Source organism: Pangasianodon hypophthalmus, chromosome 11 (assembly GCF_027358585.1).
Source record: "Pangasianodon hypophthalmus isolate fPanHyp1 chromosome 11, fPanHyp1.pri, whole genome shotgun sequence".
Lineage (NCBI taxonomy): Eukaryota > Metazoa > Chordata > Actinopteri > Siluriformes > Pangasiidae > Pangasianodon > Pangasianodon hypophthalmus.
Window position 1 is genome coordinate 12,737,116 of NC_069720.1, and position 231,964 is coordinate 12,969,079.

Consider the following 231,964-nt stretch of genomic DNA (forward strand, 5'->3'; position numbering starts at 1 on the left):
GCTCGGATTACTCTCTGTGTGGGGTTTTGCATGTTCTTCGTGTGTGTTTGTTTGTGTCTCCAGATCCACCATGACCCTAATAAATGCGTTTACTGAAAGTGAGAATGTGACTTCCCAAAATGATTACCATCATAGAGACTATCAAGGAATAAAAACACTTAATATACTGAAATAGAAACTGAAATTCAGGGCCCTGGACAGAAAAATGAAACTGAAAACCAAGTGGTGTTTTTTTTAATGTTTTAAAGATTTCTTGGTTTGTTTGTTTTGTTTGTTTGTTAAATTTTTCCAGTTGCATAAATTTCATTTGTGAAATTTCACTTTCATTTTTCAAATGACAAATGTTTAAATGTAGTTTACATGATTTTTTTTACGTGATTTTTCACGTGACTTTCACGTACTGATGTTTAATTTATTTGTAAGTGTCATTTTTTTATGAATGAATTCTTTATTTTCACTGTTTTTTGTTTGTTTTTACAAATGATTCATTTATTTGTACATGTGATATTTTCACAGTTTTTTTTTCACATGATTCCTTTCTTTTCACATGTTTTTTTCAAAAGGTGATTTATTGATTGATTTGTGATTGGTGATTGAATTAATAGATGATTCATTCATATGTACCTGTGATTTTCATACATGATTAATTTATTTTTACATGTGATTTCATTTTCAGATGATTCCTTTATTTTCACATGTTAATGTTTCACATATTGGACATGTGATTTCATGGTATAACATGTAGAAATGCACTTTCACATGTCTTTTACATGTACTCACATATTACTCCACTAATCACATGTGAAATGAATGTATGTTATGTTTAGATGAGGAGAATGATGGCTATGATCTGAACACTTTGTACTGAAGAATGTTCTGATTTTAGCTCTGACTAATTAACGTGTGAGTTTTGTGTAAATCCTTTCGGCATCCGAATGCTGCATTTTTCCGTAACAGTTGGATTTAATGGACTCAGGTCGTGTGAGCGTTGCTCGAGGGGGGCTGAGCTGACAGGAAACACATGGCATGGTGGAGTAAAGGCTGGGAAGAGGAAAGTGTGTGTGTGTGTGTGTGTGTGTGAGAGAGAGAGAGAGAGATTCTACAAACCTAGAATTAGAAGAAATTACTCCACACACTGTGTAACCGGTCACATCATGTTTTGTTCTGTGCTTGTACTTTCCAGGGATGTGAATGAACACAGGAACAGTCACAGCGAGGACATGGAAAGGGCAGACATCATGTTGTCCCCTCTGCGTCCTCCTGTGTCCCTTTTCTGCCTTTCCCTCTCTGAGACCCCTGACCCAGGGGGTCTTTATTAAAAAAAAAAAAAAAAAAAAAAAAAAAAAAAAAAAAAAAACAGTTCCCTATTTACCCAGTATGCCTTCCTGCTCCCTCTGTGTGCTTTCACACTGTTAAACTGGTCTCTCAGCAGGGGGTAAAGCCTAAATCCTCAAAAAAAAAAAAAATTGTTCAGCTGCCTGAGGTCTCACATGGAGGTCTGGAGCAGTGACCCATGACCTCTGTGACTTTGACCTCGAAACATGGCTCTAGATAAAGGAGGCTCTCTCGGTAAAAGATATAATCTGAAAATGGCAAAAAATAGCATTTTTATTCCAACAGTTGACCCAACATGTTTACATGTACCTAATCTGATATTGGCTTAATGCCTGGTCTACTTAACTTAGCTTGCATGTTCAAAAATGGATCTTTCTTTCTTTCTTTCTTTCTTTATTCATTTATTTATTTATTTATTTATTTTTTATTTAGGTTGTTGATTTTTTATTTATTTTTTTGTTCTTTTTTTTTGCTGTATTTATTTTTAGGGAATTTGTAATCTGCAAACTGAAACATTTACATTTTCATTTTCAACGTTTAGGTACTCAATATAAATTTCCAAAGTTTACAACAATCTTATTTTTCAATTCAATCTTTCTTTATGTCTTAACTACATTAAAAAATCCAATCAAAGGCATGCTAAAAAAAGAATTGAAACAAACATACAAACTTCATACAAATGAAGTATGAAAATGTGCAAATTTCATACTTTTAATACCGCTTTTGTTTTTTCAGATGCATATTAACAAATTCCTTAAAATCCTACTTTGTCGCCTTTAATCCAATGTGATATGCCACCATACGTTGTTTATGTGACCATGGTAATAATTTGTTAACTGCCAAAATCAGACAATTATTGGGGTGCATGTTTACTTAGGTATCACTTAGGTTTTATATTTATTTCCATTGCATCTGTCATTATAGGAACAGACTGTGACCAAAACTGTAAACTTTAACCCATTAAACTCCAGTCTTACGTTACTCACTCCTATTAGTTTCACTGGTATTGAATAATATGCTTTAAAATGAATAAATGAATAATGAGCCAGGAATTTAAGTGGTGTAACACGCCATGTGTTTTACATGTTATGTTTTTCCATTGCTTGCTGTTATGAATAGATGGAGGATGAAGAGAGAGAGAAATGTGGCTGAAAAAATTGTTCCTAATTAAAGAGGGTTTGAAATAAAAGGGTCATAACAAAAGTACCACTAAATTGAGAGACCACATGTTTTTTTGTTCCTCCTTTAAAGATGCTTTAGATGAGTTTGGATGGAGGAAACCCACCAGTTTCTAAGATACAACCACAGAGTCCAACTGAGACTAATTTATAGACCAAATGGAAAGAGATGAAGACAAAAGCTCAGTCATCATTCATCATCCTGCATTTCTCTCCAGGGGACAGTTTCAAAAATTGATAGTTTGAGGTTCAGATTTAATTGGTAGTGGTGTAAAGCACACTGTAGATACATAACCTGAACCATGACGTCTATGAATTGGAAATTTCCAGACATTTTTTAAATTAAAGTCAGTCTCAGGGGTTCTCACACTTAAATTATTTACAGTTTTATGTGTACAATTCCAGGTAATATAAAGTTTCTGTTCTCTAGTCTCCATTTCTCTACATGGACACTTAATGATATAACCAAATGTGTTTATTTTCGACAATGTTTTTTCTATGATGCTTTGGTAATACTGTAAATGCATACGGACAGTCATGCCAGTAAAGCTTACTGAACTGAACTGAGTTTGTGTGCACACATACCGCCCTCCATATATGGAGCTTGGAAGCTGACCAAAGTATTTGAATATTTAAATTACATTACATTTTTAAAAAATCTTTTTTTTCTGTGGTGTATTTAATAAATTTACATTTTTTGCCAATGTTTTTATTTCTAGGCTACGTTTTTTAGGTTTAAAAAAATCAGAACCCATCTCAGTACAACTCTCAAAATTCAAAAAATACAGCACTATTTGCCCTCCTCTACATACATGAGCTCACAGATGCCCATGACTTGCTAGTGTCGCTTTGACTGACAGGGGAGAGAGAGTATGCCCTTCCAACCCCGAGAGTATTCAAACTTTAGTTCTTCGGATGATAGGAGCACTCAGGAGCAGTGTTTTTAACAGACTTAGCATAACATAATAATTTTACATTTGGGTGAGTAAGGATAACCATTTAGAGGTCACCAAATATATAGTGTGATGCTGGGATGTGACAGTTAAAGCTGTTTGATATGTGGCCAGTTAATTTTTTTTTTTTTTCCAAAAATGTGAAATGGTGTGTTTGGTCATGAGCAGATGGCATGGAAATAGGTTTCTGGTGTATTTGCCAGATGTTTAATACCCTGAATTAATCACAAACACAGGATTATCCTTAATTGCAAACAAAACCAATCATCATAATCAGTCGAGTCAACCGTGAAGATGTGCCCAAGGGTGTTATCTTTAATAAAACCACCACTACCACCACCACCACACCTCCCGACCCCCCAGTGCACAAATAACCCTTCTTATCTTGCAGGCTCCTGTGAGTCACAGGGTGTATCTGCCCTTGGCATGGAGAGGTACTCAGGATGGCGAGTGCATGTGTGATTAATGTGCAGAAGAAAGTGGGCAGGGTGGGTGGGGGTGCGTAGAGGAGACATGGTAGACCAACCCCAGACCTCAGGCTTATTGGGACTTGGGGTCCCCCCACAGCTGGTGCATTCCCAGAGGAAGGAACAAAAGGATTACAATTAAAGGAAAATTCCAGTGTTTCCCTGAAAGGATTGTTTCCCCAGTGTTAAAAAAAATGACCTCCTTCCAGCAGTTCAAAATCCTTTAAAAATTTATTTTCAAAATGAATTTGGATTAAAAGTTAATGTTTGAATGCATTTGAATATGAATGAGTGTATAATGTTATACCATCACATGCAGAGTGAATATTAGCAGTAGTAATGTGAAATGTGAAAATTACAATGTGAAATGTGTTAATTGCATTTATTTATTCAGAGTTTACTACACACACACACACACACACACACACACAAGTTTTTTTAGATCAAAACATGGCATCTTTTATTTGAACCCACCCATTTTTCAAATGTTCAAAAATATTGGAACATGTGACTGACTTGTTTCTTGTTGCCCAGGTGTGCCCTGTTAGATTGATTGTTTAAACAATTAATATTTCTGAATGTCTACTCTTGGTTTGAGCCCTGGGTTTCACCTGTGAAGACTGCATTTTTTGTTAAAAAGGATAAACCAACATGAAGCCCACAGAGCTGTCTATGGGAGAAAAGCAACACATTTTGTAGCTGAGAAAAGAGGGAAAATCAATCAGAGCCATTGCACAAGCATTAGGCATAGCCAATACAACAATTTGGAATGTCCTGAAAATGAAAAAACACTGGTGTACTAACAACCAGACATCGAACAGGTCGGCCAAGGAAAACAACAGCAGTTGATGACAGAAACATTGTGAGAGCTATGAAGAAAAACCCAAAAACAACAGTCAGTGACATCACCAACAATCTCCACATTGCATGAGTGGAGATATCACAATCCACCGTTCAAAGAAGACTTTCAGAGCAGAAATAATGAGGCCATACCACAAGATGTAAACCACTCATCAGCAGTAAGAATCAGAACCCCAGATTGGAACTTGCAAAGAAATACAGAGATGAACCACAAAAGTTCTGGAATCAAGATTATCCTCTACCAAAGTCCAAAGTGTGGAGAAAGAAAGGATCTGCTCATGATCCAAAACATACACGCTCATCGGTCAAGCACGGTGGACAGCATCACAAAAGAATAATAATACAGTTTGGTGATGTCAGTGGGTCACAGGCTTATTGGAAGCAAAGGGATATGCAACTAAATATTAAGTGTTATTTACTTTATTTTAAGACTACCTGTTCCTATACTTTTGCTCACCTAAAAATTGGGTGGTCTGCCACGAAAGGTGCCATGTCCTAAGTGTTTAACACATCTAGAGAAAATAAATATCAGGAAATGTCAGCCGAAAATCTATCATCTCATATTCATCTTTTGATTTCAAACCCAAATGTGTTCAGTATATAGCAAAAATAAATGAATTGGCCTTGCTGTTCCAATACTTTCAGAGGAGACTGTGCATTTGATCTCTTTTACTATTTAATGCATGTACATAGCTTGGTGTGGACTACACACTGAATCTCATTGTGACCAAAAAATGATTTGTATTTGTATTCATATTTGTACTGCTTACACTGTAAAAAAAAAATCTGTAAATTTACAGTATTTATTTTACACCATATTATTATTTTACAGACTTACACTGTAAACAGTTAGGCAGTTAGAGCAGTGCATTGGTTTACAGTAAAATACCAGAAAATGCAATGCATAGTGGGATATCTGATGTTTTTGCCGTGAGAGTGGTAAAAATTCTTCTTGTGTCAACATCTGCAAATTAGTGGATCATTTTTCTGCCCTTTATTTTAGATCCTAACTATTTTATGAAAATACAAACTATGTTTGAGTTTCACTTTATATGCTAGTTAAAAACTTTGGTTTTAGTAAAGCACTGATGTTCATGTATTATTGCAAGATAATTCAGTGATGGAGGTGGTTGTATTAATCCAAGCTAGCTGTGTTAGTTGTAGTGGCTCAGTGGTTAAGACTTTGAGTTACAGATTATAAGGTTGTATGGACAATTATAATGTAAATTATACAATAAATGTTTTACAGTGTAGTTTGAAAAATTGTCTTGTCGATTATATAATTCTATACAATATGAACTTGCTAATCATATCATCAAATTATTCGACATATTATCAATTATGATTTTGAAAATCACCATATCTGAATAGAATATTTTTAAAAAATTAAGCAATTAAATAAATTAATTTTTTATTTAGATCCCAAGCCAGAGGTGACAGAAGGAAAGAAGGAAACACTCCCCGAGATGACATGAGGAAGAAACCTTGAGAGGAACCAGACTCAAAAGGGAACCCATCCTCATCTGGATAACAGCTGATAGTGCGGTTATAAATCATTACTCTTCCCCAACTGCATACTACTGAGTCAAGTGCTAAGTCATCTGTTACATGTTATTACAGATTATTATTATTATTATTATTATTATTATTATTATTATTATTATTATTATTAAACTGAAATAAGATGATAATTTGTGAATAACATTACACAGCTGAATGAGCAGTGTATTTGAGTTTCTAATAGGAATGCGCTGGTCTTTTAGCATATTTTTTGCCAAATTGGTCATTTCCAAAATCCCACCCATCTCCCCTATCATACGACAGCTATCCACCGAGGGCTGGGTGAAGGCTAACACATGTTTCCTCGGAGGCATGGGAAGCCAGCTAACGACATCTTTTCAAACTGTTGCTCATGCTGCATCACAGGGCAGTGTAACACACTCATAGGAAAGCACTACGCGCCCTCTTACGCACACATTACCTTACAGATGTCCAAGATTGGCTAGTGTTGTTGTGATTGACAGGGGAGAGAATGTATTCCCTGTCCACCCAGCCAGCATGGCCAAGTTTGCTCCCTAGAACTCCTGGCCATGGATGGCTGTGGCATCATCAGCATTCGAACTAGTGATTTCCTGATGATAAGGCGAACGCTATTGTGTTGTGCCACTTGGGAGCGATACAAATTTTGTTCTTAGAAAATGTCATAAAAATGGCGCAGATAATCATCTGATCATCAACAACAGCAATGATAATAAGGAAGAGGAGTTTTTTGTTGTTGTTGTTTCTGTGGTGGTGCTGTTGTTGATAATCATATACCATCTTGTTTAATTTCCTGTTACTGCTAATTAATGGATGTTATTTATTTATTCCTAAGAGAAATACAAGGCTATTTTTCAATCCTGTTTCCCAGCTGGTCATTATTGTGCGTGTGTGTGTGTGTGTGTGTGTGTGTGTGTGTGTGTGTGTGTGTGTGTGTTTGGGGGGGTGGGGGGTGGGGGGTGCTGACAGGGGGAGGAGCCTGAGCTGGGTGGGCCGAGCTCCACGACAAGCTCGCGCTCAGCAGAGCAGCATTCATACAGCGCGAGAGACGGAGACTGGGTTTCACTCGCAGTGCAGGTAAGAGTTCATTTCTTCTGCTTTAACACCAAACCAAAAGTTTCAAAGATACAATATTACACTCTGAATTTTAACAAAACTGCTGTATTTAATATAACCTTAACCTTCTACCTTTTCATTTAAAGAGAAAAATTCTCCCTCCAGCTGTCAGTGTAGCTTAAATTCACCTGCACAGGATGAGTTGGTGTTTAGGATTTTCACTTGGAATTAAAATCTTACTGGAGCAGTTCATTAACTGCTCATCAGTTTGCAATACAGATGCAGTCTATAGGAATTCTTAGACAGGCTGAAGTTTCCTCACAAAAAACTAATGAATGTAACTAAAGAGAAGTACAAATAACGAGCAAATAGTCTAACAGCTTGACAGAAACATCTAGCAGATATTTTATTTCTTTAATCAGGGCTTATTTGTTGGATTAACTGCACTTTCCCCATATCTGCCTTGTTATTGCTCTTTTTTCCCAGGAATCAAATGGCTGTTTGGAGCTTGAAGTTTTTATTTGTAGTGGGTTTTTTCTTATTTTTTGGTTGGGTTTTTTCCCCCAAAATCCAAATGAATCCCAAAGAAAAATCTGTTATCACAGTAATCACACATTATCTCTGATCTGCAGTTTTTAATGTACTGTAGCTCTATTCAGGTGTCATTCAATGTATTCATTTATTTGTTTACTCCTTTCAGCCTTTTCCACGATGCCTTTCTTGGATTTGCATACTCCATTCCCAGTAATCCATGCTAAGGATTTTTACCTGACTTAAGGGACACTTCATGACATTACATCATAAGAAATTTGGATACTGACGTACACTGGTACTCCAGAGCCCCTTAGTGGACTAAAGGGGTGGATTGCACGGGTGGTAGACAGTCCAGCCAGAGACCAGGACCATGGCTGACTCGGTGTACTCGCACCTCATAGCAATGCACTACAACTTCACTGGGAAATTCCGTAAAGTAGAAAAGGATCCTGGACTCAAGGCCGATTCTGTCGTGTTTATCATTGTGTGCTGCTTCATCATTCTAGAGAACGTGCTGGTTCTTCTCACCATTTGGCGGACCAAAAAGTTCCACAAGCCCATGTACTATTTTATTGGGAACTTGGCTCTATCGGACTTGCTGGCTGGAGTGGCATATACGGCCAACATCCTACTCTCAGGAGCTAATACGTATAAACTGAGTCCCACGCAGTGGGTTCTTCCGGGAGGGCAGCATGTTTGTAGCGCTGGCTGCCTCTGTCTTCAGCCTCTTGGCCATTGCAATCGAGCGCCACCTTACTATGCTCAAAATGAAGCTCCACAACAGTGGAAACACGTGCCGTGTCTTCATGCTGATCAGCACAGTGTGGTTCATTGCTGCCATCCTGGGTGGCTTGCCCGTCATGGGCTGGAACTGCATCCACAGCATGAAGAATTGCTCGACAGTGCTGCCACTCTACCACAAGACCTACATCCTCTTCTGCACCACCGTGTTCAGCGTGATCCTCATGGCCATTGTGGTGCTGTACGCCCGGATCTACACACTGGTTCGCACACGTAGCCGCAAACTCGTCTTCCGAAAGGTCTCAAACGGCCGCGGGGAGCGGGAACAAGAGCTCGGAAAAGTCCATGGCCCTGCTGAAGACGGTCATCATTGTCCTGAGCTGCTTCATCGCCTGCTGGGCGCCGCTCTTCATCCTGCTCCTGCTGGATGTAGCCTGCGAGATCCGTACCTGTCCCATCCTCTACAAAGCTGAGTGGTTCCTCGCTTTGGCTGTGATGAACTCAGCAATGAACCCTCTCATCTACACACTCACCAGCAACGAGATGCGCAGGGCCTTCCTCAAGATGCTGCTGTGCAGCGTGTGCACTCAGCCCACTGGCAAGTTCTCCAGACCCATCATTGGGGCAGAGTTCAGCCGGAGCAAATCAGACAATTCATCGCATCCCAACAAGGAAGAGCCTGAGTACTCACCCCGGGAAACGGTCGTGTCCTCAGGAAACGTTGCATCCTCATCATAAAAGGGACTGTGGACATTTTCCTGCCTTTTCTTATTTAGTGAATGTATGCGTATGTGTGGAGATCCCACTGGACATGTAAACAAGAAAGTTTGTCCAATCCACACCGCTTTTGTTTCGTAAGTGAGAATAGAGCTTCATTTTTATCTAACTAACACCCACGTGTACAACAGTGTTAACGGATCATGGAGACAGACAGTCAAAGATCTAATGTCGGGCCAGGACACAGTGGGACAGTGAACAAACAACATGTTTGGGGTCATTTTTGTTCCTCAGCTGGTTCCTCATCCACATGCTGCACAATCATAAGATTGTGCTGTAGATTTTCAATTTAATTATGGTTCACAACATGGACAAAGTTTGAGCGTCCATGAGTGGATCTGAGTGGACCGAGTCTTTATGCACGTGTCTGATTCACAGGTCTCCTGGAGCTGTGTGGATTGAAATGGGGGGAAAAAATGGAATCAAACGAGTCGAGTTACTAAAAAAAAACTCTAGAAAAGCTTTTATGTGTAAATTGGAATGGTTTATAGTGTACAGTGTGTTTGGATGGTTGTATTAACATTACAACATTACAACAGTTTCTAAGCCAATATTTCTTACCTGGTATGAAGGGCTTGACTGGGAGAAATAGACTGAAACAAGAAAAACACTTTTTTACCCTGAACTGCAAAAATATTAAATAAGTGCAAGACTCTTGAAGGTCACGGCAGCACTGAAATGTCTTCCTCCGATTACAAAATGCACTTAACAACCTGAGCTCTGTAAACCTGATTAATCAGTATTACCCATTGTTTTTTTTCTTTATCACATGGAAACGTTCTAATTTGAGGAACGTTTAGGATAGCACTTCTTGTAAAAGTGCTCTTTGAGAGCCATCTTAGGCCTTTAACTGACTTGTTATAATGTATTAGCATATTGGCCTTGTTTTGTACCATTTCATGCCCTTACAGGAAAAAAGTGTGATTTTTACACATAATTTTTGCACGTCACATATTCATATGAACTTATATAAACATGTAAAGAAAAATAACATGCAGTGGAAAAATTCACGCATCATATCTCGTGTTAAAGTTCTGAAAAACAGTATTTTTTTTCCTGTAAGGGCAAAAATCAAATTAAAGAAATGCAGTAAAAAAAAAAGGTACTTGTGTTTCTTTGACTTAACGCCATGCGAGTAGAGAGATTTCTACTACCCTGATTTAGAATGTATTTTATTTTCATAAATATGATCTCACCTTTCATCCAACAGCTGTAGAAATTCAGTTAGCATGTACAGTAGTTCACCAGTATTAATTTATCTTGAATAAACTCGTAACCTGGATGAGAGTTGAATTACAATGTGGTATTAATGCATCATGAATTTAAGGTATTTTTTTATACCACTCATAGTTTTTAGGGTTTATTGTGTTGTTGCTAGTTAATGCATGTGCACAAACTGCTTTGCATTTGCAGTCTAGCGTCATTCAGTGTGTAGAAATCAGAAATGAGGGTCTAGCATTACAAATGAGTCGTGCATTACAGACGGATGCTGGGAATGTGAATCTGATAAGATCCATAATCATCATCATCTTAATCATCTTCCTACTTGTTAGAGACATCTGTACTGAAATACCGCAGAATATAGGTATGGTTGCATCATTAGCAATAAGGATTCAGAGAAAAAGGATAGTCACAAGCCTGTTTTGTTCCTGTGGGGTTTTTTTTTTGGGTTTTTTGTTTGTTTGTTTGTTTGTTTTTTGGGGTTTTTTTTGCACATTGTAACACCTGTGTCTGTGTTTTCTTAGCTTGTCAATAAATATTTGCTGTAAAAAAAAAAAAAAAAAAAGGCTTTGGGAGTTTTTCATTTGAAAATGTCAGTTTATGTCATATTTCCTGGATTAAAAGATTGCATGCAAGTAATGACTACTGAGCTCAGGATTGAGCTTCATCCTTATGCCAAGATGTTTTCCAGAAAGGAAACCATTTTTCAAGTAACTGAAGTTCTTTTGTGTTTTGTTAAATAGACTGTTAAATAAACAGTGACCCCAACACTGTCAGCCATGTTGAAATCTGATATGTTAGTTAACCAGCTTAGCACTGTCAACAATCAATCATGCTATATGATAGCTCATCTGTTTTGCTTCCAAAATAAAGATATAATCTTTATTTAATAATGAGGAAAATCAACATTGTCTAACAGTGAGGATTGTCAAAACAGTAATTTTTTGCAGGAGCAAACAAGTTTAGCTAGCTAACACAGCAGAAAACTATTTCCTCACACCACTGACCACACATCGTTTACATTAACAATATTCATGATTTTTTAAATAGGTTATTAGCTACTACTAGCTAACGATATTGAATTCATAACGTTAGTGTACTTCATAAGATGTAGCCTAATATTATGGTAGCTATGACTTGTTTGTAGCTCACTAAATGGCAAACCAGCTAAGCCTTGTGCCTTCTAAGTCCGATGTGGATCCTATTGAGGCTGTACTCAGATAGAGTTAGCCACATTATGTCATTTACTCCGGATGAGGATTAGTGTCTTGCTCCTCCCTAGTTTGCCATTGGATATATCCTTGCCACCTTGCTGTAAAATGTCCAGCTACGCCCCAGGGATAGTGTTACAACTGACCCCACTCTCCCCTATGTATTAAAAAGTGGAGGAAACTGCAGATCATACACACACACACACACACACACATACAAATGAGAACTTCACTTGAAATATGTCCTATTAGGCCACAGAAGAGTTTAACATTTACATGCGTGATCACATTTCTGCTCAGAGAGAGCCATCTGGAGGATGAAACCTGAAAACACACACAATCTCACTCAGTGGAACATTTGTTCTCATTTAAAGTGTTCAAACACACACACATAAGGTGTGTGTATGTGTCACACTATGTGCAATGCAATACTGTATATAATATATAGTTGTTTGTTTTTATTGTTGTTAATACTAACATTAATACTTTAATACTAATTTTACAAATACTCTGCACATTATATTGATATATCGATTTGACTTCATTTTCACACAGATATTGATTAACTAATTTATACATCTAAACATGGATATTTTCAGATCTACCATATAATTGCTGTACCAATAAATTACATTTATTATTTCACATTTACATTTCTATGGGTTTGAGTAAACAGAGAACTAGGAAACTAACGCATTGTGATACAGATTAATATTATTACGTGATGTTATCAGCACTGATTTTGCTGTGATGGCTTTTAACCGATTGTATTTTTTTATTTTGTTTTATTTTTAAATTATTTACATTTTTTATTTTGTTTAATTGTTTTATGTATTCAGCACTGATTTTGCTATATGATGGCTTTTAACTGAGTATTTACTTTTGTTTTGAATTTTGCACATTGAGCATGATGCACATGATATGTCAAAATATTTTTGTTTTAAAATACAACTGATATTTTTCTGCACAAGTTTTAATTGTATTTAGTTCTAAGTGTATGATTCTGGGATTCTTAGTTTGCTGTTAAAAAAAATTTTAAATCTGCATTTTGTAATGAAATTTGAAATAAACCTTAAATAAACATCATGTCAGGCTTTACCTGTAATCACATGCATCGATTTTAATAATTACAAAAAAGCTAGACTAAATTTTTAAAGATAGCTTGGAAGATAAAATAATATAATATACCTTTATCATAGTCCTTAGAACTTTTATTATTATTTAATATAAAAATATTTATTATTATTAATATAATAATTTTACATATATTAACAATATATAATAACAATAATATTACTAACAACAACGACAATACTACTACTACTACTACTACTACTAATAATAATAATAATAATAATAATCATGTAAAAGTTATAGTAAATTCATGTGAGTTTAATCAGCCCAGCTCTCTCAGAGGGAGTTAAATGTCCAAAGCCATATTTCACTATTTTGCTCACTACATTGTTAGAGATTTATCATGTTTTCAAAGAGAAACCGTCTGTGAACTCTCTCGATAGTCAGTATTTTTGTATTTTGTTTAAATTATTCGCACTAAACTGTCCAAATATTCGGAAATTTTTAATATAATGCAGTCATTTTGTCCATTTCCTTAGTCACGGGTAAAAAATGGGCAAGTCCCAGAAACGCAACCAAACTACACCTCCCTTCCTTTAACTATGCCATAACCGCAAAGCGTCATGGGAAACCAAGTCCTAGTTAGTCCTTCCGTTACTTTTCGGCGGTGTACTGAAACTGGGTATAGAACACCATTTCCCAGAATTCCGCGCAGTTTCTGCACATCGACTCATTTTCATACATGGGGAATATGAGAGCGGTGAAGAAATGGGAAAGACCAGCAGCGTGGGGGGCATTAAATAAAATGTTACGCGGTTAGGAAGCGGGAGGAGGACGCTAATGTAATCCTGGAAGAGCTTTCCGTGTGAGGGAGCAGAAAACCTGTTTAGTCGTGGCGGTTTTTTGGTGTTGTTTGGCGTTGAGAGAGGCAAGGCGCCTCCCTGTAGCTGTTTTTTTTCGGTTTGGCTTCAGCTGCAGTGACCGAGCTGCACCGAAATGGCCCAAAGCACAGCAGTAGCCACACACCGCTCATTACTCACACTCATCTATGCAAGCGAAAATGTTCCGTTCACTAATAACAAATAATCTCGGAGCCGTTTCTCTGACGGACCGCCGACTGTAGCCATAAAACGTCCAAGTGCCGAAAAACTAGAGTGCGAGTTTGTGCTTGATATTAGGAAAAGGGTAAGTAGTTATTCTGTCGTATGTGTTGTATCATTATTTGCGTTATAGTTTTCATAGTTTGTGTCAGTAATGTCTTGAACGCTGCTGTAGAAGGCATGGATTTGACTAGCCTTCATAATTAGGGGTGCACCGATACGACTTCCCCATTTTCATACCGGTAATGATACCAGAGCTTTGAGTACCGGACGATAACTAATACAAATCTGCAAGATTTTGTTGCTGAAACATCAGACGTTTGATGGCAGTGTAAGCCCAGTGTATGTTGTCTTTGACATGAAATGACCGCAATCTGCACATATTTAGTAAATTAATGAAGATGATCAAAGCAAAACATACTGCAAAAAGTGCTCTGTAAGAATATCAGATATCAAGAGAAGGAACTTCAGCATCTGACTGCAATACAAGTAACCTGATAAAACATCTTAAGCACAAAACTCAGCACAAGCGGTCCATTACTATTAGCAAACACTAGCTAGGTGAGAAACATATCTACAGACAGTGCTAGGTGAGTGTAAAGAACAGCTCTGACAGCTCAGAATGTTGTTCTCAAAGATCAGCCACTATCGGTTATTGACAGCGAGGGGTTCTGAAACTACAAAAACAACCAAATATACTTTACTTGCAGCTGTACGGAAGCACTTTCCTGAAGTGAAACAAAACTAATGTGGCTAGCTAATGCGCTGCATTTAAAATCAGCACGCTAATGTTATACAGAACAAGTGCAGTAGCCTAAGTGCATGAACAGGCACATGGCAGTATCTAAAATGTACTTGTGCTCGGTCTGAAAAAACGGTATTGATGCAACCCTTGTCATACTCATGATCTGAGTCATGTCAGTCAATATTAGAGGTGTTTGGATAAGAAAGTATGTCAAGTCTGATTCCAGTCCAGCATGAAACACGTCTGCTAATCATTTTCCATCTCACTTCAGTTTTTTTTAAAAAGTGCAGGTCACATGGAGCGAGCAGGAAGCATTCAGCTGGACATCCCTGACTTCAGCAACTCTGTCCTGTCTCACCTGAACCAGTTGCGCATGCAGGGCCGTCTGTGCGACATCGTCGTGAACGTGCAGGGCCAGAGCTTCCGTGCCCACAAGGTGGTCCTGGCTGCCAGTTCACCCTATTTCCGGGACCACATGGCACTGAGTGAGATGAGCACCGTGTCCCTGTCAGTTATCCGCAACCCGTCGGTGTTTGAGCAGCTCCTCTCCTTCTGCTACACGGGCCGCCTGTGCTTGCAGCTGGCTGACATCATCAGCTACCTGACCGCCGCCAGCTTCCTGCAGATGCAACACATCATTGACCGCTGCACACAGATTTTGGAGGGCATCCACTTCAAGATCAGTCTGGCTGACGTGGAGGAGGAGCTGCGTAGCCGCCGGAGCACGGGACGAACCATTGAGGCTGAGAGGGGTGGCTCGTGCTCGCTTAGCCCCAGGCATGGTGGTTCAAGAGTTCTGGCTACACATGGAGTTGCTACCGGGGTCATGGAAGTGAGCGAGATCAGGGAGGTCAGTCCACCCGGGGAATCCATGAGCCCGCAGATCGTCGAGCACAGTGGGCTCGGGCCTGAAGCTGTGGGTGCTGTGAACGAGCCCATACTGCGCATTAACCGAGCGGGGCAGTGGTACGTTGAGGCAGGACCTGACATGGAGAGGAGCAGGGATGAGACCATGCATGTTGTGGAAGGCCTGCGCATCAAGACCGAACGCATGGAGGAGTGGATGGGGGCAGAGACTCAAGCCTCAGCCGAGGAAGGGAGCGGGACAGAGGAGGGGCCTACTGTGATGATTGACACCTCGGGACGCAGCACGCTGGTGCAGGAGGGCTTCATTACTGGCGCATCCAGAGCCAAAAGCTCTCAGCCGTCCAGCAGCTTCAGCGAGTCTGAGAGGTGTGTGTAAATGAACATTTTAAAGGCTCAACGACATTAATTCAATATCTAGGCGGAAAAAAAGAACTCCCTAAACAGGCATGTGACTTGGTAATTCTTGAGTATGGATACATATTAAGAAAGGGAAAAATCAAATGACAGCTATTAAATGTGTAGAGCGCCTGGGGAATGAGTAATGCTCCTTTAACTGCTAATAGATATTTTGGTTGTGTTGGTGTTTAGATCTTGGTCCTCATTTAAACCATTAAGTCTTGTAATGGGGTGATGAGTCAGGTTTATCACATGATTTACTAGCACTATTTTGTGGATTTGAAAGCCTTCTCTTTTGCCAATTCACTCTCTTTCTAAAAATGCTCATTGCAGCTGTACTCTGTGTATCAGGTTTAGCCCAACAGGCAGCGTGGTGGTAATGGCTGAAAGACCAAGGGCCAAAAGCGAGTCTCCAGGAAGAGTGGACGATCAGAGGCATCCTAGCTCTCAGGTACACTAAAAAAAAAAAGGAGACTGGGTTAGGGTTTATATCATATGGCTTAAAAAGCATGTTATATTATTTAGATAACTGTATTACAGGAAATATATAGACAATTAACACGAAACACTTGCATATAAAAAATAAATAATTAGAAAGAGCGAAATTTGAATGGTGTATTAAAGCAAGGACAGTGGAGATGTAAATTAGGTTAATTTATGCAAAAAATATCCTGCTAACTATTTGAATTTTAATGTACATCTGTGCATGAATGGATTTTGGTTGGAGATGTCACCAATCTGATATCCAGTATCAATATCAGGGGAATATAAGCAGCAAATGCTGGATTGGTTATTGGAGGGAAAAGAAAGAATAGAGCCGATCCGATTCTGTAACAGAATCTAGCCTGAAAAATCTGAGAATTGCTTGTAGCATGATGTAACGTAATGCAAAGCAACATGAGTAGGTCATAATGATGATAATAATAACAGAAGTCAACAAGGTTACCATAACGGCAGTGAGTAGCTAGCTATTATACTGGAATTACAGTTCTTTCACCAAGTTGTCTAATTTTGCACACATCTACACTGTAATGTCTTTTTGCTTGTTTGTTTAACTCTAGCTGTATAAAGAAAGCTGTGGTTTTGTGTGAATCATGCTGATAGCTAGTGGCTTTAAAAATATTGAACTCAAGGTTTTTGTATCATTTTTGTATCAAAAAAGAAATCATGGTGTCTCTAATTTTGCTGGCTACCTCATGGAGCGTGCAGGAACAATTTGTGCTTAGACGTCAGAGTTTCTCAGGTTTTCATTCCAACCAACCAGGAACACATCTGATTCTACTTCTGTAATCAGTTGATCTTTGTTGTTAAATGACTGTTAGCTCCTATTTGCCTGGAATGAATACCTGCAGTGAAAGCATCCCTTTGTGGCGAAGACCTCTGGCTTTGTGTGGTCAAGTTGTCCTAAAGACATTCAGTTAAAAACACCTAAAAACCAGGCAAAAGTATTTCTTTCGCAAGCCTGGTAATGTCTATAGGCTCTGAGGCTCCTTTTAATAACACGGGGAAAGCTGAAATCTGCTTGCTGAGTGGCCAGCAAAGTGGCATTATAATGCCGAGAACCAAAAGTGGTTGGATGGAATCTCTGAATCGTTTTCTGTATGCTTTTTCTAAATTTCATGGTTGGAGTCCAAGGCAGGGTCAGAATACGTGCAGACATAATCATAGGCAAAGGCATAGTCTGAAGAAACAAGAGTTTGCAGTTTGGCAAGTTCCTGTGCAATGACTCAGACAGAAGAAGCTTTGTCAGATGAAAAACATCTTTTATACTGTACTAGAGGGGTTAGAGGCATTTCAGATTTCATGTGTATTCAATAGCTTCTGGCAGGAGGGAGTTCTGTTGGTCCTTGGCAAGTAATAGGTAAAGGGTCTTTGGGTTCGAATTCCAGGACTTCTGGATCTTTGGCTCTCCAGGAGCATCCTTGCTCCTTCCCACACGCATAGCTTGGGCAAATACATTTGGTCATCAGGAGTTCACTGCAGACCTCATTAGGCGTCCTTGTCTTTGGTATGTTTGGGTTGGAGAGTTTCCAGTCTGGCTAAAATTTCTAGATTTTATTAGGCATTTCCCAAATTCTCTTTCACTATTCAAATAGTCCCACAGAGGTCCACTGGTAGTCTCAGCCATTCGCTGGTGGTCCCATTGTTCCCATATGTTGACTGGTTGTCTCAGAGGACCACTGCTGGTACCAGAAATCTGCATCTCCATCGCTGGTTCAAGCAGTCTTGTGGTGTGGTCAGTTTCACAGCTGTGGGCTATTGTAGCCCTGATATTCACTGTGCTGTTTCTCATATTCTCTAAGTCTGCAGAATGTCTAAGGAATGCATGATATTGCTCCTGATCTTGTCCATACTCATATGAAAGTCCCTGAATGGTGGTTGTGCAATACAGTGGGGTCGCATTCACCAGACAATGGGGTGTCCCATATGGTTTCTCCCTCTGCTTGGCCAGGACTGCCTCATGTTTGTTTATCAGGCACATAGGTGCTTTGGGAATATTTAATTAATGTCTAATTTTATGCTGGCCTCTTTGAGGTCCCCCAGTAAGATGAGTGATACCACAACCACCACCACCCCCACCCTCTTTTGCTTGTATGCAGGCTATATGACATCTTTCCCTGGATAGCAAATGAATAATGGCCCAATGTTGGCTCAACTTCACTTCAATCTGGCCCCATACCAACATGGAATGACTGCAATGAACTCATCAGGATCAGGCTGCCAGAAAACTGTTGCAACTCATTGTTGATGACAGCGTATTTCATCAGTGATGAAATGTTGCACACCAAGGATTGCATTTGGGCCATTTTGGGCTCAGATACCAAATGCTTGCTAATTATTAAGCTACATTTACCCCATAACTGGCCGTTAGGATAACTAAATTCAACCATCATTGCCATGGAATCACTCCAGCCACCAGCAATGGAGTTCCTTCTTTGGAAGAGATCTTCTTTCTACTTCCTCACCTATATAACAACAATACATGCTGAGTTCATTCAGTAAGGGGTAAGGTTTTATCCATTCTGTATCACTGTTTGAAAACCATGCACATGCATTCTGGTCTGAATCAAGTTGCCATGACATGTGTCTCAGCTGTCTGGTATTGGCAGCATTTATGTATTCCCAGCTTGAGGCTAGGCTGAGCAACAATAATGAGGGAGGCTGATAAAGCAGAGATAAGCTTTTTCAGCCATGTCCCATTGTCAGAAGTTGTGTATATGGATTTGGTCCAACCCTCACCCTATTACCTGGCTAAGGAGGCTCTTTCCCAGATTATGATCTTGCTGTTTGGCATTCAGACAGTCATGTTATCATGTTTTGGTATATACTGGTGACTGTTCGGAGTTCATATGAATCTGACGTGTCTCCTACTTACACTGATGATGTGAACCAGGAGTTGTGTAGATGTTGTGTAGGAGTTTTTGGTTTCATCCCACTACTACGCTGTACAACCAGTGCTAGTGTTAGTCTTTTGTATCCGATGGGATAAGGTTCAGATTCCCATAGGGATTCCATTTTTTCCATTTTTGATACAATACCACACTCGGAGCTCTGAGTATTAGCCTCTGCTAGTTCTATAGCCCCCTAATTCATTTATTTCATTAGCAGATATTCTTGCTTTCACTGCCTTTATTCTAGGCATTGGCCGAACAGTTTTGTCTCTGCCCCCTTCAGAAATCCTGGACCGTTTTTAATAATCCCAGGTCTTCAGTATATGTTTTTTTCCTGGCCAGTAAAGTTCCCCCTGGTGGTCTGCTGCTAATCAAGTAATTGTGTTATGGGTGTCTGTTGCTTTAGTCTTTTTGCTTTATTCTCCTCAACCAGCTCTTCATTGTTAAAATGCTATTCCACTGAATTCAGTGCATTCTTGGCGCCTGTTTCTGTGCAATTCAAAGACAAGGGGCAAGAACCAAGAAAATATGGGACACCAGAATTTGCTTTTCATTGTGCAAAAAAGAGCTCATTTTTGGTTTTCTGTTCTGCAGGGAGAGGAAGCAGCCGTGTTTGATGTGGGAGGGTATGAGGAGTATCTGCGTGAGCAGGTGGGTGATCGCTGGTTCCGCTACAACCCACGCCTCACCTGTATCTACTGCTGCAAGTCCTTTAACCAGAAGGGCAGCCTTGATCGTCATATGCGGCTGCACATGGGCATCACGCCATTCGTGTGCCGCATGTGCGGAAAGAAGTACACGCGCAAGGACCAGCTGGAGTACCACATCCGCAAGCACACTGGAAACAAGCCCTTCCACTGCCACGTCTGTGGCAAGAGCTTCCCCTTCCAGGCTATCCTCAACCAGCATTTCCGCAAGAACCATCCAGGCTGCACGCCACATGAGGGCTCGCATAGTGCCTCGCCTGAAACCACCACCAACAACAACAATAACGTCAACAACGCAAACGCCAATGCTGCAACCCCACGCCGCACTCAGCATGACGATGACGATGAGTCTGAGGGAAACGGCGCAGGAGCCAGAGGAGCTTCGTCTTTTGGGGAGGGGATACAACCATCGGTCTCCACCACTGGGCCTGATTGAAGGGATTGGGTTCAATACAATGCATGGAGGTTGAGGAGATAAAAACGTTTGGGGCTTTAAGGAAAAAAAGAAAACAAAAAAAAAAGAATTTTTCTAGAAGCCAGTCAACAATGGGCATGTGCAGGAGCTGATGGAGCACGGTATATCCGGCTGCTTGAAAAGCTGCTGTCGGTCTGATGTTAAAAAAAAATATGAGGAGGATGAGTTGGTGGGTATTTTATCTTCGTTTCTTAGACGTTCTTTCAACTGTACGTAAGTAAACAAACATGAGACAACAAAACAAATGCTAAGACCGTTTGCTATAAAACTAAACTAGAGTAATAGTGATTAGGTATTTATAAATAAATAACATATGCGCTTTAAACCGCATCTACCTTCAGTTGCACAAACTGAACCGTTACTTCAACAAATGAAGACAAGCCACACTCCAACAACCTCACACACCACTGGATGCAGTTATTTCTGTTGGGTTTTTTTCTTCTTCTTTTTTTTTTTCCTTTTTTTTGTTTTATTTTAATTTGCCTTTCCTGTCTTTTATATGTGTTACAGGTGGGTTTTTTTTTTTTTTTTTTGTATTTTTGTACAACTTTAACAAAAGCTTCAGGATTCAGGACAAAGAGATGATGTGTTATGATTTGGTCAAATTGTGTTCAAATAATTGCCAAACTTCTCTGTGCCAGATGGTGATTATAAAATAGAGGATGTTTCAGTCCTCAATTACTTTTGCCTTGAGACAATCTTAACATGTTGATCTGGGGTTCGACGCTGCTGCTCCCCAGCTATAGCTAGGCTAGAAAAACGGGTTCTGTTTTTCTTCGTTAGGGCCCCTCAGGTCTGATCTAATGCTCTAATGCCAGATTCCTAATTTGTTTAGTTTGTTTCTAAGTGCCAACCTGGCTTTGTCATAAATTCTTGTTTGCAATTACTCAATAGGCCTAGGAAAAGAAAAAAAAAAACTTAGCTGATGGACTTTTAATTAGTTGTTGCATTATGCAATTTAGCATGTTCTTAAAACAGTGATAAGACTGATATTGGAATGTGGGGGAAAAAATAGCAAATGATGTTATTTGATTCAATTTTTTCATTCCCATACTCCAAATCCAGCTGCTGAATATAATTAATACAGTACTATAGAAAACAGGAAAGTGTTCAACCTCAAATAAGCTACAGTACCACTCAGTTACCTCTCCCTCATCACTACGCAATACAGATCTGTTACAAACAGATTGGTGGATGCACTCAACTCAGTTTCACGTTTAAAGGTTTCTTTCTCCATGTTTCTATATTTTACTGTTTTTTTTTTTCTTGTTGTGATAAGTGAACAATAAGAGGTGTCTAATTTGTCGATTTCTTCAGTATCTCTCTGACAGTGATGGAGCATGTTAGAGTTGGTGGGAAGCAATTTGTTTTGTAGGTAAAGAACATTTTTATGGCAAACGTCCAAGAAATGGAGTCAGGAATGGAACCAAATCAAGGATACGTGTATGTCTGTTAAAAGGAAATTTTTTTTGAAATGCCACGGAATGACTGTGAGATTAGGATTTATCAGAGGATAGCACTTTAAATGTGGAGTCAAATTTTTTTTTTTTTTTTTGGTTTGGTTTTTTTTTTTTTGTTGTTTTTTGGAGCAGATGTTGCCAGCTGGTGCTATGATTCGACTTCAAGTGACAGAAGCTCTCGGGAACCAAAGGAACAGAAACGTATCATAGATGCTATACCTCTGACGCTCGGTGAAAGACCGAGGAATCTATTATTAAAACTAAAAGAGAGAGAGAGAGAGAGAGAGAGAGAGAGATTACATCGGGCACTTAAAGATAGGATTGTTTAAGGGGGGTATGGGGGATTTTTTTTCTTCTTTTAAAATATCTAATTATATATCACTTATGCATATAGAGACAACTTTTTGTATGTGTAAAAATGAGAAAGGAAAGAAAAGCTTTGGTGAAGTGAAAGGCCATTTCTTTGATGGACGGATGGTGGGGATTTTTTTTTTCTTTAAGGCTGTGAATCACACGTGGTTGTGACCATACTTTTTTCCCTTCCCTGATGACTGGGAAGAGCCTAGAAGAGAAACAGCTACTGATTATTTTCAATGGAATGCACCTCTTTATCCTCTTAAAAACCATTCAGGACTCCTCAAGACTTTTCTACCGTTTTCTGTCGTTTCCGTGAATACAGGTCAACACCTCTTTAGAACAATATCAGGAACTCTGTCCAGTTTTTTTGGATGTTTACTCTTCTTTCCACACTAAAAGCCGTTTATTTTGACCTTCTTGGACCTCACGTTACTTTCAACTTCACAAGTGCAGCAGCAAAACTCGTCGACAACGGCGATGACGACGTACAAACATCTCCATAGTTAAGGCCTCAGAAGCAGTAGCAACACGAAAATGTTATGAAACTGTGTACATGCGGCGTCGGTGTGCGTCAGTCAGGTTAACGAAGAACACGCCGATGTTGCGGGTCTCTTTTTACTCCAGCGCAACCTCATGAGAACAGCCAATGTAGATTACAACTTTATATATTCATAACCTCATAATCATAACCTAGTGTGACACGATATAAGGAGGTTTTTTTCATATTTTAAGATTATCTTTTATATTAGCCAGTCCCATAATGGCAGGGTGGTGGTTTCAGTGACAGTGATGGACATATCTCAGTATCAGATGTGTGCTTATGTTTGTTTCTGTTCAGTACAATGCAAAGGATTCATGTGTATGATCGATCATTCCAAGTTGCAGAATGTTATCAGAAGTGTAAAATATTAGGGCTAATACTAATGTGCAGTATCTCTTCATATCTGCCAGGTCAAAAAAAAAAAACCTCACATCAGTCCGTCATCACATTTTTTTTCTTAATTACTTTTATTGAGAAGCCAGGCTCTTCTTGGTTTAGTTATGTATTTTTCTCCTTCGACAACAACATTCTCGTTTTGATTTTTATTGTTTGCTTTCAAAGCTTTAATCACATAGGAGAAACACGTTATCGCGATGTAAATACTAGTGCTATTTAAAATTTCTAATAATCAGCACAGCTACTGCAGATAGATGGCATTGACTGAACAAGTGTTCTGTATTAAACGCACACTCCACAGTGTTACACATTTTCACGTCGGATTTTACAGGAAAATTGAGCTGTTGCAAGAAATTTCAGTGCACTTTCCAAACGGCGTCTGTCTGTAGACCCCTTTTACACTTGGAGTGTATTCTGATAAGATTTTATCCACATGCATTTGTATGGTGACCTAGGAAAACCCTTCAGTTGGTGGAATTTTGTATCAAATGTTTAGCTTTTGCATGTAGGTCAACCAAAAGTAATGGGGTAGAATTTTTAAATCCTCAGAAAGTGAAAAGGGAGAAAATCGCGCTTAAATATTTCATTCCGCAGGAGCAGCACAGACTTTTTGACACCCAGTATCTGATCACAAACTGATTAGGATTATATATGCTTTGTGCATCATTTGCACAATGTTATCCAGCAACTTGCTCAAAGTGTGACATTGCCAATGTGACGTAATCACACTTAGCTAGCGAGGTTTTAGACATCTTTAGGCAGACTGACTAGGCTAGAATGTGCTTCATCCAAGACCTGTTATATGAAAATCTAAAATTGCTTTATCCCTAACAGTATGCTAGTCTCGTGAGCCAGACTTCTAGCTTTCACTAGAGAGTCTGGCTAGTAAGCGAGAGCAAGAATTCTCTATTTGCTTAAGAAAAGACAACCACATTTACTCGCTGTTGACTGTGATTCTATATTGCTCTGAAAACCTCATTTGCCAGTGTTCAAAAATGTATTTTTCCACCGAAAGCTTGTGCAAACACACTGAAATGTGAAGAGCCAGTCAAATTACAACATTCAAGATTCTGAAACTTGTGGCTAGAAAAGTGTACAAAGGACGTACATTGAGTCCGAGACTGATGTTATAAAAAAGATGTTTTGAAGCTCTGCCATGCACAAATTATGGTGAAAACACCACAAAATGAAAGTAAAGTAGTAAAATTCAGGTAGTTTCTAGTAACATGATAGCGTGATGTATGGAAATTTGTGATCTTATACGTTCGTTGTATTGTTCCACGCTGTTGCTTTTGGAAAATGCGATGAAATTTTTTGCAGCTCCTCATTCACAACTCCACTTACCTCAGATTCTCAGTTTTCTAACAGCAAGCTTGTGAAGTTTCAGTTGCATGTCTCTACTACGTATTCATTTTATTAAAAAACCTGGGAACACTGAACGACAGTGCTGAGCCATATCGGACAGATTTGTTCAGTCTTGTCTCATCCCTCAGAATATTTTGTACAGGGAACATATTAGACGAGTCGAATGCAAAGTTTTTCTAACGGAACAACAACACTGTTGATTTGTGAGGCTGCGGCGGAGACGTTTTCTTCCCCTCTCGTTGTTGTTTTTGCAGCCTCAAACTCTGTCTTTGAGGGGGGAGATGTAAACAGACTCGGTTTGAAATGTTACTTGTTAATTTGCATGTCTTTGTCATTTGTGATGGCCAAACATTAGTCTGTTTATAAGAATGTTTCTAGTCATCTAAACGTATTGCACCAGTATATGCCAAAATAACGACTATTTTTTTTTTCCTCATTTTGTCTTGCTATATTGTTTATGTCTCGAAAGCAATATAGTCTCTAAAGATATTTCTATGTCTGTCTTGATCATGTTACTCTTAAGCATACATTAAATATTTTATTTTACATTAACATGAATTAAGCATATTTTTAAAATAAGGTATTTTACTCTGGATTCTTTAAGTTAAAATGATTAGTAGTGTATTAGACATCAATTACACATATATTTAAATTTTAGACATTTATTGAATTAACCAGAATATTGTTGAAACTCTGAAAGTAATATAATGTAAGAAAATGAATTATTGCAAATCAGACTTTTGCTTTCCCTTTGGAAAAGGTACAGAGATACATGTGATTATTAGTGATTTATAATGTGAATGCTTCTTTTCACAACCACTGTTTCTTTCTTCCTCACTAGCAGAGTTTAAATCCATTCTCCTAAAAGGAAATAAAGCACTTTAAGTGTTTAACTGTGAAGGATTTATTACAATATTCTATAAATGCCTGATTAAGCCCACATTGTGTGATCTGATAAACCCAACATTTCTAACATGGAAAATAAACTTGTTTTAATCCAAGCTGTAGTGCATGTTTTTTTTATTTACTTTAATTAAATTCTAATTAACTTTATTTGCTTTGTAACTTGTTTTTTTTTAAAAATATAGTTAGTGTATAGTTTTTTGTTAATTGCCCTTGCTGTACATTCTTTTAAGAAACAGGAGCTGAGCATTGAACATTTCACAGGTGAGTGTTATTGCATCATAGAATATGAGAGCCAATCGTATTTCCTTATGCAAATGCGAGCCATGTAACACCAGTTCTCTAGGAAATGGTTATCTGATGATATATTTTATTGCATTACCACATCAATGAATTTATTTTTCAATATAGAAAAAAGAAATTATGGTCTTTTTTTTAATACAGCTTTTTATATCTGTCTGTTAGTCTTATGGACAAAGATACAATACTAGAGCTGGGGAAAAAAGAAACAAAGAATAGTTTTGGAGATATCTTGTTTTAATTTTATAGTTCACTTCTAGGAAAACAATCATAATTTTTTGATGATTTTTCATGATTGTCCAATGAAATGCTCTCTAGAATGTATATACCATATACCTCACCCCCTGGGCACATCTTACTCTACGGTAGCAGCTCATTAGCAGTAAACATGGTTCATTAGTGTTTTTTCTTTTTTTGGCTGCATGCACACTATTCGCTTTTATAACCATCACATGGTTGAGGAAAAGAAAATGGTTGGAGTTTTTTTCATTTGGAAAAGGGTGGAGTTTGTACGAGGTCATGGGTTTGTGACTTTTCAGAGGTGTTTCACCAACTTGGAGCGAATCAATGCTGGAGACTGCGAACACCATGGCTTCTCTAACAGCAAGAGTAAGTGAAAAGCTCTCATTAAACTCATCGATGTTCCCCATATTTAGCGAGGTTACTAAGCTTTGTAAGGTTTGTTTAGATTCAGGGGTGGTGGTGTGGTGTAACATCGAACGCTGTTGGCTGTTGTGTAAGTCGGGCAAACAACATGCTATCACTGACTTCCTGTTTCAGAAGGAAATATTTTAACTTACCACAGCTCTCAAACCATTTTATGGTAAGTTTTGGTATGTCAATAATATAGTAATACAGTACAACAGTTTGTATTTTTTTTTTGTTTTATTTATAATGAATAATGAAATTGAACACCATCATACCCCCTGATGGATGAGAATAATAACACCACCATCGAGCTCTTCATCATAATCTTCCTCTCTCTTCTCCTCACTCATCATGAGGAAAGGAGTGAATGTGTATCTCCTTATCTGCCTGAGCAGGGATCTGCCACACGGCCTGCGAAGATCAGCGTGTTGATAGTGGTTTCTCGGATGAAGAGCAGGAAAGGCCGATCGGCTACGAACACCTCGCGGTTCGGGTTGAGGGAGCGACCAACGAACAGGAGAGTAGTAGCAGCTGCGGCCTCGCTGCCCTCTTCATTGACCTGGAAGAAAGGCAGACATTATTATATATTTTTATTTATTTGTTTATTTTTATTATTATATTGTCTTCTTATTTTTTTACACTGTGAAGTAGGACTTCAGCTTGGGGGTTTATGAAATAGTTAATATCTTTTAATAACATCTTTTAATAACATTGATGTAAATGTCAATAGTACACATAGTAGACTAACATCATTTAGGACATTTAGGAGTCCAGACAAACCTAATATAATTTAATAACAGAGTTTTGCATGCCGTCAAAACATTCAGCAGGGAATTATATTTTGCTGCTAGGTATTACAAGTTGGAGGTGTGTGCAGGACTTGTTTTTTTAATCCCACTCTTGCAGTTATTATTTTTGTTTGTACCCACCCATGATGTTTTGAATCTGAATGGCTAAAGAAGAGCAAAAGTCAAACAATTGCCCTCAGACATCGATGAACTGAAGCAATGTTTTAAAGAAGTTTTAAAAAACGATGTGCGGAACTGATAAACTCCTACAGAAAACATTTAACTCAAATTACTGCTGCTAAAGGTGGTTCTATATGTTATTGAATTATAGGGTGTACTTATATTTTCCCACCTGGCTTCTGAATATTTGTTTACTTTTTTGGGAAAATGACTGCATATTGAAATCTGTGGGTTTTTTTTGTTTGGTTGGTTTTTTTTGTGGTCACCTGACGTTATTTGTTTGTTTGTAGAAGTTGGTGAGTATGACACAACCCTGATAAATAAAAATATAGAATTATAGGAGGGTGTACTTTCTTTTTCCCATGACTGTAAATTCATTCCTATGCAGCTTGAGAAATGAGAGCCAGTGATTGAACGTTCACGGTGTAAACAATGCTTACTTCAAGGAAAGCTTTGTGGAAGGCATCACTGACGTAAAGGTCATTCTGATTGTTCGCCACCAAGCCTGAAAACAGATTCCAGAGAGAGAGAAATGTTCTCAGACTGGGTTACGCAGTTATGCTATGTTGTGTATGGCTTGTGAAACTGATAACCAGAGGCTTTACCTGGTAGACTGGCGTCCTCTGCACTGAAGATATCATGGAGCCCCATAGAGTGAAGCTTCTCTTTGAGGCTGAAGTTGTCCTCTATGCGGAAACGTGGGAAGTGCACTGCCACTTGTTTAGTTTTTGTGTCGTTCAACCAGCCACTGAGTTTCTTAAGGGTTAAATTTTCCTCCACCTTTATTAAAGAGGTGTAGAAAGAGAATGTGAGGCAAGAACACATTATACTGCTTGTGATCGAAAAGTCAGTGGATGTTTGGTCATTTTTTGAAAAAAAAAAGGAGAACTGCAGAATTGTACCTCAGCCAGCTTTGTGTCCTTGTCTGGTAATACAATCATCATTGAAATGCCTTCTCCACTGTAGAACATCTCGAGCACCTGTACCTTGTCCTCTGGGAAGTGTCCATAGTGATATGTGTTCTCCTGATACATCATCTGCACCAGGCAGCTGTGCGTCTTGCTGATATGGAATTTGGACTCCATGCTATTACGTCTGTTAAATTTATGTTTCCATTGACCCTGGACATTAAACATTAAATGTTACTGAGCAAGAAAGGTAAGTGTGAAATCAAAGAATGTTTGCGCAGGATTTCAGTCATTCGGGTCCCTGTGGAGTAGTAATGTCAAGTGGGTAAATTTCATGTGACTTAGTGAGTTTCATGAGTTTCATGATGTTACAGGTGTTGATCAAGCTAATGAAAAAAATGCCTTATAGAAGTTCAGTCACTTTGACTTAGTACTACTGGACATTGTAAATAAAATCCCCTTTCTTTCATTCTTTCCACTCTTACCCTGCTTTCATGCTGGCAGCGATTTGCCACCTTCACTAAGTCTATGTTGGTGACTAGTGGACATTGCTAAGTTTATGTCAGTTGCCATGGTTTTGCTGGTATCAGTTGGCTAATGCAATATTATTGCATGTACAATACACTACATATACAATTCAACCCTTTTTGAACCACAAACTAGATGCCTTCCCACTAAAAATAATCATTCTGGAGGGAAAATGCGTATGTGATAACCTGGATTCCTGTCATAAATTCATTAGCTAGCCCAGCAAGCAAGTAAAAGCTCCAGCGTGCTGCCCTGTGCCATGTTTCGGTTGCCTGGAAAACCTAAATGGTATAAAATAGTGGTAGCTAACAATGTAATAACAGGTAACCAGCTAGTTAACTAGTTAACTGCATTAATAGAGAGTATGGGAAACAAGTTTATGATTATTTATCTTTGTTAACAGTTTCCAATGTAGATAATCGTTTACGCCGTTGGTGAACATTACAGTAATGAGATGTAGCATTATGTCCTTCCATCACACAGAAAAGATATTTGAGTCTGGCTAGCGTCTTTATTTTCTCAGCTTTGTGCTTGATTTTATTTGGTTCGGTTTCCTCAGTATTTCCACAAACTTGCATTTTCTTGATTCTGAAAAGCCTGTCATTCATGCATGCTAATTAATCTGCCTAGTAAAAGTCGTTCTGCCATCAGCCAGATCGTCTCAGACGGTGTGTGTAGTGTAAGCAGGCAGTGGGATTCAGAATGAGTAGCTTGTGCTGGTGTTACAGCATTGATGGGCGTCATGTAACCATGAAGCATGTTACGTTTAACCCTACTTGCAAAATAAAAAAAATTTTGGTTTACAATAGTAGGGATTATTTTCTGTTTCTTGTTATCGAAACTGCTTGTCCACCAGGCAACTTCAATTAATAAAACTAATAGCCTGGACATGAAGTCTGCTTGTCTCAGGTGCCTGGGCTGCTGAATTGTCCACCCCTGCCTTCAGTAAATCACTGGTGGAAACATTTCCTCTTTACAAATCTTGCTGCCTGCAGCTGAAATGAATAATCACGACTGTTTCACGGAAAAACAGTAAAAATTTTTCCTTTCTCTAGCCCCGCCCACTTTGGGTTACCTCCAGCCCTCACTGATACTGAAAACAATTCATTAATTCTCAAAAACAGATTTCATTCATTTGTTCCTTCTAAAGGTTCTATTAAGAAATGTTTTTCTTGCAGAAAAGATTCAAAGTAGAACCCTTTTAGAAAACTAGAACCATGATCCATTCTGAGAACCCTTGAGGAACCCATACAGCTATGCCTACCTTAAAGTAGATGGTATTGACCAGCACCAGAATGCTATTTACGTCTATTGAGCCCTCAGGCAAAGTGTTGTTTATTCTATGGTTTGTCTTCTCAGAAATCCACTCGTTGATTATCTGCCTCGAAGCTTCGGGTTTCTCCTGCAGGAAGGAACCAAGACTGATCAACGCTGATAAAGGAGGTAGTTCTTACTGTTTTATTAGTGATGTTTTGTGAAGCATTAAAGACCTTAAAGTTGAGCGGCATTAGCTTGGCCCCGTACACCATCTCACTGATGTTCTGATAGTTCTCGTTGAACTCGAACGTTTTCTCTCCAAACAGACGGTTGGCCGAGACCAGTTCCACAGAGTTGTGTGTTTTACGATAGAGGCGGCAGTTCAGCTTGGCGAAGAAAAAGTGAACCTGATCTGACGTCTTTTCCTTTATTGTGTCAAACTCGAACACCTGTGATTGAGGCACATGGATGGAAGGTCAACTTTCAAAGAAATATCATCACTAAAAAAATCTTTTACTTCCTATTATGTAATGAATAAAATCTTGTGGAAGTGATGTTATAGGAATATAATCAGTGACAAGGTGGTGTGATGAAGCAGAGGTACCACAACATCACCAATAAAGAATGAAATATCTTACTTTTTATCCATTTATAATTGCATTTGATGATGTGGAATGTCCATGAATCAAGTTAATTCCTGTTTTCACTTATGTTTTAGCAGCAAAAAACAGTCATTTCCTCACCAGTCTCCCGTTATTTTCTCTCTCTTGAAGTTAATCAGATCAAAATTCAGCATGTTACTGTGAAACTGCAAAGCGTAAATTCCTCTGTCCTCAGTTACAGCTTTACCTCTGACTGTTACAAAGTGCTGACACTGGAGACTCCTTCCATAAATGTTAAATGTCTCCTTACAGAAAACATCACCAAGTCCCTGTGAATGAGCTGTTACTGTAGAAATGGTATTAGATTGAGTAATAGATCGAGTGCATTAATATAAACATGTGATTTGCAGATGCATTATTGTCAGAGCTGCTGTTATAGAAAATTAGTCAACACCTTCTGACCAATCACAACTGCCAATTCCACAGTGCTGTAGTACTTTAATGTGCAATCATAATTTGAGGGACACCTCCGAAAAGAAACTGATGTGCAGTATTGCCATACAGTTGATCTGGCCATTTTCTGTTCATATTCCTGTGACCTTAAAATGAACTCCACCCCCAGCCAGAGCAGTGCTATACAACTCCACCCCTTTTCCTTAAAGGAAATGGATAAACCATATGCAGGAAAGTGGAGTGGTTGGCAGTGTTTTCATTGTGATTTTGATTTGTCTTACAGCCAGCAGAGGGTGCTATTTGAAAAAAAAAAAAAAGCTTATGTCGCCTAGTCACTCTTAGGACAAAATGGCCTGAACTTTCATATTTGTAAAACAGACATATATATTGGTCCTTTTGACCTGAAAGTAAATGTTAAGTAAGTGTTACATATGATGTCGCTGCCTTACTTTCATGATCTGCTCCAGTGTACTGTTGCAAGCCCCCAGTTTCGTCATGGCGAAGGCTGTTGAGATGCTGAGCGGGGACATGAAGATGTTTGCATCCTCAGACTTGCCTTTGGAGAGCTGCTTGAAGAGAGAAAGGGCAAAGCGCCCATTGGCTTTGGACAGCTCCCACACTCGAGGGTTGGTAGATCCAGGGATCTTCTCAGGGATCTTGGTCGGATCTTCTTGATTGTCGGGGATGTCTGGGTTGCGGTATATACACACCGGCTCCAGGGGCAGATCTTTGGGCTTCAGGCTGCAGATGTCAATGGCTGCATGAGCTATGGAGGTGGAGAGGATCCAGAAAACTCCTATACACACCACCCACTTCATTCTCACCTAGGAAGAGAAGAGGATGTGGGAAGATGCTTAGACATTAATTGATTTTTTAGGAGAATAAATCATCAGAATCTGTTCCCGAATAGGTTTTATAACTTCCTTTCTATTAAAGGCTTATTTTGGATACCAGTACTAATCTGATACTGACATTTTGCTAGCAGTGGTGTATCCAAGGCATCAATGAATAATAAATTTGTACATTTATGTTAGTAATATTACAATTTTCCCACAATTTTCAATCATGTGAGATGAAACTACATGATGCATATACTGTATAATTCAGCATGATGCCTCTGTTCTGTTTCATTTCTAACATCTATCGTGCATGTGCAATGACAGTGACACGACAAGCCTAATTTGGTAAATTAATTTTAACATTCTAAATGATTAATCTACTTCATTTTTGACAGCATTTTTGGGACACAAAATCCAGCACTCAGAGGGAACAGCTTCCCAAAGGAACAGTCTATTTGTCTGCCCAGCTTGGTGTGTATACGTGGTAGTGTGGAAGTATTATGGATTAAATTGATTAATTAAATCAATACAAGTGCCTGACAATGAAAAACTCTGTTATCATGTGGTACCTGGTCTTTTTACTGGTAGATTTATCTGATATTAATAATTTATTAAATTTGGTTTATGTTGATCTGTGGCACGATTAAGGCCGTTATCGAATAAAACCACCAGGGTTTTATTTCCACACTCTATTATTCAGACCAAGTATGGTTACAAGGTTGCTTTTGGTTTTCTGCATACACATACCAAAGGTGGATAGAAACATATTTTGGTTACTGAATCCCAGATGAAGTTCTGAGTATACACTCACCATCCATTTTAATAGGAACACCTGTACACCTGTACATTCATGCAGTTATCCAATCAGCCAATCATGTGGCAGCAGCACAATATATAAAAGCATGTAAGTACAGGTCAGGTGCTTCAGTAAATGTTCACATCAAACATCAGAATGGGGAAAGTGTGAGCTTTGTGACTTTAACTATGGCATGGATTTTGGTACCAGAAGGGCTGGGTTGAGTATTTCAGAAACTGCTGATCTCCTGCTAATTTCACACACAACAGTCTCTAGAGTTTACACAGAATGTTGAGAAAAACAAATAACACTGATTGAGCGACAGTTCTGTGGGTGGAAACACCTTGTTGATAAGAGAGATCAGAGGAAAATGGCCAGATTGGTTCAAGCTGCCAGGAAGGATACAGTAAATCATATAATCACTCTTTACAACCGTGGTGAGCAGAAAAGCATCTCAGCATGCACAAAACATCACACCTTGAGGTGTACAGGCTCCAACAGCAGAAGACCACATTGAGTTCCACTCCTTTCAGCCAGGAACAAGAATCTGAGGCTATCATGGGCACAGACTCACCCAAACTGGACTGTTGAAGATTAGAAAAAAATTACCTGGTCTTTTTTCAGTATTCAACTGTCTAGTTTGGGTGAGTCTGTGCCCATGATAGCCTCAGATACTTGTTACTGGCTGACAGGAGTGGAACCCAATGTGGACTTCAGCTGTTGAAGCTCATCTGGCACAAGGTTTGATATGTTGTGTGTTCTGAGGTGCTTTTCTGTTCACCATGGTTGCAATGAGTAGTTATTTGAGGTACTGTAGCCTTTCTGTGAGTTTGAACCAATCTGGCCATTCTGCTCTGACCTCTCTCATCAACAAGGCATTTCTTCCCACAGAACCGCCACTCACTGGATGTTTTTTTGTTTGTTTGTTTGTTTTTTTGCAACATTCTGTGTAAACTCTAAAGGTGTGAAAATCCCAGGAAATCAGCAGTTTCTGAAATACTCAAACCAACCCATCTGGCACCAACAGCCACTGAGATCACATTTTCCCCCCATTCTGAAGTTTGATGTGAACATTACCCAAAGCTCTTGACCTGTATGCCTTTATGCATTATTGTACTACCACATGACTGGTTGATTGGATACTTGCATGAATGAATAGGTGTACAGGTGCTATTGAAGTAGTCTATGTATTTATGTAGTGAATCTAAAGCAGATTGAGATTCAGCTTGTGTATAAGTGTACAGGTTCCTGATAAAATTAGATGCAGTAATGCGTCCATTTGCATCCTCTGAAAGTGGTTTGAGCGATCAGAGGCTGATTCGTCTCCAGCACTTGGACTTCGCAGTCCACCCATGGTCAGATTAATGTTTCAGAAAAGAGCAGAAGGAAGCTTTGTCTTGATGCCTATGCTGTCTCATAAGTCAGTTTACTTTTATAAAGGAGTGCTTTGATATCTACAATGGTACATGTAAAGCCATGGTCACATTGGATGCCTGGAAGCCCACTCACTTCAATAGACACAGTATGTGAAAAAGGGATTTGCTGTTGAGGTTAATTTCACATCCAACTCCTCTGATTTCACTTCAGTCTGATATAGGCTTTAAAAGCATGAACACATTTGAAAGGTTGTGACTTTAAGACACAGCAACATCAAGCCCTTAACCCTTTCTGCTCCAGGGGAGTCGTATCAAGGTTCACCCTGCACTCTGACCTCAGCTTTCTAACAAGCTAGGATGCAAAAAAAAGAATGTCACTGTACTCTGTACTTGTGTATGCAATAATAAAGGCTAACTTCATCTTATATCTTATATCTTCACTTATAACTTAATAACCCTGTGAACAAACAGATTCAGCAAAGGGAAGCAAACGGAGTGGCCAATTAAAACGTCTGTGGGACCTGGAGTCACCCCAGGACCCAGGTTAGACACCCCATGAATCTTTGCCAACATTCTGCCTGCTTCTGTTGGCAAATTATGAGGAACCTCACATACATGATTATGACAAACAATGCTGCGTCACTCCATGTCAAAATAAGTCACTCAGAAATAATTCAAGGGTGAGTCAAATAAAAACCTTAAAAGTCTAAATAAATTAGAAATGAATCCGATTTTTTTTCTAGAGGAATCCAGACCCTCATTAAGTGCTAGAACACTTGTACTGAATAAAAATGGAGATTATGCAGACAAATGATACAATTTTGTGACACCTATAAAATAATGGTTTACATTTGACTCATGTAGTATATCAGTTACTGAAATGAAAAAGAATAAAACCTCAGCGTTTCTGTGACTGTATAGATAGTAAGGTTGTACTACAGGGTACACTGTGTTTTCCTATCTGTTTAGGATAAAAATGCAGAGAATATTTTGTCCTTGACATTCTGAATAATTATAGCAGTCCATTATTACTGCTTAAATATTACTGCTGAATCTTGCCTTACCTGTTAGGATCTTAAATCCGTTCTAAGACAGCAGAATTTCAGGCGACACTGCTCAGTGGTAAAGCGTAAATGTAAGACAGGCGAACAGGTCAGTGTCCCACAGAGCACTGTAGCGCCAACAATTTACTCAGTGCGACCTTTGAGCTATTGATCAGCTCATCTCTTCTCCTGAAGTGAGGCTAGAACAGCTTTCTGTTTTCTCTGATTTTTACAGACATGTTGTTTTACCTCTGTAAAGTTAGTGCCTCCTCCATGAAGAAAAAAGTAAAATTTGCATCATGTATTTGAGCTGATTTTGCCATAAAATGATTATTTATGTTATGGCAGAGAGTGATGTCTCAGTGCATTAAAGCACATTCAACTGAAAAAATAAACCAAAAAAAAAAAGTAACCTCATTAGTGTGATTCATTGGGGCTGCTTTATTCTGTGTTTGTGTGGTCAGGGAATTATATGGATTTACAACAACTCAGAAACTGAACCCTGACACTGAAATACAAGCTATTGTTACAGTACGAATCAATCAAATTTTAACAGCTGTATTTACTGTTAAATTGGGGGCTAATATAATAGTATTACCTTACTGTAGCATACTGTAGGTGACATGGAATTAATGTTTGTAATAGTGATAGTGTTATTGGTATAATAATAGTGTTGCTAGTATAGTAATAATGGTATTTGTACAGTAATGTCAATGGTATAGTAATAATGTAGCTATAATAATAGTATTGGTAATAGATTTTCTGATATAGTAATAGTGTTACTGTTATAGTAATAGTGATACAGGTATGGCAATAGTGTTACACCAGTACGATTACTATAACAGTTAGTGGTACAGTGATGGGGTTACTGGTACAGTATCAGTGTTAGCTGTACAGTATCAGTGGTAGTGGTACAGTGATGGGGTTACTGGTACAGTATCAGTGTTAGCTGTACAGTATCAGTGTTAGTGGTACAGTGATGGGGTTACTGGTACAGTAACAGTGTTAGTGGTACAGTGATGGGGTTACTGGTACAGTAACAGTGTTAGTGGTACAGTCATGGGGTTACTGGTACAGTAGCAGTGTTAGTGGTACAGTGATGGAGTTACTGGTACAGTATCAGTGTTAGTGGTACAGTGATGGGGTTACTGGTACAGTAACAGTGCTGTTGGTACAGTGATGGGGTTACTGGTACAGTATCAGTATTAGTGGTACAGTGATGGGGTTACTGGTACAGTATCAGTGTTAGTGGAACAGTGATGGGGATACTGGTACAGTAGCAGTGCTGTTGGTACAGTGATGGGGTTAGTGGTACAGTAACAGTGTTAGTGGTACAGTGATGGGGTTACTGGTACAGTAACAGTGTTAGTGGTACAGTGATGGGGTTACTGGTACAGTATCAGTGTTAGTGGTACAGTGATGGGGTTACTGGTACAGTAGCAGTGTTAGTGGTACAGTGATGGGGTTACTGGTACAGTATCAGTGTTAGTGGTACAGTGATGGAGTTACTGGTACAGTATCAGTGTTAGTGGTACAGTGATGGGGTTACTGGTACAGTAACAGTGCTGTTGGTACAGTGATGGGGTTACTGGTACAGTATCAGTGTTAGTGGTACAGTTATGGGGTTACTGGTACAGTAACAGTGCTGTTGGTACAGTGATGGGGTTACTGGTACAGTATCAGTGTTAGTGGTACAGTATCAGTATTAGTGGTACAGTGATGGGGTTACTGGTACAGTATCAGTGTTAGTGGTACAGTGATGGGGTTACTGGTACAGTATCAGTGTTAGTGGTACAGTTATGGGGTTACTGGTACAGTAACAGTGCTGTTGGTACAGTGATGGGGTTACTGGTACAGTATCAATGTTAGTGGTACAGTATCAGTGTTAGTGGTACAGTGATGGGGTTACTGGTACAGTAACAGTGTTAGTGGAACAGTGATGGGGTTACTGGTACAGTGTCAGTGTTAATGGTACAGTGATGGGGTTACTGGTACAGTATCACTGTTAGTCGTACAGTGATGGGGTTACTGGTACAGTATCAGTGTTAGTGGTACAGTGATTGGGTTACTGGTACAGTAACAGGGTTACTGGTACAGTAACAGTGTTAGTGGTACAGTGATGGAGTTACTGGTACAGTAACAGCGCTGTTGGTACAGTGATGGGGTTACTGGTACAGTAACAGTGTTAGTGGTACAGTGATGGGGTTACTGGTACAGTATCAGTGTTAGTGGTACAGTGATGGGGTTACTGGTACAGTATCAGTGTTAATGGTACAGTATCAGTGTTAGCTGTACAGTATCAGTGTTAGTGGTACAGTGATGGGGTTACTGGTACAGTAACAGTGTTAGTGATACAGTGATGGGGTTACTGGTACAGTATCAGTGTTAGTGGTACAGTTATGGGGTTACTGGTACAGTAACAGTGTTAGTGGTACAGTATCAGTGTTAGTGGTACAGTGATGGGGTTACTGGTACAGTAACAGTGTTAGTGATACAGTGATGGGGTTACTGGTACAGTAGCAGTGCTGTTGGTACAGTGATGGGGTTACTGGTACAGTAACAGTGTTAGTGGAACAGTGATGGGGTTACTGGTACAGTGTCAGTGTTAGTGGTACAGTGATGGGGTTACTGGTACAGTATCAGTGTTAGTGGTACAGTGATGGGGTTACTGGTACAGTATCAGTGTTAGTGGTACAGTGATGGAGTTACTGGTACAGTATCAGTGTTAGTGGTACAGTGATGGGGTTAGTGGTACAGTATCAGTGTTAGTGGTACAGTGATGGGGTTAGTGGTACAGTATCAGTGTTAGTGGAACAGTGATGGGGTTACTGGTACAGTAACAGTGTTAGTGGTACAGTGATGGAGTTACTGGTACAGTGATGGGGTTACTGGTACAGTATCAGTGTTAGTGGTACAGTGATGGGGTTACTGGTACAGTATCAGTGTTAGTGGTACAGTGATGGGGTTACTGGTACAGTAACAGTGTTAGTGGAACAGTGATGGGGTTACTGGTACAGTATCAGTGTTAGTGGTACAGTGATGGGGTTAGTGGTACAGTATCAGTGTTAGTGGTACAGTGATGGGGTTACTGGTACAGTATCAGTGTTAGTGGTACAGTGATGGGGTTACTGGTACAGTAACAGTGCTGTTGGTACAGTGATGGGGTTACTGGTACAGTATCAGTGTTAGTGGTACAGTTATGGGGTTACTGGTACAGTAACAGTGCTGTTGGTACAGTGATGGGGTTACTGGTACAGTATCAGTGTTAGTGGTACAGTATCAGTATTAGTGGTACAGTGATGGGGTTACTGGTACAGTATCAGTGTTAGTGGTACAGTTATGGGGTTACTGGTACAGTAACAGTGCTGTTGGTACAGTGATGGGGTTACTGGTACAGTATCAATGTTAGTGGTACAGTATCAGTATTAGTGGTACAGTGATGGGGTTACTGGTACAGTAACAGTGTTAGTGGAACAGTGATGGGGTTACTGGTACAGTGTCAGTGTTAATGGTACAGTGATGGGGTTACTGGTACAGTAACAGTGTTAGTGGTACAGTGATGGAGTTACTGGTACAGTAACAGCGCTGTTGGTACAGTGATGGGGTTACTGGTACAGTAACAGTGTTAGTGGTACAGTGATGGGGTTACTGGTACAGTATCAGTGTTAGTGGTACAGTGATGGGGTTACTGGTACAGTATCAGTGTTAATGGTACAGTATCAGTGTTAGCTGTACAGTATCAGTGTTAGTGGTACAGTGATGGGGTTACTGGTACAGTAACAGTGTTAGTGATACAGTGATGGGGTTACTGGTACAGTAGCAGTGCTGTTGGTACAGTGATGGGGTTACTGGTACAGTAGCAGTGTTAGTGGTACAGTGATGGGGTTACTGGTACAGTAACAGTGTTAGTGGTACAGTGATGGGGTTACTGGTACAGTAACAGTGTTAGTGGTACAGTTATGGGGTTACTGGTACAGTAACAGTGTTAGTGGTACAGTATCAGTGTTAGTGGTACAGTGATGGGGTTACTGGTACAGTAACAGTGTTAGTGATACAGTGATGGGGTTACTGGTACAGTAGCAGTGCTGTTGGTACAGTGATGGGGTTACTGGTACAGTAACAGTGTTAGTGGAACAGTGATGGGGTTACTGGTACAGTGTCAGTGTTAGTGGTACAGTGATGGGGTTACTGGTACAGTATCACTGTTAGTCGTACAGTGATGGGGTTACTGGTACAGTAACAGTGTTAGTGGTACAGTGATGGACCTACTGGTACAGTATCAATGTTAGTGGAACAGTGATGGGGTTACTGGTACAGTAACAGTGTTAGTGGTACAGTGATGGGGTTACTGGTACAGTAACAGTGTTAGTGGTACAGTGATGGAGTTACTGGTACAGTATCAGTGTTAGTGGAACAGTGATGGGGTTACTGATACAGTATCAGTGTTAGTGGTACAGTGATGGGGTTACTGGTACAGTATCAGTGTTAGTGGTACAGTGATTGGGTTACTGGTACAGTATCAATGTTAGTGGAACAGTGATGGAGTTACTGGTACAGTAACAGCGCTGTTGGTACAGTGATGGGGTTACTGGTACAGTAACAGTGTTAGTGGAACAGTGATGGGGTTACTGGTACAGTAACAGCGCTGTTGGTACAGTGATGGGGTTACTGGTACAGTATCAGTGTTAGTGGTACAGTGATGGAGTTACTGGTACAGTATCAATGTTAGTGGAACAGTGATGGGGTTACTGGTACAGTATCAATGTTAGTGGTACAGTGATGGGGTTAGTGGTACAGTATCAGTGTTAGTGGTACAGTGATGGGGTTACTGGTACAGTATCAGTGTTAGTCGTACAGTGATGGGGTTACTGGTACAGTATCAGTGTTAGTGGTACAGTGATGGGGTTACTGGTACAGTATCAGTGTTAGTAGTACAGTTATGGGGTTACTGGTACAGTAACAGTGCTGTTGGTACAGTTATGGGGTTACTGGTACAGTAACAGTGTTAGTGGTACAGTGATGGGGTTACTGGTACAGTATCAGTGTTAGTGGTACAGTTATGGGGTTACTGGTACAGTAAGAGTGCTGTTGGTACAGTGATGGGGTTACTGGTACAGTAACAGTGTTAGTGGTACAGTGATGGGGTTACTGGTACAGTATCAGTGTTAGTGGTACAGTTATGGGGTTACTGGTACAGTAACAGTGCTGTTGGTACAGTGATGGGGTTAATGGTACAGTATCAGTGTTAGTGGTACAGTATCAGTATTAGTGGTACAGTGATGGGGTTACTGGTACAGTAACAGTGTTAGTGGTACAGTGATGGGGTTACTGGTACAGTATCAGTGTTAGTGGTACAGTGATGGGGTTAGTGGTACAGTATCAGTGTTAGTGGAACAGTGATGGGGTTACTGGTACAGTAACAGTGTTAGTGGTACAGTGATGGGGTTACTGGTACAGTAGCAGTGCTGTTGGTACAGTGATGGGGTTACTGGTACAGTAACAGTGTTAGTGGTACAGTGATGGGGTTACTGGTACAGTAACAGTGTTAGTGGTACAGTATCAGTGTTAGTGGTACAGTGATGGGGTTACTGGTACAGTAACAGTGTTAGTGGTACAGTGATGGGGTTACTGGTACAGTAACAGTGTTAGTGGTACAGTATCAGTGTTAGTGGTACAGTGATGGGGTTACTGGTACAGTAACAGTGTTAGTGGTACAGTGATGGGGTTACTGGTACAGTAACAGCGCTGTTGGTACAATGATGGGGTTACTAGTACAGTAACAGTGTTAGTGGTACAGTGATGGGGTTACTGGTGCAGTAACAGCGCTGTTGGTACAATGATGGGGTTACTAGTACAGTAACAGTGTTAGTGGTACAGTGATGGGGTTACTGGTGCAGTAACAGTGTTAGTGGTACAGTGATGGGGTTACTGGTGCAGTAACAGTGTTAGTGGTACAGTTATGGGGTTACTGGTACAGTAACAGCGCTGTTGGTACAGTGATGGGGTTACTGGTACAGTAACAGTGTTAGTGGTACAGTGATGGGGTTACTGGTACAGTATCACTGTTAGTCGTACAGTGATGGGGTTACTGGTACAGTATCAGTGTTAGTGGTACAGTGATGGGGTTACTGGTACAGTAACAGTGTTAGTGGTACAGTGATGGAGTTACTGGTACAGTATCAGTGTTAGTGGTACAGTGATGGGGTTACTGGTACAGTATCAGTGTTAGTGGTACAGTGATGGGGTTACTGGTACAGTATCAGTGTTAGTGGTACAGTGATGGAGTTACTGGTACAGTATCAGTGTTAGTGGTACAGTGATGGGGTTAGTGGTACAGTATCAGTGTTAGTGGTACAGTGATGGGGTTAGTGGTACAGTATCAGTGTTAGTGGTACAGTGATGGGGTTACTGGTACAGTAACAGTGTTAGTGGAACAGTGATGGGGTTACTGGTACAGTATCAGTGTTAGTGGTACAGTGATGGGGTTAGTGGTACAGTATCAGTGTTAGTGGTACAGTGATGGGGTTACTGGTACAGTATCAGTGTTAGTGGAACAGTGATGGGGTTACTGGTACAGTATCAGTGTTAGTGGTACAGTGATGGAGTTACTGGTACAGTGATGGGGTTACTGGTACAGTATCAGTGTTAGTGGTACAGTGATGGGGTTACTGGTACAGTATCAGTGTTAGTGGTACAGTGATGGGGTTACTGGTACAGTATCAGTGTTAGTCATACAGTGATGGGGTTACTGGTACAGTAATAGTGATATTGGCATAAGTTTTGCTAGTATAGTATTGATAGTGATATTGCTATAGTATTAATTTTATTGGTAATCCTGTTACTGGTATAATAACTAATATTTGTGTATTAATGTTCATGTAATAACAGTGTTGGTGTAGTAGTTATCTCATTGGTATAGTAATGTTATTTGTGTAGTATAGATGTGGTTGGTATAGTACCAGTGGTGCTGGTATAGTAATAGTGGTAATGTGTATAGTAATTTGGTAATGCTATTAGTATTATTATTATTATTATTTTTTTTTTTTTTTGAAGGTCAATGGTCTCTTGCATGTCCTAATAATTGTGAGTGGAAAAGCAGACAAGAAAAGCAGCTGTTTACAATATCATTTAATCACAATCCCTGCCAGTACAGAATTATTGTTGCACATTAAGTTACACTTTTAAATAATTTCATGTTTTATCTAATTCAGCCTTCCAGTCAGTTCCCCTTCCTTCCCCATTCCATGAAGAAAAGCAATTGTATTATACAAAATGCAATCCAAAATTTCACACAGTGAATTTTTAACAAAGAAAAAAAAAAGGTTCAGCTAAATCCACATTGGAGAAATAGTTCTAAACATTCCTTAATGGAGTATAATATATATATATTTAAAAAAACCCTTAAATTCTTACTCATGTTGCAGTTGGTTTGTGTACCTTAATTTAAGCAATCTTTTATAAGCTAACCTGAGAGTAATCAAAAGCAATTACATTTTCCCAAGGTTAGGATTTACACATTTAAAAAAATAAAATAATAATATGCATAAATGCAAGAACAGCTAGATGCAATGGAAAAAAAAGAAAAAACAGGTGACTGCAAGCAGTGAGCATGTTCAGCGTGAACAAAAAGAAAAAGACAAAAACACTCCCATCGGGACTCGTTCATGATCATCAATTCTGAAACAACATCCTATGTCTATGAGCTGAACACTAACACCTGTGTTTGTGTGTGTGTGGTGTGTCAGTGAGGAGTCTTTCCTGAGCTTCTCTGAGCAAGTGTGCCTGACGCTCGACTTCCTGTTTAACACTCACTCATTGGTCCACATGGAAGCCCCTCCCACTCCATCTGTGAGACAGAGTGTAAAAAATTCTGTACATCAGCTTGCTTCGCTGTACACGAGTTTGAAACAAATTACTATCGCAAATCCAAAAAAAAAAAAAGGTTCTGAATGAAAACTACACAGAAAATGTGATCAACATTTACATTTCTCTACAGAAAACGAGAGACGTTGTCCTGGTTACTGATTAGTATAAGACATGACACTTTTTGAGTCAATGGGTAAACATGGTCGCTCCTTTTTTTTTCTCTCCCTTTTACACTTAAGGTGTTTCTCCCACTGCTTGATGGGAGGCTGAATGTGGATGTTGCTTTGCAACAATAGTTAACCAGCTGAGCAGTTTTTAAATGACTGATCAATTCCTTCAGCAGGTCAGTAACTGAAGCCCTTCTGCATGAAAGAGACTAGTTTATCACTGCGTTTCATGTAAGGAAACAAATTCAAACCAGTCTCACATACAAATCTTACACAACAATGAAAAGGTACACACACGCGCACACACATAAAACCGCATAAGAATTAATCATTAGACCAGAGAGTGAAGGCTTATCGTTCTGGAGATTTGGATAAACAAAATGATAAATGCTGGATGCAACACAATGTTTACACTTGTTATTTATATAATTATCTAATCATTTATTTAGCAAAGACTGTTTTCCATGCTTGGGTAATTTTTGTGACATTTACATATACTTGGTGAAGGTTTGTCTATTTTTCCATCATCATATTTCTGACCAATGAATACGTTTTACGAAGACATTTTCAGCCCTACAAAAACACACACACACACACACACACACACACACACTTTTTCCCCCTTTTTGGTTCGTTTAATTATATGCACTAAAGTGAAAACAAATCAAATAGAAAACAAACCAAAAGTATCAAATTTCTCTCTCATTCAGACATCGCAAATGGACCTTAAAAAACATTTTTCTGAAAAGCAGATTTACAATCAGATGAACAACCAAACTGGCTGATGACGCAACGTAAAAAGTGCAAGGCACTGCGGTTTCCTCTCAAGCGCTGAACAAAAGCGTAACATGCTGACATATTGAAAGCGTGCAAAAGTGGTTCCGCATAATACCTCACAAAATCTGTACAGTAGGGTCTAATGTTCACTTCCACTGCATTAATGTATATAATGAAGATGTCATAAGCTCTTGCACAAGCAATAACAACAGTTAAATTTCACACCAAATAGGTGTGTTAAATGATGCAGCACAGAATGGCCATTAAACAGCCATTCAGAGTGTATAAACACACACAAGGTGTTAAATCTACCTAATATTAGAATAATAATGTGAAAGTGGTTGAAATTAAGTAATCTGTGCACACTAACAGTGAGTGGTGGTTGTGTCTGACGCTACATAACATCCACAGTCTCAGAAAATCAATGCTCTGGTGATACTACATACTACTACATAGTTTATATATATATATATATATATATATATATATATATATATATATAAAATAAGTCTTGTTAACATACTGCATTATTGCTGGTTGATGAAAAAGGAGCTAGTTGAGCACAGGAGTGGACAAATCGGTTTCCCGGGGACCTGGGACAAGCAGTTTTCATACTAGTTTTTATGCGTAGTTGGTTCAAGTAGGTTCAACAACAAGAAAAAGAAAATACTTCCTATTGACTTTCACAAAATTTTAAATTAGTGTGTATGTTTAATCTTAAAGCATATTACGGCATATAACAGATCTCGATGATGTTACTATAGCGCACGCTACTCAAGGTGTTATCTGCTTGATGGTAAAATTATTTTTACTCATTGGATTAATTAGCATGCACTGATCTTTTCAAAATCAGTAAGGCTTATGGAAACACTGACAAAACTGAACAAAATAAAGTCCAGCATGAAGCCGATGTGTTTACTACACACAGTCACCTCTTTATTTAAGAGAAAATAAAGTTGCTAAACAGACTGTGCAATGAGAGGACATAACGCTACATCTCACAACCAAAATGTTCACTTCAAGACTTGCTGACATTCTGTCGACACTGTAAACACAATGTGCTACATTAGAGACTTTCTTAGAAGATAACAGTTTCTCTCAGTCTGTTTTAATGCACTTAACAAGCTAACTAGCTTGCAATACATTGTTACATTACATTAGCTACCACTTTTTAGCCTTATCAGTTAGGTTTCAGCACACTGGAGATTTTACTTGCTTGGTGGCCTCGCTTGCTGATTTGTCCACCCCTGCTGTAAGTATACAAACAGTTTCAGGGTTTCAGGATTCAGGATTCAGTAGTTCACTTTCCACACACTTACTTCTGCCAAATGCATTCAGATTTCCTCAGAGAATCTAGTTCCTAGCTGGGTGATATGATGTAATATCAATAATCTTACTATTGCAAGCATCAATATTATTAACACTGAATAGCTCCGCTATTACTGCTAATTTTGTACTGAATTTTTAATTTTCCCTCTTTTCTGTTGTTACATAATCACTTTTATACACACTGTGAAAATATCACATCCATAATTTTGCTGGCACTTTGTTAAAATAACTATGTGTATTGATATATTTTTGCCACATTAACCCTATTTTGTTTTCTTACTATTCTTTTTACTGTGAATACTGCATGCTCAAAAAGCCGAATAATGCTGTGCAAAGCCTGAATTTCTTTCGGTCATAAAATGTTTCAAAATGCACTGAAGTTGTTTGTATTTTAAATAATGTCAGCCACTTGAACATAATACTTGTTTAGAGATTAAACAAGACGTAGCTGTTAAGCAGTACAAGCTCTTAATCATGGTATCGCTTGAGCCTTTCAGAACATTCTGGAAATATGAAGTACATACAGTGAATGAATGATGAGCTTCTCACTAGGCAGTGATTCTCAGGCCTTTATACGTTCACGTAAAGGCCTGGATTTGAACTAGAAAAGAGGGGGGGAAAAAAAGAAAAAAAGAAAAAAAAAAAAAGAGAGAGAGAGAGAAAGTACAAGGTGCATCGGCTATGAACCCCTCACTGTGGCCTCCTGGAGAAATCATTAACATGCCAATGACAACAGCAACTTCATAGAAGTTAAAAACAACAAAAAATTGTTCAAATAAACAACATTGCTTGAGGTCCAATCAGAGGTGATCAGAACAGCATCTCAAAATTTCTAACACAAACGTCCTAAATGAACCAGTGTGTGTGTTTAAAAACAAACAAACAAAAAAAAACAACCACATTAACACACACCACAGCAGCACCCTGACCTTAAGGCTTTAGTCATTTTTTAATTACTTTTCTAGGTCTGAAGATCTGTATGCAGATCAAAGTTTTCCCTGAATCATCATATATATATATAAACATTCAGAAAACAGAATGTCTCCTTTCAGTTTGTCTCTTAGGCTTTTTTTTTTTTTCCATCCTCAGGATGAAACGTGTAAATATCCCTGGTTAAAAATACATTAAAGCTGAGAGGTATGTTAGTTCGTGTTCTTAAAAAAAATTAAAGAAAATAAATAAAAATAAAAAAAAACAAACAAAAAAAACAAGTGCAATTGGCTACAAGTGATGAGTGGCTTTCCGGCCCTGTCCACATGTTTTAGCTGTTTCTGACCACCTCTGAAGAAGCAAAGCACATTTTTGGAAGCTCAGCTTCAGGGATATAAAAGAAATCTATATATAGCCAAATAAAATAGTAAAAATTTAGCCATTTTACTCCAGGAAGGCAAACAGATTTTGGAGGTCAGTCCGAGAGCACAGTTTCCATTTCAGCATGGAAGAATGATTTCACTGATGTCACAAACTTCAAACTGAAGCTAGCATGGAGTGGAACTATGAAATAACACACGAAACCTGGACTGTCTGTCCCATCAGTTCAGAGGCATACCTAGCTGTTTGGCAGGAATTACACAGGACACAAGACTGAGGCTCCGTTCACACGTATATAGATATTTTTTGAAAAAGATGATGTGTTTTTGAATATATATCTGTCCAAAGGAATAGACAATTTTTTTAAATGCTTATATGGACTCTCTAGGGCAGCGATAGTATGTCCTAAACTGTTACATTAAATGCGTCAAAAATATGCTGTGTATAGAGGTGTAGAGAAGACAAAGTGGAAAAATACCACCATGGCGCAAAGTTCTAAAAATAAAACAAATACAACTTGACAAACACAAGGACTCATAAGCATGGCCTGAAAGTGGAACTACTGCTTAATGTAACACTCGAACACAAAGCGTTCGCCAAAATCCTATGAAAAACCACCCGCGGTACGTTCACTATATGGGATTGGAGCCGTGTAATCAGAAGCCGTACAGTGGAGGTCATATTCTGTCTCCTTTGCATGAGGGTGTAATATTAAATTAAAAAAAAAAAAAAAAAAAAAAAAAAAAAAAAAAAAAAAAAAAAAAAACACGTTATCAAATAAAAAAATTACAGCGCACAAACAACCTGACAGACATTTTAAAAACAGTCCTAGAACATTTGTAACACGCAAATCTGCAACAGGAGTGCACAGGGAAACATGCAGTTTTCCCGTCCACACGAAGAGAGTTAAATTTGAACATTTCTTCACCTTGAAGGGCGTTTTCAAGAAGCTTCATTTTCAGTGATAGCATTTTCATGTGGACAAAAAATAATTATCTGTATACGTGTGGTCGGGGCCTGAGTAATGTTTTACAATGAGAAGATACTGAGCAAAGCCACGATGCCTGAACACTGACCACTCGTATATGAAGCTGAGGGGCAACAATACTAGATTCAACTCAAAATAACAGTCTGGTTTTGACAAAAAAAAAAAAAAAAAGTGCTGGAGTTATTCTGAACAGGCAATGTTTATCATATTCATCAGTTTCTAATATGTAGAATATGCAGCAAACAGGAGGCTCCTACAGAAATTGTAAGAAGATTCACATGAGAAATGTGCACAATGTAAACTTCAAATGTTAAAAGTCAGCATTATGTACGATAATTTAACTACTAAGAATGTAGTCTGAGTCTATTACATGTGAGTATTACTTTTCGTTACTAAAATTAATATTACTGTTTAGACTTGCAAGTAAACACATTCATAAAATGTTTCTTGAATGCTCTGGTTTGTAAGGCAGTGAAAGAATTTATCATAGGAAAAAAAAATTCATTCACAGAACAAAAAAAAAGAAAAGAAAAGAAAGAAAAACAAACTATATGGCAGATACTGCTTATTCCTATTTCTGTAAAATCCTGTAGGTGTTGCGAGGCAAGTATGACTCATCATTTTTGGATTATTTGTATGATCAGCGGTCACAAATGCAGCTGAATATATTGAATATATGGAACGCTCAACATCCCAATACTGCGGTGGTAAAGAAAAAGAATAAGTGACCCAATATGAGTGGAGTATATTAAATAGTTAAGTAATGGATGGTTGGTGGTGTATTGCAGCCTCTGCGAATTGGAGGTGAACTTGAGATACAACTTTCTACTCAGAGTTTAGAGTGAGAGAGAGAGAGAGAGAGAGAGTGTGAGACACCAGCTCATAAGGTAGCATCTAGCTGAAGACAACCTATGAGCATGCGTGAGCCACCCCATTCTTGGTCAGGTCCGGGCTGCTGCCCACCAGTTCAGACGACAGGCTGAGTGAGGATGTCTTGCTGGTCAGGGAGGACATGCTGGTGCTGCCCATACCACAGTCCTGCACCACAGAACTGGAACCGTTTGATCCCTCACTACAAACAGATCAGAAATGAAGCACATTCAGGTTAAGATACCTCATTAGAGTGACACATGTAGCTACAAAAACAGACATTTCATCAGCCACTTTAACAGGAAAACCAGTACCCCGCCACATTCCTACAATTATCCATTCAGCCAATCATGTGGCAACAGCACATGTATGTTCAGAAGCATCTCCAGTATCTTACCTGAGGGCTAGGTGGTGATCCTCCCGCTGTAAATTGTGCTCGCCCTGTCCATTTTCACTTCCTGCTACCAGCTTGTACTTCATGCCAGCCGCCTCCTGCAACACAAATATCACAGATGTAAAGCTCCTTCTACAAGACAAGAAACACAAATGATCTAGAATTCCGCAGACTCTGTAATGGTTAAGGACCAATCCCTGATCAGCACTGGTGCATCTGTCACATCTGCCACAAGTCTGGGTTCCTAGCTATCTTCAAACACTTAAGACTCTTCACTTATATGAACAATAAATGATCTAAGCCTTTCTAAAGTTGCTTTGTGTAACAGTATCTGGTTCAGTATTTTTTGGACAATTTAAAGCCATTTGAAAGCATTAAAATATTTAGAACCTTGTGGGCTGACACAGCCGTCACTCTGCCAATATCAAACAATTTAAGACCATCTCTTTGCTGCTTAGAGAAACTTCAGGGTTCTGTCTGCATAATCTTATTTACCATGGCCATCTCACGTGTCCTCATGCCGATCTCTCTCTCCACCTGGTGCAACTCTAGGCTCAGCTGCTCGCTGGAAACACTAGCCGTTGACCACTCCACTGGAGCAGCTTGGCCAGCTGCTGAACCTGGTTCCCTCTGCAAAACAGCCAAAATTTTTAAAGCACCTCATTATGTACAATCTATACAAAGACTATGCGTGCTGCTGTATGCCCAGTTACTAGTTCAGGGGTGGAAAAATCATAAATCCATTAGCTAGGCACCAACCAGGCATGTAAAAGCTCCAGTGTGTTGCCCAGTCTCATTTTTGCTGCCTGGATACTAACTTAATACACTAAAAAGTGGTAGATGCTGTAATAAGGTATGGAAAGCTAATTAGATAGTTAAGTGCGACAATACAAAAATCCCAGGGAGAAGCCCACTGCGTAGCCATAGTCCTTATCCTCTTCTGATAATGTTACTGATGAGCTAATAATAAATGTGCTAAAAGTAATAATATTGAAAGTAATAACATTACTTGAGTTTTAGTTTTCTCTCGACATGCTTAACAATATCATACCCGATATGCTAGCAGGATATCATTAGGTACTACCATTGAGCTCATTGAGAAGACAACTGAAGCTAATTCTCATGAGCTCACCTCCATACAGCGAGTCTGTTGGGTAATCTGTTGGTTGACCCGCTGGAGCTCCATCTTCAGCTGTTCCCTTTCCTGGGCAGCAGGGGGCAGACTGGAACCACAAGAATTTACATTTATTAACAGTAAAAACACAGAAGGTATAGTTCATAAAACTCTTTATGACTTTAGTTAAGGCTGCTATGACAATAACAGGGCCCTTACCGCTCACTGAAATGTCCCTGAGGTGGCATGATTTGGTGCTGGGTGTAAGAGGCTTCATTCCATCCTCCATGATTCCTATAGCTGTAATCAACTGAGAGACGGAGAAGAGCGTTGGAACGTCATTATAAAGTCCTCAAACAGGCAGCAAATACACTGAGAAAATATTATAGCTATATATAAATAAGGAAGTGATGAAAGACTGTGTGTGAGTGATTCTGTGCATGTTTGTGTGTTTGGTTAAACGTGCCATGTCACACATCAGCAACAAACAGACATGCTGCTCTAATCTGGAAATCTATACAGAGAGCAGAGCCGCTACAGGGTACCTGCGCTTGCAGAGTGTTTGGCTGGGGGGCCTGGAACAAGTCCAGCAGGCTGATATCCCGATCTGGACGTGCGAGATATGGCTCCAAAGCGAGAGACGGTGGGCAGCGAGCCAAATGGGATGATCGGGTCATCATCTTTGACCTCCGCCGCCCGACGCTGCAGCTCCAGAGCCGGATCTCTCAGGCTTTTTTCTATAGTCTGCTTAAGGAGGGAAGAGCAAACATTACAGAAAACATAAGAAAAATGTATTCAAACAGTTTCTCTATATTCAGTCATGAAGGTTACAGATATATCATGGCTCTTGAATTTTTTATGGCCTTTGGTCCATCAGTGTGTCCTTAGGGAGCAAAGTCAACAGAATAAACACTGATAACCTTTTGCTTCTGTACTCCCACATACAGATCATAACAAGGTTCATACCAAACAACTCTCATTTTGAGATCTTTTCAGCCTCTTTATAAGCTCAACAGAGATGGAGATCCAGCTTACCATCTCCATGTAGCCTGTGGCTGGGCAGTCTTTGGACTTCATATCCTTGGTGCCGATGTAGGGGGCAAAAGTGTCACATGACCACGGCGAGTACGAAGCCGCGTATTCCGGTTCTCTGACATTCTGGAACTCTGGAGGGTTCTCTCCAATATACTGTTGGCCCTTTACAGCAAAAAACACAGTTTAGCACATGTAAGATATCCAAATATCTACAACACAAATATCTGCACTTGCGTAATGACAGTGCACTGTCACAAAAACACCTGACTTCATTATTCAGAAGAGCTGATTTTTTCAGCTGTGTATTTTTTTTTTTTAAACCACCTGCTGATTATAGAAGGTTTTTGTGTAAGTTTTGAGGAAATGTCTCATCTTCCTACATCCTTTTCTATTAAAGTGAACTGAGTAGAACAAGGACTCAAAAATTGGGGCTAAAATCTTCTAGTGTGCACTAGGCTTATGTCTGAACACAGATACGTACCCAGTTATTAAGGAGTGGGAATTTATTTTCTTTCTCTGGATATTGAACTTGTCCACTGGACAACAAGAATTAAAAAAAAAAAACAGGCATGAAAATCTGCTTGTCCTGGAAGCCTTGGCTACTGATGTGTTCAACATTGGATGTGATACAGGACAAATCTGATTCACGTGCAGTTTTAAACATCTTTGTATAATACAAGTGCTGCACTTCCCCTTGCAGAAAAGGAGAAATTACCACGAGCTGATTACCTCAAACCATGGCTTTACCATATGTGTGGTTAAAAACATTCATTCCATTGTTTTATAACTGTTGAAGTAATAAAGAAACTGGACTCTATAACTGCAAAACCAAAGGGGCAGTGGTAGCTCAGTGGTAGCTCAGTGATTAAGACGTTGGACTACTGATCGGAAGGTCAGGAGTTCAATCCCCAGCACCACCAAGTTATCACTGCTGGGTCCCTGAGCAAGGCCCTTAACCCTCAACTGCTCAGTTGTGTAAAAATGAAATAAAATGTAAGTCGCTCTGGATAAGGGCGCCTGGCAAATGCCATAAATGTAAATGTAAAACCAATGTTTGCCAGTTTGGGGCAGTCAGCACTGACGTGGTTTCCTGCAAGTGATCATTGTGATAAACTCTTTGTACGGATAAAGAAAAATTATCAGTTGTTGGTCAATATGTTGACCTGAATACCAATATCTCAATGTTCAAATCTCATTGTGTTCAGTTTGAATTTCATGAACCTTTAACAAAACATATGACACTTTGTTTCCTTTTAAATATAGGACTAATGATCTTACATGGTTTTGCCCCCTGACCTCTTGCGTAAAACTGGGGTCATAAGAGTGGGCCAGGTTTGGAGAGGAGGCAAAGGGAGGAGGAGAGACGACTTTCCACTCCTCCAACTGGGCCATGATTTCCTTCTTCCGACGGTGCAGGTAGTCCAGGCTGGGCTGTGGCCGGGCATATGCACTCTGTATATAAACACAACCAGAAATGTTTGGCAATAAAAAGAACACAGTACCTATAGGCAGGTGGTGCCATGATGTTATTATGGGTTTAAAAACATTCGTACAGGAAGAGGGAGTGACATTTATTTAGTATTAATAGGAGAAAACAATGCCAGCTCAACAGTATTTGGTATACATATAAAAAGAACGAATTTAATGGTCATTTGCAATATGATCAGTATTAGCTATGAATAATGCAGGATTTCCTAGGAACCCAGAAGTTTGCTTTATACATAGTAATATGATCATATAAGCCCTAAATAATATATAATAACACAATGATGGTTGATGTCTCACCCTGCCGCTGTAAGGCCTGCCGTGGCCAGAGTGGTTGTAGCTCTCAGGGCCATATCTGTCCCGTGATTCTGGGAGGTATGAGGATGAGGCTCCTGCTGTCGGTGCCTGTGGTGGTGGGGGCATCTCCATAGGGACAGGACTCCTGTGGCCCAGCTCATCTCGAGCATATGGTGGGAGTGGAGGGTGGCCTCCATAAGGCGCATGGCGGCGGTTGTCGTGATAGCTGTAGCGAGGGTCAGATTGAGCAGGGTACTGGCGCTCTGGGGCGTAGGACACAGGATAGGGGTCTGGGTAGGGCACCAAGCTGGGGTCAACTGGGGGGCGAGCGTAGCGAGGCTGCAAGTGCTGATAAGCGTATGAGTTGCCTACAGAAAGACAGAGAAAAGTTTAAAATTATTCTACCTGACACATGACAAAAAGGCAAAAATTTTAATTACTTTTGAAACAATTTCTCTGCAAAACAAACACATTTTTAATTTCGCCCAAAATATGCAGAATGTAGGTTTTGTGTATAAAACTGGGTATTTATACTTAAATGTAATACGTTACATTATATCGTTTTCCCTTTTTGTCTAATTTTTTTTCTCCCATGTATTCATTCCTGCTCTGCTGTCAAACTGTGTTATCTGATTTGTTGATGGTCACATGTACATACTATTGTTCTCTCTTTTTTCTCTTTTTCTATAGTTATAAAAATGTTTTCCTTCTGATGAAAATAAATTTTTAAAAAATGTAATTTTATAAAAATAAAATGAAATTAAATGCAAAAAAAACTTAAAACAAACTATTTTTTAAATTATCTCCTTATATATATATATATATATATATATATATATATATATATATATATATATATATATATATATACACATACACATACACACATACACACACACACACACAATAGAGCTAAAAATATTTTTTTCTTTCTCTTCCTATTCTTTCCTTCTATTTTTTTCTCTTCTCTTTTTTAAACACTAGATGTAAAAAGGGTAGTGATTCCAATATTACTCAGTCAAAGTATACATATAAATATCCGCAGATTAAAGCTGACACTGTACATTTCAGCCTCATCATGGTTGTTTTACGTCATGTCTAAAGAGAGATAAATGATGCAGGAACATATAAAGATGATCATGGTTTACCAGTGGGATACTGAGAGGACTCGTATTGGGAGGCAGGTGGTGGTACTCTGGATTCTGGGTAATAGGCCTCAGGCTGATGAGGAGGGTACTGCGGTATCTGGGGAACTCTGGAGACAGCAGACAGTGTGTGTCCAGCCAGACTCTCCCTCTGGATTCTAGGATGAGAAGCTGAAGGCATCACCACTTTAGGAATGGAGTCCAGTCTGCAGAAAACAAAGACAAAAAAATAAACTTTGTCCATTTGCATTATTTTTTGACCTGCCCTCTGTATGTGTGATATGCGTTTTTGTGGTTTTTAGTGTGACTGGTGAGATTCAGCTCACTTCTTTATATTCCATAAAATTCCTGTGAACTAGTCTGGATGGAGTGTGCGCTTTGTGGCAAACACTAAATCCTGCGTGAAAACACAAGCTACTTTCTTATGAAATTTCTTTCTTATGAAATGTTCGGTTATCATATGCAGAGTAATAATATTCAAGGAGATGAGGAGACTTATGATGAGTTGAATTAAAAATATTTTACTGCCAATATCTCAATGCTGCAATGTAACTAAAATAAAAACGTGCCTACTCTGGGAACACTGACGCATGCTGTGACCTCTCACTTTAACTGTAGCCGCACGCATTCAAATCCAGAGAGTAAGCTAGGCTAATTAGTATTTCCCACTTACGAGTCTGGTGGTGATTCAGGAGCACTGAGGCTGCCTGTGTCTGGTTTTCCCAGCTTGCGAGAGGTGTCATAGGCTGCTGCTGATCCACGGGAGACCAGATGTGTGAGTTCTGATCCAGGTGGCACTGGTAGAATGCCATTAGTGACCATGGCAGGTTTGTGGGCCAGACCCTCCACAACCAAACCCTCATCAGACAGAAGGCCCGGGTTGCAAGCTACGTCCATGTCGTTAAGCTGGGTCAGCGACTGGCTGAGGGGCTTCCTCAAAGGTAGACGCTTGTTCATCTTACGGAACCTGGGATTAAGATGAATAAATCTGAAATCACACTGCACTAAAGGTACATGTAGACACTGAGCAAAGAGGAGTCACTCACTTTTCCAGCTCCTCCTGGGAATGGGCAAAGGTGCAGCTGGCTCCTCTGGGACACCCTCCCTTCTGCTTCATGTCTCTACACATGTACGTCTTGTACTTGCTGTGCTGAGGAGCCTAGGAAGACATGGCACACTGTTTTAGAGACCTTTCAATGTTGGCAAGAATGTCAGAATACCATGTATGAAAGACTAGATCGAAACTTATAAATAACTTAACTTAAAAATAATAATAAAAAAATAAATAAAGGACAGCCAGTAATGTTTGAGCCGTGTTCAGAAGGATTTACGCACCTGCTGTGGGTCTCCAGCCTTCTTGCTGTGGTTCTGGATGAAGTCCACAAGACCATGCACTACTGTCTTTACAGCCACCAGCCCTTTGTCCAGCTGCTCCCAAGTGGGGGCAGGGGCATCTAGTTAGGACAGATCACAAGTTCATTTATTGTAATATAATCTCCTCTAAAATAGCCAGTATAAAAATTAAACTGGGAATTAATTATGTATAAGGCAGGTACTCTCTTACTACTCACAGGTTTATGTTAATGCACTCATTCTAATACACTATTGTTTTTATAGCATCTCATTCACAGGGAGTATGGCCGACGCTCCACATTAAATAAACACAGATTAAAACGGATTAAATAAATAAATAAATAAATAAATGTATCAGCACTTTGTAAAAAGTATAAAATTAATGATACTGGAAAGTCTTCGGGACAGGAGCTCACGTTTTGTGGTCTTCTCGGTTAAAAAAAAAAAAAGAAAGAAAGAAAAAAGACAAGCTGTTTTTTTTTTGTCTAATTAACTTGAAGAGGAGATACAAAGAGAGGATGGTAAGAGAACAACAACTGTTTATAGTAGCTGTAATGTAAGTGAAAAATCGTTTTGGGGTTTTCAACATTAAATGTAACTATAAATGGTTAAAAGTATGACATTTCATTCTTTAATAAATTAAAAATTGCAATCAATGGCAAATTGCTCTGACGTAAGAGGAATAAAACATTTAGGGATGTGCTGTTTCAGGAAAACTAACAACACTGAAGTGGTAACAGAAACTGCGCTTCATCACACCACCCCGTTTTTGATTATTTTCATATAACCGCACGAGACAGATTGTTTTATTCCTCACTTATTCAGAACCAGCAATCACAATAATTCCATTTGCACTGTTTTTCTTTTTCCCTAAAATAAAACCAAGATTCTTTACTTTACCTTATTATGGTTGTTTTGTGTCAAAACAAACGTGCTGAAAGCCCAGAGCCAAAATGACAAGAACTGTGAAGTGGGTCATTCTCTGGCTATTCATGTCTTGTGTTTGTGTAAGGGGTGTCTGAGCACGGACCTGGGCTCGGGTCGATGTCAGCCAGCAGCTCTAAATGCGGTCTGAGGCGGTTGAGGTTGGCTGGGTCTCCTGTTCTCTGCAGGGCAATGGTGAGCTCCTGTACACTCTGAGCAAAAGAGGCTGGGGTCTGCAACTGAGGAGAGAAAAAAAAAAAAAAATACACAAACCACCTTACCATCACTGACACATTACTCATCATTACACAATACTATTACAAATACTGTAATATACAATATGTCTCATATAACAAACACAAATATGAGACCTTAAAACTCTGGCACCAGATTGGCATTTATATTAGTAATCACATAATCATACGACACCACTTCCCTATTGTAATTTAAGGTCTGAGACTATATATAGATATTTATGAAGCAGATAGTTCCAGTTTTAAAATCAGACTGGCTGAGCCACATTGCAAAATCCTCGATATACACACATATTTGACGTATCAAAAAAGCTGCAGTCTTTGTTTTAAACCAATAAAAAAAGTTGCAGTTAAGCCATTGTTCTGTGTACATAATACACCAATCATGTATGTTATGCTGCTTAGCAACCAAAGCTGGACTACAAACAGGCTACATTGCGAGGCAGAAGAATTAGCAATTATTATTATTATTATTATTATTATTATTATTATTATTAATTACTGTGAACGCTGGATTTTATCATGTTGTTTACACTGCTTTTTTTTTAATTAAAGCAATAAACGACTCAAGGGCATGCATTATAGTGATTTAGCTGATGGGGTTTTAGACTCTTTAGCCAAGTTAAAATCGCTTCAGCAAAGTGATTACTATTCAGTGTTTAATAGTGGATGCAGTAAAAACTAAGCATAGTGCACAAATTAATTACAACTACTTTTCTACTATTTAGAATCATTAAAATTGTAAAATGTTCAAGCCATAGCGATATTTCCTCCTTTTCAGTGTTTATTTTGAAATGTCCTGACGAAGAACTGATGAAATGTCCTGTTTCTCTGGAAACTGTACTGCGCTTTTTACTTATTACTGAAAAACACCACATGCTGCAAAAATGACTTCATCTTACCACTTGAATGTACATCTTAAATATAGTCAAACTTGCCCTATATGGCCAAATATATATGGACACCTTACTATCACACCTTGAGGTTTTTGGACATCCCACTCCAAAACCATGGGCATTAATATGGAGGAAATGTCCCTGTATTAACATTACCCTACACTGGAACTAAAGGGCTGAGCCCAAACCCTGAAAAACAACCCCAAACCATCATCTCTCCTCCATCAAACTTTACTGTTGGCACTATACATTGCAGTAGGTAGAGTTCTCCTGGCATCCACCAAACATAGATTCGTCTATCAGACTGCCAGATAGTGAAGTGTGATTTATCCACTGCTCCAGGGTTCAGCTCCTGATGCATAGTTTGTGCTAATGTTGCTCCCAGAGGCAATCTGGGAGTTTGTGTGGTCTACGGCTTCATGGCTGAGCTGTTGTTGCTCCTAGACACTTCCATTTCACAATAATAGCACTTATATTTGCCTTGGGCAAATCTAGCAGGGCAGAAATTTCACAACCTGACGTTTAAAGTCACTGAGCTTTTCAGTATGACTCATTATACTGCCAGTGTTTTTCTATGGAGACTGCATGGCCATGTGATTGATTTTATGCACCTGTTAGCAATGGCTATGGCTGAATCAACTGAAGTTAATAAGTGTCCACAAACTTTTGGCCATATAGTGTATCTAATAATTCCTAGTATAAGATTACAATAAATATACAGCATGATTATTAAACTTATTTATAATTGTAATTATTTCTAGTTTCAAGAAGCAAGATTTTTCTGCTAATATATTAACAAAATTTACAGACTGATATGTAAAAACATCAAAAACTATCTGAATAATCTTATATTTAAATTATAAAAATCCCAAACTTTTATTCCTTATTAGGAATATTTCACTTGCTAAGATATCACTTTTGCCACACAGTTACTTCCTGAATTCTTATTCAAATATAAGTAAGAAAGACAGTGACCGGTGACGTCACCTGGAGAAGGAAAAACACTCAGTTATTTTTCTCCTAGTTACGTAAAAGAATCACTGAATCATGACAAAACAGAAACTGCCTTCTTAACTCACGTGAGTGATAAGCTTCATTTCCCTCAGTTAATAAAGTGTGAAATTCATGACATCTGGGTTCAGTCAAACATAGATCTGAGACAATTTGTATTTTTTTTTGCAGAAACTGTTTTGCTGTTAATAAAATGTGTGGCAGAAATGGAGCTCCTGTAATGCTTGCTCCTCCTACCTTATCAATGATGGACTGCATGTGGGACTTGTGGGACTGATCCCCATAGAGTAGGGAGGACCACTGGTCAGGGGCGATGCGCAGGCCTCCCTCCATGGCAATCTGCACGATCTGGGAGTCGTGCTCTCTCCGCAGAGCCTCGTACGTCCTGAACTCTTCCTTTAGCTGCATCAGGGATGAGTCCTCATCTCGCTTAGTCACCTGAGGAGAAGGGATATAAGGTCATGAGCAATTTTCTAGTGTAGTTGTGTACACCATTCTCTTGCATTTGAGTTTACATAAAACATTGGCTGTGTTTGAAAAATTGTTGTATAATGAAACAGCGTTACTGGTCCCACCTCAAAGTTGCTTATTTTCCTATAAAAGCAGGGTCTGGAGTGTTTTATTCCTTTTATTATACTATGGTGATTTGCCAAAGACGACAATTTTTAAAAAAAAATTAATTAAAGAATGACAAGTCATTACTGCTATGCAACATAGTTACATTTAATGTTGTGAAATGTCTGTCAAACAAGTAGGTTCCTGTTCTCACTTATGTTAAAGCAGCTATAAACAGTTAATCAGAAAAAGAGACACCATATCAATAAAAATAACAGCAAGCATTTTTAATTATTTTGTTACTAGGCCTTAGATTATGTGGTGCGTCCACCATACAAATCCCTGTGACTGAGCCGTTACTATAGCAATAACAACAACGTACCAATGTAGAAACAATAACGTATTAGAACAAGTGCATTAATATAAATCCGTGCAGCTGCCCTACTGTCAGAGCTGCCGTTACAGAAAATTAATCAACGCCTTCTGAACAATCAGAAGTGAGAACAGTGGTATAAGCTGTTAATATCTATCATAAACTTTGTACTTTACATGTTAAATGGATTTACCTTAAAACATGAGGCTCTGTACAGCAGCTGTACGACATGCCCTATACTGGTTTTAGAGGCTTGAGGGAAGCGTGGCTCCAGCCTCTGGACCACAAACAGAACCAGAACCTTGCGGGACAGAGGCGAACCATCCTCCAACGCCAGCAGCACCAACTTCAGAGCCTCCTCCTGCATGGCTGTGGGAGTCATTAAAAAAATATCACATCACGATGCGCAATATGCATCACAATATACAGTAGGATCCATAAATATTTGGACGCTGACAAAGTTTTAGTTATTTTAGCTGTCTACCACAGGAGACATGAGCTGAAATTAAATAATGAACATCAGCTCAAAGTGCAGACTTTATGTGATAATAGGAGGGTAATTACATCCAGATCAAGTTAATGGTGTAGGAATTATAGTACATTATTAAATGAGAGATCAGAGGAGAATGACCAGACTGGTCTGAGCTGACAGGAAGTCTATAGCAACTCAAATAACCACTCTTTACCTCTTTACAACCGTGGTGAGCAGAAAAGCACCTCAGAACACACAACAAAACTTTGTGCCAGATGGGCTTCAATGGCAGAAGACCACATCAGGTTCCACTCCTGTCAGCCAAGAACAAGACTCCATGGGCACAGACTCACCCAAACTGGACAGCTGAAGATTAGAAAAAGACCAGGTGTTTTTTTTTTTCTTTCTAATCTGCAACTGTCCAATTTCAACAAGCCTGTGCTCAGGATAGCCTCAGAGTCCTGGTCATGGCTGATTTTATTTTATTTTGTGCTGCTGCCACATGACTGGCTGACGGGAAAACTGTATAATTGAGCAGATATACAGGTGTTCCTATTAAAGTGACCGGTGAGTGTATATTGTGACAATTTATCAGTACTGATAGCATATCGCCATATCACCCAGCCCTAGTGAGAATAAATACATCAATTTAATACAAAATCTTATTGCTACAGTTCTAAACGGTTCTGAAGCAGCCAATGAAAACGCTCCTTTAGACTGATTGGAGTAAATGGCATCATGGCAGTGTAAGACTGTGTGGAAAAGATTAAATGGTTATAGGTGCATTCAGGCAGAAGAACGTTGAGGGAGACGTTACCAGGGCCGAGGAACTGGCAGCCACGAGCTCGGACAGCGGCCCACAGGTTGGAAGAGAGCTGCTGGGGGTTTTGGTGTTGCAGGATGAGCTCGGTGACTGTGCGTTCACCCAGAGAGCGAGCGGCACGCATGGCCCGGATACGACCCTCCTCCTCCACCAGCTGGCAGTGCACCAGGGTCACCAGCTTCCTCTGCATGGGTCTGCTGAGGAGACTCTGACTCGCAGTGCCCAGCCCTACACCTGTGCGCGCACACACACACACACACACACACACACACACACACACACACAGAGGGAGTATGTAAAACCTTTAACCTTTCATGCAGACCTGAAGGAGGTGAATAGCTTTACTTGTGGCGAGGACAGATGTTAACCTTTCCTGGAGCTTAACTAGGAAACAAGCTTAACTTGCTTGCTAGCTTAGCTTTATCATCATCAGTAATGGAGATCAAATAAAGACTGGTGTAACTCTGATGAGGAGGAGGTTGTTTGGCATTGCTGTAACTTTGCAAGAAGAAAATCAAGAGAATTTAACCATGACTATATGAAGACGTCACATCACATACCAGTGAACATCCCAAAAACACAAAGCGTTATTTTTAGTTATGTTGCAACACTGAATATTGATGATTAATATTAAACCTCCTCATATTCGCTCACCCACACTTTGTCCATCATGTTTGTTTTATCTAACCCTCCAAATTTCGACCTGATTAGTCAGTAGGTGTATAAAAAAAAAAAAAAAAAAAAAAAAAAAAAAAAAGACTCATGTCATCTGTGCTTTTCTTCTGTTGAACTTTTGAAAGCTCTGCTGTGATGAAAATTGTGGTCAGCAGAGGTTTTCAGTGACCACTTCCTGTTGAATTAAATGTGTAAATGTGTGCTGGTGGTTAAATAAATAAAATGCATGTGCAAGCACACCCTAATGCATGTTATCAATTAAATTTGAATGTAGCTCAAAGGAAAGTAATATTAGTTAAAATTAGCTCTTAAGGAACTGTACGAGATAGGTTGTTTATAATGAAATCTTTCAGATGGATTACTTCGTCACTGCAGTGAAGAGAGCAAGCCAAGCTATAACAGTTTATTAGGGAAAAAAGAACGTGCGTGTTTCTGTATTCACAGAATCCGTGTTTTGTGATGGTGTAAAAGTGGATGTGCTTGTGCTTTTTTAATTGTGTAATGACATTTTAGTGGAACCACCATGTCGGGCCATGTTTATTATTCTAAAAAGGAAGAAATGATTATTAGGGTGAACATAAAACCTCGTGTTAGACTGGAATGGTATATAACGAGTGTCAAGACCTCGGGTGTTGCTGAGGGGTTTGAGGTAGAGAGCCAGCTCCTCCACACACGTGCGTGCTTCATCATAATGCTTGATGTCCTCCACTCCTTTCACTAAGGTGACGGGCTGAGACTTGGGTACCTGCAGAAAGGGAAAAGGACAATATTTATGATAAAATAATCATACGCTATACTGCAATACAACATTCTCGTGCAATCTAACACAATCGGTAGTCCCTGCTTGGCATGTGAAACTAAGGGGAAAGATGTGTAGGCAAGTGTTAAGCAATCATAAAGTTAAATTGTTGCATAATTCCTTTTACTGGCATACTGAAAAGTTCCAGTGGTGTGCAAATATCTTAAGTGTGTATTTTTACTTTTCCTTTGGAAAGTAGATATGCTCAACATGATCACAACAGACACAAACTGAAACAAATTTAATAAAATGCAAAATATGAAAGGTTTCAGTTAATGTTCCATTTTTTAGTACTGACTCAGTACGTTTTCGATATTTCTCAAATCACTTGCCTATGGTAGAAACTGGAGTGTGTGTGTGTTCATGCTTTCATTGTGCATGTAAAAGTTACTAGTTTAGCAGGTCTGCATGTTGCCCAGCATTAAATACATCAGACGATGTATCAGACCTGATCCGAAACTGACGCAGTATTTCTGATACTCAAAATAAATCAGCATAGCTACTTTTAATGCCAATATACTGCATGGACTACTACATGTTTTTTTAATCCTGTACAGTCCCAGCTTATTATTGTTATGCACCTTCAAGCATATCATTTAGCAAAAAAAATTGATTCAGCAAATTTAATAGGAAAACTGCACAGTTATGCAAGACTGGACCTAATAATGAGTCCTGGAAGTTTATGGGGTTAAAAGTTCAAGATGTTTGACTCTAATATTGTCTCAGCTCTTCATAAACCCATTCTTTCTCTTCAGCTGCTTCCAGGGAAGCGAATCACTCTGAAAAGGATGTGGCTTTGGACAGTATGACCTAATATGACCATGGTGACTAAGCAGGTTAACACACACACACAGACACACAGACACACACACACAGACACACACACACAGACACACACACACAGACACACACACAGACACACTAACCAGACCGGAAGAACCACAAGTTGTTCTTGAGAAATATGACGCGCTGGTAAGCAGCTGAATAACAAGCTGGCCCTGCCCACTGCCATCTTCACGATTTTTTTTATTGTTATTCATTACCTGCCCTTCAGCATTACACACATCCTTCTTCAAATATGTTCATCAAAATAAGACCAGCAAGCTATCCAAACGCAGCTAAAACACACTCTGGTGGTTAATTTGTTTCCTTGTTCCCATGTAAGGATGCGAAGTGAGAGCAGAAAGAATACAATGGAGACTTAAGACCAGGAAACAACAGACAAAAACAAGTGTTGTTAAATAACCCACTTGGTTGACCTTGCTGATTATTTATTCCACATTTCACTTCAGGTTAGGGATTAATATAAGTATCGGTTTTTGCTGTTCTGCATCAAGGAAGGCACAAGAAAATATAGCATCACAAAAAAAGTGGCAAAACTCTGCTGTGGTGTTATGTAAGGAATAAAACACTGTTGTGTGTGCCGTCATAGGAAAATAATCAACAATGAAGAAACAGTTACTGTCACCAGTCTGAATTTTCCAGTGCATTGTTCCACAACAATTTGGCAAGAATTACAATATTAATAAGTATGTTTTTAATTTATTAATGAATGTCACATCATAGTTTTTATCCTTTATGGCCACATTTATTGCTATGGAACATCTGTGTGATGAGTTAGTTCCTGTTATGATCTTATAGCCGCTATAAACTGTCGGTCCTCCGCCCTCTGCAATATGGGCTTTATCACATACTTCAGATCTGTAGTTCATCAGTATGCTCTAGAAAACAGTGTATGTTTATTCTGTGGGTCATTAGTTAGCAAATAGGAACACGTTTCTTTTACACGTGACTGAAATTCATTCTTATAGTGCAGATAAGGGAAATAATTACTGACTGACTTCTGTCTTTTGCTTTGTACATTATTCTATCTCATGACATTGTGGTGTTAGTCGACCATTAAAAAACACGCTTCTTATTTCTGAGTAATGATGACTTTTCCATAAAAGATGATGTGCACCCCCCCCCCCACCCCCACCCCCCCCCCAGGTATCTCTGACTGACAACAGTATCATCTGTCGTTGTTTTTTAGAAATATGTAACTTGTGTCGCATACATGTTACATCATTGTCGCTGAAAAAACACGGGAAGCTGCTTACAAGTCAGCCGTAGCTACTAGTTGCTAACATTAGCTTTTAGTATAAATAAGCCTAGTATTTTAGACATAATTATATCAGAAATGCTGCAAAACTGAAGCTCTGACTGTAAATAAAGTAGAACGTTATTAGCGGCAACTAAACTCATTATAAAAACTAAAATTACACACACCGTCCACTTTATTAGGAACACCTGTACATTCATGCAGTTATCTAATCAGCCAATCATGTGGCAGTAGCACAATCCATAAAATCATGCAGATACAGGTCATGAGCTTCAGTTAGTTTTCACATCAAACATCAGAATGAAGAAAAGGTGTCATTGCTGTGACTTTAACTATGGCATGGATGTTGGTACCAGATGGGCTGGTGTAAGTAACTCAAACTGCTGATCTCCTGAGATTTTCACTCACAACAGTCTCTAGAGTTTACGCAGAATGGTGCAAAAAAACAAAAAACATCCTGTGAGCGGAGGGTCTGCAGGCTAAAACACCTTGTTGATGAGAGAGATCAGAGGAGAATGACCATGGTGAGCAGAAATGCATCTCTGAAATCTCTGAATGCACAACACATCAAAGCTTGAGGTGGATGGGCTACAACAGCAGAAGACTACATCAGGTTCCACTCCTGTCAACCAAGAACAAGAATCTGAGGCTATCATGGGCACAGACTCACCCAGACTGTACAGGTGAAGACTGGAAAAAGACCAGGTGATTTTTTTTTCCCTAATCTTCAACAGTCCAGTTTGGGTGAGTCTGTGGCCATGATAGCCTCAGATTCTTGTTCTTGGTTGACAGGAGTGGAACCTGATGTAGTCTTCTGCTGCTGTAGCCCATCCACCTCAAGGTTTGATGTGTTGAGCTTTCTGAGATGCTTTTCTGCTAATCACGTTTTTTTTTTTTTTTGGCACAATTCTCTTAAAACTCTAGACTGTTGTGTGTGAAAATTCCGGGAGATCAGCAGTTTCTGAAATACTCAAAGCAGCCCATCTGGCACCAACAACCATGCCATGGTTAAAGTAACATGAGTAAGAGTTGATGTTTGATGTGAACATTAACTGAAGCTCTTGACCTGTATCTGTGTGATTTTATGCATTACGCTGCTGCCACATGGTTAGATAACTGCATGAAGGTTCAGGTGTTCCTAATAAAGTGAACACTGAGTGTATATAAACTATGCATGCATGTGCTGGAGATACTTATTGAATTCTTGTGTAGTGAAGTCACCATGAAAAAGAAATGAATCGTGTTATTTAAGTCCCCCGCTCATCTTTTCAGAGTGAAGACATTCATCTTTTTATCTGATGGGCAGCACAGACATGGGTAGGTATGATGCATCAGAGAAAGATGTTTTGCTGCTCTGCTCTGACGTCAGTATGCGGGCTATTAAGGTTCGTATATAATACAAAAGAGGTGAAAAGGAAACACATGTGATAAAACAGAAGTTATTTTTGTTGACCTTAAAGCTGCAGACACCTTGTTTTCCGACAGACATTTAAATGGTCCAGCCTGATAGCTATCACAATTGATGGAATCTATCTATCACTAAATCCTGATACTACCATCAATCGTCCCAAGCCTACAGTTTTTCTCACATTGTCTTTATCAACTGAAAAAGTGAGTAAGGCTGTGAGGAAACATGGTGTAATGAGCCAAAAAAGTGATCTAAGTAGCGTGACTTTCCAACTATAGACAGCCAATCTGTCAAAAACACATTACAATAAATGATACACATGATATTTCATATTTGCATGGAAAATAGGACTGTTGCATAAAAAAAAAAAACTATAAATGTTTTTAAACTTTTACAAAAAAGCAAGGGAACATTACAAAGCTCCTGTGTTACAGTGAAATCACAACTGGTTACAAGCGCCTGAGATATTTGTGTAATTTATCATGATAGCAATATTTTCATTCCAATTTCTAACCCCAGTCAAAGCAATGAGCAGCGAGTGACTGACCTGAGGGCAGACGAGCTGCAGCAGCGCCGTGTTGACGGGCAGAAGCTCGATGTCTGTGCTGATGGTGGTCTGGTCAAAAGGGCAGGCTTTGCGGTGCAGCTTGTTCAGGCACATCTTGCAGACGGTGTGACCGCAGCCCAGGCTGATGGGCTTGCGCACACTCTCCTCGAACGTCTGTGTGCAGATGGGACACAACAGAAACTCGGTCCATTGCGGCGCTTGCACGGGCATCGTTGACCAAAAAGGATGTCTTCGACGTGACGTTCAGATATCCACGCTCTCACAAACGTGGGTACGTTTTGTTAAAAACAAATACAGCAAAATAATAATAAAAAAAAAAAAACAGAGGCCAAATGCTGTATAGATTCCACAGGAATCAAATCACTCTTCTGAACGGTGGTTTTAAATATCTTCAGGCATCGTGGACTTGTAGCACACAGTGCTGAATACATAACCTGCAAGAAGGATTATAAGAAAGGGCAGGATTTTAATAAACTCAACAAGCAGCTATACAAAAACAGTAAAGCAGTTGTAACAAAGCAGTAAAGCAGACACTGGCTTGAATTCTAAGAGTGTAAAATGTTACCCGTTTCTGTTTAAATGGAAACAATTTGCAGGGGATTTCAAGTGACTAATCAATGTGCTGCTTGCTCTGGCCTGTTACACAAGGAAATACTAAGTAGAAGAGGTTGAGCGGCAAAACATTAAAGGCTTCGCACTCTGAATCATCAGTCAATCACCAGGAGGAGCCGTAACGTGCTGTAATTAGCAACTCGTGTGAGACAAAAACAAGAGAATTATACACGAGAGAAGAGTTTCAGAAAGTGACGCAAGATTAAAAAAGAAAAAAAAAACACCTCAGAACAGAAAGTGACGAATCAGCCCAAAGAATAAAAAGTTTTACCTTCAGAGAAAAGCTCTTTCAGCTCAACATGCTGTACACACGAGCTTTCAAGCCATCACTGTCCAAATGCTTTTTCTTTTAAAAACACAACACCTCTTTAAGGAAACGCCATTTGCTAAAAGCATGTATCTGCAGTCTAAATGGCTGCATGCACTATATTCAAATCATTTCTGGTAATCTCGTCATGCCTCTGTGGGCCGCGCAGACGCTGACCTGAGAGACTTCCTCTTTCTTCTCTTTTGGGTTGTGGCAATGCTTGGTCAAGCTTCGTTCTCACCTGTCACGGAACAAGTTTCGCTCTGGAGGAGTTCCCTCATGACTAAAATTAGATCCTGTGAGAGCTGTGGGAGGCAGTCATGCTGTTTTTATTTTTTTATTATTATTTTATTTTATTATACAGTCCCGGACTTTTGGGAACTCTGTTTTCATACTGATAAGACGTATATGACGGTAGAAGCGTCAATGGAAAATGATCCTCGTTTTGCGGACATGCGCGCACACACACACACACACACTCATACGCATGAACAGAGAGTTAACGTGTAAACAAGATCACTTCCTATCATCTCCTCCAGTGTGTGCGTATGTGTGAGCGTGTGAGATTTAAAAGTGCATGGTAATGATGAGAGGGAAATACTATTGAAAGCGACGCGGCAGAGATTGAGGTTAAACAAAAACTCCCATTAGGTTAAATAAAGTCCTCATGAGTAAATGCGGACAACTGGGAATGACATGACTCACATTAGCATCACTCAAGCACGTGGCTGTCCACACGTTTTTTGTCTTTTCTGCAATAATTAAAAAGTTCAGCATTTCATTTCTCACGCCCTTATGAAAGCAAGACTGAAACAATGGGGAAGTACAGTTACAGTCATTTAAACACTAACCCACTGAACAGAACTTCATCTAAACTGCAGTTAAAGATAAGATTAGCTGTGTTATGTTATTGAGAAAATTTTAAACCATAACCTACTCAAAAAAATATCATGGTATTAATCAACCATTTAAAAACACACAAGGCAGTGGTGAAAATTAAAAGAAACCTTAAAGAAATTCTTGTATATATAACAAAAACCAAAAGGAAGCAAAAACAAATCCCCTAATTATTCTTTTTTTCTTAGAAAGATATTTTCAAAAATGACGCTGCTGTTGTTATAAGCTGAAGGAAAGAACAGCTGTGTGAAAACGCAGTGCTGAGCCGGAAAAACGAAATCTAATTAGCATGACACCACACAGCGTTGTTTGGTTTAGTTGTGGTCAGCAAAGACGTGTTGTTCTCGGTGTTTGATATCCGTCATGACAGCAGAGGTAGCAGTGCATCGTGTTTAGTGTAATAACAGATTAAAACACTGCCAATAGTGCAGTCAAGTCCCTGAGCTGAGAAACAGACGGGCTGTAGTCCAGATGGATTGGTGGTGGGAAAAGTCTGTCAAGTCGCAGCCAGATACAAAAGTGATGAGAACCACTGGAGTAAGGAAAGCGATCAGATGGGGGGAAAAAAATGAACAAGCAGACAATAGGTAATAGACAAGTAGGTAGCAGAGAGAAGTGTATTTTAAAAAGGTTTACAGTGATGTAAAGGTCCGATCATACACCGTGACTAACTGTGACAACGCTAATTAAGATCTGAAAAAGTTCCAGATGGGAATTTCTACTCATTTCTATCATAGAAAGGGATCCTATCCTAACTCAGAACTCTTACAACATCTCTCAAATTATTTTAATGTTTAATGTTTCTCATATTGCTGGAAAATGAACTAAAACCAGCTCTCATTTCTGATCATGCAGATTAAAAACACGCTGTGTTCCATAAATGTAAAACTGCTCTGTTATCAATCACGCTAAAAGAGGAGAACTTCACCACAAAAGAGCTCCATTAATCTCCTATAAACATGATGAGTCAAAGGAGAACCAACTCACTCATTTTCCAACTCAGGAAAATGATGAAAACAGGATTTACTCTGTAATGCAATATCGGTCAGTTCTCCGTCTTATAGCGCTTTACATCAGCCGTGAAAATTATGCACTTGATAATCCTGTTATTGCTAATGCTGGGAAATCCAGCTATTTTCAGTGAGTCACATCATACGGCTTGACTCACAGTAAAGATGTTACTTTTGACTCCCAAACAGAGGCGCCATCAATCTCTGCTACTTCCTGCCGAACTTTATTTTCTTCGTAATGTCTCACATACACATTTAAAGAGAGGCAGGATAAGAAGAAAATCACAGATATATGTTTTTCTTCTGAACTAATTGCAGGTAGGAGCTGAAGTTTTGAGAGGGGAACTGAAGTTGCTGGTTGCTTGCTAATACACAGGCTATATATAGTATCAACATGGATTAGTATAGACGATCCTCCCTGTTACGCTGCCTCACACACCTGAGTCACACACACGTGAGTCACACACACACACACGCCTCACCAATCACGATAAGGAACATGCTTACAGTTGTGTTCAAATAAATAGCAGTGCATTAATAAAAGTGAAAAGTGCAAGTATTTTTTAATAGCTTCTGTTTCCATTTTTCAAATGTACTGGAAACATTACACATTCAATTCCAAATCAAAGCATTAACAAACTTTATCCAGTCTGCGTTATTCTTTTACAGGAAGCAAAGAAAGGGAATATCAGTCTGTTCAAAAAAATAGCAGTGTCGACATTTTTCTCTTCAAACTCTTAATTTTTAAGATTGAACTTCACTTTAAATTACTGAACTAATATCTAGTTGCATAGCCATTTTTTTTTTTTATCCTACTTCTGGCACCTAGAAACAGGTATTTCAGCCCAGGATGAAGAAACTACATTCCACAGTTCCTGTGAATTTTTGGGTTCTGCTTCAGAAACTGCATTTTTAATGTTACCCCATAACCTGACGTACTGTCGATGACCACTAGACCCGAAAAGAACAATTTTACTCTCATCAGTCCACAGAATGTTACGTCATTTCTCTTTGGGCTAATCAATGTGTTCCTTGGCAAATTTTAACTGATTCGGCACCTGCCATTTTTTCAACAATGGTGCTTTACAGGGACTTCTTGCTGTTAGCTTAGCTTCAGTTAAAACGTCTTCTGACTGTAACAGTACTTACAGGTCATTTTAAATCATCTTTGATCTTTCTGGAGGGGATGACTGGCTGAATCTTTGCCATTCTGACTATTCTTCGATCCGTTTAACAGTAGCTGCTCGTTTTCTTCTGCCATTTTAAAGCAAAGGTTTTTGTTGCCATTTTAAAGCATTTGAGATCATTTTAGCTTAGCATCCTATATTTTGCTGCAAAGGATAATTTCTTTACATGTTTCCCCCTCTCCAATCAACTTTTTAACCATTTTACTTAGCAATTCAGAAGGAAACATATTTTATAACAATGTGTGAAACATTTGCTTCCCTTCTTCCTTAATAAAGGACAGTTAATGACACATGCTTTTTCACAGAATGAGTGAATTATCTAATTAAACTCCACACTGCTATTATTTTGAACATGCCCCTTTCAGTGAATGAGTCGATTACTCAGAACAAGCAGAGTCCATGTCATGACAGTTGGGTCTGATGTTTTTCTATTACACTACTACATCTACAAGTAAATTATCTGAAATGCAGAAATAGCACTACTACTAATAACAGTGGTTCATCAGGTTACTGATGTTGTACTGCTATATATATATATATATATATATATATATATATATATATTTTTTTTTTTTTTTTTTTTAAACACAACTCTACAGCTTCCCAACCCTGGTCCTGGAAAACCCTGTGTCCTGAACTGTGTAGTGTTTTCTCTGCTCTAACACGCCTGATTCATTTATCAGCTAATTAACAGCACTTCCTGAGCTGAAGTGTGTGAGCAGTAAAAACTAAAATGCGCAGGACAGTTTCTCCTCCACACCAGGGTTTAGAAACTGTGATCTACACAATCGACATGCGACACGCGAGTCGACTCTCCACTTTCACGTAAGAAAAAGAGTCAAGTCAAAGAGTCGAATGTTTGTCTTCACTGCGCTGTAGTTTCCAGTCATGCTGCTGAAACTCGTTCTTGTGTATTTCTTTGGAAATTTCTCAATTCCAACCTGATGAAAGGGCTTGTTAATGGAGTCGGGTGGAGTCGGTGTGTTAGTGCAGCGGTATGATCACTAAATCACTCGTGTGTGTGTAATGCAGGTGGAATCCAGGTCAGCAAAACACACACTGTGTTAGCTCATGTGGCTAAGCTAGCCCAGCCTAGACAAAGCCTGGGCTGGGAAACAGTCTGGTTAGAAATAATAAAAAAATATATACACATGTCCCGTGCACTTTATATAGACCTCAAAGCTTGTACTGTTGGTTATTTTGCTGTTTAATATATGTTTTTGTATTTATTTGATGAAATAAAGCCACACAGCAGCATTGTAAACTAGAGAAACAATATAAGCTAGCTAGGCTCGCTACGTCATTAGCCACATCTGGTTAGCTCAAAAGCCACATAAAAAAATAACAAAACATCTATTATCGATAGCTTTCTATCAAAATCAGAGGATTATCTCTAAATAAGAGATTTATCCAGCTAGCATCCGTGAACTTAAATGTGAATGAACACTGACTATTAGTTAACAGCCAGCGCTTCCTACTAAACAACAGTACAGTTCTTGTTTATTCAGCAATTTCTTTTAAACATTAATTATTACCTCTTTTACAATCTAGCTTCTGTCCCACCACAGAGTGCTGCTTGCTCGATTTTTACTAAACAAACACGGATTTCTTTCACAGTCTGCTGTTTTCCTTTGGCTAGCCAGATGTTTGTCAGTTATTTATAAAGCTGTTTGTTTATTATTTCACTCCATCACACTAAAAAATAATAACTCGAGCCACCACCTTCTTTTAAACATTTCAGATCAGATGCTAAACATCAATATTTTAGCAGAAATTATTGTTTTCAGCTTCTCGTGAAAGCAGCTTAGCCTTTTTTCAAAATGGCTTTTCAATGGCTTTTGCAGCTCAGCCGACTAGCACTGCTAACACCGTTAAGGCGTGTAATCACAAGAAAAATCCCAAAACACCACACAGCAGAGAACCACATATCCACAATTAAAAGCTGTAACGCCAAGATTATTATCCTTACATTAAAAGAATGTGTATTAGACGTTTCAGCCAATACGCCGTATTACGCTAACCTAGTTAGCTTAGCGAATATTAGCATCATGCTAGCGTCATCTGTCTTTATGTCGTTGAGTGATTTTCAGTAACAAAATGCGTTTAATCGTGTATCTTGCGGCCATATTATAAACTGTTCATCTTGCACAATATTCCCGAAAAGCTACTTTAAATAAATATCATCAAAGTTAGCTAGTGAGCTAAGTGTAGTACGCGGCTAACTAGCAACATTACGCACTCGCTAGCAAGTGAGTGAACCTGCTAGTTGTTAGCAAGCTAGCTAGCTAATAGAGACTGAAACGTAAAAAACAGCACACTGGTAAGGCAAAAGAAGTAAATATGTATATACTCACAATATTTGTTTAAATTGTGCCATTCTTCAGCCGTCTATAGAGAAATTAAATGATTTCATTTCAGTCACCATCTCGACGGGGATGTGCGCGCGCTACAGCAAAGCGGCACCAGCTCGGCTAAAACTACAGACAAGGAGCAGGACTGCGCATGCGCGCTGCAACTAACCCTCATACTATGTGGGGGTATGTACGTATGTGCATGCGTGTATGTACGTATGTATCTGTGTGTATATATTTACATATATTTATATACACGCATATGCGTGTGTAAAATTTTATACACAGATTTCTTTCAAGAATTGTTCTCAGGAAAACATTTTGTTACTAGAAGACATTATTAGGAGAAAAGCATCTTGCTATTATAAGAAAACATCTTGTTTTTACAAGAAAATGATCTCTGTATTATGAGAAAATATGATAAAACATCTAATTAAAAGAAAACACCGTTAATATAAGAAAATTCTCGTTATTATGAGAAAAGCGTTGTACTATGACAAATTATGTTTAAAAACAATTGATCTCATTTTCACACTATAGCCTACATACTCTATTGTAAGGTATTGAACAGGTATTGTCATTCGTATACACACAGAACGAAGGATTCTCAAATCCCAGAGATTACAGACAGGCAAAACTTTCAAAATTTCATGTAGTAACGAGACGCACTAACAAAACTCACTAGGTCCAAGATGACATTTACTTGTTTTTTTTTTTTTGAGTTAATGAGATTTGGATTAAATCCATTCCATTAAAGTCACCAGTCAAACAGGCTAATAACTAATAAGTAAGACATTAACCATGAGATTCGATATCTGAGTATTAACTTCTACTTCAGACTTCATCAAAACTGTGAACGTTATCCGGCACTAGAATATTAAAAAAGCTAAAACCAAGTAGGCGTGAATCAGACAGACATGTGATCAACTGATTTAATTGTGATTTTACAAAAATACACATCATTTATTATGCATGCATTTAAAGACAGACTTAAAAAGGACAGACTTAAAACTTAGAGAGAAAAGATAAAATAATCCTATTTAAGGTTCTTTAATTCATAAAACAACTGGAATCACTTTCTCCAAACACAAGAAAACACAACCATAAACACAATAAAAGAACAAAAAAAGCAAAAGTACTGCAGACTGTACAAGAGGAGGACATTTCATTTGTGCCTACAAGACCTACGTTTTATAGGACTCACTACAACAAGACACACACACTTAAAACAAAAAGAGTATCTTCTTATTAAAATATAAAATATACAAGCATAGTGGTAGATGTACATTTCGAAGAAATGCACGATTAAAAGATAAAAACAATCTCAGATTCATTTAAATCCTGCTCTGAGGGGAAAAAAAGAGATTTAAAACAGTTTAGGGAGCTGTCGCAACCTGCTGAGATCGAGAAAATTCCCAACAGAGCCTTGAGTTTCCGGGAGTGATGGGAGCCTCTGGTTGTCGGATAAAGAGGACCGGCGCTGAGGTCGAGGTTGAGGAATGACATGTTTTGGGTTGTTCTCCTTCTCTGGGCTTGTTTTTGTGTGCGAAAGAAGCTGCATTTTAGGCCGTAAGTCTCGTATTAGCTGGCTTTGAGAGTCTTGAGTAGACAGAAGTGGCTCAGGCTGCTTGTTACTTACATTTTTTAGAATAAAACCAGTTTCTCTCTCTCGCCCCACGTTTTCTGATGTGTCAAGTTGCAGGGAGCAGCCGAGCGCAGAGTCGGTCTGTGCTTTCTGTGCTGTCTCGCCACAGTTGTCCTCTTCCTCTCCACTGCTGCTGCCTCCACCTTCCATCAGTCCGTATTTCTTCATGTACTTGCAGGTGGCTAGTGACATGTTGCTGGAGGAAAGGATGCTCAGTCCCGTGCTGCTCTTATCCAGCGGAGTTCTTCCAAAAAGCAGCGCGCCGGGGTTGGATCGAGCTCCGGGAGACTGGCCTCCCAGCGACAGGCGGGACAGCTGAGAGTCACTGAGGTACTTTAGAGCGATGGCATTGGCTTCTAAACTCAGATCCGCGCCGCCACTCAGCCCCCAGATGCTGGTGCCCACTGACTCAGAGAGAGTCAGCCTCGGGATGACCGCATCAGGGTTTATACAAGCCAGCGTGCTAGACACAAACACAGTGGATTAATATTCAAGACTAAAAAATATTTCACAGAGGTTTATAAAGATTTATAAAGCATTTAAATATTAACGACAGGGTGATGTGATGAAGTTACTGTTATCACTAAAGTATCCCTTATACCCTGCGCTCACACCAGCAGTGACGTGACACGATAAATGGCATTCATTTTCACTGAGTTGGAGATTTTTGAGGACCGTTAATGACACAAAGTTGGCAGGACGAGCAACACGACAAAGTTCATTTAACTTGCAAATGAGAAACAAAGCAATTAGTTGACTACCACTAGCGGTGAGGGAGAGTGGTGTTTCGTTTTTAGATGACTGTAATACATTACCTGTGGTTTTTAGTTCCACATATTTGTGCCTAGTGAGTCAGTGAGCTCTGCAACTACGAGCTTTAAGTGCTTGATTTACATAAAACAGAGCAGCGCTGGTACTTTGGTATAAATAGACAGCAAAAACCATGAATAGCAAAATGGGAAGTGGGACGATGTCTGATTTGTGATAAAAACTGTGTGGTTTTATATACATTCTGTAGCTAGCTTGCATCAACATCGCTGGAACCATGGCAACTGGCAGTAAAGTAAAGATAGCCCTGCAAACCATCAAAGAAAAATAATGCGTAATAGCACCGAGGTGGTTTACATACACACCTTCTTTCTTCCTATTCTATTACATATCGCGATTATGGAAACGTCTCTAGAGTCTCCATCTACTCTAGCTCCTGCTGGTTATCATAAAACCCTGCATATACACACACATTCCAGTTTCTACCGCGATGGGCCTGATCATGCTGTTTGAAGAGGTTTGCGCTGTCAGGTAACATCGGAGAGTTCACAACACGTATGCAACTGGCAATCATTCCAGATTCATATGTCGATTGGCTCATCTGCAGTTTTTATTGGGGGAGGGAAAAAAAAAAAAAAAAAAAGACTCTTTTGGCATATTTTTGACTGATAACTCATAGCAGTGTACTCAGATGTTACAATGCAGAGCTCCTAAGCAAAATGCATGAAGTTTCACAGGTCTGTGAAGACATGATACGCCACCAAGCAACCAGTGTAGAGCGATTCGAGCTACAGTGTGAGCACTGGATAAGACACCGGACAGGACACAACACCCATCACTGCATAGCATGCTTCATGTACCTGGCACTCTCCACAGTGCTGCGGTTGGACTTTCCTGTACTGAGCTCCAGGTTGACGCCGAGGCTCTGCAGCTGTTTAAGTGTGGCACTGAACACCCGGTCCTCCTCTGAACCCTCAGCATTCTGCTCTCTGAGTGCAGGTTTGTTTGGAGGAGAATTCCGAGGCGAAAGACTGTGTCTGGGACGAGGACTGTGCACGTCCTGCTCAGTTTTTTCTTCTTCATTTACAGAGTCTTGGAGACGGCTTTTCACTTGACCCTATGGAAAAAAAAAAATAGAAAACTTGTGTAAAAACATGTCTCAAGCTATAATTCATGACTACACAAATATGAGAGAGAGAGAGTGAGAGAGAGAGAGAGAGAGAGAGATCTTACCAGTAACTCTTGATAAAATCTCTGAGTGGGTACTTCTCCGTTTCGAGAGTCCTCTGCGTCATGAGACTGAGAGTTATAATACATGCTCGCACTTTCTCCTAGTACAGGACTCGGAAAAGAAACTACTACATCTGATGTGCTGGAAAACAAGAGAGAAACCTTATTAATAATGAGTAAGTTCTGAAACTTTGTAAGCTAAATACAAATAATGTAAATAAACCATAAATATTATTTTCATTAGCCTATTTCACAAGCTTTACAATTACATCTCTCTATTGTTCTACCCACATTTCGTCCCAAATAAATGATTACATCGAACATTTTTTATTAAAGCCACAGCACTGTTGAATTCTCAGTTGGTCAGAAGGTGCTGATTAATTTTCTCTAACGGCTCAGTTCTGGCTGTAATTCAAATCACAGGTTTATGTTAATATGCTCATTCTACTGTGTTATCATTTCTATAGTAACGACTGATTGAGTGTGTAATCATTGATATGATGAAGTTTTCTATAAGGAGATGTTTATTTAACATTTATGGAAGAAGTCTCCAGTCTCAGCACTTTGTAATTAATGGTAATTAAATGTGATTAAAAAAATTCATGATTAAAAAAAAAGGAAAAAAAGAGGCCGGGGAGGGAACGAATGTTTATAGCTGCTATAACGTAAGTGATAACAGTAACTAGCTTGTTTCTGAACATTCTACAACGTTCAGTGTAACGGATAAAAAGTGTGACGTGCTGTTTTGGAACTAATTAAATTTAAAAAATCTGTAATTTCTGTCAAATTGCTGTGGTGTAAGAGGAATAAAACACTTTGGGAAGTTCTGTTATTGGGGTGGTAACAGTAATCCTGCTTTGTCACACCACCCTGTCCGTCACTGATTATTTTCCAACAACAGCATGCCGCCAAGTGTGAGTGATTTTGGTGTAAATGAGATTTCAGTACAGGTGAATTAGTTTACATTTCTGAGAGTGGTACACTCTCACACACTCTCACACACTCTCACACACTCTCACACACTCTCACACACTCTCACACACTCTCACACACTCTCACACACTCTCACACACTCTCACACAGAGCACAGCCTGAACAAGGGATTATTTGAACGTGAATTAACAGCAGGTGATATACTTGTGCTGTGGTGATGAGGTGGAGTGTCGAGGGGTCACAGGGCTCTGTTCCTCTCTGCTGTGCTGGATCTTCTCAGAGCCGAGTCTGGAGGACACTGTGCTGTTAGCCTCAGGAGGGTCAGTCCATCGATGGTCATCATGTGTGGTGCTTTGATCGGGAGCGCTCCAGAACAAACTGGCACCTGTGTGAACGTTGTTGAACGTGGTGAGTGGATTTGATGATATAGAGAACGATATAAAATACTAAAGGCTGATGGAATCATGAAGGTTTTCTGTGCACCTGTTCCTACTGCGATGCTCACACTTGTCTTCTTTAGGGGCTCAGAAAGCGCTGAGGTCTGGATAGCCTGCTCCTGCTGCTCCTCTGGAGATGCTCGTGGCAGCTCTGACACCTTGCTCTGGGCCTCGAGAAGTTTCTGGATCTAAGAGACACAAGGTAAAACAGGAGTCGTAAACAGACTGAAAACAGTCTGAACACTCAAAAATGATTGTAGCTTATTAAAAAAAATTCTAGTTCAGAGACTCTAGGTTATCCCACCAAATGAATTTATGAAAATTATTTAGCTGAAGGAAGCTCATCTGACCAGAACCTAGCTACAGAGACAGATAGGGAGGTCAGAAATGGAGGTTTTGACGGAAAAACATTGTTTAAAGACAAAGTGACAGAAGTACGTGTTTATTCCACCGGTTTCAAATTAGAGGTAGAGACAAAAAAAAAAAAAAAAAAAAGATCACGAGTGGGCAGTATTGGCATTGATACACACTGTCACTTACGAAGTTTGATATGAAGACAGGCCAGGTTCAATTATTCATCTTCAGTAACTGCTTTATCCTGGTCACAGTTAAGGATTTGTTTATATTTTGGGAAATAAAACCACCTACTTCTGTTTGACAAAAAAATGGCAGGTGGGATTGGTCCTCACAGTTTTGGTTTGCATATTTTATAAACACAAACAGCAAATGATATTTGTTACAACCCTTCTCATTAAGAAGTCATATTTACGCTGATTAATCATTTACGTTTATGGCATTTGGCAGGCGCCCTTATCCAGAACGACTTACAAAAGTGCTTTGAATGTAAATAAATACATTCTGATTAATCAAATGTATTAATATTATTGCAGCCCTAAAATGATGTTCATTATAGCAAAACATACTCCAAGTTTCCATATTGAACATAAGGCGAGAAAAAGTTCATTGTTGGTGAATTGCTATGGTGTAGGCAGAATAAAACCCTTTGGGACATGGTGTTACGGGAAAACAATCAACTTCAGGGTGTTAACAGTAGCTCTGATTCTATACACTACCCTGTCATTGATTATTTTCCTACAACAGCATGCCGTTGTCAAGTGATTTATTCCTCACTTATTAGGCTGAATATAAATGTAGTGTATATGTGTATACTAATACTGTTAGGTCTACTGATCGCATTTTATTAACGTCCTATGCTTTTATCCACAACAAACCTGAGCCTGCAGTTGTTTCAGCTGCCGGTCCTGCTCCATCAGCATCCTGTAGGCATCAGCAGGAAGAAGGCCCATGCCTATATCTGGTGCAGTGACTGCAGCGGGACCAGGCTGGAGCTGGCAGCACTGGGCCTGGCATATGGGCACTGTCTGGTCCAGAGCTCCACCACAGGGGTTGGCGTTGGGAACGTGTGGCCCGTGTGATGGAGAGTAATGCAGGGGAATGCCAGCATGGCACACAGGGCTCTGAGCAGGCGACATGCGGCACCCCAGAGACATCGCAGGCCTGGTAGGGGAGACACAGCAGTCCCGATGTGGACTGCCTTCAGGAGGACAGTGCACAGGGTTCTGCACAGGCGGCGACAGAGTCCCTTGCCAGGTGCTGCCCTGGTACATGGGCATGTGGGCGCGGTGGGCCGGGCAGCAGCTGCAGGTGGGGTTGAAAGCCGGGGTGCTGTGGAACACCATATGCTGAGAAGGGGGCAGCAGTGGCGTCTGATCTGGATTGATGGACACCTTTTTGCTCTTTTGGTTTGGCGCTGGAGGGTTTGGGTGACCAGATCTCTGTGTGTGCTCGTGGAGAGAGCTGTTTGGGGATGAACCAGTCTTGGGGGAAGAAGACGATGAGGAAGATGATGACGCAGAGAAGGCGTTGCTCGATCTTCGGCCCATGGAGGGAATGGATTTCCTGCACATGGAGGGTTGGTGCCCGATGGTGGACTGTGTTCTATTGAGCTTTGGCTGGGACAAAACTGGTGTCAGAGGTCTCCTTATGGGTGGAGGGCCGGCCATGACACTCTGAGCAGTTGGGCGTGGTGCAGGGCAGGAGGGTGGAGTACCGCTGCTACAGCTCCTAAGCTGAGGATTTGATTGGACAGGATGTGTGAGAGTGTGCTCATGGGATTCCACTACCTTCCCATCAAGGAAGCTACCATCCAAAACCATGGAGAGTTCTGGCACAGAAGGCTGGACTTGTCTCGTCTGAAAAAAACGGATGAACAAAGATAAAATACAAACAATACTTAAAAAAGCTTTATGGCTTGTGACCAATCTCATCTGCATATCAGATGAGACTGGTCACAAGCCATAAAGCTTTATACATGATGAATCAGTTTAACTGAGAAATAGTGAGAAAGTCTCAGTTTTAAATAAAACCGTTTAAATGTTTTTGAATACAGAAAGTCCTTGGGTTAGTTTTATATTTATTACAATTTCACCAGATCTGAAATGGAAATTAACTATCCTAAATTAATTTAGGATACTAAATAAAATCCTATGTATACAAAATGTTTTTGTATATTGGGAGTTTGGTGAATCTACAAAGCTTCTCAACCTGTCAAAGTTGAGAGAAAGAAAGAATGACAGAACAAAAAAGGAAATACTGTTTTCTACAGCCTCTCAAGTGACTGCGTATGTAATTCCTGCTCAGACAGAAGAAAGATAAAACAAAAGAAAAATAGAAACTTTTTTTCTTTCGCCAGTCTTTCAACTAGTTCTCTCAACTAACTGTGTATAACTAAGTGAGAAACTAACTAAGTGAGAAAGAAAGAAAGACAGAAATAAAGACAGAAAGAAAGACCATTTTCTACAGCATAAATGACTCTGTATGTAGTTCCAGCTCTGAAAAGAAAAACAAAAAGAAAGAAAGAAAGAGATATGGCAGGACCCCAGCAGGTGCCTGAAACCATGGATAGTAGCGAACACACACACACTATACATGTTATTTTTTATGAAGGTTATTTTTTATTAAGGGATGATTAATGTCCTGGGAGGTACTACATGAGACTTCATCACATTACTCAGAAAGGCATGAAATTTAAATTACGAATGTTTACTGTATGTCTGGAATTTTCTATTTAATTTTTTCAGACTGCGGTCAACCGTAGTTAAGTGAAACTGCAGTAACTGAGTCAGCAGATAAGGGGGTTTTACTGTTTAATACAGCTTCTCAGCTGACAGCGGACCTAGTTTCAGCTCTGAAAAGAAAGACAGAAAGGAAGAAGACCATAAGAAAGACACGGACAGAAGAGATGTTTTCTACAACCTCTCAAAGACTGTACATAATTCCAGGTCTGAAAAGAAAGACCGACAGAAAGAAAGAATGACAGAAAGACCATTTTCTACAGCCTCCCAACTGACTGTGTACCACCAGCTTTTTCAGTTAGTTTAGTAGCATGCACACTGATACAGTTAGCGATTCATCTGTTTAGGATCTTTTGCCCTTCAGATCAACAGCAGATGTGTTAAAGGTTAAAGATGCAAATTCTTAAGTTTTGCTAGTCTAGGGCACATCGTTGTGAATTTCATTAAAATTAATGTAATTTCAACAACAGGTTGCGTGCCTTAATACTTATTGCTGAGTAATAGAGATGCCAGAAGTATCGATACTGGCCCGATGCCAACAAAAAAAGGCAGATCGGATATCAGAGAAACCATTTCAGATCCTGTAATAAACCGCAGAGAGGAACTGGATTTGGAAAAGAAATGTATTCTGGGAACTGAAAATGTTTACCTATAAAGAGACATGTTTGGTTTTTCTTTGGTTAAGTTTGATTTATACTGATAGACTGTATATTAATATATTTACACTTTATTATTATTTACAATGCAAGTGATTCTGTGTGAAAGATCAACTGTGAAATGCTTCAGGAAAACAAAAAACATTTTAAAGCTTAGTAGTATTTAAAGAAAAGAATATCGGGGGTATCATTATTCATTATCAGCTGAATATATATCAGTATCTGGAAAAGAAAAGGTGGTATCATGGCATCTCTATTGGGAAATGCAGTGGACGAAGGAGTAAGAGCCGTCAGACCTGTTGACTGATGGGGTGAGGGTTAGGAGACGGCCGAGGAGAGAGATCCTCATCTTCCACTCCTGAGTCATGGTCACTGATGGACAGTTTGCTCTGGACTACAGCTGATGATGCAGTTCCAGCTCTGATGGAAAGAAGAAGATATATTCATTGCCACTGGACACTTTTAAACAAAACAAAAAAAAAAAAGTTGTATGTTTTGTTTCAATCTCAGTCCTGGTGACTTGCAACACAACACTTTTTTGGGTCAAAACTGAGTAATGACTGAAACCTTTCTCAGATGTGGTGATATGATGAAGTCGGGTTACTGTTACCACCCTAAAGTTGGTTATTCTCCTGTAACAGCATGTCCTGAAGTGTTTTATTCCTCTTATACCACTACAATTTGCCAAAGATTATAATGTTACAGTTATTACAACACACCATACATTTACAGCTGCATTTAATGTTGTGGAACATCCATGAGACAAGTTAGCTCCTGTTCTCATTTATGTTCTAGCAGCTATAATCATTCATTCCCTCACCAGCCTCTCTTTTCCTCTCTGTTGAAGTTTATAAGATGCAGCTTGTCATGTTACTGAGAAACCGCAAAGTGTAATCTCCTCTGTCACAAAGACATTGGGTAAACTTAGTTACAGCTTTACCTCCCACTCCTGCACAGTGCTGACACTCGAGACTCCTTCCATTAAATAAACTTACAGAAACCTTTACCATATCAAGGATTATACATGTTTTTTTTTTTTTAGCAGTTTATGGGCTGTTACTATAGAAATAATGACATATTAGAAAGATCACATTAATAGAACCCTGTTGAGCAGCTGCACTACTGTTAGAGCTGCTGTTACAGAAGATTAATCAGCACCTTCTGACCAATCAGAATCCAGAAAGGTCACGGTACCTTGCTAATGCTGAACGAGACAGCGTCTCTTTAAAGAGCTCAGCCTCCTGATTCTGGCTCTCAGCTCCCAGTTCAAAGTGCAGCGAACGTCCCTCTGCTGGCTCCACGTTCTATACACACACACACACACACACACACACACACACACACACACACACACACACACACAGAGAGATTATCACACCAAATTAACCTCTCATGCTCCAAGATAATTTATGTGGGTAAGGAAGAGAGAGGAAAAAAATATATATATATATCACACATTTGATATATTTTCACATTCACAATGCAGTGGACTACAGATAATATAAATGAGAGTGTTGCATTATGGGAACACACACCTCTAAGCCTACAGTCTACATTTGTGCTGCTTGTAGTTTGTCTCTTGAGGATGTGGCCTGGCCAGGATTTTCTTTTTAGCACCAATAAGAAACAGTAGCAGTCAAAATGTAGAACCTACAACCCACTATACAATTTATACCCTGCGCCTTTGTTTAAAATCTATTTTCGTTCTAGTTTGTTTGCAGATAAGCAAAGCAAGCTAACTGTATTCACCAGAAGCACCAATGATCTCTGCTACTTCCTTCCAAGTTTTATTTTTCTCCACAAAGTCTTATACACATTTAATGAGAGGTTATATGAAAGGGTAATTTTTTTTTCATTTTTGTGTGTCAAACTATAAAAAGAGAACTAACTGATGTTAGGAAATAAAAGTTGAGAGCGGGGACCTGAAGAAATGTTGGACCACGTATACCATAGGTTTGGTCTGAGAAATCATTCATGACACTTGTTCGGATTTGTCGCTTTACTGCATCAGATCTAATTTGCCTAATGTGAGCGATCATCTTTTGCTTTATCTCTTGCTAGTGTGAACGTAGGGTGAAGCTCTGTACTCTCAGTGAACAGACCTTATAAAGTGTGAGTGATTCTGTGCAGATGAGAAGCTGAAAGCTCATGTCCTTCGGCCCACGCAGCTTGCACTGGTAAAACTCAGGATCCCGGTGAGTGAGCGAGTACAGGACCACCAGGAATGTATCGTCCTCCGACATCACTCTGGAAAAGACGTGAAAACTTTTACAGTCTCATATGACTCCTCAATTATTCAAGAACATGTGCAAAAAAATGATTGTGTAAAAAACAGAATGATTAAAAATTTCTACTTAGAAGCTACTTAGACCAAAAGAAACATGCTCATAAACATTTTAAATAAAAGAATTTTCACTCAAAATTAGAATCATAATCATATTAACACATACCAGAAAATGATTTCATATTAGACCGGTTTTAGCGTCATTCCACTGGCTGTACATTTCCATTGAACTGACTATAATATTTTTTATGGTATAGCACTTTCATACATCATGTTTCATACCGTGTCTTAAGATCATCTACCTCTAGCCTTCTCCATAGTCCACGTATAAAACTTCAGTTCTTATGCATCTTATTCTCCAACACTTTCATCATTAATCTACATTAATCTGACTCTGAATAAAAAAATAATAAAAAAAAATATTCACTTTAGCTTTTATTGCTTGCCTTACTTTTACATTTACATTATTTTAATTATTATATTTCAATTTTATTTGTGTAAACTTTTTAAAATATGTTTCATATTGTTATTATTTTCTTCTTTCAAACAGTTTTATTGTATTATTATTTGTTTTTTTTTTACCATTTTATTTTGTTTCACAATTTCTCTGTTTTTATTTCACACTGTAAAACACTTTAAGTTGCATTTTAAATATATGAAAGGTGCTATATAAATAAAGATTATTAATAATTTCTTTTTACTACAAGTAACAAAACTGCTCAAATCCCAAGAGAAATAACATTTCAAATAAATGCAAATTCATCATCATGCCTGAAATAAAAAATCTCTAATTGTTCTTAACCTTTATTGCTGCCTTTGACCAAATCTATTTTTTTCTTTCTAAGCACAAAATACACACAGTACAGACGTCCCAGTCACTCCAGCCTGCTCAAATGTTTAAAAGCAGTGTTTAAATCAAATTCTTCCATTTCGACAAAATATCTAGAAACTGAATATCTGACAAAATTATATCTGGAAATCTAAAATATAATAAATTAAAGGTGCTAACAAACATGTAAGATTTAATAAAAATAAAAATACTTTTACATGCTTTAAACAACCAGAGAACTGTGAACACAACAGACTAACGATTTTAACACATTTTGTGGTTATTTGCTACTAAGTAATACATTTTAGTATGTGATTCATAAGAATTTCCTGAATATTTGAAAACATTTCTAACGTGCCTGTACATCTTACAACATTTTGACAGGTTCATAGTTAAAGTGTGATTTGTATATTAATTTTAACGCAAGAGTAAAACAGGACCAAATTTGAGAATTTGTTAAAAATCAGAGTAAAACTACATTAATAAAGATTAAATTAAACCAAATGTTTTGCGTGACAGTAAACAAAAAGAGATAGTCTGGACAGCAGTGCTGTAATTAGGAGCACACGGGATGAACAGATGGACGCAGCACTCACCTGTCGTGGAGGGAGGAGCTGTACAGGTACCTCAGACACCACGCCCACACCACTGGGTTGTGGATGTGGGTAACACCACTTAACCATCTGTCACACGAGAGGAGAGGGGAGGGGAAAAAATACTCCATCAACCTTCACTATCCAACTGCACAACAGTTACAAATCTCCCGAGAGGCTTGAGGTCAGGCTGTGATTAGCGCAGGTTAAATTACCCACACTGCAGGATTAAAAGAGGAGCAGAAACCACTACATAAACGGTCAAAGACGTAAAAAGGTGAGGAGACTGATGTGGTCAGCGATAATAGGCCGTTAAAAAGCTTTAGCTTACCATATAACTAGAAACAACACCTTTTATAATCGCTGATGAGTGACTGAAAAGTAGCTTATAGTGCAGACTGCAATGCGCAGCACAGTGGCACAGCAGCGTGAATACTGAGTCAGCAACTACAAAGAAAAACTTCATCATCATCCTCATAATAATAATAATAATGGAAACACAAACAAGATGCTTAAGCCTAAGGGTGCTTTCACAATTGCCGTTTTTTTTTTGTTTTTTTTTTTAAAAAGCGTTCGTCAGGTTTTTTTTTTTTTTTTTTTTTTTGTCAGTGCACTTTCTAAAATTTCAAAAATAAGCAACAATGCAAAAAAAACATAACATGGTATACTTTTGATATTCTCTTTTTACTAACTGCTCGTCTAACATCCCTAGTAGAAATGGTGAAATGTTTCCACACTGCTGACATTCTCCACTGTTGATCTGCTGCTTGAACTGTTTCAACATGTGTTTTAATCACCCACTGCTTATCATTACCATTATAATCGCTTATAAGGTAGATTTGATTACTAAATGTTGTTGTGGGTCTACGGTCTACGTCAAAAATGTTCTCTTTGAGGCGAAGTGTTGTTTTTGACCATTTTCTGACAAAAGTTTTCAGTGCCATCCCTAATAAATATAGTTAACTGATGTTAGCTATGAATAAACTTGAATAATGTTAATTAAAGAACTTAAAATTCATACGCCGTTTGGCTCATCTGCTGTTTTTATTGGAGGATTAAAAAAAAAAAAAAAAGACGACGCTTTTGCTGCATTATTGAGAGATAACTTGTAGCAGCGTACTGATGTTAAAATCCAGAGCTGCTACGCAAAATGCGAAAGGTTAGCAGGTCTGTGCCAAACGCTTTTTTATCCTCCTACTGTTCTGAAAGATTAAAAAGCTTGAGGATTTGCAAATCGGATCTCATGTCTCATGAAACAGAAACCAAGCTGCAATCAGAATCACTGACACACACACACACACACACACACACACACACACACACACAAAAGAAAACGTTTAAGCAGTAAACATGTAGCTCTCATACATAACCTGTGCAAAACTGAGAACACTTACACTCCGACAAGAGGAAGCGTGTAAACCTTCGGATCCGACTCCAGGATGAGGAGCAGTTTGCGGGTTTGGTCCATGGTCAGGAACCTAGAGAGGCAAACAAATAAAATCAGACGTGCAGTACACGTAATCATGCAATAAAATATAAAACCATGTAATGTAATAAATCATTAGTTAAAAAAAAAAAAAGTGTTCAGCTTACATGAAATTAAGTTGTGTAAAATAAATAAACAAATTGTAACTAATTAAAGTGTAAGAAAATGATGGTATTGCTTCATTAAAATTTGTCACATAAGAAATCTAATGTTCAAAAAACAGCTTAAAAACATATCTTTTTCATTTTAGCTTTTATTATTTGCCTCACTTGCCACTTTTACATTACATTTAGACAGAGGCGGCATCGATCTGATTCCCAGCATCGGTATCAGGCTGATATAAGAACAAAATCAGATCTGATATTGGAGAGAAGAAAAAGAATTTCATCCAATTCTGGAACAAATGGAAAAGATTGGATCTGGAAAACATTTTCTAAACTGGAAATGGTTTTGTGCAAGTTGCTTTTAGCTATGTATTTTTTTCCTGCTTTAGTTTAATTTAATTAAAAAGCTTAGTAGTTTTTAAAGAAAAAAATATTGATATCAGCTGGTACTCAAAGTTTCAGTACTGGTATCAGAACAGAAAAAGTGGCTCTGTTGTATGTCCTGGGGGACATGGGGGTGTTATGTGGACTTTCTACAGCCCACAGAGAGTGGGTGGTAACGGCGGTAATGATCAGACGACAGTCCTGGATCAGTCCTGTGTCGGAGGAATGGATTACTGAATTGGGAAAGGTTGCAGATTAGGAACTGTGTCATACAGGATGCATAAGGAACACAAACACCTGCCAAAGAGGGCCGGATATTTTACACATGGTGACGTAAGGAGGAGTTATGAGAGAATATGTCCTTGGAGGGCCTATGCTGTACATATTCTGGAAGTATGTTTGTATGTATATTTTGTTTTAATTTGTATGGATTTCCTCAGATGGACCTGGGGGAAGGGAGTGAAGGGTTTAATATGTATTTTTGTACTGAATGTTACAAGAAGGTGTGTAACTTTGGAAAATATACACAATATACAAAATATACACAAAGTCAAACAAATAACAACAAATACAAGTCATTAAAAAAAAAAGAAAAGAAAAAGTGGCACTAGTATTTTTTTTTCCCTCTATAAAAACAAAAACATGACTTACACAAAACCTTTTTTTTTTTTATTACTAAAGGTTTATTAATAATAATAAATAATAATAATAAATTAAGTGTATGTATACATATACATATTATATATTGTTATTTATTATATATTTTATTTTATTTTACTGTATTGTATTTTATTTTACCTTTTTTAATTACCTGTCTTGTTATGTTGGTTTCATATATATGAAATCTTTTCCATTTTTTACAGGATCTGAACAAATTCTTCTTTTTCACCTTTGATATCTGATCCACCTTTTTTTTTCTTTTTTAAAATACTGGTATCAGATTGGTGCCATCTGTAATTATTATTATTATTATTATTATTATTACTACAGTATAATTTACAGTCTCATTAATATTCAAGTGCATATAAATATGAAATCTTTTGAGAAAGTAAAGCACAAAAGAAAAGTTTAAAGCTAACTGACAGCTCTACTGTGTGTTTAAATGTTTTTCATTCTGAAACACAGCATTTAAAAAAAAAAAAAGTGTGTGTGTGTGTGCGCACACTCACCCTCGTCTCCTCGCGTTAGTGTGTGAGTGTAGAGGTTGTGCCATGCTGGCTGGGCTGCTCAGGTTCCTGGCCAGTGCAGTAGGGATGATGGGCAGCACGCGCACGGGGACGGCCTCCAGGGAGCTGGCCAGCGTCACACCGGCCCAGTGCAGGCTGAAGCTCAGCCGGTCCATGTTCTCCACACAGCTGAGACGCACACGCAGACTCATCAGCTTACACAGCTCCATCGTCTCTCTGCTGCTGCAGGAATGCTCCAACATCTGACACAGCGGAGATCAGGATATAAAGAGGAAGAGAGGAAACATTATGACTATCACATAAAAAAGAGGAATCATTATCACTGGTGGCAACGATGGAAATCACGGATTCAGTGTCAAATCATGACCACAATTCTATCACACTTTAATTTTTTAGAGTTTTATTTATTTAATTTTTTCCCCTCCAGGCACCTAATAATCACCACCTAAAGATCTCAATGCATTACTGTCTTTTTATTTCCCTTATGTATTTATAAAGTAATTTTACAAATAATTAAATTACCATGCACGCTAATATGATCTTTTTTATTGTAAATGGTCCACAGTCATCAGATTATTCAAGCAGTGATGTAAACAGGGTGCTACAATGCTAGATTTAAAGATAAGCCAATCAGCTTATTCATTTTTCATTCATTTGTTCTCTTGCATTTTTTACATCTGTACAAACAGAAACAAAGCCCAGTGATCAGATTACACACGTACACCGTTCTGTAAAACAGATTATTTACTGTTAAAATCTGATTTTTGTGCTTATTTTGTACACAGAAACAAGCGTATTGTCTTCTCTAAATAAAACTATGATAAAAAACCCGAGCCCTACCCAGCCCTCTTTGTTGTAATTGTAAAAATAGGCTCTAAGGATATAATAAGAATCAGGAATGATAAATAGTTCTAAACATAGATCTCCTCCTGCTTAATTAGAGGGAAAAAAACCCTGTGTACACATGCCAACCGAGTCACACACACTAAACCGGTTATATATAAAAACACTCTCACTCACTCACTCTCTCTCACTCTCTCTCTCTCTCTCACACACACACACACACACACACACACACACACACACACACACACAGAGGTAATAATTGCCTCTCCCTGAGGTGCAGCTGGTACTGACAGGTTGGAGTAACTGCCAGAGAAAGCGTTCATTACTGCAGTAACACACCATGACGTCTGAGTGTCTGGAGAGCTTCTCAAACAGCTGCTCCATCTTCACCACATGTCGTTTACTCATAACCGACAAACACGAGTACACACACACACACACACACACACACACGATGCATTATGATCAGATACCTTAAAGGTGATGTCCAGGTCATGTGCAGAGTACACGGTGCTGTCAGGAACACGCTGAGCGTCGAACAGGCACGGCACCAGGACGTCGCCGGGGAGGAGGGCAGTGGGAGATTTCGCAGAGCAGTCAGGCTGCTCTCTGCCAGGGTCAAACCGATCCAACGTGATCGTCACACCTTCCTCATCTACACAGCAGAAATGACCAGAATTTTCAGATGTACAAAGAAAAAGGAAAACTCCAGCCTGAAACACGTTAATTATCAAAATCATGTGATTCTGACATTAATGTGGTTAGTGTTTGGTGCTGTATTTTATTTATTCCTGAGAGACGTTAGCGGTTGTGTCTCACTCTGATGTCACAGGGCGATGCTGTCATTGCTAGCGTAGTTCAAAAAAATCTCACTGATGTCAAACAGACTTCACTGGTAGCTCATAAAAACAAAAACGTCTTTTCTCAAATTTCATTTTCCAGTGACTTTAAATTCAATGCAGCTATATGATGCAGCTGAGACTCGGCTAGTTAACAATCTACGAGGTTATGAGCGTGATGGCGTTGATGACGGTGTTAGCGTGAAAGTTTTGGAAGCTTTGGAAGCTGATCTGAGTGTACAGATGAGGAGGTGAGACAGCTGGACAGACTAAAGGACTAAAGCACTGCTGCATCACTCTCTTTGGACAGAGATGAAGCGAGGGATAAATCCCACTGCACCGCTATTAGCAGGGAGACAAATGGCATTGTGGGTGATGTAGGAATGTGAAAATATGCCAACTTGACCATGAAAGAAGTTTAAACTAAAAAAAAAAAAAGTCTACTATCAGTATTTTTTTTTTTTTTGTTAGAAAAGAAATCTTAGATGTCACTGAAGATTACTAACACAGGAGTACCAGCGCAAGTGACTTCCTCCTAACACTCTGTTAAACCTCATAAACTAGTTTACAGTTGCATTAATAAAATGTTTTAAAAAATAAACTTCTAAAAATTATTTAACTCTGAAAGTCAAGACTAATTCAGTACAAACTTTTGACATCTAATCATCTGAGATTTTCCACTCAGTGTTTGCTGCTGTTATAAAAGTACTGACGATACTCGTGATATCTCAGTAAAGTGTACTGTTCCTTCTGAGGCTGTGGATGGAAGAGAGTTTACGTGCTTTATGTCTCGAATTTCTTGCTTCTCCCCTGGACACTGCAGATCTGTACACAAGAAGTGCTGCTGTAATCATAAATACTGTCCTTATTCACATTCTGCTCATACTCAACATCACACTTCTCTACTCTTCTACACCTGTATACTGTAATGATTTATAATGATATTATACTGTAATGATTTATATCCGGCGTCACTCAGAAAACACTTTCTTTTGAGGTTCATCTCAAGGTTTCTTCCTCATGTCCTTTCAGGGAGTTTTTCCTCACCGTTGTCTCCTCTGTGTTTCTCATTAGAGATCTAAATTTCTATAAATCGTCTTTGTGACAAAGGCTATTGTTAAAAGTGCCATACAAATAAACGGCACTAAATTGTTGTGACATCATTTCTCACAGTATCGATATATAATACTGTCATATTGACATACAGCCCTAATGGTCACTGGTCAGAACTTTGCTCACCGCTCTCCACAGCTAGCGTCCCAAGAAGGAAACAGGAAAACTGAGGCTTCTTGCTCTGTCGTGCGTGACGATGAGCCAAACGCAACGCTTTCTCCATGAGCAGCAGCCTGGGCTTTCTGAAACACACACATATCCAAATAAGTCAGGAGGTAGGAAACACCACCGAGGACAAGAGGGAAAGAAAACTAAACAACATTATATCACAGTGCTGCTGAGTTCTGATTGGCTAGAAGGTGTTGATTAATTTACTATAACAGCAGCTCTGACAGTAGTGCAGGTTTATATTAATGTGCTTATTTTAATAAATTTTAACTTATTTATTATTTCTATAGTACAATAACAATATCACAAGAACTTCTAGGGAGAACACTCCACATAAACGGATATAAAGAGGTATAATCGCTGATATGGTGAATTTTTTTGTAAGGAGATGTTTATTCAACATTTATGTAAGAAGTCTCCAGTGCCAGCGCTTTGTAACAAAGCTAAAGCTGTAACTAAGTTTTTGATCTTATTAAATTCAAGCAGAAGAAATTAGAGACTGGAGAAGAAACAGTTGTTTATGGCTGCTATAACAAACGTGAGAACAGGAACTTGTTTAACAGAAGCTCCACAACATTAAACGTATCTATGGATAAAAAGTACAAGGCGTCATTTTTTAACGAGTTAAATGTTATACCACAGCACTCTGCTGATGCATACAAGAGGAAGAAAACAGACAGGATATGCTGAATAGGAAATTAACCAGCTTTCAGGTGGTAAAAGTAGCTCTGCTTTATCACTCCATCCTGTTGCTGATTAGTTTTCTATAACAGCATGCCACAGAGGGGATTATTCCTTCTGTAAACCAGACCCACCTGTAGTAGGAAAGGTGAAGACTGACAGGATCTCCATTAGGAGTCGGATCCCAAAGGTGCATTTTAGATTTAGGAAATGTTAAAGGGCTGATGATGCTCTCTGGTGACCTTTAAAGAATAAAAGAGAATTATTGAGGTTATTAATACATGGTTTTCATGTTAGATTGTTTATATTACAGTAAAATAAAGTAGGGAAAAGTGTTATTACCTGGTGTTTTGGGCTGTATCTGGTCTGCACACTGCTTCCAGTACGTGGGAAGGCAAACCTCGCAAATTCACCTGAATGCGATTCATGTTTCAACTGCAAATGTAATTTTTATTAATTAAAAAGAAAAAAAAACTCGTTTAGTGGCGCTTTAACTGCATGGCTAGTTATGAAGCTAGCATAGAAAGCTAGGGAGATATCGAGACGTGGCATGGAAATATAGCATGCTAGCTTTTAGATAGCTAGATATTCTTATTAATAGTGAATAATTTTGTCATATTTCATCTCACCTAGTCTCAGCTGTGTTTTGCTCAGCTCATTCTCCTCAGCTCCTCGCAGTGTTCGGCGCTCTGCTCCACCCAGGGCGGCTAGCTGGCTAAGCTAACTGCAGCGCCGCACCATTTCCTCCGCTAACGTGACAAAACTGGCTCAAATAACAACAACCGTTTAACTTCCAACATCCTCCGCGGTATCACACGCGGCAAAAAAATCCGGTTTGACCAATTAGTTAATGGTTTACTTCACTCGGTAGGTTAGCAACAGTGTGTGAGGGGTTATCAGAGGAAAAACAAAACAGACGCCTCCATGAAGAAGAACTAGCCAAAGTCAAAAGTAAATTGTGGCGCTGTTTCTAAGCTCCAATGGCGGGACACGACGGTTAGCCAATAGCAGCGCAGCACAGCAGCGCTCGACCAATTAGATCGTGCCTTCTTAGCTCCGCCCATCGTGAAACCTCTTTAATTATATACAGTAGTTTAACGCTGCACTGTAATCCACAGATTCTCTTTAAATGTAATTAGTATTGTTAAAATTTCACGTTTCTTTTATGAATGCCGTAAGAGAAACTGAAAAAAAATTATAACTGAAAAATTATGCATGAATTAACTGAAAAACTGAAAAAAAAAAAACAAGAATGACCTGAAACAGCTAAATACAAATTATTGAAATCACAAAAAAATGCAAAAGCTTTTCTTCTTCTGTTCCTTTTTACTCTTAACACCACTACTATTCCTACTACTGATAATAATATTCATGGCTTTTAATTAGCATTTTCTAAATGTGGTCTAAAAAATATTATTATTATTATTATTATTATTATTATTATTATTATTATTATTAACACTAATAATAAGAAGAAGAAGAAAAAGAAGAAGAAGAAAGCATAATAACAGTAATGTGGACAAAGTAAGAACAAAAAAAAAAAAATTGCAACCCTTACATAACCCAAAACATCTTGAACTTTTGGTTCTGTTATCCTTTTGTGTCATCTTTACTTTCATTAAACAGGTATTTAGTCTACATTCTGTGTTTTCTCCTCCAAATGCATTTTGGGAGAAAAAAGGACGATAGATTAAATAATCCACCTCATTCATGTTCATTACACCTGCAACCTTATTTCACATGCGCCTGCTCAATCACTGTTGATGATGTGTGTAAAAACCTTTAGCTCAAATGGAGATCAAATCTCGTGGCAGTGGCAGTGTGTAGAATCACCCGACACTACTGGGACTGATAGCCTGCCTGAATCTACAGTCTGGGCTAGAAAGAAATCAGCCCCAGCCTCGCTTCTCGTTTCTTCATTCCACTCTGTGTGTTTTTCTTATGATCATTGGAGGTACGATAACTACTACCATTTGTTCATCTGAGGTGTTGTACAGTCTCAGGAAAAGGGCACTAGCCTGCACCTGTCCTGCTGGGGTGCTTTCCTCAAGCGTACACCTTCTGCACTGGAGTGTGTGTCTTACCTACAAAAGTGCACTTGTAGAGGACATTTACTTTTACATTTAAAGCTGTACTTTCCAATAAAATGATTAAATCTTTTTTTTTTTTTTAAGGTATACTATAGCCATGTGTCCAGGTGAAAGCTATAGAATAAAGAAACAGAGGGGAAGTCATAAGGAAAGGTACAGTTTAGTACATTACTGTTTAATCCTGCTATCTGTAACTCTACTCAGATTAGAAAACCAGGACAAGTAGGACAAATCTCTGATAACCTTGTCCTCATAGCGGAAAAACATTACACTGCGTTATACTGAGTGTAAAAATGTACATGAAGCAACACCATGGCCGCCGTGTGGCGCACCAGCAACTAATCCGAACCATATGAGAGAGAAAGTAGCTGGAAATCTCATTCGCTTCATTTTTTCTCCTACCCGTATTCGTACAAATCCCGCATGCTACACCGGGATTGGTTCATACCCAGTCCGCTGAGCGGGTAGTATACATTCAGCGAATCGTAATCCAAGAACGCTGATACAACTACCCAATCCTAGAGCAGGAGGCGGGACTTGCCGGAATACGGATGGGGAAACATAATGCCGCACTCACCCCGCCGTTCCCGGAGCAACAGGGAAAATGGCAGCCCTCACCACCCTCACTCAGGTAAATAGCCGCTAAAAACATATTTTCATTGTGATGAAATCTGATTTATTGACGTGCAATGAGTTCGAGTAGCGATGAGCAGATTTCTGTGAGAAATACTGAAACGAATATAGTGGGTTTCCGCGGAATTGTGATTTTTTTTAACAGAGCTAACGGTGAATTAGCCAGCTAACATTAGCCACCGGCTAATCGTTAATCGAGTATAGGGAGATTATACAGTACTTCTGTTATCTGCATTAATTAGCAGCATCACTAGCTAACTAACAGACGTTTGTTTGACTTTAGTAGGTTATATAAAGCTCGTATAAAGCTCATTTTGTGTATTTTAAATGCTGCATTACCCTTAAATACGTTGTAACCTACCAAAGCTTAACGGTAGAGGTTATTTATTAGGAATATACCAACATGAATATTAGGGAATGTGTTCATGCTAGCACGCTAGCTTTACACTTAGCGCATATTGAGTTTAATTTAACACCAAATAAAGGTAATTTATTCCCATAAAGTGTATGTTGATATGCGCATAACCGGTAATTTAATGTCCCTGATATCAAATTTGGCGTTTCAGAGCGTTTTTTTCGTCCTGTCCCTTAATGTTCCAGACACCAATTTGATAATTTAACTAAAAATACATATCTAAACATTTTATACACTGTTCTCACATTTTTGTCATTTTTCGTAAAAAGAAAAAAAAAATGATGACTCATCCTGTACTAGTTTTGTGTTTGTCCAATTAAATGCCCTCTACAGTGTGCATGTCTCGCCCCCAGGGGCGTGTCTTGCTCTACAGTAGCCGCTCGTTAGCGGTAAAGCTGGTTCGTAGGTGTCTTTTTGGCGTCAGAGTGAGTCGTCTTTGCTAATTCCTTTTCCAATCACTGCTCGGTGGAGATGAAATGGTTGGAGTTTATTCGTTTGGAAGAGGATGGAGTTTGTGAGAGTTGGTGGTTTTGAGACTTTGCAGTGGATTGTTTTACCAACTTGGTGTTCAGTGTTGGAATGTGGCTACGTCAGACTGATGGAGAACATGATTTTGTGTTTAAACACTGTCAGGGCTTCCCTATCAGTACAAGTCAGTAATTTATTACGTAGCACCGTATATAACTGAAGCGAACCCTTTAAGGTGTGTAAGCCTACCACTCAGATGCGTCAGATGTCTCCTGGCTCTCCACTGATGCTCGACCGCAGCTCAAAAACGTACGGCGTAACTCCAAAAACACAGCATCTCGGCATCTAGGATGTCGTCCTGGTGGAAATGGACAGGCGTGGGTGAAGGCGGCGCTGAGAAATCCTCCACAGCTTAAAAAAAAAAAAAAAAAAAAAGGCTCTTGTTAAACTCTCTTCATATTTAGCTAGTTCACTAAGCTACTGTGAGGTTTGTTTAAATTCTGCAGGGGCGTGGCATGGCGTATCTCGAACGCTATTGGCTGTTGTGTAAATCACTCAAGCCCTTGAACACACAGTCGCTCTGCCTTCCTGTTTCAAAAACTAATACTCCAGCTTACAGAACCAAATCACAGCTCACAAACCATTTCATGGTTAATGTTTGTTCTACCAAACTCACACAGCATTAATATTCCTGCTACAGATAGCAGCCAGTGTTAGCCGCCTAGCTTCAGAATTATTGGCACCCTACTAAGTAAGCTTACAGAATTATTGGCACACCATTATTGACGTTTTGGTATCGCCCTGCAACTGTTCAGTGTATGAGTTCCAAACATTTTGAAAGCCTATTTATTTATTTATTTTTTTAATTATTGGCATCCCTACACTAAATATTTGGATTTGCCCAACACTTTTTTAAAATAAGCTTGCAGAATTATAGCCACTCCTACATTGAATATTTGGTATTGCCATACAACTATTAAGTATAGGGGTGTCAATATTTTTGAAAGACTATATTAAAAAACAGTATTTAAAAAAAAGTTTATTTTTTTAAGTTTATTGAAATGATTGGCAATGTTATGGTGCTTTTTTTTAAATTGAGGTTCTTTTGTATGCAAGTTTTGAAAATTATTGCCACCCCACGATAATGATTTGTCAATGCCTTATAACTATTTAGTGTGGGTGCCAATAATTTTGAATTCATTTTAAACATATGTTTTCAAAATTATTGGCACCCTTACATTGGCTGAGGAGAATGACAGCACTGAGTGTTTCTCTGTTATGATTAATATAAGACCAGAGACACTTGTAGTGCATCTTGGACTCTTAATAGTCTTCATATTTGTAGGTTTGTACAAGTGATCTCACCTTTTCCACTCACACCACATTTACAGAGTAGCTAACTAGAGTGTGAACACAGAGACTGAGATGGCTGTTGAGAAATATTGTTATTTTTAAACAAGGGTTTCTCACACACACACACACACACACACACACACACAGAGGCTTACATGCTTATACACAGAGCAGTCTGGGATTGGAGTGAAGTGTATCTGGGTTTATCAGGGAGTTAGAGAAAATGAGAGTGCTGATGGATCAACTAAGAAAGCAGTAATGTGTTATGCTTGTCTGAGATGTCCGAGTAACTTACAGTGAGCTTAAGTTCATTGATTAGACTGTAAGTAGGTGACAATGAGTGAAACTCCAACACTACACACGATTATGGATGCAAAATGAAATGGAATCAGTGTCAGATTAAGCCTTCATTCACGCTAGCAAGTGATAAAGCGGCAGGCGGCTGTTCGTTTTCTATATACACGCATGCCAGAGAGCGGCGATTTCAAGCGCCATTTGATTAGGATTTTCTCAATTCTATGCAATTTAGGTATGAGGCAGTAAAGCAACAAATCCAACGATTCACTTGAACGATTCCTTGGACCAATCCTATGGCAAGTGTGGTCTGACATCACTTCAGTTCCCTGCTCACAATCTTAGTTTTTACCCACAATTAGTTTCCATTTACTGTTTGACTTTTTAAAAAATGGAAGGGAAAAAGATAAAATCATATCCTGTCATATCGAAACGTGTAGAGACATTATGGAAGAAAAAAAAAGCTAGTACAGTTGGCTTGCTTTGCCACTCTAATCTAAGAATAATGTCTGCAACGTAGCTGAGCGTGTAACATGTAAATCAAACCGTGGATTAGTGTGTCATTTAATTAATGTTTAACTAGTTAGCTTTAGAAGCTATGTATAGCTACTACTGTTTCTCATCGGAGCTACCATAACAGGCCACACACACGAGATGAGTGACTCGTTGCCTGCTATTTAAGCAGTTAAACTATTGAAAAATTATCACACCACTGTTTTTTTTAAATAGGAAACGGATGTAGAGAAATTATAGATTACACTTTGACATTTCTAGCCACCCTTCAGTCCAGCAGGTTAATTAAAACGATTAAGCTTCAGTTAGCACACGTAACACTGAAACATGCTGTTTTTTTTCCTTTCAGCTGTCGAGTGGGAACCCAGTGTATGAAAATTTTTACAGACAGGTAAGTCACCTGCTGCAGGGATGAAAGCATTTGAATTTATTTTTTGCGGTCTCATCTGGGTGGTTCCCTTCAATAAAGATGCAGCAATCCCACTCTTTTCCCATTTTTCTATATGATACTGATATCAGAGATCTGAGTCTTGGCCAATTCCTGATACTGATCACATATCCCCCCCTCGTGTTACCCAGGCTAGGTCTTCACCAGAATTGTATTAAAGCAAAACTCCACCCTGAAATGCATTAAATATGTTTATATTGAAGTATTTGTGACGTGTTTACTGATTCTCATGCTAATTTATTGGCTGTTTTTTGTTATTTCTGTCAGAAGTGTTAGCAGTTTTGTGCAGCGATGACATCAGAGGAAAACATTTATTTCTAGGGCAGTTACAAAGTTATAGCGTGTTGAACAGGTGAAGACATCGAAGAAAATGATCTCAAACATAAGGAATAACTAAAAGTTTCACTGTTAACTCCTAAAAACAGAAGAGCAAGAGCTTCTTTTCTCACTCCCCATGTTCCAGCGATGTTACGACTCGGCTAGTTAACAATCTACGAGGTGATGAGCGTGATGGCGTTGATGACGGTGTTAGCGTGAAAGTTGAAGCTTTGGAAGCTGATCTGTTTGAGCAGAGTGTACATATGAGGAGGTGAGACAGCTGGACAGACTAAAGGACTAAAGCACTGCTGCATCACTCTCTTTAGACAGAGATGAAGTGAGGGCTAAATGCCACTGGTACCACTATCAGCAGTATGGGTAAGGTAGGAAATGGTTAACCAAAGTGAAAATAGAGCAAAATGTTGATGCAAAAAGTTTAAACTAAAAACTCTGAATTTCATTACAAGGTAACGCTACTCTTGATGATCACACGCTTATCGTAAAGATTGATATCCAGGTTGTTCAGGATGGATTTTTCCTTTAAAAGTGTGAACACGATTCATTTCTCAGTGCAGCTGGATTCAACTAGACAACCACTGCATATAAAGCATAAACCCATACACACCTGAAGCACGGTGAGTCTACAGAAGAAAAAGGAGAGAAACAGTGTGTGAAATCTGTGAGTGAATTTTAAAATAATGCTCAGTTAAACAAATCCTTAAATATTATGTGCTGATTATTAACTTCCCAGTTACTAAACAAACAACTAATGACTAAATGTATGAAATGACGGAAGGACACACTGTGCTCTTACACACTGCACACTATTAAGAGTACAGTTATGTACTAAATAGCAGTTATTTTAACTCAGAATTTCAGTGTTTGCAGTACAAACGTGCAGTAACTTAAAATGCAGGGGAGCCATCTTTCAGAAACATCCACTAGGAAAATGGAGCTCTTCTACAGTGATGTCAGTATTTAAGAAATATGAATATTCCTACCGAAATTAATCAAGTAATGTCGAGTGAGAATCCGGATCTCAATTCAAAGCCAAAAATTGGGATTTCTGTTTCATCTTGAATGGTGCAACTCTAAACCAAGTGACTTTGGTGCCAAGTTACGCAAAATGTTTGACTTGGAGAAGAAGCGCAAGGCTTAGAGCACCATCTGGGACGGGGCTTGAGGTATCACCTCCGTCACTTCTGCGTTCCTGCTACAATTGTGCCATCTGCCAGATGGGCTTAATGATACAAAACTGTGTCACCTAAATTGTGGGGGGAAAAATATATATATGTATGTGTATACACTGCCTGGCCAAAAAAAAGGTTGCTGTTTGGGTTTAAATAAGCAAATACTGAAGAGCCTATGATTGGATCATTAATATATGATCATAATCATCAACAGTTCTTTTAACCTTAACTGATGCAGTGTGTAGCTTCTCATTTCTTAAACAACCATGGCAGATTACGTATCGCATGGTCGTGGAAAAGATGTTACTGAAGGGGAAAATTGTTGGCCTGCATCAAGCAAAGAAAACTAAGGAGCTTGCTGAAATCACTGGAACTGGGTTCTGAAATGTCCAGTGCATTATTAAAGCCTGGAAGAATAGTGGTGAACCGTCAGCTTTACAGCAGAAATGTAGTCGGAAAAAATCTTGAATGATCGTGATCAGAGATCTTTAAAACACTTGGTGAAGTCACATCGTAAAAAAATCGACGGCCGAACTCACGGCTATGTTTAATAGTGAAAGTAAGAGCATTTCCACACGCACAATGTGATGAGAACTTACAGGATTGGGACTAAACAGCTGTGTGGCCACAAGAAAGCCATTTGTTAGTGAGGCTAATCAGAAAAAATGACTTCAATTTGCTCTGGAGCATAAAGACTGGACTGTGGAGCAATGGAAAAAGGTCATGTGGTCTGATAAAATCAGATTTACTCTATTCCAAAGCAATGGGCGTGTCAGGGTAAGAAGGGAAATGCATGAAGTGATTCACCCGTCATGCATAGTGCCTACTGTACAAGCCTCTGGAGGCAGTGTTATGATCTGGGGTTGCATCAACTGGTCAGGTCGAGGCTCAGCCTCATTCGTGGCAATAAAATGAAGTCAGCTGAGCACCTGAATGTACTGAATGACCAGGTTATCCCGTCAACGGACTTTTTCTTCCCTGACGGCACAGGCATATTCCAGGATGAAAATGCTAAGATTCATCAGGCTTAACTTGTGAAAGAGCCGTTCAGGGAGCATGAGGAATCATTTTCACACATGAATTGGCCACCACAGAGTCCTGACCTTAACCCCACTGTAAGTCTTTGGGACGTGCTGGAGAAGACTTTACGGAGTGGCCCGACTCTCCTGTCCTCAATGCAAGCTCTCAGCCAAAAATTAATGCAACTCTGGATGGAAATAAATGTTGTGAAGTTGCATAAGGTTGTTGAAACAATGCCAGGACGAATGCGTGCCGTAATCAAAGCTAAATGCAGTGCAACAAAATATTAGATTGTGCGACTTTTTTTTTTTTGGCCAGGCAGTGTAATATACATATACATACACATACATATTAGTGCCTTTTGTTATTTCCTGAACATCTCAATGTTTTTATGGTTTTCTGCTCTGAAAGGTGGATCCAGGAAACACAGGGAGGGTCGGACCTACAGAGGCTGCTTTGTTTCTGAAGAAGTCAGGCCTGCCGGATATCACTCTGGGAAAGGTGAAGGAGAGAAATGCATCTGTCTGGGAATTCTAGATATTCCTAAAAATACACATCATAACTCTTCTGATGGGTTCTCTCTGATGTTTTTGTTTCTTCCACAGATCTGGGACCTCGCTGATCCAGATGGAAAAGGTTTCCTGGACAAGCAGGTCAAACACATGTTTTCTCTTCTGCTAGGCCTTAAATAAATCGTCCATCACTGATTAATGAGTGTTTGAATGCAAGGCAGATCATCTGACTTGTGTATTTGCACTGTGTTTACGTTAACAGGGATTTTATGTCGCTTTGCGGCTCGTGGCCTGCGCACAGAGCGGTCAGGATGTCTCTCTTGCAAGTTTAAACCTCACTGTCCCTCCTCCTAAATTTGTAAGTGTTTAACATTGCAGATGAGAGAGAAGTGCTCTGAGGGTGCTTTCACATTAGTCTGTTTACTTGCTGTTTGGTGCTGTTTCATACTGCACATACTTAGCTACAATAAGGACCAAAATACAAAAAAATGCTGAAAACATCCGTGTAAAACTCCTTTGTTCATTGAGTACAAATCACGCTGTGTTTGATTCACTTTCTGCAGCTGATTCAGAGTCGAATCACTTTCCGATTCCATTTGAAAGCGGACCAACATGACCTCGCTCAGAAGCTCTCGGTTGTTTTGGTCCGCACCCGAATGTGATTTCTATGTTCTCACCTGCCTAAAGAACCACACTGAGGTGGAGAACACCCCAGGGTTCTTTCAGATGCATTAAACACTGTATATGTGAAAGCACCCTGAGAAATATAACACAAATATGTTATGAAGATCTTGACATGACACTTAACATGATTTTGTATCACAGAAGGATCCTAGTAGCCCGTCATTAAGTGGTGCTTCATCAATGGACAGCCACTGGGCCGTTAGAGTAAGTCTTTTAATCATTAAACAGAGCAAAATGTTTTAATGACATTTTGATAATCTTTTTTTTTTTTTTTTTTAATTTGACATGATTTGCCCTCGCTGTGCTATACATGAGTTATCTTTTGTTCTTAAAGGATCAATCAGTCATAAATCAAAATTCTAACCACTAGAGCAAGATTTGTCTCTACTTATTTGCAATTGCATGAAAACACTGACAGGGCTTTGCTTGTCCATGAACTGAGCCACCCTCTCTGCTCAAACTACTTGCAGTTACATACATATACTTATAATTTCTGGGACAGAAAAAAAAAGTAAATAGAACCCTGTAACAAAAACTTAGCACTTCCCATTGCATGGTGGTTTTGGGAATCATGGTTTTATTAAGGCATCTTTAAAACCCATGTGATTTTGCAGGTTTCAAACCATGTTTAAATATTATAAATGCCACCTTTAATGCACCAGGGGTGATCAAAAGAACACCAGTTTCAAAAGATTTGTCTCTAGTTATGTAAGTGTAATTGCAACGAAAACACTGATGAAAACAACTCGGTGTTTCTTAGGTTTTAAACCATGTTGAAATATTCTCCATCTTTAATGCACCAGAGGTAATCAAAAAAGGACATTAATATCGATAGCTGACTGTCTACTCGAGTGCTGTGCATATTGTGGAAATGCTGTGCCAAATTTAAACAGGTGTTTATTCTGAGATCCACTCAACCCACATTCATCATGTGTGTGGTTTGCAGCCTGAAGAGAAAAGCAAGTTTGATGGTATTTTTGACAGTCTTGTGCCAGTAAACGGGTTACTCTCCGGAGAAAAGGTCAAGCCAGTTCTTATGAACTCAAAGCTGCCAGTGGATGTGCTAGGAAAGGTAAATTCATTATTTAATAAGGATGGATCTGTTGTTTGTAATCATTTTACAGCCTGTCTATATAGTACGTTATAACTAGATTTACTGTGAATGGGATATAAATTGTATTTTTTCTTTAACCAGGTTTGGGATTTGAGTGATATAGATAAAGATGGGCATCTGGACAAGGACGAGTTTGCAGTGGTGAGTTAAATTCTGGATTCTGATTGGTCAGTAGGTGTTGATTAGTTTTCTATAGCAGCAAAAGTAGCGCAGCTACAAATCGCAGGTTTATATTAGTGTGCTGCTCAGTCTAATGTTATTGTTTCTATGGTAACAACTGTAGAAAAATGTGTAAAAAAAAAAAAAAAGTGTAATCATTGATTTTGAAAAGTTTTCTGTAGGTAGGCATTTATGGAACATTTATGGAAGGAGTCTCCAGTGTTAGCACTTTGTAAGAGTCCGAGCTAAAGCTGTAACGTTAAGTTTTCTGACAGCTTCAGGACAGAAGATTTTTTATGTTTTGCGGGCTCTTGGTAACACGCCAAGATGCGTTTTTTGGTTCATTATATTGAAGAGAGAGAGAAAAAAAGATGCTGGTGAATGAATGACTGTTTATAGCTGCTATAACATAAGTGAGAACAGGAACTAACCTCAGACGTTCACAACATTAAATGTATCTGTAACCGGATAAAAAATTATGACATGATCTTAATTAAAGACTTTCTGACATGCTGTAAAAAGGAGAACGGTCAACTTTGGGGTGGTAACAATGTTGTTGATTAATTTCCAGCATGACATGGAACCTTTGATTTCTTTCATATGCCTTGTGAGAAAATTTCAGGGACAGAAAAATTATAATCACAAGCCTGCAATCCCATGGTGGTGGTGTGAATCACAGTTTTATTAAAGTATCTTTAAAATGTATGATTGTGGAGGTCTTAAATCATATTTAAATATGTTATTATAAACACATCTGGTTTCTCCTTCAGGCCATGCACCTGGTGTACCGCGCCCTGGAGAAGGAGCCTGTTCCCTCTGTTCTGCCCTCCTCCCTCATCCCTCCATCCAAACGCAAGAAGTCTGTGGGCTCCTTATCCAGCATGGCACCTGTGATGCCAGGAAGCCCACCTCCTCCTAAAGACAGCCTGCGATCCACACCATCACACGGCAGCATGAACTCCCTGAACAGCGCCGGGAGTCTGTCACCTAAACACACACTCAAATCCACACAGGTACACAAACACACTCAAACCTACCTACACTCTTAAAGCCTTTTCCCTAAAGAAACAGGAAAACACTGTGTACCTGACACTGTAACACAGAATGTAGGAAACACTGGGCTAAAGAGGAAGCAGATGGTTCCACTAAAATATGATTCCATTTCACACTCCATTTCTTTTTATTGATCATCTCTAAGGAAAAGGTGTGAATTATTAATGATGACATCCTGCTCAAGTGCTTTAGTTCAGGTGAAGCTCCGTTACAGTCTATAGAGTGAACTGCTAAAAGCTCTTTACATAATTTATAAGCTTCCTGGGTTTTTTCCTTCGTTTTATGTGTCATTAGCACTCTGTGAACTGGGTGGTGCCAGCGGCAGACAGAGGACGCTACGATGACATCTTCCTCAAAACGGATGCCGACCTTGACGGCTTTGTCAGTGGCCAAGAAGTGAAAGAGATCTTCATGCAGTCTGGCCTTCCGCAGAACATTCTGGCACATATATGGTGAGAACCAGAGTACTGGTGTAGAAATAACACACAGCTAGCTCACTGACAAGAAAGTAATAGTACATAAATACTCCAGGAAGCTGAGAGGGCATGAACAGGCGAGTGTTTCAGAGAGCTGAAGGGGCGTGTCCAGGCGAGTGTTTCAGAGAGCTGAAGGGGCGTTTACAGGCGAGTGTTTCAGAGAGCTGAAGGGGCGTGTCCAGGCGAGTGTTTCAGAGAGCTGAAGGGGCGTTTACAGGTGAGTGTTTCAGAGAGCTGAAGGGGCGTGGCCAGGTGAGTGTGTCAGAGAGCTGAAGGGGTGTGGCCAGGCGAGTGTGTCAGAGAGCTGAAGGGGCGTGGCCAGGCAAGTGTTTCAGAGAGCTGAAGGGGCGTGTCCAGGGGAGTGTTTCAGAGAGCTGAAGGGGCGTTTACAGGCGAGTGTTTCAGAGAGCTGAAGGGGCGTTTACAGGCGAGTGTTTCAGAGAGCTGAAGGGGCGTTTACAGGCGAGTGGTTCAGAGAGCTGAAGGGGCGTTTACAGGCGAGTGGTTCAGAGAGCTGAAGGGGCGTTTACAGGCGAGTGGTTCAGAGAGCTGAAGGGGCGTTTACAGGCGAGTGGTTCAGAGAGCTGAAGGGGCGTTTACAGGCGAGTGTTTCAGAGAGCTGAAGGGGCGTTTACAGGCGAGTGTTTCAGAGAGCTGAAGGGGCGTTTACAGGCGAGTGTTTCAGAGAGCTGAAGGGGCGTGGCCAGGCGAGTGTTTCAGAGAGCTGAAGGGGCGTTTACAGGCGAGTGGTTCAGAGAGCTGAAGGGGCGTTTACAGGCGAGTGGTTCAGAGAGCTGAAGGGGCGTTTACAGGCGAGTGGTTCAGAGAGCTGAAGGGGCGTTTACAGGCGAGTGTTTCAGAGAGCTGAAGGGGCGTTTACAGGCGAGTGGTTCAGAGAGCTGAAGGGGCGTGGCCAAGCGAGTGATTCAGAGAGCTGAAGGGGCGTTTGCATGCGAGTGTTTCAGAGAGCTGAAGGGGCGTTTACAGGCAAGTGGTTCAGAGAGCTGAAGGGGCGTGTCCAGGCGAGTGTTTCAGAGAGCTGAAGGGGCGTTTACAGGCGAGTGTTTCAGAGAGCTGAAGGGGCGTGGCCAGGCGAGTGTTTCAGAGAGCTGAAGGGGCGTTTACAGGCGAGTGGTTCAGAGAGCTGAAGGGGCGTTTACAGGCGAGTGGTTCAGAGAGCTGAAGGGGCGTGGCCAAGCGAGTGATTCAGAGAGCTGAAGGGGCGTTTGCATGCGAGTGTTTCAGAGAGCTGAAGGGGCGTTTACAGGCAAGTGGTTCAGAGAGCTGAAGGGGCGTGTCCAGGCGAATGTTTCAGAGAGCTGAAGGGGCGTTTACAGGCGAGTGGTTCAGAGAGCTGAAGGGGCGTGGCCAGGCGAGTGTTTCAGAGAGCTGAAGGGGCGTGTCCAGGCGAGTGTTTCAGAGAGCTGAAGGGGCGTTTACAGGCGAGTGTTTCAGAGAGCTGAAGGGGCGTTTACAGGCGAGTGTTTCAGAGAGCTGAAGGGGCGTTTACAGGCGAGTGTTTCAGAGAGCTGAAGGGGCGTTTACAGGCGAGTGTTTCAGAGAGCTGAAGGGGCGTTTACAGGCGAGTGTTTCAGAGAGCTGAAGGGGCGTTTACAGGCGAGTGTTTCAGAGAGCTGAAGGGGCGTGTCCAGGCGAATGTTTCAGAGAGCTGAAGGGGCGTTTACAGGCGAGTGGTTCAGAGAGCTGAAGGGGCGTGGCCAGGCGAGTGTTTCAGAGAGCTGAAGGGGCGTGTCCAGGCGAGTGTTTCAGAGAGCTGAAGGGGCGTTTACAGGCGAGTGTTTCAGAGAGCTGAAGGGGCGTTTACAGGCGAGTGTTTCAGAGAGCTGAAGGGGCGTTTACAGGCGAGTGTTTCAGAGAGCTGAAGGGGCGTTTACAGGCGAGTGTTTCAGAGAGCTGAAGGGGCGTTTACAGGCGAGTGTTTCAGAGAGCTGAAGGGGCGTTTACAGGCGAGTGTTTCAGAGAGCTGAAGGGGCAGGGCTAGGTAGATGATAACTGTGCATTTTTGTGTAACTTTCAGCCTGTTACCTGTCTAGGGCTTTGTCAGACACACGGCAGATTGGCAAGCTGACCCGAGAGCAGTTTGCTCTGGCCATGTACTTCATTCAGCAGAAAGTGAGCAAAGGAGTGGATCCTCCTCAGGCTCTGACCCCGGACATGATCCCTCCGTCTGAGAGAGGAACCCCCGTGAGTAACTACACCTTACTGATTGTGAAATAAATAGATAAAAATCAAACACAATAAATAATGGGATAAATAAAGGGCAATACTTTTGAAGTTTTGTAATGATGGCCTTAAAAATTAGTTGATGTGCCAGGAGACAGCTTACACTACTCAGTAACGATATTTAGCACTCCTGGTCTAGGCTGCTTAAGTAAAGGGAGTAGAGTTTACCATACTGATTATATTGATCTTTTTTTCTTTGCAGAATATGTCAGGGTACATGACGCCCGTGGGATCAGAAATGGTAGCCCTGACCGAAATGCGCAGAGTGAGTCCATGCTGCTGATTGATTTGATACATGCATATAAATATGTATGCTACTTTTGTAAGTCAGTAAGTTTAAAAAACATCAAAGTTAATAGGTGAATGAAATGTAGGCGGTGTCCTTTCTGCAAATGTGGTCAATCAGCCAAGACATGGTATAAATATAAATACATTCAAAATTACATACTTTCTTCAAACACATATGCTACATCATCTCATTTTAAATAAAGGATTCTGTAAAATATGTAGAATAATTAGTTTCAAGTTAGTTACTTATATTCAACTTCCAGCTTTATGGGACAATTCTGGCTTCTGTTGTCTTTCAGTATTATTTCAGGATATGGTTTAAAGTGTATGAAATTTTTTTATTAAGAAAAATTTTTTTTTATTAAGGTGAAATAGACTTCTATTGCATCTTAGCTAAATTAGCTTTGTAGCTCCAGTGTAAATCTAAATCACACCTTAGCATTCTACTGAGAAACCAGAAAAACTCTCTGTCCTGAAGATGTTGGAAAACTTAAAGTTACAGCTTTACTCTGACTGTTATAAAGAGCTGATATCGGAGACTCCTTCCATAAATATTAAATAAATGGTTCCTTACAGAAAATCCTTACAGCTGCGTTAATAGAAACCTGTGATTTGCAGCTGCACTGCTGTCAGAGCTGCTGTTATAGAAAATGAATCAACACCTTCTGACCAATCAGAATCCAGAATTCCACAGCATTATGCTGTAATGTGAGCACACAACATTTAGGGAGTGTCTAATACGCTGAAGTGACTTACTGTCAAGAAACTATGGTAGTCGTAGTGGTTTTATAAAAACCTAAATGGAAGGAGAATGCAGCTCATCAAACGTTTTTCTTTTTCATATTTAATGCTGCTGATGTGTCATTCTTATATCAGACAATAATGTACACCTCATGGGTATGTAAAAAACGTACAAAAAACGGGATCAGCAAATGCTTTTAGCAGCAGTGTTGTGTTGAAAAGCATTTGTGCTGTGAGTGGTGATGTGTGTTGTAGAAAACATGGAGGCGAACCCTAAGCACCTCGTCTATTCTCTTCTCCTGTCCTGGTGGTTTCCTGTGTGGTGTTTTGCCCTCCTGCTTGTTTGGTGCTGTGGTGTTGCCTTGCTTATGGAGGCTGTAAGGCTAAGTGGAGTGTGTGTGTGTCTTTGTGTTTGTGTGTGTGTGTGTGTGTGGGTGTGTACACCTCTGTAGGACAGCTCCAGCTCTGTGGGGTCTGGTGAATTTACAGGAATCAAAGAGCTGGATGATCTGAGTCAGGAGATTGCTCAGCTGCAGAGGTATGTTCCTGTTAGGAGACACGTTCATCCTGTAGAATCCCAGAACCTGGCGAAGAGCATTTACAATCTTTCTTTGAATGCTTTCATTTGAAACTGTCAGAATTATTAAGTTATGACATAACAGACAGTTCAGAAATACTCAAGTACGCCTTTTGCACCATCTGGAACGACTGCTGATCAGGTGGTTGCAAGCAACAGAGAACAAACATGCCTGGATGGTTTTTATTTATTATTTTACATGTGGCATATGATATTTTTGGCAGAGTTGAAGCATGAAGATTGAGAGAGTGCAAAACCATATAGAGGGATTGCAATTACGAAATTTTTCTTGAGTCACTTGCACTCATTGCTTGTTCAGAAACTTTTACCCGACAGCGTGCCTCTACATCAGGGGTTCCCAGACTAAGGGGTCGCTTGATTTATAAATGGGATTGTGAGAGAAACTCACAGTCTCCTCATTCATGTATTTTATAAATTGGAAATATCCAAGACTGATTTTATTTTGTTATTGGGAGACACATTCAAAGAAGCCACATTTAAAAATGAAGAATGTACATGCTATTTTAGTCTTTTTCACTATCCTGACATGCTGCACCAAGTGTACGACAAATTTTCCCATCACTCTACTTCCATTAAATTATCTAGTGTTGTGTCTCAAATTGCATGCTTATGTACTATTCTAGATTTTTATTGAGTGCTAACACTAACCGGTCAGATTGATTTATTTATTTTTTTTAGATTAGTGTAAATACTTTTGAATGTATGGTCCGAGTGTTTGATTTGAAACGCAGCCCATGACAACAGTCACGATGACGACGGAAAGTTTTAAAGTGAGACAGAGCTCGTCAGTGCGTTTAACAACTGTGCATGAAAGCACTAAACAATTTACAGTTTGACTTGGAAACCCCACTGACAGGAATGTTTGGGCTCTGACGTATTATGTAGTGGAAAGAGTTTTTAATCCTCCAGATGTACATAAGATACACAAGCGAGTATGTGAATCCTGCTGCTCATGTTGCCGCTGCTTCTGCACTGTGTAGGACATCGGGCCGTAATCACACCACCCTAGTGTGGATTATTTTTATTAACAATACAACACTTCCCGTTAGACTGATAGTTCAGTGCAAGGAATATTTCACTGATATTTATTCACTTATTTTACACATAATGTATTTACAAATTTCCTAATTTGTAAATCTGGAATTGAAAACATGTAGGGTGGTCAAGGCTTGGGGTCAAAGAAGATCCATAATGTCCATTTGGAGTCATTTGCCCAAAAAGTTTGGGAATCCCTGCACTACACCTTAAGCTGTTTGTTATGTAATTATGTGCTGGTGGCTGCTCTTTTTATCTGTGAATATTAGTCTTCATTAAAACAAAAGCCTCCTCGTGTCCTCTCCATCTCAGTCTGGTGTTTAATGCATCCTCCTCAAGCTCACAGTGAGTGTGTCCCTGTCGCTCTGTAGATAAAATAAAGCTGTCGGTAAAAAGCACATGTTGGAGCTAAAACACCAGATAAAGTGAGCTGTGGAGAAGTTTCTGCTCCCCTCTGCCACATCTTTACCTTTAACTTATGTTCTTTGAAATCTTTTGTTCTCATCACTCATTCTTCATGCTGCCACAGCACATTCGCTTTCACTCACTGGGACACGCTCAGGTAAATCTCTTTCTCTCTCAGCTCTTTGGCTTTGAGTTTCTGTGACGCTGTTTGTTGGTGGAGGAGGCGTGTCTTTTTTTTTTTCCCAGATTTTTTTGACCAGTTTTTCCTCACTTTCTTATGAAATTTTTGTCTCTTTGTGTTATCAGGGAGAAATACACACTGGAGCAAGACATCAGGGAGGCAGAGGAAGCCATCAGACACAAAACTACTGAGGTTCAGGTGTGTTGACATGTATGATGCTGATCTGGCCTCTCAAAACCATTTTGCCATCCTGTGGCCTCGAATGATGCAGTATGTCCTAGAAAGACTGGCACTTTTTTCTTTTCTTTTCTTTTTTTTTTTTTTTTTAGAAACTATAAACTGCAGGTTCTGCTTTCATTTTATTTCTTGCGTCACCTGAAGTATACCACCAGGTTTAGGGGATTTTCCACTCTGGTTCTGTTGTATGAAAAGTTTATACAACAATTAATTACTAGCAGTTTAATTTGTTTTTTAATATGTTAAAATGAATTGACTTAATTAAAAAAGAAATTGACCTACAAGTTACAGAAGCTGTGCTTAATATGTGACCACATAAAATAATATTGACCAACATTTCAGCTAGCACCTTAAAATTTTTGTTGTAACTGTGATCATGCTATCACTGTCAACTTAAACCTCTTTAATAACTGTACTAATATCCGTGACTTGATGTAAATGTGTATTGAGGACAGTGAAATGAATAAGACTAATTTAACCCGTTACTTTGGGTTCTGATATACAGGAAATGCAGAATGATCTGGACCGAGAGACGTGCAGTCTGCAGGAGCTGGAGGCCCAGAAGCAGGACGCTCAGGACCGACTGGATGAGATGGACCAGCAGAAGGCCAAGCTGGAGGACATGCTCAATGAAGTACGACAGAAGTGCCAAGAGGAGTCCCAAATGGTGAGTGCAACAAGAACCCCTTCATCACAAGGCTCTAGTCCTGAGGTCATTGACATGACTGCAACATTTAAAAGAAAAGCACTTTCTGAGTGTAAAGTGTACTGCTGTGTGTGTGTGTTTTCAGATCTCGTCACTCCAGAGTCAGATCCATTCTCAGGAGTCGGACCTGCTGAACCAGGAGGAGGAGCTGAGTCGGGCTAAAGCGGACCTGAACCGGCTACAGCAGGAGGAGAGCCAGCTGGAGCAGAGCCTGCAGGCCGGCAAGATCCAGCTCGAGACCATCATCAAGTCCCTGAAGGCCACGCAGGACGAGATCAACCAGGTAACAGCCGTGGAGCTTTTCACTCCTCCACTTCAGGATAAGGCTCATAGTACTGAGTCTGGTATTTAATCCTGAAGACATTTCACCAGTAATCTGAAAGAAAAATGGCCAATTTATTATAGATATATGTTAGAAAAATAATAAAAAAATAAGCTGCCCAAAACTATTTATTGTATTTTTAATTACTGAACAATTAAAGAATAATTGATCAGCTATACCTGTTTAGTTGATTTGAACTAACCTAGCTTGGTATCATTAGTACTGCAGAAGAAGACTGGTGTAACTCTGGTGATGAGGTTGTTTGCTCCAGTTAAAGGGAGACGTCACATCACACATCACTGAACATCCTAAAAAATACACGTTATTTTTAGTTACATTGCAATGTTGGAATTGCGTCAATGAAATATTTTCAGTTTAACATAAATCTCCATGTATTCTCTCACTAACAAGCCTCCCCCTCCACCCCCACCCCCCCCGGCACTTTGTTCTCTGTGTGTTTCACTCACTTGCCCCTGACTTGTGACTTGATTGGTCATGAGGTAAAAAAGCATTTGATGTCACTCTTTTCCACTGTGGATGTTCCACTGTCAGCAAAAAAGGCAGCTGTGAGCACTTTTTTAAGGGCTCACAGGTCCAGGTTTCCTGGTTCAATCCTGAGCTCAGGTTACTGTTTGTGTGGAGTTTTGTATTTTCTCCCCGTGGCTGTCTGGTTTCCTCCAGTTTCTTCCCACCTCTCAAATACATACCATGCGACTCTATATTGCCACAAGGTGTGAATGAGTGTGTGAATGAGTGTGTGAATGAGTGTGTGAAAGTGTGTGCGTGCATGGATTAGCGTCCCATCGTGGGTGTATACCTGTCTCACGCCTAGTGTTCTAGGGATCGAGATGAATCAGCATAAATGAAGGCATCTTACCCACGCTTCTCACTTGTGTAGGAGTTGCATGTTGTACTACGGTCCACTAGAGGGCGATGAGTCCATACACAGGCCTCAGTGCTCTTCATGGTAGAAGACAATACGTTGTGAATTACCGTATCAGTTTAGTATATATTCAAATGAGCGGTCCAAGTGGACCAATATAGTGTCATTGGTGAATTTGTGGTCTATATCTTCCAGGTGTAATGCAGATTGTGTTTGTATTTTGTGCTGTAGGCTCGCAGCAAGCTCTCTCAGATCCAGGACAATCAGCATGAGATAAGTAAAAGCATTGAGCAGTACAGCAGCGCTCTGAACGGCACACATGGAGGCAGCATGACTAACCTGGCCGACATGAGCGAGGGGTTCCCCGACAAGGAGAACGGGGGCTTCGGGGTCATGGTGAAACCTTCATATTGTTTTTCATATTTAATATTTCGAATTATACCACAGTGATGTGGAATTAACTGTGTTATTGTGTAATTTTTATTTCTAGTCAAACTGTTGTTATAAACCTTGTATGTGATGAGATGGTGCATGTTGCATGTTGGGGTGTGTGTGTGTGTGCAGGACGACCCGTTTAAAGTGAAGACGAATGTGTTCAGCACAAACTCTCAGGAGATGCACACTGACCCTTTTCAGTCGGAAGACCCTTTCAAATCCGACCCTTTTAAAGGTTCTGCTCATATTCTCTCTCTCTCTCTCTCTCTCTCTCTCTGTGTCTGTCTCTTTCTGTCTCTCTTTCTGTTTGTTTGTCTGTATTTTTTCTCTCCTCTCTCTTTCGCTCTCTCGCTCTCTCTCTCACGCTTGTTTTGTCTGTGTCTTCGTGTTTCTCTTTCTCTTTTGCTCTGTCAGTTTCTTCATGTCTCTCTCTGTATGACTTTTTGTCTCTCTGTCTTTGTCTGTCTCCTCTTTCTGTCTCTGTTGCTCTCTATCTCTTTCTGTCTGTTTCTCTATCTCTGTTTCTCTTCGTATTTCTCTGCCCCTCTCTATATATCTCTCTGTCTCTTTCTCTGTCTCTCTCTCTCTTATACTCCCCTGTCCATTTCTCATCTGCTCCCTCATCTTCTTGCACATTTGTTGAAAGAAACACTTGTCCTTCAATGAGACACCCACACACACGTCTGTCTCTGAGCTGAAAGTCTTGTCTTGGAGCTGAAATGTTTGTTTTCTTTACTTGGATGTGAGACATCATGTGACTAGTGTTTGAGGTCTGGCTTGTGCTGGCATATAAATTCCTCTCTCCAATTTTTTTCCTCCTTCTTTCTGTCTGTTCACTTTCTGTGTAGGTGATCCCTTCCAGAATGATCCTTTTGCCAAGCAGCCTCCCACAGCAACAGGTATCTGCTCTGTCCTAATGCATGATGGGAAACAGTTCTGGGTCTTGCACTGAAATTTGCATGGATTGCAGCATCACGCTGGGTTGCAGTGGCACACTTCTCTCTTTCTCATATTCAGCTTTCAGTTCTCCAACTCTCATACTAAATCGAGGCCAAATGTACAATTTGGAAAGTGTACATCAGGCTTGTTTTAAAGGTGTGGCATTGTAATGAGGTTGTGTAAGAAATAGATGTGCACACTGTGTAGTTTACAGCAAAGCTGTGATATGAGTACATACACTCTTCCTGCTGCATGTATATCCAGTTATACAGTAGTTATCCAGTTATACACTGTCACATGACCTTACATCAAGGGTATTGAAGGGCATCTTTTTTTTTTCTGTACACTCAAAAACAAGAACTCGCCCAAACCCAGCTTGTGTGAAATTGATCATTTTTTTCTCGTGATTTACTATTTTAAAACCGAGTAATGAATAAAATATAATCACATTATCAGAAAATCAAACTATTGTCATGTATAATCAGAAAATGAATAACATTGTCAAATAAACAGAAAGCAAATGAAATATTGGCACATAATAAAAAAATCTATATAATATTGGCATGTATAATCAGAAACATTAACAAAAACTAATAAAATATTGCCACGTAATCAGAAAATGTAATAAAATATTGGCACATTGTTAATGTTCCACATTAATAAAAAATATTGCCAGAAAACAAATAAAATAACGGACATAGTGAAATAAATACAATGTTGACACTTATAATAAAAAATAAAATATTGGCGCACATAATGAGAAAATGAATATAATATTGGTATATGTAATCAAAAAAATGAATAAATATTGGACCTATAATCAGAAAATTTAAAAAATATTGGCACGTATTCACAAAAGACTATAATATTACATATAATCAGAAAATGAATAAAATATTATCACATATTAACTGTAATATTGAACATTGTCTCACATAATCAGAAAAACAATTAACAAAGTTATGTTTCAGTTTTTAAAAATTGAATGAATAAAATAAATTTTTATAGGAATTTGATGGAATCTGTGGTAATGGACCGGTTGATGTCCAGTACTGTATCTCTTTATGCAAACTTTCCTCTCTGTCCTCACACAGATCCATTCGGCGGAGATCCGTTTAAAGAGACAGACCCGTTCAAGACCACTTCAGAAGACTTCTTTAAGAGGCCGGCCAAGGCTGATCCCTTCACCAGCTCGGACCCTTTCAGTAAAAGTGCTACTCTTCCAGTAAAGGTAAAGGAGCAGCCAGAGAAAGGTGTACAAAGATGGTGGGTGATATGGACAAAAATATCATCACAGTATTTTAGGACAGTAATTTGTGTCACTATACTGTATATATTTCTGAGGACTAGGTTTGTGTGATATGACGATTTAATTGTTCTTACACGGTCTTACACTGGCGTTATTTCCAGTGACCTTTACTTCAATTATATTATGTTAATAATTGTGCAGGTTTGACAGTTAACTCTGAGTGTATGCTTTTTAAATGGTAAAATACATGAAATTTTACTCTTTTTTTTTTTCTTGTTAGTTTTGCAATCTAGCCGCACATAAAATTTAGGGGTGTGTCTTTTAGACACTTAGTAGTAGTAGTTCTGATTGCTGAAAACAAAAAGAAGCTAAGCAGGAAGAAAATGGTGGGCCTTGTGCAAATGTAAACTTGTCATGCTCCAATCTGGCAATTTTTTTTTTGGATTCAAGCCAAATGAAAAGGGTCGAATGCTCAATCAATAACACTACATGTAAACTCTGTAACAGGCATGTCTTTACAAATAATATTAACAATATGAATCTTTAAAGTCACCTAAAATTCCACCATCCAGCTGAGTTTTTGCAGTTGACTCTGCCAACAAGCAGTTCCTGACCTCTTCCCCACTCCCAAGCCTCCATCGTGGCTATAGATGTTTTATTATCTATCTGTTCTGGATGATAGTTGAGATTTGGATTAATGATAAATCGTAATCAGGGAAAGTCACTAGTTCTGACACTGTGCCAGTTAAAAAAAAAAAAAAAAAAAGCCAATGGAAAATCTACTCTGGGCTCTAAAGTGGGCCTTTTTTGAAACAAGCAGCTGATTTATGCTTGAGAGACACAGATTATGTGTATTTTATCACAATCTTCTCCACACCCCAGATGGATTTGATTTGAATCACCATCATAGGCATAACTGACTGCTAAAGTTAAGCTAAAGTTGTTTAATGGGCTAAAGTAAGGTATCAATGTTGTAATCCCCCATTTATAAGTTTTAAATGTCAGACCTACCATCACTGTGCACTCTGAAAAATGTCTGGTCTGTGCTTTCCAAACATACTGGGCTGCACAATATGAACAAAAATAGCGTATTGCAATTATATTGCTACACTATGTGATTGCGATATTTCTTTGTGTAAAAAAAAAAAAAAAAAAAAAAAAGCAAACTCGTGATGTTTCACAGTTAAAGATTTTTTAAAAAATCTTTCTGGAACATGACAATAAAATAAAAATGATAGATATAACTGCTCATGTTGATCGCTGATTTAATTCATGTAAGTTAAGTGACTAATGTGTCATTTAACTGTAAGATGATTATTTGGATTTGAATGCTGCTAATGTATAAAATCGTGTGGAAGGCTGAGTTTTACACCTGTAGTAGTCATTATAACAGTGTGGTTCAGCTCCTCACCCAGTAGTGAGCTGATCAGACTGTGAAGTGTTGTCAGGTCGGCTGAAAAGCTCACACTCAGAACCCTGTCCTCCCTCAAAAAACCTGTTCTCCTCCAGAGCCAGGAAGTGAACCGAAAAAAAAAAATCATCCCTGACCCCTTGCGCCCTGGCCACCGAGTATTTGAACTCTTTCTCTCCGGCAGGATTTTCAGTTCAGTGTGTGTCAAAACCAACAGAAACCAGGAAAGCTTCTTTCCTCATGCACTTGGACTTATTGCCTCATACATATGACGACTGTGTGACTGACAGCATTGTGAGCGAGATGCAGTATTTGTCTGTGCACCATTCTCCTCTGTGCAGGTTTTTTATTTACAGTTAGCTACTGAGTATCCACTTCTGTTCCCAGCCCTGCCAGTGTTTACAGCTTAGCCGCAGCTTTTTACAGTTTTACAAAGAAAACAAGAATTGTGACTGTTGGCTTTTGACAGTGAAAAATGGAGGAGCTGCTTTCTTTAGGTACGGCACACTGGACTGGCTAAGGAGAAAGAGGACTGAGAAAGCAGGCGTGAGAGAGAGTGTGGATCTGTTTATTGTTGTTTAAGCGCACTTTTCAGCATGGAAACATGGAAACTTCTCAGTATAAATAAACTGTTACTGAAATGAAACACCCCAGCTCTGTAAGACCCTGTCTGAGTTGCTTCGTTCGGCACTACCGGAACTTCACAAACACAGCACCTAAAAAGTGCATCATTAATCACACACAGGTGTAAATGCATTCATGAAATTACTCACTGCTTCTCCAAGACTCCCCTCGAACAGCAAGTGGCACTCGACCACTCCTCCACTGCCATACTTGCCTCGCTGTTTCTTAATGTTCCTTGGTGTACATCTGAAAAGAAATTGAACCACTGGAAAATTAAACAACATGGTGAAAATCCAGCGTTTCAGAGCAGAGGTGTTACACCGTCTGAGCTAACATAGTGTTGACGCATGTATCTTCGACTGGATCTCGTGATCAGCGGAATCTGTGCAAAATTGTGCAGTTTTTTTTCGTGCATTGCATTTTTCGTTTAATAGCTTAAAGTTTGTATTATGTAGGCTACACTTTAGAATTTTTATTACATTTAACATGAACTGGACTGCAGACCCTACATGTACTTGTTTTAATTTTTAATACACTCAGATTTGATCATTTATGCTATTAGCATTGAGCTGCATAGTCTGCCACATGTTAGGGTGTTTGTTGTAAAATTCTGAAGTTTTTTTTTTCCCTGTGTGTTGGGATTTTTCTTGCTAGCAATGTTAGCAGCTCAATGTTCCTAGAAAATGCGCGTTGTCTATGTCCTTGCCTTTAAAATCTTATTGCAGTGTGTGCAGTCTAAAGTGTACTTGGCCAATAAATTCTTTTTTCTCTTTGTAGTCTCATCACTTCTCAAGCAGCGACCCCTTCGCTTCCACCAGCCCCAAACACAAAGGCTCAGGTACAGTGCTTCTGCTGAGTCATTTCATACCTTATCACATTCACATAACCATTTAAACCGTTTAAAACTTCCAACCTGTGTGTAATCCCTCCCAGCTCTCTTCTAAAAGTCACAGCAGTAAACTGGTGGCTGTTTTCACACATATTAGCCCCAGAGTCATTTCTGGCCCCCGTCACAGGCCTCTGAAAAGCTGTGAAGCGAGACGATGCTGTTAAACGAGTTCCCATGCTCAGCATCCTGACCGCCCTGTCGCGAGTGCTCTGCCAATCTTAAAAAGGATGTGACATTCCTCTGCTGTTTCAGTAAACATGTTCTGTTACAGCATTTATACAGCGATGCCAGGAAGTGCATGGCTGTGTTTTTTCTATTTGTAGTGGTTAGAAGGAAAAAAAAAACATACAAAGAACATGGGTCTAAGCAAGACAAGAATGTCACTTGAATGCTTGAGGCAGACGCAGAAATGTTTTGCTCAGCAGAGAGGCTCTGAGTTTTTCCGTAACCTGTTTGTCACATGAGAATTTCAAACTGTAGTAGAAGGTTTATTAGATTTAGGCAAGGTCATTGAAGAGTGAGCCTTCAGTTAGGACCCCGTATCAAAGCTATATACAGTGCGTATATATATATATATATATATATATATACACACACACACATACACACACACACACACATTATATATACTATATAATAATATAGTATGTAAACATGGATTATATTTACTTATCTCTGATTGCAGACCCCTTTGGGACTCTGGACCCTTTTGGAAGCAGCTCTTTTGGCAGCAACAGTGGCTTTGCTGATTTCAGTCAGATGTCAAAGGTATGATCAGAGGTTGAATTCTCGATTCTGATTGGCCAGAAGGTGTTAATTCTTTGTCTGCCAACAGCAGCTCTGATAGTAGTGCAAGCTCCCAATCACAGGTTTATTATTAAAGCACTTGTTCTAATAAGTTGTTGTTTCTCTGGTAACTGTGGTTCTGTCTCACCCTCAAACCTGACTGATGCAGGAAATATCTCTTCCTTTGGTCAGTGTGTGAACTCTTAACCTCTAGATATGTCAGTCTGACCTCTTATTCTTATCTGTCATTCATACAGCAGAGCTTCACCGACGACCCCTTCAACCAAAACCAGGACACTCCAGCTCTCCCGCCCAAGAAGACCATACCGCCTCGGCCCAAGCCTCCCAGCGGTAGGTATACAAGTTAGTGGTGAACATTCGGTCTCACAGTGCTGTTTTTTCAGTACACTATTCATTCTAAGTCTCTGTGTGTTTTTCAAGCGAGTTTTTCAACAGTTGTACCTGAGGGAAAAATAAAAAAAAAAACCTGCCCACATTTCACACACAGTTTCACAGTTTACCAAGATGAAGATTAATCACAGTGATATGCAGCTCTTTTTTCTTTTCTTCCTTGAGGTAAACAGGAACTGAAGGGTTAGAATAGATTCATATTGGGTTTTTTGTTTCAGTCACCTGATTCCCCAATTCCTTACAAAATAATTAAAACAACATTTTATAGAAATCTAAGATAAGTCATAACACAATTAAAAAATTTTAAACAAAAGACTCTCTATAACTGCATGTAAAACTTTTATAGATGATGGGATTTTTTCTTCATTTCAAGTTTCTGTAAGTAATTCCTCTCTTTCGTTTAGGGATGAGTAGATGGTGTTTGGATACACCTGCCAGCATTTACGCAGGAGTGCCGCATTTTAACATCAGAGTACAGTGCTACCAGTTAACCCCCACCCCCACCCCCCCAAAAAAAAAAAAAAGGCAGAGGAGCCAATGAGTGAATCAGGAAGGAATGACAGTTGCGTATGTGTTTTGGACTCTCTGATCTTAACTGATCAGCTGGGAGGCTCCCTACCCAACCCCCTTAATCTCACATTAGCTTCACTCGTTTCAATTTGATCTTCTCACTTGAAAGATGCAGCCTTTCTTTCGGTCACGGTAAACTTGACTTAGCAAACATTAGACACATTTATAGTGAAAGTCAGTATATTTATTAGTTTTCATCCAAAAAATTAATTAAATTAAGTAGACCAACAACAAAGTATCAAATCTAACACTTTACAAATAGTTGTAAAAACACTACTTGCTGTCCTGCACCAGTCAGCACAGATGCATGAAGGTCAAACCCACTGAACCTGGAGTGTGTGTGCATACAGGGTTGTATGGTAAGCACCAGGCATTTGGGGGGAAAAAGCTGTGGCTCATTTAGTTTAGCTGAGATGTAGACACTAGAAAATTTTGCATGTGCACTTTATTATTAAATGCCGTACATAACATCTTTTTCCTAGAATGAGAATTGTAAACATTTCACTCTTTCACACACACACAGTATATCCAATGCTTTATTCCTCTTAGGACATGGCAGGTCTGTATATAAATTAAAAACTAAACCTTATTTTTTTTAATTGCAGAATCAGTGTAGCTCACTCAAGTAGTGAAACCTCTATTTCCTTATATTGAACTATTTTTATTTCTTCCTACAGAATCTTTTTATTTGTTCCTAGATGTTCATTGTTGTGAAGGTGTTTAAGAGGTTAGACTTGGAGGTTTAGTTGGTATATTAAAAGGGGTACGGTTACAACTCAAGCGCTTCAAATCATCTGCGGTTTGCCTGCACTGGCAGCATTATGCTGATCTCCACGCCCTTCCCCACTTCCTCTGTGTGTGTATGGGTGTGTGTGTGTGTGTGTGTGTTTTTTTTTTTTTTTTCTTTTTTAAACTCAGGGTGACTTCTCTACCACAAACTCTCACACAGCTAATTTCTCACATTTTATTGCAATTTTGATATTAAAATATTACAATATCCTTATATCCTAATATTTTATAGAATTTGTTTTGTCTAATTAAGCCAGGTTTATTCCCATTTTATTTCTTATGTTTTTTTCCCCTACATTATTCTACAATGAATTCTTTTTTTAATTTTTTTTTGCGTACGGGGAAAAAATGCACACATGCTGTGTTAGCTGAAGAAAACTTTCCCGTATGTTAACTGTCTTTTCTGAGCGTCGGAGCGTTACATTCGCAGGCCCTTGTATTGTAGGTGTGAATGGAGCAATGATAAGCCGTGCTTGTTTTTTTTTGCTGGTTTTGAGCTGTCAGGGTGGAGCTCGGCGTTGTGGTTAGCTATTCCGTTTACTGAAAGAGAGAAACTGATTGCTGGTCTAATATAAATAACAGCCCAGTTCACATTGCGGTTAACACCTTTAAGGGGAACCAAGAACCAGTTTAAAGTTCTCATGAGAGATGCTGTGCCAATTGTACACAAAAAACAAGTGTTACACGTAAGCATTTTTTTGTGTGTTTTGTTTTGTGTAATTGCCTAACATCAGCGTTTTACACTTTTTCTTCATTTTAAGCAAGGTCTAATAATAAATGGTGTGATGGCTAAAAATATGAGACATAAATTAAATAACTTTATTTAACTAAAAGTTAAATAACTTATTTTTTATGTTGTGCCATCCTGCTGGTTGTTGAAGTGGCATTATTGGCACACCACAAGTGTGACTGAAACAATTGTGGGTTTTTTTTTCAGAGGGGGGGTTAATCTTTCGAGGAGGCTTTGTATTAGTCATAAAGGCATGCATGTGCACTGTCATGTAATCGGTACATTCTTAAATATTTTATCATTTTGCCATTTTTTTGTTGTCTTTTTTTCCCTCCTGGTTCAGTGTAAGAAGAGTAACAGTCGTCCCCTGACTAAAAAACAAGTGTGCTTCTAGATCAGGGTGTGGCACAGTTCTTATTCACTCACTCAGTCGAAAAGGAAATGTGAATAACGTGCAGCTCATGAACAGTACAACAGCTTCATGATTGTAGCACAAGCTTGCATCTGTTAATGACAGTGTTTTATTGTATAACATCAACAAATTTCACACCAGGATGAATAGGAATTAGCATAAAAGTGGATGGTGATTTGTTTGGGTGTTGAAGTCTCATGTCCAAGCAGAATACAACACTGACTCTTCAACTTTCCAGGAGAAATAGCCACATGTAAATATGGTCACACCTTCTCTCACCATAAGAGCAGTTTATAAAGCACTTTCAAACCAAAGTGTTAGACATACAGTTGCCACAAGCATAGGAAGAAAAACAGACACAGTAACACAGGCATCCAGTTTAAAATGTCAGAAAGCTATCATGTAAAATGTTTTGACTTGAAAGCTGTAACAGTGGGAGTAGACCTAATGTTCCACAATCTCAGGGTAGTGCCAGTCAACCCCTGATGTTTTAGCTGGGACTGTGAAACAGTTAAAAACATCAGAGTTGAAGATCTCAGAGATGTGGAGGCAGAAAATATGGTTTGAGTGCATCACTGATGTAAGGAAGTCCATGAAGGGCTTTAAAAACAAATAAAAGAATCTGAAATTGGAGGCTAAAACGGGGGTCATGTGATCCCTTTTGTAGTACTTTTAATAAACACTATACGCCGTCAGTATTTACCATGCTGATGTTACAAGCTTAAAGAAAGACTGGCTGTGAGAAGGAATTTAACTAGCCAAAAACAAACCATTGTTGGTTTCATTGTGGTCAGCAGTACATGTTGTTCTGTGTGTTTGGTAGCTGTCGTGTATGATAAAGTTAGAAACATGCTAGGAGTGACAGCCGAGGTAGCAGTGTTACATGTTCACAGCAGTAACTGATTAAACACAGCCAAAGCATCCAGAGGGACAGAGGTAAGAATTTTTTGTGGAGTCACAAGTCAGGATGGAGGTAACTGTCTGATCACAATGTGACTAGCCGTGAAACCGTGACACCATAAAAACCCTACTCGTGGTCTGACCAACAAACTTACCATCCACTTTAATGCTCAGTTCCAATCGTCCTGGTGTATTGTACAATAAGTTGCTGCTGTTGGTGGATGTGCCTAACATTTTGTCTAATACTTTAAAATGGAAAAAGTCTTTTTATTTCTGAACTCTTCCAGGTAAAAGCACTCCAACTAACCTATCCGGATCTGTGGATTCAGCCAAGTCGAGCGATCCCTTCCAGCCCTTCGGCTCTGATGCCAACGACCCGTTTCAGAGTAAAAAGGGGCTCGGGGACCCGTTTAGTGGCAAAGATCCGTTTGCTCCATCTGCTTCAAGTAAAGCCACTAAAGATTCTTCCTTGGGTTTTGCAGACTTCAGCTCTGTAAGTTGAGCTTAGTGATACTACTCTTCTTGTCCAGTCCACCTTTTCTTTTCTTTTTTGTTTTTTTTTTCTTTGTTCCCTCAAACATTCTCTGCTTTCTAGTGAGGTTTCTGGAACAGACCACACCATTTGGCTTCTGTAGCGCTCAGTCTATGCTCTTGCCTCATGCTGGCTACTCTCCATCTCTATTGCCATTACTCTTTGAGATTAACCAACTCCGTGAAATGATCTAGAACGATGAGAGAGGGGAAAATCCCCAGCAAATGTAGTTGGTTGTGTTGCAGCTGCACTGATTCTTGGGGCATTTTGACAGGAAAGGTTTCTACTTCCACCCTTCCTGGGGCAAAAAATTTGACTTTCTTTGCGATGAAAAATGGGTTACTGTTGATCAGAGCTTTATCTCTTACCGTATTTTCTTCTCAATCCAAGTAAAAATTGTCAACACTTAACTAGGTACAACCAGGAGAAAATGTAATTTTCCATTTATATGTTGGAAATTAACTTTTTATGCAACTAACATAACAAAATTGTATGTTTGTCGTCCTTTTTTAGTAAAAAGGAATTCCAGTTATCCACAGACAAAATGCATCACCACATGTCTGAAATTTATATCGAGTGAGATTCTGACTCCGTGAACATACGGGAAATAGTCCCGAAGATGTCGGAAAACTTACAAAGCATTGACACTGGAGACTCCTTCCAGAAAACTTCACAATATCATGATTCACGATTACACATTTTATGTGATTGTCTGGTGTAACATATTAGAATGAGTGCATTAATATAAACCTGTGATTGGCAGCTGCACTACTGTCAGAGCTGCTCTTATAGAAAATGAATCAACACCTTCTGACCAATCAGAATCCAGATTTCAACAGCACTGTGGTATAAATCTAATAGACAGCGTATTGCTGAATGGTGAGCAGGCACATGATTAAGGCAAGCATAGCATTAAAACATTGTTTTAATGGTATGTTTAAAGTAAACATCAGATTTTGGACCCAAGGCATGCTGACACTGTTAGTCCCTTAGCATGGCCTTTTCCCTCATGTTTAAGTTGCTTTGGACAAGAGCGTCTTCCAGATATTTTTTTTCCAACAGAAGTGGTTATAAAGTCTAAACTATTGTCATAATCTCATTATTATCAATTCATTTACATGCATAATTTAACATGACAGTTATAAGGCAGGACCTTGATGAAATGAAAAGGTCGTCTGTACGTTTATCCTGTACACACTGAGGCTTGCTAATGGTTTGGGTTATTGGCAGTAGGGGGCTTTTGGAGACGCTTCCATGGTGACTGGTTGACAGGAAGGAGCAGTATCACTACTCAGCTCTCAGCCTGGAGATTTCTCAGCATGGGATTTGTTTGTGCACTCATTATTTATAACTCATCATCTCTCTCAGCTGTCATTCTCCTGTCTTTTGTGCATGCAATGGGGACACGGTGCTTGCTAAACTTATCATTTGTCCATCAGTATTACTGCTAAATGTACTGTAATTAAAAAAAAAACATTCCATCTTTTTTAATAATAATAATAATAATAATAATAATGATGGTCACCTCTGCCAGAAAGTGTCTTTTAGTCTTTTTGAGACATTATGTAAGGAATAAAGCACTCTGTGCTGTGCTGTGCTGTTGTAGGAAAATCATCAACAACAGAGTGGTGTGGTGAAGCGGACTTACTGTTACCACGCTGAAGTTGATTATTTTCCTATAACAGCACATCAGAAAGAGTGTTATTCCTCTTATACCACAGCAATCTTACAATAATTAAATTAGCGTCTTTTTTTATTTATTAAAGGACATCACATCTTACTTTTATTGATATATAGTTATGTTTAATATTGCGTAAGATCCACAAAACAATTTAGTTCCTGTTATCGCTTACGATATAGTCGTTCCTTCACTAGCCTCTCTGTTTTCTCTCTCTCATGACGTTAATAAGACAAAAAACACAGATTGTCATGTTACTGAGGAGATTTTCCAATATCGGAAAACTCTCTGACCATAATAAAGCTCTGACACTGGAGACTCCTGTCAAAAATTGTTATATAAACATCTCACAGAAAATTTCCCCAAGTCCATGTATAAGTTACTAAAGAACCGATAACGTATTAGAAGAGCGCATGTGATTTGGAGCTGCACTACTGTCAGAGCTGCTGTTACGGGAACTGAATCAACACATTCAGAATCTGACATTCAGAATCTAGAATTCAGCAGTTCAGTGGTATAATGGTTTTTATTTCACACTTCTGTGCAGCGGTGACCTCGTTCTCCTCAGTGACACTCCTTTTATTCTGCAGATAATCTGATGTGCATGTTCTTCTCACGTCCATCCTGTTTGTTCAGTTTCTGTTCTCAAAGGAAATGGAATTTGTGCGTTTCGGAGCCTCCCGTTTTGAAATCAGTGCATGTTTCATTTTCCTGTTTGAGTTTATTACTTTCAGAAAACTTGATTTAAAGATTTATTGTGTCATTAGTGTTAGTGGTCTGTTCGATGTTCATCCTGCCCTTTGTGTGAAGTTCAGTCAGTCCTGTGTGACGTGTTTTCTCAAGTGGTTTTTTATTTTGTGTGTGTGTGTGTATGATCTAATTTTCTCTTACAGGGAGTGGGAAAGTGAAGGTAAGATCATCTGAAAATTTGGTAAGCAGAAATGTAAAGTGACTCGCATAAGTATTCACCCCCTTACACTTTTATGCGTTTTGTAGTGTTGCAATCTGGAAATATAACGGCCTTAACTGGGATTATGTCGTGAATCTATATAAATTATAACCCATAGTATTGAAATAAGAGGAAAATATCTCTAGGGTTTCCAAAATTATCTACAGTTAAAAAACATACGATTGCATAAGTATTCACTCCCCATTGCTGTGAAACTCCTAAATTGGCTGTGGTGCAACCAGTACCCTTCTGAAGTCACAGAATGAGTTGAATGGAGTCGAGCTGTGTGCAATTAATTTGTCATATGATCTCAATATACATACACCTGTTCCTGGAAGAACCCAGAGTTTCTTAGAGAACCTACTTAAACAAGCACCATCACAAACATCAAGAAGCTATCAAAACAATGTCCTGGAAGAGTATCACTCAGGGTTTGGTTATAAACACATATCACAAACATCAGGCACACTGCCATTAAATCCATTATTAAATGGAAAGAATATGATACAACCACGACTCTGCCTAGAGGAGACCATCTACCAAAAGTCAGTGACCAGGTAGGGAGGGGATTAGTCAGAGAAGCAACCAAGAGGCCAAGAGTAACCCTCACCATGATGCTACCACCCCCATGCTTCACTGTTGTGGAAAATTAAAAATTATTTTAAAAAAAATCCCAAACTTTGGAAATCCTGCCAAACACTATTAAATCCATTATAAAAAAAATGGAAAGACTATGGTACAACCGTGATTCTGCCTAGAGGAGGCCATCCACCAAAAGTCAGTCACCAAATAAAGAGAGGAGCAACCAATATTATAGGCTATTTTGGTAGTTTCATGATATAAAATCCCAATCACATCCATTTCAGTTCCAGGCTGTAACATTACAAAATGTGGAAAGGTTCAAGGGAGGTAGAATACTTATGCAAGTCACTGTGTTTATTAAGAATGAGAGCATTTAATAAATAAAAACGGTCATAATGTATTTCGCAATTTTCTGGTCTGGGGTTTGGTTTTCTAATACATTCAGTTTTAAAAATTTTAAAAACAGTGTACACCAGTTTAGCTCATTCTCTATTTTGGTTGTGTTCGAATGTGAAACTGGGATCATGTGACAATCGTGATATTTTCTGCATCCACTCTATGGCACTAAAGCTGAGGTGCCAATATTTACAGATTAGCTGTGGCATTTACATTTTTTTGACCAGTTGCTATGGCGATAGAGTGGATATTACATAAAGTAGCAGTCAGACCAAACACAAATAAATTCTCCTTGAAACAAACAGCCGTTTTGTTCATTGTTAAACGCCAGAGGTTTTGTTTTGTTTTTTTTCTCTGCCTGCTAGAATTTACTTTTGCAGTGTTGTTACCTCTGCTAATATAAAAATATTTCATCCTACTGCAGAGGGTTTTTTAAATGTTTTTTGGTGGTCGCTGTAGATAGAAGGTGGAACTGGAGAAATACTAGTGCATTTTTTAATTTAATTTTGTCCTTGTGTGTGTGTGTGTGTGTGTGTTCGCATTTTAGCTTTTCCAATGCTGTTTATTTTCGCACAAATCTGTGTGTCAGAGTCTTTTATACATGCTGACTTGTTGTTGAAGCTTGTGTCAGCATTAACCATATGCTCCACTGTGTTGTGTGTTTTTTTTTTTTTCCTCTTTTCTCCCCCTCTCGTCCTCCAGTTTGGGAATGAGGCGCAGCAGATGGAGTGGGCCAAGCGCGAGAGCGAGCGAGCTGAGCGTGAGAGGTTGAAGAGACTCAGGCAGCAGGAGCAGGAGGACCTGGAACTAGCCATTGCGCTCAGCAAAGCTGAGATGAACAACACCTGAATGCCGGCTCCTCCCTCTCACACACCATCTTTACACCACTGCAGCAAAGGAAAGTGTGTGTGAGTGTGTGTGTGAGAGAGAGAGAGAGAGAGAGAGAGAGAGAGAGCGATGGAGAACGAGTGAGAGAAAACGTTTTTAGTGTCTTAAATTTATTTTAATGTAACGATGGGGCAACCCACGTGTTATGTGAATGGGCTCGTTCATTCTACATGCACTGAGTTAACCTGCACTACTCTGACACATAGTTTATTTAAGGTGTGTGTGTGTGTGTGTGTGTGTGAGAGAGAGAGAGAGAGAGTGAGAGAGAGAGAGAGAGAGAGAGAGAGAGAGAATCTGTGAACAGGGCCATCCATAGTGATTTTAATCAGGAAAAATAAAATTCACGCACGTTCCCACTTTAGCCCAAAGACATGTTTGGTGTCTCTTGTTTGCATCTTTAGGTTTTTTTTGTGTGTGTTTGTGTAATAGACACTTATATCACTAAAAATCTTTTGTGTAAATATTGTCCACATCGTGGCCTTCAGTGAGGTCACACAGAGGTGCTGATGTGGTTTGGGACATTTGGGAACATCTGAAAGTTTTTCTTTGGCATAGTTTGGAATCATTTTGCTCCCTTGGATTTTCCTGATGGGGCAAACGATTTTCTGTTGCGGCACTCAGGAGCGAGACGTCTCTCTTACCAATTCAATTCTATTTTATCTGTATAGCGCTTTTAACAGTGGACATTGTCACAAAGCAGCTTTACAGAAATATATAAATTCCGAATAAATTTGAAATTTATAAATTTATCCCTAATGAGCAAGCGTCAGAGGTGACGGTGGCAAGGGGAAAAAAAACTCCCTGAGACGACATGAGGAAGAAATCTTGAGAGGAACCAGACACAAAAGGGAACCCATCCTCATCTGGGTGACAGCTGATAGTGCGATTATAAATAATATCCCTTCTATAACTGCGTCCTATACACTCCTGGGCAAAAAAAAAAGAGCCAAGCTCCAAATGGCAAAATATTAAGCTTTTAATCGTCTTACCAACAAATCATTGGTCAGGAAATTAGCAAGAATTAAACAGATAGATAACGGAAGTTAGTATGAGAGCTTTTCCCTTTGGTTTCTTTAAATGTTGAAGCCCTGTGCTCCTTGATGGGCTGCATCAGGTGTGACAGATACCCAAGTAATGACTAATCTTTTAAGAAAAAAAAACATCCCAGAAGATATTTTTGGGACATTTTGTACACTCAGACACGTGTTAGTTTGAATTTTACATCAAACATTTTAATCATTATCATGATTTTACCTTTGCATACAAGAAGACTATATACTTGAGTTTCTAGCTTTTCTCCAAACAGTTACTGCAGCAAAAGTAAACGAGCAAATGGCAGCACAGGAGATCTCAGGAGTGCTTTTGTTTAATTCTTGCTCATTTTCTGACTAATGATTTGTTGTTAAGACCATGAAAAGCTTAATATTTGCCATTATGGGCTTGGGCCTTTTTTTTTTTGCCTGGGAGTGTATAGTCAAATTTACCAAATGGCCAATCCCTTTCAGCCTTTTGGTTAACCTTATATAAAAAAGACAGAAGCAAACATCAGACACCAATCATTTCTGGACTAAATCTGGGGTAAAGAGGAAAATATTTGATATGAGACCATTCTTTAAATTCTGTAACTCACATTCTGAAGAAAAATGCTAAAATGAGAATACTCATGATTTCTTACGTCTGTAGTTGGTTCTCTTAATCAATTTCCCTGTCACAGGCTCTGAGCTGAACTGCGTGGTACGTGACCGGGGTGTAGTATATCGTATAAAAAGGATTTGCGGAATCATAATAAGCGCTGCTCTTGCCAAGTGTGAAAGACTGAGAAGTAAATGTACAAATCATTTCCTTTTATGTTCCGTACTGTTTCTGTGTCTGTCTGATGTGCAGAGATGAGTCATGCAGGTTAGACCTGATTTGATGCTTTCTTCACTCAGAGAGCAGTGCTGTATTGTAGGTCTGGCACGTGCACACACACACACACACACACACACAGAGCTCCCATCCCTGCGCAGGTTCGAATTTTCTTTGCCAGTTCAGCTCTGCAACTTGTTAGCAGAGTCTTCATGAGCTCATGATGTGTAAAACTTGAACCTGCACAGGACTTCAGGAGTGAAGAGGAGAGGCTGTGAAATAATCCGCTCATGTCGTTTTCATTTTGTTTTAATTTGCTGTCGATCACTGACACGCCTAGCGTTTTTCCAAATTAAAGCTTATTTGTTCTTCATAAGCACAATCCACTAAAGATGGTGAAATGTTGTAATGATATTAGTCCTGATCATCTTCCAGACTGTGATTAGAAACATGAACAAATTCTTCTAACTTTGCCATTTCCCTGCTTTACCCTTTCAGTATTAATCAAGACGTTTCCTGAGTTCTTTTACTAAAACTTTCCTGTATTTTACTTGAACCGTATGCTGTCTGCCATGTTTAAACCTGTGGTTTTAATATTTTGAGTTGTTGAAGTGAATTTGTTCTTGTTCAAACTTTCTCCCCATGGACACATGGACTTTATAGACTTCCTCGAGCTGAGAACATTAACTGTTCACCCGTCAGCTGCAGTCCTCTGTGTGAGTAAATTAACTCGGTTCAGGGACTACCAGAGTTCGAGTAAAGGTGCCACTGATATTCAGTGTGCTGTTTAGAATCACCTGCTAACTGTAACGTAGCCTACTGAAGGACAAATATTTTTGGTTTGCTCCTGTAATACTCCTTCATCGATCAGTGTGATGTTTTTTCCCCCTTTCCCCTCTTCTTGTGAGTAGGCATGTGCAGAAAATCCATAATGTTATACAAAAGGTAAGGAATAAAACACTTGGATTTAGAAAAATAATCAACAGTCAGGTGGTGTGATGCAAAGTCCTATAACAGCACACCTTTAAGGTTTTTTTCGTTTGTAATTGTTTGCCAACAATTATAATTTTTATTTATTGAAGAATGGCATGTTGTACTTTTTATCCATTTAGAGTTATTTAATGTTGTGGTACATCCATAAAACATGTTCCTGTTGTCACTTACTTTTTTATAAACAGTCATTCCCTAACCCTTTCCCTTTCTCTTAAAGAAACCTCAGAACATAAACTCTTCTATCTTGAGGATTTGTTGGAAAAGTTACAGCTTTACCAGTGACCGTTACAAAATTTTGACACTGGAGACTCTTTCCATAGACATCTCCTTACAGAAAAGTTCATAACAATGGTTACATACGTTTTTAGGAGCATCAACCCTGTCTAAGTTGTTACTATAGAAACAATAATGTATTAGAATGATCACATTGATATAAAACTGTGATTTGCAGCTGCACTACTGTTAGAGCTGCTGTTAGAGAAAATTCATCAACATTTTCTGATCAGTCAGAATCCAGAATTCAAGGTTAGACGGCTCCAACATCAGCACATGCCTACTCAGAAGCAGCAACGTCACACTTACTTTAGCATTAATTTAACAGTGTTACTGTATTCGTCTGGAGTGACTGTTTTTCTAAATCCAGATGACCCTCCTCTGAAAATATTTTAAACTCTATTGTTAAATTTTATTTCTGTACAGAAAGATGTAGGGTTCTGTTAATAGTTTACATCGTCTTAAACTCTTATTCAGTGTGGCTGCATTTTTTTTTTGGTTTTTTTTGGTTAGTTTTTGTATTTTCTTTTTTCTCTCTCTCTCTCTCTCTCTCTCTCTCTCTTTTTTTTTGGGAGCTAAATAACATGAAGCCTCACATTTCATTAGATGCTCACTTGTGCTGTATTCATCTCCGTTACCTCCATTGTGCAATAGTTTGTATATTTTTATTTGTGTACTGAAATACCTGTAAACTCATTTTAACTCTTTTATTTCTTTATGAAAATGTGAGTGTTTTAAATGCCTGGTCATGTCAAAGCAAACGATCCACCGATCATGCGCTGGTTGCGCTCTTTTCGGCCTGCCTTATTCCCTCGCCTCTAGACGACGAACAAACCAAATTATTAATCACCATACTGAAATGCATTTAAAAAACATAAGTACATAATGTATATTACATGTTATATTTGTCTTATAAAAAACAAATAACTCCAAATGTGTAACTGGAAGCATTTAAAAAGATTTCAGAAATTAATAGTCACTAGAAAAGCTTGGGTTTATTTGAAGATGCCAATGCTTGCTATGTGGTCCTTTGTTTCACAGAATAAAATATACACCATTTCAGATACATAACCGTGTCCTCTATGATTATTTGATGATGAAAATACCTTAGATTTGGACAACTGGTTAATTTAGAGCAGGGACTTTTCCTTTGGGTGGGTGAAGATTCTACAGTGTTTTCTACATTTTTTTGCACTCATGTCAACTAATTGAATTGCGCTTTAGATTCTTGGGAGAGTTATGACTCTGAGAAAATGAAAACGAAGAGCAGCTGCAGTATGAACCTGTGCCGAAGTTGGCTAACTCAAGCCGTGTGAACTAACAGGAAATTCCAGGCTGTTTTTTTTTTTAGTTTATTTACTTGACATGTGTTGGTGGTGGTGCAATGAAAATGGAGGACTAGGGAGTCGGATAGATTCGATTACCTGCCAAATCTTCTGTCCGATGTTTACTTGTGCTTCATTCTTCTCTGCTTATTTACCTCCTTTCTCCCTTGAGGTCTTCATCCTCAGTTTCTAGAGAATAAATAATAGAAATAAAGCAACAGTCAAATAGCTTTTAGGACTTATTAGGCAATTTTATGTAGATTTAAATCTTTTTTATTGTGCTTTGAGATTCTAAACGTACTGAAAGTCCCGGCTTATTATTCAAACCATTATTCAGCTTAAAGTACAATATTCAGTAACTAAAATGGAGCTAATAACGGCTATGAGAGTTTATCAGAAGGGTCTGATTTGCTACCAAATTGAAAACCACCCTTATCTGTCTGAACAAGACTCTCTTCATCTTTTAGATCTGTAGGATTTCAGTTTGGCTCATAGGTGTGTGACAATGTACCAGTATGTTAGTATACTATCAAGACATTCAAAATATTCTATATGTTGCCTTCCCCAAACTGTTGCCAGTAAGTGTGAAGTACATAATTGTCTAGAATGTCTTTGCATGCTGTAGCATTAAAATTTCTCTTCACTGGAACTAAGAGGCCTAAACCAATCTTGTCCATGAAGACAAAGTGTGTCAAGTTTGGTGTGAAAGAACTGTGGCCTGCAGAGAGCCCTGACCTCAACTCCATTGAGTTGAACACTTTTGGGATGAATCAGAATGCTGACCACGTGCCAGGTGGCTGAATGGGCAAATCCCCACAGCCATGCTCTAAAAAACCTCTGGAATGGGATGTTCAACAGGCACATATGGGTGTGATGGTCAGGTGTAACTACACTATTAGTTAATCCAATTGGCCTTTACACCAGACACTGGCAACATGTAAAACTGTGTGAAAATATCATGTGAAATGCAATACATGAAGCTTCCTAACGAACCTCCAACGAACCCAGGCATTTGCTAGCGCTTGCTTATAGGGCGCAGGGCTCAGTGGTCTTGTGTGCATCAAATCAAAGCAATCTGAAAGCCGAGATGAGAGGCACACTTTAAATACAATTGGTGCTTTCTGTGGACTGTGCATGTATTTATGAATTTTTGAAGTAAAAGTCCTCTAATATCTGCTAATTCCCACCGGGAATTATTGGAGGTGGTTGTCAGAATTTTGTGTCCTTAAAATGGCCAAAAAAGTTGAGAACCCCTAATCTAGATCTAGTCATTTCCAGGTATAGAGAACCCTTTAAAATGTGCTTCAAATATATCTTAAAAAAAAAAAAACATTTCCTTCAAGCAAAATATTTGAAACAGTCAAACCTACTAAATGTAAAAACAGAGCAAACTGTATTTCTGTCTTGAGATGATAAATTACTAAAGGCTGATCAATCCTGTCAACAAGTACATTTTAAAGTCCAGTCCACCACTGGGGAACCAGCACCAATATTATAAACATGATTAGATCTCTGAGAACATATTACACAATCCGCTTTCTCCTGACAGACTTGAGAGGTGGTTGGAGGAAGAGAAAAATGCCATCAGTGTTGCAGTGGTACATGAAGTACATAAAGTGTTCTGATATCGAAACATGGTGATTTAGCATATAGCAAGAACTAGAGTGGCCCTAGAACTGAACCCTGCAGAACTCCCATAGAGAGGATCAATCATGTAAATGTGATGACAACCAGGTCTAAACCAGATGAAAACTGATACCTAAAGTCAGAATTAATTAGGCAGAGAATTAAAAATGACACAATTTGTCGTTTTTAGGGCCAGGGCTAGGAACCACTAGAACAACGAAGTAATTAAACCCTAGCACTCATATGGGAATTAATGTTATCGTAACGTTTCACCTGGAGCTGCTCAGTAAATTTTCTCATGCTAAATTAACTAATGATTAATCTACTGTTGTTGACTTCAGTATCAGCGACACGAGATTAATCCTTCTCTGTAGGACATGGTTGGAAATAACTATCTGCAGGTGTTCTCTGAGCAGTATTATATTATTTTGGGAAAACGCGAATGTTGTGCTTTCGACACATGTGTGTAGTGGTCCATTGAGAGCTCTGGATGTCAGGGCAGCACATATCATACTGGTAACACAATCCCTCCTGCATGTTCGAAACATGAGTGTCTGAGACATAAACATGGAGTTAGCTGGCTCGGAGAAATTCTGTTTTTAAGATCTGCCCATAATGCAGCTAATGTTCCTGATGGCATACTGATTTAAGGCTGAGATCTAATCTGAGATTGGCCTACTCTTGAGGTGTTCCAGACACAGCAGAGTGGAGTGGGTTTAATCAGCTGGTGCTGGGACTGAAAGCTCTCTGTGGAGTCAAGCCGCCCTGGGGTATGTTGTGGTACTGATACAAACAACCGGATTGTCAAGTGAGTTATACTAGCTAATGGGAGCCAGATGGATTATGGTTGTCTTTCAGGCATGGGGACTATCGCCTTGCACTCTCCGCTCAGGTGTGCGTGGTAAAAACGTGCAGAACAGGCGATACCAGATCCCGGTGGTGTCGTCACCATCTCGGCAAGATTTAATTGCTCAATTCTCTCTGGCCATATTGCACTCGATGATTGATTCTGTAATACAAGGGGTGAAGGATCACTGCAAACCTGGTGCTCCGGGTAGAACAAATTACCCAAAATTTAAAGTCAAGGAGGTGGAGCTGGATCTGATCCAAATCCTCCTATAATCCTAACCCATGAGACATTACAACATGGAACAACACGCTTATCCAGCCTGAGTCAGCTCCATCCCCATGACTGTGCTGGGGTTGGTGGAGTAGGAACAGGTCCAGACTCCAAGCCCTGGACTTTTGGGTCATCTTTGCCCAATGTAGGAGGAGTTGGATAATGACCAGACTCTGCCCCTGGACATATACGTCAGGAGTTGGATCAGGTCCAGACTCCACTCCTGGTGGAGTCGAACCAAATGTCCAGGGAGTGGAGTCTGGAGCTGATCCAGCTCCTCATAGCTGAGGCAGAGATGGACCAAATGGTAGGACAGGTATGAGGAGTTGGAACAGATCCAAACTCCACCTCTTGGACTTTTTTTTCAACTTCACCCATGTTTGAGCAGTTGGATCAGGTCCAGAATCCTGAACTTTTGGTTCTGCAGCGACGGGTATTTGCAACAATTCCCAGTGCAACAATTCCCTTGCAGTGGCGTTCCAGCAGGTGGCAAACTCTTCCTGCAGCATTCCAACATTCTCAAGAGCCTTACATCTGTGTATACAGCCAAATGGGTTCAGCTCATTCCATCCATTCCAAGGATTCCCATGTAGAGACCAACACAGAATGCATTCTTGCTTTCCATAAAGAAAAAGGAACAGCTCTCTCATGGTGCAGATTAAACCTTTTAGGATTCAATTGCTTGGCCAGTGCCTTTCCACCACTGACAATCTTCCAGTGTTTCAGTATTGAGATATGCATCGTACCGTACTGGAATATATTTAAACATTTTTCAGATGGCATCAATAATGGTGTAGTATTCACTCCAGTAGACACCTGCACTTCTACAAGGTGTGATTAACATGATTCAGAATGGGATTTGTGATCTTACAGCTCATGGAGTTTGATCTCTTCATTTTAGTATCCCTCGTATTCACTACTGAAGCCGATATTCCTTACATACTCCTTTCCGATGAGCAGCTAAGATGTGCTTAACACATCACTGACCTAATAAAAAAAAATGTGTCTCTGGAATATGTCATTGCTGCCGAAGCCTGGCTTCAATCACTTTGTTGGATGGTGGGAACAAAAAGGACAGATGAATATTTCACTCTTCTTATACTTATTTTTTGTTAAGAAACTTGATAAAGACTACATTGATTCAGACTACTGACTTTCTTGTAACTCATGAAGATTTCTTACTATGATTCATGCTAACGATCAGCAAGAAATTCAATATCTGGCTAATCTGCGGTTTCCTGATGAGAGAGAATAACATTAAGCTGTAAGGAATAAAGCACTTCTTGTGTTGTGCTGATATAGGCAAATGATCAAGTGGTGCAATGAAGCAGAGTTGCTGTTATCAACCCGAAGCTGATTATTTTCCCATAACAGAACCTGTTGTAGTGTTTTATTCTTCTTATAGCACAGCAGTTTTCCAACTTATACATTTTTTAAATTTATTAAAGAATTACATGTCATACTATACCCTTTTATAGATTTGTTTATAGTTTAATTTTCTCTCTTGAAGTTAATAAATATAAAATTGCAAAAAAGTTCACTGTGTTACCAAGTAAGTGCAAAACGTAACATTCTCTGTTACAGTGTTCTGACACTTGAGACTCCTTTGATAAATGTTAAATAATTCTCTCCTCACAGGAAACTTCATCATATCAACAAATAATGTTAACTGTTAAACTGACATGATAGTAATCCACAGTTGTCGTGCGCACTTCTCACCTCGCTGTTAAACTTTTACAAGTCATACTGTGTCCTGATTATCTGAACAGATGTGTCGAGGTTTGATTTGCGCAGTATGTTCCTAATAATAAACAAGAGCAATCCAAATTAACAGTTTTGCTCCCAAGCTGAAAAAAGCGATCTGAAAACCTGAAAATGATATGAGAGAGTTTTTCTGTTTTGCCTTTTTTGAATATGCCAGTCTCAATTCCTCTTTTATGTCAAAATAACACCTCAATCTCAAATGTGATATCTCTCGTTATCTTACAGTCATGGTAGTCATGATGGTGCAGCTCCATTGGTGATGTGCGCTTGTTCTTCCAAACCGAAAAGAACCATTGGACACGCTGACACTGAGTTGTATTTGTTGGACAGGAGTGTGTTCTCTTTTCCCTTTTTAAAATGAAAAATGAAAAAATGATTTTAATAATCTCTGTTATGTTTCTCTAGATGCTTGTAGGATTTCTGATTTTATTTTGCTTATTTTTTCTTATACATTTTTTTTTGTTCATATTGACATTTTTGTATGTGAAATGACTTACAAACAAGTCTGAATCCAATTCAAGCTAAGACCTGAGGTTAAGGGTTAAGGGTCATGAACTCACATTACTTTTAACACTAACAACTTTTAAGCCTCTTGAATTGTACAGACTTGAATCTAGCCAAGCCTCAGCACAGAAAACTGGCCTTGCTCAAAGCTCACTAGATTTATTCGAGTATCAAAACAATGACTACTGAAATCTTGCACTTTGAAACATTAGACCAGAGAATATGAACACAAGGAAGAGATGATTCAAAGAGATTAGCTGTCTCTGATGAAGTCAACACACCCAACACAACGTATAGAATCTCAGTTAAGTTTAATATGTACAGTAAATACACTATTTACATAATATAAATTATGTACAAGTCAAAAGACTTTGTCCCAAAACAGTTAAAAATTGTAGCCCTTTTCATGTCATGTTGAACATGGGGACAGTTTGTAATACATTTTAAAATACTTAGAAACCATTAAAATAAAAAATTAAAAAAAGACCCTGATTTAAAGGTTAATATACAAATATACTGTACAAAACATTCAGTTTTCACATGGCTTGAGTGGCAGTTTTAAAAAATAAAAACATTGTCTGAAAGCTTATTTCATTTTTTTTACATAAGGAAATTTTATGGCACATGAGATGTATAGATGTAATTTATTTAAAAAAATAATAATAATAAAAGGCACAATCGTGACGTGGGAGGCACATCATGTTGGTATCATGTTTCTACTGATTCCAGTTGCGTCAGAGCTGTGCAGGTCCAGCCTACTTGTTCTTACAAGTGGTTCTGTGTTTTTTTTTTTTTTAAATTCTTTGAAAAATATCTTATAAAAAAAAAAAGTAGTACCAGCTACATCATGAGAAAAAAATGGTTGCATAGCATTCAGCACAATGTCCAGTCTATAGATTAGATTAGAGTTTCTCAAGAAACTTGGATTGAGAACCTCTGCTGTCTAAAGTAACACAAACAGAACAGATGGAATAAGAGAAGAACATCTTGTCACAGGATAGCACGGCGCTTTAGTCCATGCTCAGTTGGGTTTCTACATGTGGCGCTTCATGTGCAGCGCGAGATGGTCGGACCTGGAGAAGGCGCGCTCGCAGAGGTGACACTGGAAGGGTCTGTGGCCGGTGTGCTTCCGGAAATGGCGAGTCAACTCGTCAGAGCGGGCGAACTTCCAACCGCAACCTTCCCAACTGCAGTGATACGGCTTCTCACCTGCCAAAGCACATCGCACAACATTTAGATATTCTCAGGATATTCCACCTTGGAATCAGTTAAACTCCGACAATAAAAGTTAACATTTGCTGATTATATTAGCAATCTTACCTGTGTGTGTCCTTTGGTGCGCCTTCAGGTGTGAGCTCTTGGTGTAAGTTTTGCCACATCCGGAGTAAGTGCAGGTATGAGTTGCCGTCCTCTTCCTTGGCCACGTGCGTCTCCCCCTCTTTGGTTTGGCATCCAGCTCTAATGGGGAAGAAGGTGGCGTAAGGAGAACCCTCTGCCCGCTGTTTGGCACTGCCATGGTGTCGAAGCGAGGCGCCGCGCTCTGATACGGGAGCTGTATGTGTGGGGGGGCGTGGCATGCGTAGCTCTGCGAATACGCCACCGAGTGACACAGCTGGCTCTGAGCGTCCGTGTTAAGTGCGTTGATCTCAGCTGGGCTCAGAGGCGGAGTCATGCTCCCTGAACCCTGAGGTGAATGAGCAAGCAGAGGCTGTTCATAAGCCCTCATGCAAGAATTGTCGCTCTCTCGTTTAATTTTAGGCACCATGCCCACTACAGGTCCGTAACCATCCATACGTGGCTCCACTTTGATGTGCTCTGCGACGTCCTGACTGGAGAACTCCGACCGGACCAGGAATCTTCCCTGGACAATGGTGTTGCTGTTGGGATGAGGAGGAGGTGGGCCGTATGTATCCACTTCTGGATGCAGGAGCTCGGCCATCAGGCTGACGCCGTAAGGAGGTGGAGAGGTGTTCAGCTCCGGCACGGGGTACACTGTAGAAGGAGCTGATGTGTACACATTTCTGCACTCCTGCATCCTGTAGTCGTTTGCCACACTCATGCCTTGCACCGAGAGGCTCTCTGACCCTGCTGTGTTGGCCAGAATAAACTCCAGGTCCAGGTACTTGTCAAGGTCCTCGTCATCGCCTCTACCAAAGGCGTCCATGTTCTGAGACAGATCTGCCAAGCAGCTGGACAGCATGGACCTGTCCAAGTCATCCTTCCATCTCTGCAACAATAAAAGAAGGGTTTAGCTTGATTTTGCACTTGACCTAATTCCTCACTTGGAAGATATTTCATTTCCCCAGAGAATATTAGGAATTCATACTCGATTTTTAAAAAAAAAAAAAAAAAAAAAAAACAACTTTATCTAGTCTTCAGAAGTTCAAAGTTGTTCAGAGGATACAAGATTCTGAAGGCACTGCAAGTTAGTAATAATCATTCTAATGATTTTTATTTTATATATATATATATATATATGTAATGATAATTTTGTTGCTTGGAATAACGAAAAAACATATTTGAAACAGAAAACATGAAACAGTTTGCTGATTAAAATACATTTTCGTTTTGCTCAAGCATCATGTATGTCCTATAAATGATTTCAATCCATCATGTCCTCTTTGTTTGAGTTTTTTAGATCCCAAAATGCAGAAAAATGAGATCTACCCCAACACGTGGATGAATTTAAACGCACAGCTAGATGACGCGCGTGAAATCGTCACGCATGTAGCTGTGTGCGTTTCAATTCCTTCATGTGTCAGGGTTTAGAAATCCCATTTTCCACTAATCTCAACTAACAAATAATAAAAACTCGATACTCACGTTTTCCCAGCATTTTTCCTTCTGCGCGGAAAAAGTTGAAATGGATGGCAAAATGGTCCCACTTAAGGCCATCTCCAGTCAATTCAGGAAAAAAAAAAGAAAGAAAGAAAGAAAGAAACGAATTAAAGAAAAGATTTCGTTCTCAAGGCTGCTCGAGCTTCAAGAATGAGCAGCCGTGACCCGTGCACCAGCACTCAGAGTGTGTGTGTGTGTGTATGTGTGTAAAAACTCCAGCTCGTGCTCTCTCTCTCTCTCTTTATGTGTCTCTATGAAGCTGCTTTGCACATAAATACCGCCGCGCGAGCTCAGCGCCGACCAATTGCGCGAGGCGGAGGAAATAACGCAGCGCCCGGCCCTAATTTTAGCTCCGGTATATATAGGCGGACTTTTTAGTCACAGCTCGGAGCTGCTCTAGAAGGTCTTGAGTGGGAGTTTAACACGGTTTACAAACTCACATAATTCACTTTACACGCTTATAGCTTCTATAAACGAGCTTTAGCTGCGAATTGTTTGTTTCAGTGAATGTGTTGTGAACAGTTAGAGACCATTTAAACTGTTCTGAGACTGTAAACAATATTATTATTATTATTATTACAATTATTATTATTATTATTTCTTACAAGGTATGCATCGATACCAGTACTGGTATCGGGTATTGTTCCGATACTGACATTCGATATGATGTGCTATAAGTTTATTGTACATCACCACGCTAAAGAACAAACCGACACGACACATCAGCGATCTGGTCCTATTTAGTCCGCTTAGTCCAAACTAATGATAATGTAAACAGTGTCTTCCTATAATACATGTGATACAACATCATCGACGTAAAACTCACCACAATGAGTTCATATGCTAAAAGCAAACACTAGCTAGAGAAAAATGTCTACAGTACAATGCTAGGTGAGTGAAAATAACAGTCTTAGCCAGTGTGTTGTTCTTGATGATCAGCCACTTTTTGTCACTGACAGCAGACAATTGTGATGCACTGAATACGACAATAAACGTACTTTACTTACAGCTGTATAGAAGCGCTTTAACGAAGTGAAACACCCACAACCCTACTCCATCCAAGCTAATTAATGTAGTTAATTAATGTGCTTAATTTAAAATCAACTCCCTAAAGTTATAAAGAACGAATCAAGTAGCCTAAGCGCATGAACACACACATGTGCGCTCTATATGACCACCACTTAAACTGTGGAAACATAAACAGAGCTCAGTAACATCTGAGACGTCCCTGATTGATTAATAGTAAGTAGGTTGCTTATTTTAGTACTGGTATCAATACAGGTGAAACCCTACTTGTACTCAATATATATATATATATATATATATATATATGAGATGACTTTTGCTTTGTGACATGGTGCATTATCATGCTGGATATAGCCATCAGAAGATGGGTAAATTGTGACCAGGAAGGGATGCACATGGTCAGCAACAATACTCAAATAGTCTGTGACATTCAAGTGACAAACGGCCCAAAGTGTGCCAAGGAAACGTTCCCCACACCATTACAGCACCTCCACCAGCCTGGACTGTTGACACAAGGCAGGTTGGGTCCATGGATTCATGCTGTTGGTGCCAAATTCTGTCCCTACTATCTGTGTGCCTCAGCAGAAATCGAGATTTCCAGTCTTCAACTGTTCAGTTTTGGCGAGTCTGTGCCCACAGCAGCCTCAGCTTTCTGTTCTTGGCTGACAGAAGTGGAACTCGACGTGGCCTTCTGCTGTTGTAGCCCATCCAAGTCAAGGTTTGATGTATTGTGCGTTCTGAGATGCTTTTCTGCTTGAACCAGTCGGCCATTCTCTCTTGACCTCTCTCATCAACAAGGCGTTTCTGTCCGCAGAACTGACGCTCATTGGATGTTTTTTCTTTATTGAACAATTCTTCTTCCTTTTTTAATTTTTATTTTTCTTTAATTTTCAATAACACAACAATGGTACCAGGATCTCAAGACAGTACAACAATTACTATTTTACACTCCCTACACACAATCTAGGTAGGAACAGGGCATATCAGAGAAAGAAAATAAAAAATAAATAAATAAAAAAGAATTTAGATATATAAATAAAGGTACAATAGTACATGGATTAAAAGTCATTTGTTTTCATTAAGAAAGTTCCAAAGAGAATGCCAAGTGTGCCAGAAAATGTCAGATCTGTGAAGAAGATGAGGTTTTTGTAACAGCAAAAGAGTAGCAGCCTGACTGATCCACATTTTGACAGATGGTACCTGTGAAGCTGACCACGACAACAGAATACATTTTTTTAGCCAGAAAAGTACAAAAGTTCAGTACATGCTCATCATCACTGTCAAGATTTACAACAGTACAGTTCAATAGATATACTGTCGAAGACATGATAAAAGTCTTTCCAATCATCTTTTGTATAATTTTGTGAAACTCTTTCCACAGTACCAGTGGCTGCCTTACACTTAAAACATAATTGAGAGGTGTTGGGGAAAATTTTGTGGAGGCGAACTGGTGTTAAATAAGTCCCATGGATAAATTAAAAATTTTGTTCATGACCCAAAACTGAAGCACCCACTGGAAAACAAAAAGATGACCACTCCTCATCACTAAAAGGAGACCCAATGTCCTTGTCCCTTATCATCCTTAGAGAGTCAAATGTCGATAAACCAACATTTGACAACAGTATAGGGTTTTATTTCACCATTGTGAGTAAACTGTGAAAGTCCCAGGAGATCAGCAGTTACAGAAATACTCAGATCAGCCCATCTTGCACCACCTATCATGCCACAGTCAAAATCACTGAGATCACACTTTTTCCCCCCATTCTGATGGCTGATATGAACATTAACTGAAGCTGCTGGCCCATATCTGCATGATTTTATGCACTGCGCTGCTGCCACATGATTGGATGATTAGATAATTGTATGAATGATTAGATGTGCAGGTGTTCCTAATAAAGTGCCCAGTGGGTGTCTACAAAACCACAGTACTGGTGGATTCTGGATTCTGATTGGTCAGACAGAGTTTCTTCATTTTCAGCAGCATTAACAGTAGTGCAACTGTTTATAATCGTTCTTATACATTATCATTTCTATAGTAACAGCTCATTCACAGGGACTTGTATGGTGGACACAACATATAATCAAAGACTAATAATAAACAGATTTTAAAAATTATTACTATTTAAGAAAGAAAATTGTATATTCGTTGGTATAGTTTTCTTTAAGGATATGTTTATTTAATATTTATGGAAGGAGTCTCCAGTGTTAGAACTTTGTAACAGTCAGAGGTAAAGCTGTACCTTAAGTTTTCCAACACTGAATGGGTTTCAGACATCAAGAACTTGTTTCTCAGTAACATGACAAACTTCAAGAGAGAATAAAAGGGAATGGTGAGGGAATGACTTTTTATAGCTGCTAGAACATGACTGATAACACTAACTACCTTGTTTTGCAGACATTAAATGTAACTATAAATGGATATAAAGCATGACATGTTCTTGACAAAGTCATTGAGTGTTTTATTCCATATTCCACACACACACACACACACACATTTATATGTGCAAGGAATAGCATAAATTAGATGCTTACAGAGACCATAAAGTTTTCTTCACACAATATTACTTGTCATAGTGACTCTAATAACATTTTGCTTTTCCCAGTATTTAAAAGTAACATACTTTTTGAATTACACACTGACTATAAATTAGTCCAAACTTAAATAAATGTTAAACCACAGGACTGCATGAATCACAACAAAACCAGCTCAATTTTCACTTTTTCCATCTGAACATAAAAAATAGCAACACCGAGGCCACGCCCCCTTCTGCACAAACTAGTTAGACAAGTGCAGAAACCAAAAGACCATGCCAATTTACACCTGCTTTAGCACACACATACAAGGTAAAAGTTAACTGAATATTGAAGAGGTAGCTGTGCAAAAGATGGTGTGTAACCTAAAGCTAATATGCTTAATATCTGCGATAAATCCTACCGTTTTGTGCCCATTCTTTGTTTAAAATCTTTTTCCTCACAGTTTGTAACTGCCGTTGCTCGTGCAGCGGTCTGAACCACTTAATTTACGTTTAGGTGTCTCATAAAAGTCTGTAAAATTTAAAACAGACAAATACAACGGCCTGCCAATAAAATTTTATTAGTTTAAAATGTGTATTCGGTGCCATACTTCCAACATTTGTTTTTCAATAACAGTGTAATACTTGTTCGCAAGGAAACGGACCAAATATTTTCCTGTACCCCCGCCGCTGTCATCTCTTAGTCTCACCCTCGGAGTGCGATTTGATTAGAGTTAAATGAGCATAAATAGAGGTGATTAGGAAAAGTAACGTCGCTGTTAATGTGTTCAAACACACTGTGTTTCCATGTTAGTGTTAACTGATTCTGAGATGAAAAATTACCTTAAAACTTCTGCTAAACTAAAACTAAACTGCTTCTGTACAGTTTCTCTGGACACGTTGGTTAACGGATGTTGATTAGCCGTCTGTATCTCTGTATTTCTTCTCACTGAGACGGTCCTTATTTAGTTTGTTTTGTTTTCACCTCCTCAGACTCCATGCGTTACTGTTAAGTGTTTTCTTTTTTTTTTTTCCTCTCGCAAAGTGTCAGCCACCAGGCGCCAAGTTTATCAGCATCTTATTCACGTCTAACTCTTTCAAAGCACCATTATTTAAACCGTTAAAAGTCCATTCATGTGCAGAAAGTCCCGGGGCGCTGAGGGGGCCAAGCACTCACTAACATCCGGGTCTTCTCTCTACAGGTGATGATCTACACTATAGATATGGCCAAAAGTATGTGGACACCTGACTGTCACACCCACATGTGTTTCTTCCCCAAACTGTTGCCACAAATTTGGAATCACACAGTTGTACAGAATGTCTTTGTATGCTGTCGCATTACAATTTCCCTTCACTGGAACTAAGAGGTCCAAACCTGTTCCAGCATGACAGAGCCACTGTGCACACAGTGAGATCCATGAAGACATGGTTTGCTAAGGTTGATGTGGAAGAACTCGAGTGGCCTGCACAGAGCCCTGACCTCAACCCCACTGAACACCTCTGGGATGAACTGGAACACTGAATGAACCCCAGACCTCCTCACCAACATCATTGCCTGATCTCACTAATTCCCTTGTAGCTGAATGAACATAAATCCCCACAGTCATGCTCCAAAATCTAGTGGAAAGCCTTCCCAGAAGAGTGGAGAATATTATAACAGCAAAGGGGGACTAAATCTGGAATTGGATGTATAAAAAGCACATATGGGTATATTGCAAAAGTGTCCACAAACTTTTGGTCATATAGTGTATATTGAACCTATGAAATTCCCAGCCACCTCATTAGCACCTGCAGTGTTGCAGTGGCTTTTTATAGTGCTTCCAGTCCTGAGCCTGGGTAACATCTACTGCACTGGAAAAACATTTAGAGTTAGTAGTTAACACTTACTGAGCTAATAAACTGTCAGAGTGTTGAATTAATAGGCACTTACAGGATGGAATGACACCTGTACTGCTGAATGAGCACTATTTAATATCATTAAATCAATGCTTATCATGCTGAATTAGAAACCATGAAGATGGCTTTGGACTGCAATTGATATGAACAGTTTTGCACTCAAGTCTCTGTCAGTGAACAGTTGATAACTTCAACAAAATAGACCATGTTAAAACTATAAAGAATTTCCTGGTTACACAATTATACTTATTGACCATATCGCACACAATTATAGAAGGAAATTATTTATAAACGCACTATCAGCTGTCACCCAGATGAGGATGGGTTCCCTTTTGTGTCTGGTTCCTCTCAAGATTTCTTCCTCATGTCATCGTTTTTCCTTGCCACTGTTACCTCTGGCTTGCTCATTAGGGATAAATTTATAACTTTAAAATTTATATCCGTAATTTATATATTTCTGTAAAGCTGCTTTGTGAAAATGTCCATTGTTAAAAGCGCTGTACAGATAAAATAGAATCAAATTGAATTAGCACCTACAATGTTGACTGATTTTAGTGCTTCATGAACTCTTGAAATAGAGAACTAACGCCTACAGTGTTTCCAGAGTATGGAATTAACACCCAAATTGTTGCATGGGCTCTTTCGAAACCTGTTTAAAATGTTTTAAATTAATGTGAGAAATGGGGAATGAATTCTTACAATGGGAAATTAGCACCACCATTAAGTGCTAAATGAGTCACATGTAGTGTGGAAGGTTATGAAATTTCCAAAAAGAATTAATAAACACAGTGTTGGCTTGATTCTAACAGTATGCAGTTATTACCTACAGTGTGGAAATGAACTCTTACAATGCCGAACAAACATCTGCATAATTAAATGGACTATTGATTATGGAATTCATTCATCTTCTGTAAGTGCTTTATTCTGCTCAGGGTTACGGTCGATCCAGGTCCTATCCCGGAAATACTGGGAACTTGGCAGAAATACACTCTTGATGAGACAACAGTCCATCACACAGTATCACACTAGGGTTGGGTGATATGGCAATATAATATTTGATATCATGATAAATTGTGTTAGAGTACACTTTTCTGACATACATTATATGGCCAAAAGTATGTGGACACATGACCATCACAACCATATGTGGGCCTTCCACAATTGTCACAAAAGTCTTGAATGTCTTTGTCACAAAAGTCTTGAATGTCTTTGTATGCTGTAGCTTTACAATTTTCCTTCACTGGAACTAAGAGGCCCAAACCTGTTCCCTCATGACAGAGCCACTGTGCACAGAGCGAGATCCGTAAAGACATGGTTTGCCAAGATTGGAATAGAAGTACTCATGTGTCCTGTACTGAGCCCTGACCTCAACCCCACTGAACACCTTTGGGATGAACTGGAACACTGACTGCACCCCAGGCGCTTCACCTGACATCAGTGCCCAATCTCACTAATGCTGTTGTAGCTGAATGAACACAAATCCCAACATCCACACTCCAAAATCTAGTGGAAAGCCTTCCCAGAAGAGTGGAGAATATTATAACAGCAAAGGGGGACTAAATCTGGATTGGGATGTTCAAAAAGCACATATGGGTGTGCTGGTCAGGTGTCCACAAACTTTCGGCCATATGGTGTATTATAGACCTTATGATATCTTTTTTTTTTCCTGTGGGCATTACATAATTCCTAGTACGTGTTTTTTTTTAATGCAACCCTATGGTACTGTGGGCAGTTTATGAGCAAACCTATATATCTTGACACATATGGTGTATCATAGAAAATATCTTTGAGAATTGTGATATGATATTTTTGTCATATCGCCGCCCATTCCACAACACTGTAGCTATTAATTCCACACTCTATGTGTTAATTCTGTCCCCTAAGAGTTCCTTCCATGCTTTAGGTGTGTATTCAGCACTATTACAATATTTTTAATGTTTATAAGGTTCACTGTAGGTGATAATTTGGCACTCTAAGCCTTGCCAGGCTCTCTGGTGTCCTCTAGCCTCCCAAATTTAAGTCAGTAGGTGGATTAACAACTCTAAAGTGTGAATGTACGTCTATGAAGTTGGGGTGTGTGGTGATAGGACCAAAATATCATATCATGATTCTCAAAGACATTTTCTATGACGCACTATAGTATCAAGATGTATAGTTTTGCTCACAAACTGCCAGCAGTACAATAGGGTTATGTTAAAATAAACAGTGATCAACACTTCTAGTTTATGTTGTTTTTTCCATTTGCCTTGCTAGTAGTGGTAATGCATCACAGGAATTTGCTCTATGATAAATAAATAACACTTTTGTATTACTTAACCTATGATTACAGTTAAAAAAGGATTTTCTATTCAAGGAGATCAGATAATGAAGTAGAAGCGCACACTTCATTCAGATCATAATTACATTGCAGTTTCCAGGGTGTGACTTTTCACCAGTCAGTACATAGTGTATCTTTCTGACGCCATGAGAAATTAACCATTAGATTGAGTGTAATAATGCAGCATGGTTTGTGTGTTTCTGTGTTGCCGTGACACCCTTTGACACATTACATTCCAGACGAGGCTCTCATTTTACATCAGTAATGGTTAATAATTGCTCATAATTTCTGTTTGTATAGTTCATTGTCAGTAACGTTGGCTGTACGATTGTTTGAGACAGGAGGAGATTCATGCTGTATTAACACAATAATAAACATAATTCATTTCAGTTCTCCAGCCTAATAACAGATAGAGAGAAAGATAGAGAGAGGCATAACATATACCATGACAGCTGATATAACAGTTTAACAGTATAACAGACATACAAACACTGGGCTGATGTGCTCATATGAGCATTCCAAAGCGTTTTTAAATTTTTTTGTTTGGATGGAGATGCTCTCAAAAATGTTGGTGTGGAAAGGATTTTTTTTAACATGCAGAGGTAAAAGCAAGTTTTCAAAAAAATATCCGTATACGTGTGGACAGAGCCTGAAAATAACTGCCCAGGAGCATTGCCAAGATGGCCGCCGAGTGGACAGACTTTACTAGAAAGACCTTGTAAGATATAATAGATGGGTAGAGAGGCCATTATAAAACTGTAACTATTAATGAACTGGATATTAAAATGAAGAAAATACACATAGCACAGTGAAGTTAGTTACTAAGTTAGCTAACATCAGCTTTGTGAACTGATTAATCACAAAAATCAGAAATCAAGTACTATTCGAATGGGATACGATTTCCAAACATATGTCTGTTAACTAATGTTTCCAGGGGACGTCTGTAGTGCTTATGATTGATTCACACCTGTTACTCACAAAGATCACACATGTTCATCGCATTAATATTCCTACTACTCATACCTCATTTTAATACCAACTGATTACTGACTTTTACTGTAAGTGCTTGCTGTAGGGCTTGCAGGCTGATCATTAGTTGGTCTCATGACTGTAATGTGTGTAGCCTGTACCTGTGCTAGGAACTAAAAACTTATATCAGAAGTGTTACTTCTCTGATACGTGCTTTAAACGTTGTCTTTATTTTATTTAGACTTGGATTTGTTTTGGTTTTGATGATAGAAAAGAGACAGGGTGTTTCCTGGAGTGACTTTATACTAAAAAAAAAACCCACAGAATATACAGAATCTTTACCAACTTGTCAATTCAGACGGGATATACACTCACATACACTTAATTAGGGACACCCATACACCTGCACATTCATGCAGTTATCTACTCAAGCAATCATGTGGCAGCAGCACAATGCATAAAATCATGCAGGTCAAGAGCTTCAGTTAATCTTCACATCACACTTCAGAATGAAGAAAAAGTGTGATCTCTGTGACTGTAACTGTGGTATGGTTGTTGGTACCAGATTGGTTGGCTTGATTATTTCAGAAACTGCTGATCTCCTGGGATTATCACACACAACAGTCTCTAGAGTTTACACAGAATGGTGTGAAAAACAAAAAACATTGAGTGAGCGACAGTTCTGTGGGTGGAAAAAGACCAGGTGATTTTTATTTCTAATCTTCAACAGTCCAGTTTGGGTGAGTCTGTGCCCATGATAGCCTCAGATTCTTGTTCTTGGCTGAAAGGAGTGGAACCCAATGTGGTCTTCTACTGTCGGAGCCCTTACACCTCAGCGTTCGATGTTTTGTGCATGCTGAGATGCTTTTCTGCTCACCACGGTTATGAAGAGTGATTATATGATTTACTGTATCCTTCCTGTTAGCTCAAACCAATCTGGCCATTCTCCTCTGATCTCTCTCATCAACAAGGTGTTTCAGCCTACAGACCCTCCGCTCACAGGACGTGTTTTGTTTCTCACATGATTCTGTGTAAACTCTAGAGACTGTTGTGCATGAAAATCTCAGCAGATCAGCAGTTTATGAATTACTCAACCCAGCCCATCTGTCTCCAACAAACATGCCATGGTTAAAGTCCCAAAGATCCCATTTTTACCCCATTCTGATGTTTGATGTGAACATTAACTGAAGCTCATGACCTGTACCTACAAGATTTTTCACATTGCACTGCTGCCACATGATTGGCTGATTAGATAACTGCATAAATGAGCAGGTGTAAAGGTGTTCCTGTTAAAGTGACAGGTGAGTGTATAATTCCTGGGGTTATTTCTACTGCTCATTTTCTAGAAGAGAAAACACGACATAATCTTGTCACACGCAGTCTGTAAAAGTTACTGACATGACAGATTCGGATGAGACTAAAATCCCACAGATACTCAGATAATAATTATATTATACCACCTCATGTAAAACTAATCCAGTCTGAATAGGCCTTTACTCTAAAGACATATTATGATAGTGATATTGTCCAGGTTTATAGAAGACCAGTTAGGTTTGCCTCTGAAATCCAAGCCATGCTTTGTGTGCTAATGCTTAAACTAAGAAAATGTGTGAACTCTATGAACGCCTATAAATGCAGTTTCACTTCCTGACTAGACTGAAAATAGGAGCTATTTTATACTCCACGTGAAGTACTACACTCAACACAGAGAGTTTATTTGGAAAAGACCATTTCTTTTCTTTGGGTTTTCCAGTCTAATACACATTTCATGTCTTAACTCAAACCCCTGGGAAACACCTGCTCTTTCTTTGCAGTGGGGCACCTCGGCCGTGCGCTCTCTCTCAGCCTGCTTCGAGGCGCACGGGCAAAGAGGAAACCCAGAGTCCTGCCAGAAAGTGCGCGAGTGAGAGTTTGAGCCGGAATGGGACCTCGAGCAGGGCTTATATAGCCTCTATTTTTAACCCACTCCCCCTCGCCTATCACAGGCCTTCCTCTCGGCGGCGCTCAGGAAGCAAGCCTGGCTCCGTTTCCTGCTCACACGCGGACCCATTGAAATCCAATCAGGCTGGGATATAGAAGTGATGACCAAGCTCTGAGTCAAACCAGAGGAAAGGAATATAAAAAAATGTTTAGCATATTTGGGCAAATATGCTAAACATTTTTATATTCCTTTCCTCTGGTTTGACTCAGAACCTGGTCATCATAGATAAGTGATTAGTAATAATGGACAATATATAACAGAGTCTATATGATGTCGCCACAAACTCTGTGTATATGACGAGAGCCTTGAAATTCCTCCTGTTTATTCTGTAATAAATAGTTTCTGATCACACTACAGAGAAATGTGGCTCAGATCATTTTTGCATTTACATTTGGTGCCGCTTTGACTCTGTTCAGTCAAATCTAATTAATTTCTAAAGTTCTTCAGCATTGTGTCCGGACCTCAAAATACAAGTCACCGAATCTGATTTGTTCGTTCAGACTATAATCTCCTTTCTTTTCATATCCACTTCAGTTATTACAGTGACAACTCCACTGAGTGCACGATTAGAAATAAGGGTTCAAAGGGGTCTTTAAGGGTCCAGTGGTTATCAGGGTGGGAGATATGTAAGGAATGAAACACTGTGTTAGAAGAAAATAATAAATGACAGGGTGGTGTGATGAAGTGGAGTTATTGTCACCACCTCAAAGCTGACTAATTTTCTGTAATTTGCCAACTATTACAATTTTTCTTAATTAAAGATGACCTATCGTACTATTTTATCCATTTATAAGTACATTTAATGTTATGAAACATCCATGAGAGAAGACTAGTTCTTGTTCTCACTTATGTTATTGCATTATAGCTAAAAACAGTCATTCCCTCATCAGCCTCTCTTTTTTTCTCTCTCTTGGAGATAGCAAATTTTAAAACGCAGGTTACATTACCAAGAAAGCTCAAAGTGTAAACTCCTCTTGTGTGATGTTGGGAAACTTCATCAACACCTTCTGACCAGTGACAACCGCATTGTCATATATGGCAAAAATATATCACATTACTGAAAGACATCTTCATGATACATAATAGTATATACTAGTATATAAGTGTAATAATAGTATATAAGTGTATACACAGTAGTGTTTTTACAGCAGTAGTGGATTAAATGGACACACAGCGTTTCAGTGCAGTTACACAATATCACAATATATCATTTTCTTGAAGTATTTTATGTAGAAAATCAATGAAAATGAAACAATTGGTACAAAAATATTCTTTAATCCTCAATCAGTGACAAAGGACAATAATGATGATACTTAGAAAAGTGTATCATTATATCACAATATCGATATCATATTGTCATATTGCCTAGCCATGCTCTACTGTAGAGTGCTACATATGCTTAAGGGTTCCCTCAGAGGGACAACCAAAGAAGCATTAAGGGATCTAAGAGTGTAGTGACATAGGTTAGCAACATGGAGATTTCAGTGGATTGTGTTTTACATGCTGGTGTTTGTCGTAAATTTCAGACGTGAGAAAGTCAAGCACACCACATGCTAAAAAAATCTCACTTGAGTGGTCAAACTGATGCTTATTAAAGAAAGTCAGATTTCACTTGTTTTGCCATTCACACTGCATAAAACCAGAATATTGTTTATGCTATTCAGAAAAAAATAGCTTTGAACTGCCTGTTTAAACACAGCTGGAGTCTTTATCCCAGTCTCAATCGTCAGTACAAAACTAATTAGACTAGCATGACACCTTTTCGTTTTTTCCTGTTGAGTGAGCATATGGAGTTAATTGGGTTAGTAAGACACTAGCGAGACAGATTTATTATCTGTTTACACTTGACCCGGCGCAGATCTTGTTTTTTTTAGGCTACACATCATAATGCTGGCTGAAAGACGTGTAAGTTCAAAGACGGATGCAAAGCATAACACAAGGGGCTTTATGGCTTGAAATACTCATGGTATGATAACCTAGTCTAAAAATCTCATGGTTTCACATCAACTGCGTTTTCAAATCAACTATTTAAAAACACACAAGTTGGTGGTGAAAAAGTTTCACAAAATCTTTGTACAAAAATCTATTTGCATCCGTGTATATATAACAAAAACCAAAAGGAAACAAAAAGATCAAGTAATTGTTCATCTTTCTTAGAAAGATATTTTTGAGCACAACTTTTCCATAAAATGTTTTACACTTTCAGTATTTATTACATTGTTGGCTGTGAGGAAAGACGACATGCTGAGCCAGGACAAAAAATCTAAGTATCATAGCAGTGTGCAGTGCTGCTTAGTGAAACTTAGAACGTTGTTTGGTTTAGTCATGGTCAGCAATGGGGTGTTCTTCTGTGTGTTTGATAGCCGTTGTGTATGATAAAGTTAGGAACATGCTAGGACCGACAGCAGAGGTAGTGTTTTTACAGCAGTAGCAGATTAAATGGACACACAGCGTTTCAGTGCAGTTGCGTCCCTGCGCTGAGAAATAGAGGTGCTGTAGTGTGTCCAGGGGGACAGGATTGCGAGTCACAGCCAGGCACTAAAGTGATGTGAACCACTGGAGTAAGGAACTTGATCAGTAAGTCAACGGTGAGGTAAACGTTCAACCATGACACAGTAACAACCCAACACAACAGCATGATTGACAGTTTACATGAGAGAATGAACCAATGTCACATCATTTACAGCTACAGTACAATACTAGTCCGCATCTCCTTTAAGTTCAGAGCAGTACAGACTAGTGAGTGATCACTCTGAAGGCGGTGGGATTGGGAAATTGTGCCTGACTTGAAATGTTTTGGATCTGAACCTGGCAGGGTTCATGTAATTTCAACATTTCTCCATTTTCTTCTCTGTTATAGGTCTTAAAAACCGCAGGAATTGCCTGTGGGCTTCTGCCAAGAACCGGTTTCTTATTTATGCAGGAGTGGGAATTACACTATGTATGTGTGTGTGTGTGTGTGTGTGTGTGTGTGTGTGTGTGTGTGAGAGAGAGAGAGAGAAACACAGAGAGACCTGTTACAATGCAGAGTTGAGTCTCTAAAGCCTGTGCAGGCCACAGGAGTTTTTCTAGCCCCGTGCGCCCACACACTCGCCGTGCTGCCTTAAACTGTGCCAGCTGCAAAAATACGTCAGGACACACACACACACACACACACACACACACACACACACGCACACAGACTCATCCATGGCTTCTTTTCTGTTCCTGCTTTGAACTCCCAAGACATGTAATGTCTTGTACGCTCCTAAAAATACACCTCGAATGGATTGTGGATTGAGCAAACCACAAATTGAGCGGACATTCCTTTGCTGAAGGGTGAAGGAACGTGAAATGAAGACACATTTGTTTTGCAATTACAGGATTATCAATCGAAGTTAAAATATCCATTGGTAAGTTTTTGGGAGTATTCAGAACCAGTGCAGTAGAAGAAGTCATATGTGACCGAAGCACATAAATGGGACGTTTTAGGTTTAGCAGAATGAGCCAGAATTTAGACAACTATCAGAAAAAACCTTTAAAACTGGGGCACCAAAGCGGCACAACAGAAAAGCGTTTGACCTATTTTCGTCAGATCACAAATTTGAATCCTGACGATGCCACAACCATCCATAGCCAGGAGCCAAGCGAGCAAAACTGGTTGTGCTCTCTAGGTGGGAGGGGCGTACTGTCTCTCCTCTGTCAATCAGACTGACATTAGCCAGTCGTGGCAGTCTGTGAGCTGACAAATTTTTACCATGAAATCATTTATCAGAGTTGCAAACGGATTTTACATACAATGCAAAAAACATGTACTGTAATAATAATTTGCTTAACATTGATCTTAGAACATTCCTTACACAATGTTCCCAGATACAAAAATGATGTGTTTGATAGGAAAAATGGAACAGTCAACACCTTCAAGTGGCTCAAGTTGTGAGAAAACTGTTGCCAGGGAAGCACAGAGGAAACTGACGGCTCAGCCTAGCAGTTTAGCTAGCTAGAACATAGCCATTAAGAAAAGATGTGTATGGAGCAGTAGCCAGGCAAATGGCGAAGTAAAATATCTATGTCAGAACATTTAGCTTTGACTTTAGATGGATTCCTCCATGTTGACCAACATTGATGTCTTAATTTGTGAAAGTTTTTGGCTTTTATAAACGTTTCTATACAAGTTTTGTAACATTAAATGTTACATATGTCAGATTGAATGTTCTCATAAACCAAAAATTCAGTAAATGTTCTACTAACCCAAACTGTTTGGTAAAAAAAAATAATTGGTTTTTATTGTAATGTACTGTAATGTAGTTCTATGGTATCAATTTGATCTCTTTTGCTTGTTTTTTTTTTTTTTTTTTAAATTATGCCTTCGCATGTATGTTTAAATTCCTTTCTTAGAAACCAAGCCGTATAATTAAAGAATGAGATGCAGCTTTAGCTTGTCTTAAGAATTCTGTATTTTATTAGTGTTTTAACTCAAGTTCAAAACAAGCAGGCATTCCTCTGAATGGTTTCGGTGTGTTTTTATGTAGCTACAGCAGAGAAAGTGTCACTATCAGTGACATTTGTTTTACTCTTTCTGTACTTTATGGTTATTAATATTAAACACTGAACCATGATACTACCATAATTTTACCATGGCACTTAGGTTTATATTCTTGATGACATCCCCATAGATTTACTGATGATACTACTGTATGTTTCCGTTTGGTTGAAAGACATGGTTTGTTAAGGAAGTAGGAATCATAGGTTAGTTTTTTCCACTTACACTGGTCAAAGCTTGCTAAAAAAAACATCCTGAATCAGCAATGTAACTGTGGTAAGGTTTTGTTAATTTATTATGTTTTTTTTGTTATGTCCGAAAAAGAAAAACAAAACACTCTCTGTGGCATATGCATCTTTTTACCACACCAGTTCTCCAATCTGATTCTGGTTGATTAATTCTCTGTAACTGCAAGGTTTCAGCATAGTGTTGTCTGTAAGGCAAATCACAGGTTTATATTAATACACTTATTCTAATGCATTATCGTTTCTATAGTAACAGCTTATTCACAGGGAATTGTGCACCAGACGTTCCACATAAACGGATTAAAAAACAAAACAATGAAAACGTATAAGCCTTGCTCTGATGAATCTTTCTGTGAGAAGATGATTGTTTACCATTTGTGGAAGAAGATTTCAGTGTCGGTGCTTTGAGGAGAAGGCGTAACTTTACATTTTTACGTCAGAGGATTTTACACTTTCTGGTTTCTCTATGACAAGCTGCATTTTTTTGTCTTATCAGCTTGAGGGAATGACTTTACAGCTACTATAATGTAAAAACAGGCACTTTATGGATGTTCTACAACATTAAATGTAACTCAAACATTAAAAATATGATGTCTCATTCTTTAATTAAAAAATTGGCAAATTGCTGTGGTGTAAGAGGAATAAGCACTTCAGGATGCACCTTTATAGGAAAATAAGCAACTTTATGGTGCTAAAAGTAACTCAGCTTCCTCACACCACCCCATTGTTGATTATTTTTCTATAACAGCATGAACCCAAGTGTCTTATCAAACGGTCCTGCAAGCCCACTTATATTTTTCTGTATTTAATCAGTTTGATTTGGTGAGATAACCATATTAGTAGTAAAATTATGACAGACACAAAATAGCAACCAAGTTTATTTGTACTAAACATCCCTTAATGAATGATATCTTTCACCTGTGTGTTCGAACTATCTTTACCGATAAAAGTGGTATAGGTGCTTCCTATTTGTGGTAGACTTTTGAGCTGCGAAACTTTCACTGGTTTAACCTTTATTAACCGATGCTAACTTTGCAGTACAGGAAAAAAAACAGTATGTTCTGACACAGATCCCTGTCTTATTCTAACTAAAGTGCCTGGATGGAGTCGGATTGGATTGTAGCGAACTTCGATGTGTGACAGTTGAATGAATTTCAGCGAGGTGGAGTGGGGCTAAGAGCTCTGGCTTACTAAAGCTGTGTTTTTCATTTTGAGTATGCTGCCTGAGATATGTGTTTTGTGGTTTTGGTGCTCAGTTCTTTATCAGATCGCTTTGGTACGAGTGTGTGAGTGTGTGTTTGTGTGTGTGTAGGCTCTGTGAGCTACAGGATGTGTGGTCTGTTAAACCGCAGGTTTCAGTGCAGGGCAGCTTTTCTCCTCGGGCCTACAGGTTTTGCGCAGCACATGACAACAATGATCATCAGAGCAACACAAGAAAGAAGAAAAGTTTTGTTTTGTTTTATTTTTAAAACCTTAAGCCCGTCAGTACATTGATTGCATTAAATATGATTTCGTGCAGATACCGAGCAGTGGAAGGTGGTGATTGAAAAGCGCCACTTGGTCTGGCTGCGATTGAGCCAGGTGACAGAGGAGTGAGCGATGGTGTTGACTCAGTGAAGGATTTCAGCACACTGTATAGTCTGTGAGTGGAATAAACACATTTAAAATGGCAAAACTCAACAAACAGTAGTCCTGTGGTTTGGGATTTGGATAGCATGCTGTCTCTGCTTGTTTAGAGCAGAGGAAACGTCTCCGAGCTTTTCCAGTACCACAGATAACCGCCACTATGGCTATGTAAACCAACATCTAGGTATCCATTAAAGGTTTCTGCTGGTTTTGTAATGGTTAGTAATGGATTTTTTTTCCCTTAAGGTGTAATATTACGATGTAAATGGTCCTCATACTGACCCTTGACTGATTTTTGTCATGTTTCATCACCTTCTAATGGGATTCCGAAGTGTTGTACATGAATCAGGTGGTTGCTGATGGTAATAAGATGTTCTGCACCTCAGAAAACAAGAAAGCACCAATGGTCAGGCTCTCCAAGTGGAGCCCGGGGTCAAAGTTATTATATTTATTATTTAGTCCTTTATAGTTATTAGCCTGTTTGACTGGTTACTTGAACGAAATGCATTTAATCCAAGCTTCAATAACTCAAAACAAGTCACCTCAAATAAATTTGCATTTCCCAAAAAACAGTATACTGTATATATTTTTTTTTTTTTGCCTAAGTGCGGCTGCTATAATCATAAAGCCTTTCCTGAAAGGATATTCTGTTTATACTGAACATTATTTCAACACACCCTTGATTCCTCACAAGGTTTTTTCCTCATGTCATCTCAAGGAGTTTTCCCTCGCTGTTGTTGCCGTTGGGTTTCTCATTAGAGCTCTAAATCTACATCCACATTTCTATAAAGCTGCTGTGTGATGATCAAAATGGTCAAAAGCACTGTACAAATAAAATGGAATTGATTTGAAAATAACATCGACTTGGACATCATTTACTCTATCGCTGGAAATTTGGGAATATGTTTATAAAATACATCTGCACTGAGTGTATGGATTTTGTTTTACAGTATTTTAAGGGGTCCCTGGATACAGAAGAATGTAGACCCCCAGGTCTGGATAAAACTGGCCAATATCCATTACAATACAACAGTTCAAAATTAATTTCCTGGATCTGTAACCTGATTTCAAGAGGATTTCAAGTATGTGATTGAATTTGTTAAAAACAGAAGTCACAAGAAAAGTTATAAAAGCTAATATTAACCTTGTTATCTTTTCATACAAATTATGTCATACAAATTCGTACAGCTTCGCAATACTGAGGCCATATTGTAACCAAGAACACATTAGATACTGGTGGGAAAATGTTTAATGGAAACCATTCTGACAGTTTCCATTAGGAAGTGAAACAACATTTCTAATATATTTTTTTAATGTTTTTCAGCAGAGTCTGCTCTTTAATAATCTCTAAATTTGGCTCATCTGGTTATCACATTACTCTCAGGGAGGGAATCTCTCTGTTAAAGAACGAGGGACTCTCACTGGGTGTTCCACGTGGCTTTAAAACCACAGCTGAAGGCTCCAGCCGTTTTATTAGTCGAACAATTATACACACAGGCGAAAGATGGAGGGGGGTCGGTTGACACGTCGCCAAAATGGAGGGACCTCAATTCCTCTTTGTCACTTATTAGTGCGCGGATCAACAGTTCAATTCAATGGCCTCAAACCACTGCTGTGGCTTCAGTGCTTTGATTGAGGACCTGCTCCATGCCACTAGATCAAGGCTCAGATCTGTGATTTCCCTGATTAGGGGGTAATTTAGCATCTGGAAGACTGCAGAACAGAAGGCATGTTCTTCGAGCAGCACTGAGTCAAAGACAAAGTAGTCATTTCTCTCATGGCGCTGGTAAATTACTGCTGCGAAAAAGAGGAATGAGTGAGGTGTGAGGCAAAAGTCTGTATGTGTTCAGTTATATTCCTGCATATTTAGCAACAGGTGCAGGAAAATAATCAACGACGGGGTGGTGTGATGAAGCGGAGTTACTGTTTCCACCCCTAAGTTGATTATTTTCCACTAACATCACGTCCCGAAGTATCACATACCACAGCAATTTGTCAACTATTATAACTTTTTTGTCATAAAATTGCAGGAACGTTATTTTTGGAATGTTAAATCCTGACCTTCTTAGAATCAATGCATAATGTTCAGATAGCATTCTCTGTTACATAGATACGTACAAAATTTGATTATTTCTGTTACTGTAACAGCACATCCTGAAGTGTTTTATTCCTGTTATACCACAGCAATTTGCCACTGATTACAATTTTGTTTAATAACATTGCAGGAATGTTATTTTTTTGCAACGTTGCAGCTCGATCTTCATAGAGCCATTACTGACCATTTAGATAACGTTCTCTGTTGGTACTAAAGTAGATTTAACTTCAGGTTCTCCTGCATAGGGTTACAGAATTACTGTTGACACCACAATATTATCAAAAAAAGTATTACGATATAATTCATTGCAGCAGTATGTGATCGTGGTGCAAAAGGTGTGCAAAAGAATGCTTATGTTTATTAGCAGATCCATAAGTGAACGATGTATTTATTTTATTGTTATGTATGTACAGTATGTAGATTATTAACAGCATGTTGCAATATCCTTTTTCATACAGGACAGGAGAGTTCAGCATGGTTCTGAGCATGGTGTGCATTGCACATTTCCTCTAACCACAGCACACTGAGTAAGGATGACAAGATCAACATTATACATCTCAGCGAATGTGACATGCTAAAATCCCCCGTTCTCTCTGCCCAAGCTGTTGGCCTCAGAACTTTGGCTCTAAACGGCGCTGGATAGGTTCCCCACAGCTGGTTCTTCGTTTCTGATCTAACATGTTTAAAATGTTTGGCTCGACTGCACAGTATTTACAAGCGATCCACAGAGGAGCTCTGACATCACCGACAGGCCTGATGGCTTTTATGCCTTTCCTGATGATGTCAGCAGCCCAAACGCTGGTGTGTTGCCCCACGAGCATGATTTTGTTTTTCTCTTAAAAAAATCACCTCCTAGCAACAGCGTGCGTAAAAAGGCTGGGGTTTTTGAACTCGTGCATGCATGGAGGAAAGAGATGTTTTGCTAGTTCTTGGAAGAGCCCCCTTTTTTGGCATAAATTATTTCTAGATAAATGTGAGCAAATGAATTCATTGCGAAGTCTCTTATCTAACTTTAAAATGCAAACAATGTTCATGGCATGCACCCAGGAGGAACAGATCCTATCAACACCAGCTGTGTGAGCTGCAGTTTACACTCGGCTGTAAATATCTGCTTTTCTGCAGCGTGCATGTGAACCTCGGCCCCATGTAAACCTCTGATGAATTCTGGCCAAATGCTATGGGTCTTAAAGGTGTCCTTACGATAAATTCCACCTGGAGACCTCTGAAGTCCAATATGTCTCACTTTATTAAATTCGGGTGGAGTTCCTCTATAAGCTCGGTCAGTGCAAGCCGTGAGATTTATGATGTCTATAAGACACCATCATCAATGATAGAAATCCCATTTCGAGCATGTGGACTAGAACATGTGGACGAGAACATGTGGATGAGAGAAATGCTTCACCACAGCTGGCAATTTCACTTCACATGACTAATGTGTATAATAAGCATTAATACTGTGTGAGATTTCTTTCTGTCTGGAGATTCGTGACTGGATCGAGCAGTCCAGCATAAACGGGTCTCTCATATCACTCGTATCTAATAATAATGAAGCACTAAGAATTGAGCTCATGTCTGTTAAACCTGAGCTATTGAATGATGTTAAATGTTGAGAGCATGATAGAGTGCACTAGTACAGAATTAATCTCCTATTTTTTTTTAAACTTTTTTTTTAACGACCGATGGCTGAAGCTTTAGAAAGTTCTCAACCACCAATGATGAGCGTCAGCGCTGGTTTGTTTTCTTTTAAAATGTGAGTGAAAACAGGTGTGCGTATTTTCCTTTTTGAATCAAAAACCACTTCCTTTTTCACTCTTGCGACGAGTTGTATTTGAAGTCCGTTTTCTGCTTCCTTGCCAGCATGCTGTGTTCAACTTGCACCTCCAAAAATTACACTGATCAGCTAGAAACATTCATTTCTGCAATGTGCTGAATGAATGCAGGTTTCACACCATGTGTGCGTTTTGTGTGTGTGTGTGTGTGTGTGTGTGTGTGTAAGGAGGATTTCCATTCTCTCAGCAATGTTGAATTCTCCATTCTGATTAGTCAGAAGTTGTTGATTAATTTTATTTAACAGCAGCTCTGACAGTAGTTCAGCTACAAATCACATGTTTATATTAATGCACTCTTCTAATATATTATTGTTTCTATAGTAACAGCTCATTCACAGGGACTTGTGCTCCATGTAGACATATTAAAAAATGTATTATTGTTGATATGGTGAAGTTTTCTGTAAGAAGATATTTATTTAACAGTTATGGTAGGAGTCTCCAATGGCAGAACTCTGTAGCAGTCAGAGGTAAAACTGTAACATTAAGATTGCAGACACAGGAAAGACTTCCTATTAAACTCCACTGTAACCGAGCTAGCAATAACAATGTCATCCTGTGATGTCAGAGCTAACCCTACTTTCACACTAGCATGCAACAAGACACTTGTGTCTCTTGTAGCTGGTAGACGTGGCCTGTCCAGCATTTATTCTTTTTGTTCTGATGATAAACGCTAGTAGCTACAGTACATATACTTTATATGGCTAAAAGTTTGTGCCCACCTAATCATCACACCCATATGTGGGTCTTCCCCTAAACTGTTGCCACAAATTTGGAAGCACACATTTATATAGAATGTCTTTTTTAATACTATTTTAATGCTGTTGCATTAAAATTTCCCTTCACTGGAAGTAAGAGGCCCAAACCTGTTCCAGCATGACAGAGCCCCTGTGCACAAAGCGAAGTCAATAAAGACATGGTGTGCTAAGGTTGATGTGGAAGAACTCGAGTGTCCTGTACTGAGCCCTGACCTCAACCCCACTGAACACCTTTGGGATGAACTGGAACACTGACTGAACCCCAGACCTCCTCACACAACCTCAGTGACAGACCTCACTAATTCTCTTGTGGCTGAATGAACACAAATCCCCACAGCCACACTCCAAAATCTAGTGGAAAGCCTTCCCAGAAGAGTGGAGGTTATTATAACAGCAAAGAGGGACTAAATCTGGAAGGGGATGTTCAAAAAGCACATATGGGTATGATGGTCACGTGTTCACAAACTTTTGGTTATATAGTGAAGCTTCTAAAGTTAACTAGTTAAGCATAAATAATGCACTAATCAGTGTGAAAACGGGTTGTTTGATTTACATGTTACATGCTCAGATTCTTATTTGCTTTGGTGGCAGATTGCAAACAGCCCTGGCTACGTACACTTACCAGACGTGCCAACAATCTCTGCTACTTCCTTCCAAGCTTTATTTTTCTTCATAATGTTCCTATACGCATTTTAAGAGAGGTTCATCTCTTAAAACCATCATAGGTTTTTCTTCTAAAATTGGGAATTAATTGCAAGTAGGAGCTACAGTTGTGAAACAGAAGAAACACCAGTCCACACGCATGCAACGACTGGCCCAAAGAATTATTCGAGCCAATCGTTTGGATCTGTTGCATGTTGCTGTCCCTGAAATCGCAGTTCTGTGTCATGCGTGTAAAGGTTTTTCGCCCGCTAGTGTGAATGTAGGGTTATTTCTCACAGGAATTATCAAGCTACAGCATCAACCATCGACATATTTAGTGTGTTTCAGGACGGACATTTCCTGTGTGACCCACAGAACAATGTAGCAGTAAACCGGTGCGCTTGTTCAGTGTGTGTTTAGAGCAGAGATGGCTCGCTGTGTCAGCGATGCTTGTTATGCAGAGCAGCTGCAGATGTTGTGCAACGAGAGACTTCCACGCCATGGTACTGCCTCTCCCTGCTCTGGCCACAAGCGCACTTTCCTTCGAACACTCCTCATGCACATGATAAAGTCTGCTTTTCTGTTTTTCACTTCTGTAATGACTGAGATAAGGTCAGGTTGGCTTTGTGCCGCATTTTTCTGAGGGAATGGCATCTCAAGCCAATGAGGAGAGGGATTAAAGGATATTACATGCTACATTTCTTTGGTCGCAGCGTCCCCGATAAAATGAGTACAGTGCGACTTGGTGGGAGCCAAACTAGGAACGATTTATGGCTGCTGTCAGGGGTTTGATGTAATGGCTTGTTTTGCACAGCGACAAATCACTCACAGTCATTATTTTTTAAAGCAGATCCTGCGTTTCTATGAGTCGTTGTTTTTGCTGGGAGAGGAGCCTAACTCTCCTGGCTTTCTCTTTCTGGGGAAGACTAAGGAGGTTGGAGGGCTTTGTGTGTTTGTGTGTGTGTGTGTATGTGTGCGTGTATGAAGGGGGGATTCGCTCCATCCTTTACTGTCAGAACCCTGCCAACTCCTGTTGGCTCCACATCTGCTGTGCATTAAGTCCCAAGTGTTTGAGATGATGAAACCCAATCTCAGCTTGGGGAGAAGTGATTCAGGCCTCTCGATGGAGCGCGCTCGGCTCCAGGGCCTCGGCTCCTCAACAGCTGTGTGGGTTTCCCCCTCTGTTGCCATGGTTTCTCTCCAAACAAGTAAAGCAGGCGACTCGTGAAAGCATTCGCCATTCTGACTCCAAGCTTTTTCCACTTGCTTTTTTTTCACTTTGTTACGTCAGAGAGCTCTGAACTCAGCTTTACATTCCTGTTGGGCAATTTCAGTTTTCTTCTGGTCAAGATCTGGAGATTATGTGCAGTTTTTCCAAGGCTTTTTTTTTTGTTCAGATTGAAGATAAACTGCAGCTCATTTCAAATGAGACTTTCTTATTGAATCAAAAGCATTTGAAATGCACAGCTAAATGTTGTTAGCTATTAGTCACAGCAGCCATTCTGTTACAGAACATCATTCTATGTGCTGTATGAGAATTACCATAGTTTCCAGACTATAATATGCCATTTTGGCTTCCATACAGTAAAGCAAAGGTTTGTTATAATCACAAACATAAAAACAACTGATACAAGAAGTGAAATTATATGCTTCAGTTACAGCTGCAAAAAAGCATATTAAAATGTAAAGACAACATTCAAATGCATTTTTCTCACTGTTAAGTGAAAAGCATATCTGAGTGGGAGGAACTTTACTTTTACCTTTATGGCAACAGTGACTCTGCTTCATCACACAACAGAGTTGTTGATTATTTTCCAATAACAGAACACCCCCAAGTGTTTTATTCCTTACATAATCCAGCAAGAATCAAGCAATTGAAGGATACTACCATATTTTCTGGACTATATCATGTTTTTTCCCTTCTAGCAGTTGCTGTGACTTTTACAAAACAAAACATGGAGACGCTAGTGATGGTGGAAGACGACTCACCACCCAGACCACCCTTGCTTGAGAAAGCAGAGGCATAGATGGAGGAAAGAGAAGCAAATTTTGTCCCAGAAGTGAAGCCATAGTTATTTGAGCCTGTACAGTAATGAAGGTGGTGACTTGAATGCCAAGTAGGAGAAAGGACAGATGAGACATCATGAAATGACTGGTGAAATCATTTCTTGGTAACAAGCTTCATTTTTTGTCTTATTAACTCAAAGAAAGAGAAAAAATGTAAAGATGGTGAGAGAGCGAATGTTTATAGCTGCTATAATGTCAGTGAGAAGATGACCAACTTGTTTTGTGGATGTTCCATGACATTAAATGACATTAAAACATATTGCATGCCATTCTTTAATAATTAAGCTATTGATGGCAAGTTGGTAAATTGTTGTCACATAAGAGGAATAATACACAAAACCACACCGGCAAATAATCCACTTCAGGGTGCTAACAGTAACTTCCCTTCATTACACCACCCTATTTTTGATTATTTTCATATAATAGCATGCTCTCATGTGTTTAATTCCTCACATAAACCAGCAGAAATCAATCAATAGCCAAATTGAAGCCTAGTACTATATACACTGGACTATATGATGTTTTTGTGACTTTTACAGCAACACTGTATGCTGTATACACTGATGGTGAGCCATCATTTGTTCTGATAAAGATCAGCACTGCAATCTCAGCATTCTGATGAAATGTTGATGAACTAAGGCATGTGTGTAGTTGCAGAGTGTGTGTGTGTGCACGTGCACTACTCATAAAATCTTCTGACAGCTGCACATACCGCACTGGTAGGCCGCACCTGCCGCAGCTCAGAGAGAATCAGGTCACTCAGAGCTGCACGCTACGTTCTGTGGTGGAATCGCAGCCTTCACCCTGAGCTCCGGGTGCCATTAGAAACAAGTAGCACAAAACAAACGACAAAGGCTGTTTGTTTCATTGTGGTCTAACCCTAACCTGAAAGGCTTCTTAATTTTTCTTTGCATGGAGCTGCATGAGGGTGTGGAGCTAACCAGATGTTACGTTGAGGCTAACCTGTGATTCCTGATGTGCACGGATGTGTGTTATTCAACATGCTTAGATTTGCTTTGCTCAGATGTCAAGCTCAGTTCAAGTTCAAGGTCTTTGAAAGTATGTCGTTAAGGTCATGTCGCTGAGGACACAGTGATTGGTTACACTAACTGCTCCAAAATAAATGGGTTTGATATGTTTTTGAAAAAAAAAAAAAAAATCTGATTTTTCACGGGAAATTGATTGCTGTAATGTAACTTTTGGTGATCTTATAGCAAAAAATTAAATAAATAAAAAGAAAAATCCATGATGATGTTCAAATAAGGGATCAACCAGTCTTTCAAAAAAAAAAAATCTAGATATTAATATTAAATAATTGAATTTTTTTTAAATGATTAACTATTTAGCTAATTAAATATTAAAACAAATATTTGCTCCAGGATATATCTGTAAATCCTAAGTATGGTTGGAATTAATGAACAAAAGATATCTTACACTCACAAAAAATTGATAGCAAGTGAAAATATTTTGAATACAGGCAATTACATCTCATTATGAGATTATTATAAATCACATACAAGATTATTCAGCCTGTTTTAGATGCTTTTACACATTTCAAACTATACATTTTCTTGTTCTATTGGCAGATCATTTTGCTTCTTGGTAGAAATAAAGGCAAAAATGTATATGCCCAGTCACTTATCTAATCAAGCAATCATGTGGCAGCAGCACAATACAGGTCAAGAGCTTCAGTTAATGTTCACATCAAACATCAGAATGAAGAAAAGGTTTGCTCTCTGTGACTGTAACTGTGGCATGGATGTGGTTACCAGATGGGCTGGGTTGAGTATTTCAGAAACTGTTGATCTCCTGGGATTTTCACACACGACAGTCTCTAGAGTTTACACAGAATGGTGCGAAAAACAAAAAATACCCTGTGAGGGACAGTTTTGTGGGTGGAAACACCTTGTAGATAAGAGAGATCAGAGGAAAATGGCCAGATTGGTTTGAGCTTCCAAGAAGGATATAGTAACTCATATAATCACTCTTTACAACCATGGTGAGCAGAAAAGCATCTCAGCATGCACAAAACATCAGAGCTTGAGGTGAATAGACTACAACAGTAGAAGACCACATTGGGTTCCACTCCTGTCTGCCAAGAATATGAAGCTGAGGCTATCATGGGCACAGAATCACCCAAACTGGACTGTTGAAGATTAGAAAAAAAAATCACCTGGTCTTTTTCCAGTCTTCAACTATCCAGTTTCAGTTTGATGCTATGTGCATGCTGGGATGCTTTTCTGCTCACCACAACAAAAATGTGTAATTGTAGATTTTCTGTAAGGAGACATCTCCAGTGTCAGTGTCAGAGCTAGAACTGTAACTTCGCGTTTTCTGACATCTTCAGCACAGAAGAGATCACACTTTGTGGTTTCTCGCTAACATGACAAACTGCGTTTTTTTGCCTTATTAACCTCAAGTGTGAGAAAAAAGAGTGGCTGGTGAGGGAACGACAGCTGTTAATAGCTGCTATAACATAAGTGAGAACAGAAATTCACTTGTATTCTGGACGTTCTACAACATTAAATGTAGCTATAATTAGATTTATTAATAAGACACTGTAATTGTTGGCAAATTGCTGTAGTATAAGAGGAGTAAAACACACTGAGACGTGCTGTTATTGTTCGTTTCTGTTTGTATTGGGCCACACTATCTCTTCATTCATTATTTTCCTACAACAGCACACTACTGTAAATACTTATATGTAAAGAATAGGCTTAAGATTTAAAAAAATGTATTATAACTTTTTATTCCTGAACTTTACACTCTCAGAACATATTTTTATTAGGGCTTCAAGCACCAAACGAGTTAGAGCCTGGGTTCTCAAACTTTCAATGGCCTTTGGCTGTAAATAAAATCCCACAGATTTATTTTATGAACAGAATCCAACTATTCAATTATTAGGCTCATTATTTAAATCTGTGCAGTAATATTTTGGCTTTTTTCCTCTAAAAGTTCCAATAACAGAACACACTTTTATTAAAATTGTTATTTAAGTTGACATTATGTACAGGCAGACTCGTTTTTGAGTTATTGGGGTTTGGATTAAACCCATTCAATTAAATTTAGCCAATTAAACAGGCTAAAAACTATAAAAAGTCAATAATAAATATAATAACTTTAATAATAGTGGGTGATTTCCATCATTGTAGCAAAATAAAAAAAAAAAAAATACAGACCCCCTGGCTGTGCTTCACAGACCCTTTGGAAAGCATTTAGAGGATATAAAGCTGTACATGGCCTGGATGACAATCAGAAAAAATTTGCTTGACGACTGGAACTGACATCGCACGAAGAGCTTTCCGGAGAGGGGAAACCCTTTGTCCTTCAATTTCACCCTTTTGATGAGTAATCCAACTTCCCATTCTTATGAACTTTGAGTCGCAGGGCCTGAGGAGAAAAAACGAGAAGCGGTGATCAGAGTCACACCTCACTGCACGTATTTCTGTCACATATGCAGATACAAACTCACAGCAGTGGAGAATAAAATCAACCTGAATTCACGGCCACTGAGTTTGACCTGTGAAGGAATTTTTGTAGTGTGTCATGAAATAAATGTCAGCACTGGAGTAGATTTATTATAACACCAAATGATTGGGAATGACTCAATGCGGGTGTATGGGTTTCTCCTCCCATGTAGGACATTTAGAATACAACAGAATACTTTATACTTTTGTGAAGGGAAATGCAAACACACAATATGGCTGCTGTTCAAGTGGTTAAAGTCATGATAACCCTATGGCTACAATACAGATTAGTTAATAAGTAAGGAAAAAACACTGTGTGTTGTGCTGTTATAGTAAAATAAGCAGTGACAGTATAACAGCACATCCTGAAGTCGTTTAATACATGTATTTTTTAATGATTTTGCTCTAACCAGTAGATTATATGCATTTGGTGCTTGGAGCCGTAATACAAATGTGTTCTATGAGTGGAAAGTTCAGGAATTAAAAAGTTCTATGGCTTCAATAAATCACCAAAACAATATTTTACAGATTTAAATAATTAATCGAATATTGAAAATAGTTGTCACTTATCACTTACACATACTCTTTACACATGTAAGGAAACACAGTAATGTGCTGCTATAGGAGCATAATGAACGAAGAGATGGTGTGGCCCAATACAAACAAAAACCACCAATAACATAATGTCTGGAAATGTTTTATTCCTCTTCCACCACAGCAATTTGCCAATGATTACAGCTTATTTGTAATTAAAGAAGGACACATCATACTTTTATCCGTTTATAGTTACATTTAATGTTGTGGAACATCCATGAAACAAGTTAGTTCCTGTTCTTACTTACGTTATAGTAAGTCCTGAAAACTTAAAGTCTCAGATTTTTTGCCATCTCTGCCCCATATCTCTGTTCTCTCCCTTCAAACAGTGTTATCAGAGCTATCTCTATGAGAACGCAGCAAAACATACACGTGAGCTTGTTTACAGACAGTCATCCACTGGCATTTCATAGTCACGTGATTTTCTGCTTCCTAACTCACAGATGATCATCAAGTAACACAAATAATCTGTAAACACACAACTCCAAAGACAAACAAATTAAAAAAGTTAAAATATTTATTTCCCTAAAACGCAACCCTTTTAAATGGTGTCAGTTCTCATTTTCTATTTTAAAAACGGACTCCTTCTCAGTAATTTTGTAAAAAAAATAATTTTGGGAGCATTATATACAAGCTCTGGAAGTGATGACAGGAAATAGTCTGAACCAATCACGTCCATCCATTTTCTGTACCGCTTATCCTTCACAGGGTCGCGGGGAGCCTGGAGCCTATCCCAGGGAACTCGGGACACAAGGCAGGGGACACCCTGGACGGGCCCACAACCCATCACAGGGCACACACACACACACACACACACACTCACCACGGACAGTTTGGAAATGCCAATCAGCCTACAGCGCATGTCTTTGGACTGGGGGAGGAAACTAGAATACCCAGAGGAAGCCACTGAAGCACAGGGGGAACACGCAAACTCCACACACACAGAGCTGAGGCGAGAATCGAACCCCCAACCCTGGAGGTGTGATTAACCATTGACAATGATTAACCAGACAGTTTATGCTACAGAATCTGATCTGTGTGCTATGCAAGCTAGCATGCATAGCTAATTGTCATGATTAATAAAAATGTGGTTGTTATGGTAAATTCTATTACGGTATCATTTCCATAATTATATGTAAAATTGTTGATATAGTGATATAGTGAGGTTTTCTGTAAGGAGATGTTTATTTAACATTTGTGGAAGGAGTCTCCAGTGTCTCTAGGTGAAGCTATAACTTAACTTACTAACTTAACTTACTCTGGTATAAAGAGGAATAAAACACTCCAGGACGTGCTTTTGTAGGAAAATAAGCAACTTTGGGGTTCGGTGACTCTGCTTCATCACTTCACCCAGTCGTTGATTATAATCTAACAGCATGGCACAGTGTTTTATAGTGTTTATACCTTACTTAAACATGATTACAAATGAGTTAGTAGGTATTAAAATGGTGGAAAAATACGATTGATTTTGTAGTGAGGTTACGTTTTCTCTTTTGGCACATAGACCCACACACACGCGCGCACACACACACACACACACACGCACCCACACACACACACACACACACACAGCTACTGCTGCAGTCCACCGTGGTAAAGTTTTGTCAGACCTGTAAAAATGCCTGTCGCAGGTGTGCTCGAATAAAACCACAGAGAGTATGGCCTGTTTTCTACCTCTGCTTTTTCAAAGATGTGTGCCTCCACACACTCTTTTCACACGCACACTCCTACCTGAAGAATGCAGAAGACACTGTGTGGGCCATCAGGACTATTAAATCTGCCAGAAATGAAAAATTAAAGCAGTGAGAAATATTATAAAAGAGGAATTTTAATGTAACTGTGAGCTTTCTCTTGCATTTTTGTACAGAACCAAAAAAACCCCTTGGCTTTCAAAGAACATCATGTCAAAATGAAAAGTGTGTGTGTGTATGTGTGTTAGTATGAGTAGTTACTCTTATTCCCCCTGTATTTCAGAGCATGGCGCCTGTGCAGACTCGGCACTTGGGTCTCCTGATTACTGGAGTGCTGATGGTTGTCATTACGGCACTGTTTCTTGAAACCGATGCCAGCAGGATGATGGTTGGAGGCTCGCCGTCTCTCCGGCCCGCCTATAGAGGCCTCATGCTCCTCTGCAGTGTGTTATTGGTGTTCTTGGCTCTCTTCTAGGTGCTTTTCCAGTTAAGATTGAAAAAGCATGGCTGCATTAAAGCACCACTAAAACAGCCTCTGGATTTCCCCCGGTGCTGATAGCGTTATCGTCGTGTCCGGGAGCCTTGGTGGCACACTAATAATGCTTTCTGAGGTCTGCACACCGTTCTGTAAGACCCTTGTTTATCCGTGTCTCACTGAAGATTTTAGAGCCACATTGACAGACACCTAAAGTGCTTTTAAACACTCTCACAATAATTATTCATGCTGCCACTTTATAGGATAAACAATTCAGTTGTAAGCTTAGTGTTATTTTTTTGTGTGATCTTTGTACTTGTAATCCATGGAAACTCATGGTTTTCCCAGTCTTGTATATTACAATAGCAATAATATAAGAGCTAAAAGCTAATATAGTACATAAAGTAGGATTTACTCAAGGAAAGACACTACAGGTCAAAACAGCCATTTTGGACACGTCAATCACTTTTCAGATTTTTGCCTCTATAACATGTTTACTCTTAAAATGTAATAATAAAAATGTAAAAACTCAGCAGTAATATGTTTATTACATTGTTTTCGTTTCTTCGTGAGAGCCACATTATCTAAAACTTAGCAACTTTTAAGAAAGCATTAAGCTCCGCCCACTTCACATCATATATCCTTGAAAAACTTTCCTGTTTAATAGAAGAATCAATTTATTAATTTATGCGTCACTATGACATACTGTACATCATTTTCCTTTATAAACCTTATACATCATACTAACCAACTATTTAACGTGTAAACACATTAAATCGCCTTGTATTTTTGAAAAAACATTTTCCTTAAAATCAGTTTTTACTATGTTCCTAACCAAAAACCATCTCAGTTAGACGCATTCATGAAATTTCTATCACTAATTAAAAGGCTATTATCAAGAAATACCTCAAAATGCTGATTTGCTCAATTTATGTTAGAATTTATATTGCATAACAAACAATTTTTTATAACACCTTGTATTTTCTTGATCAAACAATAAAAAGAATTATATTCAGACAAACTGTTATGTAAAAGGTTTTAATTTTTAAATCTAACATCATCCAAAGACTAGATTTTTGGTTGTGTTACTTATAATGTAAATGTGTAAATATGTAAATAAGTAAACATGCATATTTAAGTAGAAGAAGCCTTATTTGTATAAATAAATGCAAAGTAAGTATGCAAGTATGTATTTGTTTTATTTATAAGGCACATTTACAACAAAAGCTGACCAAAGTGCTGTACATAGTTAGGATCATATAAAACATTGTTAAGAGAATGTAAGACAAGTATAAAGAAAAATAATGTAAAGTAAGAATGTAAAGTTTGAAAACAATATCAGCAATAAAATGGCAAAAATTAAGTGTGATATCTGCTGTTTTAAAAATCACCCTGTTCACATGTAGTGTCTTGCCTTATGTATTTAGTAGATGTTAAAATCATAATGTTTGTATGAGCGTGTGTCTGTGTTTGTGTGTGTATGTGCGAGCTTCTCAGCGCTTTGCATGAAAAGAACAAGTGCACTCTGCTTTTATAGTTGGTCCTAAAAATAAGCTCGCGCTCATTGGTGACTAGAAAGTTCTCACCGAATCACGTCAAGCCAATTAGAGAGTAACACTTCCTGTTCTGCGAAAGATGTTTCCTGTTGATAGGGTATTGCTGAGGGACAGCACGTTGCGGAGTTGGCAGTGTTTGGGTGACCTTTCGCGAGGCCTACGGAAACAGTGACGGTGATAGCAGGGAGCAGTGTGTGTTTTACAATGTGGAGAGAGCACATGGCCTCGGCTCCGACTCCAGCGCCAGTGTTTTGGTCTGAAAATAAACACCAGCTATCCAGCTATGATGGGCCTCAGCTGCATGCACATGTATATGCTTTGCTTCTGAAGAATCGATACAATATGCAGATTAATTGTCTGAGAAAGGCTGTGTTTAAGGCAGTGTTCCGTGTGATCGAGTGCCAACTCACTTTCTGAGTAGTCAGGGGTTTCAGAGTTACCAAGGAAATCTGATTACAGATCATCATCCCGAGGATTCGCTGACCACAGAGTGCTCGAATAATTAAAAAACAACTTTCATCACATATACAGCAGATACATCCTACACTGTAATATCAAACATTATCATCATTAAATATTATATATACTTAAAGCACAGTGCTGCTGAATTCAGCTCAATCACAGGTTAATATTAATATTAATATTAATACGCTCGTTCTAACACGTTATCGTTTCTATAGTAACAGCTCATTCACAGGTACTGCGGACGACTTACATAATTTAAGTCTAATAAACAAATTTAAACAAAAAACATGTAATCAATCATTGATATGGAGAATTTTTTTTGTAAGGAGACATTTATTTAATATTTGTGGAAGGAGCCTCAAGTGTCAGAGCTTTGTAACAGCTGTAACAGCTTCATGCTTAAGTTTTCCGACATCTTCAGGACAGAGGAGTTTATGATTCGAGGTTTCTCCGTAACATTATTTTTTTGCATTATTAACAAGTGAGAGAAAAAGGAGAGGCTGTGATGGAACGATGGTGATGTTTACAGCTGCTACAAGGTAAGCGATAACAGGAATGAACTTGTTTCTCGGATGTTCCACAACATTAAAACGTAACTTTAAATGGATGGACAGTATGTTGTCCTTTAATTAATAACAGAATTGTAATGTTGTATAAGAGGTATAAAAAACTTAATCGACTTCAGGGTGAGAACAGTAATTCTGCTTTATCACACCACCCTGTAGTTTATTTTTTTCCTATAACAGCACACCCCCAAGCGTTTTATTCCTTACCTAGATTACATACGTGCAACACTTTTGACTTACATTCTGAAATAGATTTAATACCAGAATATGTCGTGTGTGTAATATTTTAATGTGTAGGAGAAGTCAATGAACGTATGAGCAATTACTTGTTTTACTGTTTTCCGTCTGACGCCCTCGTGGAAATTTGACGCAATCATGGCCAGACTCCGGTGTGAGTTATGCTGCAGGAATACTGGTGTGTGTCTCTTGGTTTTGATGACACATGGACACGTACTGCAGTGGTGGTGAGAATAAACCTCACTGTGTTCTCATGTTCGACTGCTCAGAAGCCTGTCACAGTGTTTGCTCCTTCACACAGTCAGTGTGCTCCATGACCCCGAGTTCCGACCTCATGGTGAGTCAGGAGAAGACAGAAGAAATCACAACTCAGTGATATTTACACCATCATCTCTTTTGTGAATGCTTTGTAACTTTTTGACCCCATCTACACCTGGTCGCTTCACGCGTAGTGATTGTCAGGATTATATCCGTGTAGGGATTGTCCACATAAACATGAAGGTGGAAATGCACCCAAGATACATTTAAAATGGTCAAATCCGATCCCTCAAACCACTGCATGGGGTGTGAGATGCTTAGCCAGATGTTCTCCGAATGTAAATACATCCGTCTCTCCATGGCAGCTTTACAGCCATCGACCTCCCACTACACCCTAATGCAAGTGTCAAGATTTTATCTAGAGTGAATGTTTTTAATCTGGACTTGAACTTCATATTAAAGATGTCAAACTTAATATGAACTCAAAAAGGATGTAGTTTTAGGGGTTAGATAATAGCAGACCAAGACTGACCTAAAATGGATTAAGAACAATGTGGAATATTTGAAGTCAGGTTGGTCTGAGGCAGTGCTGGAAATCTGGTGGATGGTCATTCAGTGCTTAGTGGTTCGAACCAGACTTAGAGTGTTACACTTTGGTGGAAGATGTTGTGATTGGTCATGGTGAATGCTAGCACAAAAGAGGGAGTCCAGAGCTACCAGCTTGAATCCGGATGGTGCCGCAGCCATATGTAGCCGGGAGTCCAAGACAGTCGCTAGCCAATCGAGGGTATCTGTGACATCATGTATACAAAACAGAGCAGTCATTGCTCTCCTCCAAACATGTTTAGCTGCATTGCGATGTTGTATGATCAGTTGCATTGTATTAACTTCAACTAATGTTTGCAAATTCATAACAATTTGCACAACTCAATTTGTATGAGAGGTTATGAAGGTTAAGTTTAAAGCTGGAGGTACCATTCATACCTTTTCTTATGCAGTCGTTCCTACATCAAATCAAATCCCACCACATTCTAATTTATATGAATATCTTTGTATAAAGAAATTGGGTCCATTAGCTTCCAAATGATTGGTAGCTGTAGTGAGAACAAACCAGTAGGTTGGATTACTAACTTGGTAGAAAATTTGATTCTCTCTCATTTAGAAAAAAAGGAAAAAACCTGTCAGACATTCATAGGACATCTAGATTTATGCACTGAACATTACAAAGATCATTGTTGTGGTCAATATATTTAATGCCATATCTTGGAGAACTATACATGACTTTTAATAGTCTGGTTTAGGTCAGGCCAAGCAGATATCTCTTGTGAGCTGGTGCTGAAATGATAAGACTTTGAATGTTCTGCAGATGATACCGTGGTTGGCTGTGTTGACCAGCAGTGCCATGGATTGATACAATAATTACAGCCATGGATGCTCAGATGATTGGTCATCTGGTTAAAGATCGTCATTCATCCACAGAGTCTCCAGGAGTAAAACCCAAATTGTTGGCACTACACTAGAACTTACACTTGCATTCGATTAGGTTGCTTCCTGGTTCTCTGTGTACTTTTTCTCACATTGCCTGCTAGACCTCTCTGGATCACCTCGTCTTTCAAATGACTGGATGTAATATAAACGTCTTCCTTTCCTTCTTTACCAGACTGCTGTATGTACAGGGAGCTTTTCTTCAAGTTCAAACAATGGGCGATTACTCGCAAGGTCTTGGCTCTGCTCCCTTGTATTGTGTTTTTCGGCACTTACCTCAAGCAGCAAATGAGGTAATATCCTCTGTGCTCTAATAATGTTTATACCACAGTGCTGCTGACTTCTCGAACCTGATTGGTCAGCTTGGTCAGCTTGGTTTCTGATACATTATCGTTTATAGACCTACAACCTAAACACAGACTTCCACATAAACCAATAAATAAATGTGTGTAACTGTTGCGAAAGTTTTCTATAATGAAAAAAACGCATATGTAACATTTATGGAAGAAGTCTCCCATGTAAGCGCTTTATAAGAATGAGAGGTAAGGCTGTAACTTTAAATCGTCCACCACAGGATGTTGTGCTTTGTGATTTTTCATCTTATTAATGCCAAGAGATGAAAAAAAGAGGCTGTTGAGAGAGCGACTGTTTATAGCTGCTATAACGTAAGTGAGAACGGAAACTTGTTTCATGGATGTTCCACAACATTAAGTGTTATAAAAAGTATGATGTTTTTGATTTAATCAAAAATTGTAATTGTTGGATGTAACTGTAATTTGCTGTGGTATAAGGGGAATAAAACACTTTGGAACGTGCTGTTATTGGAAAATAATCAACTTCGGGGTGGTAACAGTAACTCCGCTTCATCATGACAGTTGTGTCATTGATTAGTTTCCTATAACAGCATGACACAGAGTGTTCGATTCCTCTGATGTCTCTTTAGAGCTCTGAAACTGAGACTGTACATCTTGCAGCAGTTTTTTGGGGTTTTTGTAAGTTTGAGGTTGAGCTTATGTGCTGTTTTATTAGTTGACTCTCTGGCAGCATGAACAGGTCATGTTAGCACACTGTTGTTGTTTTTTTCACATTTGCAGATCAGCGTATTTCCCCCCATAGCTCCTTGAAGAACCTTTGACCTGGTTCACTGATGCTGCAAAGATGGAAGTGCAAGTTGTGCAATACCATACAGCTGTTTGAAGAAGAATGATTGCAGTGGGGTTATGTTGTATAGCTGGGTTAAGATGAGGGATTACAGTAAGGCAAACAAGCTGTGGCGGTGGAGAACCAGGAAAAAAAAAGGTTTCTGTAGATAAAACCACGAGCAGAAAAGGTGTCTTTGTATCCCAAACAAAAGCCTGTGATACCTTTACACTTGAGGAGATTAATGAGCGCTCATAGAGAAGGTGGAAGTGTTTACACTATACATGCACAATGTGAATACTGAAGCTAGAAATAAGAATGAATATTATTTATCTCTGGTGAAACCACTCCATGTTAAAAAATATTGACTTTCCTTGGAACACATTACACTGAGTTGCTAATTTATTAGCCAAGCCTACTATATACTGTAGGTGACTTTTGTAAGTAGACAATTAACCCCGCTACACATTCTACTCCATATGTCATTCTCAGGACAGCAGTGACGCTGACAGGGGAGAGGAACTGAACAGATAAATAGGTTTATGGATAAAAACAGTGGCCTTACTTGTTCGTGTTAGTGACAAAACACATTATATTATTCTACATTAGCTGCATATTTAATTCAGCTGTAAATGTAGCTAACATTAAAATGAAATTTACTGTGATCTCATTCATCTCTGCCATTTTAGGAATTTTAATTTGAGTGAGGTTGAGACTGACCAATCACAGCATTGGGAAGATAATGTCTTATTCCCTTCCCGTAAAATCTCAAAATTCAGCATGATTGGTGAGTAGAGTGTAGACGCTGGTGCTCCATGCTTGCGAATACCGTTGTGTGTGCTCAAATCACTTTTAATCTATTCATTTATATTTAATCTATTCATCTGTCCATTAATCATACTGTTTAAACACCATATTTTTCTTTGTTAAAAATAACACTTTTAAAAAATAAATAAATAAAAATAATTTATTATTAAGCTTTATGTTGAGCATCTGCCATACCAAATCCCTGTGTAAATCATTACAGTAGAAACAATAATGTATTAAAACAAGCACATTAATATAATTTGCAGATTAATATAATATAATAATGTGATTTGAATTACAGCCAAACCTACGGACATAGCTGCTGTTATAGAAAACTAATCAACACCATCTTACCAATCAGATTAAAGAATTAAAAAAAAAACCTCAGGATTTCCTCAGGGTGGATTTTTTTCTTTACACTCTGGCTTTCTGTTAGCATCAAAGACAACTTTGATAGTTAGATCACATACTATTTCAAACAGTAGACATTTAGGGTTAGCTTTCTGTGGCCAGAATAATTCAGGGTGAATGAACTTGTGGCTGACAGGAATGATAGTAAAAGCAGCAGATGGCATTGAAAGAATGTAGTGAATCAGCAAGTTGCACTTTGACTAATATTTCGGTTACAAGGCACAGCTGAGTAGAATGCTTCAGTGAAAAGTACAAATCAGCTAAACCTCTTCTTTACATATGACTGTAGTATAGAAGATCGAAATACAAGCACCTTAAAGGCTAAAATTAAATAGGCAAAAATGTTAACATTTGGTGTCTTATGTTTATCTCACAATTAATGGAATATAATTTACAGCTGCACAACTCTCAAACCTGCTGTTATGGAAAATTAACCCCCAGTAATTTGCACCAGTATCTTCTAACCATGGCTATAACCAGGTATGAGGACACCGAGATCCGAGACTCAGTAGTTTCAGATGGTTTTGTTTGTTTGTGCGTTTATACAGGGTTTACTGTAACCACCATGCACTTGTTGCCACTTGCCACTTGTTAAGTTTTAAACTTAATACTTCTTCTTGTTCTTCTTCTTTCAGCTGTTCCCGTTAGGGGTTGCCACAGCGGATCGCTGGTCCACGTATTTGATTTGGCAGTTTTTACGCCGGATGCCCTTTCTGACGCAACTCTCCCCAATTCTATCTGGGCCTGGGACCAGCACTGAGAGCGCACTGTTACACGCAACCCCGGTGGCTGGGGTAGGTTCCCTGGCCAGGAAGTGAACCCCGGCTGCAGCGGTGAGAGCGCCAAGGCCTAACCACTAGTCCTCCTGGCACCCAATTTTTAAAGTAAATAGGCTATAATATTAAAAAATAATGAACATCTCAATTGCAGATATCTTGATAAAATATACAATTTATTAATGGTAAGATATCTGCTATTTTGTCCTTTAATTTGAAATCAGTTCACTGACAATTTTGAAAAATATGCAAGGAGAAATAAAGTAAGAAATTAAGATATGTTGTCAATTTTGAGCCTATTAAAAAGCTACATTTTGATAGGAAGACAAAATAAATGGTATATTCTTGCAAAGGATGACTTATACTATGTGCTCCTTTGATATGAAGTCAGTACACTGTGTCATTTTTTAAGAAATATGAAATACCTCTAAGATATTGTGAAATTTCCTATTATTGGTGGCAACAGGTAACTTAGGCTGTCAGGGAAACCAAACTATTTAACTCAGTATAATTAAACAGGGTAACGTAACAGAGATTAAAAATTAGCAGTTGATGTAGATATATTAACTATAACGCATTTCCGTAATGGTGACCTCACTAAAACTTTCACCCTGGTCACGGCCCTTCTTCTAAGACACAATTTTTTACCTTTGTTGCTACTTGATGACATCAGCGGACATTTTTATTTTGTTGTCAAACACAAGTCAGAGAGTACAGAACTGTAAAATCTTTACACTCGTGGCAGTGCCCTGCAGTAAAACAATCAAATCTCAATCAATTCAGCTAAGTTACACCACAACCATGGCAGGTTTGCAAATATCTGACTCGTTGCGTAGGAACCAAGGGTTTGTTTTGGTTTTGATCTGAAGTACGATCAATAGGGGAAAAAAAAACACACACACACACACACACACACACACACACACAGAAGCAAGAGAGGCACTTGAGCAAGCTTGAACTCTGCTGAAATATTTCCCCATCGCTGTTGCATTCCTTCAAATCATTTGATGAGAAGCACTCAGAAGGAGGAAAAAAGAAACAAGGTGGCTGCGAGTGTTTGCTCAGTGAGTCACTCGCTGTGTGGGTACATATTTACAAATGCTTATAATCACAACACAAGCGTGAGACCAGCCAAGCAGGAAACGCAGCAGGAACCTCTCTGAGTAGGACGCTTGTTTGGGATGCAAGTACCATATCTGATCACACACACACACACACACACACACACAGAGGTTTTTTTTTTAAATCTTTGGATTGATACAGAGTAACGTTCTGTGTCGTGCTGTTATAGGAAAATAATCAGTGATGGTGTGATGAAATGGAGTTACTGATACAACCAAGAAGTGTTTTTTCCTCTTATTTCAATTCAATTTGCCAACAATTACAATTACAATTACAATTTCTTTTCTTAAAAAATGACAGGTTACACATTTTATCCATTTATAGTTACATTTAATGTTGTGGAATTTCTGTGAAACAAGTTAATTTCTGTTATCACATGCTATGAGTTTCGACATATGTACAGTTTTATTTCAACACATTCTGTCAAACACAAAGTTGTCTTGAGTATGGTAATTTCTTCTGCTACTTTCATAATTATTGGCACCCCCAACAATTAATACCAGCACTAAGCCTCTTACTGTAATGTCTAACAAGGTTGAAGAGACTTACAAGAATTATTTTGGTGCTAAGGTAAGGGTGAGTAAAAAGAAAAATGTATATTTTCTCGAAGACATTTCATTTTCACACGTTCCAAATTATGAAGGGTGCCAATAATTTTGGACTTGACAATAGCAGATTGAATCAACATCTGAAATAAGCAGGATGAGTGTCGCTACATCAGCTTAAACAAGGCTCCATGTGGGTCTGTCCGCGCGTGAACTCCACGTGACTCCACGTGACTCCACGTATCACGCCACTTAATGGCGTCTGGAACGGCTGCTTCTGTCTGCCTCATCAACTGTAAATACAGCTTCTCCTTCAAATTACAGTTTTAGGCTCGTGCCAAGCCAACAGTTTTGTAGCCGGGTGCAGTGAGGAGGCTTCGAGCTGTGGTTATGGCTTATACACTGAAGAGTGCAGTGTGATCGGACACATTGGGGTCAAACCTAGCTTTGCATTCTTTCAGAGTGATATTACAGCCTTTCTGCTTTTGCATGTTTGACAGTAATGTTATACTGTATATGATATATACATATTATATACAGATTTATATACAGATGGGTGCAAAAATATCGCATAGAACATAATGAAGAATACAAAAAATACATTTGGGTTATACCCACATGACATTTAATAAAAACTGGTATTTTATATTTTAACTCATGTAGAAATGTAAATAGAAAGTTGGAAAACGTTCTGTTTATTTTTAGCGTTAAATGTTTTTTTTTATTATTAATTATATAATTAATTAATTTATTTATTTTTAAATCCCAGACTTTCAGAGTGGTCTCATGCTTTTGATCCTCACTGTATATCTCCATATATGCTGTATACTATACAGTATGTTTCCTTATTTATTCAATATACACTCATAGGCTATTATAATAAGGTGTCCATACATATTTGTCAGCAGCGATAGAACTGACCAGAGCCAAAAGACTAAAATGTATAAATAGTAACTTTATACAGTGATGTTTTCTGTGAGGCATTTATGAAAGAAGTTTCCAGTCTCAGCACTTTGTAACAGTCTGAGGTAACTATAACCTGATAATTGTTGGCAAATTGCTGTGGTATAAGAGAAACACAACTCTTCCAGACGTGCTGTGCTAATAAAATGATCAACTTCGGGGCGGTAACAGTAACTCCACTTCATCACCCCACCCCTTCATTGATTATTTTCCCCTGCCCCTGTTTTATTCTGTGCTTGTAATCTTTATTGAAAGCAGGCAGGGCATTTGAAACATTAAATAAGCCTGATTGTTCCTTGCTATTCATGTCAGGACTGTTTTTATCTGAAATGATACTTCAGTTCATGAATGAAGGGATTCTTCTGTCGTGAAAAGTTTGATGGAATGCAGATGGTGAATTGACCATTCATGCCAGACCTGCTGTCCTCCGGCCAAAGCTGTCTCTTTTTAAAATTGTGCAACAGCCTTCTTTCTGAGATCGCTTATATGCATGTATGATGGATTGGAACGCCTGAATGAGGCATGACATCTGATTGCAGTAGAGCAAATTAAAAAAAAAAAAAGAATGGGTAAGTTTATAAGTACAACCTGAACATTCTCTTGGCCGTCTGATCTTTGTTTAACCTCCAGATACGAGTTTCACCAGCCAGTTTAGGGGCTAATAAAGATTCCTCTACCTCGTCCTGACTTTATAACACAGGCCTCTTGGAAAAGCCGTGGTCTTTTTGTGAAATTTAACAGGCTCCTGGATGAAGATTGTTGACTCAAAGTTGTGTCCGAGTTACAGGTGCTATTACAGCTAAAGAAAAAAGTTTTTTTTTTTTTAACTGCAATCTATGTCACTCAGTGGATGGTTGGAGTTCGAATTCAAACATCGCTGTTTGCTGTGCAAATAACTTATCCAGCCTTGATGCATTCTGAATACCGAGGGTGGGGTGAGATGGAGTGGAAAACACTAGAACAAGGTTTTTTTTTCGCTGCAGTCGCTAAAATAAAGCAGACAGAATATCTCAGACTGACATGTCAGAGACGGAGAGTCCCACAACGCTCTCCTCGTATTCCAAACGCCGGACCACCAACATTTAACTAGACACCCGCTCTAACCTAGACGAGGACTTCAAACACCATCATGCCTCTTTTCCTTTAATCTTCTTTGCACGCTTAACCACACTGCGGAGTCATAAACCATACAAACTCACACACATACGCACATACACACAAATACAGTACAAACTGTGCATGCTTACTGAACTTACTGAACTCAAATACTGACACTAATCCTTCATCTCTGTTTGCACGTTAATGAGAGATACGCAGAGATGCTGCCTCAAACAAAGAAACGCTGTGGATGGCACAATGATGGATCTGTGTTTAAATTAAAACCAGCTTTATCACTTCTCACAGGTTTGCTCAGAGCTTTTGGGTTTCTGTAGCCGATCCTGTAAAACCGAAGAGAAAAGAGAAAGATGGACGAAAGAAAAAAAAAAACATTCTTCTTGTCCATTAGAATAGAATTTATGGACAATTATGGATATCACAAATGTTATAAGTAATTGATTTCTGGATCGTCTACAGTCCATTTCAGCCATTTGTACTTTTGCAAATGGAAAATCGGACATGACCCGTTATGAGTTTTCTGATTTGATATGTAAAGTTGGAAAACTGGAAATAATCTGCTACTCCATTTTCAGTTGACGTTTCCAAGACGAAAACGAAAATGAAAACGGTTTGGCATTCTGTGCAAACTGGAGGTTAAACACTGCAAACTGGCGCCATTTTGCAACTGATTCCTCAGAGCAGGCAGATCTCCGCTTTAACCCCGCTTGTATCAGTATTCAGTCGTTTTGTCTTAAAGCATATTATTCAGGGAGCAGTACTAATTTATTCGGCAATTAGGAAATGTGTGCAGTTAGTAAATTTATGTCTGGACCCGCTGACAGATTCCAGGAGTTTAAGTTAGAAGTTAGATAGAGTGACGTGATCTGTCAGGGGGGTATTTCAGGTCCTTTTTTAACTTTAACTTCACTATGTTCTGCCTTATCCGCTTCATCCTGGTCAGAGTCACGGTGGATGCAGAGTCTATCGCGGGAATGCTGGGCTTGAGGCAGTAAAACACCTGCCAGTCCAATGCAGGATGGGACGGCAGTCCAACTAAGGACACTACACAATCATTCACACCTCAATTTAGAGTAGAAATCCACACACTGGCATGTTTTGGGAGGTGGGAGGAAATGGAAGAACCTGGAGAAAACCCATGCAAACACTGGGAGAACATGTGAAACTCCACACAGACAGTAACCCAAGGTCAGGTCAGAGAGCCTGGAGCTGTGATGCAGCAACACTCTATTATTAATTTTCTATTATTATTATCTATAAGCCTCTATTATTACTCAGTTGTTCATCTTAGAATATGTTATTCAGGATCCATTATAAATTATTTATGTGCATAATTATGAAAGTAAGGAATGGGGGTCTGGACTTACTGACAGATTCACAGAGTTTAAGAAATTAGCGTGGCAAAAGAACATACACAAATTCTCAAATGTAACTTTATTATGTTCTACTTTAGTGTTTTTTATGATTATGTTGTAGAAAGTAGCCTTAGTTGAGATTTTGAACTTTTTCCCAGCAAACGTTAGTTGTTTCGCTAAACTTTGATGTTATTTGGAGCTAGCTAGCTACCTGTAGAGAGAATGTTAATTAGCAAAGTGGAACTAGTTAAACTCAAACCAAGAATGGAAATCAGATTGCAGGTTTTCTGTTTTCAAAGTTTAGTCAGAAATTAGCTAGCAGATTGCTTCCACTTTGACAATATAGTTTCGTAGCTCATAGTTACATATTGTGGAATGTCTATGAAACAAGTTAGTTCCTGTCCTTACTTAGGTTATAGCAGCTATATACAGTAGTTCCCTCTCTAGCCTCTCTTTTTTCTCTCTCTGTTGAAGGAACAAAAAGTACCTTGTCATGTTCTCAGGAAACCACAAAGTGGAAATTTCTACCGAAAAACGGAAAGTTAGTTTTTCTTCTGACTGTTATAAAGCTCTGACACTGGAGACTCCTTCTATAAATGCTAAGTAAATTATATATTTTTCTTTGTTAGTTTTTTAAAATAAGTTTTTATAATCTAAGAATTATTATTCTTAGATTATACACATGAAGGAAAGTGCTAAGGTCATCCTACACAGTTGAATACAATTTTTTATTCATTAAAAATCATTAAAAAAAATGTCATACTTTTTATCCTTTATAGTTACACTTGATATTGTGGCACACCAAAACCAACAATGAAAACTGACTTCCTTATTAGATACATCAAAAGCTTTTAGCCCCCTATCTCTTAAATCCCAATTTAGTAACCCTTGCCAAAGGTCTTAGTTTAAAAAGTCATGAGGTAAAACGGTTGATTTAATTAAAGTTCTTGTGTTGGTAATCACTCCAACAAAACACGACAAGATTAGCGCTCGGCAGTTACTATTACAGAGACTAAACGTTATTTAGGAAAAGTTCAGATGGCTAGTCTAATTCAGACTGTTGTAGGTTAAAACTCTCATCAGGAACCACTGAACAGCTCCATGTTTAGTCCCGCGACGACAATAAACGAAAACACGACAAGGCCGTGCCTGCTAAAAATGTGTCATTATGATCGTTTACTGTCCCCTCTGTTAGTAAACTGTTCGTTTCTGACTTTCATTAGAGATTTTCTGCTCATCAGGAGGTGCGTTTGGCCTCCTCCAGGCCATGCTCATGAGGGTTTCATTGTAAAGAACACAGAGTACATAATTACTGTAATGTCTATCACCAAGAGGGCTTTCTACTTTCAAAAGCAGGCACAGTGCAAACATTTCCACAGTAAAGCTGCTGTCAGCTTGAAGAGCCCTGGCCACTTTTTGTTCGCTCGACTTTGGTGGGCTGCCTTAAGAAAACGTTCGCTCTTTCATTCTTCTCTCTCTCGCTCTCTCTCTCTGTACTATAGTGTCTTCTTTGTCAGGTATAGGCATGTAAGTAGATGTGTAATTATGTGCTTGGTTCAGTTTCAGGTTCCAGGCCTAATGCGGCCTGTTTAACAGAGGCGGAACTGAAGATCACACGCTATTAGTGTTTGCCCTCCGCTGTGTCTAAATACTGATAAAAGGAGAGGAAAGGAGGCCCAAACCGCAGAGACAAAAAAATGACAGGCATCCATCTGACTCAACTGTAGTGCTTAAACACATGGACAGTTTGTGACGAAAATTATTCAATGTCTATTTTGAGCATTGGCTTCTATTGTCGAATTCATGGTCCAATTATGAGAAATTGTTTTGTTCGGCTGCTTTCATGCTCTTACTTACTAGCCTAGCTTACTCTCGAGATTAGATTTATTACTGGCAGTAATGCAGATGAAATAAAGATTGGCGCAGCTCTGGTGATAAATTCAACTCAATTTCATTTGTGTAATGCTTTTAGCAATGGACACTGTCACAAAGCAGCTTTACAGAAATCCAGATATAAATGTTTTATTTTAATTTATCCCTATGGTAAGGAGATTGTTTCTCTTCACTGTAGTTTTCAGGCAGAAAATCAATAGAATTTGAGCTGCTTGTGCAACATGACTGCATGCAACAGCAGTTAGAGTGGGAAGTCACATTGCCTAGTGGTGAAATGTTCCAAAAATACACAGTTATTTTTATTTACATTGAAACACTGGAATATTGGCAGTGGAGTATTTATGATTCAACATGTCCTAAATTTCATCATATTCACTCACTAACAAGACTCATGTTTCACTGGTGCTTTGTCTTCCATGTTTGTTTTTCTAGCTTGCCCTCCAACTTGCAATCTGATTGGTCAGAAGGTAAAAATGTGCTTGAAGTCACTTGAAGCTTGAAGATTTCTGGAAAGGTTTCAACTTTGGAAGCTCCTCTATGGCCAAAAAAGTGCCAGAAATGTTTAAAGGCAGCCACTACCCATAGGATTACACGTAAAATATGCACTGGTGGTTGAGAAAATAATGGCAAATGAAAAAAACACAGAAACACTTAAGTCGTTATGACTGATATGTAGTCTTGCAATTTTGGAGTAATTACAACTTTGTTATTAATTAAAGAATGACATATGGTACTTTTTTCTGTTTAAAGTTACATGTTGTGGAATGTCAGCAAAACAAGTTAGTTCCTGTTATCACTTATGTTATAGCAGCTATAAACATTCATTCTGTCACCAGCCTTTCTGTTTCCTCTCTTGAAGTTAATAAGACAAAAAAAACGCAGCTTTTCACAAAAAGTCACAAAGCATAAACTCCTCTATCCTGAAGATTTTTTTTTATCTGATTGTTACAAAGTGCTGACTGTGGAGACTCCTTCCATATGTACATGGAGCATTGGCTGTACAAGTTCTTGTGACTGAGTTGTTACCATGGAAACGATAAGGTGCTGTGGTATAACAGGATTTATAGCAGGGCAGAAAGTCTGTGTGGAAAATCAGATTAAAATTGGTGGAAAATAAAAAGTCTGAACTGATTCGGAATTGTAATACAGACTGTAATGTACTGATGACTAATAATCAGCGTTCATTTCTTTTAGATTTAGGAAGAACCTGTATATGAAAGTCTTTTCTATTTGCACTATATCATCATGATCTTGAATGGAATCTGAGCCTGAAGGTATTGAGCTGTGATGCCGTTTGATCCCCTTTTCCTGTGTATGTTCAATTCAGACCTTTCACGGACAACAAAGAAGCAGTAAAATAAAGGTATTGTGTTATTGTGTCATTCAGCATCTCAGAAAAAAAGACATAACTATAGCATATTGTTGGCTTTCGACAGAAGTGACTTGCGAAACTAAGGGATCTCACACACCTGCTAGCTTCATAACAGAGGAAAAAAAATAGATCCTTATAATTATGTTTGTTAGCTGATGTGGTTAGGTGTAAATGGTAGAAATGAGGGAAAACACATTAAATAGACCTACTTAATCCCATGTTTGTGACAGAACGTGCTAAAATCATTTAAATCCGGAGGCTGAAAAATGGCAGCACGCAGGATAACTGATGTGAAAACGTGAGAAAGTTCTCCGCAGTGATATGACTGGATTCACTGGCAGCCTGGAGGACTCACTCTCCATTTGCTGGGCCAGATTTCCTTCAGCTTGTGTAATGGAATATGGTTCTGATTACTGAGAACACCCTGAACCTGGGGCCTGCTATCTACCTTGGATCGTCTCGTGATGCCCACCTGTACTCACAAGACCATGTTTTTGCTGATGGAGAAAGAAAAATTGGACAAGCTTCTCCATTTCTGCTCATGTAGATTTTGGCACTTTGGTAACGGCAGGTTATGAAACCTGGGGAGAAGAAACACAGACAGATAGAGATAAAGACTTGAGAGAAAGAGAGAGAGACAGAAAGTGAGGGAGAGAGGGTATCATTGCACGCAGAGGTCAGGATAATAAACACAGCCGTGTGGGAGAAAGCAGGCCGCTGCTGTAAACTCCGCCACTTTCCCACAGGCTCCCACTGCAGACCTGCCGAGGAGAAAATATTTAACTTGGAGCCTCTCCTGGCAGCGAGGGCAAGGCCGAGTTGAGCCAAACCGCACGGATGTTGTGTTCAGCGGAGGAGAACAGAGCCATGGAGAGGTCTGAAAAACTCCAAGCTCCAACCCGACATACCAAGACAGCGTCAGAACGTAGACCATGGAAACGTTATCCACCTCGCGTGAAACATAACTCAGGCATTTTTCCTCTAAGAAAGCATTTCGAGGAGCTGTGGATGGGAGAGAGTTCAGTTAACCAAAAGAGCTGAAGGTTGAATCACATGGGAAGTGTGTGTGTGTGTGTGTGTTTTCCACACTATGTTGGTGTTGGTTCCTAACTGAAGCATAACAGGAAATGTAATATTACAGAAGTCGGGGATTTAGCTACTGTTTGCAGCAGAAGTGCCAAAGTTCAGACGGCTCACTTTTCTGCGTGAAGGGTCAGTCAGTGCACGGTAACATGCATACCAAACATGCCCTATAGATGTCTCTTAGCAGATGTCCAGCTGTTTTAATTAAGAAATAAAACACAAACAGTGTTGTGCTGTTAGAGGAAAATAATCAATGACATGCTGGAGTAAAGAAATGAAGTTACTGTTACCACCCTGAAGTTACCACAGCAGTTACCTCTTACACCACAGCAATATGTCAGTGCTGCCAATTTTTTATTAATGAAAGAATGGCATGTCATACTTTTTATCCATTTATAGTTACATTTAATATAGTGGAAAATCTGTGAAGTTAGTTCCTGTTATCACTTACATTATAGCAGCTGTAAGCAGTCATTTCCTCACCAGCTTCTTGTTTTTCTCTATCTTGAAGCTAATAAGACAAATAAATGCATCTTGTCATGTTACTGAGAAAGCACAAAAAAGCTATACATAAACTCCTCTGTCCTGAAGACTTTCTCATAGCAGAAAGTTACAGCTTTATCTCTGTCTGTTACAAAGACTTCTTCCATTAAAAAAGTGCTAACTGCCCTAAGTTATCCAATAGAAGGCAATGATTGGTTAATATTGGTTTGAAGTACAGGAGAAAAAGAAAGATTGTCCCTCTCACCCTGAGAACAGGGCCTGTTATGCCTTCATGGACTTGTTATCTCCTCAGAACTAGGCAAATGATTGGGCAGTTGCACCAAAACGTTTTATGTAATGTATTTGTAATAGCAAAAGTAAAGAAACTGTAGTTGTAAGTGTTTTTTTCCATCAGATAACTTGTAGCGTACACTCTAAGGGTTCATTGGTTTGTTCCTCTGGGGTAAGAAACAGAAGTTTTACCTGAGAGTTTCAGGTAGAACCCCATCAGGAAACAAGCAGATTTTCTAAGGGTGTTCCAGGACTGATTCTGGGCTCGTTTGAGGGCGATGCTCATAATCACAGGTTTGGTTTGCGTTCACATTCAAAAATCCCTTCTGAGCCATGGACTGATTGCACAATTCCATACATCACTTTTGTGCATGCAGGTTTGCATAGTGGTGGGCACTAGATTCATATATTTGCTATTTTAAAAATTATATTCCTTTGGTACCAAAATGGTGAAGAACAGCGCTTTTTAGATGCATGGCATATCATCAAGTAGGAATATGTGCAGACAAGGAGCTGTTCTCATATAAGCAGATTTTTAGCCATGCAGACTGGCATGAGACATGTATTTTTCAGGATTCTCTAAACAGGACTCAAACTACAAAGGTGACCTGGAACAGTGCTCCAGTTCTATGAAAGTCTGGTTTTATATATATATATATATATATATATATATATATATATATTTATATATATATATATATATATATATATATACCAATCAGCCATAACATTAAAACCACCTGCCTAATATTGTGTAAGTCCCCCTTGTGCTGCCAATGCACGATCACATTGAGATCTGGGGAATTTGGAGTCCAAGTCAACACCTTGAACTCTTTCCTCAAACCATTCCTGAACAATTTTTTACAGCATGGCAGGGCGCATCATCAGGTAAGCGACGCACACACACCCGGCCATCCACATGATTTAAAAGAAAACATGATCAGACCAGGCCACCTTCTTCCATTGCTCTATGGTCCAGTTCTGATCCTCACGTGCCCATTGTAGGTGCTTTGTGCTACAATAGCTATTCTGTGGGATCGGAACAGACAGGATAGCCTTGCTCCCCAAGCACATCAGTGAGCCTTGGGCATTCATTACCCTATCGCTGGTTCACCAGTTGTCCATCTTTGGACCACTTTTGATAGGTACTGTTGGAAACTTTTTCAGTGAAGACCAGGAGACTTGGATTCTCTTCAGCAGGATTCTTTATTGAGAATGCGCTGGTCGGTCGCTGCAGTCATCAAGTCTCCTGGTCTTCACTGAAAAAGTTTCCAACAGTACTAACCACTGCATTCCGGGAACACCCCACAAGACCTGCCATTTTGAAGATGCTCTGACCCGGTCATCTAGCCATCACAATTTGGCCCTTGTCAAAGTCACTCAGATCCTAATGGTTGCCCATTTTTTCTGCATCCAACACATAAACTTCGAGAACTGACTGTTCACTTCGTGCCACATATATCCCACCCCGTGACAGGTACCACTGTAAGGAGATAATCAATGTTATTCACTATTCACAACCTGTCAGTGGTTTTAATGTTATGGCTGATCAGTGTGTGTATATAACAACCCTTTCCCTGCCATCACTTGAAACAGGAAGTAACATGAAAAGTTGAATCAATCACGTCGCTCAGCATGCACTGCTGAGAGCAACCCATTACAGAACACCATTTTTAAGAAGACCATGGCTCAGTCCTCTGGACTTCTCTCTTCCTGGGCTCAAAACCAGCGTTCACACTTCACCAAACATACCAAACTCTCTGGACAAACAGCCCAACATACAGAGTAAACTAAACGCAGATAGATATGAGAGTAGAAAACTGGGGTAACACACTGTTGCATGCACTCTTAGATAAGTGAATCCTTGGCTTGTCTCTCTGGAAGTGACCGTATTGAATATTTTGTGGTCAGAGCGTGTTCTAGGTAGAATTGCTTAAGATTAAGAGATTCTCTTTTTTTTTTTTTCAAAAAAACTTTCCTTAGTCTGTAGGATTGAACTAAGATATGAGATGAAGCCGATCATTTGGATTTGTCATTTTGAAAAATAAAACATTCTTCAAAGGTTCTTTGGATAGTTAAGGAATCTTAGCTTCATGAAGTGGTCCTGCTTATAACCATCTCTCATAGGAAAACCCTCTGTTGTCTGTTTCAGCGTTCCTCCAAAGTGAAACAGCAAAAGAATCCTTCAGGGTTATATATTTAGTGTGATTTGTAGAAGAAAGGTTCTGTCTTCCCATAAAGGTTTCTCCAGTGTGTCTGTTTGTAGGAAAAACAGGACTAGAACACTACAACAGTGTTTTCTTTTCAGAAAAGGTTCCTACCCCACAGATAGCTGGAACCGTTAACTTTTCTAAGAACATACAAAGGAAATAAAAGTTGGCCTGTTGTTTGTTAGTGTGGACTCAGGGCTGGTCCTGCATGTTTTCCTGTATCACTTTTCTAATGAAGGCTGTTTCCAGTGAATGCAGTCTTTTTTTACACAACTCGAGCTTGCATGCTGACATCTGATTTCAAGAGAACCCATGTGAATGAGAGCCCATTTGTGATGTAATTCGAATAAACAAAGCAGTATTGCTGGAGAAAGTCATGCACGCACTCATAAAAAAGATTAAATCTAAGTCTTAAGGGTCTTCAGTTTGTCCCTGTAGCATAACTCTTAAAGGTTCTAGGTAGAATGTTACAACAATGCTTCCCTATCTAACAGGGTTCCAAGCAGAACCCCTTTAAGAATTTAAAAACCTTTAACTGTCCAAAGAACCCTTGAGAATCTCACAATAAAGTGAGAAATTCCTCAGTCCAATACTACAATTTTAAAAAATATGGGTTCTTTGGACAGTTTGGGGTTCTTATCTTAGCTTTCTGAAATGGTTCCACCTGGAACCCTTTCTAACAGGAAAACTGCTTATTAGGCCTAAAGGGTTAACATTAAAGAATTGCCCACAGACAGACAAACGGTTCTAAAAAAGGTTTTAGATTGATCTTTTTTCTAAGTGTGTGCAGAGGTGCCAACATTTAGGGTTTAACCATGGCATTTAAGATTTTTTTTTTTTTTTTTAACCAATGTTATGGTGATATGGGAGCCAGCTAAAACCATTCACTCTTCTTCGTTTTCAACTTAAGCATCAATTTCTGGAGATCCCATATGAATGAGATCCCACGTGTGATGAAATTCAGATAAACAAACCAATATTACTGGAAAAGTCATACATGCACTCATAAAAATTCAATTCAATTCAATTCAATTTTATTTGTATAGTGCTTTTAACAATGGCCATTGTCACAAAGCAGCTTTACAGAAATTGTTAAGTCTTAAAGGTTTTGATTTTGTCCCTGTAGGGAAACACTTAAAGAACCTAAAGTACGTATGCTTCACTACCTGGCTGATAAAGTGCTGATGAAGAATGCATATAAGAAAGCATAAGATGTTCACTCTTAGCATGGTACTTTCTCTGTTGCTGGGGTGGTACCATCAAGGGTACACCTTTTGTATCGTTATCATGTAGCTTTCACCTTGAAGTGTGGATACAAGTACCTTCATGTAACACATATGTGCCCTTAAACTTTTAACCTGCAAATTCAGATATAGTGTACCTTTCAAAATGTACCTTTACAATGGCCATAATTAGTGTTTAGGGATTAATTATTAGTTTACATTAGTTTACATGCATCTTTCTTGGTACAAGATACACACTAAAGGTTCAAAAGGTGTACAACCCCATTGACTAGAAAAGGTACAGTTTAGTACGCTAGTCCTCAAAGTCAAGCTTATCAGCGGCACACTCAATTCCCAAATGACTGAAGCCTCTTCAAAGAGGTTGTGGGTGTAATGAATGGAGCTCACTTCAACCTCTCCAACCTCCTTCATTATCCCTGAAGTGGCTGTAGGTAAATCCAACCCCAAAGGTAACCCCCCACCCCCCGTCCACCTCCATCTGATAACATCAGTCCCCCCTGCTCTCAAAGCCGGAGACCCTCCAAGCCACTCATCTACATCATGGCCTCGTTCCTCAAAGCAGGCCTGCAGACACACTGGAGACGGCTCCCTAAAGACACCTCTATCCAACACAGGCCTGCTTTTTTAAAGCTAATTAGGCCGCAGAGCATAACGAGGCTCTGGGCAGGAAAAGTGCACCCAGCTGCTTATAAACGCGAACTGTGGATTAGAAACAATCTGCACGCCATCAGCTACCTCACACATATAATCACACTTTAATCTGCTGGAAATGGGGAATGAAAGAAAAGAGTGATTGCGGAGCTCTTTAACTAACAAACACATGAGAGCAGGTATAATTACAACACAATTTATTCCAATAAAAAGTCTTCTGGCGGCAATAAGGTAGCTACTATATACATGGATCAAAAGGTTTTTTTTTGTTTTGTTTTGTTCCATCAAATCCATAAATCTTTGTATTTAAGGACTATTTTAACATTCATGCCCACTCTCATATTGTAATGGGACTCTAAATAAAAACTTACAAAGATTTTTTGGTTCACTTAAACCCATTTCTTACTCAGATTTTGTAATTCTAGGGAATTTAACTAACAGTTTAACCAAAATGGTAATACAGAGGGTTCCAAAACTTTTAAGTGACAGTGTAAGCCACACTTTAAACTACTTGGAAAACATCTATTAAAACCATGCTGTAAGAATTCTATGCATAAACATAAAACCTAAAATGTATATTTTTCTGTTATATCTACATCTACTGCTTTGCTCTCAGTGTCTCTGTAAGATGCTCTGTAAGTTTTATGTTCATTTTATATGTTTAGGTTAATAAATTTGTATTGATTTAGTTAGGAAGAAATAATAAAATGATTAAATTTAAAAAATGATTAAAAATAACCAGTGATGGGAGTTACTGTTACCAATTCCAAGTTGATTATTTTCCAATAACAGCATACTCCAAAGTGTTTTATTCCTCTTATAGTAGAGACGTTTGACAATAATTAAAATATTTTATTTGTTAAGGAATGTTTATAGTTACATTTAATTTTCTGGAACGCCTGCAACACAAGTTGGTTTCTGTTATCACTTACATTGGAGTGTCTGTGTTCAAGTCGCTGGGAATGAGTTGACCTGTGGTTTTCAGCTGTACTACTGTCTGAGCTGCTGTAATAAAATTGAAAAAAAAAAAATTAAAGAATTTTAATTTTAAGAAAATTAAACAGTTATAGAAAATTTATTTAATTATTATAATTGGGCTTATTTGGAAATAGATCTTGAGATTGTAGGACAACTTTCAGTATTTCTGTCTGGGAATGAACATAAAAAACTTTTATAAATTTTCAAATTATCATTACGTGGATGCCCTTGTTCATTCTTTGTGTGAATAGCCTTGTGTAAAATATAAATATAGTAAAATATGAATCACAAATTCAGTCCTCATACTCTCATCCTCCGCCTGTAAACTTGGTGGTGGAAGAAGATCAGACCAAACAGGAACAGACCTTTAACACTGTCATGGATTTTGGCTTTATTGACTTTCTTTTTGTGTCAAACCCAAGGCTCTCTCCTCATTGACCTCTCGCTTCTCCACTGTCTTCTCTTTATTCAGTTCCTCTTATTCATTCTCACACATGAGTATCACAATGGCATTTTGGCTTTTTCATCATATCAATCAGTGTCTTTTCAGCTTACAGAGACAAAACAGCCAAGCAAATGTAACACCTCAGTGTGGGAACAATGTGGGAGCATGCAAAAATTGCAAACATGTACAGATTACCTCATACATCTTAATCATAAAAAAATGTGCAGGAGAATAATGTTTCCCTTATAGATGCATACACACGGTCCATCTATTCAGAAGTATGAGACAGAGACAGAGAGTCAGACACACAGGTGCGTCCCAGCTGCTTGAGTGAAATTCCTCCAGCTACTAACAATAGTGCTTATTTTGATCACCACTGAATGGAATTACTCTTTTTAGATTTGGCCTACTGAGCTAAAAAAGAAAAGCCCTCCATTTTTTGTGTCACCCTACAGGAATGCCATTGTCCTTTTCTCTGTGAGGGATCTGAAGACATTCAGCTGCTGTCTGTATCAGCGTGGAGTTGCACAAGTGTGAAAATCCATTGTTTTATTTTTTTACAGATATCCTGTTAGAGCATTATGTCGTTGTGTGGGAATTTGCACAATAAATTCTTCGAAAAAGTTGTTAAAGTAGAATCCAAATTGTTGCTGTATTGGAATAGTAGCTACAACTTAAACACTGTACTGTACATAATATTACACCACAGCGCTGTTGTATTCTGGATTCTGATTGGTCAGAAGGTATTGATTCATTTTTCTATAACAGCAGCTCTGACAGTAGTGCAGCTGCAAATTCCAGGTTTATATTAATACCCTCTTTCTAATATGTTATTGTTTCTATAGTAACAGCTTATTCACAGGGACTTGTACAGTGGACGCTTCATATAATTTGATTTAAAAAATGTGCGTCATCATCGATATGGTGGCGTGATAAGTTTGAGTAGACGTTTATTAAATATTTTAGAAGGAGTCTCCATTGTCAGAGCTTTGTATCAGTCAGAGGTAAAGCTGTAACCTTAAGTTTTCCAACAACTTCAGGACAGGAGTGTTTATACTTTGTGGTTTCTCTGTAATATGACAAGCTATGTTTTTTGTCTTATTAACTTCAAAAGAGAGAAAAAAAGACATGCTGGTGAGGAACTACTGTTTATAACCGCTAAAATCTAAATGAGAACAGGAACGAAACTATTTAACCAACAATTAAATCTACCTTCAGGATATGCAGTTATTGGAAAATGATCAGTTTTAGGGTGGGAACAGTAACTGCACTTCATCACACCATCCCATATTTTCCTAGCCTAGTACAAAAGTTCTGTAGCTAAAGGTTTACAGTTAACACATGAACAAAGTCTGTTTCATTTTGAAAAATGTCATATTGTGTTGCTGTTGTAACAAATTTGACACAAATACAAATCTGATGTGAGAGTTGTTGTCTGTTTGAAAATGACTTTTTTGAGTTCAGGGTTACATTATCATTTAAAATTCATCTGCGATGGACTGGCATCCCATTTCAGAGTGTAAAAAGCATTCTGTAAAAAGACACATTAAAAAAATAATGTTTTAACAATATATTTAACAATATTTTAATATATGTGCAAGCTCAATGGAAGAACAGCACTGTAACGAGCTGTCCTACAGGAACTGAGTGCCATTGCTAAGATGAATAGTGTCTGGCTGAATAGTGGAGCGTATTACAATCCGAAAGGTGTGTGGCAGACCTCATAACACCGACTTTTCCTGCTCTTGATGGTTGTTGGCAGCAAGTGCCAGGTCGTTTTGGCTCTTGGTGTCGGGTTGCGCCGCTGCCTGTGTGTGGTCTGCGGATGATGTTCAAACACTCCCAGCTGCACTCGTCCTCTCGGGCTTGTTCTTGTTTCCGGGCACGGGGAGTCGTTCTGGCCACTCAGCCTTGCAATATTTCATCATCCTCCCTCAGAAATGGGGGGATTTTCTGACCACAACATCACTGTTATGCTGGGAATATTTACCCTTTCTGTAATGCCATGATGATCGCCAACTTCTTTTTTTTTTTTATAAACCTCTCGAACAGAATCCTAGAAGGTTTGTGCAGTAATGTCGTACCTGTAGGTGTTGCTCATGGATGTATCATGGGGTTTGTCTGTTTCCCGTCATATGTTTGCGTGACACTGATTTCCTGGCTGTTTTCCTGAGTCATGATGGAACTGAGCTCATGACAGTGACCATGGCAATGGGCTGCCACTTCCTGTCCAGCTTTTTTTTGAAGGTTTGAATCCTTGACTCTTAACACAGGATGCTGATCACGATAGGTTCATATACTATATAAACTAAGCACACATAATCCAATCTACAGATCTGTTCCAACCATAATAAACAGAGCTGGAAACAAGCAGTGGTGGCTTTTTTGAGACAAATTTCTACATCATGAAACAGCTGGACTGTGTGAGGGCTTCATGAAAGCTTTATGGATTTTCATTCTCATCATGAGTTCATGCATCACCTAGCGACTGGAGATGAAGCGCTGAGCACTCTTTCCTGCTGTGCCTGCTTTAAAGCTCTCTCCTCCATTTCCCAAGAGCTGCATAGGACTTAAATCAAGTCCACATGAGCCTGCATGTGTGTGATTGTGACATGCGATTAATTACCATCAAGAAACATATAGTGCACATCACTGCACTATTTGTACAGGCAGAAGTGGCATGCTTCCAGAGCATGGAAAAAAATGGGCTTGTTTCATGGTTGCCAGGCAAAGCGAGATCCAAACAGAGACGTGCGATTTGATACACAGTTAATTTCCTCCAGCTCATGGCTCTCTCTAGATCAGGGGCGCCCTCGCAAGCCGTATCCCCCTCGAGAGGACAGGCGGGGCTGTAAGTCTTTTCCAGGGTATTTTCCAGCCTTCCATATTGAGTTGGCGATGCAACAGAGAGACAGACAGCAAATGAATTTTGAGCTTGTTACAGGCCAGAATGTTAGGATTTCTGTCTCCCAAACCGCAGGGAAAACCACTCCAGCAGATAAACAAAGTAAAATGGAGTGAAGATTCCCGCCTGACGGACGTCAGTGGTGTTTATGAGTGTGTATGTGTGTGCGCTCATGTGTCTGCACGTGTGGGTGTTCGCATTAAGTGTCAGCTAGTGATGACGCTGGACTGGAGCTGAGCCTGAGTCTGACACACAGCTCAAAGCTGGAGGCTAAAGGTCAAGCAAGAGGCCTTGTAAAAGAATTTATCACCTTGAATAATGGCAGACGTGGGTGGTAGATGGAGGATGGAGATGATACCAAACACACCTGCCATCCACCTGGTAGTGTCACCGCTTCCTTTTCATTTTAACGTGTTAGGAAACTCAAATCTGTACTCTGTATATTCGACTCTCCCTGCTTGCACTATTCAAGTGTGCTTATATGAATATTAGGTCAGTGATGTATTATAATATTGACTCTTTTTCATTTGAACTATGTTGAATGTTTTTTTCCCCCTATTTTGGTGATTTTGCCAATTCCCACCCACTAACTAGCTATAACATGACATGAAAGCTGCCAATCAGGGAGGGTGAGGGCAAACGCCTGCTTCCTCCAAGACACATGAATTTTTTTGGCAACTTTTTAAATTGATACTCATACTGCATTATACTAGGAGGAAACACTAACCGCCCTCTACCACATACATGAGCTCACAGAAGTCCATGATTGGTTAGTGCTACTCTGATTGACAGGAGAGAGTAACACCATCCCTCTCACCCAGAGATCAGCACCAATTTTGCCCTCTTGGACCCCCAGCCATGGAGGGGTGTGGATTTGAACTCTTGATCTCTCAACGATAGGGCAAACGGTTTTCTGTTGTGCCACTTGGGAACCTCAACATTTGATTTTTGTATCATACAGATGTGTTAATCTTTTACCGAATAGTCCTTTAATGTATTTCCTGGGACATTAAGTGGAAATAACAGAGCAGAGCTCTCATCAGTGCCTTGTGTTGTAGGAAGTGCTGACATCTGATCACATCTTTCTCTCCCTCTGTGTTATTAAGCTACTTCAATTTATCTATATTGAGCTTATGACCAGCATATGATCTACAGAAACAGATCGATACTATAAACCAGGGGGGTCCGTGAGGCATAGCCAGAAGAATAGCCAAGTTTCAGTGAGGCATAGCCAGAGAGTCCGTGAATTTTATTTTAATTTTATTTTTACAGTAATAGATATCACAACCCCCACTACAAACACTATTATATATTATATATATATATTATTGAACTTGAAATTGAATGGGTTTATTTCAAACCTCAAAAAATGACATAATAATGAAATAATGTCAGCTTAGAGCTAATGTATTCTGTCAGTGGAAAGTTCAGGAATAAAAAACTCTATGCCCCAAATAAATAAGCAGAACATTATTGTACATACTAAAATATTGAGCCTAATATTTGACTAGTTGGATTGTAAAGTCTGTACTGAGGAGGGGAGTTTATTTTACAGTTTAAGGGGTCCCTGAGTGCAAGAAATTTGAGATTTTCTGTACTGGACTATATAAGTACGAATCACAGTGACTTTTAGTTCTCAAGGTGAGGATGTGAATGTGGTATCAGAATATTTTTAGCATGCTAGATCAGCTCATGCCTAATTCTGAGTGAGAATTCATCTTATCACAGATCTTTTGTCTGAAATGGAACATTGACTACTTTTCATTGGGTCTGCACATGCCATACTGAATTTCCCCAGCTCTGATTGCTAATCAAAGTCCCATCCAAGGAAAACGACCAATAAAAAAGAGCACTGAAACCATTACATCTGCACACGGCCATCAGCTGGTCGATATCCAAACCAAAATGCATTCTGGCTGCCTCACTAAGTCTTTAAAAACACGTCTCCTCACACTCCCGCGCTGTTTAGGTCTTTAAGCCCACAGGCCTTGACGCACATCTCGAAACAGATCGACATAGCTCACTTGCTTTGTAATAGATGTTTAACAACCCTTGTGTCCAAGCCGGCTCTCTTCCAGGAATACAATCGTACTTTCTGCTGGAGGAATCACTCCTTTTCCCCCAATGCTGGAATGTATTGTTCCTCTATATGAGGCCCAAGGGAGCAATGGAGGATTATGGGAATATTTCTATAAACAATTACAGCCAGTGCGTTGAACTGGGCCAGCTATATTTTGACCCCTTGTTTCATGGATGACGTGAGGTATTAATAAAAACCAGAGACATTCAACACTTGGTGCACCATTCAGGATTGTTTTCAGGTGCTGTTTATGCCTCTAAATTCTTTAGCACTACATTACCTTGCTATTCATTACTTTACAGTTAGTATTGTATTACATAGTAATGGAATCTTAAACCATGTCTCAATCAGCGTTGGACAGTTAGTGTCTTTGTTACTAGATTTTGCAATTTTTTAAAACTTTTTTTGTGATTTTGTTTTTAAAAAGAACCTAGCTAATCACTGATCACCATTACTCCCAACAACCAATCACTGATTGCCTTTGTTCCCAGCAATTTATCACTCATCACATTATTCCCAACAACCAATCACTGATCACATTGTTCCCAATGACCAATTACTGATCACAATTGTTTGTCCAGCCATGCACTTCTTTGCTCTTCATTTTAAACTCTCTTCTTGATTACATTTACAATAATAAAAGTGTGTTATTCCATTTGTAACTATTTCCTTACTCCCACTGCTTCATTTTATCAGCATTCTTGATAGAAAGTTGTAAATATATAAAGAGTTTGTTGTGCTGTTACCAAAGATGACATCTTTCTACAAGAAATACAGTATCTATCCATCCATTTTCTGTACCGCTTATTCTACACAGGGTTGCGGGGAGCCTTGGAGCCTATCCCGGGGGACTCGGGACTCAAGCCGGAGGACACCCTGGACAGGGTGCCAACTCATCGCAGAGCACAATCACATGCACCCATTCACGTATTACGGACAATTTAGAGATGCCAATCAGCCTACAATGTTTGTCTTTGGACTGGGGGAGGAAATTGGAGTACCCAGAGGAAGCACAGATAGAACATGCTAACTCCACGCACAGAGGGCAGAGGTGGGATTCAAACACCCAACCCTGGAGGTGCAAGACCAACAGATATCTTCCCTTTTTCATGTAACACATTTTGATATTCAAATGATCATGGCAAGTCAATGAATATGCAAATTACTCTATATCACCTGGTGACTTTTAGCAACTTTTTGTGCATTCAATTCAATTCAATTTTATTTGTATAGCGCTTTTAACAATGGACATTGTCACAAAGCAGCTTTACAGAAATAAATGGATTCACAAAAAATATATCCTCATCTGCGTGCAGCGGGTAGTGCAATTATAAATAAATATAAATAAATCCCTTCTATTATTGTGTACTATATGGACAAATAGTGCAAATGTGCAACCAGTAAATTCATCACAGTTTTCGCAAGAAGTCCGGTTGGTTAAAATCTATCCACCGTCCACTGATGGAGTCCTGAGTACGAAGGTGCTCGTGCATGTATTATCTACTTCCCCTGAAAGAGTTAGCAACAGTGGTCTCAACTATGACTGGTGACCTCACAAACATTTGCAAGCCTTTGTCTCATTACTACTGTGATTTCATTAAAAAAAAAAAAAGGAGTGTAATACTGACAGCTCAGGCCTCTTTGTCTCAGCTGCATCATTTGCGCTAGTTGCAATAGTTTGATGGTTGCTGTAATAAGCCCATTTCCATAATCCCATCATACTGTTTGTTGTCTGTCTTACTTAGGGTTTAAGGATAACGCTAAATGATTGCAAGCAACTCCAAGGCAATTACAAGCTTAAGCAGCTCAAAAGAGCCTGAAGGCGAGATTTGGCCTGCATTTCGTTTTGCATGTGCAAGGTCATGACAACACTAATTGCCATGCTCCCACCCACAGAGGCTTACAGTGTAACATTCTGCGCAATGCTACACACATTTCTGCAGGTAAAGTGAGAAATAGTGAAATTACACTGCAGTATTTTATATAATCAATTAAAATTGGAGATGCATGACTGCTAGTCTGTATGGTCACGTGACCAGTTGTTAAACAGGAAGTGTGTTTTCATGTATTCATATTTTAAATATTTGCATATTGCATGTTCCTCATTTGGCGAGGACATTTCTGACAGGTGAATGTAGAAGCCTTTTACTTGTTCTTAGCAGAATGAGCCTTAGTTCTAACTTTATCTGAAATATACACTCCTACACACTCAAGAAACAGCTTGATCCATAGCAGTAAAGAGTTTTGTAATATCCAGCTTGAATTTTTTTCTTATTTAAACAAAAACAGTTAGGTTAGGGTTTTAAAAAATTATGGAAAAAATCAATAATATATTAAATATCCAGTTTTGCACTCCTGAGTGCAATCTCTGGGTGGGAGAGGCATACTCTCGCTCCCCTGTCAATCATGGAGACACTAGCCAATTGTGGCCACCTGTGAGCTCATGTATGTGTAAGAGGGCAGATAGCACTTTCCTCTGGGTGTGTTATGCTGCCCCGTGATGCAGCATGAGTAGCAGTTTGAAAAGGTGTGGTTAGCTGGCTTCATGTGTCTCAGAAGAAGCATGTGTTAGCCTTCACCCTACCCGGTTGGTACATTATATGGCCAAACGTTTGTGGACATGTTGCTTGAAGTTTGTTGCTTTTATATGCTTTTTGAACGTTCTTTTCCAGATTTAGTCCCCCTTTTGCTGTTATAATAATCTCCACTCTTCTGGGAAGGCTTTCAACTAGATTTTGGAGCGTGGCTGTGTGGATTTGTGCCCATTCAGCCACAAGAGCATTAGTGACGTCTGTCACTGATGTTGGGTGAGGAGGCCTGCCACACACTTTGCGTTCTAGTTCATCCCAAAGGTGTTCAGTGGGGTGGAGGTCAGAGATCTGTGTGCAGGACACTTGAATTCTTCCATACCAATCTTGGCAAACCGCGTCTTCATGGACTTCACTTTGTGCACAGGGGCATTGTCATGCTGGAACAGGTTTGGGCCTCTTAGTTCCAGTGAAGGGAAATTGTAATGCGACAGCATACAAAGATATTCTATACAACTGTGTGATTCCACTTTGTGGCAACAGTTTGGGGTAGAGCCACATATGGGTGTGATGGTCAGGTGGCCACATACTTTTGCCCAAGTAGTGTAGCTGTCGTATGATAGGGAGAGCTGGTGGGTGGGTGGGAGTTGGCCAAGACCCAATTAGGGAGAAAATTGGGGGGAGGGATACTACTACTACTACTACTACTACTACTATTACTACTGCTACTACTACTATTACTACTAATAATAATGATGATAATTTTAAGATTGGAATTACCTGGACATCCTTGTTCATTCTGTCGGGGGGTTCCATGGCATTAAAACTTGACTGCTGATTGTTGAACAAAAACCATATTTTCTTTCTTTTCACTTTTGGGGATAATCAGACTTGTAGTTGAGGTATGCAAAAAAAGAAAACTATTTTGTAAAACATCCTTTCGTCTTCATTAAGTGATTTTGGTCAGGTTTGTGGTGGATCCAGAGCCTATCCAGGGAACACTGGGTGTGTGACACACATGCACACACACGCACACACGCATTCACACCTAGGACTGTTTTAGCATTGCCAATCCACCTACTGGGATGTTTTTGGGAGATGGGAGGAAACTGGAGAACCCAGAAGAAACCCACACAAACAGGGGGAGAACATGTGCAGAAACTCCACAGTAACCCGAGTTCAGGATCCAACCGGAAACCCTGGAGACATCAACGCTCCATACTTTTAACTGGACTTATTTTCATGGTTCCAGAAACAATGAAGAAGTTCAGCAATATATTTAATATGCAGTTTTTATTTTGAGCATTAATGTTTTGGGATTGATTGATAACTTTTTAATATTTTGGCTAGCTTTATTTTTGCAGTTTCCAAAATCTAAGGTAGTTTCCTGCACATTCTTGTTCATTCTTTATGCAGAGTTACAGCAGTTCATGCATGCACAGCCTCGAGTAAAAGATCAGTTCTCACACATTGAGTGTTTGCTTTGCATGTTTAAAGACAGCGTGCACTTCAGGGTTTAAACACCTGAGGCAGGACTTTTTTGCGGTAACCTTCAGAATAATGGACCTTCATAATATGAAACTCATGCTTGGCCCCTCAGCACTGAGGAACTTCTTTAATGTTCAGTCTGAAGATTTAAAAACATTTTTTTAAACTCATTGTCAGATTGTAAATACATGGATATCCTTGTTTACTCTTCGTGCAGATTTACAGCAGATCATGCGTGAACAGCCTGGAGTAAAATATCCATATCCATGTTTGTTTTGTGGATTTAAAGAGAGAAACATGCACTATGGGATTTAATGAGGCTGAAGCAGGGCATTATCAGGATAAAATCAGGATAAAACTCTAAAGAACCCTAAACTGATGGAGGATGGAGCTCATGGCCTGGTGGTGCTGTGGATTCTTTGGCTTTAAAGCAAGACAGTGAATAGGGTAAATTTGAAATACAATCAATCTTCACCAGTGGATTGCTGATATTCTTACTTTTTATTTTTGTAGTGGAAAAAAAAATACAATTATGTATGCAAATGCGGCTTCCTCTAAATAAATATGTGTACATTTGAATATGCAATAAAAACTAAAATCTAGTCTTTGGATGATGTTAGAATTAAAAAAGTTTATTTCACTGTGAGGTAGGGATGTAACTGTATACAAATGTGTTTTAAACAGATACACATATAGATACAAATAGGAGAAGGACTTTTTTCAGAAAGGTTCTCAGGACATCTGGTTGAAACTAGAAGTCTGCATCTGGACTGGAATCATGTGGGATGCATCAAAAATTTTGTACAAGGAGGAAGTTTTTACTTTCATGCAGACTCAATTCGAGCAGTCAGACATGAAGCTCATTCATCCTTAGTAACTGCCTGGTCCAGGTTGTGGTGTTTTAAATTATGCTACTAGTTTGTTTATTTTTTGGGCAATAGATATAACTAAATTGAAAATATTGCAGACAGGTACAAACAAAAATAATAACTGTACAAAACATCTCAAGTTGTGGCTGATTATGAACTGGAGTGATGTAGCTGTGGTTGAGGAACTATTAAAATCAGAATCTGCTGACACTGCTGACATTTCTATCCACCTTTCTTTAGAGGTATAGTGGTAGGGTCCATATTTAATAATTAAAATAACCTTCCTGTTTAGGCTATGCCCACTTTAGGTTTAAATCTGAATACAGATACTATGGTAGCAGACAGGAGCCAATGCACTGCAAATGCAGAAAACAGATGCAAATGCAGAAAACACATGCAAATGCAGAAAACACAAGCAAATGCAGAAAACACACAAATGCAGAAAACACAAGCAAATGCAGAAAACACATACAAATGCAGAAAACATATGCAAATACAGAAAACACATACAAATGCAGAAAACTTGTGCAAATGCAGAAAACAGATGCAAATACAGAAAACACATACAAATGCAGAAAACTTGTGCAAATGCAGAAAACAGATGCAAATACAGAAAACACTAGCAAATACAGAAAACACAAGCAAATGGAGAAAACACATGCAAATGCAGAAAACAGATGCAAATGCAGAAAACGCAAGCAAATACAGAAAACACATGCCAATAAAGAAATCATGCAAATGCAGAAAACATGCAAATACAGAAAACACATGCAAATGCAGAAAACACATGCAAATGCAGAAAACACATGCAAATACAGAAAACGCATGCAAATACAGAAAACACAAGCAAATACAGAAGACAGATGCAAATGCAGAAAGCACAAGCAAATACAGAAAACACATGCCAATAAAAAAAACGCATGCAAATACAGAAAACACTAGCAAATTCAGAAAACAGATGCAAATACAGAAAACACAAGCAAATGCAGAAAACACTAGCAAATGCAGAAAACACTAGCAAATGCAGAAAACACTAGCAAATACAGAAAACATGCAAATAAAGAAAACGCATGCAAATAAAGAAAACACATGCAAATAAAGAAAACATGTAAATGCAGAAAACACATGCAAATGCAGAAAACACTAGCAAATACAGAAAACAGATGCAAATACAGAAAACGCATGCAAATGCAGAAAACACAAGCAAATGCAGAAAACACATGCAAATAAAGAAAACATGCAAATGCAGAAAACACATGCAAATACAGAAAACACTAGCAAATACAGAAAACGCATGCAAATGCAGAAAATGCATGCAAATGCAGAAAATGCATGCAAATGCAGAAAACGCATGCAAATACAGAAAACACAAGCAAATACAGAAAACACATGCAAATGCAGAAAACATGCAAATACAGAAAACGCATGCAAATGCAGAAAATGCATGCAAATGCAGAAAACACAAGCAAGTACAGAAAACACATGCAAATGCAGAAAACATGCAAATACAGAAAACACTAGCAAGTACAGAAAACACATGCAAATACAGAAAACACAAGCAAATACAGAAAACAGATGCAAATGCAGAAAACACTAGCAAATACAGAAAATAGATGCATCAAACTGGCAACACAGGCATGGCACTGACAGGGGGCCAAGGCGCTAGAAATGGAGAAAACACACATAAAATCAGAAATGCTGCAATAAGCTGAAAACACAACAGAAATTGTTTACGACATAACGGAAATGTTTCTGAGGGACACATGATGGAAAGACATGGCAGATAGTTCAAACTAAGAAGCAGGACTTGTAACACTGCGATTAAGCCAGCCGCTCTTCCTGAAACCATAGTTGATCTGGCTGCATATAAAATTGAGCAGTACAAGCTTTTAACAGTAAAACATTGTAAAAAGGTTTAGCCTGTATACAAATAAATAATGTGAATTGTTGTTTGTTGTTTTGTTATTTAAATACTCCTTTTTGTAAGTTAAGTTGCTTTGGTTGTGTAGGAGCTCGTGGATTTGCATGTGTTTTCTGCATTTGCATGTGTTTTCTGCATTTGCATGTGTTTTCTGCATTTGCATGCGTTTTCTGCATTTGCATGCGTTTTCTGCATTTACTTGTGTTTTCTGCATTTGCTTGTGGTTTCTGCATTTACTTGTGTTTTCTGCATTTGCTTGTGGTTTCTGTATTTGCATGTGTTTTCTGCATTTACTTGTGTTTTCTGCATTTGCTTGTGGTTTCTGTATTTGCATGTGTTTTCTGCATTTGCTTGTGTTTTCTGCATTTGCATGTGTTTTCTGCATTTGCTAGTGTTTTCTGCATTTGCATGCGTTTTCTGCATTTGCATGTGTTTTCTGCATTTGCTTGTGTTTTCTGCATTTGCATGTGTTTTCTGCATTTCCTTGTGTTTTCTGCATTTGCATGTGTTTTCTGCATTTCCTTGTGTTTTCTGCATTTGCATGTGTTTTCTGCATTTCCTTGTGGTTTCTGCATTTGCATGTGTTTTCTGCATTTGCTTGTGTTTTCTGTATTTGCATGTGTTTTCTACGGCGCGTTGGCCCTTGTCAGCCATCGTAAGATACAGATACAGATATTTGGAGCACTAACCACATACAAATACACAGCCACACCACTACAGTGAACATTTTTACAGAAATGTTTGTTGGAAAATCATTTCTTTATTGTTTAACCAAGAAAACACAACAGGCACTGTGAGAGTATAGAAAAAAAAAAAGATTTTTAGGGAAATGATTTTAAAAAATACAATTTTGATTTAATGTGTTTCCACTCTAGTAAGTGTGGTTTATAAGGTTTATAAAAGAAATCGACATGTATCTGGAATCAAGCTTATTAGCAATGTAGCAAAATATATGACATGACATGACTGTTAAGTGGGAGGAGCTTAAAACTTTATTCAAAGTTTTTAAGTTTCCGACAACACGTTGGAGGAGAAGAAGAGTAGACAAAACAGTGAAATGAACATTTTTCTATATTATCTGTATGATATTTTAAACTACAGTTCAAGAGACGGCATGTTATAGATCCAGTTTATCTCAAAAAATACAAAAACTTATTGACCTGAGCAAAATTGTCGTTTTTATTTGTAGTGTCTTGCTGAAAATCAGGACTGCCTCAGTTTATCTTTTCATCCAACCCAAGTTCTGCCCTTGTGGATGAACAATACACTTCTGTCTCTCTTTTTTACTGCTGAGCAAACACTCGGTACAACCTGGACCTGTTGTTTGGTGTGGTGGCTTGAAGCATGTCTGTTTGATGTACAGTAATGCAGTCGATCCAGCTGATATAAAAGAGGGCACTGAAGTTTTTACAACTGGCGCCAGTGTGTCTTCACACCAACCCGGTCGTTCAAGCCTCGTACAAAGTCCTTAAAAGCTTTAATCATTTAATAATTGCGTGTCACAATAGACTATTGCACCGAATGCAAAACTGGGTGTTGGCCAAGATCTGATGTCTATTTTGGAAAAATACCACTAATGAGTGCATTTAATTAGGTTAAATAAGCACATGTGTCACGTGTCGTTAATAATTCCACAGGCATACACTCCCTCGGTTATTGTGCGGCATAAAGACAATCTTCATTCCAGTTTTAGTCACAGAGTGTGAGAATATCTGATGTTGAGTGCAGGTAATTAGTTTTTACAGATAGCAACCTGTATATGTACTCCAACATCAACAGACCTTCATTCCTCACACACACACACACACACACACACACATACAGAGTGGACAAATCAATGGCCCGGGTGATGGGGATAAGTAGATGTTAGTTTGTTATTCATAGTTGTCATGTAGGTTAAACAACCAGAGAAAGAAAATAAACCGTACTTCATGCTGACCTATATACCTAGTAAACTTGCACATCTTATTGCTGTAACCATAAAGCAAGCTACTCCACCTCCACCACCTCCTGCTGCACTACACACATCATCCGAGACACAATGTGGCTGACTGTGGAATGTTTTTACTAGGCAGATTAATTAGTGTCCAAGGATGACAGATGATCTTTTCAGAATCAGGGGCATGCAGGTTTGTGGAAACACTGGTGAAACCGAGGGCAAAGCCATCAACTCTCCTGCTCGCTATGCGCAATACGTCACCTCACAGTTAAGCATAGCAAGAGAAAATAAAGACACTAGCCAGACTTGAATATCTTTTACATGGAATGAGAGAAGAGGACACAACAATAATGCTCTGGCGTTTTTGTCGAGAGCACAAACTTTAGACAATTTGGGTTTCCAGGCAACTAAAACACAGGACTGGGCAGCACACTGGAGTTTTTACTTGCCCAGTGGACAACCTAATAAATTTTGTCCACCCTTGTACACAGAGAGAAATCCCTCATCTGTGAGCGATACTGTCTGCATGAATCACTGCCTCTCTTCTATAATGAAGTGACCAAGCAGTATCTGGAGGCCCGGCGTCTACAAGCCCCCCATGGTGAACCTGCCTCAGGTGTTTGTTTGGCCTTAAACAAACAGACTCTTTGTTGAAGCAGGAATGTTTATCAGGACAAATCAAAGCTCTGGCCATGCATGACAATGAAAAGTAACGAAGGTCCTATACTCCTTCACATTCTTCATTCTGTTTGCTCATTTAGATAATGACTAATTACAGGACTGTAGATGCTCACAGAGCAGGACGTAGAGTGTGTTATTATTTATTTATTTATTTTTTTACAGGCATTTCATAAAAGACTTGCATGAAACTGCAGCCTCATTTATCAGTGTTTTAGTAAAGTTATGTGTAAATGTTTTTGTAGGCAAAACTGAACTAAAAATTCCCATTTACAAAAGTTTTGGTTTCACTATTTTACTTCGTACTTATGTGCATACGTTGATCACAACTCCATAGAGAGCTGAAAACGGCAAAGTGACGACTAAACAATGACAGAACACTGCCTAAATGTGTCACACGCTAAATCTTCTAGTAATGCAGCTCAGCCATTGCAGCGTGTCAACTACCACAGACACACACTAACTCCTCTTCCTTTTATAGGGCACCATTACTTTTGGATTTGTTTTGGATCACTTTCTTTCAAAGTCATTAATATGTTTTACAAAATGCTCATTAAATTTGTGTAACTCGTTGCCAATTACACAATTTGAAATCGATTAATCGAGGTATTAGTGAGTCTCACTATATGTAAATTAACACAAACTCAGGATTGAAAATGTATATGCATGTTTTCCCCAATTAACTGGATTTTCATGAATAGCACATTTCTTGTGTAAATGTTCCTGTGGGAACTTATAAACAAACAAACAAACAAACAAACAAATATATATATATATATATATATATATATATATATATCCAGTTTGATAAATGAGCACAAGTGTTCATTAAATGTTCATTAAATGGGAAAATCCCAGGATATTGGTGAATTTTTGGATTTCCTTCCTAATTCTTAATACACGATGTAACACCTTTAAAATTTTACAGCTTCACAACCTGCCAAGAACTTCATGTAGAATTCAAACAAGTTTTTTCAACCTTAGATAGTAATTTATTCTTTTACTGTCACACATAACTCTCTATCTCGTACAGATGTGGAAAAATAAAACATTCTGAAATTCAGGTGTCTTTTTTAGATTTATTAAAATGAGTGGTTAAAGTTTTCATCATTTTGAGTTCAGTCCCAAGATATTCGCAATTACTGTAACCCTTCATGAAACAGATTTTTCCAATTAATTCGATTTGATTTACTCCCCTTATGACTCAGTGATGTGCAATTCGTTAAGGTCAGGCGATCTGCAGTATATCACGTCTGTGCTCTCAGCGGGACGGACTTTCTTAAAAAAACAAGTTATCCATTTGGCTGGTGTGTGTTAAAAGATAGTTGGCAGGAATGAAGTGCCAAGGTGAGTTATATCAGTGTTTAGCCTTTGCTATTGTGTGTCTCCTCCAACTTCATGAAAAAAAACTTTTGGCAGGTTTTGGGTGCTTATTGGCATGGAAAACTGTGACACACATTTTTAAACGTTACACATGAGTTATGAAACAGCACTCGAGTGGCTTAAATCTCACCATGAACACAGGGAGATCCTCCATGGAGATCCAGCTCTTTAATTTCCTTCACCTAAACGACTCTTGAGAAAGCTGTTAACGGTGACATCAGCCGGCGTCTTTATTTCAGCCGAGTTTAAACGCACCAACAGCGAAGAGCGTCTGTGATTTTCGCCTCAAAATTGCAGAGTCAGTCGACGTTTCAATGGTTAGTTACTAACCGAAAATGACATGGTTCCCGTGGCTGGTGTAATTACGTGATTGGAGGCTTGCAAATGTGTAGCGCATGGCCTTTGAAAGTGTGTGTGTGTGTGTGTGTGTTGAGGGGCCGTGGGTTGAACGTCTGGGTGTGGGGGCTGCAGGAGGCCCATGTTGACATGTGGCACTTACATGAAGCAAGGCAGCAGACCAAACAGCCTGTGTGTGTTTGTGTGTGTGTGTGTGAGTACGTTTTTATATCTTGATTGGTACCAAAGATCCCCACAAGGATAGGAATATCTGCCAGTTGTGACCTTGTGTGGATATTTCGCTGGTCCCCAAGGAAAACAACAACATCAATAATAATAATAATAATAATAATAATAATAATAATAATAACAGAGAAAAAAATGTAACCTTTTGGTTATAAAGTAATCATGTCAGTGGAAGGATAGCAGAAATGTGTGTGTGTGTGTTGTGGCCTGCCGGTCCTCCACATGCCCACGAGTGTTTCTCAACAGTGGCATTAAGCATTCTGCTATGAGTCTCAGACTGAGGAATGCAGGTGCAGCATCTTCGTCTAGACGGAGTGTTCAGCTGATCCCGTGTCTGCTCCCGTAAGCTTTCCTGATTTTCCTCCTTGGAATGAACACACACCATCAGCAGCTCAACACAATTGTTTCCATGGTCTTTGAATCAGTGGTTTGGAACTTTTACATGACTGAGGATGTTATAGACGAGGGGTTGTATTAATGAATGTGACTAAAAGGTTTATATTTAAATATAAATAAATAATTTCTGTGTCTTTGAAAGTTCCCACTTTATATTTTACACAGAATCTAATTCAGAGTATGCATTCCAAATTCAGTGTATTAAATTAGCAAATTCAAATCTCACTGTGGGAGGCATCCAGCCATTTCCTGACTGCTCATTGGCTGAAATAACAATCAAATAGAAGCTTTTCTCAACCATCATGCATGTAGCGATGTATAAATTTTAATCGCAATTTGATGAAATGACTTATAAATGCTCTGCGTACATTTGATTATTTTAAAATTCAGTTTCAACTTTTCAGCTTTACATACTAATTCAGATTACACAAATTCACAGAATACAAATTAGAATTAGAATACAAATTCACTTTCGCTTCAATCAGATCACAAAAATAAATCACAAAAATTCAGATTCAATGTGATTCTGTATCATTTTTCCAGAAATTAGGGGAAAATGTTCAATAACGTCTATATATGTTCAATATCTAATGCTGCATTCGACTAAAGCTGGTAACTTGGAATTTGTTTGGAAAAAACAAAGACAATACCCCCTCAGCATGGAATTCCTATATCAAGAGTTATATCATTGTGGCCACACACACCGTCAACAGTAAATAAAATAGCACTTCACTACTTTAAGAGTTTATAGTAGTATGTGCCTTAGATCACCCATAGACATGTTAGTCGCTTAAGTCTGTAACACTGTACAGTTCGCTGTTATGTGAAAGTAAATATTTCATAAATTAATGATCACTGTTATCTAGCCTTGTCCTAAGAAATAACACACTTTCATAGAGGCGTGCAAGTATTTTCCCCATTTTGTAGCTTGAACGCACAGAGCTTGAAAACTATGTAATTGCAAGTTCAGTATTCTCGCTTCTGAGTTAAATCGAATGTAGCATAATGTCCAGGTTTATTTAGGAGTAAATCTAGGGTTAGGGTTAGGTCTTTTTTTTTTTTTGCTAGGAATTATTTTCACAGGTGTTAAATAATAGGTTAAATTTCCACATTTTTATTAGCAAGTATTTTACTCTGGAAAAAATGTTCACTATTTTTGTTCAGGATTATTTCATTAATTTTCACCAATTTTCAATGAAATCTGCCTGAAGGCTCTTTTTCTCTCAAAAAAGCCCACAAGGTTTTTATAACACTATTTGGAAGGGAATGAAGGGTACTATTCAGTATTTTTCACTATTTTTGGCAGTGGACATTGCCTGGTTCCAAAAACTAATTTTTAAAATTGTAATTAGTTGGACGTCCTTGTTCATTCTTTACACAGAATTGCGCCAGATCATGCATGTAGAGCTTTGAGTAAAATATTTTCGGCTCACAGTTTGAGTATTTGCATTGTGTATTTAAAGACAGAAGTGCAATGCAGGATTCATTGTTAAGGTTTGACGCATAAGGCATGGTCATTCAAGACAAAAAAAAAAACAACAAACACCGAACAGGTATGAAAATATGTCATCCTGCAGCATTCAAAACAAGAGATTGAAACAATTTCTCGTGGGAATTGCGTGCATCGGAATGTCTTCAGGAACGCAGAGGCAGCTCAGTGCATTCCTCACTGAACAGTTCTCTGAGTTCACCCTATGTCCATGAACTGTGATAACCACTGTGTCCAAATGTGAAACAAATCTACAGCTTTTTACCCACTTGAATATTTTCCTAATAGATTTATGAGGTCTTGTCTGTGGGCTAATATTATTCTTGACCCATTCAAAGCCGACGCAGTGGGGGGATGTTCGCTGTTTTAGTGATGTAAGGTGCATAATTCTCCCGATCCCCAGTCAGATTATATTGCAGGAACTCTTTGAAGGGCCTCTGATTATTTGAAGTCAAATTAAACTGGCGAGGAATGTTCCTCACTGTGCTCAGTCGGTTGTTTGATGATCGTGCAGAGAGCTCATGTGCAGATCAAACTAGAACAAATTCACAGCTCAGGATTACAACGGGATTTGGAACAAAAGCAAACACGTTTTGGAGCGCTCCGTTCTAAACATTTTATCCTTGGTAGCAGAACAGCCACTCACGGCTCTGCATATGGAGCTGGGAAAGATAATATTGCATTATAGTGAAGAATTTTCTCATCGGTTTTATGCAATATGTCAATTCATTGGTCATTTCTTTTAGATAACTTGTGTTGTGTATTGCAACTTTTAATATTTAAAAGTGAGCAGTGGTAGTTTAACAGCTCGTACTGTATTATACTTAATAATAATTGTATAGAATTGTAATTCTGACCTCTGACTCAAAATCTTTGAGTGGGAAAGTTGGAATTTTAGTTGGAATGCTTTCTGACAGCCCTGATTTCTCAGTCCAAACCTAGAAGTGAAGTAACTGGTGACACGAACATGTCTTACGTCCAAAAAGCCTTTAAGTATGCGTTTCAGTTTTCATCCATTGCCTCCAGTTCTATACGATGTGATGTGCTATAGAAAAACAACTGTATGCTAATGTTACTTAATGTTAGTTGAAAACTACAACCTAGTAAGTGATACTGTAGCCTCAGCCTCAGATCCTCAGACATAGTAACTGATATCTTTTGCAAACTTTTCTGGCCACAGGCTTCAGGATCTTCAACATTCCAATCCTCTATGCACTTCCACGCACTGGATTCAATCAAGAAAACAAACTTTTGTACACTTTGTTTTTCAGAGCAAGACAGGAGTCATTGGATTTTAAAAATATCCGAAAACACATCTTTAAAGATTAGTTACAAGTTTAGTTTGAAGCAGTTAATAGTGCATAAATGAGATCCTGTTTCTTTGCTGACAGGCTATGAGAAAAAGTCTGGGTGGGTGTTTATCATGTCACACAAATTGCATTTTTCCTGTTAAAATAAGCAATTCTTGGCCAAAACAAAAGCTTGGTGAAAACATACTAAATCCTACAGGTCTGAATGCTTTCAAATATTGGTAAGTTTTATCATCATTCATCTTCTAAGCACCTTATCTTGTTCAGAGCCTGTCCCAGGAACAATGGCTGTGAGGTGGGAATACACCCTGGATGGGACATCAGTCCCTTGCAGTGTACCTCACACAAACATTCACATCTAGGGACAATTTAGCGTCTAGGGACCAATTTTTACCCACCAGCATGTTTTGGGAGATGGGAGGAAACTGGAGAACCTGAAGGAAACCCATATGGATATGGGGAGAACATGTGAAACTCCACACAGACAGTAACCCAAGCTCAGGATTGAACCTGGAGCTCTGGAGCTCTGGAGCTGTGAGGCAGCAACACTACCTGCTGTACCACTGAGCCACCCCAGTAAGTTCTATCTTAACTGAAATCAAATGCCAAAACTGCCACTCTTCGACTCTTGAGCGAGATCCCAAACCCTCTTTAGTTCAGCTTAGTGCTTGTTTTGGATTTGTGCCTCGCTTGTAAGTCAATTTAGATGACAGCATCTGCTAAATGAATACATGTAACAACAAAAAAGAGCTTCAGTTTCCCAGGATGACCTAAAAAAATCTATCACTCTGTCCTCTGGTTGACAGCATTCACAATAATAGATCAGAACGTTTCATTATGTCTCATGCCAGGCTGAGTCACAGGTTTTAAAAAAACAAATAAGACACACCTGAGATGAATCCTGAGACATATTAGAAATGTTTTCTGGGTTGTTGATGGAAAGTACACAATGTTCCTGAGTATATTTCCATGTGTAGACATTTTGGTTGTATTTTTTTTATTTGTTAGCATTTACTACAAACATTTACTAAATGTTCATTGAGAAAAGAAGCAAGCAATAGTAGACAAATTTTTCAGCAGTAAGCGCTGACAGACTCTCGTCCAGAGGCAAGAAATCCCTTCTATACACGCTCATACTCTTTTCTCTATCCATTTTACTGTAAACCTGAATGAATGTAATGTAAAAAAGGACCTGTGGTCATGCATGACGATTCTGAAAAGACGTTAGATCCTATCGTTGCGATGTCTGTAGCTGATTGCACTCATCATAGTCATTTCATTCCAGGATGAGTCACAGATGGAGAAAAAAACAAGAAAAACATACCAGGGGTATAATGCAAAGTACACAGATGGAATTTATATTAACATTTAAGAGGATGTTCAGGCACAAACATTTCACATGTTGATGTTTTCTCTCAGAAATTGGCAAATCTCCTGTCGTATTTCATCACTTTGTCTGACACACAGATTTAGGCTTTATTATGTATTATACCTGCTGAATTCTTGAATCTGATTGGTCAGAAGGTGTTGTTATTCACTTTCCATAACATCACCTCTGACAGTGGTTCTGACTGAAAGCCAAATCCCGGGTTTATATTAACGTGCTCAGTTGAATATGGTGTTTTTTTCTATAGTAATAACTCATTGTATACTGTGTTTTTATAGTACAAAGAAACATTTACGGAAGGAGTCGCCAGTGTCAGTGCTTTGTAACAGTCAGTACAGTAAACCTTGAGCTCTTCCACCAAAGGAAAGTCTTCAGGACAGAGGAGTTTGCATATATTTTGTCTTTATTAGCTTTAAAAAGAGAGAAAAAAAAGAGTGACTAGTGAGAGAACAACTGTTTATAACTGCCAAAACATAATATAGTGTTAAGTTGTTTTGCAGACATTCCTCAACATTAACAATAAATGGATAAAAAAGTTCAATGTGTTGTTGCGTAATTAATATATATCTCTTTATTTGACATCAAAACTCCCAGTACGTCTAATGATGTGGAATCTTACAAATTTAATTAAATGTATTGATAAACATCATGAATCTTACAACATTAATTTAAAAAAATTAATGAAAAAGATGGATGACAGTGTTACAGTGGGGTTGTCATTTTTTTGGTAATGCCTTCAGAAACCAAAGCCACAAGCACAGCGTCCGTGTCCTTTCAGAGTTCAGGTCAGCTGTTTCGCTCACCTTGCGGCTTTGACAGCTGCTCGCCCCTGAGGGAGGAAGAGCGCTCTCATATGCGTTTGTCCACATCACATTTCTGGTGTAATATAATAAGCCATGTAATGTTTGCAGAAACAGCCTTGGTTCAGAGGGGGTCTCGGAAATGCGTCCCCTGAATGCGAGACTGTACTTTTGACCTCCTGTCAGGTAATAACAATGATATTGGTTTCATGTGTTCCTTCACAGCTCTCCCCAGGGGAAATGTGCTCTGAAGTGTAGTGTAAATTAAATGCATATTGCAGAATGGGGATGTTTTAATCACCGAGCACTCGGGCAGGAAAATGTTCAATGTCATAGCACAGGGAGAAATAATTGCATGTTATTTCAGATGTTACAGTGACACAGTGAATAGTCTGTCATGTGGCTGTAAAATCATACACAATGTCATGCAGCCTTTCATATCTTACTGTTTTTTGAAAATTTATTAACATCAGGAATATTTTTTATGACAGTAGTTTCAAGGAAAGGGGGAGTTGTCCATCATACTTTGAATTCTTCTGAATGAAAATTATTTCAAGCCCTAATCCCTGGACAAATATTAACCACTCATAAACATGACATTCTCCTTTCTTATGCTGTAATGTATAAAACTGAACTCACAATAATAAAATGTGAATTGATTTTAACAGATTCAAACAGATTAAGTGAACAATATAAAATGTACACAATATTACACTTGATACCACAGGACTGCTGAATTCTCGATTCTGATTGGTCAGTAGGTGTTGATTCATTTTTTATAACAGTAGTGCAGCTGCACATCACAGGTTTATATTAATCTGCTTGCTCTAATACGTTATCATTTCTATAGTAACAGCCTAGTAATAAACAGATAAAAATGGATTATGAAATGTGCTATTATTTAATGAAGTGAAGACTGGGGAGGATTTTAACTTAAGAATTTTGGAAGGAGTCAGTAACAGTAATAGTTTTAATAGTTTTTTTTGCACATTTCGGTTTCTCAGTAACATGATAAGCTGCGTTTCTTTTTTTCTTTACTTACAAAGAGAGGCTGGTGAGGGAACAACTATTTATAGGTGCTATAATGCAAGTTATAATGGGTACTAACTTATTTCACTAATGTTCCATAACATTACTTGTAACTATAAAGGGATACAAATTATGATGTGATGTTCTTTAATACATAAAAATTGTTAACATTGGCTAAAAATTTGCTGTGGTATAAGAGGAATAAAACACATTGGTACATGCTGATATCAGAAAATAATCAACTTTGGGGTGGTAACAGTAGCTGCACCAGGCCACATCACACAACCGTGTCGTTGATTATTTTACTACAACAGTGTTTTATTCCTCACCATTCTATCAAGACAGGTTTGGTGTCTAAACTTTTCTTCTTTAATTTTGCACTGAAGCTAAGGCTAAAGTAGCTAACAAATAATTGTAGCTTATATCCTCCAGTTGAGCATTGTGCAAGCTGCTAAACACGTCTAAATAATAGATTGCATTCATTATAATGAGAATCTGGTCTGAACACATCTACGCTGGTGAACAGACAGACACGGAGTCTGCTCACGATGTTGTAAAGATTAATCATTCAGAAGTTTTGGAGTCGTACCTCCTGTTATATGATCCTCCGTCTCCTGTTTGGCATGCGCCCTCTGTAACACTTCAGCTCCTTCCTAATTCTTTGTCCGAGGATATTGATCAAACACTTAGGCACTTTATTTGAAGACTGACTCATCTGTGCATGAAATAAATGTTTAAAGCCAATGCAGAGTCAACACACTGTTAACACTGTTCGGGAAGATTAATCCATAAGCAATGTCTGCTGGCATTTTAATCCATGTTTGATTTTTTTTTAAAAATATTAATCATCAAATGTCAATTCGGTGCAGGATAAATTCAGAGTGACGCATTGCATGCTTGAAATGATTTATGGAGCTAAAATTACACCTAGGCTTGATAATATAAAATTTTATTTCTCTCTCACACACACAAACACACACAGACGCTCACTGCCATAAATTAAGTATTAAGGTGCTTCCCTGTCTTTAGCGGGTAACTATTTACTGCCTCAGTCATCACTCCGATGTGTCCTTGGTTTTTAACATCCTATCTTTAGAGGCCTTTATGTGGGATATGTAGTTTATTTTTAACTCGTCTTTTCCTTCCATAAAGGCCCTTCTCCACCACCTCACCCGCTCCTTTCGTCTATACAGCGTACTCTCTTATTTGAACAGTATCATCTATAAATTGCATGCTGGTTTGGACTTAATCATAATAACTGAGTAAATGGGACACAATGAGGGCTTCTTTCTGCCGATCCCCTCCTCTCATGCTCCCAGATGAAAAGCACATGTCTCACCAGAGTTTATTTTTACTCCCCTTTAAAGAAGTTAGGGCTAAAAACCACTTCATGGTGCAGGATTGTGGGACAGGAGGTTTTCCCTCTGGTTCGGGGAAGGATGTCTTTCAGGAAGAGCAGATGGGGACGTGGGGACACAAAAGATAAAGTATGAGATAAGCATGTAGCAACACCTGAGGCAGCTGGGGATTAAGAGAATGATACTGTGGTCATATAAAATGGCTCAGCTTTACATCAGATTCCTAGATGCCAAACTTTTTCAAAATTTTAACATTTAATCTTAATTACAGTGTTATTTTAGTTCCCTGAAGTCTTTTCTTATTAATTTACCAACATATCTGAGGAAAATGTGGACATACGTGACAGATTTTTCATGTTTTTAGTGTCACTCTGCCTTTACATTGTCCATAGAATATGTGCATGCTAGTTAGCACATTTGATGAAAATGCGGACATTCTTAAAAGATTTGTTACATTTTTACTGCCACTGCATTTACATTGTCCATAATTAGGGTAATTAGTGTAATTTTAGTCATACAGAGTATTTTCTTTTTAGCAATTCACCATCACATCTGAGGAAAATGCAGATATTTCTTGTGGTTTTGTCTCATTTTCACTGTCTCTGCCTTCTCTGCATCTGTCACTACTCTGCCTTTACATTGTTCATATAAAAGCCTTAACGGTTATGTGCTAGCTAGCTAAATCATTTGCCTCAGGCATTAGCTAGCTAATACTCAGCTTTAGCCACTTGGACAGTAAGTGTATTATGTGTTCACGTTCCTATTAGAATAACATTAGCCCAGTGGCAGCTCTGCTGTCACAAACTCCTCCTCTCAACACACTGCATATGGCACACTCCTTTCACATCATGTGCTTGGTCCTGTCTCTGCCCTTGACCTGTCACTGGTTAGTTGCCCTACTGTGTTCACCTGTTCTGTGTTTATTCCTTGATTAGTTTGTCTGTTTATACCCTGATGTGTCATAACATTTTTGTGAAGTCTTACCATGCATTTCTAGTGTGAATTCACACTAGAAATGCATGGTAAGACGTCACAAAAAAGACTTCAAAAAAACAAAGCTCAAGCTTTGTTTCCCAGTGCCTTATTTCTAGTTCCATATTTTTCCGTTTTGTCGCTCACTTGTGATAATGGATTATCTTTGTTTAATACTGTTTGCCTGTGTTTTGACCCATGCCATGTACACCAGTTATAATTCTTTGATTTGGCCAAATAAAGCACATGTTGATTTTTTTCCCACTTGCATCCTGCCTTCACTTGCTGAATGTTACATCAGCTGCTAATATTATGAGCTAGTGATTAGATACCTAACCTTCAACAACCCAGCTCTGTGTGTTGATTGGATTCTGCATCACTTATAAATGATTTTGGATAAATATAATGCAGTTTCTTAGAATTAGAATGCCTTTATTGTCATTGGACAGATGTACAACGAAAATGTTTTTGGCTCCCAGTACAAAAAGTGAACACGTGCACACACATATCAAAACAGTGCAATAAGTAAGGAATATGTACAGCAAATAGTGCAAAACTAGGGATGTACAGCAAACAATGCCAACAAATATGAACAAATGGCAGGGTAAAGTGCAGTAAACAGAAATGTACAGAGATTAAGGCAGAAATTAAATGTTAATAAATTAAAAAATATTGAGGTAGAAGTCCTTAACACCAACATTGCAAAAAAATGACATCAGGTGAAAATATCTTCAATATAATCAAATGTATCTAGTATTTCCTATTATAAGATGACAATAAACCAAATATAAGGTTATTAAACCTAGTTCTAGACATTTTTGCTCATTTCATGATTGAAATAGTCTAGACTTTTTTCTTCTTCTAATTTTTAGCATTTATTTCCAGAAAGAGGAAAATGACCTGCCAATAGAAAAAAGTGGCTTGAAATGTATAAACGCATCTAAAAAAAAAAAACAGACTGCATAATATTAAATTTGATTTATAATAATTGCATAGTAAGAAATATTAGATAAATTTGCCCATATTCAATATATTTTCACTTGCTAAGATTTTTTTTTGCAGTGAAACAATTGCAAAACCAGTGATGTTAAAATGACCTGTTAATTTTGGTCAACCCAAATTCAGCAGCTGTACTTCAAGTGAATTAAGCCTGCGACTTTCCCTAAAGCAATAACAGCCACGTCCGTGTGTGTATATCCTGTATTATACAGTATATACAGTTTGTCATTCTAAGCTTAAGGCAAATATTGAGACAAAATGATGTGATGTTCTCTCTACTACAAACCCATGTAAACAAACCAAAAGTGACTTCTTCAAACAGAAATGCAACCACTCCGCCCCCGGCTAATATAAAATGATTTTGATATGATCTATTTTCAAATCTGTTGAAATGATATGATATGATGAAACCTGAATGCCAACATGAGATGGATGAGATGTTCAAAGTTCATGGAAAGTGAAATGCATGTGGGACTTTCACTGTTGTTTGCTTATCATGTCTGTCATCTGGAATCAGTAGTATATGTATCACTGAGTATACAAAAATGCAGCAAGGAAACACCTTATGGCATAAATGTGATGTCATTTTTGCAGTGCAGTTCTGTACAAGTGCGTACGAAACTCAGATGTACAACTGGATGATTAACCCATTCAGACCTACATTAAAGAAAAAATTCACCCTAAGTGTAAATATTTATAATTAACATGTGATCTTCAATGGCATCTAATATTTATTTAATGAATTGACTTTTTGTTTTTTAATTTAACCTTCTTTCAGTGACATGGTGGTCTATATTCATTTTGGTTAATGTTTTCCAACATTACCCACAATTCCGTTTGACTAGCTGGTGATAGCGTTGCAATGGGATTTAGCACTTGCTTTATTTAATTACTACGACGTTGAACATCGCTGGAAAATGTGAGTGTGAAAGAAACTCTTGCTGTTTTATTTTTAGGAGCTAACAGCAAAATCTGAGTGTTATCCCTTATGTTTAAGATTCCTTGTTCATTTTTGCTATTAAACAACACTGTAACTGCACTAGCAATAACAATGCCCCCCTGTGACGTCAGTGAGGCACACAACCACTTCCTTCTCACAGGATTAATGAAAATACAGCACCAAACAATGAATTAGCACCAGAATCATTAAACACATCACTGACATGATTAAGACTCTCTGGTTGGTTGTGGTGCAAACTAGCAAAGCCATAAATTTCACATGCACATCTAAATCCTCACTTTATAGTGCAGCTCAGCTTACAATCGAGAAGCAGCTCAGCTCTTAAGACAATGTATGAATGCATCCTGACCTGATAGGGTTAAAGTTGTACAAGCGTGTGATCAGATGTCTCGTGAACAAAATTATAAAAAAACAGCATGAAAATAAAATTAAATTAACACACAGGAGTCTTACAGTCAGTCTTGCTAGCGTGCAGTGAACAGTCTGACTCTGAAAGAGTCGCATTGCTTTGTTATCAAGCTTTCTACGATCGCAGTCAACAGCATGTGTGTGAGAGTGCATGCATGGGCATTCCTCTGTAGCCTTGAGGTCTAGGGACTTTGGGCTTATGCAGAAATACTGATCTGTAATCATCCTGAGCTCCAGGCTGTACTGTCAGAGTGCAATTTATGTATACTTGCTTGCTCATTTCTACATTTTTTTCACCTGCAATTAAGTTCTGTTTTATTACATGTAGATTTATTTAAGGTTAGATGTTTTAAGGGTTTCAAGTTCAGTTTTTTTTCCTCATAACATCACTAGACTACAGCTATGTCTTTTAGTTTGGTGAAATGTTGATGTTGTGATTGATATCATCGAGGGCCTGGAATCAGAAGTGCCGTCAGTGACTCAACTCTGTCTGAAATGTCCTGAAAGAGAAAGAGAGCGAGACTGGTGTCCTTAACTGATCCTGAGAAGGAAAGACGGCGAATGTCACAAGCCCAGGTGTGCTCACATGTGAGGATTTCCCTCAAAGAACAACAGCTGCTAGGCAACGCCGGCAAAGAAAACAAAACAAAGTGCTCCTGACGTGCGTTCCTGCCTCCGAGCACTCTGTGCCAGGTGCAATCCCGTGCAGTGAGGTACTATTCTACAGTAAAGTCAGTCTTCTTGTTGTGCATGCATTTCAGGATTCATACCTGGTTAGTTATCTTGTCTCATCACATTCGTGACCTTTTCAGAATTGATGAACAACAGGCCCAGATTTAGATCTACTATCTCTGCATGCCATCAGATCAGTTAATATTAGATGTTGACGTTTCTTTAAACAATTGCTTCTACATGACTAACGAAAAAGTCTACACAGTGTGTGACAGTGGAGAAAAACATTGCCCGGTAATGAGGCTGATTCAGCTTCAGGCAGCGTACAGCATGAAATATAGATTGTGGGATGATTTATGGAGTAATTGTAAGTGCAGGCACCTCTCAGCTCTGTCAATGAATAACATCACATCATTAATGCCAATTCAGGATGAAATGAATCAGAGGCATAGGGCTAAAATAACAAAATATTGCTTTTAGGAATGTATAGATATGAAGAAGTATATTCTTAACCCTTTAATGTCCTGTCTTATTATTAATTTATTCATCTTAAAGCATATTATGCATTAACTGGCTACTAGTGAGATTAATAGTGTACAGGTGTACAATTATATGAGTAAGGAATTTAATTCTGGAGTTTAAGAGGTTAAGTTGATTGTTTAAGGATTTGATTGAATTATATTCTTTATTTACTTGCCATAATAAAGAGGGACACATCGAACCTCAGAAGTGAGTGAGGAAGGGAACAGCGCCCTCTATCATGTTATTTATGTATTTACAAGCATTCATTTTTGAATGGGTCAGAGTATCTCCAAACGGCAGGTCTTGTGCGGTGTTCCCAGTATGCAGTGGTTAATACCTACCAAAAGTGGTCCAAGGAAGGACAACCGGTGAACCAGCGACAGGGTCATGGCCACCCAAGGCTCACTGATGCACGTGGGGAGCGAAGGCTAGCCTGTCTGGTCCGATCCCACAGAAGAGCTACTGTAGCCCAAATTGCTGAAAAAGTAAATGTTGGCTATGATATAAAGGTGTCAGAACACACAGTGCATCGCAGATTGCTGTGTGTGGGGCTGCGTAGCCTCTTTGGACCACATAGTGAGAGTTCCCATGAACAGCTACCAAATGCAAATTCAGTGCTTTGAGTCAACTCCAGACCTTTTAACTCCTTAATTTGTCATGAAATACTGAGAAGACCTGGCTATGAAACTGCTTATCAGTCAATTGTGCAATTCCTTTTGAGCCTGGGAAAATGGAGGGACTCTGTAAAAATATGGCTTTAATTCCTAAATGGTTAATGCATCATTTTGTTAAACCCCTTGAATTAAAGCTGAAGGTCTACACTTCAGCTACACTACAATCCCTCAGGTGAAATGTTTGCCAACAGCCCTTACCATCTTTCTTCTTCTGAAAAACACATTTATCATTTATCACAGTGTGTGTGTGTGTGTGTGTGTGTGTGTATGTGTGTATGTAGCCACCCAGACCATGAACACTGCACATACCACAGTGAGCCACAGAGATTAGATAATGCCATAATACTCAGCGGAAATGTCCGTGAGACAGCGTTCAGCTCAAACAGCCGTAATACCCGTATCAGACATGCAAACAGCTCGCCGGGATTCTGGGAGATTTTCTGTGAGATTTCAGTCTGAGGTCCATTTGCCTCCACACATACGTCAAAAACGTCAACTCCATCTGGTTAAACCATGATGATTAACGTTTGTGGTTATATTAACATTAAGACAGAGTGTTTCAGCATTGCTGGTTGGTATTTAGGGCTTTATGTCGATTCACAGTGCAGCAATGATTATAAATCTAGTTCTTTGTGTATGTAAATACAAAATATTGTCTGAAGGATCAACGCTACAATTAAAAACTAAAGAAGCAAAAATTAGACAGTGAAATTGTTTTGCAGACGTTCCACGACAATAAATGTAACTATAAATGGATAAAAAATAAGACATATCATTCTTTAATAAGTTAAAAAAAAAATGCCATGGTATAAGAGGAATAAAAAACATGCGGTTATAGGAAAATAATCAACTTCAGGGTGGTAACAGTAATTCTGCTCCATCACACAACCCCGTCATTGATTATTTTCCTATAACAGCACAACACAGAGTGTTTTATGCCTTACTGGATAAGTTGACAACATCTGGGGTAAAGAGAAAATTGTATAAATCTGATTTTTTGACAAATCATTTCATTACTAATGTATGGCATTTAGCTAGCCATGAAACATAATGATATTAAAGGTGGAATCTCTACTGAGTGTGAAAAGAGAGACATACTTTTACTGTTCTACCTTTTATTGTAAAATTACATTTCTAAAAATGTGTTTACCGAAGTCTTTTAACTTCAGCCTCAAGTTTAGCTTAGGAAAAGTTGGTTATTGTCTAACATCTTGTGGAGCAAAACATTTCTCTTGCAGAAATTTTTATAATATTGCAGGGACAACGTAAGGAATAAACCACTCTGTGATGTGCTGTTATAGGAACATAATCGATGTGGTGTGATAAAGAGGAGTTACTGTTACCACCCTCAAGTGGATTATTTCGCAAAAAACGGCACATTCCAAAGTGTTTTATTCCGCTTATACCACAGCTACGTGACAGTTACAAAAACTTACTTATTAAAGAATGATAAGTCATACTTCTTTTTATCCATTTATAGTTACAATTAATGTTGTGGAACATCTGTAAAACAAGTTAGATTCTGTAATCACTTATGCTATAGTAAATATGAACAGTTGTTCCTTCGCCTTCTCTTGAAAGCAATAAGATGTCCGTAAGACTTTCCTGTGTTGGAAAACTTAAAATTAAAATTTTTTTTCAAAGCGCTGACACTGGAGACTCCTTCCATAAATGTTAAATAAACGTCTCCTCACAGAAAACTTTACCATATGAATGACTATGCATTGTTACTATAGAAACTGCCAGAGCTGCTGTTATGTTATGTGATGTGTGTCAGATTAAACGTTTAAGACTCACCCTAACATTTTTATCATGCTCCAGGCAGCCCCTAGTCTAGACAATGGATCTAAATAGCTGTTTCCGGTGTGCTGAAGGATCCTGTAAAATGACCGTCCTCTGAAGCATCAAACGCGTGTGAGGCTGCCGGTGGGAGCTGTTAGACAGGAACATTAAAAGGGTAAAAAAAAAGAGGAGCTTAGTGTTTAAGGCTTGTGTGTGTGTGAGTAATTGATAGTCTGTCTACTTTAACTAGCTGTCAGTGGAAGGACTATAATTTGGTCTCGTTTCACAAGTGCCCCTCACCCCCCCACCACCACTCATCATACACACCAAGAGGGGTAAATCAGAGATCCATTACGCACACACATACACCTCAACTATTATATTTTATGCATTTCATGCAAATCAAACTGTTGCCTCCCATAGCTCGAAAAGGTTTTTTTTAAAATCGCATAATCACACCTCAGCGTCTCTGTGTGTTAAGACTGTAAGACCATTACATAAACGGAGCCTGAGAAAGATTACAGAGATCCCATAACAGTTACAAACCACAGTCCCTGCTGATATGAGACCAAAATGCAAATGCAATCGAATGACAGTGGCATCATCAAAGTGCTCGCCTTGCTGCGCTGTGGGTAAATACGTTAAACACATCTGAGAGCATGTAATGGCTTTTTCCTCCTTCTTGATGTGCTCATCGTAGGTGGTGATTAGTGCTGTTATGATTTCCGGCTGCGTTTGATATCTGGATGTTGTATATGTTCCTGTTCCTTGATTAACGGTGAGCTGTAATTAAAGAGGTGTAAGTAAGTGAGACGCATCATTACTGTAGACTGGCTCGAGGGGAACGTTGCTGAGCAGCAAAAGAAATAGTGCACAAAACAACAGCAATCAATAGAAATCAGGGAAATACTATTGTGGACAATGTAACATGCGAAATAGCATAATTAGCTAAAGTAACTAGCTGAATATAGGTAACTACTAATAATCTAGCTAAATTTGTAACTGTAAAATACCATTATAAAGTCCAAACAATGACTAAAATGTCCTAGAAACATTTGTACACCATTAAAATGCAAAGTTCTATGAATATACAAGAATATGCAAATCAAAAAGCCTCCATATTCTCCTGCCATCCAAATTAACTTAATTAACTAGCTTAGCTAGCTGACTAGGTAAATACCTATAAACTAGCTCAATGTATAACAATAAAATGTCATTACATTGTCCAAAAACACTGAAATGGCATAGAAATATTTCAACACCATTATTGAAAATGCAATGTTCTATCAATATACATACATATATATGCAAATCGGAAAAGCCTCCATATCCTCCTACTAGCTAACTCAGCTAGGTAACTACAGACACCAGTCTACTATATTACTATATTTGAGGTGAAAATATCTTTTTTTGGTTTTTACCTTGAAGAATATCAATGCTTGTGGTGAATCATATAACGTCTATTATGTGGTTTTGCCTTAGGTAATGTGTGTTTGTAATGGATAATTTGTCAAACATTTTGGTAATGGCAGAGACCCAAAGGTGTAGAACTGAAACATAAACAGTGTGCAGTGCTGAGGCAGGTTCAGAATCCCACTGGGTGATGCACGTTCGTCATCGGCTGACCCCGTGACCCCTGACCCAGCGCTGTACAGGTCAGAGTCATTGGCAGGCAGCACCGCGGCCCTTCCCTTCACAGAGTCAGGTTGACACCAGATCACTCAATGTTTCTCTGCACCTTCTCTGTTTCCCTCTATTGTTCTCTTAATTTCACGCTCCCTGTTAGAGATAGCATCAGCGTGTGTGCGGTTAGATGTCTACCTTATGTCTTTCAGACTGTTTGCGTTCATCTACCATAGTGAAACTCCTCTGGTCTAATTTGTAATCTGAACTGGTCCTCTCCCGCCATCTTCCAGGGTCAATGTCAACCAGAGTGTGGTCATAAATTATGTCCGGATTTCATTAGGATTTCCTGTCTGGTCTGTTAAATCAATATTTATCATGTGGGGGGAATTCCACACAAATTAGGTTTATCAGCAGGCAGTAATGAGAGGCACGTGTCTAGAAACGAAGGACATACTTCGTCTTTCCGTGTGTAATGTGGGCCTCGTGTGTCAGCTCATTTCTTAGTTTCCATAGTTAGTAAATCAGTGTTGTGCCTTCATCGCAGTTTGCTTCAATGTGGATATTTGATAAGCTTTAAAAGAAAGGTTTGACAAAAAAAATCAAATATACACTTACAATTTCCCACTTACCCCAAGTGTACTTAATCAAGATACGTTTAGCATCTGATGGTTGGTTTTTTATTTTTTTTTTTTTTTTTTTTTTTTTTTTTTTTAGCACTTTTGCACTGCAGCTACATGGCTAATGTAAGTAAAAAATAATGGTAGTCTCACCCACTTTTTCCACATGCTAAATGCAAGCCCAAATCAAATAAATTAATTGGGAGATTTCTTTTCAAAAAGGAAATACATATATATATATATATATATATATATATATATATATATTATGTGTGTGTGTGTGTGTGTGTGTGTTTGTGATATTATATTATCAGCTCAAACTTTGGGAGGCTGGATCTAGAGGATGGAGTGATGGCAAACTGCTCAGAGATAAAAAAGTGAGTCCAAGTTGGCCGCCCAATAACATTCTACACTGTAATGCTTTGTTCTTATTTATAGAAAACAGTAAGGCCCTGGACACATACAGTATATGGATATTTTTGAAAATGTAGTTTTTCCTCTGCTTTTACAAATAATTTTTGCTTTTAGTATCAGCAGAGATGTTCTCGAAAATGCTTTTCGTGTGGAATTTTTTTGAAAACAGAGGCGTAAAGACTGTTTTCAGTAAAATCTGTATATATATGTGTACATATTACAAAAAAAAAAAGATTTTGGGTGACTTAGAGTTCTATTACTTGTTAGCTACATTAACCGTGTATCTCCAGTACAAAAACTGAAGAAGGTAATGTCTTCCTTAAGTGACTTCATTCGGTGGATGTGAAAAATTGTGTGAATTTGATTTCTTGACAAAATATCCCTTTAATAGTGTGTTCCTTCATTGAAATGCTTTCGTCTGGCACTCGGCTACACCCACGCAGGTCTTGATGTTCCTACTGCCATTATCTGATCTGTTAATCTAATCAGCATGGAGAGTTTGACGCCGCATCGCAAAGATCCTGACCCGAGGACGATGTTCTCTGATGTAGACAAAACCCTGTTTTTCACCAGCCGCAGTTCTGTGATTGCAGTTGCAAAATTTGTTTTATGTCTGTGGCTCAGAGCTGCTGATTAGAGGCTGTGCGTAAGCAGTGATACATCCCTGTTGGTGGGAGGTCAGACGTCATGTTTAAGATGGACAGCTGGAGCTTTATAGTAGAGAGAGAGAGAGAGAGAGAGGGAGGGTGAGAAAGAGAAGAGTGACAGGAAATTTGCTGGTCATAGTGATGTAGATTAATTTTGTATACCCCAGTGTTATTGAATTAATGGTTCATTGTTACTATATAAACATGTCACTCCAGATGATGTAGTCTAATAAAAAATGGACAAAAATTGTGTTATTTAACAAATTAAGTTGTATAATCATGAAGATGTTGAAGTAGCTGTTTATTTTTGGAAGGAACGTCCAGTGTCAGAGCTTTGTAACAGAGGAGTTTCCGCTTTACATTTTCTCAGTAACATGACAAGCTGTGTTTCTTTTAAATTATTATTAACTTCAAGAGAGAGACAAAAGAGACGCTGATTAGGAAACTAATGTTTAGCCACTATAATGTAAGTGATAACAGAAACTGATTTGTTTTTCAATCTTGTTTTCTTCCTCACCATTAAACATAACTATAAACAGATGAAAGTATGATGTGTCATTCTTTAATAAATAAAAAAATCTAATTGTTAATTTGCTGATGTTTAATAGGAATAAACCGCTTTTGGGACGTGCCATTACAAGTAAATAATCAGCTTTGGAGTGACAATAATAACTCTGCTTCATCACACCACCCCGTCATTGATTATTTTCCTATAATAGCATGACATGTTGTGTTTTATTCTTTACATAAATGAGTGTATATTGTTTTGAGTGTTTAAAAATAATAATTATAAAATAGAACATTTTCTGCTCTACTTTAATTTATTCTTTATTTTGAACTAGATGAGCAATCTTCAGAAATGTGCCAAAAAACATAAAAATCCATACAACATTATTACTACACCAAATAATCAAATATTTGGTTTTTATATCAAATATCAAATTTTATGGTTTATATGTTATATGGGTTATACTGGGCTATAATCTTGCAACTATATTGATTTCCTCCACTTAAATATTAATGGTTATTTTATGTAGATTCATTAAATGTAATCCCAATAAATTTCACTTCCAGGTTGTAACACTACAAAATGTGGAAAGGTTCAGGGGGGTGAATAATTATGCAAGGCACTGTTGTAGGATTAAAGCATGTCTGTGCTTTTACTTGTCCAAAAAAAACTGAGAAATGTAGCTAAATGATAGCTCTCAGATCTCTTGACCATCTCCAAATTGCTTTGATTTTGAATGCAGATCTTGACACTGATGTCGTTCTTCAAAAGCCTAAAATGCGACTTGTGTTGTAAATCTTTGAGATAACGCAAATATGCCTGAAAGAGTAATTCAGCAATGCTGATAACATCACAAAATCATTGTCATCATTAGAACCATATGGCAAAAATGACTGTGAGTCAGAGTCAGACGCAGTGCTCATCTTCTTAGCAGGGCAATCTGCTCTGAAATAATTTACAACCAGGCCATAATTAAAGGAACAGGGCTTTTAGGATATCACTCAGGCCAGGTGCATTGCCTTATGGGACAACTTCACCTTTCTGAAGACACGAGAGACACGAGTACCTGGTTGAATGATCATGAAACGCTCTGTGGCTTTCAGAGGACTCATTAAATCACCGTGCTGGGGGTCACGGCGTGTTCAGGCTCCATCTTCACTTCTTTCTGGATAGTCTGAAAGTTTAAAACAACACAGGGGTAATAAGGTAAATTGTCTATGCACCATCCACTTTATTAGGAACACCATACTAATACTCCTTTGCTGTTAGAACAGCATCAGTTCTTCATGGCATGGATTCCACCAGATGTTGGAAATGTTCCTTTGAGATTCTGCTCCATGTTGACTTGATTGCATCACATAACTGCTGCAGATTTTTCAGCTGCACTTTCATGTTGTGAATCTCCTGTTCTTCCACATCCCAAAGGTGCTCTACTGGATTCAGAGCTGGATGCTGGAGAGGCCAGTGACGCCCGCTGAACTCCTTGTCATGTACATGGAACCAGTTTGAGATGCTTTGTGACATGGTGCGGTATCGTGCTGGAAGTAGGAATTATGGCCGTGAAGCAGTGCACATGGTCGGGAACAATTTGACAGATATCATGGCTTGCAAATGCTTTTTGTAGCTACCTAGTATTCTTTCTATTCTTATTTTAGGAATTTTAACCCACTATTTTTTCATTTTTAACAAATGTTCTGATCAGTTTGGTCATTTTCCAATTCCCACCCACCACTCAGCTGTCCACTATCATATAAGAGCTACTAATCGGGTAGGGTGTAGGCTAACATGTGCTTCCTCCGAGACACATGAAGTCAATTAACTGCATCTTTTCAAACTGCTGCTCATGCTGCGTCACAGGGCAGCATAACACACACACAGGAAAGCGCTGTCTGCCCTCTTCCGCAGACATGAGCTCACAGACTCCTGCGATTGGTTAGTGTTGTTCTGATTGACAAGGGAGATAGAGTATGCCCCTCCCACCCAGACACAATGGCCAATTTTGCCACCTTGGCTTGCAGCCACGGATGGCTAAGGCATTGTCAGGATTTTAACTTGCGATCTCCTGACTAGCACCAACGATTTTCTGTTGCTAAATTCTTGAGACCACATAAACATGCGTTGATGCTCCAACAACTGTTCTTAGGTTGCTTTTACACCTGCCTTGTTTAGTTTGGATCCATCAAACTTTTTCTTTAGTTTGGTCCATTTTGACAGCGCGCCAATCAACTGAACCACGGCCCAGAAAACGGGTTTTGATCCTTGTTTATCAATATCCGGTTTTATGTTTGATGTTCATTGCTTTTTATCATGTTTTTTTTTGGTATTCAACTTTCGTACAGACTGTGGCGGTCAATACTGCTGAAAAATCCAGCTTGGTTTGACCAGCCCATAGTCCACCCTGGTCAAACTGGTTGCCCATCTTCAGCTGGTAAGTTAGCCTATGTTCTAGCTTCTGTATTACTTGACTAAACTGATCTTGACTAAGTCCCTCACTGTTGTGTTATTGTTCTTTACAAATAAACTCTCTACGATGTAGCATTATCATATTTACTGGAAGCTGGTTATCAAACCTACTGTATGTCATGATACATATCCTGTAGTGTAAAAATGGCTTCATGATGTATAGTTGTCATATCACCCATCCCTAATTACAGATTCATAACTGTATAAGCACAAAGATAATGAACACCAGCTGTTTCTGTGGACATGAAATAGACATTAACACACTGATGGAAAGGCTAATTTGTTTTCAATCAAAGATCCAACAGCACCACCTGGTGTTCACCTGCAGCCATTACACTTTCCAGGCCTGTGCTCTATAATAGTGGACTAGTGCACTATTTTGGTGCAGTCCAAATTCTCATCATATTCCCTGAATAGTGCACTACATTATTACCCATAGTGCACCGCACTGTAAATCTAGTGTACAACTGATGCACATTACTTTCACACTGAAGTACCTCAATGCCTACTGTGTTCTTTCAGGATAGCAGAGCAGCTGTGTATGTAAGGAAGG

The 231,964-nt window shown here is 38.9% G+C and overlaps 7 protein-coding genes across 14 annotated transcripts; 3 read left to right on the plus strand and 4 right to left on the minus strand.

The window, feature by feature from the left end:
• The first annotated feature begins 6,213 nt into the window (after nt 1-6,213).
• On the plus strand, nt 6,214-10,542 carry s1pr1 (sphingosine-1-phosphate receptor 1). Its single transcript, XM_026930823.3, is given in 5 exon segments — nt 6,214-6,334; nt 7,303-7,410; nt 8,090-8,596; nt 8,598-8,977; nt 8,979-10,542. Coding segments are annotated over 3 exon segments (1,107 nt in total). The 5' UTR covers nt 6,214-6,334; nt 7,303-7,410; nt 8,090-8,293; the 3' UTR covers nt 9,403-10,542.
• A 3,015-nt stretch (nt 10,543-13,557) lies between these two features.
• zbtb37 (zinc finger and BTB domain containing 37) lies at nt 13,558-23,457 on the plus strand. Of its 3 annotated transcripts, none has more exons than XM_053238175.1 (4): nt 13,558-14,132; nt 15,078-16,025; nt 16,407-16,506; nt 20,042-23,457. In XM_053238175.1, exons 2-4 carry the CDS (start codon nt 15,088-15,090, stop codon nt 20,588-20,590), a joined length of 1,587 nt encoding a protein of 528 aa, XP_053094150.1. In that variant the 5' UTR covers nt 13,558-14,132; nt 15,078-15,087; the 3' UTR covers nt 20,591-23,457. The 3 variants fall into 3 exon arrangements, with proteins under 3 accessions (XP_053094150.1, XP_026786450.1, XP_026786448.1); XM_026930649.3 differs by having other exon boundaries at nt 15,083-16,025; XM_026930647.3 differs by having other exon boundaries at nt 13,561-14,132; nt 15,064-16,025.
• A 3,385-nt stretch (nt 23,458-26,842) lies between these two features.
• Nucleotides 26,843-35,547, minus strand: serpinc1 (serpin peptidase inhibitor, clade C (antithrombin), member 1). Its single transcript, XM_026930383.3, has 8 exons — nt 35,391-35,547; nt 31,765-32,139; nt 30,494-30,709; nt 30,268-30,405; nt 28,470-28,688; nt 28,173-28,347; nt 28,008-28,072; nt 26,843-27,158 (listed from the first exon to the last, which is right to left on the minus strand). Exons 2-8 carry the CDS (start codon nt 32,131-32,133, stop codon nt 26,979-26,981), a joined length of 1,362 nt encoding a protein of 453 aa, XP_026786184.1. The 5' UTR covers nt 32,134-32,139; nt 35,391-35,547; the 3' UTR covers nt 26,843-26,978.
• Nucleotides 35,548-42,479: 6,932 nt separating this feature from the next.
• On the minus strand, nt 42,480-72,987 carry rc3h1a (ring finger and CCCH-type domains 1a). 3 transcript variants are annotated; one of them, XM_053238078.1, is made up of 20 exons: nt 72,727-72,987; nt 66,339-66,793; nt 62,108-62,228; nt 60,803-61,042; nt 59,707-59,882; nt 58,823-59,023; nt 56,531-56,663; nt 55,483-55,601; nt 55,194-55,306; nt 54,821-55,114; nt 54,151-54,353; nt 53,006-53,370; nt 52,517-52,672; nt 51,221-51,382; nt 50,731-50,932; nt 50,405-50,495; nt 50,204-50,294; nt 49,567-49,701; nt 49,075-49,169; nt 42,480-48,879 (listed from the first exon to the last, which is right to left on the minus strand). In XM_053238078.1, exons 2-20 carry the CDS (start codon nt 66,567-66,569, stop codon nt 48,717-48,719), a joined length of 3,291 nt encoding a protein of 1,096 aa, XP_053094053.1. In that variant the 5' UTR covers nt 66,570-66,793; nt 72,727-72,987; the 3' UTR covers nt 42,480-48,716. The 3 variants fall into 3 exon arrangements, with proteins under 3 accessions (XP_053094053.1, XP_053094051.1, XP_053094052.1); XM_053238076.1 differs by having other exon boundaries at nt 52,499-52,672; nt 72,727-72,981; XM_053238077.1 differs by having other exon boundaries at nt 50,731-50,929; nt 52,499-52,672; nt 72,727-72,980.
• Nucleotides 72,988-73,641: 654 nt separating this feature from the next.
• stil (STIL centriolar assembly protein) lies at nt 73,642-92,983 on the minus strand. The gene is made up of 17 exons (XM_026930295.3): nt 92,631-92,983; nt 92,344-92,436; nt 92,136-92,243; nt 91,279-91,394; nt 89,674-89,855; nt 88,337-88,596; nt 86,588-86,671; nt 85,197-85,283; nt 83,590-83,734; nt 82,682-82,791; nt 81,784-81,907; nt 78,969-79,949; nt 77,783-77,924; nt 77,504-77,684; nt 76,370-76,508; nt 75,997-76,253; nt 73,642-74,831 (listed from the first exon to the last, which is right to left on the minus strand). Exons 2-17 carry the CDS (start codon nt 92,427-92,429, stop codon nt 74,090-74,092), a joined length of 3,744 nt encoding a protein of 1,247 aa, XP_026786096.3. The 5' UTR covers nt 92,430-92,436; nt 92,631-92,983; the 3' UTR covers nt 73,642-74,089.
• Nucleotides 92,984-94,635: 1,652 nt separating this feature from the next.
• eps15l1a (epidermal growth factor receptor pathway substrate 15-like 1a) lies at nt 94,636-131,736 on the plus strand. Of its 4 annotated transcripts, XM_026930666.3 has the most exons (26): nt 94,636-94,722; nt 98,117-98,158; nt 101,155-101,244; nt 101,349-101,396; nt 101,518-101,613; nt 102,081-102,143; nt 102,886-103,011; nt 103,135-103,194; nt 103,983-104,225; nt 104,560-104,717; nt 106,796-106,946; nt 107,188-107,250; nt 108,467-108,552; nt 110,359-110,431; nt 110,976-111,137; nt 111,262-111,459; nt 112,613-112,777; nt 112,946-113,051; nt 113,665-113,715; nt 114,850-114,986; nt 117,817-117,877; nt 118,614-118,696; nt 118,972-119,065; nt 122,814-122,972; nt 125,630-125,667; nt 127,366-131,736. In XM_026930666.3, exons 1-26 carry the CDS (start codon nt 94,696-94,698, stop codon nt 127,510-127,512), a joined length of 2,727 nt encoding a protein of 908 aa, XP_026786467.1. In that variant the 5' UTR covers nt 94,636-94,695; the 3' UTR covers nt 127,513-131,736. The 4 variants fall into 4 exon arrangements, with proteins under 4 accessions (XP_026786467.1, XP_026786465.1, XP_026786466.1 ...); XM_026930664.3 differs by lacking the exon at nt 125,630-125,667 and having other exon boundaries at nt 122,814-123,019; XM_026930665.3 differs by lacking the exon at nt 125,630-125,667 and having other exon boundaries at nt 118,975-119,065; nt 122,814-123,019.
• A 5,562-nt stretch (nt 131,737-137,298) lies between these two features.
• Nucleotides 137,299-140,095, minus strand: klf2a (Kruppel-like factor 2a). Its single transcript, XM_026930825.3, has 3 exons — nt 139,828-140,095; nt 138,325-139,231; nt 137,299-138,213 (listed from the first exon to the last, which is right to left on the minus strand). Exons 1-3 carry the CDS (start codon nt 139,897-139,899, stop codon nt 138,038-138,040), a joined length of 1,155 nt encoding a protein of 384 aa, XP_026786626.1. The 5' UTR covers nt 139,900-140,095; the 3' UTR covers nt 137,299-138,037.
• Nucleotides 140,096-231,964: the final 91,869 nt, after the last annotated feature.

Excerpts from the sequence above, each read along its gene's own strand:
- zbtb37 (XM_053238175.1), top strand. The coding sequence starts at position 15,088 with ATGGAGCGAGCAGGAAGCATTCAGCTGGACATCCCTGACTTCAGCAAC. Across the intron at positions 16,026-16,406 it reads AGCTTCAGCGAGTCTGAGAG|GTTTAGCCCAACAGGCAGCG; the intron begins GTGTGTGTAAAT and ends TCTGTGTATCAG. Across the intron at positions 16,507-20,041 it reads AGAGGCATCCTAGCTCTCAG|GGAGAGGAAGCAGCCGTGTT; the intron begins GTACACTAAAAA and ends TCTGTTCTGCAG.
- serpinc1 (XM_026930383.3), bottom strand. The coding sequence starts at position 32,133 with ATGAAGTGGGTGGTGTGTATAGGAGTTTTCTGGATCCTCTCCACCTCC. Across the intron at positions 28,689-30,267 it reads TCAATACCATCTACTTTAAG|GGTCAATGGAAACATAAATT; the intron begins GTAGGCATAGCT and ends TTTAATGTCCAG. Across the intron at positions 27,159-28,007 it reads TCCACAAAGCTTTCCTTGAA|GTCAATGAAGAGGGCAGCGA; the intron begins GTAAGCATTGTT and ends CCTTTCTTCCAG.
- rc3h1a (XM_053238076.1), bottom strand. The coding sequence starts at position 66,569 with ATGCCCGTGCAAGCGCCGCAATGGACCGAGTTTCTGTTGTGTCCCATC. Across the intron at positions 52,673-53,005 it reads GCAGGCCTTACAGCGGCAGG|AGTGCATATGCCCGGCCACA; the intron begins GTGAGACATCAA and ends GTTTATATACAG. Across the intron at positions 49,170-49,566 it reads GGACACGTGAGATGGCCATG|GAGGCGGCTGGCATGAAGTA; the intron begins GTAAATAAGATT and ends TTTGTGTTGCAG.
- stil (XM_026930295.3), bottom strand. The coding sequence starts at position 92,429 with ATGAATCGCATTCAGGTGAATTTGCGAGGTTTGCCTTCCCACGTACTG. Across the intron at positions 89,856-91,278 it reads GACGCTAGCTGTGGAGAGCG|ATGAGGAAGGTGTGACGATC; the intron begins GTGAGCAAAGTT and ends TCTGCTGTGTAG. Across the intron at positions 86,672-88,336 it reads ACTAACGCGAGGAGACGAGG|GTTCCTGACCATGGACCAAA; the intron begins GTGAGTGTGCGC and ends TTGCCTCTCTAG.
- eps15l1a (XM_026930664.3), top strand. The coding sequence starts at position 94,696 with ATGGCAGCCCTCACCACCCTCACTCAG. Across the intron at positions 108,553-110,358 it reads GAGATTGCTCAGCTGCAGAG|GGAGAAATACACACTGGAGC; the intron begins GTATGTTCCTGT and ends TTGTGTTATCAG. Across the intron at positions 113,716-114,849 it reads GCAGCCTCCCACAGCAACAG|ATCCATTCGGCGGAGATCCG; the intron begins GTATCTGCTCTG and ends GTCCTCACACAG.
- klf2a (XM_026930825.3), bottom strand. The coding sequence starts at position 139,899 with ATGGCCTTAAGTGGGACCATTTTGCCATCCATTTCAACTTTTTCCGCG. Across the intron at positions 139,232-139,827 it reads AGGAAAAATGCTGGGAAAAC|AGATGGAAGGATGACTTGGA; the intron begins GTGAGTATCGAG and ends TTATTGTTGCAG. Across the intron at positions 138,214-138,324 it reads GCACCAAAGGACACACACAG|GTGAGAAGCCGTATCACTGC; the intron begins GTAAGATTGCTA and ends GTGCTTTGGCAG.